Genomic DNA, 256,747 nt, shown 5'->3' on the forward strand with positions numbered 1-256,747 from the left:
TATCTAGAATAATTACTGTATATGGTAATACATTGTATATTCCATATACAATAATTCTATGCTGTAAACTTGGCAGACCTGCACATTTTATTATTTATTTTGCTTTTATGATTTAAAATGACCAGGGAAACATACAAGTAAACAATAAACACCAATATAAAATAGACATTAAGAAAAAGTACATTGCAGAAATCTCACAATACTATATTATTTCAGAATGTTGGCGGAGAATTGTATCTTTGAAAGCCTATAATAGAAAACCTTGCACAAAAACCGAACAAACTAGTTCTAGTTTGCTTGCCATGTCACAGCCAAATGAGTTTAAAAAAAAAAAAAAACAATAAAGCAAGAGAAACAAGCCCTGATATAAAGTGATTCACTCATCTTTTCTGCTCATCATTTCCCAGGGTGATGTTTTCTAGATATATTCAGCTTCCTTAATGTCCTGCTAGTTTAGCCTTCATTGAAATCAACACATCTGGAAGGTACAATTTGGGGCCTGCTGCTCCACATCTTCCTCCTGTTCATCTTATTCCTTGTACTTGCAACAGCAAAAAAACCCCAAAAACCTCACTTTCCCTGGTGTTGGTGCAAGAGAGTGCAGACAAAGGGATCAGCAAGCACCAGAAAAAATCAACGACTTTATTTCTTCAAGTGAATTTCAAAATTACTTTTAAAATCTTGAATGGTCTGAATTTGTTCCTAAAGACCTTCCTGATGGACCCACTTCACCCATAAGATCCTGCCTATATGCTTCAGATCACTGTCAGGATCCTTGGTCATATGCTCACCAATTAGCACAGCTAGATAGTTAAACGTAAGGTTTCTCAGTGGTGGGCCTGGAATCACAGAACCACCTTAGTACTTTTCAGATTCACTGCAAGCCTTTTAAAAAGCTGTAAAAACGAATTTGCTTAAATTCATCTTTCCTGAGTAGGTAATTTATGCATGACTTTGGATTCCAACAATCTCAAACTTAATTTCCAGAGTTTTACATTAAATGTGACTTTTGTATATTTAGATACGCTAGTGCCGGAACAATCTTTATTACTAGTGAGTGATTTTACGAGGGCAGGTCTCAGAGGTGGGATAAAATATACTGTATAAATAAAGTAGTGCTTAAACACTCATTCTCTGACTATGGCCTGCTAGCCCCAACTATAAACCATGGCTGATTTGCCAAATGTTTGTTTGTTTGTTTGTTTGTTTGTTTTAATGGAGAGTGGAATTTTACCAAATAATCCTAATCTGCTCTGCAAATGTGTAATGTTACTGCACCATATGTTCTTTCAAAAACTGTTGTCTGACTATGATCTAGGCTGGAATGGGGCAATACTGGTAGTTGAGTGTTGTCAGTATTAGAGAAATAATTAAATCCAAGTAGGTAATTAAGAGCTCAGCACCCTAAGAAATTTATTTACATTTCTATTCCACATGTCACAGGCCTACCTTTATTTTTTTCCCCTTGAGGTTAACTATGGGGCAGGGAATTTAAGGTCAACCTTCTGCTGCCAGTTGTAGCATCATCATTTCCATGATTTCCATTTTATCTTCACAACAGCTCTGTGTAGTAGGTGAGGTTGAGGGACAGTGATTGGCCCCAAAGTCATCCAGTGAAGTTATCTGGGTATTAGCAGTCATTTAAAAAAATGTTTATTAAACATTAAGGAAAATATGTAAACAAATACAAAAAGAAAATAAGGAATAAAAGTAAAATGCAGGTGAATAATTGAAGGATTTATGGAGGTTATAATTTTCCGGTATAACCAATCCTAATTAAAGTCCCAAATATCTTTTCTCCTTCCTGGAAGACAAAATAATACATGTAAAAATATGTATCTGGGTTTCTAGGGATATTCTTCTGCAAGAGGAGTTAGCCTTGGATTATATTGGTATCAGCATGCCCATGACTGTGACTATAGTGGTTCTTATATCTACTTCTGGTGCAAGAAAGATAGACCTGAGAATCCTAACTAGTGATACTCTGGGCCAACTTCAAGCTTAGATTCCTTCCAGGGATTCATCTCACAACTTCCAGATTAGCAGTTCTGGGCCCCCTTCAGATATACAGCAAAATGGCTGCCATGAAATTCCTAACTCCATGAAAACGTGTTTGTGTAAAGTGATGTTTAATTGCTTTAGATGTTATTCATTGTAGGAGGATAACTGAATTGTGTCAAAGTAGACCTCCACATCACTATCTTGAATGTGAATGTGTGAATGTCCTCAACACCATTTGAAGCAATGGAACTGCTAATCAGGAAATTGTCAGAAGGAATCTAAGCTTGAACATGGAAAAATTAAATATGAAAAATAGTAGTGATTAGTGCATTAGCTATACATGTAACTTGTTAGGGCTTTGGGGCCCCAATAAGCAATACTGGGCCCAGGGATGATGATGCAACTGTAGTCAACCGCTGGGGGAGATGGGCAGCATATAAATTTAATAAAATAATAAAATAAACTCCCTTTCCTACTACCTAATTCTTTTTTTTTAAGAGTTTTATAAATGAATAGGAAACTAGCATGCTCTAAAGCAAAGCACCAACATTACAGGTTGTAATCTGTATTTTAAACAATATCTCTAGGCTCCATATAGAGTTAAATGACAGCATTTCTTTAAAAATAGGCATTTATTTGCCTTCTGATATATAGCTATGCCAAGGAATCCACCATTTTATGAGAGTGCCTATCACCTGTGCTCAGAATTCCAAATATGTCCACCGGCCTCAACAGGTCAGGGATCTTTGGACTAAGCTATTTCATTAGACAGTCTTTAAAACTTTTGAAATCTGCATGCTTTTTCAGTGGCAATGGTGGTGGTCTTTAATTTAGCAGCTTTTTATTTATTTTTTTTCAAATTTTGTTTCAGCTGTTTTTTAGAAAGGTCTACATTTGTGCATTGAAAAGTGTGCAGAAGGGAGTCTTTCCTGGTACGGGAATGTGGTTTAAAACTTTCATCTGGATTTATCAGCGAATAGCTATATATGCATTCCAGAAATGGAAATGTGTGATTGATTCAAAATAGAATTATTAATAGAAGTTTACAGAAAGAAGTTATACAACTGTTGCATGAAGTAAGATTAAGGACCTATAAGCCATAGCATTATGTTTTATTTCTTAACATTATACATCACAAGTAGAAGTGGAGAACAAAGAACTGTGATCCATAGATGGTTTCCAGTCTATACATAAAGGTGCTTCAGGACCCACATGGTCACAGACTTACAATATAAATGTATGACATTGCTTTCTTTGTTATTCATAGAAGATTAGGGACAGCCTGTTCTGATCTAAAATTCTAAACCAGCAACATTGCCTTTGGGAGGTTTCATTATCCCATTATTTTTGCTACCTTTTAGTAGTTACTACTGAACATAGTAGTTCCTACTGAAGAAAAGCTACCTTTCAAGTGAGTTCTTGGTTCCTTGTTTGTGTGATCAAATCAGCTCCAGTGGGTTTTGGTACTTCCAGCTGAATGTTCATAATATTTGTTTCTCTACTGGATCGTGTCCTATTGTGTTGTCCCCCTCAAACACAGTGTTGCAGAGAGTGAAGCACACATCTTTCTTCTCACTCTACTCCTTGATTACCAGCAACCCTGAAAATCAAGTCAGAAGGCTTGATCGTCTCTCTTTTATTAACGTATCTTGTTTGTGTCCCATTTTCAGTCTTATGACAGGACATACCCTCTACAGTGTATGTATACATTCAAGGACCAATGTAGACAATGGTGAAGCTCAAATTTGTGCAGTTTAGTCCTTTCCATCTCTCTTTATGCCTCAGTCCTCCCATCACTATTAAAAACTCTAATTCACAAATCACTTAACTGTACATTATTTTGCTTCACTCCTATTTCTTATTCTGCTCTGTCACCTTCTCTCCTCCAAATTTGATTCCTTCCCAGCTGCCTTAATCTTTTTTTTTTTTTTTTTTTGCTCTGTGCAACAAATCCATCCTTTTCTTTTGGGATCTTTTTTTCTCTTCTACCCCCAAACACAATGCTATCCTTATTCCTTCCTCGTGGCATCTTTTCAAAATGCGTCAGTCATTTGGCTGAATCCAGTTGTATCAATAAAAATATAATGTCCAGATCACAGATTAAACGAGTATTTTCCTAATTATCTCTCTCTACCTCTGAATTATCTGTCCCTGAAAAATGGCCAAGAACCAAGCAAGCCATTTTTTCTTTTATTTAGAAGCTTACCACAATTTACTCCTTTTTAAAAGTAAAACAAAATAATACATTAAAAATCCATTTCTGCAGATCACATCACTGCTCTGACCTCAGGAACAGAACGTTAATGGCTGCAATCAAAAGGAAATATCATGCCCTAATTGAGAGTGATGGAAATCTATCAAAATTGGATGTTACCATAATTTTAAGGAAAATATTAAATAAAATTCATGACTACAAAATTGCATTAATATAGCTGAACGTGAACACAGGACTGAACACTAGAAACCAACTAGCTTTAAGAACTCATGGAGGAAAATTGCCTTTCTCTCATCTTTTCCTCCAATGGAATTAGAAAAGCAGGAATCCAAGAACATCTAAATATGTAGAAATAATAAATGTCTTCTCAGCCAATAAATAATCAGATTTCCAGAATGTTCTTTGAATCTTGAAAATGCCATCCTTAACTTTTGAAGGTGCTTTACTGCTCTTTGTGAGTTGAGCAGCTTCATCATTAAATTTTCTCTTGCGCCTCAATAAGGACATGGTGATGCGTCTTGGATGGTCCTGGCATCGCAGTACTTGGAAGCAGGTACCTATGGCTGGATCTGCAAAATGAGCAGAAGGATCCCTAAATACAGCAGGCTGGCTTTCTACATTTTGAAGTAAGTTAAGAAATAAATATGGGCATCTACACCGCTCTCAGTTACTGGACAAACTATTATAAAATCTCTTAATTCATCTTAATGTTCTTCCATATAGTTATATGATCGCCAGTATCAGAAAGAACATCTTCTCAGTGCTTGTTGGTGAGGAATGTGATTGGAATAATACTTAATCTGGCTGTGGAGGGAAGACATAGCTGGCCTAGATAGGATTTTGCTTTTAATGCTTATGGTTTAATGTTAATGTTTGCTTTTAATGTTTATGTTTTCAGTGGCCTTGTGAGCACTTAATTATGTGCTGAGTAAACAGAACATAATTTTGGGTGCTCTTGTCCAAACCCAAACATGCATGTTTTATCTGGGTTTGGAATGAAATGAGCTGGGTTTTCTTTCCAAATGCAGACCAAAATGTGATTGTTCCAGGCAGAAATATTGAGCGGGGGGAAAGATGAAGAAAAAGCCAAGTTCATCATTTGTAATTTTTTTCACAGATTTTTTTAGGAGTTTTTAGTTCAGTTTTTTTGTTTTTACATTATTATTTATTTTAAATAGTTTTATAGTTTACCCATAGAGTTCTTCTAACTGTTATTAATATGTAGTTCTTTTAAGAAATTTTAAATAATGCTTTTAAAAAGCAATTAAAAATTAATAATATGAATATTAGAATATAAGGACATCTTTGCCAGATCAAAGCAATGGCTACTGTACAACAGCTGTTTATTAAACCTTAGGGAAGAGTCCTATGCTTATCTCACTGAAAGTTTTAAGATTATCTATGTGATATGAAAGTGAAATATAAGAAAAGATTTGTGGACCAAACCAAACTGTATCTAGTTCAACATTCTGCTCCAAAGATGCCCGGCTCAGTGCCTATAGAAGGTTTATAAATAAACATGAGTGAACCTCAATAGAAAAACAACCATGAAGCAGGAGGTTGGACATGTGGCCAACTTTTAATCTTTTCTCCTATTACTAAAATCTGGGCTGTTTTTTGGGGTACATTATGCCTGCAAAGCAAGAATAACATATTTATGAATGAATGTAAATTCTCACACATCTTCACCCACAGCTGCACCAGGGAGCATTTGCCTTCTATAACTAATGATAGCCCATGCAGGATAATATTTTAGGAGTTTCCCACTAAATACTCTGATTCAGATGAAAATCAATGAGGTGGCTGCTACCTGCATTTAATAATTCCATTAGTCATAATGTCACATTTGACCCTAAGCATTTAAAATTTCAAGGCAATTCAGGTTGAAGTAAAACATATAAATTGCTTAGTTTAGTTCAGGCCAGAGAGAAGGAATTACCTTGAGTATCTATGACTGAGCTACAGAAAAAGGCCCCCAAAACAGGGCCTATTGAAATAATGGTTGAACTATGGAAAGAGATGATCTCAACAGCTGCCTTTTTCCATCAACCCACCTGTCCTGTACCTGACTGCCTAATTTGTATTTTTGTTTTTTCCCTTTTCCCCTTCACAGAATTTTCCCCTTTGCAGAGGAGAGAGATTGCTTAAACAAGCTACCTCTTCCTGAACTGCTTTTCTTTGCAGAGCTTCTCTAATAAGTGGTGCTAGCCACAGGTTAATTAGCACCCTTGGCTGGCTTGTGCTGCTATCTGAAATTGTCAAAGACCCTATTTAGTTTCACCTTAAAGGCTTTCTTGTGCTATTTGAAGGGGCTTCAGGATCGGGGCCGCCAGCACACTAGGCAAACAGGTGCCAAGGCATTCCTTTCAATGTGTATTCCCCATTGCGTGCTTGTGTACTCTCTTCTAATCCCTTCCTCTCCAATGAATGTAAATACAAACATTAATATCCCCTTGCTAATTATCCCAGAACAAGAGATGAGAATTTCAAGGACTGGGGGAGTGGGGAAAAAGGGCTATAAGATTCACCCCTTTTTCCCAGCTTCCTTGTGAGTCAAGTTCCAGAAGATGAATCTTCCCCACCATTAGGGCTCACCCAGCTGTTTTGGGGTCCTATCCTTCTGATGCTGTAAGTATTCAAGGGAAATTTCTTAATAAACATTTTTCAAGATTTATTAATGTCTTGGCATCTCCCTTAGTATTCTCGTTCTTTGGAATCAGTCCTGCAAATTCTAAATTAAATGTTGACATGCAGATTAATGGAAACACCATCTTTAGCCACAAGTGATTCAGCAGAAGATCACAGTTCATGTCACTCCCCAAAGTCTTGAGTATGGCCTCCTCAGGACCCCCAAATTTGTTTTCAAATGATGATTTGTAATGTGCCAGTGTGGCAAATTAGATGGGAGAGTAATTATATTAATTATATTTAATTTTAATTGAGTTTAAATATATATGAAATAAATTTAGCTTCATTTATAAATTTAATGTAGGTTATTAATTGGTCTCTGAGCCTCTACTTTTCTAATTGCAGCACTCAGCACACCCCTCAAGGGCTGAGGCCAGGGCCATATGCAACTCAGAAAAAAACATACACCTCTGATTTACCTGGTGTTGACTATAGATGTAGTGATTTTAAAGTCACAGGAAGACTTTTCTAGGAAAATGTAGCTATACCTAGGATTTGGAAACTTTCACATGCAAACTGCATACTCTTTCAGTGAGCTAAGAATATTCGCATTGTTCCATTGAAATAGAAACATTCAGAGGTATCTGCAGTTAACCACGATGATGCCAAACAGACATGCATCAGGACATCATGATATAAACTCTGCCCCTTTATACTTCACCACTATGTCATACATACATATATAATGGGCAGAGATTATGTCAAGACATTGTGACCCATGTTTCCTCACTTGCCCCCCATCCACCCCCCACCCTTGGAGGTCTATGCAAACATATTGCATATTGTGTCTAGGATTCAAGAATTATGTTTGAGAATTATTTTTAATATATAGATTCATCATCACTTTGAGGACAGCATGTGAGCACATGCTCTCTAGTGCTTATAAGATTTTGCAAGATAAAACGTACGGTAACAATTGCATAGGCATCAACAGTGTGAAAACACAAATGTGACAATGTGTTTTGTGTCAGGATAGGATTTACAACAGCACCGATGTGTCCTGTGATAGAGACAAAGCCTACCACAGTGCTCAAGGTTTTGCCTCTATGCAAAACTGATGTTCAGTATGAAGTTGGAAAGAAGTTTTTTCTGGGTTTGATTATGGAGTTGCTCCTCCTAGATGAGTTGCCAACCCTTATGTCTGCAAGCTCCCACCTGTCCTCAACTCCATTTTGCATTACTCTTAAGTTCACCTCTGCTTTCAGTTTTACTAGGAAGGATGACTTTACCAACAGCATTCATTCCCACAGGCATCGCTCACAGAATCATTAGAAATACTGATCCTGCCTATCGCGTTAAAAAGGCAATCCCCTGGAACCATTTCCAAGAAAACAGTATGGGCATAGCTTACATATTCAGGCAAATTTGGGTGCCATATCATGAGACCCCCACCTTTAGAAAGCACTCAAGCTACTCAAAAGGAATGCTGAACATTCACAAATAAATCTGGAGATACTTACACGGTCATACCAAAGCCACACGGAAATCTGGTCACTGATGATGCCACTATTGACACAAGAGTTTGTTCTTTGACAAGGATGTATAAAACTGGAACATGGAATTTGACAAGCACGAAGCAAGAAAATCTTGAAATAGTCAAAGCATAAATAAAGCATCCTAAATTAATCCTAAAGGTTTCAGAAATAAGTGAACCATATACTATTCAGGCCATGAGATCGTATGAAAGAACAGAATGGCAATAATACTAAAAAATGCTTTTGGAGTGGCTGCTTAATATGTGTGTGGACACTGCATCTATCCCTGGTAATTTGAAGAATGCCATGATGTTCCCCTATACAAAGGAAAAAGTAACCAGAGTGAAGGCAACATTACTAGAGTGTTTATCAAGTGTGGTTGGGAAAGGGCTTGGAGTTCTGATTGAAAGGGTACAGGTAGTGACAATTAGCAGCATTTGGGAAGTGCAATGTACATTCATGCTAGGCAGGGGGATGTGCTCTTTAGCAGATCATGGAGAAGCGCATGAATAAGAGAGAGGATAAATGGATCTGCAAATTACTCCATCAAAGACCAAGGCAGTTGTGCTTGACACAGAAATGGAGTGAATATGTGTAACTTAAATCTTTGAAAAACGAAACAAGAGAAAGTAGATGAATGTGTATACTTTGGTAAAATGTTTATTAAAGATGAGGAAATGGATGCTGAAATTTTAAAACATGTAAATACTACTAGAAAGGCAATGAGTAGTATGTGAGGAATTGATGTTCGTTAAGAGAAGCAAAAATGCTTCCTACTCATTAGGCTGTATGGAAGTGGGTACATTAGAAAAAACATAATAGTAAGTTGAATGCAGTACTTTAGAAGTGTGTGTGGTAAAACAAAAAGAAATAGGCCAGAGAATGAAAGGGTGCTGAACATGGGTTAAATATAAAAGAGAGTGACTAAAGAAACATTGATACAGGTAGTCCTCGTTTAGCAATTGCCTTGTTTAGCAACTGCTCACAGTTACGATGGTGATGAAAAAGTAAATTTGCAACCAATCTTCGCATTTACAATGTTTGCAGGTCTGTAAAGCAAGAAAAACTGAAGTAAGATCATAAGCACTGTCACATTTCCACTTACTGACTGCTTCACTTAACTACCAAGTGCCGGTTCCAATTGTGTTGCTAAACAAGGACTACCTGTATGGTTTGGTCATATACAGGAAGTAAAGGAAGAACAAACCATCAAGAAGAAGGGGAAAACCAAATGAAATATCAGTTGATGGAGTTGATGAGATCCTTAGAAAGAGAGAGGTAGGAGGTTTAAATTCATCATCTTTGGGGCAGAGCAGGTATTTCAGATTAGGAGTTTAAGTCCTTCTCCCAGGCTGTCCAGTTTTTCCACTGAAATTATCCATGGGCTTCAGTGTCTTAGGCAAATAGTAGCTGGAGATTATTGATTTTAATCAAGAAAATAACATGGGGGAAAAGCCTTAAAGGAATCCTGTTCAAAGCACTTTATACACAAACTTTTGCATGCCTCCTAAATCTTTGTCTGGGGACTGACACAGTTTAGAACAACATAGGTAGATTTGTTCTATACATCTCATTCGAATGTGAATGTCTCTAATGGTTCAATTATACAATAATTCATTATATAGCCTTATTTATAGATAATGCTTAACCATGGTTTACTGTTACATATCAGGCTTCCATAAGCCTAAGGCTTGTGCATTCCATCACCCCCTCTGGACTATCAAATCAGACATTTTTGTTCCACTTTCAGTTTAATGTTATAGTTAAGCCCTTAAAATGTATTTAATCTTGATTATGATTTAATGAAACAGGCCAGGTTTACAAACCAAGATGTAATATTAGCCTGTTAGATATCTGCTTAACGTCTTGTATAGTGGGCCCAATTGCATCTTATGCCTAGTACTAACATAACTGGGTTGCAAGAACCTGGATGACCACAGGATGGCAGCAAAGTGTATCTGTATCTATTTATTGCAAAGATTTTTGCAGCCAAGATATGTATCCTACACTTGTCCGTGTGTCTTTCTGCTAACATTCCTCCCTTACCAGACAACAACAAAGACAGTGGGCTACCATTTAAAAAAAATGTAGAAAAGAGTTTGTTCTATACTTGGGTTCACAGAGCAAAGCAGAAGGGAGGTCAAAAACACTACTTGATTTGGCCTTAAGCTCTGAGATTTAGGCCCCTGAACCTTTTTCTTTCAACACTCCCCTTCTCATTTGATTGTTGATATGTTTTTTGTTTTTTTTTTAAATCATGGTCAGGGATCTCAAAAAACTATCTGAACCTCTCTCAATGTCTGCTTTCCCAAGATCTTGATCTCCTAGAATCCATCTGGGCCCAATATCATCCTAGAAGGAAATCAAGATGCTGGGCATGACTGCAATTTTTCTCTGCTGTCTGTCCAGTTCTTCAACATTTAGAAAGGAAGGCTTACTTGCGCTGTTTATTGTTTCCTGGAAAGAGGGGGAAGTTGGGAAAGAAGATTTAGTGCTGGAGTTAGAGCTGGGAAGAGCAGTTATGATTAATTTGTCCAGGTACGGGCATTACACAAAACTGGTTTAGAAAATAAAGTGATAAATTCCAATCTTTTCCTTGCAGACCTAAAATAAACTGCAGTTTAGTGAAACATCCAAATGTAATTCAATAGCCTTCCTGGACCTTGAACGATGGAAGATGCTGAATTTTATTTGTTCTGTAAAACTCTGGATTTCTATAGGATATATTTCAGAGAACTATATGCACAAAGAAATGACATGTTTGGACAAAGGAAATATCCACACTGTAGAAAATGATGAAATGGTATTCTGAGTGGATTGAGATGGCCATAAGTTTATATTTCGGATGAAACATACATTTTGGATTGGAAAATGGCAGGTCAAAATTGGGGAGTATTGCTGAAGCACCTCATCTCACAGTTGCTTTTGGAAATGGAATTATTCCTTTAAAAAAATAATTTCCAGGTTTTCTAGTTCACAGAACACATGTAGCCACAGACTTTACAGTGATGGATTATAATGGATTGGACTGGATTTGTTCACTGCCTAAAACTTAAGTACGCAGAACCATCCAGATCTGGACTGCTATTCCCTAAAAATGTGCAAGGCACATTCATTATGCGGTGCTGTACCTGCCAGTCTGCAATACGCTTAATTCCTACTGTGAGAGTTATTTCTGAGATTTAATAAGTTAATGTTACACAGCACTCTCTCTGGAATAATAATATACAGGATGCACATCTCTTTTATTAGCCGCACGGTCTGTGTGATGGCACAGGCTGATGGTCAGAGTAACTTTTCATTCCTGGGAATCAATATGAGATAATATAACAGTCACAAAGTGTGTTCATTACTCTACAGGGATGGTTTAACACGCTTTCTAAACTGCCTTGCCAGTAATTCCTCCTTCATTCAGTCTGGCATCAGAATTAATGGCATATTGTCTTCTATACATCCAGACTTCTTAGATAAAAGGTACGTGATGTTGTTCGTATAAGCAGAATGAGAAATCACTGCATTCTTGACAGAAGGCTTAAAAGCCACTTTGTCCCAAAGGCTGATTTGTTGGTTTTGACACCGTTTTAAAACATTCCATTTATTAACAGAAGTTACTTTCAGAAAGCAGAAATTGATAGAAGGGTTCAGTTTGCTGGGAAATTATTGTGGGTAATTTCCAGTTTAATTTGCCCCCAGCATCCTCCCAATCAATCCCTAGACCCAGATTAGAGCAAACACACACACTACTTGAGGAGGAGAAGGAGAGGAAGAGGAAGAGGAAGAGGAAGAAGATTAATGTTTATTTATTAAATATCACACATCAAAACAGTTGGCAAAGACAGGATAAAAGGTATGCAAACACAGAGAGAGAGAGAGAGAGAGAGAGAGATGAACAATAGGCGAGAATTTACATTATCTATATCTTTGTCTAAATATCAAACAGTACAGAACTTTCCAAAGCCAATAGAAGCAATATTGTACGTAATTAGCATAGAGACTCCCAAAGAGATTGACTTTGGGTTGTTCCAGCTTTAGCCCTTTTATATATATAATAATAGCAGAACAGAGGTGGAAAGTAGGATTCCAGGTGACCCCTCCTCTATTCTGCAACATGATGAAACAATTTGGTGAATGGGGATGATGTATCCAACACAAGTTAACAAATCAGATGCAATGTTCTCAGTATATAGTCGTGTAAGTGTTAAATTAGGACAGATTCAAAAAACCAGGTTCAAATCCCCAAATGGCCATAAAACTCAGTCAGTGAGTTTGGATCCTCAGATTAAGAGTCCTGAGAATAAAGGAGGATGAGGAGAACCCCATGCAGTGTTCTGAATTCCTTGAAGAAAAGGAAGGATGCAGTCTAAATAATAACACATCAAATAATATATATTTGATGAGAACTTCAGTTTACTTTCATTTGCTGAGTTCATTTCATTTGACGTGACTTGTCTGTCTTTAACTGATTATTGAACCCTGCCCTAATTCCAAAAGATGTTGGTCTTAGTCCAGCGTGGTCAATTTTTACATCTTAGGAACCTCACCATTCCTCAGTCCAGCAGACACAAGCACATCTGCTGCATAAACCAACCTCATGTTTGGATGCGGGGTCCATAATAAAAATCAGCCTCTCCAACTATTAAACACTTCTATGGGCCATGGGTTCTCAAGCCTGTGAAACCCAAGGGACATCCAGTAGAAATATTAGAATCCCTCTCACTATGATTGAAAAAAAGTGATGTTGTTGTTTTTCCTATTATGAGTTAAGAGAAAAAATGGCAGGGATAGAAAGGCTGTGTAAAATTTACTTGAGTAATAGATCTAGCATATGAGCTACCAGTTGATATCTCAGTTCTAAACCAACTAGCAGTATAATCCCAAATCAGACACTTGTACTTTGTAAATGATATGATTTACTTAAAAAAAAAAAAAAAGAGGTCTTCAGAAGCTCATAAGATCTTGTGACAGCAAATCTGGAACTTATGACAAATAGCTGTATGTACACAATTTATATACGCACGCCATCTGACAGGAAGGCACCCATATATGTGCAAGGATATGGATTTTGTCTGATAGACGTAGTGTCATGTTGGAATTCTAGTCATTATCCTAATGTATGAATAGTAGTCTCCTTCAGGTGTTGTAAAAAATGGTAACATTCTACTTGCATTCGGAGAAAGGGGAGAAAACATGCCAGCCCTACCTCCTTTGTGTCACCCTCTGTGGAGGCTTCACCCCACACATAGGAATGAAACATTTAGGCAATCTCACAAGAAATTCAAGAACTACAGATAAGTAATATTTATTGAAGAAAGTAGGAAGCCATAACCAAAGGATTTCATCAACTGCTGTGATTTAAGAACAAGCCTTCTATAAAGAAATAATATTATTTCCTTCCCATCTTCTTTTGTTCTGTATCTGTCTTTTGTTTCTGTAACTGCGAGATTTTCTATCATGTTAGGTTTTCAGAGACTGTGTGAGAATTTTCAGAGCCTCATGCATCAAGAATGAAAGTTTGTAGGGATAATCCCCTTCTGTTGGTGGAGATTCTTCACTTGAGTGGACCTTAATCATGTGAAGATCTTCTGAGGACAGAGAAAGTTCTCCATTGCAGTTGCTTTTCCTGAATGCAAGTTGAATCTCACAACTTACTGCCATGCCTGAGGAAGGCTAGTGGCTGTCATATAGCTGTAATTCAAAGGAAGCACTAGTGTACTCTGAGTATATTTTACATTGTCTTTACAAACCTGATAAGGAACCAAAGTCTTTCCTTTCACAGTATGAAGCTTTGCCAGTCCAAAAACCCAATCAGCTTTCATTGCTTCAGTCTCTTCTGCTTCGGTCTCAAAATTTCATTTCATAGCATTTCATAGTTCCTAACATTTACATGGTAATACAGATTACTGCTATAAATCTGAAATAATGATTTATTATTCATTCATCATACGTAATGAATTATTCAAGCATGCATAATTATTTCTGAAAGGTTTAGGCCATAAACAGGGGAAATATTAAGATGGAAGTTAAATGAACCAAATGGATTCATTTGACCTGCTGACATTTCAAAGTCTATACATTTTTCAGATTTGTGCCAGTAATTTTTAGAATTATTTGCGGTGAATAGCACTAGCTTTTTCATTCTACTAAAGCAATTACACAAATTTTAAGCTCTTTTCTCCTAAAGCTGTATCCATTCAAATAGTTTAAAAAAATAAATAAAACTAATGCTATAGAGTTCACAGTGTTGCATTATAACTTCTAAATTACCACCATCACATGCTGCTTCCTGTTTTTCCCATATAAAATTGAATTCAAACATTACAAAGTACAATGTACAATTTCTGTAAACTGAATGCACGTCTTCTTCTCTCCTCGATAGTTTTTCTTTCATTGTATATGTGAATTTGTACTATTGTGTTCACGTATCTGACTACAGAATGTGACTTCTTGGAAATCTTAGCCAGTTTCTTTACATGTAATCTAGCTGACTGATCCAGCTCATCATAAAACATTTCTCCCTCCACACAATGAACCAAACTTTCTAAAAAGATATGAATGGACTGCAATAAGGAACTGCCAAGAGCTCCAAAGGGACCTCGGCCCGTTAGGGGAGCGGGCATCAAAATAGCAGATGCCATTCAACACGAGCGAGGCACATTGGTCCTCCAAATCCTAACTACCCACACAAACCAATGGGATTCTTTTCCTTCTATAGGAGCTCCTTAATGTTTGCCATGTCTTTTCTCCATAAATGTGATATAAACTGTTTCTCCTGGCTCAACGTAACTTGTGCAGTTTATTAACCTGGGTGCTATTTTTGGGTAATGTGTGGAGGCAACTTTTTCCAAGTCAGACCACTTAGCACCACCTATTTTCCTTGTTTTGGAATGGATATTCTGATCTGCTTTTGCATTAGCAATTCTGATGGTTATGCCTATTAGCTACTTATGCTGTAAAGAAGAAATCCACCTCATCTTCATCATCTATTTTGACTGCAGCACACATCCTAAAAAAAAATATTCGGTATATGGTTTCAATTTTAGTGTACCCTGTTGTCTTGCCCTGGCATATAAACATGGTTTCTTTGGCAAATTAAGTATAGAATCACTTTGTTTGTAGATTATGACACAGTAATATGGTGTCCTTATATTATTAGGTTTTTCAGTTGACTATTCAATGGTTAGCAAAGTACTTTCAATTAATTTCAAAAGCATTGCTAGGGTATTTAAACTATTCTAATTTGGTATGAGTAGGATTGTCCTGCACAGCTGGCAATATCATAAGATCATTAGTCGAATAAGATGCTTATTCCATGCAAATACATTTCCACATGTCACTAGCCTACATATCTAATAATATATATCATTCACATATATATTCTAGACATATATTCACACTTAGATAGGTTAGTAAAACTAACTGGAGCTAAAGAATTCCTTTTAAATGTCTTGCTGGAAGACAGCCTTCTAGCTAACAAAACAGAAAGGGAGTAAGTAGAATGCTATGATGTAAATTTGCTATGGAAGGAATTCAGTACAATCAAGGAATTAAGTACAAGGCTCAAACCCACAACCCTGGGATTAAGAAGTCCTGTGCTCTATGACTGAGCTACCTGGGCCTCCTTCTTCTCCTTACTCTCCTCCCCTTTTCTCCACTTCTTCTCTCTCTCTCGCTCTCTCGCTCTCTCTCTCGTTACATTGGCAGCATGTCCCGCAGCAACTGAGGAGGTAGGTGTCCCCCCAGGGCTCTAGTCTCCATCACCTATATACTTCACTGCACCCATGGGACTGCTGACTCAAAATCTGCCCCACACCAGCCTTGGCTAGCAGCCAGGTCAGCTCATCAGGCTTTGTGACAGTGCAGCTGTCCTTCAAGGCCAGAAGTGAGCTTTTTTTTCCCTCTCTTTTTCTTCACTCCAGTGGCTGCCTCACATCAGCAGAACAGCAGCCACGCCAAGCCACAAAATCCATATGCCATATATTTATTTAAATGTAAAAACTAAAGTGGAATTGTTTAACTACAGGGAGAGAGAGTGATTTTGGACCCAATTTAATAGGCCTCTAAGTAATGTCCAAATTTTCTCCGTCTCAGTTCTAAGTTCCAAATCAAAACCGCTCTGTCATAAGGGGCAAAGAGGGTGGAATCAAGGCATGGCTAGCAAGCACTCAGAACTCAGGATGACAACAAAATACAAATATCAGAAGGTGGCCTTGGATGCTAGTGTCATTTTGTTCTTAGAAGCTGCTGGCTTTAGTTGGGAGCTTATCTGTCATTTTGCAAACCGAATGTTCACTTAAAAAGCCACGCTCTACTGCTCTGTGGAGAGCCTGCAAGATGACGGAACCTCCTCAGCTTTAGCTCAGTTGAGATTAGCTCCAATAGTGTGACAAGCAGTCTTCACATCAAAACCAATGTTGTTAACCGTGAAATTGGCATTATTAATATTTCCCATCAGGAGCTGCAGAAAGAGGCTCTCCTGGACTGGTGACAGCTCATCTTCGCTTGTTTCTAATCATATATGAGTTAAGACGACATCATTAAAAGTACATTAAGTTTAATTATGCCAGCAGCAGCCACAGACAGTATGAGCCCCAGTTTAATGCAGAATCCATAATTAGATAAGATCTAATCCATTAGATTCCTACTTGTTAAGAAAATATACTTCATATATAAGTGCCAGTACCCAGTAATCCTTGGCAACTGACAGGAGCTTAGCCATTTTCTTTCTTAAAGGTTGCCTCTTCCCTTCAATTCTTCCATCTATATCAGTGTTGTCCAAACTTGGCCACTTTAAGATGAGTGGACTTCAACTCCCAGAATTGTTCCCCATGCTGGCTGGGGAAATCTGGGAGTTGAAGTCTACTCATCTTAAAGTGGCCAAGTTTGGACAACACTGATCTATATGTATATGTGTGTGAGAGAGAGAGTGTGTGGATATACAGTATCTCCTCTAAATGAAGTATTTCACTGCTTTGATTTTTCTTTCTCTTGAAACAAGAATGGAATATGATAGATATATTACTCAGTCTCATTTAATTACAGAAGGTTGTTTATTCTGCAGTTATTTCTCATGATTAGTGTGACAGTGCCTAAGTGCCTGGAAAGAGTTGGTCCATTTGATAGGAAGAAGTTGTTTTAGACAAAGAAGTAAACCAGGAGGAACCAAAGAGCCTCATCCAGGCATAACTAAATGGTCATGTAGAAAACAGTTGCCCGCAAAATAAAAAAAGAACATATTTTGCCCCAGGCAAAGTGACACAATCTTGTGCACTCTTCCCCATTTTTGTCTGATATTATGTCTACCATATTGCACATCAGTATAGATTATCATTGAAAAGGAAAATAAAATAATATGCGTGATGTCACACAAAGTGACAATGAAGATTTAAAGAAGGGAGGCTGATAAATCCTCAAGATCAAGAGAAGAGGGACGTTAGAGAAATCCCCCTCAGATTTAAAGAGGAACAACACAATGTGATCCATGGCACCTGCTAAAATTCAGCAATATCCACTTTTTAAAATCACAAAAACCAAAGTATATTTGGAGGAAATGCCAACAAGTGAGCATATGTTAGCAAAGTGGTTCTCAAAATTAGTGACTCCTTAAATGACAAATGAATTTGTGTGACACCCCTTCTCCCCATGAATTAAACTAAAAATTCAGTTGGGGTTAGCTTTGGGCAAGAAATAAACATACCACTGACCTTTAATAATTAAATGTTAATCTATATGTCCCAGGTGTTCTTAAACTTGTATAAGAAAAGTGAGCAGCAAAGTCCAGGGTGAGTTTTAGGAATGCACCAGCTTTAACTGTGCAGATAAAGCAGGAGCATTGCCAGACTTACTCAGGCTTTCTTGGGAAGAACTGCACTAGTAGCCAAGATAATATATTATATTTCTGTGCCTTCAAGTCATTTTTTTATTCCTGGTGACTGCCTGCTTTCTTGGCAGGGTTTTTTGGAAGTGATTTGCCATTGCCGCCGCCTTCCAAGGGCTGAGAGAGAGTGACTGGCCTCAGGTCACCCAGCTGGCTTTATGCCTAAGGTGGGACTTAGAACTCACAGTTCAGGGTACTAGCCTGATACCTTAACCACTACACCAACCTGGCTCTTATAGCCAAGTTTATTTACAAAGTAAGTAGTAAATCTCAGAATGAGTTTTGACAGTGTCCCCATTTGCCTATGCAATCCCAATCAAGTTTTTTTTTTTTAAAAAAGTGAGCATTTTCAAGAATGGAATCCCTGTGGTTGGCAAGACTTGACAGGAGAAGGAGACAGGAGCAGGTGTATTTTTAAAAGCAAAGGGTAGGGAAAGTTACATGTAGAACATATTTTGGGAAAGCAATCATGACTACTGATTTCCAGCAGTACTCAGTATAAAAGGAAAAAATACTCGATGGGATCTAGTAATACATAAAATCTTAAATGCCAGCATGGCTGGATTAAGATGGTTCTGGCCAATTCCTCATATATAAATTAACATTTTGAATAAAATGAAATATAGCAGATAGCCACTTCAGGAATGCACATACATTGTTCACCATAGTATATAAATAACATTATCAAAAGCCACATGGAAAGTGCATGACTCACACAAAGCATTCCTGATTGTGAGGTAAGCATAAATCAGATGAAATTGCAAGGATTTTAGAATATATCCTGCTCTGCTGTTAATTCCTAATTTCAGAGGGCCCTAGAGAGAGACCCACGGTGTGATTCTCCTTCCTCCCTTAACCATCACACCTCCATTCCTGTTACTTATTTTCTTGTGTGTGAGAGAGAAAATTCATAATTAAGCCAGAAGCAACAACAACTACTACTAATCTTTATTTATTAATTTGCTCATTTATCCACTGGTTTAATCTGTTGCTTAGATCATACCTGACTCTGCACCATATATACACCCAATACAGTAGTCAGATTAAAAACAAAGTACATAAGAAATATATAATCAAAATGTCCCAAGCCTCACTAACGACCTGTCTCATAAACATACTCCTGCAGGAGAAATCAAAACAACTTCCCAGACCCCTTAAAATCCAGTCTTACTAGATTTTCAAAGATTCAGGAGGGAGGGGGCCATTCTGATCTCTGGAGCAATGTTGTTCCAGGGAAAGAGAGCAGCAGTTGAGAAGACCTTCTTCTGTAGGACTTGCAAATGACATTCTCTCACAGGAGAAACTCGGAAGTAACCTTTTTTTTTTTCTATGCATAAATCGCTGGGAATAGGCAGCCCCCCCCCAAAAAAATATCCATGTCCTGGGCCTTGAAGGGTTTCAGAGGTAACAACCAGCACTTGGAAGCTGCTCTTAAGCAGTGCCATGACATTCCCCTGCAGGGACGTCCCTGTGGGATGGACCTTGAAAACAGTGCCTCAGGATCAGAGAGGAGGGTGTGTTCCTGCACTGCCCGCAAGTGGCCCAGCTTCTGACAGCATCAACACTGACATCACTGAAGAGGCACTGTAGATTATTTTTATGGCAAGCCTTGTGTTGGAAAGACAGCGGAAACACTATTTTAAAACTGGGACAGTTAATGACAAATATAAACTGCCCCCATGGTAGACAGGAGATGAGAGAAAGATAATATATTTTCTGAAAATGGTTAGCAGTGCATCCTCATGCTGTAGTTATATGAGGGACATGAGATGAGCCCAAAGACAAAGTAGCTCCAGTGCTTTTCATAAATAACTATATTCTTTTGGGAGGGATCTCTAATCCCACTAAACTAGATTACCAAAAATGGGATAATCAGAAGGGCATTTGACATAATCATATTACAGAATACATTGGTTTGAAAGAGTTGTTTCCTCTCCCCAGAAAGTTCTTAGAATAGTCATTGGGGAGATGTGGTCATCTCTAAGAGAAGATCCTATAAGTACATGTATCTAACTAAATTATAATTCCCAAGATAATGTGAAGGAAGAATCCCCTTAGTGGTACTAAGGCTGTGTTTGGCTATATATTTTTATCAGGATTTAGAAATGCTAAAGATGCATCACCACTTTCAGTAAATAGCTAAGTATCTGCAGACATTGTGATCAATTAAATGAATAGATGAATGTAGTTATATCAAAATTGTATTCCAACTGCAACTGAATGAGCTACATTTTCTTCTAATGGGCTTGCAAAGCACAGCATCTGCAATATGCATTATAATAAACGGAATCAAGTTAAGAAAAGGGGAATTAGAATCCAGACTGACAGTGAACCACAAAGTGAGCACTGGACCAGAAAGCCTCTTGAAGGAAACCACAATCTGGGGGATTATCTATGTGTCATGCAAGACAATGAAGACAGTACCTAATTTAAATTACAAGCATGTACAGGAAGATTAACACCATATTTCAGACAGAGGGATTCACTTCTTCTTTCTGTTCTGCCTGAGGATTGCAGGAGATGTGATCACCAACATTATGAAATCAATGGAAAAAAGGGAGTTGACATTTTAGGTACGACACTGGCATTTTAAGTCTTGCAGAGGCTAAGAGTTTCAATTTGCTGTTTAAAAAACTCCAAAATGGGGGAAAGTGGCACAATTTGCTGGGGGGAGGGAGAGAGAATTTAAGGGAAGAAATGGATGCCTTAAGTTTCTGCAAATAATCCTACACCCTTTTCATCCTTGCTGGGGGGGGTGTGCATGCAGTCCTCAATTTCACCACTTCTAACATACACAAAACATTTTATTTTATTGCTACATTAACATGATTGCTATTTAACTTTTCTTGATCAAACATTACTGGTTTCTTCTCAAGGACTCCGAAGTCTACCATCAAGGCAGCAAGTATCTCCACAAAGTATTAACACTGTGTATTTTCTGTCCCTTCTACAGATGAAATACATCTTTATTATTTGGGAAACTGCACTATCCTCAAATTTATTGGAAAGCACACACACCCTAAGGATGTAGTAGAACAGAATAGGGTCAAATTAGGAATCCTCCATTCTCGTTTCTTCTTATCTAATTCTTCTTTTCTCCTGGGCACTTTTCTCCAGTTTTCTTTTTCTATAAACGAACTCACATGGGGGAAGATTTTTATGAAATAAAAGCTGAATCCCATTTATTTGTTTCTCAGCATGGTGTCAGTTTGTCACATGCTTTAGGGGGCACTCTGGTACCATACCAAGAACTCCTGGATTATAACCCCTGAAGAAATGTAGCCCAACAGAAACCAGGTTCCCCATCCACTCAAACTGGCATGTTTAGGACAGCCTTTATTAGCTGTTTGTCCTATCTCTGTGAATAAGAGCCTTGGAGATTGTCCAGTAGTATTCTATGATTAAAAATGTGTCTAGTACTTTCTAATAGATGCATTGATAGTAATATGATATTTTATTTATTGTTATTTATGGAATTTTAACAACAAGCCTATGGTCATTAGAAGGATTTCTAGATCAAGGATATTCAGCCATTGAATACTACATACCACTCTTTCCATGGGATATAGAGACAGGTTGGTGGATACAGAACCCTTGCTCCTGGAGGCTACCTTGTTGGAACAGCATAAAGCTCACCTCAATAATTCTTCTGCAATAAGACCCCTGGCATAAATAGAGAGGAATGACAGCATGTTGGAGGTAAATCAGGGTAGGTATTAGATCTGCAAAGCTCGCTTGTTATCCTGATACACTCAGAAGCAACCCATAAATTATAGCAGCACTTAATCCCAGGACACCACTTAGGTCAATGGGAGAGGTTTTAAAAATAAAAATAGTGATGAAGACAACAAAAGAAACAAAAAAAAAATCCAAACCAATTGGGCATAGAAGGCAGAAAATAAAATGAGATAATCCCCATTCCTTGCCATTGGATTTTTCTGCCCATGAATCTTGAATCAGGATTATTACCAGCCCCAAGCCTCTTGGATTTAACAGAATGTAAATCAGTATAAATTACATAAAATACAAAATATCAAGAAAATATACAAAATAAAAATAAAACACTTCCACACAGAATGACTTTTTCCCAACAGAAATGCCAAGACCTTTACATTCTTATAAATAATTCCCTTTTGGTGTAGTAATCCATAAAGCACATTAAAAAGGCATCCTCTGATGCTGGTAATTGTACTTTCTAAAGTTACCTAGTTATGTTGTTGAGACCAGAACCATTAAAAGCTCAAAAAGAAATATTAACTCTTAGGCAGTAGCTTTTGGGTAGGATCTGTTAGTTCAATTTATTTTTATTTTATTGTTGTTGTTTTTTAATTTGGTACATCTTCTCTGAGACCCATAATCATGTTGGGAACAAAGCATTCTAGAACTGAACAAACTGAATTGAAATAATGTGTTTGACCCAAAAAAACAAAAAAAAAAACAGTGCTTTAATGGCAATATAGGGACCTTCGCGTAATATTGTACTTTATGCACTTGTACAATAGCTGGTTACTATGACCTTTGAAGTGTTCTTCTACAGAACAGGGCTCAGAAAAAAATATTATTTTCATTCTCTTTCCCTCTGTGAGATGGTCTTTTTTTTCCTCCAAAGTTCTTTGCTTTATTTTATCTCAGTTCATACCATAGGAAAAAAATAATTGTGATGGGAAAAGAATTTTGCAGATCAAAGAATTATTAGCACATATTAATTATGTAGGATTCTTACTTGTCTGTGTTTCATAATAAATGCTATGAACATTGTGTAATTCAGCATGTTTTCAGATGAACTGTGCAGCTGTCCTGCCCTGTTTGTGGGATTTTAGTACAACATTGCCATCCCTCTCAAATTCACCCATTTTTTAAACCCTTCTTCTCTTTTGCTTCAGCTCTGCTAAAGAGGGAAAGATGAGATGGCCGCATAATGCCATCTGATTAATAATGCTACATAATGCCTTCTGAAGCACTCTTAAACCGATTTGCCCAAAATTGTAGCATCTTGCTGAGAGTTTGATACTCTTGAGCAGCATTACATATTTGCATGAGGAATAAAATGCAATTTTCTAAAGAAAGCAACCTGTCACTCACATTTTTCAGAAACCCACTCAGGGTTTTAAACACATTCAATCCACCATTTTGGATTAAGAAAGATAGATACATAGGGTCTGGCTATAAACTGAGAAACCATGCCCCTCTGTATTTTTATGACAAGAATATAAAGAGAGGACTGTTTTTAAAAACAAGATGACAAAATAAGCACGTTTGAAGAGGGGGAAAGCACAACCCAGATTTACGGCTTTACATTAAATGCAGCAAATTCTGTTGCCGATTCTTATAATTTCACTAAGAAATCACAGCAGGTGTGTGAGCTTTGCTTGTGAGGGAGGAGAGAAATGGCATTTTGCAATGCTGGGAATTGCTCGGAAACAGCTGGTTCTGCTCAACACGTATGCATTATAGCAAAGAGAAGGTTGCACTGACTCCATTTTCAACCCATCGTTACAGAGAAGAGATGAAGTTAGGATTGCCAACTTTTCTCTCTTTTTTTAGGGCACCTTTGCTTTCAGCAGTGTGCAGAAATTCAGCAGGGAAGTTCTTCCCAGAATTAAGATGCAGCAATAGAGAACACCTCACCTGTTCGTTTTCTTCCCACAATGGAACAATTAAAGTACTACAAAGGAAAAAACACGGCAGTTCTATGTTTTAAGTACATTCAGTAGGAAGTCTCACAGAGCACAGCATGGCCTCTGCATATACCTTGAACCAGCCAAATCTCTGCACTTTGAACCACATTTTCCAATCAATCGATCCCCCTTACTTGTTAATCTTTAAGGCAGCTTACAGTTTTGAATTTGTGAAATAATTAATACAAACAAATCGCTCTGAAAAAATGCATAACAAAATTCAGTCAACAACAAAAACAGTTCAGACCCAATTTTACTTCTAAATATACAGTCAAGTGTAAAATGCATAATCAAGCATTTTAATCTTCATAAGGGAGATGAGGAATGAAATAAGGGCATTCTATGCCTCTTGTGATGGATTAGCAAAAGGATCTCAACCTCTTCTAATGTTAATCTCACTATAGCAGCTATGTAAGAAGACCGTGTGGGAGGTGTCTTGTCATCCCAAAAGAAACCTTCTTTGTCATGATCTTCCACAATTCCTATTTAGGATGAAAGAGTCAGATAAGATGCACAGAATGATGTATGGCCTTCTTCCATTCTTTCTCTCTTACTATCCTGCATCTCGATCCAGATACCATCCTAAGCACATGAAATGAGCGGGGAAAAGAGAGCAATAAAATTCAAAACAATCTTGGTAAGTTAGAGCAGTATTTCTCAAACTCAGCAACTTTAAGATGTGTGGACTTCAAGTCCCAGAATTCCCCAGGCAGCCATGTCCACACATCTTAAAGTTGCCGAGTTTGAGAAAACACTGGGTTACAGCAATGAACTGACATGAATGAAAGGAAATTTAAAAGAAAAAAATGCAGAGTGCTTCACATTGGAAAGAGAAATCTATTGAGACAATGGGGATACTTGGTTTTGCAGTGAGGTTTGAGAAAATGACCCTGGAAGAGTAATTAATAGTAACCTGCATATTAGTTAGGGTGATGCGGTTGAAAAAAGGCAAATGCAAGTGAGAATAGTCATACATATATATTTGCCAAATCACAGAAAGTAATATTCCCCAACTCACAGGTTGTACAATTTCCATTTCAGTCTCTGCATATCAGACACTACTTTCGGTAAGGGTCTAGTTCTGAACATCACATTTCAAGAAGCCAATTGGAGAAATTGGAACAGATTTAGAAAATAGCAATGAGCTTGATCAGGAAACTAGAAATGATGTTTTATAAAAAATGATTGAAGGAGCTAAGTATGTTTGGCCTTGAGAAAAGACAGCTGGAAAAGATACCGGTAGTAGCAACTGGGACTAGCAACTCTGTCAGTAAGTGATGCGGTTGTTAAGCGAGATATCACATGACTGCAACAGACTTATGACCTCACTTCCACCATGGTCATTAAATGAGACATCATGTGACTGCGACTTGTGACTTCCTACTGGCTTCCTCATTGAATCTGCTTGTCAGAGGCCAGCTGTGAAGCTTGCAAATGGTGATCATGTGACCATGGGACTCTGCGATGGTCATAAATGTCCACCAGTTGAGAAGCACTTGAATCTCAATCATGTGACTGCGGGGATGCTATGGCAGTCATAAGTGTGAGGACTGGTAGTAAAATTACTTTTTCAGCACCATCATAACTTTGAACGGTCACTAAACAGGGCAGTAGTTAAGCATCCTTCACAAGATGTGTCTAAATGAAGGCTAGACATCCACCTGTCTGGATGGCTGCAATTTGGATTTCTGTTCCAAATAAGGGGTTGGACTCAGTGATTCTTTCCTTGACTACTAGAATGCATCCGCTTGAATACTTTGCATGCTGCTGGTAGCAAGAAAATATGAAAGCATTTGAAAGTTCCTACTCAGACAACTTGAATGAAAAAGGATCTCTTAAAATAAGCAGCAAACCTTCCTGAAGGAATATTAAAGAGTAGAATATCATCCATCCATCTTCCAGTTTCTGAGCTTAAAAAAAGTGCTAAACTTTGCTTTTTAAGCAGAACATTTAAATAAAACAGTCTGGAGCCTTGACAGGAAAAACTGCCCAGTCATGAAGAATTATCACCTTCCTAGGAAGCCAATGAATTCAGAATTGTATCAGAACATGTTTACTTGGTATCCCTGTCTTTGTTAGCCTTTGCTTTTTAAAATGTATCTAAATGCAATCAAGGGCTTTTCTAGGCCAAGAGTTGTATTTGGCTTTGAGTGCTAGACAATACTGGAGGTTGCATTTGAAGAATTAGGCAGGGGTAGGGCAACAGAAGGCAGGACAAAAATGAAATATAATGAATTGTACAGTTATGATTAGTTGCTTCCTAAATAGTTTTCCTCTTTCTGTCACATTAAAAAAATTAATAGTGTAGCATCAATTTTGCAGGGAGGCCTCAGGCTCCACAGATTATTCGACCTTGATTTAGCGGTGTTTTTCAAACTTGGAAGCTTTAAGATGTGTGGGCTTCAACTTCCAGAATTCCCCAGCCAGCAGTTCTGGGAGTTGATGTCCACAAGTCTTAAAAGTTGCCAAGTTTGAAAAACACTGATTTAGCCTCTCTGTAAGGGCTTTTTCACGAATTAGGATTTATTCATTCTTTCCTTCATTCCAGCCATACTCAGCACAGTCCCAGAGTCACTGTGTGGCTTTTTTTTTAGGTCTTCTCCAAAACTCTATACCTACCTTTGAATTTGTTGGGAAATGCAAATTTGTTGGACTTTTTATCCTTTGAATCTCTAGGAGTGTTAAGAATAGTGACAGCACGCAAAGGATTCCCTTCCTGGGCCTCTCTTTCATCTCCACCCTGCTTTTCTGTGGCAGAAGTTTGATCCGCTTAGGTGCTCTCTTTCAACCTAGGCCAGTGTTGTCCAAACTTGGCCACTTTAAGACGAGTGGACTTCAACTCCCAGAATTCCCCAGCCAGCCATGCTGGCTGGGGAATTCTGGGAGTTGAAGTCCACTCGTCTTAAAGTGGCCAAGTTTGGACAACACTGACCTAGGCAGTACCTAGGCAGTATCTTTCCCCCTTCGTAAGGAGAAAAATCACAGCGATACACACTTTCTATCACAGCATATATTTTAATAAACTGGGCCTTCAGCTTTTAAAACATTCTTAATGGTCATGGCTCTTCTCACACGTGTAAGCTTTGCCAAATATGGATCCTCATAAATGAACTGGAAAATTCCAATCTGCATTATTTTCCTTATGAGGTCGAGGTGCTAGTTTTTTCTTCCTTTTTATTGTCCATTTCTTACTCTCTTACTGGTTGTCTTTCCTTGAATGGATAAAACTTGATGGCACAGGACAAACTGATCTGCGATCAACTTTATTTCTAGGATGACAGCCCATTGCTCCTTTCCTTTATATATTTGTTATCTTTTTAGCTGACCATAAGATCACTTTATCTCCCAATAAAGTATTGGCAGAGTATAAAATTCAGTTCCATATGTTCTGGGTTCTTAATTGATAGTTTCTTCTAACTAGTTTCTGTTTTCTACCTCTGTTTCAGTTTCTTACTTTGAAACCTAAGATTGCAGTGATGAAGCTGGGGATCTAGAACTCACAGAAGTTCTATTTAAGATCTCAGATACATTGTAATTCTCATTCCACTGTTAAATATAATTTTAAAAATACTTGTTGCAAATTTGGTTTAATAATTTAGCCCACATTCAGTTTTCCAGTAATTGTTATTTGGAAAAACCACCTTTAGGATCTTATTGCTCTGGTTTATACCCAAAGACTTGAGGATGCTTGTTTGTTTTTGCAAATCTGTACCTTAAAATCTGTCTGTCTGTTTATTTATTTATTTAACAAATTTATATGGCTGCCTGACTCACACACAGTGACCCCAGGCAGCTTGCAGAATTAAAACCCATAATACAAAAACCAATGAAACCCCATCCCCCACCGCCCTTGCAGCAACAAACATTTGATTGGCTCCGTATCATCCTGGGGTCCCCGGGCCTCTTGACAAAACCACGTCTTCAGGGCCTTCTGGAAAAGTATCAAGGTGGGGGCCAGTCTTATCTCCGGGGGAATATTCCATAGGGAGGGAGCCACCATGGAGAAGGCCCTTTTTCTCGGTCCCACTAGATGGACTTCCCTCATTGAAGGGACCTGCAACATCCCCTGCCTCCCCGCTCTGGTGGGCCAGGTAGATGCACCTGGGGAAAGGCAGCCCTTCAGATAACCTGGCCCCAAGCCATGTAGGGCATTACAGGGGATAACCAGCACCTCGAATTGGACCCAGAAGCAAACTGGCAACCAATGCAGCTCCCGCAAAAGAGGTGACAGATGCACAAATCTAGGCCTGTGTAAAACCGTGCGGGCCACTGCATTTTGAACCAAATGAAGCTTCCAGATACTCCTCAAGGGCAGCCCCATGTAAAGCGTGTTACAATAGTCCAAATAGGAGGTTACTAGGGTGTGGGTGACTGTGAGAAGCACACGTTGGTCCAGGAATGGGCGTAACTGGCACACAACTTACAGTTGTATAAAGGCCCTCCTAGCCATGACTGCCATTTGCTCCTTGAGCAGGAGTTGCAAGTCCAGGAGAAGACCCAGGTTATGCATCAGATCCATCTGGGGCAGTGCCACCCCATCCAAGACCAAAGATTGATAATTTTCCTGAGACCAAAGAGCCCTGAACCCAAAGCCACTCTGTATTACCAGGGTTCAGCTTCAACCTGTTATTCCCCATCCAGACCTCAACAGCCTCCAGGCACCGAAAGGGTGGTCATAGCATCACTTAACTCACCATGGGCAGAGATGTACAACTGAGTATCATCTGCATACTGATGATATCTCACCCCACAGTGGCAGATGATCTCATCCAGCAGCTTCATGTAGATGTTTAACAGGAGTGGAGAAGTACCAATCCTTGCCAAACCCCACAAAGCAGGGGCTGCAAACCAGACCTCTTGCCCCCAATCAACACCAACTGAGAACAGCTTCAGAGGAAGGAAGTGAACCAGGACAACACAATGCCCCTCACTCCCAACCCCCAAAGCATGTCCAGAAGGATACTATGGTCAGTGGGATTGAAAGCTGCAGAGAATCAAGTAGAGCAAGGTTGGACACACTATCCCCATCACACTCCCACCAGAGATCATCAAAAAGTGCAGTCAATGCTGTTTCCATCCCATATCCAGGCCTATCTTGACTGAAAGGGGTCCAGATAATACATTTCATCCAGGATCCTCTGGATCTGTAGCATGACAACTTCTCAATAACCTTCCCCAAAAAGGGAAGGTTGGAGACAGGATAAAAAGTGTCCATCAGGGTGGGATCTAGCGATGGCTTCTTAAGAAGGAGACACACCATACCTTCTTTGAACGGATGATCTGTAAGAATCTTTTTTACAATCCTCCCTGAATAATTGCCCAACTTATATTCTCCCAACTCTGGAATACTAAAATGGAGCTCATGCTCCATTTCTTCTGTCAAATACTTCTCCATGCTTTTATGTGTTCTTAAGTATATATAATAATCTTGTGAACCTTTTGTACTTGTTTGAATGGATTATTCCATTGTTTGTGGATATATATTGATGTATGTTCTTTTGTTGGTAGAGAATTTAAGCTCTTTTAATTAGAAATAACTACTGTTTAAGTTAGTGAAACAAGAGTGGATAAATTTAACATGTGTATGTCACAACTCAAGGAAAATACCCCTTATTTCGGTATCTGATCATGCAGGTCCTCATACTGTATATGTATGGTTGAAGGGTTCCTGGCAAACCAATTATGTCATTACTGTGGTAATAAAATTACTATCCCTTGACTCAAGCTCAACTCTTAGCGACTAATAGACAAATCTATGTAGTTTTCTTGGCAGCAATACAGAAGTGGTCTACCATTGCCTGTTTCTGGGATGATTCTTTTGTTTTCTTTTCTTTTACTTTGTAGTTTAACCTACAGTCCCATGTTTTCCTAGTAATTTCCAATCTAAGTATTAAGCAGATCTCACTTTGTTTTGCTTTCTGGGGAGATCAGCCCCTGTGGCCAGGAGCTGATTAGCCACCTGCTAATATACTCTTGATATTAAGAATTCCTGATAACCAGAAGTGAGTTTTAGTATGGGAAAGCCATGAGCTCTGTTCTGTTCTAGAATTCAGAACAAAGAACCCTAGGTTCATAATTCCTTCCTTTAAGACTGTGTTCTTAAATATTCTACTTGCTAAATTTTAGGAATCTAGTGGGAAGGAGAAGATACATATCAAAAGTCTATGAATTTTTGACCAAAAAAGTTGTTTTTTAATGTTCAGAACATGATGAACATAATGAATTCACTATCATAAGATACATTAATACCTATTACTTCATAAGGGTCTGTTTAGACAAAGTTATGAAGATGCCATAGTGGGAAATATATGTAGCTCAGGGTTGAATTGTAGGGTTCTTGGTGTTCTCTGAACTTGCTTCACTGATTATGTTACCTAACCTGATAGAGAAACATCTGCAAGAAGAGAAATAAGCTCAGAGAATAAGAATCCAATGAAGTTATATGTCAAAAATGCTAGCATGCCATTAGTATACCCCTACATTCAACCAGATGTTTATGAGATAGTGGGAAAAAATCTGATTGCTGCCATGGAAAACAAAATTTGGCCATTGTTAGACCAATGGAAAATGGCAAGCTAGGTGGATTTTGTGCTTCTGAAAGGACTATTACATTTCAAAAGTAGGAAATAAATAGACATCACCCTCTTGTTAACAGTAAGTTCATGATCTGTGATGCCATAACCTTTGATAAACCTTCTCTGCTATTGTTAGAAATCCTAGATTTCTATATTTCTTTTAATCTACACATTGCTCCATCACTTTATTAAAAACACACTTGAAGTGTATTTTCTCTAATATTTAGTGTCTTTGCTCCTGGTTCTTTGAAGGACCATGTTACTATTCTTGCCTTCCTTATGCCTGAGTTGATGCCACTGAGTATACAGTTATTAAGGGAAGAGGGCTTTTCTGGAAAAAAAACACAACAGGAAAGTAAGAGTTTGTTTGGAAGCAAGAAGCAGATGGAGATGGATATAAAATGCAGAGAAGACTATGCAAAGAGAAAAGCGTCTGTATGATATGTATAAAATGATAACATTTTGGAGCAAGCAGTTCTGCCATCTAGAAGCCTCTCACACAACCCACATGGTACATAATACATTAATGGAAAAAGAGGCCAAATGGGCAGAGAGAGTAATTGCTATTTGCAGTTCTCACAGGTGTTGTTTTTCCTGACTGTAATGAGCTTTGGAGTCTTAATGAGTAGCTTCCCTTTGGAAGTATCAGCCCTCTTATCCTGCTGTGAAGCCATTCTTGGCCCCCCATTGTTAGAGAGACTTGAAAACAAGTAACGGCTTGCGTGATTCCCAGATTCCCATGTCTCCCACCTGAAAGACTCTACACTGCCTTGGTTCTGAAACTGTCACAGTAGCTTGCCATTTCATTGTTCCCTGGGTAGAGATAGAGAGATCAAGACATGAAAGCTTCATTGGTATGGAAATCAAAAATATGACACCTGCAGATGCCCCATCAATCAGCTTTAAAGCAATTAGATTGGGATTGGTGTGGGAAGGACTATTACTGCTTGTTGATCAAGGGGGTTGGCATTTCTCCTGCAATGATAAGCTGGGCATGATTATTTTTAACAAGCAGGTTTTGAAGCAATGACAGTCACTACTACTGGGTTGTAAGATGAGTTGGAGCCCTTGTCCTGAAGCCCAGCATCACATCCCCACCACTCAGGGAAGGCCTGCATGTGGAAGGGAATCTAATCCCTCTGCCTCCCATTCAAAACTAGAAGGAAGAGCACTAGAGCTGAGGTGGGCACACTTGGGTCTGGGAGCAATTTATTGGGGTGGTGGATGGAGACATAGCCATTGACACTCTTCCCAACATTTTTTTTCTTTTTTTCCTTTCTCCATACTGATTCCCTTCTTCCCTCTTTCCACCCTAAGGAGCAGGTGGCAGACTGCCAGGTATCTGAGCTAATCACTTATGAAGGGCTTTGAAATGAGCCAAAGACTGCATGAAATTAGACAGAGATTTCCAGCTTTTAATCCCCTGCTCTGGAGTTGGGAAACCGATGTTCTTTGAGACACTGCTGAACTTCAACTTTCAGTAGCCAAGCCAGCATAGCCAATGTGGAGAGATGCTGAGAGTTGTGTTTCAGCAACTAGGGTCAGAAATTACTGATTCCTGATCTAGAGAAACCTATTCTAAAACAACACTTCTGGAGGCACTAGGATGGGGCTTTAGAGCTGTGCTGATTTTTTTTTCTCCCTTCTATTTCTATCCACAAATGTAAGATGTCACAATCTCAAGCATCCCATTAACTGGATCAATCCATTTTCCCCCCAGTAGCATTCTTCTGCCTTAATAGCTATAGGACATGCTGATTTATAAAGAAAAGCCATTCTTGGCATGCAGAAATGATGATGAAAACACTGATACTGGTCCAGTGCTGTGCCAAAATCTGTCTTTCCCGTTTCCCACAAGTCTTCTACTCCTGTGAAAGAAGGTTTGGTTTTTCTACCTCATTCTCAAATAATTTTGTGCCTGTTTCATTAGCTAACACAAAAGTTGCAAACAAGTTGATAGTTATATACCTGATAACCTTCCTGTGAGTGTCTATGTATCTCAATCTGAAAAAGCCCCATAGAATGATGCCTGGTGTATAACTGAAGGTTGAGTAGCCACAAATCACTGGGTAGGTGATTATGCAATGAAAAATAAGTCATTCACCCATTTGCTCAGCCATCTATGATAAGTGCAATCTTACAACTTATGAGGATTTTACCTTTTCCCCCAACTTTTCCTTTGGAAAAAAAACATTGAAAGCTGTATTTTTTTCTGTGATTCTTTTCAGTTATCATTTTGATTCTTACCCAGTTTCGCACTTTTTAAATTTTAATTAAAATTTAAAATTGTATGATGCAATTCCCCAAAATGCACATATCAGGAAAAAGCATGCATAAAAATGTATGTATTTATTAAAATAATTTATAAAAACCCTTTAAGGAACAAAAGATATATGTTAGGAAAAAGTGCAGCCAAATTGCTTAAGTTAAGCAAAATGCACACATCAAAATGCATATGAATTTTTAAGCAAGCCATTCTTTAAAAACAGCATCTCGGGTTGATGGAAAGGGGATGAACTGAATTTATGATTATAAAAAGGAAAAATGAAGAAAAGCTGACATGTCTGCCGATCTGTATTGCTCATCCCATTTGCTTCCTTTAAAAATCACGTTCTGAATAACAGTAGGCAGCCCAATTTAAAAAACAAGACAAAGGATTGTAGCTTGAGCCTTATAATTAAATTTGAAAGGATGGTTTGATTCTGTACCAAATATTCAAATGGATGCTACACACAAACATTTTCTTGTCTTGTTCTCCAGCATGATGCTGTGTTAGTCACAGACAGATGAATCTTTGCAGCTGCTGAGATGGACAGTGTTTGCTTTTAGTCTTGATGAGAATTCATAAAGGTTATCGCTGTGTCAAGTATACATTTTGTGCACTATTAACAAGGAATTCACATGCCACCTTTTAAAGAGGGTCTTACAAGAACTCCAAAGTGAAATGTAGTGCTTTTAAGCATTTAAACAAGAAGAAGTTTTTAATGCCTAGGAAGAGGTGAGGTGATATTAATAAACATTTGCAGTTGAATCCTACTCAAAAGAAAGCTGCACACGGGGCTTATTCCTAATTAAGCGGTTGCCAAATTGCTGTGTTAATTGATTTGAGTTGAAGGGTTTTTCAGGGTTTGCCAATGCTTGGTAATGGGAAAAAAATTCACCTAAGACTGCAATCAGATGTTCACTTTAGAAATGAACAGCCATTGTTGAAAATAGGTGCAATTTGGGGGCTAATGTATTTATTTAGCATATATACTGTGCTGAATGTATGGGGGTTTTTTTCTCCTTTAGTCAGCTTTACACTGCATGAATATTTGGAGCTGGAAATTGCCAGCTGATAAGTAAAAAAGAGCAGATTTGGTTCTATTATGTTTACAGTAAGGTAATACCACTTTTTACATTTTATTAAGCTTCCAATTTTTGTTTTTGCTCTGTTTTATTTTTCTTTGTAAATTTGCACTTAATCAGCTGCAATCTATCTGTAGCTTTGTTTAACTAGTAGCACGTAGGCATAGTTCATCAAGAATAGGGGTACTGAGTTTAATGAGGCTTATTCTGGGATATGTGTGCATAGAACTGTAGGCTGAGTCATTTTCATTCAGGTTTACTCAGTTTTCACTAGTATAATAGCCCAAAACAATATTTACTTTACTATTGGGTGATTATTTTCTATATTATGATTCCAAAGGTCTTTGAGGTACTACATTCATAGAAGAAGTAGCAATAGTAGTAGTGAATATTTTCATATCCTCTCATTCTTGCTTTAACTCACCAAAGTTAGTAACTTTGATTCCCCAATTCAAGCATACACAAATTAGAAACAAATTAAAATACTTATGGAGAAAGGTAATTATTGAATTCAGAGGGGCCTCCTGGCAGGTTATTCATTCTTGTTTCCCAGTCATGCAGAATGCAATTGCTTCCTGTCTGTGTCCACTTGCTGCTGCTGTAGACCTCTTCCATTCCATGTGATGAAACTTATCCAGAACATCGCTTTCCAACCTGGATGAACATTGTCTTGTCCTATCACCCTAAATGGTTTCTGATGCTTGTTTGGAAATAGCAAGTATGAATGTGACATTCCATAGCTAGCTACAGAAAAGAGGAGAACCTCGTGTCCATAAATCACACTCAACTAATAGATGCTAAGACCTTAAACAAAGATAATCTAAAAGTATTATATCTTTGTTCATCCTTGGCCAAACACTTTCAATAACAGCTCTCCTAGCCATAAATTGACTATATATCTCCCAGCAATAAATCGACTGTTTAGATTTCAATTAATTTCCCTGTGTTGAATGAACTGGGTCCTATTGCTTTTAGCAATAAAAATCTCATTAATTGAAAAAAAATGCTTTGCCTGCTTGAGAAAAAAAGGGCCAAGGTGGAAGTGTACACTGTAGGATAGCCACAAGCACACAGAGCCATAGAGCTAAGCCAACTGTCCCCCTCCCCCGCAAAAATGGGATGTTAGAACAGAGTTAAGAGTATGTCTCTAAACATTCTTAATGTTCCAAGCCAACCTAGATTAACTCTGAGACTTCCAGAAATGTTTTAAGAAAACATTCTAAAGTTTGGTGCAGTATGTAAAACAGAAGGTCTGCTGTAGAAATTAAACCTTTTGCCTTCGTTCATCTTTCTGACTTCCTCACAAAGCAAGGGAGGTTCACCTAGAAGGACAACCTCTTAGGAAATGGGTCCATGCTTTTATACTTGGGAGGAGAACAAGGCCTGCAGTGGGTGAGACAGTAAAGCCGAAAGGGCATTGTATAGCACCTACGTGGATGGAACTGGCCCTAGAACCTGGTTTAGGGTGTATTTTTCAGCATCTGTGTGTTTTCCACCTCAAAATGGAACTAATGTTTAGCAATGATGATCAGATGTGTTCCAGGGGCTGCAAAAAATGTGCTTTGGGCTTTATGTAGTATCGACATGATCCGATCCTATGAGGTCCATATGGGAAATTCCTCAGGCTGCATAACAGAGATGAAGGTGTGGCTGCATACCCACACCAGGCCCGGGCCAAAAGAACAAAGTTCTTCTGGTTCTCTACTTCAGCCTAAGTCAGTGATGGCAAACCCATGACACGTGTGACACATCACACCACTTTGGGTGACATGCCAGTGTTCACTTACACCCAACAACAACTAGCACCACACGTGATTGGACTGTATTTTTAAAAAATAAATGAATATGTAAAGAATTGTTTCTCTTTCATTTGGCTGGTGGGTGTGTGTGTGAAAGAGAGACAGAGATGCCAGTAGAGTCAAGTTAGGCATTTTCCGAATTTTTGACATGCCAAGCCCAAAAGGTTTGCCATCCCTGGCCTAAATGCTAAGTTAGAATTGACTTAGACTGACATAAGTTCAATAGTGCCCCACTATAGATGAATGCAAACTTAATTTATTATTTCTTGATATAAATGCTGTTTGACTGAAGAGCTTCAATGGAAGCCTAGATTGGGAATGGGCCAAGGGCTGTACTTCCTATAGTTTGGTAACCAAGGACTGCATCAGATAGGGAAGTGTAATAAAGTAGATATGGTCATGATGTCAAAAAGTGTCGGGCAACAGGAAAATTTTAAAAAAAAGAACAACAACAAAAAAACCACCTCAGGATCTCCAGAAACATTAAGCAATAAAAATAAGCATATAAAGCAATTTGATAAATAATTAAAGGTAAAAACTGGCAAGCCATACCATCAAATGTCCATATTGTTTTGAACTACATACCTATTACATGGAAATGGACAGCAGGACAATAGAAATTGATTTTCCATGCCTTTCTAATTGCTGAGACACTGGTCCTTCAATACTGGAAATACGATTATAATGAAATGTGTAGGTGCTTTATTGAAACTGTTGTGTAAAAATTTTATATTCATATGTATCAGTATGTGTATATGTGTGGGTGGGTGGGTGTTGATTTGCTTGCTTTTTGCTTTTTTCTCTTTTTCAGTTTTATTTAATTAGATGAATAAACACCATTAAACAATATCACGTCACCAAATATCAGTTGCAGAATTAACTTGGGATTCTAGAATTGGACCATGGGCTGCAGATAGCTGACTCCTGACTGAGATAAATCTAGAGCCACTCATTGCTTGTTTGCCTTTATTGGGATTGTGCTTTTCTAATTTTCGCAATATAGTCTCTGGCTCCAAGGTTGTGCCTTGCATACTTTTCTAAGGGCATTGTGTCATTTGCAGGGATTGGACAACTAGTCCCTGAAGCTGAAAGTGAAACCTTGAGAAAAAAGGTGTTTGATTCAATGAGTTGGAAGCAGGCGCTTGTGCACACCTCCACATGCTTTGACTATATATTAGAGAAAGTTGCGTGTCTTCAGGAAAGTTATACGTACAAATGCAGATCATGGGGAAAGAGGCATCCAATATGAAAGTACTATGGAAAATTTCATGTGAAAAACCGTGAAAATTCATGTGGTTTATAGAGCAGACTGATGATTAAATCTACACAATGCTGACACAAATTCCAAAAGGGCTGATTTGTTTATACTTAGTATCAAAGATGCAATTGGGTTCCATTCATTTTACTTCACGTATTAACATTTTGCATTCTGATTTCTTTTCTTTTCTTTTCTTTTCTTTTCTTTTCTTTTCTTTTCTTTTCTTTTTTTTAATGTTGTTTTTCACCTTGAATATTTGCTCAGGTGGAAAGGCAGGATATAAATCAAACACATAGAATAAATAAATTATTAGATTTTGCACCCCAGCACTTGATGGGGAGGCAAGAATAGAAGGAAGATAAAATCTGCAATATATTTATATCTTGTCTTTTCCTCTTTCTTTTATCTGGCTTTCCTCCTAGATAGGACTTAAAAGTATTATTTCTGACTGAGACTCTTGTCTGCTTGATTTACTGCATGAAGGAAATCTGAATGGGGACAAAAGGGAGGCAGAAACCTCTTCCTTTAAAACACATAGACCTTCATCTAAATAGATGTTATTTTATTGAGCTTCACTATCTTTTCAACAACTCGCCAACCTACTTTCTTTGAGAGGAGCATTTCAAAATGAAATGCAAAGCCCCAGCCATGCTCGGCCTTCCCTGAAAATTATTGTGGCATCTTGCCGCCCGCTGAAGCTGAAAAATAATTCTTTAAGAAGTTGTGTGTGCTTTTACTGCTCTCCCTTTTGGCCTGTTTATTTTAAGCTCCCTGTGAGTTCTCCACCAACTGATCTTAATGTTATCTTGTTCACACAGTAATAATTTCATTAAAGGGGAATCAGAGGACTGTCTTTAATAAATGTTAACAGCCTGTATGGAAAAACAAAAAACAAAAACCAGTAATTAAAGCTTTTGCTTCTAGACCTTTCAGAAAGACACAGAATACATCTTAACAACTAGCAGTAAAAATGTGGCTCATTAAAGATAGGGAGCACGTGGGGCAAAGGGTGGGGCAAAGCGAGGGAAGGAGAAAAGGGATACTTTCAAGAATGAGTCGGTGGATGACCTTCCTTCACCTATAAAACCCTTCCAGAATCCAGCATCTTTTGATGTCATTCCATCAGTGTGATCAGGGACAATAGGATGAGGCCACACTGATCTACAGTGAAGGAAGGAAAGAACCAGTGTGCATCACTAGCAGGTTAAGGATATGCTTTGAAAATTGAAACAAGGTGTGACTAGATCACCCTTGCCACAGAAGACTGTGCCTCATTCAGTATAAGTTTATATTGATGAAAGTATTCTGAGATAGATAGATAGATAGATAGATAGATAGATAGATAGATAGATAGATAGATAGATGATAATGATAGAGCTAGCTAGCTAGATAATAGATGATAATGATATAGATAGTTGATAGAAAATAGATGATGATGTAGATATAGACAATGATATAGATAGATGATAGATAGATAATAGATGATAATGATGTAGATAGATAATAGATAATAGATAAGATCTTACAGAGCTATTTTGACATTGTCATGTTCTGTCCTGCCTGAGGACCTAGACAATGGTGGACAAAATAGGTTTGGCAAAACGAAGTAGTATTAGGATTTCAGAGAGCTCAGTTCAGGAAACTACTGGATGATTTAAGTTTCGGAATAAAAACGTTATTCTAGCTCCAGCATGTGCTCAACTAAGGTCTTACGAAGACTGACAAGCATGGTGGTTCATTGGGTCCTCTCCTGCTTGCTGCTGATTCTCGATTAGGAGGTTCTGACCCTTTCTGCATGACTGAGAACCTGCAGAAGCTACAAAAGAGCCTAGACTGAGTGTGAAATAGAGGTTAAGGTGTTAGACTGGCAACAGGGCAACATGGGTGTAGTCCACCATCACCCTCAAAAACTGACTGGGTCACCTTCAACTAGTCACTTTCCCTCAGCCCAACCTACTCACATAATTGTTGTGGGGAATATTTGCATCTCATTTATTTCAATCAATTAATCAGGGAGCATTCATTCATTCATTTACAGTGCTTACATATACCCCAATCGATGCTGACTCTGAGTAGCTTATGTACCCTATTTTTGCAAATGAGATTGAAAATGTACAATATCAATAAGAAGCAATATAATAAACAACATAATGCAACAAAACTTAGTGACAGAGCTAAATAAAATTATTCTACTTCAATTAACTTCCCCCGCCATTGCAACATTTCTACTCCTAAAGCCTGCTGACAAAGCCAGATGCTGATGGCCTTTCTAAAACCCAGCAGAGTGGGGAAAGCAAGTGAAATTATGTAGGGCATGTTCCTTTCTCTCATAGTTCTGATGTCCTTTACTGTTTATGTCACATTGACTGCATTCAGACCACAAGGCAAGTTAAACATGGTAGACTCCTTTGAGTTACTTGTGACTGGAGCAGCCTCAAAGTCCAGGAAATAAAATGGGGATTAGATGGTTTGTGGTTTGACATGTTGTAAGAACAAGGACATCATTTTCAGCCATAATACACTTTGCTTGTTTGATTATAGCAAGTTATGTGACCAGAGAGATTTGTATTTTGTTATCCTGAGTTTAGTGTGTGATCCCAGTCACTGTCTTGGGCTAAATTTCACCATCAACACACACACATATACACACCACCTTTCCTGTTGTACCATAATTATATTGAGGGAATGCACCATTTGCATCAGACCTCTGAGCACAATTTCTCCATTCAGCAGCATGTTAAGAAAACAGGCCAAAGTGTATAATAATTAACATCACAGGTAATGGTAATTACAAAGATCAAATGAAAGAGAGAGAGATAGTTTATGATGGGGAAAATGCATTTGCTGTAAATGTGCATATGTGTAGCATAGGTTTACTCTATTCTGAGATCAGCTTTTCTGCTTATAATTAAGCACCTCTTTACATTCCTACCAATAGTATCTAGAAAAAGAATTGCTTAAAAAGTAAGCAGACATTGCCAGTACCATTTAGATTATAACAATGTAAGAAAGTTTTTAGATATGAAATGGACTATCTACTACATACATTTAAAAAAAAATTACTTGCTTGCTTATTTATTTGTGTTGCTAGGCTAATAATTCATGGCAGCTTTTTATTGTTACCATATACTGTACTGTTCTTTGTCCATTATTATCTTTTAAATGAAAAATTAAGCTTGGCTTCCTTTAAATTGGAGCACAGCTCTATAATATACAATCTGTGAATGGGACTTGTTAGATGCCAATAAGTATAACTGCTTGAGCAACCTTTCCCAAAACACTACCTTCCACATGCCTTTGATCAAAATTCTCACTGACTGCAATAGGAAGCACATTGGTTTGCATCAGAAGTGTCTAAGCCAATGTTTCTCAACTTTAGCAATGTTAAGATGAGTGGACTTCAACTCCCAGAATCCCCCAGCCAGCCATGCTGGCTGGGGATTCTGGGAGTTGAACTCCACTCATCTTAAAGTTGTCAGGGTTGAGAAACACTGATCTAAGCTATCGGGCTCAGAACTGAAGTCCCATTTTAATATCCACCCAGGATTCCAGAAACTGAAAAGAGCTGAGAGTGCCACCCTTAATCCTAAAGAGAACATAGGCTTAGTTACATAAAGTACATTCAAGTGTTACAGCTTTTGCAGAAGGGCAATATTTCAGGATGCAGACAGCCAACTGTTTTTCATTGGCCTTAGCTTCTTTGCTTTTATTTGATATTGATATGCAAAATGATCCAGCTTATTTACACACATCTTTCCAGACAGCATAAGATGCTGCATTTTCTTCTTTTCGATCCCTGCACGAGAGAGAGAGAGAGAGAGAGAGAGAGAGAGAGAGGAGGAGGAGGAGGAGGAGATGATGATGATGATGATGATGATGATGATGATGATGATGATGATGATGATGATGATACATGGAAAAAGAAAAGCTGCTAAATCATTCTCCCAGACATGCTAATTTAGAATGGGGAGGAGGTTAAGTGGAAAAACATTCAAATATGCTGCATTCAATCAGCTGCAGGCAGAAGTCCAGAAATAGGTTTACTATTTAATTTTGACTGTTTTCTCTCACTGCTCAACAAATTCCTCAATTCCCAAGGGAGAATTCAAAACACAATCCTGTATTACTTTAATGTAGTTCCATACTTAGATGAGCACTGGAAAAGTGTTACTTGTTCTCTCTAATATCAGCTGTGATTTCACCCTCACGTCCATTTTATTCTGAATTACACTTTCTCTCCTCAAATCTATTCAGATAGTATCACTGATCTGCCATTCTGTGCTTCCAAAATAGATTTCTGAGGTCTGTTTATGTTATTTAAATATTTTAAAAAACATTTTGTTGTTCCTGGATGAGGGAGCGCATTGATGCCCAGACTGACTGTGGCTGCCCTATCTATATAAGACACATAAGGCCAGTGACACAGAGACTCAAAGGACCTCCACACCTTTCCTTCAAAATCCCATCCAGGTATTTGTCATCCAGGGTGTCAACATGCCAGGATGCAGGATAATCCCCCTGCCCTCTTGCAAGTATTGTTTTAAGTGCACTGAAGGCAAATGTCTGCAGCAGGAAAGCTGAATACAACTGTGCATGTTGGCTTCCATGCGGTTTAGGACCCAATATTATAAGGATCAGGCTTACCTGCTACAGAATTACAGCATCTGCGGTCATTTGTGGGAGAGGAGAATTATTTGGTGTGCTCAAAAGGAAAGATGGAGCATCCAAACTGCCTGACTGTTGTTGTTGTTGTTGTTGTTGTTACTATTACTATTACTATTACTATTATTATTATTATTATAAAACCAATGTATATAGCCACCCATCTCACCACAGGCAACTCTGGGTGGCGTAGAACAAAGCTAAAAACAGTCAATAAATACATTAAAAATATAAAAGTCAGAATAAAAAAAAGAATAAAAGGATGTTGAAATAAGGAAACCACCTCACTAATTCCCCCATCCCCTGGGGTCCCCAGGCCTACTGGCATAGTCTTAAGGGACCCCCGGAAGCTCAACAATGACAAGGCCAACCTCATCTCAAGGGGGAGAAGATTCCACAGCGCCACAGCAGAAAAGGCCCGCCACCGAGGCCCGCCAAATGTAGCTCTCTAGGCAACAGAACCTATAATACGCCCTCTTTGTTATGTCTCACTCTTAGATTCCAATAGGGTGGGATGCTTTTTTTTTTTTTTTTAAGGAGAGGACCACATTCTGCAGAAGAACATGACAAAGAGCCACATACCAATATTAGGTGGGGCTAGAATGGATGGTTGGCCATGCCAAAGCCAAAGTGGATGGGGATCTATTTAGTCCTTTTATCCACATACTCTCCTCCATTCAAGCTTATTCAAATATCCCCCACTGAGCATTCACACAAGTGATATAGAACCAGGTTTTTATATTAGCTGCTGAGAAAATTGTGCTTTCCTCTCTCAAATTCCAATATGTAAAAACAATGACCTACTAATAGAGAAACAGAAGGGATAGTTTTCTCTCTCAAACACTGCTTTGCTTGGCTTCCGTGGCAGCCACTGAAAATAATTTCCTTTCTTAGTGCCCAACCCAGAAAATTGCTAACAAAAGAAAAGAACATCTTGTTCTTGGCAGTTCCACAATGTGGATCTGCAATCCTACCTTCTTTTGGTTACTACTTCCTATTGGTCAGCTGAGCAAAATCTGGGAGACTCAGGCTCCCCTAACTGATTAACTCCTTTTTGTCCTGCTCAACTGATCTGCAAGAAAAAAGTGAGTAGCAGAGAAAAGTGGGCTAAAAGAATAGGAAGATGGAATTTGCAGGGAGACACACCTGACTTACATGTTCTCTTCTACATCATTAAGAAATAATGAACAGTATAAAATGTTCATAAGTTCTGAGAATGGCCATACCTATGCAATACTTTGCTTTGCATCTCTCTGGCACAATGGGGACACGGATTTATTCCTGGAATCCAGCCTACTCCATTTAGTCCTTGAGTTCCCAAACAAATTCATCCAAGCAGCTTTTTAAAGTGGGCATTCAGGGTCAGTAAGCTGCTTAATGTCCACTTCCAGCAGCACCACGGCCAACTTGGATTCCTTCTTCCACAACGACATGTCTGTTAACAGGAAGAGTTGGCTTTCTTCTGACAGTGATAGGTTCTGCTCCAATGCAGAAAACTTTTTCCTCTCTGCCCCCCCCCCCAAAAATCATTCAATTTCCAGGGCAATTTACCTTTGAGCAATTTTTTTTTAAAAAGATGTCAGCAATTGCTGCCCAACATGATGGTATCTCTAGCACCAATAGCATTGCTAATCTGCGTAAAATGCAATTCGGTGCCTGGAGTGGCTGGGCTAAAAGGAAAAGGAGAAGGTTGTTTACTGGATATGTTTTGTTTTATATATTCAGTGGCTTCTTTTTCCACACAGCCCTTTCCTGCTTCATAGTGATAAGCAATTCTCTCTTTGCTCTATCTCATTCCTGCTGGCTTTTGTCACTCTTGTTTCTGACTGGGCCATATCATTAGCATTCTAACTGCAAATGTTAGGAAGGCATCTCATTCATATCCTCCCCAAAATAAAACTCAGTGGAAATTCAGATTAAAAAGCATCTTTAAAACAATGTGCATGAGCATAAGAGCCCCTTGGATCAGCCCAAAGGCATAACAAGCCCAGCACCTTTTTCTTGCAGTGGTCTTCCATCACACCCCTTCATGGATCACTGCCTTGTCGTGGTGAAGGGGCTTGTGTAACTCAGTGAAGCCATGAGCTATACCATGCAGGGCCACCCAAGACGGACAGGTCATGACAGAGAGTTCTGACAAAATGTGGTCCACTGGAGAAGGAAATGGCAACCCACTCCAGTATCCTTGCCAAGAAAACCCCATGGACAATGTTAAAAGGCTAAAAGATATGACGCCGGAAGATGAGCCCCTCAGGTCAGAAGGTGTCCAATATGCTACTGGGGAAGAGCGGAGGGCAATTCCAAGTAGCTCCAGAAAGAGTGAAGCGGCTGGGCCAAAGCCGAAAGGACGTTCAGCTGTGGATGTATCTGGAAGCGAAAAGAAGGTCCGATGCTGTAAAGAACAATATTGTATAGGTACCTGGAATGTAAGATCTATGAACCAAGGCAAGCTGGATGTGGTCAAACATGAGATGACAAGATTGAACATCGACATCTTGGGAATCAGCGAACTGAAATGGACGGGAATGGGTGAATTTAATTCGGGTGACCATTATATCTACTACTGTGGGCAAGAAACCCTTAGAAGAAATGGAGTTGCACTCATAGTCAATAAGAGAGTGGGAAAGGCAGTAATGGGGTACAATCTCAAAAACGACAGAATGATCTCAGTGCGTATCCAAGGCAAACCATTCAATATCACAGTCATCCAAGTCTATGCCCCAACCATTGATGCTGAAGAAGCTGAAGTTGACCGCTTCTATGAAGACCTACAACACCTTCTAGAACTAGCACCAAAAAAAGATGTCCTTTTCATCATAGGGGATTGGAATGCTAAAGTAGGAAGTCAAGGAGTAATCAGAATAACAGGCAAGTTTGGCCTTGGAGTACAAAATGAAGCAGGGCAAAGGCTAATAGAGTTCTGTCAAGAGAACAAGCTAGTCATAGCAAACACTCTTTTCCAACAATACAAGAGACGACTCTACACATGGACATCACCAGATGGTCAATACCGAAACCAGATTGATTATATACCTTTCAGCCAAAGATGGAGAAGCTCTATACAGACAGCAAAAACAAGACCAGGAGCTGACTGTGGCTCAGATCATGAGCTTCTCACTCAACAGTTAGAACCGGTCATGGAACAACCGATTGGTTCAAAATAGGGAAAGGTGTACGACAAGGCTGTATACTGTCACCCTGCTTATTTAACCTATATGCAGAGTACATCATGAGAAATGCCAGGCTGGAAGAATCACAAGCTGGAATTAAGATTGCAGGGAGAATCATCAACAACCTCAGATATGCAGACGATACCACCCTAATGGCAGAAAGTGAAGAAGAACTAAAGAGCCTCTTGATGAGGGTGAAAGAGGAGAGTGCAAAAGCTGGCTTGAAACTCAACATTAAAAAAACTAAGATCATGGCATCTGGACCCATCAGTTCCTGGCAAATAGAAGGGGTAGAAATGGAAGCAGTAACAGGCTTCATTTATTTGGGCTTCAAGATCACCGCAGATGGAGACTGCAGCCACGAAATTAAAAGTCACTTGCTCCTTGGGAGGAAAGCTATGGCAAGCCTAGATAGCATATTAAAAAGCAGAGACGTCACCTTGCCGACAAAGATCCGCATAGTCAAAGCTATGGTTTTTCCAGTAGTAATGTATGGCTGTGAGAGCTGGACCATAAAGAAGGCTGAGCCCCGAAGAACTGATGCCTTTGAACTGTGGTGCTGGAGAAGACTCTTGAGAGTCCCCTGGACTGCTAGGAGGTCAAACCAGTCAGTCTTAAAGGAAATCAACCCTGATTGCTCATTGGAAGGATCGATAATGAAGCTCAAGCTCAGATACTTTGGTCACCTAATGCGAAGAGAGATCTCTTTGGAGAAGACCCTGATGCTGGGAAAGATTGAAGGCAAAAGGAGAAGAGGACGGCAGAGGATGAGATGATTAGATAGCATCACTGAAGCAATGAGCATGAAACTGAGTAAACTCAGGGAGGCAGTGAAGGACAGGAAGGCCTGGTGCAATATGGTTCATGGGGTCACGAAGAGTTGGACACGACTTAACGACTAAACAACAACAACTTACATCACAGAAAGGTCTGTCGCTAATTCCATCTTGACCTTCCCAAGAACATTAGAAGAGCCATGCAGGATTAGACCAAATACCAACTTATGCCAATGGAAGACCCTGTGTTGACTGCCAACTGGTTTCTGGGACCAATTTAAGGGGTTGGTTTTGACCTATACAACCCTTTATGGCTTGGCACCTGGACACCTTCTGGACCACCTTCTCCAGCCAACTTCACCCTGTCCAAATAGATCTAGCAGGGAGAAATTGCTGCAAGTCCCACACTCTCGGGAGGTTTGGGATGCTAAGGCAAGGAAGTGCTCCTTTTCTGTTGCAGCACCAATATTGTAGAACAGCCTCCATAGGAAAATCAGGCTGGTTCCCCCTTTTTTCAACAAGCTTCTTAAGACTAAGCTTCTCAGAGATCCTTCCCCTGATTTGAGTTGTTGCCATCTTTTACTTCTCTTACTTGTAGTGTTGTTGCATTTTTAATTTTTATATAGGACTTGTTTTATATTGCATTTTTTATGCAAGTTGCCAAGAGTCATTTTTTTTATTGTGGCAGCATGCAAATTTATTTAATAAATACATAAAAATAGGAAACCATCCCATAAATGTTCCCTACCATTCTGCCTCCAATATTGGAGGTTATATATAGCCATCCATCATGACCAGTAGAGAGTGATAGATTTATTCTCCATGATTTGGTCTAATTACCTTTTAAAGCAGTCCAAGTTAAGAGTCCATCACTATATCCTGGATTGAACATTTAACATGTGATGGTGAAGAGGTCCTTATCTGTTCTGGATCTTCTACCATTCTGTAAACTGTAAAGTGTAACAAAAGTAGAAAGGAAACAGTTTTGCTCCTTCTCTCAATATTTGGAACCTGGGTGACATGGTTCCAAATATTGAGAGAAGGAGCAAAACTGTTTCCTTTCTACTTTTGTTACACTTTATAGTATATACATCTATTCATCTCTCTTATGTTCCATCTTATTTGCCTTAAACAGGATAAGCTTTCCCCATAAAGAAAATGATCTGGTCTCTTTTGGGTGCCTCTTCCACAGATGAGCAAGAGTAGACTTCATCCATCTATGATGAATGAGGCATTCTCTTCAATTAGCAAAAAAATGTTTTTGCTGTGTTCCAGCACTATTAGTTCTGCCATTACTGAGCAATTACATGATCGTTATTGTGATGAAATGATAAATTACTTGCATTTTACTAAAGAAAATAAACAGTTACGTGGCATTTCCCTATAAGGAAGTTGGGATATAAAGTTAAGAAGTTGGAGAGAGGTGAAAGGAAAGAGTCAATTAAGGGAAGGGAAGGGAAGGGAAGGGAAGGGAAGGGAAGGGAAGGGAAGGGAAGGGAAGGGAAGGGAAGGGGAGGGGAGGGGAGGGAGGGAGGGAGGAAGGAAGGAAGGAAGGAAGGAAGGAAGGAAGGAAGGAAGGAAGGAAGGAAGGAAGGAAGGAAGGAAGGAAGGAAGGAAGGAAGGAAGGAGATTCTTTACACAAAAACTATTAGATTGAGATACAGTTTTAGCATATATTTATTTGCAAATATACAAGTTTGGTGAGGGGGATAAGATAGAGGGTAATTCTGATCTTAAATCAAGGTCTTTATACATGTACAGCCCACCCCCAACTTGTCCCCAAATCCAAGCAATAGCAGGTTTGTGGGGCTCTTCAATTTTGCTTGTTCAATATTCAATATTAATCAAGAAAATCTGTCTATGTGATTGCTAGGAGTCAAAAACAACTTGATGGCACATAATCAATCAATCAAAAATCAATATTGCTTCTCAATGAAACCTGGAAAATATCCCATCACCACCTGTCAGATTCTAGTGGCCTGAAGTTACTACAAGCCACCAAAGACTACTACTATAATCAGAATTTGATGGTTCACCATCAAAGTGTTCTCTAAATGCAGAGAGCCTTAGAGAGAAAACACACTGACATAACTAAAAACTTGTAAGAGAAATCAGTGGGCCTTTGTTACACCAAAGTAGCATCATCTGCAAACCTGGAATCACCAGAGCTGGATGAAATCAGCCAGCATCCATTTGCCTCCACTCAAAATTCCACAAAACAGAACCCCTTTGTCATGAACGAGACATCCAGAACAAATGGAAATTACTGAAAGATTCCTCAAAGAACTAAAAGCAAAGAGCTTACAGTGAGGAAATTTACACAACAAAGAATGATGATTATACCAATTAATGTGAAAAAGCTTTCTCTGAGGAAACTACATTTAATATTCCATAAATCAAAAGCAGCTGGTTAAAAAAGGCATTATGCATTAAGATGGCACATCACTGTAAATGGCTGCAATTTTTCTTTTTGCTGGAAAAAAAAAGTATATAATAAAGTGATAGGCAAGAATACTAAAACCTCTAGCCTAAGCAAAGCATAAAGGAGAGCTATCTTCCTACCTAGCATCTTATAGTATCTAAGCTTGATGTTCCATTATTATTATTTTTTAATTTCATGGGTGGACAGAAGGCAAGACAGGATTTCCAAAGATCAGCAAGATGTCTGACCCCTACTTGTTCAACAAAACTAATAACCTTTGTCTTACCAACAGCCCCTTCAACAAGTTCTTGAAAGTCTGAAGGGAAGCCAGGAATGAGATGTTGCATAGAAGAACTGTGAGCTCAGTTCTGGTCCTGAAAACACATTCCTTGATTGAGATGCAGTGTGATATGGTGGCTCCTTAATTATGTTAGTGTTAAGAGACATTATGGATGCATATTGCCATAAGGGCTATCATAACTGGGCTGCAAAAATTCAGATATTCTCAGGCATCATCAAAAGTGTTCTGTATCTCTCTGCTGCCAACTGGTGGTCATCTGGCTTTTTCAGAGCCTTTTTAAATGGAGGCTGGGGCCCCAGGTCCCTTACACAGAGTGGGGCCAATGTAGAATGCAAATGAGTTCTTTCAGTGTTACAGATTTCCCCACAAGCTACAGATTTCAATGGATCAAAAACAATGGGGGAAAATTATGCAGACATAGAATGCATCAGCCTCTGCACCTTGTCTGGATTCTAAAGCTAAGCAGGGTCAAGCTTGGTTAGGTGGAAAACCAGGGAATCCCAGAGTTATAGGCTAGACTAGAAAATCAAAAACAACTCTGAACAAGGTGATGGCAAACCACCTCTATCCTCTCACCAAGAAAACTGCATGGATGTACCCATGAATGAATTAATGTTTGAATTAAAGGAGATTTTACCTGGACTGAAGCAAGAAGAAAACAGGGGGGTGAGGGTTATCAAATGATAATTCAGCCCTTGGGCCTCCCAGGCCCTGGACATTCTCCATTATGGACTTGGTTCTCAGTTAATCTGTCCAACAGGTTAGCCTCATCACCTGGACAGATCACAGCATTCAGACCCATCTTCCTTCAAACAAGCTGCCTCAGCACTATTGCAAGAAGCATTCAGCAAAAAAGCAACAAAGATGTAGCCTATGGCCAAGAACAACAGGCTGTGAGAGCTTATGGGGAAAGAAAAAAAAAACATTATTCCCATGTGTACAGACTCTTTAAAATTCAAGCCTTATTCTGCCTACCCTGGTACTAAGACCACAGTTGAGACATGAGGCAAACATAAGCCTCATTCCTTCAATCCAGGCAATTATAAGGTATAGTTTGTATCTGCAAATACTAAGCGCGCTTTAATGTTGTGGGTCATTTTTGCCTAATTCCAGGTCACAGAGAAGGCTTTATGCCCCTATTTGTCAACCTCAGCAACTTTTAGATGTGTGGACTTTAACTCCCAGAATTCTCTTCCAGTTCCTGAGGTTGCCTTAGGCCGTTCCTGTTTTGACTTGCAGCAACTGCTAATCTCCCTTCAAAGCAAGGGGTCAGCCGCAAAGAGAATGAAAGAACATGTGTGCGAAAGTGTGTCTTTCTCTAACAAGGAAGAGAAGAGGCAATCGCAATAAAAAAGGAGGGGAGGAGCAGTTCTTTTGCTTCCCGTCCCCAAAAAGGTGGGTGGCGGCAGCAGCAGTCGTCTCATAAATTAAAATTTCCTGAACATCTCACAGTTGAGCTCCAGAATTTCCTAAAACGACCTGAAACCAAATGCAGCTTTTCTCATATTGAAATGTGGACTTCTGTACAGATGAGCTGTCTGCAAGGCCTGGCATTTCTCTTTCCCACGCACTCCCAGGCAGGCACACATGTGTCACTCTCCATTCAACTCAACCTTGTCTGCTTTCACTTCTCAGGCACCAGGAGGAGGCTAGAAGTACTGGGAGAAACAAATGGAGCTTAAAGGTTTCTCCTGTAGTATGTAGTTCTCCCACTCCCCCTCCTGGTAGGCAACAGCTCAACGATCTTTACAGCATATAAAGATATCTGCAGAGTTTTGATAGGATATGGAGTATACCAGCTATTTATAAAAAAGGTTTAAAAAAATCTTCATGTATACTCCTCTCATGTTCTGCTTCTCACCGTATCCATACACATTATACTGAGTAAAGATGGTTCCTGAAATAAGGCATTTATCTTCCCAAACTTGTATTAATTACAGTAATATTAATACCATTAATATTAATACCATTAATTAATAGAATTAACATTAGTCATAGGAACACACTAAAGGATGCTCCTAGTGTAGCACTTGCCTTGCTGCCCCAGGGCGACCTCTTGGATCTCAACTTGGAGCTGACTGTGGAGAGAGGACTTCAGTCTCCATCCCCCGGGGGATGCCCTGGGAGGGTGCCCTCCATGGTCTGGCTGCATACTGGATCTAGTTCACTTCAGAGCAGATGGTGGTGACCTGAAAATGGGGAGGGGGAGGGGGGAATTGTCATCAGTCCTTTGCCATGGTCAGGTCTCTTCCTGGACCATATGAGACTCATCAGCCCTTATGACCTCCATAAGAGTGGAAGACTAATTAGGATGGTTTGCACCCAATGCCTAATTGGACTGGTTAAACTTTAGAGGGTGCTTGGGGATTTTCTCAGCCATCTGGCAAGCAGTTCCTCCATGGGACTGGCTGAGAACTCATTGACAGTGAGAAAGCAGTATGACATTGCACTTGAGTGGCCCCTTTCCATGCTCCAATCCTGGGAAGCCCTTTGGTTTACTAAAGAGTTCCTGGAAATGAAGCAGCAAATACGATACTGAGGGCAAAAGATGAAGATTAAGTATGATCAGGCACAGGTATGAACTCATCTTTGGGGCTCTAGTGTTGCAGTAAGAGCAGCAAACTGTTGTCTCCACTCATATTGCATCAGTAGACTGTTTTCCAGAGGTTCTGTTCAAAACTACAGTACCCACTCCCTCTTAGACAAGGACAGGAGAAAAGATCTTCCTGCAAGCTGCTGTGACTGGTGTGCTAGACACTTTGCAAGTCACTCATACATGCTCAAATCTGGATTCCACATGAAATGACTGGGAAAATCTCTCTCATGATCCCCTGAGATTCATTTGAATTTCTGGATTCTCAGGAAGTGCATAGGTCCTCTGTACCATGAACTCAACTCCCAGCAGCCTGGATTCTGTCTGTCCTGTGAGTGTACAGTTGGACTCAGGAGGTGATATTAGGTTTTGGGGAGTAAAGATTGCTATCTCTTAACTTACCCATATTAGACAACTTCCGCCCAAGCTTCAGCCTTCACCTTTTAGGGAAGATGTTGAAAAAGATAGTAGGATGTAAGTTACACAAGGTCCTAGATGAAGTATATTATCTGGATTCCTTCCAGTCAAGATTCAGGTATGGGCTGGCACTGAAACATTGGTCACTCTACTGCATGACCTTCATCTATACCTGGATAGGAAAAAAGTGCACCCCCTCCTCTCAGAAGCTTCTGATACCATCAACCGTGGTATCCTTCTGGACCACCTATGAGGGATTAGGGTGGGAGGCACAATTTTGCTGTGGTTCAGTTGCATAAGGAGATAAGAGACTGAGCCATTGGCCCCATGCTATTTATGTATATGAATGCACCAGGTAAGATCATCCATTGGTTTGGAGTAATAATCAATATGCTGATGATACCCAGTTGTACAGTGGGGCAAAAAAGTATTTAGTCAGCCACCAATTGTGCAAGTTCTCCCACTTAAAAAGATGAGAGAGGCCTGTAATTTTCATCATAGGTATACCTCAATTATGAGAGACAAAATGAGAAAAAAAAAACCAGAAAATCACATTGTCTGATTTTTAAAGAATTTATTTGCAAATCATGGTGGAAAATAAGTATTTGGTCACCTACAAACAAGCAAGATGTCTGGCTCTCACAGACCTGTAACTACTTCTTTAAGAGGCTCCTCTGTCCTCCACTCGTTACCTGTAGTAATGGCACCTGTTTGACCTTGTTATCAGTATAAAAGACACCTGTCCACAACCTCAAACAGTCACACTCCAAACTCCACTATGGCCAAGAGCAAAGAGCTGTTGAAGGACACTAGAAACAAAATTGTAGACCTGCACCAGGCTGGGAAGACTGAATCTGCAATAGGCAAGCAGCTTGGTGTGAAGAAATCAACTGTGGGAGCAATAATTAGAAAATGGAAGACATACAAGACCACTGATAATCTCCCTTGATCTGGGGCTCCATGCAAGATCTCACCCCGTGGGGTCAAAATGATCACAAGAATGGTGAGCAAAAATCCCAGAACCACACGGGGGGACCTAGTGAATGACCTGCAGAGAGCTGGGACCAAAGTAACAAAGGCTACCATCAGTAACACACTACACTGCCAAGGACTCAAATCCTGCAGTGCCAGATGTGTCCCCCTGCTTAACCCAGTACATGTCCGGGCCCGTCTGAAGTTTGCTAGAGGGCATTTGGATGACCCAGAAGAGGATTGGGAGAATGTCATATGGTCAGATGAAACCAAAGTAGAACATTTTGGTCTAAACTCAACCCGTTGTGTTTGGAGGAGAGAGAATGCTGAGTTGCATCCAAAGAGCACCATACCTACTGTGAAGCATGGGGGTGGAAACATCATGCTTTGGGGCTGTTTTTCTGCAAAGGGACCAGGACAACTGATCTGTGTAAAGGAAAGAATGAATGGGGCCATGTATCGTGAGATTTTGAGTGAACACCTCCTTCCATCAGCAAGGGCATTGAAGATGAAACGTGGCTGGGTCTTTCAGCATGACAATGATCCCAAACACACCACCCGGGCAACAAAGGAGTGGCTTCGTAAGAAGCATTTCAAGGTCCTGGAGTGGCCTAGCCAGTCTCCAGATCTCAACCCCATGGAAAGGAACCCCTTTGGAGGGAGTTGAAAGTCCGTGTTGCCCAGCAACAGCCCCAAAACATCACTGCTCTAGAGGAGATCTGCATGGAGGAATGGGCCAAAATACCAGCAACAGTGTGTGAAAACCTTGTGAAGACTTACAGAAAACATTTGACCTCTGTCATTGCCAACAAAGGATATATAACAAAGTATTGAGATGAACTTTTGATATTGACCAAATACTTATTTTCCACCATGATTTGCAAATAAATCCTTTAAAAATCAGACAATGTGATTTTCTGGATTTTTTTTCCCATTTTGTCTCTTATAGTTGAGGTATACCTATGATGAAAATTACAGGCCTCTCTCATCTTTTTAAGTGGGAGAACTTGCACAAATTGGTGGCTGACTAAATACTTTTTTTGCCCCACTGTACATTTCAGCCCCAGGCTGAGCTGGAGATGCTATAGGTGCCGTTACCAGGTACCTGGGGACTTTGAGGGACTGCCTCACAAAACAAATGGAATTGAATGCTAACAAGATGGAGATATTATTCATTCAAAATTCATTAGGCTTCTTGGTTTCTCCTAACCTGGTTGCTTCCTGGTTGCTCTGGATGAGATATCCCTGTGCCTGAAGGAAGAGTTTCATGACTTGGGAATTCTTCTGAACTCACAACTCCTCCTTAACCAGTAGGTGGATCCATGGCCAGGGGAAACTTTGCACTGCTTCAACTGTGTCGGTTGTGGCCCTTCCAGAGTCAGAAGTCTTAGGAACAGTGGCTCACTTCAAGTCTAGAGTACTGTGATGCTTTTTAACTGAGGCTCTCTCTGAAGACTACCTGGAAACTGCAGCTGATCCAAATGAAGCAGCCTGCCTAACCTTAGGTGAGATCTACCTAGGTAGGATGATACCAATCTTGTGGACAAGATTACCTGCAAGTTTCCAAGCTCAATTCAAAGTGTTGGTTTTAACCTATAAAGCCCTGGAGGGATCGTCTCCCAGTTTCCTTAGGGGCCATTTTCTTCTAATTAAATCTTCCCACTTACCCTATGCAGCCCTCCTGAAAGGAAATGTTTCAGTCTCATTCAAGCTGCCCCCACTGGATTGTTTTAGGAAGGTGGTTAAAATGCTGTTATTCCACCAGACATTTGTATGGGCAATAGACAAGTATTTTAAGTAGCTAGCTAACAAACAAACAAAGCTTAAGCAAAGTTGGCTAGATCTTTTGGGATGCCCGAAGAGCCTTTCTTGCATGCGACATCCCTCTGCAGTCTTTTACCCCTTTTTCTCCTACCACTATTTCCAGCTCCTTACTCTGTTGCTTCCTCCTCTGCCCCTTTCCTGATCTCTCTCTTGCAGCTCTGGCAATGGCCCCCTGACCCTTTAGGGCAGCAGGTTCTAAGCTTAGGCTCCAAGCCTTCCTCTTTCTCAACTTCTGGTGTCGCTTTGTTGCAAAGAAGTCATCATCTCCTAGGCATTGTGAACAGTACCATAGTATCAAATATATTTCAGTAATATTATGGAACTGTAACTGCAGTTGGTATTGTAATCTGCTTTAGTTATATTGGGCCATAAAATAAGTTGTTCTTTTCTCACTCTTCTCTTTGATATTTCTCCTCTTATTTAGTAAGTGAATAGACAGTTACTAGATAAAGATGGAGTAGAGGTAAGGATATGAAAGATGGAATGTTTGCAAGAACTGATAACAGCCAAAGACACTGAGTTTGTCAACAGGGATGCAGCTGAAATCAGAGAGACATAGGGAAGAGGTTGTGTTGAGGCTTATTATATGGCCTCACTCTAGTTCCTGAAACCCAGATATTTAGATAAGGATGTAAACAACCAATCCCTGTTATAAATCATTGGCTGGCTGTAGCAGATGTCCAATCCCAAATGAGAAAAGGCCCAAGGGAGAAGGAAGATGGGGCCAATTTTGGTTGAGAACCAGTGGGTGTACTGCAACCTGGACTTTGAAGGGATAAAAGATCCAAACTTTGACAATCAGTACATAGGGTTTCCATCATTTCTGCACTTCAAACATACATCTATCCTCTCCACACTCCAGCTTTTGTGCATTCTCACTCCCCAACTGCATCTCATTTCAACAGATGATGCTAGATTGGCCATCTAACTATTGAGCCTGCAATTTTGGTAATACTTTGGGACATAACACATCTTATTTTACTTGTTCCCTCTCCATCTTGGAGGAAAATTCCTCCATTGCCACAATGTACACATATATCTTTAAAAGGATACTCAGGGAAATGTATAGGAACAGTTTTTCTATTTTGAATGAACCCTCCTTCTTCCTAACAGGCCATTCTCCATTCTCTTTTCAAAGGGGAGCCACACTAATGTCCTCTACATTGAAATAGCTTCTTTGATTGTTGGTTGTTTAATGGGTTCAGCTGATTATTTTATCCTTTGCAAGCAGTGACCATCACACATTCCTTTCCATATCTCCTCAACCTTTTGTTGTCCAGCTAGGCTGCTGAGTCAAATGTAACTTGCTGCATGGCAGCTAACTGTTAATATTCTTATCTCTAGTTACTGTCCTCTGGTCTCTGTCTGATCTGATCTTGATTAATTGCTTCAGGAGAAAGCAAACTGGATGTCAGAACAGATGGTGGAAATTGCCAAAAGAGAACAGAAACCAAGGCCAAGAAAGAACTTAACAAAGAATTTCAGAGAGCTGTTAGACAAGATAAGAAGCAGTATTACAATGACATCTGTAAAGACATCAAAGATGTAAACAGACATGAAAAAACAAGGAAAATCTTCTGAAAGATCTCCAAACTCAGAAGAAGGTTCCAAACTTGAATTGGTATGCTGAAAAATGCAATTGGTAACTAATTCTGAGATCAAACTGAGAGGGAAGGAGTACACTGAAAATCTTTATAGCAGGGATGTTGACATCCAAGATATCTTAGAAGATAGTTCCTATTTACAAGTACCCCTAGTAGCAGAAGTTGAAGTTAAATCAGCATTCCAGCTATTACCAAGTCAGAAGGCTAGAGGAACTGATGGAATATCTCCATAAATATGGCAAATAATGGGAGAAGAATCTGTAAAAGTTCTAACCAAAATATGCCAGCAAATCTGGAGAATGACACAGTGACCAACAGATTGGCAGAGGTCAGTTGACATATGAATATCAAAGGAAGGAGGCTTAACAAAGAGTGCAAACTATTGTACAATATCTTATACTTCATATGCTACAAAATAATGCTTAGCAACATCCAACACAGATTAGAGCCCTATATGGAAAGGAAGATAACAGATGTTCAGTTTGGTTTTAGAAAAAAGCCAAGGAACACAAGGCATTTTTGTTGATGCATGCTGGATATTGAGAAAGCCAAAGAACACCAAAGAGAAGTCAGTATGTGCTTCATTGACTTTGGAAGACCTTTGATTGTCTCAACCATCTCAAGTGGTGGAATGTCCTTAGGAAAATATGCTATTCTGCTATTTTGATAGCTGAAAATGCAAGACCAAAGTACTGTAATGGTAACAAGTACAGTAACGGGCTTTGAACTGGCAGCCTTAGAAGTGGTAGAGAGCATCTGCCTTTTAGGATCAATTATCAATGGTAAAGGATCCGGCACATCACAGACCAGCACTTGACAGAGTTGCAATGAAGGCCTTGGAAAAGATATCCAGATGTCCTGATGTGTCTATACCTACATATATCAGAATCACACAGACAATGGTTTTCCCCATGACGCTCTAGAGAAGCAAAAGTTGGACTCTGAAGAAGCAGGACAGAAAAAGTATTGACACTTTTGAAGTCCAATGTTGGAGAAGACTCCCTGAGAATACCATGGATAGCCAAGAAAACAAATAAACGGTTCATAGAATTCAGAGTTCTCACTTGAGACACAATCACCTTCAAATTATCATATTTTGAATGCATTATGCAGAGACCCAGCTTTCTTGAGAAGTCCACAATGCTAGGAAAGGTGGAAGGAAAGAGAAGTGGATTACCAACAGCAAGGTTCATGGACCCGATTACAATAAGCAATGAATGCACCTTGGAAGACTTGAAGGGCCAGGCTGAATATCTGTATGCTCACTAAGATTCAAAACTGACTTGATGGCACATAATCAGAGCATGACCTTAGTGGGTGCCCAAGTGCAAACTCCATTCTTCCACTCCCAGGTAGTGATAAAGTTGTTTTCTTTTCAAATTCCATTCGCCTATTAGTACAGCTATCACTAGTGCCAGGTTGCTTCCTGTCTCCAAAAGTTCAGGAAAGGATAGCCTGGAGTTGCTTTGGCCAGACATTTAACAGGGTCCATGTTGTACACTAATTTGCCACTGGAGCTGAAGCAAGCTGCTCCCTTCTATAGCTTAGGAGGACAATTAAAACATACTTACTTAATGCAGACCATGTCTGCATTATTGTGTTGTAGTTTAGCTTGTTTTGTTTGCTTCCTATATCTTTTAATAATTCATTTTTACAGAATTATTTTTGTAAATTACTTACTTATCACTGTAAGATAAGTAGGCAGGATAGTTACCTTTTAAATAAATGGACAGCATCAGCAATAGAATAGTACAGAATAATGCTCTGAAAATATATACATATATATCCTGCTGTATTTATATATTTATTTATGTAGGTGCCTTCAAGTCAGTTTTTGACTGCTGGTGACTGCCTGTCCCTGCAGTTTTCTTGGCAAGTTTTTTTTGGAAGTGGTTTGCCATTGCCTTCTTCCTAGGGCTGAGAGAGACTGACTGGCGCAAGGTCACCCAGCTGGATTTGTGCCTAAGGCTGGACTAGAACTCCCGGTCTCTTGGCTTCTAGCCTGGTGCCTTAACCACTACACCAAACTGGCTCTGTATTTACTTACTTATTATTTCAATCTATATGGCCATTTCCTCACCACACAACTCAATGCAGCTAACAAAAACCATGAAAAACAGCAAGTAATAAACCAAAAACATTAAACAATATCATGCCGAAGATGATTCACTGAGTAAAGCAATGAAAATGGGCTCACCTAATTCCTATTCAGTTTGAAGAAAAAGCATTTCCTTTTGAAATTCCTTTGAGAGGACAAGAAAATTACAGATAAATTCTCATGGTGAAATATGGTGCTCTTGCACTTGTTTACTTACAAGGTGGCTCAGTGGAGTGCCTCTGTGTGTGAGAGATCTCTTGTTTGTCATTATATAATTATCTCTCCAATATCTTCCTGAGCTTCTCCTATTAAATCACTGAATTCCTCCATGAAACTGTTTCTAAGGAGTTTTTCAATCTGAAAAGTGTAGGCAGTCAGACTTCAGAGAGATGGAATAATATCTAACAGAAAACATCCTCACCCTCTTCCATCTCCAACAATGAAAGGGACTAAAAAGAAAGAAAGCAAGAGATATTAAAAAGAAATGCTCAAGCTAAAGAAAGAGAAGACCCTTTTGCACGGATGGAAAGCGTCTGAGAAATAGGAAGTCAGATTTCAGCCTGACATTAGTATATAAGAAGATGATAATTAAGTATTTAATTATTTAATGAATGCACCTGCCATTTATTAAATGCACCTGCTATTTCTGCCTAATGGACAGACTTCAGATGCACATTGCAGTCACAGACATATCCTTTGAATAGCAACTTCTGCATGTGCTACCACAACCTCATCAACAACTGGTTTTATAGTACAGGGAGCTGCTATTGAGGAAAAAGAAGCCAAAAGGTCACTGGATCTCCAGACTTATTGTATTGTTCTATAGATTCTGGTCAGGAGCATCCATGGGTTGGTCAAAAAAGCCAAAATGGCAGATGGGACTGCACAGTTGAAGTCCTACCCCTTTCTTACATGTGGCATGCACAAGGCACATAACAAAGAAGTCACCTTGACTTTTTTGACATCTCCTCCCTCACCCCATTAGACATCCCTGATTCTTGCTTCTGTTTCTTGTCAGATATGTACCCAAGAAATTGTGTGGATTGATTACAGATATCTTTATTTTTCTTTAAAAGAAAACAATGTCATTTTAGAAGAGTGAAACAAAACATTTTGTACTTGTTCTGAAATTTAAAAATACATTAATCCTCTGTTGCGTGGGATTTGTTATAATTATACAATTATTTTGTTCCCTAGCTTTTTGCAAAAGAAGGACCTGGAGCAATGGGTGATGTAGATAATATAATCTTTTACTCATTTTTTTTTCTTTCTATTATTGTCAGATTGAAATTGTATTCTTTTACACAGAGAGAGACATAGACACATAAACATCACCAGTAATAACATATAATTCAGTTTGTTTTTTTACTCTCACCTAACCTCTCTTGCACCACTCACTATGAGGAAACCCATTCCAGCCTACTTCCTTCACCATTCAACTGTTTTCTTCTACAAAATCAATAGACCACTAATTCAGTCATAGAACCACAGAACCCGACAGGTAGAAGGGGCCATCCCAGCTCAGTACAGGAATCCAGATTAAAGTATTCCCAACTGTTTGAACACAAACAGTGAAGGGAAACCCACTGCCTCTCTGGGTAATTGGTTCCACTGTTAAACTGCTCTTACTGTTAGACTTTTTTTTCTAACATGCAATAAGGATCTGTAAATTGAATCCCACAGGATTTAGCTTCAAGCCCTCCTGATTAAACTCATGAATCCAACCAAACTTCTTTTTACTAGACCTTGTCAGCGACAGTCCATCATCTAAATATTTCCCATCACTCAAACCCTAGTCCCAAATATCAAATAACTCTGGTTAATGCCATTTGCAAAGCCAGTCATTCACCTGCAATATTCTTCTTTCCATTTTCAGTTCTTTTCCATGGATCAGAAGGATAAATGAGAACACTAGCAGAATCTTCAGTTCTTTGAGCTTCCTTCCTAGATTATCAAAATCCATGATGAGATGGTTATAGTTGTTCTTTAAAGTATCATTGTCCTCCAAATATTAGCAGAAAAGGATAATTGTTAGCAGGCTTAAGAAGTTTTAGAAGCTGTTCTGTGACATCCCTAATCCCTGTTCCTGGCCATCAACACATTTCTCAAGCTTTTGGGTCCAGTTTCAGTTCTTCCTAGTACTGAGTCACCTACGATCACTATTTGTCTTCTTGCAGGGTGCAGTTGCGTCTTCTCAGTCCATCAAGAAGCCATCATCCTGCCTTCCATTCACCAACATTCCTTCCTTTTTCTTCTCTTGAAGGTTGTGTCTTCTGTGAGATTCTACAAGTTGCTTCTGTGTGCAGAATATCTTCCATGTGGACTTTTGTCCATTGGGTTTACTCCATTATTCGATTGTCTTCCTTATGGAGAGTAATTTCCTCTCTCAGCTCCTGTTATACAGCCTCCTTTTTTATCTGCTAAATCTCCATCCATCATCAGCTGAAGTGTGGCAATTCTCTGCTTTAATTCTCTGACCTTTTCTTCAGGCTTCTACAGCATGCACTTGTTACCAATATTTGCCAGCTTGCTTTCAAGCAAGAACAGTCAGTCAGTCAGTCACTGAATTTGAATATGCCACCAACTTCATCAGAATCATGGCAGTCACAAATATTGCAAATCACAACTGCAGGATCGTGTCTATCCTTTGGCTTTGTTTCTTAATGTATCACCAATAGAAAAACTTATGTTTCTTCTTGTTCACTTCTCAGGTTCTTAGGTTAGCCAGATACAAAGTGTTGACTTAGAGGGATTATTCCTTATATTCTCCTGCTGAATTCCATTAGAAAACTCTTGATTGCTCTCTCTGCTCACTCACTCAGTGATTCAACCTATTCCATCAAATTGGGGCATCTCAGACATTCACCAGAAAATACTCAAGCTAAAGGATAAGCCAGGCAATTTTACACAGCAAAAATGTAATTAGAGGCATTCCAGAGTTTGTGTAAAGATGTATAGCACATGCACATATATTGGCTTGTGTACTGTATGTATGGAAACTTAAGCTCACTACATCTAGAAGTTGGGGAAGATCAAATCAGAAGAGCTTTTAGACTAATCCATTAGGACTTTTCCAATGTTCACCTACTTGTCTTTTTGATATTAAAATCAATGTTCTTTGAGTTATACCGAGTTATAGTTTGAGACTTTACTGGAGTTAGGTGGCCAATAAATTTAAATAAACGAACAAACAATACATGACCGGAGCAGGCACATGATTCAAATAGTATAAGAGATGCCATCACATCAACGTTCTCTTAAGATGCCACCTTGGCATGTGCAATGAAAATGTAAGAAATTTATTTATTTTAGTTTTATTTATTTAAATTTGGCCGTCCAGCTCCAGTGGACTCTGATGAGTATGATTGCTTAAAATAAATCCAGGAACTCTTTTCTTCATTTGTTTTGTTTTCTCCCTTCTTTCAGTTGCCATAGGTCTCCTTACATTGCATCTCTTCAGTTTGGAATTGACTTTCTTTTCTAACCATGCCCCCAGGCTGCATGTGTAGCTACCACAATGCAAAAGAGGCAGAAAACAGATGAAGGGAAGGAGCTAGCTTGTTTCTTAACACAGCAGGTCATCACAGATGTTTTGAAAGCAAATCTCTTCTGAACAGAGAGGAAAGAAACACAAACCTGTTCACAACAGATTGCTCATCTGGTGCCTGTGATCAATCCACTGGATGTGGATAACACAGGCAATATGCAGCACATTAGGGAGTATCACCTGCCAGCTCAAAGATTAGCATCGCTTTCTCAGAAATAAAATTACACTTTACCAAACTTATTGTGCTGTGCTGAGATAGCTAGTTGACTAAATAAGCAGGGAGAGCTGCTTAGATGGAGACCTGAATAAGGGTCACATAACTCTTAGGAAGAAGAAACACTTTCAGTAAAATGCTTGTCCACTTTATTGTCCACTGTAGAATGATATTGTGAGGCATATCGTTCTGCTTTGTTTTTTTAACAATCTATTAAAAATTCAGAATCATTTATGTTCACAATATACAGAGAATCTGTACATATCTTCTCCTAGGATGCATAGCTATTAATGCAAACTGTTAAGAATCACAGACAGACAGACAATTCTGTCTTTATTCTTTGATGCAGAATTTGTTTGTATGCAACTATCGAAGTGCCTCCTGTTCAGACACTTCTCTATAATTTTTCTTTTTTTTTAAGAAAATGTTAGCTGGATATGTTTGATTTTAGTCTTTGCACTGCTGTGAAATCCTGTGGGAGTGCAATGCCCCATTATAATCCATATGAAATCTGTGATGGAATCCTTTTACATCCCCAACTCCAATCCAGTAATAGCTGTGATAGCAAAAATCATGTACCGAAGCCCACTCAATGCCTGAGTAATTCAAACAGGATTGCATCTGGTTTCTAGAAGCTATCAATATAGTTGCTAGGTAAAGAGAGAATGAAGGGGATTTCAGTTGACAGAGCCTGTCTCTCATAACCACTCACTTCCAACCACAAAAATCAGAGCAGAAGTTGTTGATATAGAAGAAACTACCAAGACCCCTTTCCTTTGGCAATACTTACCTAAACGTATACCAGTATTAGGGGTCTCTGATATTTCTCATTTGCAGACTTTTTCTTCATATTATCAGATTCTTGGAGGCAAGTGCAAAAGAGCACATTCCTTCCCTGTAAACCTCTCAAGAGATATAGATAAAAAGATAGAGACAGAGAGAGATAGAGATAGAGAGATAGAAATGATAGATAGATAGATGAGAGAGAGAGAGAGAGAGAGAGAGACTGAAACAGATATATATATATATATATATAGAGAGAGAGAGAGAGAGAGAGAGAGAGAGAGAGAGAGAGAGATGATAGATGGATAGATGGATAGATGGATGGATAGATAGATAGATAGATAGATAGATAGATAGATAGATAGATAGATAGATAGATGACAGATAATAGAAACATAGAGAGATAGGCAGAGGCAGAGACAGAGACAGACATAAAGACAGAGACAGAGGCAGAGACAGAGACAAAAGACAGACAGACAGAGAGACAGAGAGATGCATAAACTGCCAAACCTTGGTCTACCCCAGGGCTGCTCTGGGGACTATGAAGTAGTTAATGTGTCCTGCAGGCTATGGACTGTCTATCACTGTTCAGTGGAGATTGTGGGGGAAGGAACACATAATCCTTTCCTGCCCAAACCCTATAACTATGATTTTCTTCTTGCAAAAGAAATATGGACCTGAAATCCCATAGGGTTGGGACAATAACTTAAAGAAAATAGGTAGAAAGCAACAAGCTGGTAAAGGATTCCTCCTCCTTGATCTTTTGGTGCTCCTCTGTGAGTCATTTCTCCTAGTGCTAATTTTCCCTGTTCTCAGGAGCAAAAGTAGTCTGTACTATTTCTCCAGAGATAGAGTCATAATTCCCCTTTTAAGAAAAAAACCCCTCTTTATTATCTTCTTCTATTTAACAGCAATCATTTTAACTAGGGATTGTGGTAAATGCTAGTCATTTAAGATTGCAAGGGCATTCAAAGTACATAGCAGTGGTACTGCACAGCACCAGAAATTCAATTATGTAGCCTTTTGTTCTAAAAGTGGCCTGCAGGTCAATTAGCTTTTGTGCTGGATCATTGTGCAGCTTCCATTGCTATTAATATGAACGCTAGTGCTTGGAAACTTGGCTGTGGTGACTAGCTCTGAAGAGAACAGAACTGAATATTTGCAGTAAGCCATTAACATGGGCTCATTTCAGTGCATGAATCTTCATTAAAAATCCTTCCTGGTTTGTAAGCAAATTGATTTCAGTGGCACAGAATGAACTTCCAAAACGTCCCATCTTGTTGCAGCACTTGGGCCATCAGCAGTCATTGCCAGAGACTGCAGACCCTTATTCAAATCACTTCTGCAAAAGGCTACAAAGCAAGGATGAAGACAACTACCATTTCATCTGGAAACTTTATATGGACCTTTTTATTAAAAAAGTGACTTGGGGGTTTGGGGATTTGAGGATGAAAAAGAGTTAAAAGAAAGGGGATGGGAATTATAAAGTAGGAGGAAGGAGAAAAAGAGGGAGGGGAAAGAGTAAGATTATGACTACTCGATGGAAAGAAGGATGGAAGTCATAATTCTATATTTTCTCTTCTTTTTTCTTTTTTTTTTTCCTTTTCTTTTTCATACATTTATTGTATTTAAAAATTCTAATTAAAAAAAACCCTACCATTTCAGCATTTATAAATCACTGAGGATTACCTTTTCTCAGAGCATTCTTTTGTAAAAGAAGAGGTGGGAGATAAGGCATGTTTATTTCATTGTTGGGCCTTTGTATCATTTTGGCAGAGAGTTCAGAATTCAGGAAACTCTCTGATGTAGATTTTCTTCTCTTTACCTCGAATGCAATGCATAATTTATTAGAGTTTTCAATAACTCAGGGTAATCTGACATAGCAATTAACCTAATTCAGCTTTAATGGTTCCATAGGTACTTTGTCAGTGATTGTGAGATCACTGCATGCTAGATCTTAGAAGGTATTTATGATGAAGAATTCCAAACAGGAACTGGACACAAAGCACCAAGAAAACAATTATTAACTAGGATTTCACAGCAAAGTGAATCAGATTTGTAACTCAGAGAGTTCAAAAACTTATCATTTATCATCTGAGGTCATATGGTTTCTCCCAAAAGCTGCCATTTGTATCTGTTCTTGTAAGGACATGCCACAGGAGAGAAGCACTCCATCACAATTTCATTCTCTCCTCTCTCTCTCTCTCTCTCTCTCTCCCTCCCTCCCTCCCTCCCCCTCCCCCTCTCCCTCTCTCTCTCTGTCTCCAGATTTAGTTAGCCAAAGCGTGGAACAACAGCTCTAAAACAAGAATGGCAGCAAGGCAACAAACAATGTGGAAGCAAAATAAGTCAGACATTTTCTGATCTGGAACCATGGAGTGTGATTTGAAAGCAATTAAGGCAAGGGTCAGTGTCAAAACTGGGTAGCCCACCTTTCCACTCTTCAGAAGGATTTGGGTGTTGTAAGAAGGTTTAAATAGTCAAAGATTTTCAACACAATGGTGCAGGAAGAGCTACCTCCAAGGTGAACTGTAACAATTTAATTAAAAAGTTCTTCTCACCTCCCCTGGACTCTGTCTGCACCTCCCCAACGGAGGTACACCTCACCATTTGGGAAACTGTGATTTAGAGGATCCAGTCTTGATCAAGTTCTTACAAATAGCAGAAAAATATCACAATGACAATAATAATGAAATCCCCCCAACACCCAGGATTAACCTGCACGTATGCTAGGAAAACAGAAGGAGAAAGAAAGGATTGAAATAGCATAGATCATGCTGACAATTGTGATCAAAGTATCATTCAGAGCAGGGGTTCCTAAACTTTTTGCCTCACACTTCCTTTTAGTGTAATGTTAATATACACACTTACCCTAAAAATCCAAACACCAGAATGAACACAAATGAACAACAAAAACAATATAATGAAACTTTGGGAAAGGTGGATTTATTGTAACAATGTAATTAAAAAGTTCTTCTCACCTCCCCTGGACTCTGTCTGCACCTCCCCATGGGAGGTACACCTCACCATTTGGGAAACCGTGATTTAGAGGATCCAGTCTTGATCAAGTTCTTACAAACAGCAGAAAAATATCACAATGACAATAATAATGAAATCCCCCCAACACCCAGGATTAACCTGCACGTACAACATTCACAGCAGAAAAATCAGAAGCACCCCTCAGACCCCGAAGGTGTGGAACTTTCCCAAAGGCCAGGAGAGTTGGCGTCTGTTTGAGATTGTGGGAATTCTGTTCCGAAGAATGAGGGCAATGACAGCGAAAGCCTGACTCTGAAATCCAAATGGATGACATTCTCTAAGGGATGCGATCTGGAGAGAGCACTCTCTTTCAGATCTTAAAGGAATTAAATATTTTCTCTGGCATGTCAGGGAGGTGTCTGAGTCAAAACGTTTCTCCTCATCATCTAATTTTCTGTTTCTCTCCAGAGAATTTGGAAGGCATTGAACATTTCATCATGTGAGGGTTAGTGGTTTGCTTTAGACATAGATCCAACTTCTAATGAGTAAAATTCATCAATTGGTTAAAGCCGGAGAGCCAATAACAATTAGTGGTAGCTGCAGTTAGGCCCTCTGGGGAACATCTAAGCAAACAAAGAGATTTCTATTCTCTGTGAATTCCTCTCTGTAAGTTCTTTTAAAGAGCTGAGTGCCCTGAGTTTTATACATATCAGTGCTCCCTGCCATCCACGCTTCTGGGCTGCTACTTTGAAGTCTGACTTACTAGCTTAATGTCTCCTCCATTTTTTACTTCTGCATTTAGCAATAGCAACTGAAGTCACTAAATACAGGTAGTCCCCAGGTTAAAAACACTCAGTTTAAGGCTGACCCATAGTTATAAACAGAGCCTATTGTAGCAAAATTCAAGTTAAATACACCATGATTCCAGTTAAATACACAATACTTTGAGTTCATTACACAACACTACTTATACAGTATTATACAATAATACTTTTCCGGCTTACATATAAATTCGACTTAAGGACAGACCTTGGGAACTGAGGGCTACCTGTACCCTCATCTATTGTTGACTGAGCCATTATTTCCGTAACATGATTTTCTGAATTTGTGAAGCAATATGTAAGTGGCAAACTCCAGAAGCAAGAATCACATGAATTTCTGAAAGGCATCTTGAACACTAATCAGGGTTAAAACATAACCTTAAAAACTATAAGAATAAGTTCTTAGGCAGACTTATACTGAGCCAATTAAGGCAGAGTTTCTTGGAAACGTTTCCTTCCCACGGCTGCTATCTCTGGGTTGGGCTGCTTCTTCTTGTAACTGAACTCCTCCAGCGCCTGGTCCCCACTGTTTCTCTACCATCTGGGCTGGATTTGCACATGCTAAGCTAAAATGTGGTTGGCTCACATGCTATGCGAATCTAGCTAACCAGAGTTCCAAGGCCAGTATCTGTAACGCTGGTTCTTCCCCCAGTACTTGATTTGAAACCCTTCCTCTTGGAGGGAAGGGGAGCTTCAAGCTGTTCTTCACACTTCAGAAAAGTATCAGAAATAGACTTGGCTCCTAGTCTGAGCATTAAAGCTATTTTTGCAGGTTTCTGTCCAGGTAGCTCCATTTTTTGAGGTAAAGCAGGAGGAAATCAGAAGAAGGATTCCCTGTAGTGGTGAAAAATTGAAAATTGAAGAAATTCCTTTTCCCTACAGGGCTTCTAATGCCATGATTAGTATGAAAGCAGTCAGGCAAAATTTTATTTTATTTTATTTTATTGCAGGATAGCATATATTTTCCTTTAAATAAACAAACAAAAAAACCCCCCAAATCTTTAATATCCACACACAGCCTTACAAATTTGCTAGAAGTGCATGCTTAACTTTTATCTTCAGCCAGGGATCTACAACAGACTTTTTGTCTATATTTAAGGGGCCACCTTCCTATTTGGAATCAGAACAGGAAAAAGAAGCAGTGCAAGTGGTGATCTAGGAAAATTCATTTTTATAGGTTGTTCTTAAATATCTAGGAAAGTGTTTGCACTCCATTATAGGTGGAGTCTCTAGAGAAATTGTATCCCAACTACTTTCAAATGTCTTTAATTTCCTTGAATATATGTTTTTAAAAGCATTTGTGGACTTAACTTGAAAGCTTTATGAAATGAACTTGGACAATACTATGTTGCTGGGGGAAATTGTTGTCTTCCCTATCTCTATCAGTCTATCTATCTGTCTGTCTGTCTGTCTGTCTGTCTGTCTGTCTGTCTATCTATCTATCTATCTATCTATCTATCTATCTATCTATCTATCTATCTATCTATCTCCCCTTCATGGATCACTGCCTTGTCGTGGCGAAGGGGCTTGCGTAACTCAGTGAAGCCATGAGCTATACTGTGCAGGGCCACCCAAGACGGACAGGTCATGACAGAGAGTTCTGACAAAATGTGGTCCACTGGAGAAGGAAATGGCAACCCACTCCAGTATCCTTGCCAAGAAAACCCCATGGACAATGTTAAAAGGCTAAAAGATATGATGCCGGAAGATGAGCCCCTCAGGTCGGAAGGTGTCCAATATGCTACTGGGGAAGAGCGGAGGGCATTTCCAAGTAGCTCCAGAAAGAGTGAAGCGGCTGGGCCAAAGCCGAAAGGACGTTCAGCTGTGGATGTATCTGGAAGCGAAAAGAAGGTCCGATGCTGTAAAGAACAATATTGTATAGGTACCTGGAATGTAAGATCTATGAACCAAGGCAAGCTGGATGTGGTCAAACATGAGATGACAAGATTGAACGTCGACATCTTGGGAATCAGCGAACTGAAATGGACGGGAATGGGTGAATTTAATTCGGGTGACCATTATATCTACTACTGTGGGCAAGAAACCCTTAGAAGAAATGGAGTTGCACTCATAGTGAATAAGAGAGTGGGAAAGGCAGTAATGGGGTACAACCTCAAAAACGACAGAATGATCTCAGTGCGTATCCAAGGCAAACCATTCAATATCACAGTCATCCAAGTCTATGCCCCAACCACTGATGCTGAAGAAGCTGACGTTGACCGCTTCTATGAAGACCTACAACACCTTCTAGAACTAGCACCAAAAAGATGTCCTTTTCATCATAGGGGATTGGAATGCTAAAGTAGGAAGTCAAGGAGTAATCGGAATAACAGGCAAATTTGGCCTTGGAGTACAAAATGAAGCAGGGCAAAGGCTAATAGAGTTCTGTCAAGAGAACAAGCTAGTCATAGCAAACACTCTTTTCCAACAACACAAGAGACGACTCTACACATGGACATCACCAGATGGTCAATACCGAAACCAGATTGATTATATACTTTTCAGCCAAAGATGGAGAAGCTCTATACAGACAGCAAAAACAAGACCAGGAGCTGACTGTGGCTCAGATCATGAGCTTCTTACTGCAAAATTTAGGCTTAAATTGAAGAATGTAGGGAAAACCACTAGACCACTCAGGTATGACTTAGATCATATTCCTTGTGAGTACACAGTGAAGGTGATGAATAGATTTAGAGGATTAGATTTGGTAGACAGAGTGCCTGAAGAACTATGGACGGAGGTCCGTAACATTGTACAGGAGGCAGCAACTAAAACCATCCCAAAGAAAAAGAAATGCAAGAAAGCAAAATGGCTGTCTGATGAGGCTTTACAAATAGCTGTGGAAAGAAGGAATGCGAAAAGCAAGGGTGAAAGGGAAAGATATAAGCAACTGAATGCAGATTTCCAGAGAATAGCCAGGAGAGATAAGAAGGCCTTCTTAAATGAACAATGCAAAGAAATTGAGGAAAACAATAGAATGGGGAAGACTAGAGATCTCTACAAGAAAATTGGAGATATGAAAGGAACGTTTAGTGCAAAGATGAGCATGATAAAGGACAAAAAAGGCAGGGACCTAACAGAAGCAGAAGAGATTAAGAAGAGGTGGCAAGAATACACAGAAGAACTATACAAGAAAGATCTTAATGTCCCTGATGTCCACGCTGGTGTGATCACTGACCTTGAGCCAGACATCCTAGAGAGTGAAGTCAAGTGGGCCTTAGGAAGCATTGCTAACAACAAAGCTAGTGGAGATGACAGTATTCCAGCTGAGTTATTTAAAATACTAAAAGATGATGGTGTTAAAGTGCTGCACTCAATATGCCAGCAAGTTTGGAAAACGCAACAGTGGCCACGGGATTGGAAAAGGTCAGTTTACGTTCCAATTCCAAAGAAGGGCAACGCCAAAGAATGCTCAAACTATCGCACAATTGCACTCATTTCACATGCTAGCAAGGTTATGCTCAAAATCCTACAAGCTAGGCTTCAGCAATACATGAACCGAGAACTACCGGATGTACAAGCTGGGTTTCGAAGAGGCAGAGGAACTAGAGATCAAATCGCCAACATTCGCTGGATCATGGAGAAAGCACGAGAGTTCCAGAAAAATATCTACTTCTGCTTCATTGACTATGCAAAAGCCTTTGATTGTGTGGATCACAACAAACTGTGGCAAATTCTTAAAGAGATGGGAATACCAGACCACCTTACCTGTCTCCTGAGAAATCTGTATGCGGGCCAAGAAGCAACAGTTAGAACCGGTCATGGAACAACCGATTGGTTCAAAATAGGGAAAGGTGTACGACAAGGCTGTATACTGTCACCCTGCTTATTTAACCTATATGCAGAGTACATCATGAGAAATGCCAGGCTGGAAGAATCACAAGCCGGAATTAAGATTGCAGGGAGAATCATCAACAACCTCAGATATGCGGACGATACCACCCTAATGGCAGAAAGTGAAGAAGAACTAAAGAGCCTCTTGATGAGGGTGAAAGAGGAGAGTGCAAAAGCTGGCTTGAAACTCAACATTAAAAAAACTAAGATCATGGCATCTGGACCCATCAATTCCTGGCAAATAGAAGGGGTAGAAATGGAAGCAGTAACAGACTTCATTTATTTGGGCTCCAAGATCACCGCAGATGGAGACTGCAGCCATGAAATTAAAAGACGCTTGCTCCTTGGGAGGAAAGCTATGGCAAGCCTAGATAGCATATTAAAAAGCAGAGACGTCACCTTGCCGACAAAGATCCGCATAGTCAAAGCTATGGTTTTTCCAGTAGTAATGTATGGCTGTGAGAGCTGGACCATAAAAAGGCCGAGCGCCGAAGAATTGATGCCTTTGAACTGTGGTGCTGGAGAAGACTCTTGAGAGTACCCTGGACTGCTAGGAGGTCAAACCAGTCAATCTTAAAGGAAATCAACCCTGATTGCTCATTGGAAGGATCAATAATGAAGCTCAAGCTCAGATATTTTGGTCACCTAATGCGAAGAGAGATCTCTTTGGAGAAGACCCTGATGCTGGGAAAGATTGAAGGCAAAAGGAGAAGAGGACGGCAGAGGATGAGATGGTTAGATAGCATCACTGAAGCAATGAGCATGAAACTGAGCAAACTCAGGGAGGCAGTGAAGGACAGGAAGGCCTGGCGCAATATGGTTCATGGGGTCACGAAGAGTCGGACACGACTTAATGACTAAACAACAAATCTATCTATCTATCTATCTATCTATCTATCTATCTATCTATCTATCTATCTATCTATCTATCATCTATCTATCCCAATCAGACCATGGGTTTCAGACCAACAGACCAATCAGACCAACAAGTTTCAGCAGGAGAAACTACATAGCCACTTCTTTAACTTTAAAACTGACACTTCTTCCATTTGTCACCATGCTCAGCAGTTTGATTTTCCCCTGTCCTGTAACACTCAGCAATCCCTGTTGATTGAATCCTTGTTGATTTCATTTTTGGCCTGACAAGCTACTGTCTTCATTCTGTCAATCAAGCTAACAACTGGAGTGTCAAGAACAGATGGATAGCATTGGGGTGAGGAAAAGTGTGGAATTTTCTAACTCAATTTTTCTATGTATTTATTTCATATTCTTATGTCTGCCCCTTCCCTTTCTGTTTCTACCTCACTTTTACTGTCTTGTACCTCTAGATTCTACAAAGTCATTCTTCCCATTTCCCTCAGTTTATGTTTTACAGTACAGTACTTTCTCCTCTGGTGCTCAGTTTAGCTCCTGAAGGCTATCTGAATGTTCCTGTTCTGTGAAATATTGGTGCCTCCTTAACACCCACTCCCAGATCTTTTAAAGGAGGCCTGTCTGTCAGCGTTAGGATCAAAGATATCTAAAGCATTAATGGTAGAGGAATGAATAAAATCTAAGCTTCCATTAAAAAAACAACCACCATTTTTCTGCCTAGTTCATGCAGCATGTATAGACATATCAGAGCTAGAATTATCTGGAGATAAATTCCTATATAGCCTGTCGCTGTAGAACCAGAAGAAGGCTCACTTTAGTCTAACATCCAATTTCTAGCAGTAGCCAAACAGAGCTGTAATCCTGTGATCTTCGCTCCTTGCAGATAGCATTCTTGGCAGTACAGTATGAATATACCATATCATTAATAGCTACCAGTAAGTTTGTCATTCTGAAATTGGTCTAATCTCCATTTCAGTCATCTAAATTGGTGATCACACAAATCCTGGAGCTGTGGATTCTGTTAGCTATAAAGGCTGCAAAAAAGTTCCACATCTGACCTCTTTTGAAACCCCTGCCAACTAATTCTGTGGTCATGCCAACATGGACCCATATACACTGTGATGAGAGATGGCGAGAGCAAGAAAAATCCCTTTCCACTTTCCCAAGATCATTCATTTTAATATCTCCTTTTGTTATTGCTTTTCTTACATAAAGCAGTCCAAATGCTATCTCTTCATTTTTATCAGGAGGGGAGAACAGAGAGCAATTTTCAAGTTTCTAAGCATTTATCATCATTGCCGAAACAAACAAGCCTCATACGTATATGCACACCACCTACACACCAAATACACACACACATATATACCCACAACAAACACATGAATACCTCTTTTATATCCTTTCTAAATCTCTGTTCACCTATTTCTCAAGCTTTTGTTACCTATTTCTCTAAATTTCATGTATCCATCTTGTCCTTCCAAGATTTTTCATGGTATTTTCTCCCATGTAAGACTCATTAAAGTTGACCTTCAGCCTACAAGGTTATGAAATTGCCATGCTCTCTGACCCACATTTTCAAATAAAGCATAGAAAGAAGCACAAGAAAATGAAAAGTGATAAATATTATTCCCTTTTGTCTTAAATGGGATGTTTTTTCCTATCCTCATAGAGACTCCTGGACAAAGATAGTCTTAATAGCACCAATTCAATCCTGCTTAAATGTTGAGCTGTTAAAGCTCCATCTCAGATTAATTGGCTATATTTTAACTTGGAAATACATCTCTTAATTCTCTTATCTTTTTTGGAGCACCTGGCACTGTGTCCTATTTAAATTTACCGATCCAGAGCTCATATTAAACAAATAATACTCAAATTTCAGTCACCCATACCCACATATAAAACCATCTATATTTGGTTCATGTCGTTCCCATTTCCCACGGCATGTGTGAGAGAAATGCTGGGAGAGCATAAAAGCTTTTTATATAAATTGAAAAATGTGACCTTGTGCAGTAATCTTCATAGCTATGAATTTAAGAAAAAGTTGAGTTCATCGCTGTTTTCTTAAACGCTTCCTGTAATATACTTTAAGGGAAGCAGTGGGAGGGTTGGGGCAGTAAATCAGTTTTAATGGTATTTGCTAGGACTGGAATGGTATGAAAGCACTTCTAAGCTCTGGTACTTATTGACCAGCAGGTGTTTTCTTCCCAGTTTCTTTTCTTTTGCACCACTTTTTGCCAGTTTTTTTACCACTTCCAGGATAGGTAAAATTTTATGGGACTAGATAAGACTAGCACCTACCCAGAGTGGATGCAAAGGAGATTTATACAAAAGGATAATTGTGTTGCCTCAAAACTTCCTCTTACAGTCCTTTCCTACTTGTAGAAATGTGCTCTGGCCACAAGTTCTTATCATGCCCTATTATGGGGCCTTCACCTCATTCCCCAGTCCATGAGGGAGACCACCTTAAGTTGTACTGGTATAAAAGGAGCATTCTTTCCCCTATTCTGACATCATTCAAAGGAAGCTTCCAGGTTTTAAAATCTGTTAGGCGTTGTCACCCATTAACTTGGAGGGCAGTCAGATAGCTGAAAGCAATTGGAAGAGAGGCAATGGAGGGAGGATAGGGACTGGTAATAGGGATAGCAAACTTCATGGTAGTATAGCTCCTCCCAACTCATGAAGAAGTGGGCAGCAGTTCAACTCAGCAGTGAGGGAAAGCCCTTGGTCTCATGAAGACCTAACCCTGGACATCGTACTAGGTTTACTAGTGTAAAGAAGAAAATCTGTATGACATGTTAGAGTCACATTTTATGAGATGGGTGGCCATATAAATATGATTGATAAATAAAAAATACTATTATTAATATCATACCAAAGTTTTCAGGAATGAGATACTACAATTCCAGGAAGGCCCACTGCTCTCTTCAATATGCAAATTTGTATTGCTTTGGGAAGATGAAAAAGCATCCCCAAAAGAGGAATAGCAAAACATTTCTGTACTCTTGTCAGGAAAACTCCATGGATGTCTCTATGAAGTCATCACAAGTCAATCTCCTTGAAGAAGACTTTGTTGCTCTTTCCTGATGAGGCCGTCACTCACTGTGATAGAACTACTGATAATTATATTCTCACCTCAAAAGGCTCATGGCAAATTTGGGGGGAAAAGGGGAAGCCCTCAATGATAGTTGGGGCATGTATATAGGGGTATATATAAAGTCAAGAGGATTTTAATTCACAGCCAAGTTTCTTGCCTGCTTTTCAAAGATAAATGTAATGGAGAAATCAATCTGTCCAAAACATGAAAGTTATTGACCCAAGATAATGCCTAAGGCAGTTGGAAGTTTCTTGCTTCCTCTGCATTAAGCAGGCAGCCTTGAAAAGTTGCATGTGGGTTCAGATGCAGAGTTCTTGTGTCTAATTGTCTTGGCATGCCCAAATTATAAATCATATCAACAGCTGAACTACCAGGGTCTTCCAAGAGCATTCCTAAAGATATGAAAAAGTTATAATAAACACTCTCCTGAGATTGTGCTCCCTCTCCACCCACCTTTCTCTTTTCACAAAGGAATCAACTTTTTCTTCAGCCAAATACTTTCAGTTTCCATTCATCTTAAGAATGGTTTGAAAGGCTTTCATAAGTTGATAAATATTTGTTTTGTTGTTAACATCCATGAGTACCCAACAAGCAAACGAGAGGACTCAAAAGCTATTGAGGTAAAATTGACAGTGCTGGTATTCCCACCCTGAGTACTGAACTTAAACTTTAAAAACTTTAAAATGAAAGAATAAAAAGAAAAAATAATGCAGAAAAGAAGGGAAAAAATAGAAAAAAATAAGAATATAGTAAAGAATAAAAGAAATATATAAAGAAATTACTTCCCCCTTCATCACAAGTATTGCAATAGAATGTTAGAATGACCTTGGAAGATGGGGGTGGGGGTGAGAGATACTACCAAGGGATTGATCAGATAAAAGGGGGAGGAGCCCACAATTGAGTAATGGGCAGAGAAAGAAACTTAGAAAGGACCTGCCCTAACTGATCAGGTGATAAATAGGTGGGAGATTTGTACTTTTAGACTTGCAAGATTCTGTTAATGTAGCCTAACAATAAAATAGAAGTAGTTCATCTGGTTTTGTTTCCTTTCTGGTTTACCTGCGAGGGCTGACAACTATAAACAATTTTAGTAAATTATCACCTTCTCTTAAAATACAACATATGATCTCTTCTTCCCATATCTCATCTCTTATCTATAAACAAATCCTTAAAACCTCATCATTTCAGTCCTGATCAGCAAAAGGCCATCAAGGATTACCAGAGATAACAATATATCTATTTTAACCTTGATCAAATAAACCAACTTTATATCCCTTCCTTTTACTTTTAACAATCTTGATCTTTAGTCCCTTCAAATAATGTCCTAGAACTTGACTTCTTTTCATTTTTTTCTTTATCCCTTCTCACAAAATTCTTCAAAGCTTTAACAAGCCTCTTTTGTAAATCCAATATACGAAAATTATCCAGGTCAGTTTCTTGGTTTGTTATTTGTATATCCCTTTTAATTATTAAGACATCAGCTGGATTTTTTTGCATGTCCAGTATAGCATCTTTTTCCATATCATTTTTGTAGCCTGTCATTTTTAAATCCACTTTCAAATCAGTCTCAGTCTTGTCCTCTTCCATAGCATCTTTTAAACACAGTCTATCTATAGAGGTAGACACTCTTAAAATTAACTTCTGGGTCCATTGTTCAAAAATATCCTTCAATATACCCAATATTAAAATATTTTGCTCCATTCTATATTAGTAAGTCTAATTTAAGTGTTTTTCTTCTTTAATTTTAATCTATAGTTTCTTCTAGTTCCCTCTAGTGTCCAACCTTCAAAGTTCCATTCTATCATGTGTTTAAACAAAAAAAAAGAGTTCAAAACAACAGCATTTTCCTATGGGAAGGATTCTTATAATTAATTCCAAAATCTTATTTCAAATCCATCTGGATCCTTAGTCCATTTGTAAGTTTCCAAAATCAAAGTTCTAATCACCCTTTTGCTGTTTATTCTGCTCCCCTCCAATTTTTTTTTAAAGTCCTTAAAGTTGTATTTAAAACTTCTTTCACTAAGGATTGAATGAAACTCACCCAGTGTTTTCAGATTTGTCAATCCAAAGGCTTCCAATAGCTGAAAAGCAGTTAACAAGCAATTTCCAAAAGTTATTTAAAAAGGAAGTATGTGAACCCAGTGTCCTTTTAAAGGCGCTGACCATGATTTGAGTAAGATGGCTATTCTCTCATCTCCCAGAACTTTAAACCTGGCAGAGCCTGCTGTCTTGCAGTCTCCTTGCAAGGAGCAACTGTCTGGAGCACTTGTGGGCAATCTCAAGTCCTCTTCTTGTCCAGAGAGGAATTATGAAGAGCCAGTCTACTCACTGGCTCTCCATTCCACTGTGGTTGTTGGCCCTACTTTTAGCGAAGCTGTCTTCAGTTCGCCATTTCTTCCCCAGAAGTCAATTTTAAAGAGCACTTCAGAATTCTGATGGCACTTTGGTCTCTTTCAGATCACTCTTTAAAATACTGTATTGTGACATTGTTCATCCGAGTCTTCTTACCTCATGCAGACTGTCAACATGCACAAGTGCTTACACATCCTGTTGAAAAACACATCATGGACAAAGAACCTCAGCATGATCTTGTGCACCATGTACACAATGGTCTCAATAAAGCAAAGTTTATATTGGCTTGTGGGTCAGCATCAAGGGAACATCAAGAAGCAGGTACAGTAAGCTAGAAAGATACCATGCCATCCAAATGGGAGGAATGTCCTCATCATTCCTAGGTGGTTCATATCCACTGATTTATGTTTGGAAGAACATGAACCTGATGTGAAGGACCATTCTAAGTGGAACTGATTCCTCCTGGAATTCTGGGGATGTCATCAGACAGGATCTGTAGATTGAGTGAAGTGTCCTTCTATTAGCCAAAGGGAATAAATGAAGCCATGTGAAAATAGAGCCAATTGGTTCATTTTCTTAATACTGTGGTTCTGTTTCTGGCAGATCTTTGTGCCTGCGTTGCATATGTATTGCTGAGGTATTTCATTTAGGGAATGCGGGGGGCAGCAGGAAGCTAAACGCAAGCCCTATTATGTTCTGCTACAGTCAGCTATAACTGGCTTTGTTTGCCTTATGTCTGCTATTTGCTAGGTTGCCTCTTGATTCATTTGTTTCTTACTGTCGACCAGAAACTAATTTCTGCTTAAGCAACCTTATTTTCTCACATGTACTGCTATTAGAATCTCTATATTTCCCTAGAAACCCATATATCCAAGAATAAACATCAACTTTCTGCTGGGCTGCATTCTTTTGCCAAAGAAGTTCAATACGTTGGTCGTAGCTCTCCTCCTCCTTATCAAAGATGTCTGCAGGGTATGTTAAAAAAAAGTCAAGATGGCAGCCACAATGGTGCAATTGAAGTGCCATCTGTTTTTTATTACCACCATCTTGATTTTAAAATTTTAGCTGTTTTTATGTCTTTTTTAGTTTTGTGAGCCAGCCAGAGTCCACTTGAGGGGGGGGGGGGGAGGGAATACATTTAAATAAAATTCCCCCCTTGTGACAGAACAAGGAACAGCTGGGGTTGAGAGGAATCATTAGAGGTTAGCTGTTCCTCCACTCCCACCACGTCCTTGGTGATATGGCTGCTGAAAGCCATTAATGTTATTACAGATTGGAAATGATGAAATTTGATCATAAGAAATCCTGGGCCTTTCTCTCTCACTTTATAATGTAATTGCCTTTCTCTTAGATGTTTGCTTACTCTGTTCATTTTGCTTGGCTTTTTATCATCAGCAGCTGCCAATTGGATGCTGTGTCCCCATGCTGATATGACCTTATTCATTTATTGTGTTCTATATTCATTTCATCTCAAAGTAGTCTATAGCATGCTGTTAGTGATTTCCATACTTGTTCAACCTGCTTGCACCACTGGATAATGTTTGTTTTTTCCTTCTCTTTTTATCCAGATTAGAAATACAGCTACCTGGATGACTATTTCATGCATCCGATGAAATGAGCTCTGTGTCCAATGAAATTGTGAGTCTCCTATCATCTGTCATGATAGTATCCTTTAGGATAACTCAACTCAGTGGCACCATTCACTATACTTAGTTAGGTCCAGCAATTCAAGATGATAGACACAAATTCATCTCCCACTTGTTTAGCGCTGTTACAGTTCCCACTGTGAAGGGAATTGTTTTCTAAATACAGAACTGAGAATGAGAAAAGATAAGTTTCCCAAGTTGCTATAATAAATCCATTTTTAATGAAAGGTCTGAATTTCCCCAATCCAGTTATAGTTTGCCTGCCATTAGAATGAGGGTTTGGTCTCTATCCCTTTTCAAAATCTGCTCCTGTGCAACTTTCATTTGAGTTTCACTATACATATTTTGTAACCTGTAATTATGATTTATACTGACAAAGGAACAAAAACATAACTGATCAAAATGTTTTTCTGACAACTTATTCTCATTCATTCATGCCCTCTTGTAATCCTCACATTTTTTCTTTCTATCTTGGAAATATAATATCATCCAAATATCTGTGGTTAGTTGAGTTCCTCAGAAGCCATCAACATAAAATTTTTAAAACTGAGATTAATTTATTTTGATTTATATATTTCTTCTCAAAGTATAATTAATGGAGAGGAAACAAAATAAACCAAGCAGCACTGAGATCACTACCCCCTCTAGGGGTGAAAGTCACAGTTTTTAAACATAGTTATTTTTTAATTTATATAAATTCTATCTTAAAAACAGTCATACACTTTCTATTTTTTTTAACCATGTGAACATTACTTGCATTGAGCTCACTGGGGCATTTCTGAGTAAACGTGCCTAGAATCAATTAAGGCTATATTTTAAAAAATAGTCAAGGGGATACTTGAGGAAACAATACAGGTCAAGCAACAGATTGCTTTATTAAAAGGAGGAGGAGGAGGAGGAGGAGGAGGAGGTGGGGGCAGCAGCAGCAAACAGTTTTAAGAAATGGTTAAAAGCTTACAGATCAGTCCTGAAATTGATGCTAGCTTTCCTGAGACGAAAAAGAGTTGGGGAGACTATTAACAGTAGATACATGCAAGCTGGGTTCCCACAATATTTTGATTATGCTAAAATGAGGTGGGTAAGCTGTGGTTCAGTGTGTTGTGAGCACCTAATCATTGTTTTAGTATGTTATGCAAACCAGCACATTAGGCCATAATGTGATTTATGAGGGGGGGAGCCAAGCACGTTATGTCAGCTCTCTTTTGTGCTCTTCCTTTTGCCTGCAGAAAATGTTCTTTCCAAGAGAGAACCATAATCTTAATTTCCATGTCAGTTATGGAACACTATAAACAACAAAGCAAGTGACCTAATAAAAAAGATTTCCCCAATATCCCCTTGTTTAGGACAATGGTTCCCAAAAGGGTGAAAAGAAGATCCTCCCAGCTTTTCACCCATTGCTTGCTTATGGGTAATTGTTCACTGGTGTTACTGAGCTAACATTTCAAAAGGAAGAGGTGCACTGGAAGTTTAGAAACTCGATCAAAAAGGTTGAGTAGAGTTGAAAGGCCAGTAGAGTGTCTCTTCATCTTCACATGGATAGCTAGAGCTAAGGGGAAAGTGATTATCTAACATTCAGGGTGTGGTGCAGGAGATTCTTGATGTCTTGTCTTTATATGATGCTGAGACTATGAATGGTAAAAAGGCAAAATAAAAGGAATGCCCTGTTCTTGTTACTCAGTATTTGGATTTGGGCAATAGGGGAGAGGTCCCACTGAGACATTAGATTGTCGCTGGAGTGACCCAGTGGAACCAAGAGACACTATCTTTGAAAAATGGAAGACTAGGTTTCCAGGGTAATTAATAGTGGTTCAGCTCATTCAAAAATCTGATGTATATCAAATGATGAAGCCATCCATGATGATGGGCTACGCAGCAGTTGACTGGATTTGCCTACCACATTGTGCCATAAACTATATTTTGGAAACCACAATGGAGGGTTTGCACAGCATGGTAAACCAAAATCAAACAAACCACCTTATGACTTAGTGGGATGCTTGAACCTGGCCATTGAGTTTGTATTCTGCCCTGGAATAAAAGCAGCAATGCAAATGAAGAAAAAGGTCTGGGAAGGAAAAGATGCTGAAACCAAGCCCATCAGCACCTGGATGGGAGACTTCTTGGAAATGGGGCTGGGGAATTCTGGGAGTTGAAGTCCACCCATCTTAAAGCTGTCAAGGTTGAGAAATACTGGCTCAGAAACTCTGCAAACAGAGGGGCTGCATGGTTGCCCCCTCCCCTACTTATGTAAGTGCTCCTCACTGCACAGCTGTCATGATGAGTTCAAACAACTAGATCAAGTACTCCCCATCAATTAGCCACTGCTTCCCCCTTGATTTTTTAGGGAAGGCAAAAGAAAGGAAAATTCCCCTGCCTCTGCCCACTCTTATCTCCTCAGCACAGCCCAAAGAAACACTCGTTGTTCTGTTCCCATCTGGAATGAAGGGTGGGGGGAGGTTTCGGAATTAAGTAATTTATTTGGAGTTGAGATGAGGAAAGGAGAAGTGGCCTCACTGTAATTATAGATAAGCAACCAAGCGTACCATGCTATTAATGTCTGCTTGGTTCTAATGGGGGAAAGAACGGGGAGCTGCAATTTTTCTTTTAATTCTTTTAACTGGCATTTTTCAAGCCCCTGGCGTTTTTTTTTAAAATCTAAACTCAGCCTTTTCTGTTGACCTCAGTAGAACAGAGCTGAGAGGACCATTTTAAAAAATACTGAAGAACAAAGGAGCAGTTCCTCGGCAGGCTGTGGGTTTTCCCTTTCATGGTCGCCTGGCTTTGAAGCAGCATCCGGAGATGAAAACCTTTGATGGTGACAAGGTCTGTGGAAATACATGGCCTTCCAAAACCTGAAAGGAGAGCTTCAAACACCGGCAGAGATGTGAGTCACCTGAAAGGAGGGAATATTGGCATCAAAACATGATGAGTGAAGAGTGTGTGCTTTAATCTGCCAGAAGAGCAAGGAACAACTTTAAAGGATTGTTACCTAATTTCTCAAAGGGAGGCCACTCAGATCAGAGGGTCTCTCACCCCAGAGATACCCTTTCCATATTGAACCATGCCCCTGTAGCTTCCAGGGTTAGTCAGTCTAATGTGCTCTAGATGGGGCTGTCTTCACTGGTTGTCACTTCAGCTGGGAAGAAAAGAGGCTGCTCACCTTCTGACAGCTGAAGAAAAATGTTCCCATGGTATTCCCAACCTGGGATCTTTCCAGATGCTGAAAGTTATGAGACTTGCATATCTGGAGGGCATTCAGATGGGGAAGGTTGTCCCATAGCAATCTGTGCTAGGAATCCCAAAGCAAGACAAGATCATCATCATTGTAGGTGAATGTCTCTTATGTTCTTTCCTTCTCATATCAGTTCACAATCAAGATGTATAAATCTCTGCATATCTTTTCTTCTGCATTTATCATCTTGCCTTTTTATAGTTTGCCCAAGAGCATGCATTTTTGTAGATATTTCCCAAATACTTAACTTTTGGAAAAGTAATATCTTGATCCAACCATGTACCATTTCATTTGTTTGTAATGTATAAAGTAAGCAAGTTCACATTACTTGTCTTATAGTAATTTTATTAAAGATTATAATTACAATAGTAAAAACTAATAAACTAAAAAAGAAAAGAGGAATAAAAACAAAGAGTAGAAGGTACAGAAAAGAAAGAAAAAAGAGGAAAAAAGAGAAAGAGAAAAGGTAAGAATATAGTGAAGAGAGAGAAAAGAAATATATAAAGAAGTGACTTCCCACCTTCATCACAACTATAAACAATTTTAATAATTTATCATCTCCTCTTAAAATACAAATGATCTCTTCTTCCCATATCCCATCTCTTATCTATAAACAAATCTATAAAGCATTGTCATTTCAGTCCTGGTGTCAGCAAAAGTCCATTAAGGGTTACCAGAAATAACAATATATCTATTTTAACCTTGATCAAATCAACCAGCTTTATATTCTTTCCATTTACAGGTAGTCCTCAATTAACGACCACAATAGAGACTGGAAAATTGGTCGTTAAGCATGGAAGTCATTAAGTGAGTCACCATGTGATCAGACCCAATTTTAAAACCATTTTTATTATGGTCATTAAGCGAATCACAGTCATTAAGCAAACCACGTGGCTGTTAAATGAATCCAACTTCTCCAATTGATGTTTTTGCCAGAATTTGCTTAACAACCATGTGATTTGTTTAATGACCATGGTGATTCACTTAACTGTCATAAAAAAGGCTGCAAATCATGATCACATGACCATGGGGGGTGGTGCAGCGGCTTGCGACGGTTGTAAGTGCAAGTGCAGGTTGTAAAGCACTTTTTCCAAGGCTGTCATAACTTCAAACTATCATTAAATGAATCATTAAGTGAGGACTACCTGTATTTCTAACAATCTTAATCTTTAGTCCACTCAAATAATGTCCTAGAACTTTTCATTTTTACTTTGTCCCTTCCCCCAAGATTCTTCAAAACTTTAACAAGCCTCTTTTGTAAACCCAATATGGGAAATTATCCAGGTCACTCCCTTGGTTTATTGTCTGCATATCCCTTTTAATTATTGAAACATCAGCCGGTTTCTTTTGTATGTCCATGTAACATCTTTTCCATGTCATTCTTTTAGTCTGTCATTTGTAAATCCACTTTCAACTCAGTCTCGATCTTGTCAGGTAAACTTGTTCTTCCATAACATATTTTAGACATAGTCTATCCATAGAGGTAGATGTCTGTGTTGATATTATTAACTTCTGGGCCCATTTTTTAAAAACATCCTTCAGTATGTCTAATGTTAGAATACTTTGCTTCATTCTGTAAGTTGAGTTTATGTGTTCTTTTCCTTTAGTTGTAATATTTAGTTCCCTCTAGTGTCCAATTTCTTAAATCTTTTTTTTTTTTTAATTCAAAACAAAAGCATTTTCCCATGGGAAGGATTCTTTAAAATTAATTCCAAAATCTTATTTCAAATTTATCTGGACCCTTCATTTGTAACTTTCTAAAATCAAAGTTTTAATCACCCTTTTGCTGTTTATTCAAAAAAAATTTTTTTAAGTCCTTAAACTTGTAGTTCAAACTTTCTTTTGCTAAGGATTGAAGGAAACTCACCCGGTGCTGTCAAACCTGTTGATCCAAAGGTGATTAGAAAAGTATGTGAACTTAGTGTCCTTTCAAAGGTGCTAACTGCAGTTTGAGCAAGATGGCTATTCCCTCATCTCCCAGAGCTCTAAACCTGCCAGAGACTGCTATCTTGTAGTCTCCTTGCGAGGAGCAGCTGTCTGGAGCACTTGTGGGAGATCTCAAGAGATCTGTCTGTCTGTCTGGAGAGATTTCAAAAACCCAGTTTACTTGCTGGCTCATTCCACAGCGGTCATCAGCTCTGCTTTTCATGGAGCCATCTTCAGTCTGGAGCCATTTCTTCCTCCAGAAGTCCAAGTTCACATTAAAATACTAACCACATGAAATCCTTTCTCCATTCCTAGTCACAACTAATTTGTCCCAATTGTTTCAATGCCATTATTCAAAGAATGACTAAGTCTGGAACTAATCAAGTATGATGTATAGGTAGTCCTCAGTTAACAACCATAATTGGGATCAGGAACTCTGTCACTAAGCAACATGGCCATAAAACAAAAAATCACATGACAACAGCAGTTCCGGTTGTGGTCATTAAGCTAATCACACATGGTCATTAAGTGCAACATGACATGACTGCAATTTGCAACTTCCTGCTGGCTTCCCCATTGACTTTGCTTGTTGGAAGCTGGCAGGGAAGGTCACAAATGGTGATCACATGACCACAGAATCCCATGAGCATTGTAATTGCACACAGGTTGCCAAGCACCCAAATCACAATCATCTGACTGCGGGGACGCTGTGATGGCCACAACTTTGAGGACTGGTTGTAAATCTCATTCAGTGCCACCATAACTTCAAACAGCCACTGAACAAGTGGTCGCTAAGCGAAGACTATCTGTATTGTATCTACTCAACATTATATAATTGCAAACTGATAATTAAGGGCAAGCCGACAGCACTCTTGACACTCTTGATTTTGGTGTCTACAGAATCTGAGGACTTCTGAATGTTGCTGAACAAATAATCCATCTGCCTCAGTCAGCATGGTCAAAGGTGAAAGAAGCTGAGAGTAACATTTGAAGACCACCAAGTTTCCCGCATTTCTCTTAGAAGGAGCTTCATGATCTTTGTTGATCACCAGTACACTTAATTTTTATTTGTTTTTGTCTCTTAGCATCTTTGTTTTATAATGACATCTAGTGGAAATAATTTTCATTGCCAAAAGCAAGCATTATAAGTAAATCCCAAGAATATGATCCTGTTTTCATATTTACTATTGTAGCCCTTCACTCACTATCTTTTTATATTTGCAGGCTGTCTTCCCATATGAGAACACTGCAGAGGGCAATTTCTATGTTCTTACTATGTGTCATAACTAAAATACTGCCAATAAATAAATAAATAAAGGAGCATTCTGTCCTTCTAAGGTAACACCTTGAAGCAATTCATATGCATTCATGCATTTGCAGATATACAGATGTGCATCTTTCCGAGAACTAACTACACACAAATGGTTTGCTCAAATGATAAAAGTTTATTAGTTTGACAAGAAAGTAAAAGTTAATTTATACAAGCAGAAAATAAAACATTCAATCAGCCAAATCAAATAGCTAAGAGCACAAAATCAAAATTCATAGCTTTTAAAATCAAGGACAGCCAGGAAGTCTGTGGAGTAAGCAAAACAAAACAAAAAGAAGGAGAGAAAGTATGCGCCAGTTTGGTCTGGTGGTTAAGGCACCAAGCTAGAAAATAGGAGACGGTGAGTTCTAGTCCTGCCTTGGGCATGAAAGCTGGCTGGGTGATTTTGGGCCAGTCACTCTCTCTCAGCCCAACTCACCTCACAGGGTTGTTGCTGTGGGGAAAATAGGAGGAGGAAGGAGTATTAGGCATGTTTGCCACCTTGAGTTATTTATAAAAATAAGAAAGGTGGGATTAAAAAAAATCTAAAACAACCAAGATTTTTTGTTTGACTATGCAACTCAAATAACACCAATTACTAAATCTTACTAATTTTTAAGATTTAAAAATAACTTCTCAGAAGTTACCTTGGTTGTCTGTCAACACCAAAGCAAAATCTATGTATAATCAGTATTTTTTCCCCCTAAATCCCATTTCAATAGTGCATAAAGCAAGGAGAAGCAACTCTTTCCCGAAAGTTTGATATATATATTTACAGAAATAACCTACCCTCACTTATTGGGGAAGCCGGAATTTTCTTTATCCAGCATTCCAGGGGCACATATATTGTCTAAGCAGATTTGAGTGGTAACAGACCGCATAATAATATTAACAATAATAATAATAATGCAGTCTTGCATATATATGTTCTCGGGTACAGATGTTTCATGCCAGGCAAACTCTTGGGTATTTAATTCCAACCAGTAATTTTGTTTATTTCATAACACATGAAGAAATAAGTACAAATTTCAATCATGAAATTTTGCCTTATGCCTTTTAACCACCATTTTATATCTTTAAGTTAGAGAAGCTTATTATTCTCTCTGATAAGGCACACCATACAAAAGAATGGGTCAGCACAAGTGGGTTATAAAGATGACATTTGGAAGCAAGCAGAGAAATAAGCAGCTGGTAGCAGCATGACAAAACAGCCCAAAAGGCTGTTAAATCTCAATTATGTCCTATAAATATCAGATGCCCTTTCACCACCGCTTTCCCCTGAATAAGGACTTAAGATAAGGATCAGACATAAAGGTTGGCAGAATCTAAGCCTAAACTCCATTCAGCATTTAAAATCTATCCCAAAGGTTCCAAATAAATATAGAAAAAAATGCAAAATGGGAAAAGGCATATGGACAAAACGCCCTCGATTTGGCAGTTGAATTCCTCTTCCGTTGTAGTATACAAAACAAAAGAATTCCACCAAGATAGTTTAAGGCAAGCAAAACAACATAATGGGCGAAATTATATTGTTTCCATTTCTCCCTCCCAACTTCACAATTTTTAAAAACATAAAACTATATTATGATGGGGAGATAAGATTACAGAGTTTTCAAATCTATACAGTATACGTCCCATCCCTAGAACAGAAGCCACAAATACATTTCTGAGATACTTGTATCCAATATTATCTCACAGTGGTGCTCACAAATATGAAATAACAAGGACTGGTACACAATAGATAGCCCAATATACCAACACTGTTCCAACTCATCCATATTAATTGCGGGAAGGGAAGGGAAGGGAAGGGAAGGGAAGGGAAGGGAAGGGAAGGGAAGGGAAGGGAAGGGAAGATAGTTGTATTGTGTTGGTACTGTTTGGTAATGGAAAGATGAAAATAAAAAGTCAGGAGGAGTCTCATAGTATACTTTTGGTCATTGGTGCTCCAAAGAACTCAAGTTGCCTTGTTGCTATCCGTTTTTCTCAACAACAAAGCAGCCTTTCCCATTTTTGGTGATTTCTGTATGCATTGATTGACAACTTTTGGCTTCCCAGTCAGCATGCTTTACAAAAGTGCAAACATTGCTACAACTGCACACCAGCTTCAGGGTCCTGGTTCAAGGACTACAGTTCTGAAGTCAGTAACAAAATAATCACAATATAGAGGTAAATAAAGAAGTTAAGACTTTGACATCCACCTGATGTGCTGAGATCACAACTTGCAGAATTCCCCAGTCACCATGCTGGCTAGAAATTCTAGGAATTGCACTCCCAGGACCTCTGGAGGGCACCAGATTGGCATTGCTATACTCCAAACACAAAGAGATGGTGGGTAACTCAGTACAGATCCACTCTACTCTCTTCTATGTTACCTAAAATTTCCTTGTGGTAAGTCTGAGCATTAGCTGTTGTAGTCACGACTTTCCAGAATGATGTTCAGAATATGCTTTAGTTGGGTGAGACGTGCCTTCAGGGAAGTGTCAGAAAAAATGGTCAACTTGTCCGTCAAGTCAAGGGGCAAGACAGATATAAGCCACCAACACCAAACTGGTCCATCTGGTGATGCCTAGTGAAAAGATATCAAAAAATACATCAGCTCATTGTGCATAAGAAATAAATCAGGGTTGGTTCTACTAGAACAAGTTGAGTGGAACAATCTTGACAATATCAAGATGCATCATTGAACAGTGTGACAGGAAAATTTCTTCATCAGCTGAAGATTTAATTTTTGTCACTGTGTACTGAGCATGTGACCAAATCTTTTCAATATAATAGAAATCAATTTTTAAAACTCCTACAAGGAAGTAGGAGCAGAACAATGCCCCAAATGTTACACTGACAGATTTTGTGTGACAGCATATATTTAATAGTACAATGTGAATTAAGTGTCAAAGCAACCATGTACTGGTGCATTTATATCAGCAGCATTCATAAACCACGCTTAATTAAGTTAGTTAAAAATCCAGTGTCTGAATTTACAACATGCTAAGCTTGGTTTGTTTTTTTACAAACTGATTGAGCAAATCTAGTCTATTTGCTTAGTTTGTGGTTTAATGCATTTTGTGAACCCAGAAAATGGGTTAATTCTGTCTTTGATCTTTTGTTCTGATCAGAGAAATACATCACACATGGGAGTGCCTCACTTTCCCTCATTTTCATGACAGATCACCATCTACTTAAGGTCAAGATCTCATTTAAGGCCATTGGATCTGTTAGGATTATCTGCCCGCAAAAGCTATTGGATCCAACTGGTGATATATGCAGCTGAAAAGGCTATTTTTGCCTGCACATGTTGCATCTGCAAGACTGTAGCCTGATAAGTGGTTTGGGGTGTAGGAGACCCTCTGCACCTTCTCCCAAAGCTTGATTACAGGATTCTGAGGCTTACTGTGACTCTTTTCCTGGATCTTCTTAACTTAATCAAATTCTCACATTTGAGGCACTCTTGATGCCACCACAGATGCAGAATCAGTATGGGGCTGCTTGATAACTTTTCTTATAAACGTGTTTCAATTCATGACAGGACATGAACAGGCTTGTAATGTAATGGTAAGGTTTAAGGAGTGCAATGGTTAAGTTGCCAGACTAGAAACCAGAAGATCATAAGGTCTAGTCCTCTGTTAAGTATGGAAGCCAGCTGGGTAACTCTGGGCCAGTCATACTCTCTGTTGGCCCAAAACACCCCACAAGGTTGTTGTAGGGAAAGCAGGAGGGAGCATGATCTATATCACTGTGAGCTGCACAAAATAATATAACCACCACTTGTCCTTGAATCCTTGCTCAACGTGACTTGTACCTTCTAGTCAGGAATTATCAGATCATTATAAATGTTTGCCAGGAGGAGAAGGCAGCAATGATTAGGCAGTAGTCCCTTGGAGATTACTAATTATAGGTCAGTCTCTAATGTGACTGAGAAAACGAGCGGTCCTGGAGGAAGCAGATTAATTCTGACCTATTTCAAACCGGCTAGGCAGCTGAGACTTCTTTAGATAGATATGTGATTCTATTGGTTCCTCCTGATCTCACAGCAGCTTTCAATACTATTGATCATGGTATTCTTCTAGATTCCCTAGGAGAGCAGGGAATAAATGGCACTGCTTGACATGGGTTTCCATCTCTCAAATTGATTTCAAATGGTGTCCCTTGCAGATGCTTGAGTTGCTCCTAGAAATGGAGTTATTACATGGTGTCTCTCAGTGCTCCATTCTGTCTCTTTTCAGTATCTACATAAAATCATCATCAAGTATAGAGTTGGGCGCTCTCAGTGTCTTGATGAGACTCAAGTCTATTTCTTTAACTCTGAAGAGTCTGACAGTCAGGTAATATTTGGAGGTGCCCAGTGTAAAAGGTCACAGTTCCAGAGAGGTGGAAGATCCCTCTGGTCTGAATGGAATCATATTCTCACAGAAGTAGTGAGAATTTAGTCTGGAAATACTGCTGAATCCAAATCTCTTTCTCTATTTTCCTAAAATGAGGCCATGGTCAAAAGTACCTTTTTTCAGCTTGATACATTAACTCCATTCCTTCCTAGAAGAAAATGACCATGGAACTGTGGTACATACTAAAATAGCCTCCAGGTTTGACTAATACAGGTAGTCCCCGGGTTAATAATGTCCAGTTTAAGGACAACCCATACTTAAGAATGGAGCCTACTGTAGCAAAATTCGAGTTAAATACATAATGATTCAAGTCAAATACACAATACTTTGAGTTCCTTACACAATACTACTTATACAGTATTATACAATACTGTTCCTACTTATATACAAATTTGACTTAAGGAGAGACCTTGGGAATGGAACTTGTTTTTAAACTGGGGACTACCTGTATAATATTTATTATAGTAGATGGGCTGCCTTTGTGTCTAGTCTAGAAACATCATTACAAAACTCAAGATAAAGTTTGGTCTTTGGCAGAATTCAAAGAGGGCATGGCATATTACACTTATGCTAAAGCATTTCAATGGCTGCCATTTTGAGTGCTGGTTTTTTATAGCCTAAATACAGGTTATTTGAAAGAATACCTTTTTCTATAAGATCCTCATGTTAAAGTTCATTTGATGAGATGTGTTGTTTATGGCTATAATTGCCATAAACAACAGCTGCCCAAAATTCTGGAATATTCTTTCTGATTATTTGTTAAAACCCTAATTTGCTTGCAAGTTTTTTTAAAAGGCCCTAAAAGCAAACCTTTTAAAATAGCTTTTAACTGTTTAGCCTAATTATGGTTTTGTTTTTTTTAAATAACTCTAGTTTAATTTTGATTTTATGCCTTATTTTAAAGACTGAGAAACTTTGGAAATCAGTGACACAAACTTAGTTAAGGAATAATGAAATGAAATAATCAAGTGTTTGGGATGCCATAGATGCTTCAGAAAGCACATTTTTAGGAAGCTAAATTGTAAGTAATTAGGAAGTGAAGAGTAGGTAAGACTTGATTCAGGTTTTCACAGATAGAAAAAGTAAAGACTTGAGTAAAACTTATTTCTAGGTAGCAATAGATACATGACTTTCCATTACTTTCTTCTGGAATGTTTTTCAGGTTCTCAGTCCAATACAGCCCTGGAATTTTACAGAATCACACGATTTGAAGTAGAGGTCATCTAGTCTAAACCACTTCTCAGTATAGAGCGTGTCTGATAGATGATCATCCAGCCACTCTCTGAAGACTTCTAGTGAAGAGAACTCAAACCTTCATATGGCAGTCAGGAAATGCCTCCTAATATCTAGCCTGAATCTACTACCTTGTAGTTTACGTTTGTTCTGGTCCTGTCCCCTGGAATGAATATGTCCACCCCCAAGGATGAGCCAGGACCAACAGTGCTTAGCTTTTTTTCTGAAGCTCAGCTAAGTTCTGCCATCTCATCAAAGGACCCCTCCCAGACATTGCAAGGATAGTTGGGTAATGACTGGAGTGAGAAGCTTTCTTCATAGCACTTCAGTATAAGATACAGGTAGTCTCCGGGTTAAGAACGCCTGTTTGAAGGACAACCCACAGTTAAGAATGAAGTCTATTGTAGAAAAATTCAAGTTAAATACACAATGATTCGACTTAAATACGCAATGGTTAGAGTTAATTACCCAATACTACTTATACAGTATGATACAATAATACTGTTCTGGCTTACATATAAATGCAACTTAAGGACAGACCTTGGGAACAGAATTCGTTCTTAAACAGAGGACTACCTGTACCAAATAAACATGGCTGAGGTTAATAATCCTTCTTGGGCCAAGCTGAAGACTATTTTTCCATTTGCTTAAGCATTTTGCTCCATATTATAAGTTGCTTTAATTTAACATTATAGCTCTGTAGGTTTTGCCAATTTTACGGCTATCCATTCTTTACGTCCCATTTCTTTTTATGGGTTATTAATGCAATATTCTTAAGTGTATGCCATTCTAAGAATTTTATAGCAATGGCAATTTCTTAAATTATTCATGCAACTAATAAATGATATAGTGTAATATTAATACAACCTACTAATATCCTAAATGAATATTGCTAATGTAATAGTAACTTAATGCTGAAATATTAAGAATAGTCACCATGGCTAAATTGTACAAAGTAGAATGTCCTCTCCTATCTTTAAAACAGAGCCCAAAGTCTATTTTAAGGGAGCTCAAAAATGTCAAGGAAGAAAGAGTGATCTTTCTTTTAGAGCTGTAAGTCTTGCTTTCTTATTATTTGAGGAGAAAGGTATGCAGGTTCTGGCAGTTGAAGATCATAATTCCTGTAATTAATTTATTCAAACAAAAAAGTGGAACTAATAGGGTAATTTAGTTTGCCACCAAACTTTATTTATTACTACACTCCTGGAGAACAGCTATGATTTTCAGGTACAAAATTATCTTAGGGCTATCTAACTGCTTGGTTATACAGTGGAAAGAAAAAAAAATACAGGAACTGGTATGATAATCCAATAACTCTAATATTATTTACTTGGGAAGGCAGCATCTCTAAAACTAAACTCTATAGATTAAATCATGAATGGCTTGATCTTTATAGTAACCTGATACTATGGAGTACGTTTAGAGGGCCTTACCCTGTCAAATAGCTAAAAACATATTTTAAAAACATTGTATGAATTTACAAGATGCAAAATTTTAAACTGGTAACTTCTTTTGTTAAAGCTTCTGGCAGTTCTTATCTGCTCTTGGCTAATCTTGAAAAAAATTAAATAAGGTTGGACCTGAATAGTATTTGGATGGGATACCACCAGAAGTCCCAGGGCTATAGGCAAGCCTGGGAAATCAACAACACATCCTAGAAAGTAATAGAAAAGGACTTCCAATACTGCCAGGAAAACTTCATGGATTCTGTGTGTTTATATAATCATCAGAAGTGAAGTTTGATTCCAGAGAACTCTTGTTTTAACTCATTCTACTTATACTGTACAGAAGGCAGATGAATACATCTGCATACACGTACCTGAATCTAAAATTCAAGGCAGTTTAGTTCCTAGGAAATTATTTAAAGATGAGCTCTATGAAATCTATTAAGAAATCAAGCATTTAGATTCTAGAGAGGAGAAATGAAGGACAGGTTATGAATGGCTGCATAGCATTTATTTACCTGTTGTGATAAGCTTTTTTTGAAAACTTACAGTGTGAACCCAAGATCAGCCATTAGTCACTGACAGCCTGGTCTCTACAGATTAATTTTTTTAAAAACCCACATTTTAAAAAATAGGCAGCCAAAAAGGAAAATCACTTTTAGATTATTTTTTATTTGATGAAATACCTTTCATATGAAATGGGTATTTTACTGAAGCAAAAAAGTTTGGCTTCAAAGCAGAATGTGCACATTTTAGCCTCACCAATTTGCCTTTTATTAAAAGCTGCAGTCACATTTTTTGTAACAGCGAAGACCTCATAGAAGCAATTTGCAACATCCACACAATAATTTTGGGAAATCTAAGCTAACAGTTGGTGACTTGTGAAGTAAAAGAACTGAAAGAACCAGGAAGGTTTGGGATGTTAATATATCTAAGTATTATTTTGGTATCTGTGTAAAAGCTGAGTTCTTAAGAATATTGGATCAATTCTCTTTCTAGAGCCTGACAGCAATACATAAATCCCATTGGATCAAGGTTTGCACATATCACTAAATGCATTTCTTTTATTTTTTAAAACAATCATTTTATTATTCAAGGAGTTGGTAATAGCATTGTTTTTTTAAAAAGCTGCAGCTTTTGTCTTCCTTAGTAGAGGACAGTACAACACTTACAGTACACTCCTCTTTTCCATTTTATACCTCCGTCTACAGATCTTTTTTTAAAGGTCACAGTCAAAGACAATGGGGGGGGGTGTTAAAGGATGTGCAACATTAATACCCTCCTAAAGACGACTCCAAAAATTCCAGCCCATCCACCTTTAATGTTTTGTTTGCTTAGTTTTTAATGTAAGCAGCAGCATTGTGTCCCAGTATGTTTGCCATGTCAGCCCAGGAATTGATGGTTGCCTGGACTGTGGTCTTTTGAAGAGTTAACCCAAACCCTGCTAGAAATGAGAAACAATAATCTCTATCCTTTCGAGAAGAGTAGTACATTTTATACAGATCAGCACAGCGTATTGCATGAGCTCACTGTTTTTTCATTAACACTTGCCATGGAGTACTTATGGCTCATTCACACTTATTTATTTATGTATTTAATAAATAGTCTTTCTATCTATCTGACTACTAGGAGTCAACACTAACTTGGTGGCACATTATCAATAAATGGTCAGCATGGCTTAACTATAAAGCTCTGTGAGCAACTAATTTACCACAGTAGGCTATCAGAAAGACTCCATGCCACCACAGGACAACTTGCATATCATTGCAACCCTCCAAAGACTGAGAGTCCTCCATTTTCTCCTCCAAATTAGAATGGAATCTGAGTACTTTTATTGTTACAAGTATATGAAAGTTTCACCTCCCTTTTTTAAAAAAAAATTTTTTTATCCCACCTCATTCCCCTACAGACCATTTTATGTTCCTGGTGAGAACAAGTCTCAATACCTGTATGTCTTCCTCTTTTTCAGGAAGTGGTCCATGGTGCATCACAAGTTGTCTGAAAGTTCTGTCCCCACGTTCATAAAATCTCTGGGTTAACTCATAGGTATAATCATGCAAATTCTGGAGCTCAGTCTGTTCTTCTCCTTCCATCTACATGGCAAGGTCAGAAGTTGGAAACAAGCCGAGTGGAGCATATTGCAAGTAAAAGTGAAAGAGTTTGAACAACAGTTGAGATCAGAAGAGAGTAAGAGAGAAGAGATCACAACTAAGTAGAACTCAAACAGTTAATACAAAATGAGGTTGCTATATAGTAGGGTTATGTAAAATGTGGCATGCTTGAAAGACCTGGTTCTGAGCAGTCTGTGCCAGAACTGAAACATGTGCTTGGATGTTTTGCTCCATATACAAATTGAACTGTGTTGTTCTGGGCAGAATTGGTTTAGGGTATGCGGTAAGAGGGGGAAATGCTATCTATATATGTATAGTGGGAAAGGAAGGTGCTGCGACAATTGGGACAGGTCAGATGCTGGGACCCTGTCCCCTACTACTGAGATCACCGCAGTAAGGAACAGCTGGGGGAGGCCAGTTTATTAGCAGTAGTGATAGCTGAGCAGAGGGATGGGATGGAAGGTATTGAGAAGTTGTGGAGCGGGCAGGCAGACTGGTGCACATGCCATTCAGAGGAGGAGGAGGAGGAGGGAGGTGGAAGATGCATTTATGGCTTTCAGTTACCAGGGCTTCTTTAAGGGAAAGAGATTCTTCTTAAGGCAGTCATGGACTCATTCGAGACATCAGCTGCCATGAGAACAGTCTCGTTCACTAAAAGAAGCAAGGTGTATAGAAGTTATCCCTTAGTACATTAATCAAAGAAAGCTCCAGCTTGGCAAGTGACTATTTTAACCAATGAAGCAAAGAATTAATGCTGTATTTGGGTGGGGTGCAATGATTCTTCTGGCTTTGCTGCAATGTTCTAAGAACAGAGAAGAAGATATTTAAAGAGTACTTTTCCTTTTGACAGTGAGGGATCATTTGAAAAGGCAGACTGATAAATCACTTGAAATATGACAGGTCTTTCTACTTGTTTTATGTATCTACTGCACCAAACTTTCAATGAAAAAAATGGCACAGGGCCAAGTTATTCACCTATCTCCAATTGTTACTACCTGTCCTACAAGTTCCAACAGGATAGGCATGCTTCAAGCCCCCTCTATGAAACAGTGGCGGGACCCAGGAGGCAAGATTTCTCTGTCATGCCACCTGCCCTATGGAACAGCATATCCCCTGATATTCAGAGGGCTGTGACTCTGCAACCTTCTGCAAAACCTTAAAAACCCAGTACTTTTCTCAGGCACTGGCCCAGGATCATGGAACAGTCTGTTTTTGCAATGGTTATGAATACGATTGTGGTTGATCTCAGCGGTATTATATTTTCTGTTATTTGTTATTATTGTTGGTTACTTTTTGTTTTTCTGGTTTAATCACACTAGCCATCCAGAGTTGCAATTTGAAAGTTGGGCAGCGATATAAATATAAATACTGTATAAATATAGGACACTAATTGTTTTGCAGCTAAATTTATGTTGTAGCTTTTTTTGCAAATTATTTTGTAGTTAAATGTTAAATTTGTTCATTTTAATATTTATTTACTTGTTACCATCTTGAATGCCATCTTTTGGTGGAAAAGTGAAATATAAACTCTATAAATCATTAATGCCTGTACCATTATCAAGTGACACCCCCCTGTACATATCATTCCTTTCAGGGTCCTGCTTGAATGAATATTTTTATTATGGTCCCTGACCAGAATTGCAACAAAGGGTACTGCTGATGTTAACAATGTTTCAGCCAGAGTCTTTAGGGGGTAACCTGCAGAAGGACCTCCTCACCTTCTCATCTTCCAAATATTCAACATCTGCAGTGTTGTAGCCATCTCTGTGCCCTCGTCTCAAAACTCGAAACCTTCTCTTGCCGATAGTGTCCACTAGTGATCGTCCATCAGGAAAAAATGCTATTTTCTGAATCTCTAGCATGCAGCCATAGTCAGCAAAGCTGAAAAGAAGAGACAAGCCTATTAATACAGGAAGATTCATATTTACTGTCCATCTTTTCAAATTCTGGTGTGCTATGTGAAATACTACTATACAAATGCTTTGAAGTGAATAGCTTATGGTGTGGGGACCCAAACTCAAACAGAATAAAGTTTAAATTTAATTACCTTAAAATGACATATAATTAACTGAATATATTCACTATGATGACTATGTAGTTATTGTTTGTTTATATTGTATTAAAAAATGATAAATGTCTGGCAATTTCTAGAAAGGTTGTGGTGGTTAGACCAAGACTTGTGGGGGAAAGGACATATAATCCTGAAGCTGCAGGTAGCAATACGTATCAGCGAATTACCAATACCATTTTCAAATCATCTGAATTATTAAAAAAAGGAGTTTTGATTACCTAGAACTGCTGAATGGCAGTATATTCAATAAAAATATCTTTTGACTTAACAATTTAGTCCAGACATATTAATAGCATCTAAAATCCTGAGTTACTATCAGTGTTCTGATGGTTAAAGAGGATTTTGGTTAAAGTGGATATTCTTTGGAAGAATTCTGGAATTAGAAAATTAGAAAATCTTTGGAAAAAGAAAGTTAGAAATATTAACTAATCAATGGTTAAGACTCTTAAAAAATATTAAGTATTCTTTTGTGATCTTGAGATGAAGTAAACAAAATATTTTTAATATTTATTGGATATCTTAAAGTTTTAAAAGGGCTGGCTGTCAACATTGGTGGCCCCACAATCATCCCATTTTGGTTTAATATTCTTGTGTTTGTTAATATGCTTTTGGGAATAGTAACAGGGTTTAAAGATGTGGATGATTCTGAACTATGTACAAAAATTTGAGTATTCCATTACAGGTAGTCCTCAACCCATAACCATTCGGTCAGCAACCATTCCAAGTTCCGACAGTGCTGAATGAATGGTGGTTATGACTGGTCCTCAGAGTTCTGGCTGTCCCAGCACCCCTGCAATCATGTGATCATGATCTGGGTGCTTGGCAACCCATTCGCACTTACAACTAGTTGCCATGCACCCCGCAATCACGTGATCACCATTTGCAACCTTCCCTGCCAGCTTCTCCACAAAGTCAATGGGGAAGCTGGCAGGGAAGGCCACAAGTTGCGGGGTAAGTTTCCCCCACCTGCACATCCTCCCCCACCCCCTCTGCCCTCGCACTGTGTTGCCACTTGTGCACCTCTGCGTACCCACCCTGACACATCCAGCAGCTCACGCTGACCTGCACACCCTCCCTGACCTATGTGGCACCTCTCACACACCCGCTCACATCCCCACACACCTTCCCCTGCACCCCCCTTAGTCCCTCCCCACCCCAACAGCAGCCACTTACCTGCCTGTGGGCCTGGGAGTTGCAACTTCCTACTGGCTTCCCCATTCCCTTTGGTTGTGGGGAGCTGGCAGGAAGTTGCCTTGCCTAACCACCATGGGATTCAGTTAACAACGGCAACCAGGACTTCAGGGATTGCCATCACTAAGCGATGCAGTTGCACTTTATGACCACATTGCTTAGCAACAAAAATTCTGGTCCCAACTGCCATTGTAAGTTGAAGACTACCTATATATATGAAGACTTATGGCTCCATCAAGAATAGGGCATAGCAAAAATAATTACCGTATTTTTCCAACTATAAGACGATACTTTTTTCTAAAATCCTTACGCTAAAAATTGAAGGGCGTCTTATTCAAGGAAGGAAGCCGAGGAGAACCGCGCGGTTGCAAAACTGCCCATATTTTGTCTCTGCAAACAGGCTTCCTCCTATTTCTAGCCTCCAATCACAAGTGAAATAGCTTGACTCTGCAAACAGGCTTCCTCCAATCATGAGCCTTATGTAACTGACATCAGCTGATGCTGAACAAACCAATTAGAGGAAGTCTGTTTGCAGAGACAAGCTATCGGCAGTTTCACTCGTGATTGAATGTAATCAGTTATGCAAAAGAGCATGGAAATAGAGCTGCAGAGAGACGGTTTGGACCTCCTCCCACTGAGTGTATCATGTAAATGTTAACTAATTACTAAATAAAAATGTGTTCTGCACTATCTTTAAAATATTGATTTCTTCATTTTGGGTTGGAAAAGTGGGGGTCGTCTTGTACATGGGGGCATCTTATTGATGGAAAAATATGGTACTCTGTTATGACAGGAAGGTAGTGCCATCCTGTATTTACAGTTGCTAGTGGTTTTCTATATGTATAATATTTCTTTGTTTCTATTTTTTTCTTTTCCCCTTATTCTTATGTTAAAGCAAAATTAAAATGGTAGTCAAGTAAGTGACTTCAGCAAAGCTTTATAACTGCTTTGCAAAGCTGTAACTAATGTGATGCTGAGTAAGAAAGAAAAGATGGTTTGGAGGGTAGCCTTCATGCAGCTGGATTACCACCGTATGTCACCCAAAATGGGTAACTCAGGCACTAAAGGCTAACAAAGCTGCCCTGATATATCAATTCAGTCATTATCAAATACTGGGATATCTTTCTAGTAGAGATTCCCTTTCATTTGTGTCCATTTGACTCTGGCATTTGACCCACAAGAAAAATTTCCTTCTATCTTTTAAATTTTACATTTACCATGTACCTAGCACACGTATATAAAGAACACACTCTTAACGTATTTTGGGGACTCATGCATGGTCCCAAATAATCACCCTTTCAACCAGATGCACACATTCCCTCCACTTGCAATGCAAACACACAGAACACTGCAAAAGGTCACCCTGCATGAGCAACAGACAGCATTCAGTATGCTGATTTTGGAGACAGAGCTGGCACAGTGAACAATATCAGGGGAAGGACCAGGTGATCATCCCTACTCTATCTGCCACACATAGGCCCTAAGTGCAGACTAACAGGTAAGGAAGACTTCAGTAAAGGACAGATCAGTATCCATTCATCCATTTGTTTACTTAGATTCTGATTATAGTCGTCCTAATCATAGGCATCTGTCAAAGAAAGCTGATTTGCAACTTGATCTTTATGAAGCTCAGTGGAGTTTTTTTTTTCACTTCTCTAAAATCTAAGTTTCGTAGGAGACGAGGAGGAGGAACAGAACATTCAGTTACAATCAGAGGATGACATTCTGCTTCTCAATACCAATCCCAGAAAACAAAAGTTAAATGTATTCATTTCAGTGTATTCTAACTATTGACCCAATCAACCCAAAACTGTGGGATTCAACTATTGCTATAGCCCGAAATTTAAAGAAGCCACAGCCTTGGTCTTCCATGCCACTTACCTTTTCCCATTTTCATACATGCACATGCCAAACGTTTTTGTGCCAGTCTCCTGACATCTTCGCATCATGAGTCGATAGCGAGGTTCAAACACATGAAGGGGACACACAAGACCTGGAAACGACATGGTGCACACAAAGATGGGGATATTCTTATTTAGGCTGCAAAAGAAAGGAGAAGAAGCATGATCAACAAACGAACTGTGTGTAGGAGCTGGATAAACCAACAGGAGGATTGTGTGGTAGAAGAGACCACTGGATACCTTTTGTGCATGCATACAAGGATACACAGGTGAAGCCTCCATGCTTGCTCAAAAAGATAAAGGTGCATGTGGACTACTGAACTTACCAAAAATCCAGATATTTATTTATTAGATCTATATTCCCTCTCTCCTCCAGAGAACTGCCAAAAGTCATGTTCTACAAACCCACCATCTAGTCCATCTGTCCTACTCAGCATTGCTACAGACATTCATCAGCACTTGGACCCTACAGTGACAGAAAGAGCTGCATCTCTCCTAATGGGTTTATCCAGCACTGCAGGTACTTCTGGAATGGGATGTAGGGAGAGTGGTTGGTGGCTACATTGTCATCAGAGCCCAGATGTCAGATTAAGGAAGACAGAGAGAGAAAAGGCTTGAAGACATGTTGATGTGAGACACATGTTATGGAGCAAGGGTGGCCAAGGGAGAAACAACATATGGTCACTATGGAAAGATTGTGGGTTATCTAAAGCTTGCCTTGTGCAGGGGTATACATGCATACACAGAGAGAGAGAGAAACACACACAGATTTTTTTAAATGCTGGAAAATGCTAAAAGTGCTGGGGAAGATCATTAATTATTTAAGAAATAAACAGCAATAAAAGGAACTGAAGTTAGGGAAACCAGATCATCTTGGTAACACAGGCTGAGAAGCAATCTTCCTGACTGTAACAAGCTTACTTTTAAGAAGAACTGGATAGAACTGTAAAAAAATATACTTTCCAATTACTGTAAAATAACTTTTCTGCCTCCAAGATTTTACACACAGAACAATATGCAACCAAAAGGCTCATATTTACTTTGAAAGTTCTACCATTTCAGCTTGATGGACCAGTTTCCTTTCTGCCAGTTGCAAAGGGAAGACTGCTGTCATCAACTCTTCAAGCAGAATGGTAGTAGTATATTTTCCAGCTCTCAGATACTGGAAAGAATCAAAAGTTCATTATTATATCACCTTAAATATTTATATTTTACACGTATTTACACATACATTTGGTACATTTTAGTCCCACCAATTACAAGTTTTGCAGAATGGAAGACCAAAAGCGCACAACAGAAGACACTCCACTCCCAGAGTCCCTCTTCTGGGCCTGGCAAGTTTTCAAGGGCATAGATGGATCAAGTTCATATTCTGCAGTTTCTCCAAAATCCAGTTCCAAATTGCACAGAATTGAAATCCCCTTTCAACAATGTATCTTTTCAAAGAATAAAACTGTGGCTCCGGTGACCCACTCAAGACATTTGTTAATATTTTCCTATGGAATGGAAACTTAAAGTTTCTATTTCATTTATCCCCACCCTTAGCACCTTTCAATATTTAATGTTCACTCTCTGATGCCTAATGCGAAAATCATGCCTGGCAATAATTAGTAAATTCATTTGATTTAGCACTTGGTGAGGAGCCTAACATTTTTATGAGATGGTCTTAACTACTATGGCTAACTCGTATGACTTATACAAAATCATTCTGGCTGCTGAAGCCATTACTGTGGTAATATTTGTACCTGCCAGGAGATGTGCTTCATATACACATCAGAAACACAGAAATCCTATCTTAATCAAGGCCACTTATCTTACAAAAAATTTCCCAGTCAATAGTGAAAGTTAAGGATAAAGAACATACTTGACAACTTGCAAATCCAAAATCTGCAATAACTCTGCCCAATTTAGTATCCTTCAATTGCACTGGGACCACAGAACCGGTTTACCATCTCCTTTTTCTTGACTACATAAACAAAAGCATCCAGCAGTTGAAGGCAAGTAGCAGAAAATTGTGTCTTTCTTTTCCTCTTACCTCTCGCAGGCTTTGCTTGCAAAGTGGGCAGTTGGGCCGATGGTCTAGGCAACGCTCCATACACTCTTTGCAGAAAGTGTGGCCACATGGTGTGGTCACAGGCTCATAGAACATACTGCAGAGAAAGAGACCATCTCTCATTGGGCACAGTTTAAATTAAAATACCCCATGACGTACTCATTAGCAAGCTACTTAAGTATGGGATGGATGGTCCGTCTATTAGGTGGTCCACAGCTGGCTTGGAAATAGCATTCAAAGAATGCTCATCAACAGTTCTGCCTCAAACTGAAGTAAGGTATCGAATGGGATGTGACAGAGTTTGGCTCTGGGCCCAGTACTCTTTAACATTTTCATTAATGACTTGGAAGGAGGGCTTGCTTATTACATTTGCAGACAATACAAAACAGGGTGGGAAAGCTGATACCCAACAAAATACATTTATGAACAATCCTAACGGGTTAGAGAAATGGGTTGAAAATGACACCATAACACTTAACAGAGGCAAAGGCCAAGTTTTTCACTTAGATCACAGGTATGGCATGGGTTATTGCCTAGCTCAGTAATGATACTTGTGAAAATGACTATAAGCTAAATATGAATCAGCAATGTGACATGGGGGTAAAAAAGGTAAATGCAAGCATAGGCTGCCTCAACAGAAGCATAGGTTCAAAATGCCAGAAGACCCCTGCTCTGATCAGACTCCATCTCAAAGACTGTCTCCAGTTCTAAGCACTTGATTTAAGATAAAATGGAACCAGTTCAGAGAAGGGCAATGAGAATGGTAACTGGTAACTAAGTCCGAAGAGGAGAAACTGAGGAAGCTGAACATGTTTAGCTTTGAAAGAAAATATGATCAAGGGGAAATACTATAGTATCTGAATAGGTATCCCTCAGAAGAATGATTTGTATTGTACCATCCTAGAGAACATGGAATTTCTCTTAACTTTTCCAGGCCACAGAACCTGTTAATTAAAATTGTTGTTGTTGTTGTTGTTCCTGGAATCCCTGATCAAGAGGCAAAGTTCTAGCAATAGAAAATTGGCTGCATTCAAGTGAACTTTGTTTGTTCTTAGTCTCTCATGGAATCCCATCAAGTTCTTGCTGAACCCAAGAATTTTGCAAAACAGAGTTTGAAAAACCTTGGTCCAAATAATCCATTCCAACTCTATCATAATTCAGAAATAATATCCTGCAGTGGGCAGGGATGGGGGAAGTAGAACTGTTCGTTACAAAGAATGGAAATCTAAATCCCGAAAGATTATAGAAACATTATGTAAATAAATAACCCCCAAAGATTGCAGTGATCCAAAACAAGGATGTTATGAGGTGTGTTCACCTGGAGCTCTTACCTGTCAAGACCTGTTCATGTAGTCACCAAAAGTCAAGACTTTGAGCCAAGACTCAAAGCCCGCCCCCCCCCCACAAGAGGATGCACATTAGGAATCATGTACAGTATTCTTAAGCAGAGCATTCATTTCCTTGTGGTAAGCTTTACAACAGGATTTGGTAGTTCAACCTAAAACCTTATACGGCAAGAGTAGGCTATCTTTTGGAGGCCAAGGGCTACATTTAACTTTTTTTTTATTTGGGGATGCAAAGTAGATATGGTCATATCACACACGAGTCCCGGGCTGAGTTTTGAGGGAAAGTACTGAGGTTTCTTTTTATGTTATTATTTTACTGTGATATGGCTATTGTAACACTTGTTATACCAAGCTTTCATATTTGCTGTCTCAAAATGGTAGGATATTGTCCCTTCAGTTTTTCAGCAATCACAATCCTCCAAGTGCTGCAAAAAAGGAGACATTCTTCTCTTCTCCAGGGCATATGCTGCATAAAACACTCATTTTTCTTAGTACGAATTACAAAATACTAAGTTCTCAGTCAAGACTGGAGGATATTGGTATGGTTTTTTAGAAGGACAGGAATGAGAAAGATTAGAACATGAAAAAGACATGGATAAAGAGGGTGATTCTGAAGGTAGAGTAGCAACCTGTATGAACACTAACATGAGTAAGGTAGAGTAGCAACCTGTATGAACACTAACATGAGTGAGTAAACAGGGAGAACAACCAGGAGTCTGACAGGAGTGTTCAACTGAAGAGAGATGAGGCAGAAGAAAGAGGCTGAGTCAAGGAGAGGGAGAGACTGTTGACTGCTGCTGTTGCTGCTGATTGCTCACTGGGTGTGACTGGAGCTTTCCTCTCCACTGACCTAGCAGAGGCAGCCTCAGGGAGACATATCAGAAAACCAGCTCCCAGAACATAAGCTCACTGAGAGGACAAACAAGGAGGTTAAGGCAGAAACACTTATTTTTTTGTTTGCTTGTTCATCAGAACATTGAGTTGGAGGAGACTGCTCTCAAGATTTGCAGGGAATATACCACGTTTGTTGTTCCTCCCTGAACATGACACATATACAGTACTTGCCAATGCAGGCTGATTGCTGTCCTGAAGGAAAAAAAGATGATGAGATCAGAGATAAAAATGTCTATACTCCAGCTTACTGGAGAAGTCGAAGAATTCTTTAAACAAATACAGAAAGCACTTGCAGTGCGTCAATGGTACTAAGAAACCCCCAGAAGATAGGAAGCCAAGCAAAGGAGATGGAGAGATCAAGGAGTAAGACACAAAATCTGAAGCCTGTGAAGAAGTGACCTTATTCTTTGGAGCTTTGGAACAGACACTGAGGTCTCCCCATTCATAATGTACAGTCAGGTCCAGAAATATTGGGACATCGACACAATTCTAACATCTTTGGCTCTATACACCACCACAATGGATTTGGAATGAAACAAACACAATGTGCGTTAACTGCAGACTGTCAGCTTTAATTTGAGGGTATGTACATCCAACTCAGGTGAACAGTGTAGGAATTACAACAGTTTGCATATGTGCCTCCCACTTGTTAAGGGACCAAAAGTAATGGGACAGTTGGCTTCTCAGCTGTTCCATGGCCAGGTGTGTGATATCCCCTCAGTACCCCAATTACAATGTGCAGATAAAAGGCCCAGAGTTCATTTCAAGTGTGCTATTTGCATTTGGAATCTGTTGCTGTCAACTCTCAAGATGAGATCCAAAGAGCTGTCACTATCAGTGAAGCAAGCCATCATTAGGCTGAACAAACAAAACAAACCCATCAGAGAGATAGCAAGAACAATAGGCGTGGCCAAAACAACTGTTTGGAACATTCTCAAAAAGAAGGAACGCACCGGTGAGCTCAGCAACACCAAAAGACCCAGGAGACAACGGAAAACAACTGTGGTGGATGACCGAAGAATTCGTTCCCTAGTGAAGAAAACACCCTTCAGAACAGTTGGCCAGATCAAGAACACTCTCCAGGAGGTAGGTGTATGTGTGTCAAAGTCAACAATCAAAAGAAGACTTCACCAGAGTGAATACAGAGGGTTCACCACAAGATGTAAACCATTGGTGAGCCTCAAAAACAGGAAGGCCAGATTAGAGTTTGCCAAACGACATCTAAAAAAGCCTTCACAGTTCTGGAACAACATCCTATGGACAGATGAGACCAAGATCAACTTGTACCAGAGTGATGGGAAGAGAAGAGTATGGAGAAGGAAAGGAACTGCTCATGATCCTAAGCATACCACCTCATCAGTGAAGCATGGTGGTGGTAGTGTCATGGCGTGGGCATGTATGGCTGCCAATGGAACTGGTTCTCTTGTATTTATTGATGATGTGACTGCTGACAAAAGCAGCAGGATGAATTCTGCAGTGTTTCGGGCAATATTATCTGCTCACATTCAGCCAAATGCTGCAGAACTCATTGGATGGCGCTTCACAGTACAGATGGACAATGACTCAAAGCATACTGCAAAAGCAACCAAAGAGTTTTTGAAGGGACAGAAGTGGAATGTTATGCAATGGCCAAGTCAATCACCTAACCTGAATCCCACTGAGCATGCATTTCACTTGCTGAAGACAAAACTGAAGGGAAAATGCCCCAAGAACAAGCAGGAACTGAAGACAGTTGCAGTAGAGGCCTGGCAGAGCATCACCAGGGATGAAACCCAGCGTCTGGTGATGTCTATGCGTTCCAGACTTCAGGCTGTGATTGACTGCAATGGATTTGCAACCAAGTATTAAAAAGGGAAAGTTTGATGTATGATTATTATTCTGTCCCATTACTTTTGGTCTCTTAACAAGTGGGAGGCACATATGCAAACTGTTGTAATTCCTACACCTGAGGAATTCACCTGAGTTGGATGTACATACCCTCAAATTAAAGCTGACAGTTTGCAGTTAACGCACATTGTGTTTGTTTCATTCCAAATCCATTGTGGTGGTGTATAGAGCCAAAGATGTTAGAATTGTGTCGATGTCCCAATATTTCTGGACCTGACTTTATCTGGACCCTTGATGAAAAGCAGCTGCCATAAGCCTTAGGGAGCAAGGAAAAAGAGTCTATAGACTGTGCCTCTACCCTAAAGAAAAAGAAGCAAAAGGAGGTGGTAACCAAAGATTCTCTACTGAGACAAACCAAAGCAGCAATCTATTAGCCAGATTGTCTAGCAAGAGAAATATGCTGCTTTCCTGGGGAATGTATGATGAAAAATGCAATGGTCAGTTCACAGGCTCATAAGGACAGTTTTATAACAGCGGACGGTTTTGTAAACAGCCACCGGCAAGTTCCTATGTTAACTTGAGATAAATGCCTTCTTCCTGGTTCACAAGAGAGAAGTTACAAAGAAACTGAAAAGGTCTCCACCTTAATGTAATGAAAGATAAATTGGTTCTAAAGTAAAAAGTGTTCAGTGCTGAAATCCTTGTAATCCTAAATCTTTCTTTCAATAAATCCTGTTAAAGACTTTGAGAATCTTGCTTGAAGAATTACTTTTAATTGAATCAGCTGCCAAGAGTCTAACACTAAAGTTCCCAAGACACCTGACAATTACAGATAGTCCATGGGTTACGACCACTCATTCTACGACCAAAGTTGTGATGGCGCTGAACAAGGGGGACTTACAACCAGTTTGTGAATTGGTGGCCATTGCAGTGACCCCATGGTCACAGGATTGTGATCCGGGGGCTCAGTGCCCAGCTCACAATTACAATACGCCAGTGAGCAGTGGTCACGTGACTGCAATTTCCAACATTCCCTGCCAGCTTCCCACAAGCAAAGTCAATGGGGAAGCCAGCAGGAAATTGGAAGTCACGGTCACTTGAGGTCCTCACTTAATGACCCATGTGGTCCCCACTTAACAACAGCAACTAGGACTACCAGAATTGCCATCACTAAGTGACGCGGTCACGTGACATTGCACTTTATGACCACTTTGCTTAGCAACAACTTCCATTGTAACCCGAGGACTACCTTTAGTAACAATGGAAGACTTCAACTTCCCAGACATCTGTTGGAAAACCAACCCAACCAAGATTGCAAAGTCCCCAAAATTTCCTGCTGGTCTTAATGACTGTTTCACTTTCTAGAACACGGGACAAAAGACAAGGAGTTTGGCTCTCCTATACTTGATCCTAACCAAGAGTGAAGTGCTGGGTTGAAGAAGTAAAAGCACTAGGAACAATGAGAGAAAGCAATCGCATCACCTTGGGGTTCAGGATTCTACAGAAAAAGAAACTGGAGTATAGCTGTATATTTCAGGAGAGCCAACTTCAACAAACCTAAAGAAGTGTAAGTGAGATCCCTGGGGGGAAAATGCGGGGTTGGAAAAATATTGGGTAGGGAATTTATAAAAAGTAAGATTCTAGACGTATAGTCAAAAACCATCCCAAGGAGGGAAAAAAATGCAGGACAGCTTAGGAAATCATTGCAGATGTGCAAGGAACTTTCACCTAAGTTAAGGAGATGTCAATCACTCTGAGGAGCCATAAACTATCACTAGTAACCCCAGGCATTTTTAATCAGTCCTTTTTCCATTCTGGTTTTGATACCACCACCTTGCTGTGAACTCATGGGAACAGAGTCAAATAATTTTCTGTTAATCTTCAGCTATGAATTTGATCATTCAGTAAAAACTGATTACAGGCGTAAACCCTCCTACCAACAACCTTTTAGTACAGACTGAGAAATTCCACATGCACATCTCCAAGAGAAAAAGCAGTCCAGATGCATTCATGCATTTAGGCCTTTAATTTACTTCTATTTCTCATCACTTCCCAAATAAGTATGGGAAGAACAGACCAGAGACCGGACAATTAGGGAAATAACTGAATTCTGCTCTCTACCAGTTTTATCACAGATGTCATAGCTTTCTTCCAAGCAATTCACCAAAGGGAGCAAGAATGAAAAGATTATTCAAGTGCAGAAAGCTTTCTTAGAATAATTACAATGTACAGACAAAGGTGACAAGTCAGCAGAATTGTGCAATTCAAGAATTTTTGCTCTAAAAGTAGAAGGAAACCCATTTCCAACGTATACAGTCCAAAACAGTAAACAGCATCCTCGCTATACTTCAGTTAAAATGTATTAACTCTGGTTTGTAAGAAGTACCTTCTGGAGGAGTAGTATTTTGGGAGAAACATGCAGTACTTTGTCTTCAAATATTGTCAACAAATCTACAGTCTCTCTCTCTCTCTCTCTCTCTAAGGGATAGGTGCCAACATGGGATGTGTACTGATGTTGAAAAGCAAAGGTAAATCTTGAGAGAAATTCCCTTCACAGTCCATTGTCTTGCACAGCTGTATTTAATCAGGTAACCTGATTCCCAAGAATAACTAGGAAAATCATTAGCTTTAGATAAGATGAACAAAGAACACTACCGTTGTGAAATAGAATTATGTAAGAACACTGTTCTACAATTTCTCTATTTTTTCAACATTAGCACCCAAATTGCACCACTCCAATTCCATCACACTGGACCACTGTATGATACAGCGAGAGTTTCTATTTTCCACCTAAAAATATATTCTGCAAAAGGAATGGGAGTCTATTAAGGTTAACTGCCAAAGAGCCCTCTTTTCTTACTTTCTTTGGAATATCCATCTTCAGATGAAGCAAGTTTCAGATCATTACACAAGCAGGACCATTGTGCAAAAAGTATTACACTGGCACACTGAACTGGATAATGATCTCAGTGGTCAAAGATGTCCTCTGGTAAGTTCTGATTGGACTTGATTCTTCAGTCATACACCCCATCCCTTTATTGTGTTGAATGTTGTCAAGACATTCTAATCCAGTTTCAATTATTGTACATAGTCTTTCTATCAGTAAACATTCAGGCACTGAGGACTCCATGCCAGTTTAGTAGTTTCCACTCTCCCCTTTGCATTTCAGTCCTATATCCACTGTTGGTTTGGTAGGCTTTTTTTTTTTTTAATATGGAACTGTTATTGCTTCTATAGGTCTCATTCTGTAGGGGTATTCTGAGAAATATAGCATTTGGTTTTGCTAGTAGCTTTTTTGCTTTTAATTTGCTTTTATCTCTGAGCAGTACACATACAGTAGTAGATTAAAAAAGGCTGAGTTGCAAGAGGGCATACCCAGCACTAAATCAATCGTCTTATTGCCTAGAATTCCCAAACTGAAACTCACAATATGACGGTGTCACATTAGCCACTGCACTTTACAGAGATAAAAACAGCAAACGTCTGTTGCTGTGTACAGCGCTTGAAAGCCAAACAGGAAAACTTCCTGCTTTAAGATGCTGAGCAACCAGGGAATCAGCTACACAGATCAAAGAAGATGCATGCAGAAGCTGCTGGGGAAGCTGGGGTAGGCAGCTGTTGCTGGACTGCTTCAAGCACAGTCGGGCTTGGCCAGAGCTGGTTTGGTTATTTTACTGGAGAACCTTCGTATACATATCACATATAGCAAATTTAAATAGTAAAGATGCCTTCAGGCTGAACTCTGCTCCTGGTAACTACATGGAACAATTTAGTTTTCCTGGCAACAGTTTGGATGTGATTTGCCACTGCATTCTTCTGGATGTTGTTGCTGCTGTTATTTCTTACACTACGCTACAGTCCTGGTATACCATCCAGGCACAGCTGTGCTTAGATCTTGAGCCCAAACAAGGCTGGCCAGGTGCCACTACCTGCTGAGGCTAGTTTCCCCAAATTTTAAAAAAAAAAAATGCCCGATATGGCATTCTGGAGTGCTTAAAATGGTAACCACATGCTGGGACCCAAACCTCCACTGGGGAGAGGATTTTGACGGCAGAAGCCACATCAAGCCAGCAGTGGAGGGTCTTGCAGGCAAGTTCGTTTTGCCTTCTTTTCTATCCAACATTCATAATATGAGATCACTAAGCTTCATGGTAGGGCTAGTCTTATGTAAAACATGCCCAAATAGCCACATATAACTCTTTAGTTTGATTGTTAAAATTATTTTAAATTCTAAAGCTAAGCTGTACTTCTAATAAAACCTTCACTATGTAACCATCACTATTTTCCCTATTTTTAAGTGTCAAAAAAGTGTCTGATATCATACCATGCAGTGGCGTACCACTTCATGTTTCACATGGAGTGTGGCTCATTTCTGACTGGTGAAAACTGAGTATGCATTCTGGCACACAATTAGCAAGCAGTCCTACTAAATACAGTGGATCTTATGTACATGTAAGAATATATAGAATTTGGTTATAAGGTATTTCTATTTCCAAAAAAATACAATTTTGAATAGTACTTTAAACAGAATGAATGTATTTAAAATACCAAGAAAAAGTGTGAATATACTGTATTTCAAAACATTTTCTTTACTCTTCAACAAACCTGGAGAAAGTTTATTCCCAAGGCTTTTGCAAAACTCTACTGGCTAGAATAAGCAGCTGCCTCATGCTCAATTTGTACAGCAAGCTAAGTTCAAAAACCTTTACCCAGCAGCTCTTATACTACGCTGTTAATTAACTGACCGTATACAAAGAGAACATTCTAAGTCTGATGTAGTCAGGAAGCCCATTAAGTCTGGACGATGGCCTTCAGTCGATTTTGTATCTGGTGATCTAGTTCCTGATGTATCTGGTGATGCATCCTCCTCCAAATCTGGTTTACAAAAAGAAAAAGAAAAAGACACATTACGAACATCACACACTGGCCATCTTCTCACTGAATCCTGCTTTGGTTATTTTTATTGCCTTTGCTTTGTGGGAGGTAGAGATCCAGGTAGACCAAGTCACATACCTGCAAGAATGAACTCTATTTTGTGAGGTCCCCCCTTAAGAAGGCTTAATACCAAAGGTCTACTATGGTGTTATGCCACGTGGCAATTGATTTTACATCAACATTGGCCATTTATATCTGTTTTGGGCTTTACTCCTACAGTGGTGGGTGGCAAGGGAAGGATAAGGGAGCGACTCGGATGCCTGCTGGTGAGGTAGGGCTGGCTAGGGGTACCACCAGTTGATGGGTGAGCCCTCTTCCTCCCTGGAGGGAGGAGGCCTTTGGGGACACACTGGGATGGGGAGCGGGGATGCAGTTTTCCATGCGGTCCTCAGCTCCCTTTGTGGCAGGCAGTTCTGCAGGTCAGCCAAGGAGGAGGAGTGATTTCTGATGTTCCCTGCCAGCTTTCCACAAGCAAAGTCAATGGGGAAGCTGGCAGGAAGGCAGAAGTCACTTCCACTGCCACTGCTTTTTTGCCCACCTGTGGTCATTCTGTTTCTCTGTTTAGGTAAGGAAATACCTCTGAAAGGGTGACCCAATGGATCACCAGTTGTCTAGTTAGCATTAAAACAGTACAATCTAATCAGGTCCCTATTGATATACAACAAGCATGATCCCTTGGGTCTTCTTGTTACAGAATTCAGCCTTGAGAGTAGTCATGTGATTCTACGAACATCAAGGGTTATGGGAACATGATCAAAGAACCTGCTTCAGGTGGTATTAGTGGAGGTGAGTGGTGGAGAGGCAGTCAATCATCAAATGATGGAGCAAGATTTTTCAAGCACTGGGCCAAAATAATTTATCGTAATAAAGGCATCAATTATTTCTCCCAGGCAGAGATGAGAAGCTTATTAAAAAAAAACATGGACTTGTAAACGTTTATTGATATTCTCACCTTCTTCTTTATTTGCAGAAAAGTCTGATCTGGACTTCTTCCTCATCCATTGTGACATGGGAAGTGCTGCCTGGCTGTGATCAGACATAGCTTCTTCCAGCGAAATTTCTTTTTGTTTCTTCACATCCTATTTAATAAAGGAAAGTAAGACACTAAACACTGGACCAAGAGCCACAACTATAGATAGGAAAACAAAAGAAAAGAAAAAGACAACACAACATACTCCCAAACTATATTTTACACATGCACACATTATTTCTTGATACAACTATACAGTATGATATCTTCTCTGGATACCGTTTTCTACTTACCATCTCCAATGAAGTGTGATCACACCTAAAGAAGGGAGTTGTATAAAACTTGAATCAAATTTCTTACACTGGAAATTGTCAGATGGTACTGATCCACATATTGTACACAAACAAAGTATCTTTAACCACTCCACAAGATCAATGAACTCATAGAGAGTAATCTGTTGATTGTACAATTTGGGCCTGATGTACTAGCTGAACTTCCAAAACTATCACTACTGCTGGAAAAACCTGAAGTTCCTAAACTTCCTGAAGTTCAGTTTTATTCACAACCGAAAAACTGTACAAAACTAGATAAGGGTAACTTGCATGTAATTTGGATTAAGGAGTTGCAATATCTGTTTTATCAAACCACTGGGTTAAAGCTTTAAATAATTTATAATTTAGACTCATAGGCTTTGGGCTTTCTCTACATTATAATCACTTTGGTTTAAAATTCATAGGGTTGTAAATTGTGCACTCAGAAAAGAAATAAGGGCAAAATATATGAATGTGATGTTGAATTATAGCCTGCAAATCTGGAACCTATCAAAATATGACGAACTTTAGATTTACTGTTTATAGGCAGCAGCTAAAAAGATTGTCGTACTCTAGCAGAAAGACTCTAATGAACCCAGCTTAAAATCCTGGATGAAAGATATGCTTATACTTTCTACATATAAGTTTATTTTTTTACCAGCTCTGTAAGAACTCTGATCAATATGATTCTGTGTGATCAAGATTTAATTTGTTACATAAGACCTGATACTGTTGCATATTTGATTGTTCTAACCTCCATTAACTTTATTGTTTTAACTACTGGTTCTTCCTTTGTTATTGCTGTTATATTGTTTTTCCTACACTTTAGTTATTTCCTGATTTATCTTTGCTTTGCTTTTAGTATTGCCATGTATTACGGTACTTAATGCTTACTTTTTAACTCTTGTATTTTTTTTATTATGACTACAGATTAAAAGCAGATATTGTTTAAAAGTAAAAGAGTTAGTATAGCTCTGTGAAAGATAAGACAGGCTTCCCCAATCCCTACAAATATTTGTAACTAGTTCTTTTTGTGTACAGATGAATGTGCAAGAACTTCTATAAGTGAGAAAACTAGAGGTGAGTGAACAGTCCTGACGTGGTTGGACACATGAAAGGATCCACGTGAAAGCCCCTTCACCAATATCCCATTATATACAAATACATATTTTTTTACAACATCTCTAAATTTGGAACTTGAACCATATGGTTCAAGTTCCATATGGGATGTAAGACATGGGATGGTACCATGGGATGGTAAGACACCATCCCATATGGCTTACCTGTAGAGGTTCTCCTTCAAAAGTCCCAAGGAAAGTCAACTGTTCCCCTGGATTAGAACCTTCCAAGTTCTGACTAGAATCGCTCTTCAGCTCTACAATAGTGCCGGGAACAGGGGAGGCATCATTTGTGAGAATCTGCAACAGCAAGATTTTACATTAGTCCATTTTGAAAGAGAAACCTCACAGTAGAATCTGGCTTCTGAGCAGGCTGCAAGGGTCCTGTCTCTCAGCTGGTTAAATATGAAGCCATTCAGATACAGGCTTCACTTTCTTCATGCTATACTTGAAGACAAGACTTCAAGTCAGTATTATTTTTAAAACATCTATTCCTTTTCACCAGTCCAGCATTCCACAATCTCAGGAACATTAAAATGTATGGACTTCAACTTCCAGAATTCCCCAGCCAACATGCTTAAAGCTGTTGAGATTGAGAAACACTGCACTACATAGAGAGATAACTTCCCACAGTTCTTAACAATCAGTAGCAACCTGCCTAACAATATATTTATTAGAGCCTAAATGTGATTTAGGCCACAGGTAAACATGCACATAACAACCGTCAGGAATGTTGTAAACCAAATGTACCTTTTCCCAGCATCATAAAAAAGTGACAGGTAAACTGTGTGTACGCACAGACATGTCAAATCATATTTTGCCATTCAAACCTTAATTTCTGCATAGCTCTGAAACTATTGTTTATATCACACAGCCTTCAGAATATTAGCCACCTCTCACAAGGGATAGGTGCATTACTATTATACTATGGTAAAATACCATTATATATACTTTTACTATCTCCAGAATATATTTATCAAAATGCCAATTTAATTTAAACAGAGATCTTTAGTTTGTGGCTGTTCAAATAATAACTTCTATTTCTTTAATTACAAAAATGGGGGCCACATTTCCAGTTTGAAGTATTTTACTTGAAGGATTTCTATACCATCTTTCTGAAAACAAATAACAAAGCAACAGTACATCCTGTAACTATTAAAACAATAACATCCTTAACAATTCTCAAGCACAACATTAAAATATTTTTCTAAAAAGAAAGAGTGATACCCAATTGCAGCAGTATGAGTAGATACAACTTTATAAATTCTATGATCTACAGCACAAGAATCTCATCTTCTTTTACTGAAATCTCAAAAACAAAACCCCTGGATCCTCCTACGTGAACCAATTAAACTTCCAATGTTTATTCTGGAGCTGCTTGGTCATCATAATGCAGTTACCTTTTCTATCTCATATTGAGCAGCATGGAAACTGGAATTCAGTGTAAGGCAATGTTGAAACTGTAGCAGGGCTTCTGATTGCTTCCCTACCTCCAAGAGCACTTTCCCTTTTCTAAAAAAGCCCTGAAAGAAATAAGAAACACATTTTAGTGGCCTTCCTGAACTGTCATATTATTCTGCAACTGCTGCAGACTGCTTTGTGTAATGCCAAAGACCGCAAGTTTAGTCCTCAGTGTAGACCAATGTTTCTCAACCTTGGCAACTTTAAGATGTATGGATTTCAATTTCCAGAATTCCCCAGCCAGCCATGCTGGCTGGGGAATTCTGGGAGTTGAAGTCCACACAATTTAAAGTTGCCACGGTTGAGAAACACTGGTATAGACTGTTTATGGACAACAGGCAGGCTGCTTTGATCCTTTTATCATCTGCGGAATCACAGAATTCACCAGCCATTTTCCCTATAGCCTACCTCATCATTTATCAATTGGACAACAGTGAAAGGTGTTACTGGAGCAATGAAATGGCAATTAGGATCAGGGCCATTCCTCCCACCAACTTCCACAATCCGTATGAAGCAAGAAAACTAAGAGTAGGAAAACAGTGATCTCAGTCAGAATATCTGTGGGAGAGAAGTCAAAGCTGCTTTTTCCCACCAGCAATTCTGGATGTATGCTGAGAATGGAGCAGCATGGAGTTAATGCACGCCCTGGTGCAAAAAAAGTATATTTATCAGAAGTATAGACCCTTCACCATCTAGCTCATAACTGTCTATACCAAGGATATAGAATGTTACACCAAGGATATAGAATGTCCATTGTGTGTGTACACACACACACACACACACACACCAGACAGAAAGAGAGACAGAGTTTCATTTAACATCTTTATTTCGGATTACACAGATACTCAGCATGCCGATTAGGTATAATGTTGGAATATAACTGGGGAGACACTAGTTCAAATCTCCCCCAACTTATAAAGTTCCCTGAATGCTTTGGGCTAGTCTTCATCTCTCAGCCTAACCCAGGTTATTAGGTTGATTAGAAAATAAAATGGAGGGGAAATAAAAACATATATATTATCTTCAGTAGAGGACAGAAAGGACGCGAATGAATAACAATGATATTTCAGTTTCCATATGTATTTATAACAAATGCATAACAAATTTATAACTGCAAAAAAATCCAAAGCAAGTAATATTCAAAAGAAAATCTAAATGCCCATGTCAAATCATTTAAACTAAACAAGCAATTAAAAATCAGTTACTACAAATAAAATAGAGAAAAAGAGCAGATAGCACCCCCCCCCAAAAGTCTAATGAGCAATGGTTTAACAGAACAGCAAGAGTGTAAGTCAGTTAAAAGTCTTGGTGAATAAAAAGGCTGTAGTCATGCCTAAATGACAGCAGCATCTGTATCACCTAACTTTGCTTGCAGAGAACAATTCCAAGAAAGGACACCATTTCTAGAAAAACACTCCTTAAAGTTCATTCTCCTGATACATAAGTACCTCTGGTAAATCTTCCACAACTGTTTGTTACAATCAAATAGAGATTTGGTTACCATGGTGCATCAACTGTTATCAACAATTGCAAGCCAGTTGTCCCAAACTCATAGCCCAGTCAATTAAAACTTTTTTTCAAAAAGGAGATTAACATCATTATATAGCTAAAAACAAGCATTACATAGCTAATATAACATAAGCTAATATAATATAGCTATATAGCACTGTATAGCTAAAAGTAAATCTGATCTACCACCAACAAAAAGATCTGGAACCAAACAAATCTTCCCCTTGAGGCAGTAGGATGCCTGAAGTTCAGCCTCCCTCTGAGCTCAGTCAGATTGCCTTAGTGCAAGGTGAGAATCACAATGGGCTCTTCCCAAGGTATACACTGGTTTATATCAATTGGTTAGTTATTTATAGATAGATAGCTATTCAGGAAAGCTTCATGAACATATTAAGCCATTGGGAGTTGAGCATGGCTCAAAGGGAACTTTACTTTTAGTCTCAACAAGTGGTGGCACCAGGCCAACGTACTCTGAGCACAGAACTTGGGAAGTTAAAAAAAAAAACACTGTAGAAGAGGATGAAGGGGAGGAGCATATTTATCAGAGCATTATGAAGGAGCTCCAATTTATGCAACAATACAACTTTCTCACTTCTTTAACATGAAGAAAATAAAGGGCTAAAAGGAAAGAGAGCTCTCTGAAAATGCAAATGAAATTGACCTTCCTCAAAATAAAAATATTCCATGCATATTACCATAAACCTTTTTTCAAAACACACCAAAAAAGTAGTAAAATGACAGTTACACAGATCCTGTTCTTGCTTTGTCCCACTCATAGGTTTAAGGGTTTTTCAACAGAGCCTATAAGAACAGAAGTCTGCCACATGCTAAAATATAATCCTTATTTCCAAAATTGTGATCAAATACAATTCATTTCCAAAAAAAAAAAAAACAACCAATGCTTTGATCATTGTAAAAAAAATGGTTGCCAACTACCATATTGCTGCATGTATCTTCAGGGGTCAAAGAAATTTGGGAATACACAAATATCAAAAGATGGAAAGAAAGGTTTAAGAAGCTAGTGAAGGAGTATACATAGGACCATGTTTGAACATAAGGGCAGCTGAAGAATGTAAAGATTCCACAACTGCATTTTCAAATTACAATAGCAAATTCAAATTACATCTCTTACTAATCATGATGATGCCTAACTAACAAAACATTAAACATAGCACCGCAATGCAAGCTCTCCCCTTTCAAATCTGCATCGTAATATCCCACACAAGTATGCAAGGGGAGGAGTTTGCATCATGATTTTACTTCAGTTTATTAAAAATATACAGTCCTAGACCAAACACAGAGAAGTTAAAAAATAGATTTACATAGCATCCAATAAAAACCTATTTATGCTTGCACTAATTACACCTGGGGAAGCAATCAGGTCCAAATCTTCTAACTGTCATAGCAAAATGGTACAAAATTCTAGAGACTTCGCAATCCTGATCATTTAATAGATAGTACACTGTGATGGAAAAGTAAGAAAATAAAGCTGGAAACTCCCCCCTCCCCCTTGCCTCTCCTGCAATCTCTTTTCTCCACTTCCTTCTGCCATTCTTTGCTCATGCAAAACAGGATCTGCTCCAAGTTATTGCATGACCATGAGTGACCATGTTCTGCTGCCAAAAACAGCCCTCTTAACAAGATCATACTGAAACAATGGGAGGCCCATCACCTGTCTGCTTAAGGGTTTGCCATGGTTCTTATCTCACAATAGAAAAACCATTTATCCCCCATTTAACATCTATCCAAACCTATCCTCCAATCAGATCCCTCAGATTTCCCACCTCTCAACCTCAAAAGTGTATAAATTCTATGCTTTTCTATTGTTCAGGGTCCCTATTTCTTGGAAAGCAAGCACCCAATGATCATTGCAATAAACATGGTTCTTCTCCCCAGCGTTGTGCTGTCTTTGGCAAAAATTCCACAACAACACAATGACTAACCGAGAGTGATCTGAATAGTTCATAATTAAAATGAAAAATTAACTCCGTCCTCCAAAAGTGGTAGATAGAACATTTCAGAAGCACATGCGCTACTATCTCAGTTTCAAAGTCTGAGTAAATACACAAACATTCTTGATAAGGAATACCATTATATCTACCCAAAAGAACCACTGTGGGGAAAGCATCCAAGCATGCCAAAGTAAAACCCCTCCTGTGAGAGGGGACTAATAAATGATACAGGTATTGGGGAACTGTAAAGGGGGACTGTCAGCAGAGATGAGAAGTGTTGGGTCTGTCTCTCTGTAAATCAAGATCTAAAATTCTCTGTCTGAGCACTCTCCAGGCTTCATTCAAGCCTAGCATGGATACAGAGGGATAAGCTCACAATATGCCAGGTTATCCATTATTTGTTTCTTCCAAGTATACTGGTATCTGTCTGTCAGAACTGGTTGGGCTAGAGAAGTGTTTCTCAACCTCAGCAACTTTAAGCTGTGTGGACTTCAACTCCCATGGCTGGTCAGGGAATTCTGGGAGTTGAAGTCCACACAGCTTAAAGTTGCTGAGGCTGAGAAACACTGGTAGAGATTCACCTCCCCAATTGTTTCATGATGTCACAATACAGATTTCATCACTTATTTCTCCCCATGGACATGTAGGGTAGGGAAGTAACTTTCTGGATAGCTCCTTAGTACGTGTCTTTTAGAATGTTATGTTGATTCAATTTGCAAACTCCAGTCTCCAATTCTTTCAAATTTATCCAAATCTTATCCCAAATAGTAAACAACCAACATTCTCCAATTTCTGTGGAGAAATTTACTGTCAGGGAGCATAATTTGGATAGACCTAGGGGAATTTTTACATGGCAGTCTTGCAAAATTCACTAAGACCTCCCCTGGTTTTCTACTATCAAAGCTCAAACATCCAAGATTTCCCAAAAACTCTGACTGCAAATTTAGCCTGCAAGTATACACTGATTGAGACATGCATTGGTAAATTCTCCTTTGAGACCATTCAGCTGGAGCTTTGCTGAAGTTTGAGAAGCTTCCAGAAGTAATTCAAGTTTTCCTTGCTGTGGGTTTTAGCAGGAGAGCGGTTTTAATCATTCTATTAGAGCATATGGTTCAACAATAGAACAGGGGAAAGACTATCTTATATTTAAATAAGCAACTTATAGGAAGGGATACACTCACTTTCTATGCTATTACTGCATCTGAGTTCAAATGTAGCCTTTTCCAGAAGTGCTATTTCATCTCACAGCTTAGTAGTTGGGAAGAACATATGCTTGTTCTGGATTACAACACACAGCTTTACACTTGACTCACTTCACATTCTTTGGGCTTGTGCTTGCACAGAATCTCCAAATCCTCAAGAGCTTCTTCATACTGCTGTAAAGCCACATAAAGCTCTGATCTGCACAGCCTTAATGTAAGATCATCTGGAACTGTAAGAGGAAGCAAAACATTTCACTGTTGTTCCTAAGAAATTATGAAAACAAACATTATACAAACATTACACACGCCAAGGTAGTATAAGCTCCAAGAAAGAGACTCATTGACCAGAATCAGCTGGGTTCATTTCCAATAAGTTTAGCCAATTTTTTTTTGTTTTTAACTCACTAATTCTACTTTATTGATGAGAAGGGTGGCCTGCAAGTGTTGCCCATCAGTTAATATGGCAGATCAGAGTACCCAAAGGTAGCATAATCTGATACTGTCAAACAACTCAGTGCTTAAGGAAAAGATCTACTGTTTTTTTTAGTTGGAGTGATATAACGGTACTTCTATCATTTGAGTGGAGACAACAGGAGTGGGTGGTAAGAGAGCACTCCCCCCACCGAGTAGATTCCACAATTAAAAGTCATTCAGTTGCATTTACTGAAGTGATTCACTTTCAACAACTGCAGAAAGTCCTTACCCAACAAGAGTTTCCATTGCAGAGATGTTGAAAGAAATGAGGGACGCAGAACAGGAGAGACAACTCAGTCTGCTTTGGATCACATTTTCTACCAGCATAAATCAGCTAAAAACTAGCTCTTGTGTCTTGCATTAAATTTAGAAACTCTGAAACAAATCGCTAAGAGTCAGTCACTTAAAAATAAAAAAACTGAAATGCTCTTGGAGTAGTTAGGGAGATTTTCATCTCAAAGAATCAGCAACTTTGCCTGCTTCACTGAGCTATTATCACTTATTATAAACACCTCAAAAACAGGAGAGTAATGGGACTGTTCCTAATAACTCAAGTATGTTGCCTTGGATTCTGGAAGTAATATATAGCATAAAGTATTGTCAAAGAGGTGCTGGCGAAACGTTAGGAAACAAAACTTTCAGAACACGGCCACACAGCCCGGAAGACCCACACCAGCCATATAGCATAAAGTCTTCGCCATTAACAGCCCTGCTCTCTATGAATGTTTCTAATTTTTCATTTAAAACTACCTAGATTTAAGGCATAACCACACTGGATGGCAACTTATCACATTTTAAATCTGTCATTTTTTAAAAAATGATTTTTTAAAAAACAGTCTGGAATTTCTCTGCATTTAATTTAATTCTAACTTTATGGCAATAGGATTCTAATATTATGGAGAGGGAAACTCTTTAATATAACTTTACCCTGTCCCCCCACTCTTTTCTTTCCTCAACTAAAAAGCTTGTAATGCTGTCACCTTTCCTGATAAGAGTGCTGCTTTGCCTGTTTATCATTCGATTGCCCCTTTTTTCCCAGCTTGATATCTTTTTTGAGATGTGGTGACCAGAGTATTCCAAGAGATTTTGCCCTGCAGATTGATATAATCCAAGCCCTAGCAAAAGTTCATTACAAAGTATTGCCAAATAACGGTGCAACTTGGACATTCAAGCCACACGGCCAGCAATATGTTTAACTACATATTTGGCTACTTGACAACACAGAAGCCCTTAGCCTGAATATTAACATGTGTTCCAGACATTTCTGTCATCACCTCATGGTGGCAGCTGCCTCAGAAATGCCTATTTACAAGGGGATGGCCACTCTACCTTAGCTACTACGCAAGCTTGAGTAATTTGAGAATACTACATAAGCCTATAAACACCCTTAAAATGTATGACAAACATCATAGTGGTTTATATATCTTGGTTAACTCCCTGTGAGTTTAGAGTTGTAACAAATCTGTCTGATTAGCCATGCAGCTGTGTGACATTGCCATTTTTACACTAATTTTTGCTTGTGGACATTCTACAGTGAAAAGTCTGGGTTGGAGGAGGGGGTGTTATTCTCTTCTCTGGAGTTTCCAAGGTCTTCTACTACTTCAGAAACTACCCCAAGACTCAAAAGCAGATTTGGTGGGTTAAATGAGACCATAGAGGAAAGGAGACGTGATGAAGTGGAAGAGCTTCATGTGGACACCTTGTTTCAGAGGAACAGACAATATTAGAGAAGAAATGGACTGGAATGAACTTACCTGTACAGAAGTCCATTAGCCTGATAGTAACACAAGTATTGAAAGCTTCTGGGTTAAGATAAAATAGTAAGCTAATAGAAAGAATATCTTGCTAAGACTCTGCTACAGACCACCGAACCAGTCAGAAGAGAGAGATGAAGATGTATTAAAGCATATAACTCAAAAAAAACCCAAAAAATCCTGAAGTGATTGCAATGGGAGACTTCAATTACCCAGACATCTGTTGGAAGTCTAAGTCCACAAAAAGTGTCAAATACATTTCTTTAGTTATTCTGATTATTATTATTTCTTTCAAGGGATGGGGTGGTCATTAGGAGATCTACTACCTTGAATTTCAACCTTACGAATAGGGAGGGCTTGATTGGGAACCATTATTGTGGGAGAACTTTAGGCAAAAGGGGACACGCATTGTTAAAGTTCTTGATTTTAACAAGATGCTTAGTAAAAACAGTAAAACACAAACCATGGCTATTAGAAATGACCATTTTGATAAACTACAAGAAATAGCAAGGAAGATGACATGGGGACAAAATCTTACACACAAAGGTGTTGTAGCTGGCTGGGACTTCCTAAAATGGAAATTAAGGTTGACAGAGTCAAGTATCAAGGAGAAGGAAACTTAGGAGACATCTAAAGGAGCCAGTGTGGTTGAACAGGCAGCTGATGAACAAACTGAGACTAAAGAAGGATGCTTATTGGAAATGGAAAGAAAGGCTAACAACCAAGACAGACTATGAAGTTTCAAATCAGAAATATAGAGTCCCCTATTGTAGGGGAGATGGGCGGGAGAGAAATCCAATAAATAAATAAAAATAAATAAATAAAATATAGGAATGAGGTCAAGAAAGAAAAGGCAGAAAATGAACTTAGGTAACACAAGAGGCAAAATCCAGCAAGAAATGTTTCTTCAAACATGCCAACAGCAGGAAGACACAAGGAGGTGGTGGACTACTTCTTATGAGAACTCTTAACAGATGACCAAGAGAAAACATAGGAACATTTTGTTTGTCTTTACATCCAGAGGAAACACAGTAGGAATCTGAGTTGCACCAACTATAACAAAGGCAACAGGAGGGATTCAGGTCAGCAAGATGTGATAAAGATCTTCTAGGTAATATGAATCTTTAATAAAATATACCCTAGAATACTGAAGGAACGGATCAAAAGGCTACTGGGACTTCTGTCAATTATCTTTCAGGTGTTCTGGAAAACTTCAGAAGTGCCAGAAGCAAAAGCACCTCCCACCCTTCAAGAAAGGGGGGGGGAAGAGGATCCTAGTAATTATTGATCAGTGAGCCTCACACCAATACCTGAAAGATATTACAGCAGATAATGAAATAGGCCATTTGTAAGAATCTTGAAGGCAATGCCACAATTGCTAAGAGTTAACGTGGCTTTGAGTCACGTGAGACAAATCTCTTCTTCTCTAACAACATAACTAGTACACAAAGGGAATGTTGTGATATCATCTACCTCAAAGCTTTTCGCAGGGTTACACATATTTTCACTGAGAAGCTGTTAAAGTATGATTTGGATGGCACTACAGTAAGGTGGATCCACAACTAGCTAGCTAACCAAACTTTAAGAGTCAGGATTAATGGGTCTACATTGAAGAGCAGTAAACAATAGCATCCTGCAAGGATCTGTCTTCAGACTAGTATTATTCAACATTTTTATTAATGATGTGGATCCTGGGTTCAGCGTTCCCATGAGATCTTCGACAAAGTCAAAAAAATGAGCATGAAATGCTATGCACGTCTACTCAAGACTAAGCACTATTAAGTTCAACAGAGCTTACTGCCATTAAAGAGTATATATTAGAATGCAACCGATAACAGAAAAGATCCCAAAGTGTTAAAACAGGACTGTTTTTTATTTTGTTTTCAGATGGAGATATATTGAACTGACAACTGACTCTCTTTTAAAATTGCTTGTGCCTTGTGTTGATATCCAAACTTTTTAAATTCCTATGTGAACTTCCTAAGCTTACCTTGCATCATTTCTCTAATTGATACTGGAATGTGACATTGATTCTTATTTATTTATTTATATTTCAAATTTGTCACCACCCATCTCACTGATTGATTGATTAGCTCTGTTACTATACTTGCTAAAACTGAATTTGACATTGTTGTATCTTACTTTAAAAGTAAAATTGCTACTCTTCGATTTAAATAAACTGATAGCTTTATCAGGGAAAAGCAAACTGTGTTAGAAGGTGCTGTTGTTTTGTTTACATAAAAACAAGCATGCTGTGATATTATGTCTCTGAAAGTATGGCGTGATAAGAAGTAGAATCTGGCAAAGGAGTAGAATCTGGCAAACATCAAGGGATTAATAGGATGATGGGGGGGAAACTGAGAATGGCACAGGTTTTCACATATTTTTTTACTTTAAATTGCATGTCATAGGGTCATAGGGCCAAAAATAAAACATCTTCTCCATCAATCATAATGATCACAAATTGGAAAGTTGCCTGAAGCAAAGTTGAATTATGGAGATCCTGTCAGAAGCACCAGGAAGGCAAAAACAAGGAAGAACTGGGACCAATGAAAGCTGGGGACCTTTAAGGAACTGAGGGTCTAATGACAAAAAAGTGCATTAATTACACCTGCTGGGCAGAGGAAAACATACCATCTATTTCTAGCCATGTGCCTTGTCCTCTTAACTGGACTTTATGGATCTTTTCATTTATTTTCCAGAGATCAACACACTCATCTTTCCAATCCAGGCCACAGAATCAGCCACCCTGCTCTCATATTTGCATCTAGATATATTTTTCTTTTTCTATTATTTTGTTTCTTATGTTTTTTATGCTTAGTATGCAATGTATAGGAGCCAGTTTGGTGTAGTGCTTAAGGCATCTGGCAAGAAACCAGGAGACCATGAGTTCTAATCCCACCTTAGGCACGAAGCCACACACACACACACAGTTATTGTCAAATTAATTTAAGTAAAAGATATTTAAATGTGTTCTTTGCTTGTGTTACACTGACAGATGTTTACTGCTCTCTGAGGCATTGAGTGAATGTGCTAAGTGTAGGTAATTCACAGCCCATAGAGGGTTTAATCAGTCAGAGACACCCAAACAGGAGTTCTGCATCTAGGATCTCTCAAATCTATCAAAAAATGTTAAGGTGACAATTGAAAATAAGCTCATTTTGCTAAACTGGAAATCTGCTTGGTGTTTATGATTCATTGCAATAAAAAAAAAGTGGCTTGAATACTCTTGATACAGTGACAATCAGGTGACCTAAAGGCCTGATACTAGTGGCCAATTACATTTTGCAAAAGCATTGTGGACAATAGGAACACAGTGTGAATTTGGGTTATTAAGGAAGCTTGTCAATAAAACATCACAGTCCTACAAATGTGCTGGTAGTACTTTCAGACTTAAAAGGCTTGCTTTTATCAAAAGTTAGTGACTTTTTAAGCATTTTCAAAATGGCATTTTTTAAAAGTCTAGTAAAAATCCTGAAAAATAGTTCCTATCTACATACATTTAATATAGAACAAATGTTCAATGTGTTTTAGGGGCAAACATTGAGTTCAGCTGTCCTGCCTTCCTTATTATGTTATAATCGCTTAGTTTAAGGAAATCACAGTACATAAACCAATGCAATCATTTAAAAGAATTATGAAAAAAAAATAGGTTACAGGACAGTGGAAACTTGGTGTGTTTTTATGGAAATGCAATTACTGCCAAAAAGTAAAGTGGTGAAAGTACTTTATCAACTAGCCAGCATTAACTTGTAGGGCTGTTCACTATTTAGATTTGATTACAAAAGGTGCTTCAGAGCATACAGGAGTATATATGAATGCAGCAGCTAGTTACAATTTAATTTTATTATTCGACTTATACACCGCCCAACTCTAAATACAACTCTATGTAATCAGAGGAAAAGACTTAGCCACTTTAAAAAGCTGCAGACAGGTGCTACATTCACTCTACAAGTAGTCCTCAGTTTAAGAATGAGTTTCGTTCCCAAGGTCTGCCCTTAAGTCAAATTTGTATGTAAGCCAGAACCATAGTATTATATAATACTGTATAAGTAGTATTGTGTAATTAACTCGAACCATTGCATATTTAACTCGAATTTTGCTACAATGGGCTCCATTCTTAATTATGGGTCATCTTTAACCCGGGGACTACCTGTACCCCACTATCCAAAGCACCTTTTCTGGGTTACTTCTGAAGCACAACCCAGCCCTATTAAGTAATTCTGTTCCATTTCTCCAGGAATTATTAGAAACGTACTAACAATAGATATGTGTCTACCTAGCAAAAAGATCATAGTTATTGGGAAAGCTAAATCTCTTGAATTTTTTTCCTATTTTGCAATACATAATGGTTGTTAAGATGCAACCGTTTGTGAGGAAAAATGGAAAATCACAGCTGACTAGAATTTAGCAAACTTTATCATCACTTTAAACAAGAAGTTGGCAGAAAAGACAAAGAGTTTAAATAACAGAATTCCACTGACTAGTATCCCAAATCTTTCTTATATTTTGTAATTATTTGCTATGTTCTGAATTAAAGGATTGCCAGAGGCCCATATGGCACTTGATTCAAAATCAGCAGGACCTACTCAAGATTAAAGTTTATAGATATTTATAAATGGCAACAGATGAAGTCTGGTTTTGGAACATGTTAGCACCTCAAGCCACAGTATCTCAGAATTTGGGTAATATAATGTTCTAAACACTTGATCTCCAAACAGTGAGAAGATGATGATTTACTGGGAATACTTTTTGTGACAGGTCTATTTTGGTTTTCAGAAAAACATTTCTTTCATGGATCAGTTAAAGTGGGGGGGGGGGGGAAAAATAGCTGAGACTTTAAAAACTTTGCCAAATACAAGATTGATTTGATAGCACATTTTCATCTCAGCTGCTTTGGTGTTTAGAATGAGAACTATAAATGGTAAGGAGTTGAAATGCAGAAGCATAGTTTCATACTGCACAGGCTATCAGCTGCTTGATTTGTTGTAAATCTACCTGGGCTAAATTTTGCAATTAAGGGGCATTAGATATGAGTTCTATCCCTATTAATTTGGATCCTCCAACTGAAGTAGAAAAAATTCAGCAGGGGGAGATAGATGAAGATATTCCAGTATAAATATTCCAGTATAAACTCACTTGGTGAATGAAACACCTGTACTTACTCCTATATCTGACTCATGCAAAAGCAGAGCTAGCATTTTATAACAGGCTGAGCTATAAATGAGAGGTGTGTCAGCTTTCCACAGACAGGAAAGTCTGAATCAGTAAAGTAAATCTGGTTCTCAATTACTTATTCCTAAATCCTAAAGGTTTAAGTGACATCAGCTTTACCAGTTCCAAAGCTGATTTTAATGTTAAAGTTTTAAGCTTATTAAAGACAATATGAGATGGAGGATTTTTCCTTAGATAATGACAGATGATCGGGTTCCTTTTTTCCCCCTGACAAAGACACTATGTGTTTAATAAAAGTATGTCAAGGATATTTGATACAGCTATCATCATGATGACATCACTACAGTAGGAAAGCAGCATCTGTTGAACATTTGCCTTTTCAGCAAGTGGTAAAGAAGCAAAGACTCCATGAAACCCTGACCTACAGCATACAAGAATGACAAAGGGAGCCTTCTCAAGGATGAAAATGGCGCTCTGAAGGAATACTCTCCCCTTAAAATTTGAGGCAGGGTTAAGATCCCCACATAATTTGGGAAAGGTCACAAGCGCTCATAGTAACTTACTTCAGAAATACTTTCAAAACCTCAAATTACAAAAACAATACTGAAATATTATAATGGTCTGCTCTATTTTACTTTTGTCCTCCATGAACAGCTAAAGATGGCCTCCAAGCAGGCCAGCAAATTACATAACTCAATTTTCAAAGGACCCTAAGGAATAACCCCAGAAACAACCTTGTTGTATTGCCATATACATTTTAGGTTTATATTTAATTTTCGGATGTGATCATTGCCATTAGCAGCATCTTGTTTTATCTCTGTGGACAAACTCTGCAACAGAAGCAAACTTTAAAAAGTAAGCTTTTTTTTTTAAACTGAAAAGAAGCAAATCGCAAGATCTTTCAGCAAGACACAAGTGGGACATACTGTGCACCGAACGTGCACGTCTCATCCGTAACCGTGAAATCACCTTCCTTAACTAAGAGGAAACCCATAACTAAGTTAGTAAAAAGGGCTACCAAGAGCTGTCCCTCGCCTGCTTACACAAGGCAGCCCGCGAGATGGTGGCAAGTTGCGTAACTAGGGAACGCCTGGCGGTCCACCCCACGCATGTCACCCAGCCTCCCTTCCTCTTCGCCCCATCGTTCAACTCCGCAACAATTTCTAAAAAGCACCTCTGGAAAGCAGGCAAGCCTTACCCAAGGCGATCGCCTTCTGAAGCGTCCTCAGCGCTCCCTGGACGTCCCCGTGGCTCACCAGCTCCTGCAAGTCCCTTTTCAACCGGGCCACCTTGGCGTCCCTATCCAAGCCCCTCTCCAACAGGTCCCCGAGCAGGACGTTCGAGCTCACCGTCCGCGAGCCCAGCAGAGCGAGCTTCTCCCCGCAGAGGCAGCACTTGGGAGGCAAGGCTTCGCCCAGGCACCTCCTGCAGAAGGAATGGCCGCACGAGACAGTCACCGGGTCCCGGAGGACCAGGCGGCAGGCGGGGCAGAGGAGAAGCTCCATGCTGCTGCTCCGCCAGAAGCGGAGGGGGCGGGAGCCGCCGGCTGAGCGGAGTTGGCAGCGCACCGCGCAAACGTCGACGGCTTCCTACGAAGAGCGACAACGAGAGGGGGCCAGAGGGACGCTTTGGCAACGCCACAACTTCATCCCTTTTTTGTTTCTGTCCTCCCAGCAAGCCCGAGCAGCTGCGGGGCTCTTGAAGGCACAGACTTCCCTCGCGGCTCCCGGGGTACCCTGGCGTAACTCTTCGCCTTGGCTTCTCCCGAGGGGAAAGAGCTGCTCGCTCAACTTAAACGATTCCTGCTTTAACTTCCCTTTGATTCAAATGCGCAGCTTTGTTATATATACATATATAACCCGCTTTACAACCAGTCCAGGCATTTGAGCAACCCGGACCCAGAAAGGCAACTCTTCAGCTTCTTCTAACTTCGCGCGCGGCAACCAGGTACGCTTTTCATTACAGCGAGCACTAAATCAACAGCGTAATCTTTTAAGACCCCGCTCCCCCCGTTGCCGGAGTATCTAAGCCCTCTCCGACCACCGCTCGCTCCGTCTCCTCCAATTAATTGTTTAACTCAGTAACAGCCCCGCGCCAATCAGTCAATCAATCAATCGGCAGTCGGCGGACAAGACCGCTCCGGAGGGTGGGTCGTTCTCTCAGCCCAGCGGGAGGCATCATCCTTTTTCTAGTTAGCGAAGAGGAGGCGGGGCGAAGGGGACAAGAGTCGCGACGTGGGACGAAGAGGTAGAGTAGGAGGGGCACCAAACCAGTAACTTTTCCGCCTCGACGCAGGAGTAGCGAACGTCTCATTCACGCCAGATCTGTCTTCAACTACCGGATTTCTCTGACGAGCTTCTGTACGGACAAAACACACACGCGTAGATTACCGAACCCGAAAAGAAAAGAAGAAAAGGCCGGAATATTACATAAAATCTGGAGCAGCCCCATGTGATGGCGTCGGGGAGCCAGCCGATTGGCTGCCGGCTTCGGCCGTCCCCCACTGCGAAACAGACGTAGCGAAGTGCGTTTCATAACCTCCGAGGAGGATGAAAGTTGGGAGCCGCGAACCTGACAGCTAGAGAAACCGGGGAGGGGGGCGGGGATTCTGCCTCCTGCTGCGTTCTGCCCTGACGTCACAACGAAGTTGCCTTCCCAAAGGAAGGCGTGTAAGCGAGGGCGTTCCGCTTCCCGCTGCGTCGTTCTGAAATTGTGGCATCTTGTGACTCTTCGCCTGACGTTGCCTTGTGTATATTATTATTCATTCCTTTGATGGAACGATATAAGCCGAGGAGTTTGAGTGTGAAACAGAGTGTGCCCGATATGTAACGGTGGTGCATAAGAGCACAGTCCCGGGCAAGTGTGTTCGCTTGTGGCCGAGTGTTACCCTCAGTGCCTAAGCATAAACACTTGCAACTGCGAAGGCATTCACTGGGCCCTCGGTTGCATTGGGCCAGTTCGGTGGAGGAGTTTACTTCTGGTGTAGTTTACGGAGCACTGTGCTCTGAAGCAACAATCCTGCATACACTTAGGGAAATTTCGAGCAGGGCCAGTGGTATGGCAGCAAACTTGACGTCTTCCCCAACACACACACAGACACAAGTGTGTGCACTAACGGACATAGTTTTCCTAAGAAACAAATTCTCAGCTTGAGGTAAACCATCCCTGGTTCCAATAATGGCGTATAGTTTATGCCAATGTTTGTCAACCTCAAAAAATTTAGGATGTGTGGACTTCCAACTTTCAGAATTCCCCTAGCAGCATGCTGAGGAGTTGGAAGTCCACACATCTTAAAGCTGCTGAGGTTGAGAAACACTGGTTTATGCCATGAGCTGGTAGAAGTACATTCTGGCCACCGAATTGGGGCAGCCACTATAGATTGATTTGGGATGTATTGAAAATATGGAAAAAGTTAAATTTATTGTTGTTTTTATTTTTACTTTCAGGGATGCAGATAAGCCAGACCACAATGGGGTTTAAAATGTGCCACATGAATGTGGTCATGGTGATTTATAATATTTGGGGCTGCCATTTAGAAGTTAGATTACTGGTCATCCTTCCCAAAGCTGCTGCTTAATCCAAATATTGGACCATATCTCCCAAATTTCTCTAAAATTGTCCTAACTCATCTAGAAATTGATGGAGATTAGCACAGAGTAAATCACTCCTACGAGCAACAAAGTCAGACTTTGGAGTCATGATTAACCATATCACAAGAGAAAGGAAGACTTGGTAGGGTATAGAAATGCAACAAAAGTACATCATAAAAGCAGTTGCAGGAGCAGAATATTGAAGGAACATAGGAGGTTGATTTGGGGAAATGGTTCATATGCCCCTTGGTTTAACCTGTATTCAGTAGTGAGAGAAATATTCTGAGGATTGGCCTCCTTTTTAAACAGCCCCTTTTCATACAGTTTACTCTGATGAGGAATATCAATCTATCATTCATATTCTTTTGTTTGGCTAAAAACATGACAAAATGACTGGCAAGTGTTGGACAACTTTCACAATATCATTATAGCCAGTGGTAATTGCCAAAATATTAGGAAATTAACAATCATAGGTTAATTACATACTAGCACACCTCTGTAGAAGCAACTACAGCAAATCTGAGATTATGAAATCTGGTTTGGAAATCAAGAGTTACCCTGTCATTGTTTTCCTGCAGAATAATCTTTACCTCCCACAATGCTGTTTATCATTTTAAAAAGTACAGCAAATTTTCCCCTTTGGCATTTGCACATTACATTTTAGCTTAAAAGAGACTTATGAAATGTAATTTCAAAGAAAACAATCAGAAGAGCTGGTTGCCATAGTAATATACACACATCTTTGTGCAAATTAGGGACTCAAGATTTTTAAGAATCCCACAAAACAGTCCATTTCATTTATCTAAAGAGGTCAATTATAAGATAAACAGATACATTATAAATTATATGTTCCGGTGATTAAGGTCCTCTCTTTTTCATTGCTTTTATAAAGGCTAAAGTACATAACTTTTTGCATAATGCTATCCAAATTATAGGTAGTCCTTGCTTAGCAACCACAATTGGAATGGGCAGCTCTATCGCTAAGCACCATGGCACTAAGCAAATATGTGACTGCGATGGACTTACGACCTCACTTTCGCTGCGGTCGTTAAGCAAGACATCACATTACCCTGACTTCCTATTTTACTGCCACCTTCTCCACTGACTTTGCTTGTTCCAATTAGAAGAGAATAAATGTAGCTCAGGGTTGAACTGTGGAGTCCTTGGTACTCCCTGAGCTTGGTTGTTTGCAGATGTTTCATTACCAACTGGGTAACATCATCAGTGTAACTGTGGGGTTTTCTCCCTGTTTATATACAGTAGCTTGCCCTGCTAGTGTTGGTGGGGGTATGGTTTTCTCCTTGGTGGTTCCTTGGTTAGGGTACCATTTTCTGCTTGATTGTTTTCTGGTGTTAATCCCTGCTTATCTGTGTGTAGGCTGCTGGAGAAGATGTGTTCTGGTCTTTTTGTTTTCTTTTTTTTATTGTCTCTTTTGAATGGCATGTAAATGTGATTTATCTCTATGCGTCTATTGATGGCTGCTTTGTCTGAATGCCAAGCTTCCAGGAATTCCCTAGCATTTTTTAAATTTAGCTTGGTCTAGGATTTAGCTAGGTTCCCAGTTGAAACTATGATTGAGTCTGTCCATGTGTTCTGAGATTGAGGAGTTTTCATCATGTCTTCTGATTGCTAGTTGGTGCTCGTGGATGCACTCTGCTAGTCTTCTGCCTGTCTGTCCTACACAGTGGCTGTTACAGTCCTTACATTGTATGTTGTAGATGACTCCTGTTTTTTCTTCTTGGGCTACTGGGTCTTTTGGTTTACTTAAGATGTTTTGGAGGGCTTTAGTTGGTTTGTGTGCTATGGCAATGCCATGTGGTTGTAATAGTCTGTTGGTTTTTCTGAGATGTTTTTGATGTATGATAGTGTTATCCTTTTCATTGTGTTTGTGCTGTGTTTGTGCTATTGTTGGTTGTGCTATAGTGGGTTGAGTGGTCAGGCACTTTTTGATAAAGTTGCAGGGGTATCCATTTTGATGAAGATGTTGTATAGGTGGTCTGTTTCCTTTTTCTGGTGTTCTGGGTTGCTGCAGTGTGTTTGTACTTGTCTTAGACGCTAAACGAGGCAAGCGGCAAGCAAAGTCTATCATTCCCTCTCCATGGAGTTGACTTTGATATATTTTTCTGCCTACTTTTTGTCAGGCTTAATTAGGGCAAAATGTTCGAAAGAATTCAAGTTAATAGATGGATCCTGTATTTCAAAATGGGGATTAGCCCTCAGGAGAACATTGTATCATCTAAAATCATCTCAGCACCTGATATAAATTGATTTGTGTATGTGCTGCATTTTATCATATTCTAACTAAATACGTATATTTCCTGCTCATCATCTGCATTCTTTATCATCTTGCTTGATCAAGTGTACTTGCAAACTCAGAAGTTTGCATGCTATTTCATAAAACTGAATGCCTAATAAAGAAATTACCCTGATATAAAATTATTTAGCATTATTACTTTTTTGAATCTTTCTAATTTATATAAATATCATAGTTTCTATTCCCTGTTCCAATTTTTCTGAGTCATTCTTAAAATGTGGTATCAGAATTGGACATGGTACTCAAAGTAAGATCTGACAAAAGCAGAATCAAGTAGAACAATTACTTTCTGAATTTGGAAATCATACTTTTATTCGTGTATCAAAAGTTGTGTTTGCTTTTTTTGCAGCCACATCACACTGCTGGCTCATATTCAGTTTACAATAAATTTATATTCCAATAAATACTATTACCAAGCTACTGTAGGTATCTTCCATCCTAGACCAGTGCATTGGATAAACTTTGCATTTGATAAACTTTGCATAAACAAGTGCAGTTTCTCAAGAGAAAAACTTTGCATTTGTCTATGTTACATGTAATTCTGTTTCTTTCAGCCTGTTTCTCCAACCATTCAAAATCATTTTTAATTTTATTTCGGTTTTCAGGTATATTAAGTATCTCAACCAATTTTGTGGTATTTGCAAAGTTTCTTTCCACCTCTTCATCCAAATCATTAATGATTAGTAGAGGACCCATGATTGATCCTTGTGACACTTTGTCATCTCTTTCCAATCTGATGTGGAGCCATTGATGATCACTTTGAGTATGATTTTCAAGCCAGATATGTACTCACTTAATTGTTATGCCATATAGCTCACATTTAATTAGCTTATTAATCAGCATGTCATGGGGAGCTCTGTTAAATACTTTCCTAAAACCAAGGTATATTATGGCTATAGCAGTTCCACAATCTATTAAGAAAGTAGCCTGATCAAAAAAATGAGATAAGATTAGTCCGGAAGTTTTGTTCTTGATAGATGCATGCTGACTTCTGCTAATTACTGCATTGATTTAAAGGTGGTTGCAGATCCATCTCTTTATGATATGCCCAAGATATTAATATTAGATCACTTGGTCTCTGGTTTGCTATATCTTCCATTTTCCTCTTTTTGAAGACAGGAACATGTTCATTCTTTTTTCAGTCATCTGGCCCTTCATCAATTCTCCAGGATTTCTTAGGGATAATACATAGGAGTTCAGCCAGACTATTAGCTACTTCCTTCAGTACCTACCCAAGGATGCAATTCATGTCATCCTGGAAATTTAAACTCAAACTAAAGACCTCTTCCTACATCCTGTCTTTCATAACTTCTTGATGGATTTGTTTTTTTCAGAAGAGTGAAGCAAAAGAAGAATTTAGTAACTCTGTCTTTTCTTTGTTACCTATTGGCATGTTGCCTTTCTTCATTGTTCCAACAGAAGAGAATATCTGTAGCTCAGGGTTGAACTGTGGAGTCCTTGGTGCTCTCTGAGCTTGGTTGTTTGCTTGCAGACATTTCATTACCCAACCAGGTAACATCATCAGTGTGAGTAAGTGTGGAGTTTGCTCCCTGTTTATATTGGGAGCAATCCCTGGTTGCCCTGCCAGAACTGGTAAATTCTAATGTGGGATGAGCAGGTGATAGAGAGAGCCACTTTGATGTAGTGGTTAAGGAGCTGATCTAGAAACTGGGACCCTGAGTTCTAGCCCCGCCTTAGGCGTAAAAGGCAGCTGGGTGACTTTGGGCCAGTTTCTCTCAGCCCAACCCACCTCACAGGGTTGTTGTTATGGGGAAATAGGAAGACAGAGTATTATGTATGCCATTTTAACTTATACAAATAAAGATGGGATATAAATCTAATAAATAAATATGTGCTGTTTGTGTGTGGGGGGGGGGTCCTTTCTTTTAAATTTCAATTAAGTTGTACTTACGTTGCTCAGCAAAATATTTCACAAAGTCTGTCATGATAATTCACATTAATGAAATAGTAAGTTATTCATTATGGCTAGATTATGCAACTGTTGAATAGTATAAGAACTGGCTGAATGACTCCACCCAGAGAGTCCTTCTAAGTGGAGATTAGTATCAAGTAATCAAAGGCTCTGACCTGGGTCCTTTTGTTAATTACCCAGATGAGAGGGTTGAAGGATGATGATCAAATTTGCAGATGACACAAAATTAGGAAGAATGGCTATAGAGGAGAAAGAAGATTCAAGATCCTAAGGTGCACGAACACCAGGTTCTGAACTTGCAAAGCAGAAATGCTGCTGAATGGGACTTTTCAGGTTTATGCCATAGTGAAGCTGACTGTCTCAGCGAACGTCCAGGAGAAGGAAAAGGCATCTGTATTCATTTATTTCCAGCCTTTTTTAAATAGAAGCTCACAATCCACTTGCAAGTACAGTGTGTCATTAATATGGGTTACAAATGCCAAGCTGCCAAACAAAAAAAATGAGAACTTTTTTGGAAAAGCGACAAACAATATTACCACTGTAACAAAGCAGGGAAAGCAACACACCTTTCAGAATGGTTGTTAGAGATGTGATTTATTTCAGAAAAAAATCTTGGATAATATTGGCTATTATGGATGAAAAATGGTTTGCAGAGACCTCAGAATAGCTTACTACCTCAAGTAAATTCTTAGTCTTTTTTTAATTTTTAGCATATACTGTAAATTGCTACAACTATCTGCTTACAGTAGAATCATAGCCATCATTTCTAATCATGCATGCCATCATGGCATATAAAATGCAGCGTATTTTTCAGGTCAGATTGATCTGGGTCAGAGTGAAATTATTTATGGAACCCCTCATTCAGTAACTACCAAACAGTAGAAACTAATAGACTTGAGATGACTAGATATATGTTGGCCCCAGAGTTTAAATCCTAGACCTTTTCTTCCTTCCCTTTCAAAGTGACAGGCTGTTGGCTGTACTTTACCCAGCCTTGGATGTTGGAGACAACTGCTTCATGTTTAAATAATATCTTTGTGGAACATTTCTTGGTTCCTGTATCACCAGCTTCAGCCCTTACAATATAACACTCAAGCTAAAATCAATTGATTAGTTTCTCCTTTAATAGGGCATGAGAATATGCCAGATAGCCCTGTGCACTCATTAATTTAAAATGCTTAAATACTGTATTTTTAAAATGTTGCTTGAGATATTAAAAGTAATCACAGCTGTATAGGCCCTTGGGATAAAATATCCAAAATTCAGAGATTGAAAAACACTTTTATTTTCATCAATCAAAATAACACTAAAGAGTTGCAAACTTTCTAGGTTTTCAGAACTCTTCATCGGGAATTGCAAAAAACAAAATGGGAAGAGGCAAAAAAGTCCAAACTTAGGCCAGATATTATTACTATGAGACTGACTAGTTAGCTGGTTGGAGGTCTTCCAGAAGAGCTAGATAGTCAACTTATGTGGGACACTCTTAGGATCAGATTTTCAGTACTAAGACTAGTTGTCCCATAACAAGGGAAATCTCACCCATTTGTACTGAATGGCCATGCCACTATTCCACTTAGGCTGTTTGCCATGATCATTTATGAATAGCAATCACATTGAATTGTTCTACTTCCCTCTGTCCCCTTTCACTCTTTTTCTCTCTTTCCCCACCAGATCAGGCAATTCCTTTCTTTTACCTTCCTTGCACTGCAATATGGCTTTGAAAAAAACTTCTATTGACACAATAGAACTTGTTTTAAAACTCCAGTTGCTGCACGGGGTTGGGTTCTGTGGCTATAGAGCATATCACACTGCACACCTTCCAACTAAAGCTCACCCTGGCCTTCTCTCTGTCCATATAATTTGTGTGGGAAATGACAAAACTACTGCATGTCAATCTGCATGAAGTAAAATAATATACAGACAACAGGGAATTAATATTAAACAATGCATTTGAATTTCAGTTGTCAACATAAAGGCATGTCCTAGTTCATTCTCACCTAATCCTGAGGATGTCTAAGTTATTATCTGTCATATTCTATCACTGAGTCAGAAAAAATGGGAATTGCCAAAAATCCATTATTTCAGCAGAAATATGTATTTCCAGTGAAGAAATCCATGACAAATTCTTTCATTTCCTCCATTTATTGCAAATACCTTTTGTATATTCTGCCTTTTTGGGAGGGGGGGGTGCCTTAGAGTCAGTCTTTTCTCCTGGGGACTGCCTGGACAGGTTCCTGCAGTTTTCTTGGCAAGATTTTGGAAGTGGCTTGCCATTGCCATCTTCCTAGGGCTGAGAGAGAGTGACTGGCCCAAGGTCACCTAGCTGCCTTTGTGCCCAAGGCAGGACTAGAACCCATGTTCTCCTGGATTGTAACCTGGTACCTTAACCACTATACCAAACCGGCCTTCACATATTTTGCTTACCTGTCCTCAAGTTAAATTTTGATGAGCTCTGTAAGCTGTACATAATTTTTTGTTTTCTAATTGATTGAGCAATTTTATATGAACACTGGTTCAGCATAATTAAAGATAGCAGTTCTTAATTTGCTGCTTCAGCACAGCCCAGTACAGGATACTTGCTTAAAAAATACTTAACCTTTTGGGTCAGTAGTTAATGGCCAACTTAGGAATAATTAAACAATTCCACTGTCTACTTGGCAAGCATGAGAAGGCTTTAGTGTGCATACCTACCTGGGCTAATTTAAATATTATACTGAACCATGGCTCATTTTAAGCACAATTTGATAAACAAGCCATAGTGGCTGGATGCATACATTATGCTAAGCCATGAACCATAGTTTGCAAGCAATTGTGGCTGGCCTTTGTTTTGACTTAGCATAACGTGTAGGCCTAAACAGGAAGTTCCTTTTTATAAAAGGGATCCGGATTGGCTGAAGAAGCCTGTACAGAAGTATGGAGCAGTCATTTCACATACACATGCGTGCACAGACATATATACGCACACACAACAAATATGCAGCTAAGCCAGAGAACAAAGACGAGGCATCAAATGCAATCCGTGTAGATGCACAGTTCCTTTTAAATACATTCCTGTACTTGGTGGCCTCCGTATTATCTTCTTCTCTTAACCCCTAATAAATCTCTTTCTCTCTCAAGTGAGACACTTTGAAAACAACAGGAAGGAAAAGGAAGGTTTTGTACCACGCTCCAAAAGAGAGAAATCAAAAAATCCCATTTACTTATAGGTGAAATACGTAAAGCCATTTACTTGGCATGGTTTTGTTCCACAGCAAGGTTGCATCCCCAAGTCACTACAGGCCACGATGGGCCCTGCTTGGACTGTTGGGTTCCACTTTACAGGGTGGTAAAATATATCTAACGTGCAGGATTTATTTTAAAAAATGTTCCACCTCAGATAAAATAATTGATGTTTTTCTATGAATAGAGTAATTACAGCATTAAAACATAATATAGCTAGTCCTTGTTTTGCGATTGCTTCAGATAGCAATCATTCACAATTACAATAGTGAGGAAAAAGTAGCCTTGCGACCAATGCCTGCATTTAGAACAACAAAAGCCCACAGTGTGAAATTGATTACGGTCTGGTCAGTTTCAGGCAGCAGAGAGAGCCAGCCCAGGGTTCTAATCACAGAGCTGAGCTTGTTAACTTGCCCTTAGCACTTTTTAGGGAAGTGCTGCCCTGCAGAGAAAAGCAGCTCGGGAAGAGAGAGCTTGGGATTGAGCGAAAAACAAAACAAAACCGGTCAGAACAGGACACTGTACAAGAAAACTTTATCTGAATGAGATGGCAGCAACCAGCAATCTTGGCAGTGTCTTTCTGTCTCAATCATGTGGCTCCATGTGGACCATTTTGCCAAAACCAATTGCAGTCACTAAATGAGGACTACCTGTAGCTTGACCAGTGCCAGGAGCCTGATTAAATGCAGTGTTATGGTGCAGATGTGAGACTTGCTGAAAGAGCTTCCCCAAAGAGCCAGAACAGAGGCTGTAGTGTGCCAGTGGGAGCAGCAGATGGCACTCCTCCCTCAGTGTTATAGACCAGTGGTTCTCAACCTTGGCCACTTTAAGATGTGTGGACTTCAACTCCCAGAATTCCCCAGCCAGCATGGGGAATTCTGGGAGCTGAAGTTCACACATCTTAAAGCTACCAAGGTTGAGAACACTCTTATAGACTGACTCCCTCCTATACACAGGAAAACACTATCCATCATGCACCAGAGTACTCCATACCAGGAATCCCTCCTTAAAAATGTAAAAACACCCTCACATAAACCTTAGCTGCCATTGACTGCATAGACGCAAACTTGCAGCTTTCTTGCCCACAGTACAAAGCTAGTTGACAACTGCCTTAATTAAATCATTCCCTTTCTGTAAAGGACAAGAGATCAGCCACAATCACTTTTCTATACAGACAGTCCTCTACTTACAAACTTTCAGGTTACGAACTTTCACCAATACGAACAAACCTCAACAACTCCAGCAATGAAGGTCCCTGAAGGAAGGTCCTGGAAGTTTAGGGTGCACATGTGTACATACACCCAGAAGTGTATGGTGCACCGTACATGTACACCTAGAAGTTTACAGCACATATGTGTACATATGCAGCACACTGTAAACTTCTGGGCATATGTATGTGGCGTGCCATGGTTGGACTTATGAACAAAATAGACTTACGAACAGCCTCTTGAAACATAACCTGTTCATAAGTAGAGGACTATCTGTATTCATTCTTACAACAGCAGCTTGAGGCTAGTGAAACACATCCCGAACACTGCCAGAAATCTTTTAAAGGGGCTGTTGGTAAGTAGTACCATGTATGGTTTACAGGCAGAAAGTGCCTGTGGCGGAACAAGCTGCCATGATAGCTGATTTAAAAGTGTGTAACTTCTCATGGGTATCGGATATTGTACAGTATTTGTTGTCGTTGTTGTTTTCCACTGCCAATCTTAGTAACTGCTTGTTCAGAGTAGTTGCATTCCATAAGTTCCCAGTAATTCTCTTCTCACATTCTCACATGCACGTTTGACCGCAACTTATCCCTGCACTGCCCTCCTTTGATCTCTCTGGCCTGTGCTACTCTCTTCCTGCTGCCTGATTGATATCCTGCCTCTTTATCCAATACTCTGTGATTGGCAGGACCAATCATAGCCTGATCACAAGGGTTATTCTTATTTGAGGAGACACCTGCCAATTATTGATCTAATTCTCCTCCCTGCTCACATCATCATGGCACTGTTTTGCAGTGCCCTTTTTTGTTTGTTTCACCTTGCGTGGGCAAAAAAAGACGTACATATATAGAAGTTGATAAGATGGACTGGTAGCCTGGATTGTTAAATATGGGTCAGGACAGCTAAAGATCAAAATAAGATGAGATGAGATTAGTGAAGAATGCTAAGAATAACACATGGGCTTCTCATTCAAAATAGAAAGAAAAGAAATAGTATATCATTAGTTCAGTGAGAATGACAAAGTGGTCCCAGAGAGTAAAGAAAAGATAGAAATCCTCACTCCTGCTCTGACTTGCTCTTCTCTGAGAAAAGGGGCACCTCGCTAGGCACTTGTGAAGAGGTGGCTGAAGAAGCAGGATTCCAACTTGAGCTTGATAGAAACGTAGTCAGAGAATTCCTACTGACTTTAATGCATTCCGTTTTCCAGGGCCAGATGAGCCGCATACCAAAGTGCTAACTAAGTGATAGTCTAGCAAAACCTTTACATATATATTACCTTTGAAAAATCCTGGAGAACTGCTAAAGTGCCAGGTGACTGGAGCAGAGCAAATGTCTCTATCTTCAAAAAGAAGAAAAAGGACTCAGAAAATTACAGACCAGTCCGCCTGGGAAGACTCAGAAGCAAATCATAAAATGAATTATCTGTAAGCATTGTTAAAAACAGTGTTGTGATTACTGGGAAATCAACATTGATTTGCAAGAACAAATGTAGTTAGCCTAATCTTTCAATTTTTGATTGAATAACTTTCTTAGTAGATTATGGAAAAGCTACAGATGTAATATGTCTTGATTTCAGCAAAGCATTTACAGAATATCCTATGCTGTTGTGACTAACAACCTAATTAAGTATGGCATGAATTCCCTGAAAAGCTCAAAATACTTCTCCCTGCTAGGGTTATGTCCTGAATTCCAGCAAATCTTTTCCTCAAAGAATATTAAACAGTGTAGCTATATTCAATTTATTTGTGGAAAGTGGGGGCACTGGAAACTCTTTCTTTTCTGGAACAAAGTGTACTCTGGACTAACAGTAAAGTGAGCTCAGTTTTTTGTGCAAATAGTCCAGTAACTCATCAGAAATGTATGTAGAAAATGTTTAGACTTTCTTTATGGTTCTAAACTTCTTTTATAACCCAGCAAGCTAATTTTGATTCAGCATTAAAACTCAGAAAGTAACTTGGAAATAAACCAAAGATGTGATTTCTCAATAAGAATCCAGAAACCCAAAGACTCTATATATATGGAGTTTGTGCTCTGAGGAGGACCAACAGCATCATCTAGAGTCTTTGGGTTTCTGGATTCTTATTGAGAAATCACATCTTTGGTTTATTTCCAAGTTACTTTCTGAGTTTTAATATATATATATATATATATATATATATATATATATATATATATATGAAGAGTTTGTGCTCTGAGGAGGATCAACAGCATTGTACGTATGTATGTATATATACAGTATATAAAGATTTAATCAAGCAGTTTTCCATAAGTATGCTGCTTATTGCTTGTTTGTCTTCATGTGAAGATTTATGCAGTGTAAGCAAGTACTTCTCCCCTCCCCCCCCTTTAATTACTTTTTAAAGTAATTAAAGGTAAGAGCCCTACTGGGTCAAAGCAATAATCTTTTTTTTCCCAGATTGCTGAATGGTATGACCTTTGGGAGAACTTGATAGCAATAGAACTTTCCTGCTGCCTTCTCCAGCAACACGTTTTGGCTGAAAGTGCATACCATGAAATAGAGTTGGCTGCTTAGTGTGTTTTGCAAATCCAGCTGGTGTGATTACTTTATGGCACAGTGTACTGTACAATTCAATTGAATTAATAATGTTAACTGTAGAAGGCATTGGGAATGGCCTATTAGGACAGGAGGAAGAGCCGCTATCAAGGCAACGATCAGGTAAGCATGGCTTGAGTCCATTCCAAGAAGCTAATTTGAGAAAACGCCTCAGATAGGCCCCTCATTAATTCACACAAAGATAAAGTGAGAAAGGAGGGGGGCACATCCAAACTTGCAAGATTCTGTTACTACAGGTGGTCCTCAGGTTACGACTGCTTGTTCAGCGACCGTTCAAACTTATGATGGTGCTGAATGAGTGGGACTTACAACCGGTCCTTGGAGTTCCAGCCCTTGCAGCATCCCCGCAGTCACATGATTGCAATCTGCACTTGGTGCCTGGCTCCCAATTGCAACATCCCAGCAAGCCACAGTCACATGATCAAGATTTCTGACGTTCCCTGCCGGCTTCCCACAAGCAAAGTCAATGCGGAAGCTGGCAGGAAGTTGCAAGTCACAGTCACATGAGGTCCTTGCTTAACAACAGCAACTGGGACTGTCAGAACTGCCATTGCTAAGTGACATGGTCACATGACATTGAGTTTAATGACTGTGTCGCTTAGCGACAGCAATTCCAGTCCCAATTGCTGTTGTAACCTGAGGACTGTCTGTATAATGGTTCCAATAAAAGTAGTTTCAGATCTATATGGCTTTGATTTCTTAGTCTGGCCTACCTTATAGGGCTGACGTTAATCTTGGGTTAATATACTTTCTCTGGTCATGGATATACCATATTGCCATCACGGTTGTTCACACTGATTGTGTGAGCTTCCATTGATCTAATTTTAGAGCCATTTAAATGTCTGCCACCACATTTTGTAACACCCAGTTCCCATGTAATGTTACCTATTTATGTAATCACCAGGGTTGATAAAGCCAGCTGCAATTGCTATTTCAGTTTCCTACTTAAACTATTTCCATATTATGTGGTATCACTACTTCATTCAACACTGAGTTCTTTATTCCCCCATTTTAAGTAAGTGTGATGTCCAGCCCAGAAGATGGTCATCTTCAGAGGTGAACCTGCAGATGAACTGTCCCTAGAGTAGTGCAGACTGACTATGCTCATTAATGGCAGAATATTATTAAAAGTCTATTAGGAGGATGAAAAACCAAATATGAAATGCAATAACTTGTATGAAGACAAGATTAGTTGGCTAACCAACTAGTGCCCTGAACATGAGCATAAGGGGAATGTTTCATTTCAGGTCCCACTCTTTTATTGATCATTCATAACATAAAAGTCAAAGGAGCAAAAATGAAAAAGAAGAAAGCACATTATTGTTAATGTAAACCAAAATAAAGACATTTTATTTTGATGGGAATGAACAGAGTTTTCTTCTTCTCTCCCAATGCCCAACGAATACCCTTCACTAGTTCAGCTTTAATTCAGCTGGAAGGTGTAGACTGCCTCAAAGTCATTTCTCTTCCTTTTTCTTCTTATCACCACTGTGAGCCTGTGTAATTTAAAAAAAAGACATTGTTTGACCTTAAACTGAGGAATCTTTCATCTTTTCAATATAATCCTGGAGGGAGAGAGGGCTTCTGCCTCTTAAACAGGAAATGATTAATCATCTCAGCTTTTCATCACCAGAGCCATGCTTCTGTTCTTTTCATAGACAGAGAAGATCCATTACACCAAAATCTTTCTGATTCCAACTGCATGTGTAACATGAGTGGGCAACTTGCAACTCTAGGAACATATATAGCCCTTAGCCAACTTACGTACAAAACATTCTGCAAAAGCTAGTTTAGACCACTGGCAAGAGCTATCTGTTCTTTCTCCACCACCTGTTGTTTGTGTGAGAGAGTACCATAAAATATAGAAATAAAAAAGGATTGTCAGATAAGTCCCATAGTGTTTTACTTTTCCCCATCCCCTTTTGCTTATTGCATTCATCACGTGCCTAACTACAAATTACCTCTGAAGGAATGTACAGAAAAAATGTTCCTAACCCAAATGTATAGGAACTAAATCAATATTGGTCTCACTAAATCTCTCCAGTTCAATGTTACCTCGTGATGACACACAGCAAAAATCCCAGAGCCTCCAGAAAAATAGATCAAATTAGGTCACAGCTTTTATAGCAGATTTTTTGTAATCTCTATAGTTTTGGTGGACAGATTGTATTAAATTACAACCAAACAGGGAAAGAGATAAAACTGGGATCTTAATAATATTTAATATACATTATGCCCAACATTCAGGTCAAATACTGGGATTTGCTCTCCCATACTCTGCAATTTCTGCTCCAAAGGGCCCTTAACATGCCCCCTCCCAGTGAAGCAAATTGGGGGAGAATGTGGAGAATGTGCCTTCCACTGGCAGTTTGCGTTCTGTAAGGGGATACATATGGATTGATGTATATATCCAGCTTCATTCTGATATATGCAAATGATAGTAATATTTCTGTCATATTTCTATTTAGCAAGTGGCACCATTAGAAAAAGAAAGTTTAATTTATACTGCCCTTCCTTTCTATGACTGTCTCAGATAAATCAACCAGGGCCTCAATACTGTTTCTGAATTTCCAAATCTTCATCTTTGGCAGATGATCTTGCTCCTAAAATTCCACTATCGAAATACTATTTACAGTAAACAAATTGAAGCTCTCACTGTTATTCTTGTGTATACAATTTTACTTCCCTGGCAAAGAAGCTAGGGATATTGGAAGAGTGCTGCATTACCCAAACTACACAATAAAGAAACTTACAGCACTTTTTGTTAGGTGCTACACTTCTTTGAAGCTACACACCAGTCAATCAGCCAAGCATGCTTTACAAAGCAACATGGTCCCCTTACTTCCACAAGTGAAATGAACATGGCTGCTTTGAGCCCCCTTCACCTTCTGCATCCCTCAGGGGTCATCAAAAAATGAGAAGGGCCTTCTCCTGTTGCACTGGTTGGGGGGCCTCCAATGCACTCTCAGTGCACACTGAGGGGTCTCCTAGGCTGGGCAGGCCACAGGCTAGAAGCTTCTGGTGAATGGATGAAAGAGCCCAATAGCATAACCCAGAATCTCCTTCCATGAATGGTTGTAAACAAATGGAGAGATAACCATGATGAAGGAATGCCATTGCCGTTAAAGGAAGGAAAATGACAACTCAGTCCTGGGAGAGTGAGAAGTGTGAGAAAGAAACTCAAAATAATCCCACCTTGATTCACCTTGGTTTAAGAGGGGGCAGAGAGAATTTTGGATAGGCTCTCTAGATTCTGTTAATGCAACAATAAAGTAGCATTCCTGTAATCCTTGTGGTGTCTGTTTCCTGACCTGGCCTACCTCTAAGGGCTGACAATGGTTGAGAGAGTCCAGCTGTGCAACTGGATAACCTCCAGGCAGGAAAAAGTGTTTTGGGATTGCTGTATTAAGAAAAGCTTTTTTCCCATTGCTATAATGACAGGTGATAACAAAGCAATAGAAAATAGAATGTTGATGGCTATATCCCCAGTTTTCCATATATGTCAGCATTATATTATCTGAAAACTGGTGAACTATAAAGCATTTGTTGCTGGCCAGATACTGGCCTCTGATGGCATCTCTGGAGTAATTTTCATAGAGGTACTAAAGTGCAGATATTTGTGTGCATGTGGGGAGCAGTTAATGGACTGGAATTATTCCATACAAGTAATTTCCTCCACATTAAAAAAAAATTAAGTATACAAAGGAGATGGGCTCTTGCCTAAACATCTTTGTGGTATTTTTTTTTCCTATCTAAACAGGATATTCTGTTATTTTTGTTCTATACCATCATGTGAGTTCCTTACAGAAGCCTCAAATGGTACCATCCAGACTTAGATTTGTCACCTCTATGAGAATTAGGTTTTGTATGCTGATGTCACCTACAGATCTGCAAAACATTTCAAGGTTGAAATAATCCTGATACTTAAATGTCCTGTTCAGCTTTACCCAAAGTACTATGACAATAAAACAGGCCCTTCTGACTCTGTCTTAGTCAGAATGGCTCACTTCAATTTGGATTACTTTTGGTGAGGTTGGAACAGCCTATTCTGATGCCAGAACGTTCCCCCAGAATTCAGAATCTGGATTTTGGAATGAGATGTTTCAGGATTAGGACTTTTCAGCTTCAAACGTTTTCTACACCGCTAGTGGAAACTTGCTTTCTAGCAGGACTGCTGAAAGGCTAATATGTAGTAGGTAACTCTTTCCTGGAAGAAAATGTAAAGGGCTATTGATAGTAGTAGTTAAAACAGCCTTCCTCGTCTGAAACATTCCAGAAGTTAGTAGAGTCTTCAGCTCTAATTCCACCAATAGCCCATCCTTGCTACCTGGGAGTTGGTGAAATCCCACACATCTGGGAACACCACATTGGTGAAAGTAATTGGCAACTCTAATTGTTGATATATTTCCCTTCAATCTATCAAGTACCCATTAAACTTGTATTACCTTTCCAGAATCACTGTCAGAGCTGCTGCTACTGCTGGAGCTGTCATCATCTTGCCCATCATGCTAGGAAATAAAAACCAAGAGATTAGGCCAGCAGCAGGATAAAGCATTCGGCCTGCCAGTCAACTTACGTAGTACGTGGATGGCCTGTAGCTAAGTGGTAGAGTCCCTGTTTTGCATACAGAAAGTCCCATACTCAGGCCCTGGCATCTACAATTATAGTGGGGGAAAAATCCCACTAACAACCTTAGAGAGTGACAATGGACATAGAATCAGAGAGTCATTTAGGGGCCATTTAGGCCCTCAGGTCCAACCCCCTACTCAGTGCAGGGATCCATGACATGCAGGCACTACTTGAATACATCCAGTGAAAGAGAAGTCATGACTACTCTGGTTAACTAATTCAATTGTCAAACTGCTCTTTTGTTTGACAAATTGTTAAGAATACTTTTTCTCCTAAAATTAGTCAGAAATTGCCCTCTGTTAACATTAACATTAATGTCCATTATTCAGTTTCTTATGCTTTGGGACAGTCCAAACCAAGTCCTGACCTTTGTGTGACCTGCTTTCAGATACTTGAAGAGTGCTATTATATCACTTTCAATTTTCCCTTCTCAAGGCTAAGCATTTTCAATTCCTTCAATCTCTCTTTGTAGAACTTAGTTTCCAGTCCCCAGATTATGCCCTTCTCTGAACCTGTCCCAGTTTGTCTGAATCCTCTTAATGTTTGGTGCTCAGCACTGGAACCAATGTTTCATAGAAGAATAAAGTGAAATCATTATTTCCTGTGATAAGGCAACTATACTTTAATGCAATCTAAAATTGCTATGACTTTTTCTATAACCACATAACTCACATTCAGTTTGTAATCAATTATTCTTCCGAGATCTTTTTTACAACTAATATGGCTAAGGTGGGAATACCCCTTCTATATTTGTGCATTTCATTCTGATTCCTAAATGAAGAAATCAAGAAGCTATTTTATTAAGAACTTAAGAAAAATGTCAAACAGTTGAAGGTTCAGGTGACCTGGTGACCTGATGACCTGATGACACTCTGCCAAGCTGCCTTTCAGTTTGATAAGGGACAATTAACACTCTTTGAGTACATTTTTTGGCCAGGTGTGTACTTACTTAACATTCATAAGCATCCACAGAAGGCAAAGTGTGGCATATAGCATCATGATGTCATCACACAGATGATGCAACTTACATACTTGAGAGAGATGTCATAACACCACCAACATAAACATGTAATATACAGCATTTGCATGATGAACTCATATCTAAGAAAAAGAGACAGAGAGCAACTCTTGTCTCCAAATTAGACCTTAGGTGAGGCTAACCCACTGTATTCTTTTCACTGAACAAAGTCAATGTGCCCAACCTTTGAATATATTATAATTTTCCTATAGTTCTGTTTTTCTTCTTTTTCTATCATTTTATATTTTGCTGTAAGCCATTCTATCATCAGCCCACGTATTTTACTCTTTACATGGGAAATTGCTAAATTTTAGCACAGCAAATATTCTCAGTCAGCAGGCAAGAAGAACAAGGAGCAGAAATGTAGGGGGGGGGGTTCTTAGTTTTTTTGGAGTGATATAGTGAAAGACTTTTTTCTTTTCCTTTTAAGAGGGAAAGCAATGACACTCTTCTTGCCAGCTGGTAATAAAAAAAGAAGAAATCCTGTCTCTGCTCTTTACATTAAAGATCTGTTAGACTGTAGCATTAAGTATCTTATAATCTTTCATAGTAAACCTCACTATTGAACTGTGAAGTGCGATAAATTAAGAGTGGGCAGATTTCACATTTATAGAAGCTACTATGTGTACATGTGTATAGTGACACTCTTAAGATTCATCAAAGTATCTGGTTGCCCAAGTTGACAATGTAGTTTAATATTGTTTCTTGTATTATTAAATAATTAGGAGTCAGAAATCCTTGTCAAATCATCACAAAATATCTACTGACTCTTAGGTTGGATCATGGATATGCAATTTTAGTTCAGCTGAAGGAGGAATTAATGAGAAGCATTAGTCCTCCAGCCTGGTAGGATGGAAGTAATTGAAAAATAGAGGGAGAAAAAGCAATCTTTAGTATGTAAATGAATTATATTAGTGTACTTCAAACACCAGAGAAAGAGAAAGTTTTATTTGGCTAATGACTGGAACATAATACAGCACAATCAAATAGACAAATATAAATAATTTATGACTAAAATCTATAAAACTAAGCCAAGTGACTAGGCTTATAGTCCTATAAAAACCTATTAATCTATAAAAATGAGCAAAACCTAAAATCTATTAAAACTAACTACAGGACTAAACCTATAAGACCTTTAAGGGGGTTCAATTCTCTTAGTATATTGGAGCTCACATTTATGCTATGATACAATAAAATATGGTATATAATTTGTAAAATCTACTCAAATTATATCTAAGAAAGATAAATACAACCCACATACTCTTTATACTCTTGCAATTATATTTGAAACTCCATTCCCAAGCAGAATCCTTCAACTAGAATGAATAAAATCCTTCCTTTCTCACCGCAGGCGTAAAACTCAGTTTTTGGAACAATACAATTCACTGCATAGAGAGAGAGACACGCACAGACACATATACACATACCTCCTGGCAAACTGCTTATAGTTCTCTTATTCCCACAATAGCAAACTAGGGATTTGCATCTGGAAGGAAGAAAGATAAGAAGCCCAGCTCACTCCTTTCCTAAAAGGTTCTCCCAGTTCCCCATCTCCATCTAGTAATCAGGAGTTTCAAATGAATGAAACTGATCTCTTCTTTCCCACCATGCCCTACCTTTGAATGAATACTGGGCAAAGAGCAACTGTTGTAAAATAAATCTCTCATACACGTACACAGTAAAAAATCAGGAAGAAGAGAGAGAGAAGCCCTTTTATAACAAGCTCTATTTCTGCTTCCCCTCCCCCCTTGTTTTTATTTTATTTTTTTTAATTTGATCATTTCTCATCTCTTTTGTATTTTTCTGGTTGCTTTTGTTTTACCCATCCTTGAGCCAGGTGGATGGGTAGATGAGGGGTAGAGATCAGGGCAGGGGGAACAGTGCTGAAGTGGAAAAGAGTAAAGGGGAAGAAAGAGTGGAGGGAGGGAGGGAGGGAGGGAGGATAAAAAGCAATGGAACAGGTCAAAGGTTGGATGAGAGGAAGGAGTAGCTGGAGTAGAAAGGGTAGAAAATGGGGCGGGGGGACAAATGCAATAAAAATTGAGAAGAAGAGGGTCTGGAATAAACTGCAACAGCAGCAGCAAGAAATAAAATGGGGGAAAATGGAGATGAGAAGATTGTGAAGATGTGGAATCAATAGCAATGAGAAGGTGAACCAGGAATATTCTTCAGCAGAGGAAATTCCTTGGGCCTGTTGCACAGTCATTCTAGAACAGAACACACAGTCAGGCAAGGAAGGCACCTTATCCTGCCCCATGCTTGACTTACACAATTTTGTTCTTGGTCAGTGGTAGCCCAGGATACAGCTGGTTCAGGGAAGGGTAGAAAGAGGTGGTGGCAGCAAAAATATAGGGCAACATGGAGCAGATGGTGGGAGGCAAGGAAAGGAGAAAGATGGCATTGAAAGTCAGAGAAGTGGTTATGGCAGTTGGGGGAAAAATTTCATGTTGCTGCTAGTGAACTTTAGCAGAAGCTGGGAGAAGGGACTTAGGGAGCTGCATTATTATAGAAACAAGAAAGTAAGAACCAAAGTAAAGCCACAATGAACTCTAATTGATGGACAGAAGAAAAGAACAGGTTGGTAGCAGCAACAGAGAGCCCATCATCTCAAAGATGACAAGAACGAGAAATGGTCTAGGTCTAGGTGTCTGGAAGGGCTTAACAGCCAATTCTGGAAATAGTTTAATGTCAGATTCCACTGAAAAAAATATGTACCTAGAGGCAAAGCTCATGAACAATACATGCTGTGCTAAAGGAAACGAGAATGTTATAAAAGGATGGAATCAAGTTGCTCGCTGGAAGACATCTGACCCAGGTTCTGCTGTGCACTGTCTTCCCCAGGACCAGAGCTTGGCCAGCCTGGTTGTGAGATGACATGCAAGTTTGAGCTATGATGAAATAAATATGAGCTGATTACTGAAGCTGCCTAAATAACACTTTTATTGCTTGATTTTGGGTTTAAGGTCTCTTAAACTACTGTTTAAGCTCTCAGCATTAATCTTGGAGTGCAAATGTTCCTACCTCTTGTTACAGAAAGCAATGATGTTCAAGTTAGACCCCTCAAATTCTTTGATAGCACTGGACTTTTGGGAGGAGCAAATGTGGTCCATGGACTCTGGCTGGCATCCTTCCATATTAAATAACACTTGGACATTATTCATATTTTGAATACCATGCTGAGCATAGGTATGGGTTACCCAACTTTACCTTCGAAACAAGCCTGTGAACTAATCTAGACTCACTGTCTGTGTTCACACAGCACCTAAATCTTAAGTCTGAATTAACAAACCACAATGGCTATCTACATATAACAAGCTGTGTCCAAAGAAATAAATCATATTATGGCTTAGTGTGATAACCAGATTCACACAAATTGTTAAAACAATGATTGGATTCCTACAAAAGCAAAATCAGAAATTGCCCAGAGCATCTACACTGTTGAGCATGTCATGCAAACCCTGCCAGACAATGACTTACCCTTGGTTACCCAGAGGATCACATGTGGTTGTAGAAGTTAATCCAGGATTCCTCAACCAAAGTTCAAAGTCTAATCACAATGTCACTTTTTGCCAGCTCACACTTCTATGGTAATTAGCTAATTTAGTGGGAGGTGTACTTTTGGGGAGGCATAATTATGGGACTTTCCTTGTGGCATGAAGATGAAGGCTATTATGAGGAGCTCCTGCATGCTAGAATTTATCACCACTTGTTTTTTTTAAACAATGAGTGGAGTCCTTTCCTCAGCAATTTTTCCATGTACTTCATGTAAATAGAAAAGAATCATGCAAGGCAGATGACAGATTTGTTAAATGCCATGACTAAAGGAAGAATACAATCTCTTGGGAGATTAAATCTCCAGCATTTGTTAAGAACGAACAAAAGTTGCCACACCCTTTTAGAGAACACATGCCACCGGAGACTGAATTAGTAACTTTTCTCCATACCTTCAATATACACTGGAACACCCTATGCCATAAAATGCTGTGATGTGAGAAGATGAAAGTTTAAAGGGCAAAAATACACCTCACTCTTACTCTACTCTGAAAGCTCATTCACAATGTATCCTTTGAATGAACTCCTTAATCCATGTTTTGCAAAGGAATTTTTCCACTGCTTTCTTACGTGCCCAGTGCTCTACGTGCATTTTCCTATTTAACTTGTTTTAATTAACTAAGCTGGGTCCAGATTGACTCCTACTTAGAACAGGGAAGAAAGAGCCAACTGAGCTTGAATTGCACATAAAAGATCTAAAATAACCAAAGTGTTGACTCATGCCCAAGAGTATCTATTGGCATGTTACCAGAGTACATGAGACTTCTGTAAACACATACTTCTTCTCCACCCAGACCTTGATGCAAACAAGACCTTCCCTCCCATTCTGCCTTCATCAGGTTTCTCTGTCAATTCAGATTCATTATTCTAAAAAGGTCTCTGAGTGATACCACCTGTATTTGGACTATTCTTTTACATAATCTTCCTCCCACATTTTACCTATTCTACTATCTGAGGCATGTTTATATTCCCACAAATATCCACATAAAAGAGATCACAGTAGGAAACAGATCCAACTGTGCTTGTCCGTTGATGGAACGGCATTTGCCAGTTGAGCTTTCTTCCTCCCAGAACCTGATCTGGAAAGTTGAAGGATCCCCTGGAAAGATTTGGGGGATGCATGGGTGGAGACAGGTGGAAAGAAGAGGGAAGTTCTATCACATGAGTGTATATTAGCTCACACGATATTGGAGGCAGTTTGAATTGAATATGACAGGTTGATCCACACATTACTTATTAAATCTGTTTACCAGTGCACAGTCTCCCACATTTATTTATTTTATTTTTATTTATTTATTGGATTTCTCTCCCGCCCATCTCCCCTACAACAGAAAGGAGTAAGGATTTTGCTGGAAAATGTTGTGTGACAATTGGGCAAAATTTACTGACCACAGCTATCACATTGTACACACTTTCCATAACTTCAAGTTCCTGCAATATATTCCCTCAACATATTTCGAGAACACAGAAGTTTTAGTCCTCCACAATTGAGAACATGCCTGATATTTAGCCCCAAAAGCATTTTCCTGAGCCTCACAGATTTCATGAAAACATTGAGGAGAACTGTTTATATCTTGTTATAAACATGAAAATGCATAGAAAGTAAGCTTTTTTTAAAAAAGGCATTGATGTTTCTGATGTTTAAGAGCGCCCTTATGGGTGAACTGCCTTCCTCTCAAGGTCTCTAGTCATCTTCATCTATCTTAAAACTTCACTGATTTTCACATGTCATCAATCCTTTCTTCTTGCCACCCAGGCCAATTACATGAACACTGTAAACTTTTTCGAGGCAAATGTCCTGGGATTTTGCTGTCAAAAGCCAAAGCCGGAGACAAAGATGAATGTTACCTTCTAACTGAAAGACATTAAAATGATATCTCTGTATTTCATGTTTTACTTGAATACTGTTTATGAGGCCACCAAAAGGATTACAGAGACTCTGACCAAAGCTAAATCAGGATTTTTGGCCCACGTGCAAATTTACACACAAGAGACTTCAGCCAGGATCCAAAGAGCAGTAGAAATAGTTACGTGATCATAAACATCTTTTTTTTCCTCGAAGAGCAGCTTTCTCTTTCCCATGTTTCAGGAAACTCTGGCAAAGTTCAAAAGCACTTGTGATATGACATGGGGTTGCTTGGATATTGAAGCATGGCTGGCTGGGGAATTCTGGGAGTTGAAGTCCACTCATCTTAAAGTGGCCAAGTTTGGACAACACTCCTGTAGAATCACTGGGCTGGAAGAGGTCCTTTATAATCCTGAGCCCGACTCCCCCTGTTCAGTGTAAGAATCCAAATGATAGCTTCCCAGACAAATGATTGTCTAAACTTCTGCTTGAAAACATCCAATGAAGGGGTGTCCACCATCTCATTCACCTGTCAGAATGCTCTAACTCTTAGGAATGTTTTTATTAACATTTATTTATTATCATATTTAACATTCAACCAGAATCTGTCTTCCACTGAAATTCATTATTCTGTGTCCTACACTCTGGAATGAGGGAGAACAAGTTTTGATTTTTTTTCTATGAGGTATTTTTTCAAGTATTTGAAGAGTGCTATTTTATCTGCCTTCAGTTGTCTTAGTTCAAGGTTAAACAAACCCAGCTCCAATCTCTCTTCATAAATCTTAATTTCTACCTCCGATCATCTTTGTTACCCTTCTTTGATCCCATTCCATTTTCTCTGAATCCCACAAGTAGGGTGCCCAGAACCGATGCAATAAAAAAGTGGTGTTTTATTCTAAAGCAGAATAGAGTGGAATGATTACTTCATGATTTAGAAATTTATACTTTTGTTGATGCAGTCAAAAATTGATTTTCCTCTCTTTGCATGTCTCTTATTCAGTTTGCACTCAACTGCAATTCCAAAATCTTTTTTTCAAGTACAGTACTATTATCACGATAGCTTATACTTATGCATTTGATTTGAACTTTGCACTTGTCTTTGTTTACCCTCATTAGTATTATTTGCTTTTAATATCTGCTTCCTTAGAAAACCTCATCAATCCTGAATTTTTTTTCCCCAGCCCATCCGTACTGCTTTGGGAACCTATTTATAATTGAACTAAGTTTATTTAAGTCCACATTTTTGAAGCCCATGTTATGTGGACTTCAGTTGTAGTTTCCCTTATAATCAAGAACTATAGCATTAGGTGGTCACTTTCCTCCAATGTTCCTCCTACGTCCACTACCCAACTAATTATTTTCTGTTGATTAAATCAAAACACGGATAAATTATCCTCTTTTTCATCTTTTACTCTGTGAAGGAGAGGACAAAAGGGAAACTGTCTGGAAGTAGTTTGCTTAGCAGGGTTTGTCTCCCAACAGATGTCAGAGCAATTAAAGTCTCCCATCATGACTAACTTCATGTCTCTTTGAAAGATAGCAGTTTTCTTTTGGAACACATCATCAACACCACCTCCTTGGTTGGCTAGGTGATAGCAGATATTAACAACAGTATTGCTTTTACTTGTTCTTCCATTTATTTTAACCCAGCTGTTCTCTGCAGCATTGCCAAGTTCATTCATTTGGGTTTCTGAGCAGAAATAGATATTTTTAACCTATGATGCAACTCTAACTTTCTGTTGCTTCTGATCCTCTTGAACAAATGGTCAGTTCTGCTCACTACATCAAACCAATAAAACTGCATCAGGTTGATGATTTAATATGGCTAAGAATCAAATAGGATGAAAACATACAACAGAGAAGTGAATAACCGACAAAAGATTTCCCTGCCACTTCTGTATGGTATTTGTGATATGGTATGGTTTTATATCGCCCTCCACTTCACCAGGTGAAATTGGCTGACACTAAGGAGTGTAACTGTGATTTGCCAAAATGCACATTCATTTGAATATGGGTTTGAGCATTGCTCATGATCCCATAACATCCCTTCCAACCCTTAAGATTTCTGTGAAAACTACCAGTATTGCAGTTTTAAGAAATGTGGGGTAACTTTGATTTACAGTATATCCTCATGGCAACGTTCCTTCCTTCAACCTTTCCTACAAGAGGGAAATGATATAGGTTGAGCTCAGAGCTGATGGCTAGACCAGAGTAACCCCGGAAGCTTCCATAATGGACAGTAGATTTGAAGTTCTTAGTCCAACACCTTAACCAATATACTATACTATGCTGAAAAGAGACAAAGAACTGAATTAGCTCTGCAGAAAATTTCATGCATTATAGCAGTGTTCCTCAACCTTTGCAACTTTAAGATATGTGGACTTCAACTCCCAGAATTCCCCAGCCAGCCATGCTGACTTGCTGGTTGGGGAATTCTGGGAGTTGAAGTCCACATATCTTAAAGTTGCAAAGGTTGAGGAACACTGCATTATAGGATCGCCCAAAAAAGTGATGGAAGGCACTGACATGCCATTTTATCTAAATCTTTTATCTGAAGCCATTTCTAGCCCTCCATTCTCATCTTACCTTTTTCTCCTTTTTCTCCTTTTTCTTTTTCTTGTCTTTCTTGTCTCCAACTTTATGGTCTTTATGGTCTTTATGGTCTTTATGGTCTTTTCCTTTGTCCTTTTCATCTTTCTTTTCTTTCTCTTCTCTCCCAAATGCTAAGAATGGCAACGAGATGTCAGAATACAGGGAAAGAGTAAGTAAATCTGCTGGACACTCACAGATCAGGAAAGCAGAGCAGCAGGGGAGTAAACTATCATATGCCTTGATTTCCCATCAAGGGCATTTTCAAAGGCTTTTTCAATGCAAGGTAACTTTTTCCAGCATATTATATGTTGCAGTGCTGAATAGCTACTCAGACTTGCTCCTTTCCACAGGAAGGGTAGGTTTCAGGGGAAAGCTTTGATGGCAAAAGAGTAACAAGGATGATTGATTTGTTAGATTTTTTAAACTATTGCTTGTGGAAAACAGGCTAGTGGCAGTTGTTGAAATGAAAAAAAAAATCTTTGAATGAAAAAGAAGTTTTCCCTAAGGCTTCTAGTTAGGGCCAGTGTTAGGTAGTTGTGCAAAATCATTGTTATTTTCAGGAATGCTTTCTTCACATGCAATACAATCTCATGCATTAGGATAGCTTTACAAAACATACAGAACAAGAAGTGAGCAACAGTACTGTTTTAAGGGCCACAGTCCCCTATTTCCATTACATTACAATTTATACTACACTGGAGGAGACCAGTCTGGTGGAGAACATGCCAGAGGGCATTCCTGTCTTCCAACACTGATTCTGCTTCCCCATCATTCCATCTGAGAGGATCATGTCATTCTACCTAACAAAGAGCCAGCTCTGAAATTGGCATATGAAAGGCATTCAGTACCATAAACTATGTAGCAGAAATTATCTCAGAGGTCCTTATTGTCTAGAGTAACTCCTAATGCAAAGGCTAGAGTTAAGTAACCATGCTTAATCAAGAAAAGCAAGCAGGAACTTCGTAAAGCTTGGCTTATCTAAACTGAGCATGAAAGCCCTGCATGGCTTTATGACTCAGGGCTAGATATCTCTGTAACCACTTGTCCTGAGTAGAATATGCCCATCTGGTAAGATCTGGGACAGAGGGCTTGTAGAAAGTCCCAACACTAAAGGAAGGCCGTCTTTACATACCCTTGAGCCTTCTGATTGGAACCACTTACCTCCTGGATATCGAGAGGCCCTTTCCCCAAGAAAGAGAGCAGAGAGCAGTAAAAAGATGGATCTACAGAAAGGTATTTCATGAGTCTATAGATCACCCTACTCCTTATTTATTTATTTATTTATTTATTTATTTATTTATTTAAAACATTTGTATAGCCACCCATCTTAAAACAACTCTGAGCGGCTTACAACCAATAAAACAATTAAAAACAATATAAACAATATAGAACCAATAGCAATAAAACTAAAAACAGAAAAACCAGAAGCCACACTTCTCTGATGAACTCATATTTCCATCCCATCCTGACCTTGCCCAATGCCTGGGGGAACAGCCAGGTTTTAAAGTGCTCTCTGGGAAGATGGAAGGGTAGGGGCCTGTCAGATCACGGTAGGGGGGGGGTGCTCCATAGGACAGGGGCTGCAATGGAAAATGCAATCTTCCAAGGACTCACAAGATGGCATTGTTTAAGGAAAGGGACCTGGAGCATGCCCACCTTATCTGCTCTGGTGGGACAGACAGATGTCCTCAGGGAGAGGCAGTCCCAGAGATAACCTGTTCCCCTGCCATGTAGAGCTTTAAATCACCAGCACCTTGAATTGCACCCAGAGGAGAACTGGGAGCCAGTGCCGCTTGTACAACAGGGATGTAATACGAATGAACCTAGAGGTGCCCAACATTGTGTGCACTGCTGCATTCTGGACCAGTTGTAACTCCCAGGTGGTCTTCAAGGGTATGTAGATCACATTCCGGTAATCCAAATGAGAAGTGACCAAGGCATGAGTTACTGTGATCAAGGCCTCCCAGTCCAGGAAAGGGCACAACTGATGCACAAGACAAATCTGTGCAAAGCCCCCCTCCCGCCCCAGTCACAGTAGTTCATCACATTGATTGGTTATTGTTGTATTAATTGGTTTTGGTTTTTAATCCTATTATATTAAACCTGTGAGACATTTAGGATTAATAGAGTGGCATATAAGTTTAAGGAATAAATAAATAATATAAAAATTAAACTGTTAACAAGGACAAATTCCATTCTTTGTTTTGTTTTGTTTTTCCCCAAGGACCCTGGATCAGAAATGAAAAGGAACTAGTAGAACAGAAGTCAATCTGTTGTAAAAAGTAAATTATCAGCAGGACCATAAAGGCAGATATAATCGGATCTTCATCTCTCACTTTTTGTTGGTTGGTTGGTTTGATTTGTGAATATCATTACTTTTTATACTGAGGTTGGGGTTATTTTATACAGAATAAATTTACACCTCACTTTCTCTAAGAACCAATTCCAGTGCCTATCAGTCTGCACATTCTGGGATATCATATCAATAAAAATTTTTAAAAAACAAACAGGGTCTCAAAAATGGTGGGGCAATGTATTCATGTATATATTTGTGGGACTCTCTGGATACATAAAAGACACCCCTATTTTATCCCTGATTTTGTGGAAAGAAAAAAAATGGGTGAAATGATGGGGAAAAATGGGAAGGTTATAAATCAATGCAGAACACAGGACAATAAGATCAGTGAATCAAAAGTAAGGTGACTATTTAACCTTTACCATTATTACTCTATTATCTGTTAATTGCTGAAAATCAGTGTAATTATTAACTTTGTTTTTATCTGCAAAGAAATTGTAGCATTCCAGTGAGGAAACTAAGTTTCTACTGAAAGTAGTATCTTTAGCTAATGATTTGGGAAGAATGTTGAAACTAGGTTGTCTGTAAAAAAACAAAGTGTAATGCACAACTAAAATGAAGAAAATAATTACCTTCTGCAAAAGACAAGAGAATAGAAGATGAGCTCTGAGCAGAAATCTGTGTGGGACTCCCAAGATTATGTGCCACAGAAATAGCTCAAATGGGATTGGAAGGAATTGAGGAATTCAAGTGTGAAAACTCCCACTGAATAACAATGCTATTTTTACTCTTTAGAAACATTCGCATTATCAACTGCACATTTTCAGAATGCCATATACTAGCTCATACACAGCTAGATATACAAAATCTGAGGCAAGTCAAAACAAATTAAATTCAGTGTCAGTACTAAGAAATACAGGGATTATTTATTTATTTATTTATTTATTTATTTATTTATTTATTTATTTATTTATTTATTTATTTATTAACATCTTATATGATACAACAAACACCTAAAGTGATTTGTTTTGTTTCCTTTTTTTTTTCCAAAGGAAAAAAGGGACCTACCTTTTAAGATTGAAGACATTGTTCAGTAACAATACAGTTGTTCCAAAATATATAATTTGTTAATGTTCCAGCCTAAGTTTCTTAGGCCAGGTCAGTGTATATTAAATTGTATCTAAGCAGGACTGGAAGCTACCTAGGATAAAAGGAGTGAAAAGGATTATGGACTCATTTTTATCTATAAAGAAGATGCAAAGGCTAAAAATTCTTGACATGAAGTTAACATAGAGTACGTAGAGAAAGAATTCACAAGACTTGTTTTAGAAGAGCAGATAATTGAAACCATCAGATTTCCAAACCCCGGTGTAAGAATCTGGTTTCACCAGTTTCCATTTGGCCTCACCCATTTTCAGCCCCATAACAAACAACACAGGCAATTTGGGCAGGTTTTCTACGTAGATAATTCAAGTACAATAAATAGGTTTCTCTAATTTTGAGACCTTAACAGAAAGAGTTTGGATTCCCTCTCACCTCTCTTAAGGTTCAATCAACCACTGCGCAGCTACTCAAGCACGCACACCGCTACTCCAAATTCACGAACTTGCATGAGCACACAACCCCCACTCATGCGTCGAATGCAAATTTGGCAAGCCCGAACATTGATTTCTCCCACGGACTTGCTCTTCCTTGGTTTTAACCCATTACTGAAACAATTACTTGCTCTCCTGAAGGCCGAAGAGCTTAAAAGTCAAAGCAAAACACTTTCACTCTGATTCACATAGAACCCAGTCCCACTCAAGAGGCAATCCTCCAAAGTACCTTCTATAATGCCAGCTGGGGTAGAACAAATCATTCACGGGAAAGGGAGAAAGGTACAGTATACGAGAAAGCCCTCTCACCTGATGAAGTGGAAAGAGAAGCAAGCTCTCCAATGCAGTCTTAACTCGCAGAAGTGTCACTCCCGCTGCTGTGATTCCTCCCCTTTTGTGACCTAGGAAAGAAGAAAAACTGGTTCTAGCCAGCACCAAGCTTGTAAGTCCCACCTGGAATGAATGGGCAGTATGTATGCAGTTGCTCAGACTAACTGCACTCTTAAATCCTGATTATTCTGGCCAGTTTTGACAGGCCTGGGTGTCAGATGGGTTGTCTTTATTTCTCTATCTTACCCTACAAATGGCTATCAAATCCTATAATCTCATTGAGAATAATTCAGTGTAGTATCTATGATGGAGCACAGTGCACTGACCAAGAACTTGTCAAATGCATTATACCAAAAACTGCCTAAATTATTTTAGTGTCTAAGGGAAAAGTGCCTCTTCCTGGGGTAATATATAATAGTATCATTCATAATTATAGCTTCAGTTATGATTGTCATGCTCCTTCATGACACCTAAATTCACACTCTATTTGCTTTATACAATGTGACCAAAATAGTCTTTTCTCAAAACTGGGTAGGTAGGTAGATGATAGGTAGAATAGATAGATAGATAGATAGATAGATAGATAGATAGATAGATAGATAGATAGATAGATAGATAGATAATTTGGGAAAGTAGTAGTATAACCTTCTCTGCCATTGCCCTTTGGAATATTCTCCAAATAGGTGTGGCAGGCCCCTACCCTCCCAGCTTTCCAGTAAGGATTAAAGACCTGGCTCTGCCAGCTTGCGTGGGGTGACAACAACCTTACCCAATCCTGGGGGTGGCTGACGCCTTGATGACACTCCCTGACTGACTGCTAATTTTATATCTATTCTTGGAACTATTTATTTCCTATTTATTGTATATTGTAATTTTAATTGATTTTAACTGTTTTGTAAACAAATTTGACAAATAAATAAATAAATATCCCGAAGAGTTCTTTCACTCACCATTCTACTTTTCCCCTTCCTTTTTTGCAAGAGATTTGCCCAAGAAAGAGAGACAATAGCAGGGAGGTTACTTGATTGATCAAGTGATGAGATTACGTAAATCTCAGCAATCATTCAAAATCAGGAAGAGTTAGAAGTTAAATAATTTCTGCGCACACATCTTGAAAGCAACTGGGTTTGTAACTGAGATTCTTCCACAGCAGCAAGAGTTCCATTGAGTTTAGAGTCAGTATTGAAAAAATGTTGTGAAGATGTCTAAAATAGCCTACATGTATGTGCAAAGTTACAGATCAAATTCAGAGCAGAGCAGGTTTTCTGGAGTAAATGATGATCAGTTTCTTACATAACTACATAATGATTGATCAGATTAACATTCCAAATTAAGCTATTTATTTTTAGCAGAAGTGCTTGAAGGGTGCTTCATACTATAAATAAGGAATAATACAATAATTGAGAACCAGTTCACACTTCTGTAGAATGATTGGTGTGAAAATAAAGTATAAATAGGAAAAGCAGCCCATTAAACATTAGAATTATGTTGTTTTGTGAGAATGAAACCAATCATTTCCCAGAGCTGCTTTTCAACCCATTTTTTCAACAACAACAAAAAAAAGTCCCAACGAATAACCATGGTTCACAGTTGGCTTTCATTTTCAGTATTAAAATTGGCATGTCCAACATGCCAAAGAGGGGGTTAGAAAGCATTGCTGCTTATTCTGTCCAGAGCAAAGGTTGCCAAAAGCCAAGATGGAGAATGATGATCATGCTGTAGCATATGTTTCAAGTGGGCAACCTGTGCCTCATTTGCTCTAGCAAATATTGCTATAATAATTTGTGCAACTGGCCTCTTCTACTACAATCTGTTCTGCTTTGCCAGATCTATTTCATAAGCCCCATTTAATTGTACTGCAATCTCCCTTTTGTTTTTAAGCAGTTATTTGAACAAGAAGTGATGGGCTTTCTCTTTTCTCATTCCTTTAATACAGAATTATACAAATAAAAAGATGGTTTAAGGTCATTCGGTTCAACCCTTGCTCAGTGTAATATCCTTGATGCAGCCACAGGATCTTAGGTTTCTTTGGCTTGCAAACAATTCCCTTAGATAAAAAGTTGTTTTCTCAGTTTTATATAATCCAAACTTAAGTTAGTGCTACTGCAAGTAGTGCTATGGGCAAGTAGTGTAAAAACCATGTGAGGATTTCATTGTAAGTATCACTCATCTCACCCCTTTCTAAACCTTCTGGAAGATGATCTATAGGCTCTAAAGCACTGTTTTTCAAGCTTAAGAAGTGTGGACATCAACTCCCAGAATTCCCCAGCTGGGAGGAATTCTGGGAGTTGAAGTCTACACCTCTTAAAGTTGCCAAGCTTGGAAAATACTGCTCCGAAGCCTTATATCATAAGAAAAATAGTGCAGACAACAGAAACAATGCAGGCTAATAAAAATGGCAAGAGATTAAACTAGGCATAGGTAGTGAAGACATAATCCAGTTAAATTTAATTACATGTACTCAGCATTTACAACATCTATATTTCCAAGAAAGTATGCTTACTTGGGAGCACATTTAGACTTGATTCCAAAATCAAAAAATGGGGCATAGGAGTGCATAACAAGGTGCTTCAGGTTTCTTTTTCTTCTTCTTTTTTTTCATTTAAGTTTAATCAAAATATTCTTAAAAATCCAAATCTGTAGCCATTCCATTGGTTGCGACAGGATTTGGCTGATCAGCTTGTCACCCGAGTCTGACGCTGGAGGTGGAGAGAGAGTGACTGCCCAAAGTCACCCAGCCGGCTTTCATGCCTAAGGCAGGACTAGAACTCTGAGTCTCCTGCTTTCTAGCCTGGAGCCTTAACCACTAGACCAAACTGGCTCTATAAATCCACTACATTTCTCATTTTACTTTCATGCCATTTTTATGAATTGGAAGTACCATTTCTCTCTAGTCTATAACCAGACTTCTCAATTCTACAACCGGGTGCAAAATATTTCATATGATCTATGATGGGTTTGAAAAGATCTAAAAATGGAACGAGGGCTGGGCAACTGTTGGAGAGAATGTGCAATTGTTCCATTTGAACAGAGAGCTATTTTCTTTTATTAGAGTAAAGCAATATGGTGGTCTGCATTATTGAAAGTACTAACTTCACACAGGTAGAGGAACAAAATGCATATACTGTACGTATATTCACCACTTCTGCCATCACTCCCACTACCTTGAACCAATTCAGATTTCTTCCATACAAGAATAAGCAATAAAATGTGTGAAAGCAGGTTATGTCGTGTTATTTACTTACTTTACATATAAATGGGTGTGAGGAATGAACAGTAAAGCAGCCATTTAAGGATGACCTAAAGTTATCCAGAACTGAGAAATTCCAAATTGAATATGAAAAGCACCCAAATGATATATCCAAATAAAATAAGAAAACAGCAAATGAATTTTATCTGATTGAGCAATGACACAATGTGGGACAAAAGCTGTTACGTATATTCCAAGTTTATTGATGGTGATTAAACCAAATATCTTTGCTGTCATAGTGGGAGGTTCACTGAATATATCAGCTCAGTGCAGCTTTGATGGCTGGTGTGGGTCTTCTGGGCTTAGGAAACAAGACTTCAAGACCACGGCCACACAGCCCGGAAGACCCACACCAGCTATTGTATGCCGGCCGTGAAAGCCTTCGACAATACATCAGTGCAGCTTTATTTATCAAAAAAGGCAGCTTCAGCATTAAGCATCAATATGAAAAGGATTGAAAATAAAACCAATTTATTGAATTCTGATGTATAACAGGATAAATCTCGATTTGGAATATTTCATTTAATGCTGGACATGCCATTCCAAATGGAGAAAAAAACTATGAATAACAAAGGTAAAAAAAGGTAAGTTATTTTACTAAAAGCATTTTGCTCTATCCAGATTTAATGTTCTAAAGAAATGACGCACCACATTGCTACCATTAAAAAAAAAAGCAGATGTTTAATAGGACTTAGAAATAAATTGCATTCTATAATATTTTAATGTATTGTTTGGATTCCTGTTGTCTCTTCAAAAAAGTACAGTTCAGCAAGTTTCAGAAGTTTGCACACTGGATATTTGTTGCAGATTTTTGTCCTTAAAGTTATTTAAGCTTCTTGGGACACTCTTTCTTTCCACTTTTTGGTAATTTAACAGTAAACTGGTCAGTTTTGTTGTCATGCTTAGGTATTGTTAGTAAGGACTCAAAGAGAAGCCAACTACTTCTACAAAATTCTGATCACAGGCTTCACAAACCCATACACATTCTAATTTCTCTTGCCATATCTTCATCCATGGTACTAACAGATTGTAGTCTCTTTCAAAATGCTATAGCCTTTGGGAAGCTTCTCAAAGGTTATATAGTATAATATTGTGGAAACCCTCTGACCTTGGTGGAGATTGAGGGTCTATCTCAGGAAGCCTTCCATATGGAAAATTCACCATGCAAATGGTGGGATGGAAGGAAACCATGGACCCACAACTTCGTGGGTCCCTGGCATGCTCTAAGAAAGAGAAAAAAAATTATCCCAGCCATGCAGTGGATATAGTGCTTTCTACTTTCTAGAAAGAAATGGAAAGGGCAAAGGAAAAAGCAAAAGAAACTGAACAAGAAAAGCAGAAAAGCTTCTCCAACCTCCGCACCTCAGGCACTGTAAGTCAAGATTTAATGGGACATGGAAGTGGTAATTCCTCATCCAATCACTGTACCCTGGTGAACCCCCAAAGGATTATCTGCTGCCACTGCTTCTTCTGAAGGATCAATAATGTTCAACAGAAAAGCTTTTGAGATGGGATGTGTGAGTAATCTTTTGTTGACCTGAACATGGATAATTGTAGGTATCCTATGGTCAACCTATTTAACAAGCAGTTTTTTCCTTATTACATCACAAAACATTTATTCTCAGTAGACAATATAGTGCATATACATATTCAAAATAGATTCCTTGCTAGAAATTAAACTATCTAAAAAAGCATACTTTATTTGTACAGAAAGGATTTTTTTGCTCTGATGAATATATATATACACGCATATATATATATATATATATATATATATATATACACACACACACACACACACACACACACACATACACGCATAAGTGCATTGTCCTTGCTAATGCCATAATATGGCAATAAAATGATTTAGTAACTGCAAGACCAACAAGCAACCAGATTGAAATTTCGAACTGCAGTTAAAACGAAGACATGCTGATAAAGGCAACAGCAAGGACATTCACTAAAACAAAACAAGTTGCAATTCATCTTAATTCCTTTTTCTTTGCTGAAGTGGTGTTTAAATCACTGTAATCATAGCAAGCTGCTTGTTGAAAAACTAAAACTTAGTAGAATTCCCCTGAGGAGAACTTGGATTCTAGGAAGGAACAAGTAAATAAACTTATACATAATGGTACAAGACAAAATTGTGCAAAGTAACAATTGTACAAAAGGACAAAAGGGTAATTGTATCCTAAAGTCTTTGGAGTTACGACAAAAAGTATTAAGTCACAATTTGGGAGTTCAGGCAGAGATCCCAGAACCCTGAAAAATTATTTTCACAGAAGTATTCAGAGTCTTGAAATGGGAAAACAAGATGCTGCATCCAATTTGTGGACTTCCCTTTGTTAGCTTTGTTCATCAAAAGTCCTATTTTTTTTTTTCCAAATGGAGTCAACTCCTTCTTGGCTACTTTTATTTTCTGCTAGACAAGTAGGATGCTGAAAATCTATTGGCTGAGGGAGGTCTATCAAAATGTGTTCATCTAAACATCAAATGCTATTACATAAAAGTTTTTTTAAAAAATATACCAAATCTATCTCCAAACTAGCACTAATAGAGAGGATACTTTAATAAAAGGTCAGATAATTAATTTGATTAAAAACTTTACACACTTTAAGTATACTCAAATACAGGCTTACCGGGGAGCCAGTTAAGAGGTATAAATAGGCCATTTCCCCTTTCAATAACATAGAGAGCTGCAATCTTAGCAGTTTTTTTAGTTTTTTTTTTCTTTTGGGATCTGCAGGTCATAGAATGGACAATTGAAAAATCACTCACATGACTTAAAACAAATCTTATTTTCTCAGTATCTCTTTGGAGTGCTAGGCACTTTACTTAAAATAGCTTTTAATGTGAGTATGATACAATTTGCTGCAGTTACTGACTCCAATAATCTCTCTAAGGTCTCAATCCATGAACATTGTTCTGCTATGCATCCCTTGCACCTCGTGTCTTTCCTTCATAATGCTCATCTCAAGGAGCTTAACACAGGAGGTCTAAGGAGCAGAAGTAGATAGAACATTATCCAGCAAAATGACAAAGTAAGTCACATTACAAACTTCCTATGGACTCTATAGGACATCTTGTCTACCTATGTAGGTGGCTACGTCATGGCCTTTCAGCATCTTATTCTGGTCAGTGACAAACCACAAGTCAATGCATTTGTCTTAATTTGTATTTGCATTAAGATGCTTTCATCTTCTTATGGAACCAGGGAACTTTCATTCAGGTAGATTGGAAGTGATGTTCCAGTTTAGTCAGACTTGATTTATTGCTGAGATAACTCTGTCTGAGCCTGGATATGAGAGATCTGCAGCACTGGCAAAAGTAGCTGGAAGGCATCTTGGATATAAGAGGCACTGTTGGAAGCCTATAAAAGAGAATGAAAAAGCTAGTCATATGAATAAAGAACACCTGTACAATCTAAAGATTAGAATTTGTTCAGCATTTCACTTGGCTTCTCTAATTAATTGTTTTAGTGAAATAAATATTCAAGAAAAGGTATATAAGCAACTTGATTGGAACATAGGCGTATTACATGCACAAATTGTAGCCCATTCTTCATTTAAAGCTGTACCTACTCACCCATCTGTTTTTTAAAACATTTTTGCACTCTTTCAGTTTTGTTCTAATCTATGGGAATTAATTCACACAATTTATCTATTTTGTCAGTTAGATGGAGACTGGGGAATGTGATACTAATGTTCATAGTTATATATTTAGCCTATACAAGGTTATGCTATGAAGATAAGGTTATGTTTTGAAGCCCTAGCCAAGGTCCTTTGCATAAAATCTCTAAATTGCTCATAACCCTTATTATCTAGGGCAATACATCATGTGACACTATCACATTTTTGTAGGAATATTGCAAAGTGCTTCAACTGTGAACAGCTGTGAAATGTGAACAGCCATTTTGAATGTTTGAGCAAAAAGTCCAGATCACATGTTCCAAGAGATTTGTTTGTCTGAGCTCAGAATAAAACTTGGCTGTTTTATGCACCAAAAACTAATTGTTTTGACCACAGAAGAGAATTCTGAAGTGGACCATTCTGACCTGAGCTGTTTCAAGGGTTATGAACTCAAAGCAGTGTGCATGTTCCAAATGCTTTATTTGTTCAGCTTGTTCATCCCAACTTGGCAGAATTGTTTTGTCCTGAGCAAAAAAAAAAAAACCCACCCCAACACATTTGCCATTTTATGCACTCCCCTACTCTCTGCACAATAAAAGTTCAGAAACAGGTAATATGAACCAGATTCTAGCTTCACAGCTGTATCAGGCCAGATCCCTCCATTTCTAAATGGTTTTTCAGAATCTAAGTCCCATCCCTCACAATCATTTGCATATATAACTGACCTCCAAAAACACTCCAGTGATTAAAGGGTTAAGCACATCAGCCTTCTCTTCTACCTGGAAAGATTGGATATATTATGTTGCATCTTAAAACCAAGCAGAAAAAATCTTGAACATAATACAGCCTGCATAATTAAAACTAAATCAAAACCTCTGATTTTTAAATCAGTTAAGAATCTATTCCCCATGTTATTGAAATGGATGCATACAGTATTTAGAACCAAAGTGGAAATGATGCTAAGTAACTGGCATGGATCCTCTCAGAATATACTAGTAATATGAGCATCTAAAGCAAAATAGAGGAAGCAACTGATACAAAGAAATCTATGAAAGTGTCCAATCCTAATGGCCATTACTGATTTACCTGAAAAAAAAATCCTTTAAAAATGGTAAACTCTAATATTTTACTAAGAAAGCAAAGTAAAACATTATACTAATTGTAGCAGTTATGGAAAATTGCAGGATGCCCTTCTTTAATAATAGCGTAAAACAAGAACAGTAATATGGCAAATAGCAAAGGCATCCTGCAGTTTGAACTTTCTGTTTTCTCATGACAAGCCTTTCACTACTAGGCATTGTAGAGCATCTTACCCCTGTAGCTGTTAAGCACGTAGCAAATTCTTTAGAGAGAGATGATAATTCTTTGCACAGCATGATGGTCATTCTAAAAAAGAATACACCATAAATAAGTTTTATATTTTCTTTTATTCAATGCTTTTTTTAACCAGGTATAGGACTAAGGAAAATCTACAAGCTTTCAGTGAGTCTCTAAATATCTTGAATAATTTGCAAGTTGTGTGCCTGAGAACATACTTTGGATTTTGCCATAAAGAGCTGATTTGAAAAATACATGACTAGAAAACCAAGCCATTCTAAAGCAAGTTCTAAGACTTCCCTGGTGATTTGAAGGGATTTGGAGACACAGACAATTAACCTGCAAATATTTCCTTTAGCTCTTTATGTAAGACAGAAGGAAGAGAGGCGATGAGGACAGTTTAGCTTCTAATCACAGTAAATTCTTCTATCAGAGTTATCAAACTGATGTACTTTCTGGGAGAGATGTTGAAAAAAGAATGGTGCAAGATTGTTGCATTATTTAGTGCTCTTTATTACTTCTCTCTCCCGGGAGCAAGAATATCGCTTTAAAAATACTGATGCCAGTGAGACCTGAGAGGGTATGGCACCGAATGCTTCCTTGAAAGATGCTGTATGCTCACTGCCACCACAAGCATCTCACCCATTATCCTCCCATGGCTGGTACTGAGCAAAATTATAAAAGCTTTGTACTGCTGTTCATTCTGCGCTTAAGCCCTGCACCTGTCCCAAAATTTAGCAGATTTCCAACAAAAGATCATTGCGATATAAACTATTTTCATACAAATTGTATAGAAAAGAACAAAGGGACATATGTATCTTCTTGTGGGACAGGTAATTTTTAAATGTGTTATTGCACAGAACTACCTGAACCTATTCATTTAAAATTTGTCAGACTTCACTTCCTCAGAAAGGGGGTTGGGGGAATATATCCACAAACATCCAGTTCTGTCAATCAGAAAACTATATATAACCACTCCTCATTTAGCGATTACCTCAGTGACCGTTCACAAATATGACAGTAATAAACAGTAATAAAAAAATTCATTTTCTGACCAATGCACACATTTACAACCAAATTTTATGCACCTGACAAAAAAGCCTTCAGTGTGAAACTGATTAAGGTCTGGTCAGCTTCAGGCAGCAGGGCAGGGGGGCAGAGAGTTCTAATCAACTAATTAAGGTCACAGAGCTGAGCTTGTTAACTTGCAGTGAGCACTTTTCAGGGAAGCACTGCTCTGCAGGGAAAAACAGCTCAGGAAGAGAGAACTTGTTTAAGCAATCTCTCTACCCTGCAAGGGGCAAAAAAAAAGGGGGGGGAATGGGTCAGACACAGGACACCATATAAGAGAAGTTTATCTGAATCAGAGGGCAGCAACCAGTGATCTTTGCAGTGTCTCCCTCTCTCATTCTGTCACATGTTCACTTAGTGACCATTTCACTTAATGACCAAGTCATTGGAAGTGAACAGAGTCACTAAATGAGTAGAGGGTGTACTCATTTCTTAATTTCCAGTGATAGATTAGTAGGGCATGGAGATTTTGATTGTCATATCAAAATTTGGAGACAGAAATAAAGAGAAATAAGAAGGCTCAACTGAAGGAAAACATTCAAACTGTTGAAAGAACTCTGTAACCTCTCAGAACCATAAGTAAACAGAAGGCGGCCTGTAAGCATGGTAGTAAGGACAATACCTGCAGGAAGTATGGGAACTCTTGTAAGGGCCTGAGACTTTCCGTGGCACTGTGTTAACAAGCTATGGACATACATACAGAGGTGAGAGTTGAGTAGGAGATTGTTTGGGCTTTTACTCCACTGTCCTAAAACAAGATTAGTTAGCAGGAACCAGGTACTTGTTAATGTCTTTATATTTTTGAGGAGAAGGGAAAGAAATATAGAAGTCAAGAGTGATTAGTCTTACTGGGAAAGGGTTTTAGCTCGGTTTATGGCCAACACATCTTCTTTTTGCCCATGAAGAACCAATGCTGCAGTTTTGTGGAACATTTCAATGGAATAAGCTGTCATCTCAGCCAGGCTTCTGACTGCAATCATGTGAATATCCTGCAGAAGTTGGAAGTAGATGTCAGTCTGCTTTCTTTAAAAGAGGAAGTCAAGACATTAGTTTCACATCCAATTCCACCCCAAAGACTTCATGTGGAGATCATAGCTTAAGGATGAAGGAATATGATGGTAGCTCTTAGATAGATGCATCCATTTAAATTGTACTGCAGCATTCTTTTGATTAAAATTATTACCTCCACTGACTTTTTATTCTCTTGTTCAGTATCTCCTGAGCCCACTTGCTGGTCTCCTTCATGCTGTCCTGCTTCTTTGACCATTTGCATATTGAGGTTTTTAATTAATTCATGAGCAGAGTTCTTTGCCTGCCCAAGAGTAAAGAGAGATACATCAACATATTGCTGATCAGAAGAATGCCCCTATCCAGACTCCACACAGAAAAAGTAAAAGTATCCCAGCAGTAAGCCATCATTGTTCTCATGTGGTGGTGATAACAAAATGTCAGCTACATGAAAAGGAAACTGATTTCTTTGAAGAAATACATTATTTTCCTTACAGAGATATGGGGGGGAACATTTAACCCTCCAGATATGGCTGAACTACCAGGATCCCCCAGCCAACATGACCAGTGAGGAAAGATGCTGGAGATAGCAATATCTATAAGGCTTCATGTTCTCCATTCACAATCTGCAGCAAAATATCAAGTTAACCTCATATCCATGAGGAGAGTACAAGCAGTGTATCTCCACCACAACACAGCTCCTTAGAAGTAAGTGGTCACTATTCATGGTTTACACGAATCGCTCCCTGCCTTCCCACCTCAAGCCACTGAAAATCAAAACTGCTTCTATCTGCACAACCCCATTACAGTTGTTTGGTCATACTGGTGTGGAATAAAGTTCTGGAAAATAGCTTACATATATGAATGCTGCAGCATAATGTTGAGGTCTGTAATCTTCCCCATTCAGGACTGAAGCAGCTCAGCCCCGTTTTTCTTTCTCCTTGCTTGTTGGGGGAAGGGTATAGTGCAGCGACTGGGTTAACATAATTCTCATGGTCTGGCTTCACATTTAACGCTAAGCCATTAACTTACAAATCACAAACCTAGGGTGTGGTTTGTACATCAAGCAAAGCCAAAAATAAATAAATAACATCATGGCTAAGTGTAAGGTGTAAAAGCAACCACTGTTCCTGTGGCCAGTGAAACCCCACTCCCCCATCTCACCCAAGCTAAAGATATTTCGTACATCTAACAGTTTATATGAACATGTAATACTCGTATATAAGTATGCACAAGATGATTATATATCAGTATGTACAATGTAAACTTTCCAAGCCAGAGGAATATATTCTGGTTGTTGTTTTTATAATCAGAGAAAGAAAATGAATGGCAATTGAGTCAGATTTATCTTGAATGGGTGAGGTACAGAAAAAGCTCAAATCTCCAAACTGAACTGACAATATAGATTGAACTGTTCAACTGCTTCAATCTGATGATTCTAACCGAATTGGCAATTACAGATCGGAGCCAATCTGCATACCCCTACTACAAACATATATAGCTTGAATTAATGAAAACATTTACGAATCAAGAAAAGATGAATTGCTTTTAGTAAGTGAATCTTTTAAAAATAAGGTCTCCCCCCCCCTTTAACAATTAACACCATGCGATATGTTGGCATACTGTAATACATCCCAGAAACTGGAGCTTTTTCATTCTATTCTGGAAAACAGTGCCACCCAGTGGTTCTGCACATTACTGCAAGGAAGTATGTCTTTAACCTTGAAATATTCTGACTGGAAATGGCTGCTTTGAGTGTTTAAGCTTGAAACAAAAAGCGTATGTTTCAGGAGTTTTACTTTAAGACTGAACAAAATCTGGTTATTCTGAGTACTGCCATTTAAAATATTCCAACGGTCCTAAGCCCCACAACTGTACTGCTGCTTTGTGGCTTGGGGTCGCAGATGCATGAACCACAATCCCCCTTATTCCTCTGGTCCTTTTGTAAAACACAAGGCAGCGGGAGCTGGCCCTCAGTTCCCATTGTTTGATTTGACTCCAATCATAGGAGTCAAAATATTTTGGTTTTTTTCAGGACACAGTACAAAACACTTGAACCATTTTGAGTTTTGTGATACTGCAGGACAGCTAGAGTAGAATATTCATATGAAAGTTCATGTGGAGCTGTTTTGTCTGAAACTCAAAATAAAATGTATTTTCTGTCTCACTCTATTTCTATTAACCCATTACTTTGAAGTAGAAATTTTTTTTACTTTGTGTATTGCCTTGAGTTACTTTTTAAACTTTACCATATACTGTAAAACCTAAAAGATGACAAGCCAATACCCAGAAATTAAGTTTAGTTAGCTTAGATCCTGGATATTTTAAAAAGCTATAAAAATATGGACACTAACAGAGCCAGCTTGAAGGATGTACATTGTTGAAAAATACAAGAGTACTAATATTTGATATTCTAAGTTGCAAAATTCCTTCAACTGCTGTTATATGCCATCAATATAAAAGATAGTTTAGCTAATACAAACTACCACATTTCAGAAGCCCAAGCTACTTCCAGAACAGCTCTATACATAATCTTAAAAGCCAAAAACAAGTATTTACTCACTTGGAGCAACTTCACTGGTTTTAGAGAGACACACAGTTGTGAAAAGAGTATACCCACTTCATTTGTGAAATCTTCTTCTAAAGACAACAGGAAATAGATTGTATATTTTCAAAATTACACATAGCCTTGTTAGTTGCTTTTGATTACCTAGATGGGGCATACCTCTGTCCTTCAGAACATGCACACACTCTTTAATAACCTTTCAGAACATGCACACACTCTTTAATAAACTTTGTGATCAAAAGACAGGGGTCTCTTGATGTTTTCCAGAGGGAACAAGTTCATGTCAAGAGCTGTGCAACCAACGTAATACTAGCAATCTACATTCTCTTCTTCTTCTTCACATACAACCTGCCTGATCCATAGAAGCAGGAACCATATAAGTCTCCACCCTAAGGTTCCAGTCAGCCACTATCACCACTGAGTTTCTCTCTACATCATGTTAGTTAAGGAAGTCCCATACTGTCATTTGGTCATTCATTTAAATTTAGATAATTATCCAGTACTAAGAAGAGCACAGCATTAAAAGATGCGGAAGCTCTTAATATCTTTTATTTATTTATTTCACATGACCACTGAAAAGCTGGAGCCTCTAAAATATAAGCATTATTTTAATGACTGAATGCTAGAAAACTAAATCAGTCACTTCAAGAGGCCTTTATATACTAATGCACAGCTAGTATCCAAGGGTTGGATCCCCATAATTACCTCTCTTTTCTTCATTTTCATCTTCATCTTCATCATCATCAAATTCAGCTAATGAAAATGCTTCTTTAAGCTTTTCCAGCTCTGCCTTTAAAGTATCAAACTCCTCCCCAGAAAGTGTATTTATAACAGATTTCACCTGATTGAAAAATACAATGAGAACTGTAGACCTGCTAGCTTTACATCTGATATGAGAAATACAGCATCAGCATCAAAAATAGACTGAGTAATAAAAAAATACTTCCTTTGAAAAGGGGAGCAAAGAGCAGAGAGTTTCCATATACTTGTGTTCCCATCATATCATACAATGAAACTGATTTTCTTTGGACTATCCCAGTCAGAATAACAAAGCCTGAGAAAGCACTTACTTAAAAACACACTGCCCTACCTAAGGCAGAGAGGAGGAACAGGTACTATAGGAAAAAGCCTTTTCTCCTGCTTTGATTGGCTTTTATTTACTGGTGCTGCAAGGAATCTGTAAATGGATTTATCTCTCAGAGTTTATATAGATCCCTATTCTTATTCCTCCTCAATTGCAAAAAAAAAAAAAAAAGCTTAAGGTCATTTACCTTTGATTCACTCTCCCTGGAAAGCATCTCTAAGGCTTCCAAATGAGAAAGACCCTGAAACTCATCAAAAAGCAGTCCATAATGTGCTTTCTTTTCTGTAGTCATGGAAACCTCAGTAGCTGCCCTCAGTTGTTCTCTCTCCTTTGCCTCTCGTAAGACCTACAAATAAAAAAGGTGAAGTGTGATAACAGCATTAGAAAAGCATGGAGAGAAAAAAGGCAGAAGCGTAGAAATTTGTGCTCTGCCATGAACTATTTTGTTGATTGATAATTTGTTAGTAAGAGGATCCAGAAAGAAATCATTCCCAGGTTTTGTGTGGGAAATCCATACCTGAGATAGTGTGGAATTTCTGCTCATCAAACCTTTCGTTTTCCTAAATCCAGGGTCACCTTCAGCTATCACATCCATAGTCTTTTTCCCAATGTATTCTAATGCATCCAAACTTCCACTTATAACTGTCTTCCCCTAAAAAAAATGGATTTGCACTTTTTAAGAGAAACTCAGATATCACTTTGAAAGAATGACAAGATTTTATGACAGAGATATAAATGCATGCTGGAACTTCTGGAAGCCAAAGGTTCAAAGTACAGGATGGATTTATATCATTTTCCTTAGGAAGCAAGGTTGCAAGCCAGAACACAAATAAATGGTGAAACTATCCTGACAGTGGAATGCAGAAAGCAAGAATTTTCCAAAGCATGCATTTATAATGTTTGAACTGGCTGTGTTTAAACAAATGTTCTATGAGCATACCAACACTCAGCTTTAGTCTGACTTACTTCAGATCAGTCCAGCAAAGAACATTTTCTTTAGGAAATAGCAACATATCTTGATTACCCTACTGTACTGCAATGCACTCTACATGAGGGTTAGGGTTAACCCTAACCCTAACACTATGCCTTGAAGACCACCCAGAAGCTTCAGCTGGTACAGAACTCAGCAGTTTTGTACACAGTGTAGGGCCTAGTAATTTGAGGGGCCATCTCTCTCCCATTCTTTCTTCCCATCCTGTAAGATCAGGCAGAGTTGTCATGCTACGGATCCCATCTATTAAACGATGCCATCTGATAGGATCCATAAAGCATGCCTTCTCTACTATGATACCTACCCCCTGGAACAGCATTCTCCCAGAGATGCAAATGTTCCCAACCCTGCTTTCCTTAAAATGAGCCTTGAGGACCTAGCTTATTCCCCAGGTTTTGGGCTAAGGTAGGTTGTAGACTCCCTTTGTGAGAGGTTCTTCTGTTTTTTTCCACTGGGTTCACTGGTGTCTTTTCTGTTGTCTGACGTTGTATTATTTCTTTGATTTCCAATTTGTATGCTACCCTGAGTCATCTAGGAAGGTGGGGAGGGGGTTTAAAAATATGAAAAATATATAAATTGGCTACTTTTAATTAGTATTTTATCTCATTCTATATTTTAATGATTTCTGATTATGTCTTCAGTATATCTTTGCATTTTAAGGTATGTTGTATTTTGCTTTATGAGAATTTCTATTCAGAAAAGCAAGTTATAAAACAACTAAACATGAAATAATAACATTCAAATACTAGTGCTTTGTAAATACATTACATTTTTATTCCAAACCAAGTTGTAAAGCTCAGCAACTTGACTAACTGTTAGTGAAATTCATAGACTATTAAGTTTATATACCCCTTTCACTCTAGTCCAATTAAATTTCAAATGTCAGTTGAAGAATTTGCCAAATGCCCATGATTAGTCTAATCCTTTATGATAGGAAAAAGCTTGTAATTCAGGAATCCTAAACAGGCCACAAATAACTTACTGACAATAAACAAATTAGAGATCACAAAGAGTAAAAAAGAACTGCACCCCTGATTGACTATGTAATGAACCTCTAGAGAGCCAGGGAGAAGGTTGGAAGTTGGAGAAGGAAATGCCAGGTACCGAAGAAACACATGCTAAGTCCAGTGAAGCGGGAGAATGTTACAAAGAGACTCAAACGAGCCCCCACCCCCAACTCTCAGGGGTATAAGAGGGAAGGAACAATGCAGGCAGACTTGCAAGATCTTGTTATTATAGCCAATCTCAATAAAGTATAGTTCCAGTCTTTCTGGGAAATCTGTTTCCTGATCTGGTCTACCTTGAAGGGCTGACAGCATGAACTGAGAGCACAGCAAGATCAAAATAAGACAAATGTTAACATAACTCTTTCATTCTCACTCACTGTGCTCTGAACCGCAGAAGAAATGGTAGAAAACATTCCAAATGCACCACTGATAGGTGAGAGATTTTCAGTCTCTTCCTTGCCATCACTCACTTCTTCAGATTCTTGGCTTTCTGAAACAAAAGCATTCATTTAAGTATTATATATTTGCACTATGAACAGAAACCGGACCTTGCATTGTTCAGAGCTATTTGGTTTCAAGAATGCCTTTGAACATTTCAAATTGTCCTAAGCCCTCTGTGGGCATATGAAACTAAGATAGCAACTCTCTGAATCTAACCAGTAGCTCATGCTGTCAGTTATAAACATGTATTTCTATCTAAACTGGTTTCAAAAATTAAAACTCCACTATCTTCACACCACACAAAAGCGAAGGTTTGTCCAAATGCAAGGCATAAATTTTATTGCCAGAATAAAGTAATACGAAGATTGCAGGTTCTTTTCCTCCAGGATATACAGAGTTCTAAGACACAAGCAACACCATTATTTGTAAGTCTCATTATTTGGCAGTAATATGACAACCTGATGCTCAGTTTGTCTGTAATAGAGCACAAATTACTTCAGATTAGAAGTAATGCCGCTAATACAGCACCTTCTTTCACCAGCACCTCAAGTAGCAAACTTCATGATATATAAATAATAATATTTAAATATTTTATTTGCTAAGATAAAATCTGACCTTTTATTGCATCTTTGGCCTCAGACGATAAGTCACTAGGATTGGGGATCCCTAGGGATGTCTCTGCTTTTTCAATGACATTTGAGATTCCATGACCTAGAGAAAGCAGAGAGATAATTTTAACCCTAAGGAAAAAATAAGATGAATTTCCCAAGCAAGCGAAATAAAAGTCAGTAGGATGCAGAGAGAGAGTTTTTTTTTTTTTGGCAGAGATTATTTTATTAACAGTCTTAGTCCAGTACAAGAAGTGTGTTCATGAGTGATCAGTAAGCACCTACAAATCTATCTTAAGCCAGTAAATAAAATTTGAGACAAAATTAAAATACATCTGTAAAATAACCTGACTAGGACCCATGGGTAAGAGCCAAAAGGAGCAATCTATGTCTAGGCTATAAATGAGATAATATCTAAAATTACATAAAATATGACAATTTGTAAAATTACAAAAATATATCTAAAATTTACATAGAGTGTGATATCTGAAGTTGCATAAAATTTGATAATATCCAAAATTACATAAAATACATAAAATGTGGCATCTAAAATTTATAATTTTATATTTATAAAATTTAGATGATATCTAAAATTTACCTGGAGTGTGATACTATCTGAAGTTACATAAAATTTGGTAATATCTAAAATTACATAAAATACATATGTGGAGCAGCAGCTTGGCCTATCCAGGTCCAGCAGATCTTACATACTGCTGCACAAAACCTAGCCACGTGCACTGTAATAAATGGCAGGTCATTTGTCAGCAGCATCTGGGCATAGGCCAAGTCTGAGCAATCAGGATAACTGATCAGAGGGAGGATAAATCTGGTTCAAATGTCTCTATAAAACGAGCAACAAAGAAGAATATATTCCGTGGTTTGCACCTCTCCCGAACCACAGCTGCACAATTTTATATTTGCCCTCCAGTACTGCAGAGGGGAGAGCATGACACTGGGCAAGAGAGAAAGCTTTCCTATGGCTGGGTGTTTCTAGCTGTGTGACAATGTATCTATTGTTTGCTGATGACAGAAAGGCTGGGGCCTTCTCTAGATCTGCCTGAATTCCCCAAGCAAACCAAATAAAAGTCAATAGGATGCATTATTCTAATGTTTTGCTCAGTTTAGCCATTAGCTTATTTCTTTATATTCTCAGTTAGAAATAACATATAAACCTTTAACAGCTTGTAAAAGCTATGTACATTTGAGTTGGTTGAGTGATCAGAAGGACAAGATATATTTATTGTTATATAAATACATACTTTTTAAAAAAATCTTTTGATCTTGCTCAATATTTTTCTTTACTTTTCATAAAGTATTTTGTGTTTGCCACCATTAACTTCTGAAAGAAAGAAAAAACTAGAAAAGATACTTCATTTGATTTGTAATGCGAGTTCTATGGCACTGCTACGTTTTAGCTATTCTTACCAACAGTAGCCATTGTAGCAGAAGCACTTGAAAGCAATGATTTTCCCCAGTTTCCCCAATATCCCCATCCTGTTTGTGTCTTCTCAGTGGAACCTGAGACCTGAGTGAAAGAGAGCAAGGTAAGCAGATATTCACTTATTCCTTTTTTTAATAACCAAATTATTAAAACTAATTTCTAGCAAAGGTAATCAACATAGGGAAGAAAATAAAGAATACATTTTTAAATCCTCTCTATTTTACAGTACACACTTTCAATAGCATTGTATGAGGGTTTTCTTCCTGTTAGTAAACTTGGATGCTTAGTGGGGAAAGATCTGATAGGAATTCAAATAAAAAATAGTAAGTTCCATTCCAAATGAAAGGAAATTGTATTAATATAAGAAACATTATTTACAAAAATATTATATTAAAGATATAGTTATATACAGTCCTCAAATTTATCAGTACTATGAGAAAAAACATTTTCATTTGTTAACTATACTGTGTTAATGCAACTCTTCATCTCATGTGAATCAATTTGGTCAAGTATAAGAAAATATGTTGCATGTTTATTTCTGTGTTTCAGCAGTTATAGTCACCTGTGCAAGCAAATTAATGATGGAAAAAGTAAGGATACATAATTCACCTTTATTACTTATTCTGATTTAGGGTCTTAAGATAACAATACATCATCATGTAATTAATTTGGTTGCATATGATATGTTTATCTTTCTTAAGAACTCAGACAGAGATCAGTCCAATGCAGACTGAAATTTATAGATTCTGTTTAAATTGCAGAATTAGAATCACTGACTTTTGTAGCCTCCCCACCACCCAAGTTTTGCTTTGGAAGATAATGAAGAGTGAATATTTTGAGATAAAATGGGAATTTACTGGCAGATTTTAGCATAAATACTAGTATATTTTGCACCTGTGGCTCTTGTGCTGCATTGAGCTCAGTGAATTTGGTTTCTGGTCTTTTCTGGGTCATGAACGTAGGCTCAGCTTCCACTCCATTATTCTTGGTCAGTTCTGCGTCCGTTGTCTTCTGCACATTTTCATCAGCTTCACATACATCTTCTCTCAGAGATTCATTTTCCATTTGGGACATGACCAAAGCATATCCTAGTTTTATAAATAATTATTATAAATATTTATATTAGCTTAATGTGACATATTGTTTAACTTAATTGAGTCCTTTTGACTATTTGAAAAAGCACATCAGCACAGTAAAACATTTTACATACTACTAAACATGCAAGATGAGATCTGAGTTTGGAGATAGCAGAAAATTTTCCAGAAAACCCATATCGCAATTCACCTGCAAAATGAGGTTGATAGAAAGTAGTTCATTACTTACTAATGAACTACTTTCCACACAATCTAAACATCAGATAACTGAGAAAGCAATTATAAATATTAAAGCACATACACAATACAATCTTATGCATGTTTACTCAGAAGCAAGCATCTCTGATTCAATGGTTTGTACAGGGCTACAACTCAAGCAGTAGTTGTACAGTTCCAAGCACAATGGTTAGATAAATATTACTCTAAATTGCCCTTTGAGGCATAAATAATAGGCTTATTAGAATAATTATTGGTTATTTCAATTCCATTGGGAAAATACAACCCTTTTACTGAGACTTTCTAGATTCATAATTCCATTCTTAAATACCTAACTAGTTTTACCTCCTTTAAGCCAGCAGGTAGGGGAGAAATAATAATAAGTCCTTTGTTTGGCATACATATAAATTAATAATTAGAATGGCTTTGAAATTGATTGCAAAGCAATCAGATAACATAACACATTAATTATGCATTTTGTAGCAGATGTGTTTTTAATAACACAAATAACCTCAATGGAAACATAAATAGAGCTTCCCATATGACAGCAATTCTTAAACTCTACACACTCATAAAACCAAGAGTATTGTGAACAGATAAGTCATATTAGATATAATTATTCTTCCCAGTTTTGATCCTGTACACCATGTGCACCTGTGGCTAGAAATGTCCAATTTATCCTACAGTAGCAGTTCTAAATGTTTCTTTTAAATGCCCAGAGGTTTCAGCCCATGATGGCAAGAAAGCTATTAAGCCAAAATTGGGTTCCAAAAGCACATAATTATACTGCTGAAACAACAGCAAAGGCTTCATATTTCTTTCAAGGTCCTATTCAAAATATTGGTTATAATTTTACAGTATTATATGATTTAGGACCAAAGTATCTTAGATAATGTTTACCATTATTTTGCTTATTTAGTTCAGCTAAATAAGTTCTGCTATTGATTCAAAGTTTATTTAAATACATTTATTTAAAATAAATAAATAAATAATAAAACAATTATTTGCATGGAACAAAACATGTTCTTCCCTTCTACTTCACTTAGACTTTGAAAATTCTTTCATTAAGAGATCTATCTTGTTCCCTCCCTGTTAGCCTCCTGCATTTTTAAATTAATATGGGCTGTTGTTGTTGCATATTCTGCCCCTCTTGGGCTTTGTTTTGTTATTTTGTGTTGACTATATGAAAATGGAAGAGTATGAATAACTTAAGTAATAGATAGCTATTCTATGTCTCTTGGAGCAAGTCCTATACAGCTTTCATTCAACATGTGGATGATGACATCATCCCAAGGGATATGCCAAGTTGCCTTAATACAACCCACATTACACATGACAAGGGTGGGAAAGAAGTCAGAAGTTAACATATGAGATCATCTTAGAGATTCGTTTTTTATAAAGAAAATAAAAGATAATACATTAAGCTGGTGTCCCTCAACCATCCCTCACATTTCTTTGTGTTCCCTTCAGGTAATCTTCCCAGCACAGCATGACACCTATCTTATTTTCCAGACTTGTGCTGTTCTTATGCACATTTAGTGATACCCCACCTTTCAGCCAACTGTTGATATTTAAGAGTATTACATCAGTGTTACATAATGTGCAGAGACTTTAGTGATACTACTTTATCTAAGACAGACAGGAAAAGGGGGGAAAAATGATGTGGAGAAGGGAGGAAATGTGGCTATCGAAGAGGAAGGAGGAGAAAGAAGTAGGAGTAAGTAAGGAGTAAGGAGTAGGAGTAAGTAAAGGGCAGTGTAAGATATAAAAGCCACTTTGTTCAGGATGTAATCTTTGATACGAGAAAGAACAGAAACACCAACCTGAATTTAGAGGATGGACTCCAGCCAAACTGTGATTTCCAGTCCAAGCTCAGCTACTTCTGTCAGATCACCAAAACATTTTATGTGGTGGGTTTGGGGGAAGAGGAGAAAGGGAAAGATCAAGATCTAAAACAAAAGGGTCCTCTGAGAATCTGTGGGTAGGGCAAGTAAATACAGACGTCTTACACACACACACTCCAGCAAATCAACTTTCTTCAGCCCAGCAGCCTTCAAACACCAAAGACTGCAACTACCATCCTCCCCGGCCAGCAGCCCACTGCCTTCCTGGGAATTGTAGCCCAAGACGACCAGAGACCAACAGTCTGGCAAGCAGTAAAGGAGGGGGAGTAGGAATACACCCAATCAGAAAGACCACATCCTGAAGGGAAGATTTATTCCACCCACTGGCGTGGATTGTAACTGGCATCAACACTAACTGAAGCTAGGGGAATAAATGTTCCTAGCCAGAGCAAAACAGCGAAGACATAAAAAGGCACGTCCAAGTAATAGAAATACACCTTGTATAAAATATAAATAACAGCATGAAACTCGAAGCGTAGGGACTGCCCTCTCCGGGCTCTGCTCGCAGACGAACAAGCTCCAACCAGCCCTCCTTTTTTCTTTTCTCCACGGAAATCTCTCACCCGAAACAGCCACGTCTCGACGGCCCCCAACACGCCGAATCACCTCCACCATAGAGAGAGGAGGAAAGAGCGCCACGGCCCCGGAAGTCGAGTAAACTCGCTCTTTTCATTACCGGACGTGACGCATTTGCAGGAAAAGTTACCGACCGGCTGGTACTTGGAGAGGTAGGACTAGTTGTCTTCGCGGTGGGCCTTTTGGAGGGCAGTAATGGGCGTGGGGCCCGGGAAGAGAAGCCGACGCCCCTCTGTAGGCAGGGGCGATCAAGCGCGATGTGAGGGGAAGGGATGACGTCATTGGCGCAGTCAGGATGTCGTGATAGGAGCCTTTGCGCCGCGGAGCTCAGTGTTGGTGGGAAAATTGCCCGCAGGAGTGCGATGGAGTTGCGCCGTGGAGGCACAGGCCAGGCTGTTACTGCCCCGCCCGTGTGTCGGAGAGAGAGTGTAGATACGGTACTAGCCCACTCAGCAGGGCCGGAGAAGGAGCTCGCCCCTGTGCGGGGACAGCGTGGGGCTGTCTTCCTCGGTCTGTGGCTGTCGGGATGAGCTGGGGCCACAGATGCCAGGATTTTCCAGGCGGCTGTAACTTGAGGCACCCACACCCTGCCTCTCGGTGGAGTAACGATAATCACAGTAGTACTCAGAAGGATGGAGCCAGTTTGGCGTAAGGCATCAGGCCAGAAACCGGGAGACTCTGAATTCTAGTCCCGCCTTAGGCACGAAGCCAGCTGGGTGATCTTGAGTCAGTCGCTCTCCCTCACCCTAGGAAGGAGGCAATGGCAAACCACTTCCGAAAAACCTTGCCAAGAAAACCGCAGGGACTTGTCCAGGCAGTCACCAGGTGGCTTGAAGCCACCCCAAATAAATAAATGAATAAATTCAGAAGGACGTCCAGAGAAGGGGTCTATATAGAGAAAACAAGCATTCCAAAAATTGGACACCAGAGATTTCAGGAGTATATGCATCCTTATTCCACCACCACCACCACCCCACACACACACCTTGTTTCCCCTAAATATGGTCTGTGCCTAGCTCTGGATTTTTTCAGTAAAATGAAATGTGGGTACCCTCTGATATCTTTGCTGAATCAGACTCCAGAGTTGTTTGGCTATGTTGTATTGCCAGAATAGTTGCATTAGTTAAGATGTAAGCTGATGTTGTGAAGCAGATAAGAATCTTAGTAATTGTAGCTAGTAATTCTTAAGAGGCTTTTGGAGGCGGGATGTAAAATGTAAAGTCAGGCTCAACTCCTGGTTACTTCATGCACTTATTTGTGACCTTCAGTGATATTTTTCATTTAATTCAAAGGTTAAGTGAAAAGTATGTTTTTCAATTAATCATTATCTTTATATCAGTTGTTCACCAACACATAGCCATAAGCTATAATGATAAAATTAGAAATAATTTTATGTTTACATTATTGTTCATAGTTAAGTCTTACCAGCAATCAGATACCAACAAATTTTCCATGCTGCCATAATGTTATGTTATATGGTCAGAAAGTGCTAAGTTTTGCCAGGCTGTATAGGCCAATTTTACATTTCCTTACCATAGATAAGATCATTGTTTCTTGTAGTTATGATTCCTGACATTTTTTAATCTAAAGATTTCCTTTATGGAATTTAAATCCAGCAAATTGCTGGGTTAAATAGCTGTCACAGAAAAGGGGGTGTGGATTTATTCTCTGTAATGCTAGAGGATGAGAGTCAGTAACTGGAAGCTTTACAGAGAGAGACCTGAATTTGAAATAAGGAGGAATTTCCTGATGTAAAAGCTATTAAACAGAAAAACAGCCTCTCTTCTGAAATCATGTGGGCTCCATCGCTGGAAGTCTTCATTTGTTTGGGATGGTTTGAGGATTCCTGCCTGGGTAGAAGGTTAGATTAGAAGATCTCCAAGATACCAACCAATCCTATGTTTCTATGAAATTCAACATTTCAGAACTGTTTTAATATTGGAGTTTCATTTAAAAATAAAACTCTGCATACAATTCCCTGTTGTCAGAACAAAAATAATGGATATGTTTACATAGGAGTGTTCTGTATATGTAAGAGAACTTATAGACCTTTAAATCAGTGTGTCCTCCAGAGTCAGACTTGATTAATATTTGGATGGGAGACCACCAGAAATCCCAGGATAGAGGGCTAAACCAGGAAATAAGTATCCCACGTACAGTGTTGGGCAGATTGAAACTACTGAGCATGTCCCTTACTGCCTATAACAATATTTGTAGTATCCCTCCACTGTGGTATCATATTAAGCTATTCTGGATTTTGTTTCTCTGTGATCTTTTTAGACAGTAATAAATTGATAATACTTAGAAACTCTAGCCTAGGTTTCCTTCTATACTTTTATAATTCTAAAAATCTTGCACTGTGTCTGTTTATTCTTAAGTATGCAGATATGAATGAAATTGGGCATACTAGATATATGTACATATACTTGTTTGCTTTTCTCCTAGTATAAAGGCTAAATGTTGAAACTTAATGTTCAGTAATAACTGCTTATTACTGGGAAACCTCTTTTGGTCAAGAATCAATTGATTTTGGGTAGATAGTGTATATCAAGACTAAACTTTAACAGTCTGGGAATCAGTGAAATGAAATGTACTGAAATTCACATCAAAGGACCATCAGATTTTCTATTATGGACAAAAAAAGCCAAAAAAGAAATGGAGTAGCCATCTTTCAAAATAAAAGAGGATCAAAGTCAGTTTTTGAATGTTACCTAGAAAATGACCAAATGATTTCACTTTGAATTCAAGGAGAGAGAATCAGTATTATGGGAATCAAAGTCTGTGTTCCAATCACAGATGCAAGGGAAGCAGATTTTGAATTTGTAACACTTTGTTAACACAACACCAAGGAAAGGCTATCATATGAATTATAGGAGACTGGAATTCTAGCATAGCAATTGGAGTAACAGAAACAAAAAGTCCCTATGGGGTTTCCAGTCAGCCATAAACATAAATATTGTCTTTTCAGAAGTTCTGTTTTTAAAAATTTGCAGATATTAAGTGAATCTTTAACGCAAAAGTGGTCATAATCTCCTGGAGAAGAAGAAGAAGACAAGGTATGAATATTTGGAAGAAAACCAGAAAAAAATCTCCAAATCAATGAACTAGAGCCAGGCATTCTGAATGGGGGAGTTCAATGGGCCCTAGAAAAGATAGCTAACAATAAAACCTCAGGAGTTGATGAAATACCAGCAAAACTGTTTTATCTTACAAAATGATGTAATAGTGAAGGATGCAGTAAGCAGATATGGAAAACAGCATTGATCAAGGCACTGGGAAAGATCCTGATAGCAAAAAATGCTGAGGAATACTTGATAGTACAGACCACAACTTGTGGATAGCTTTTAATGTGGGTGTAAACAGTTCAGAATTAAGAAAGGAATATGCCACGGCTATATACTGTCTATTTATTTAACTTATACATGTGAAGTCAAGAATCATTGGAAAGATCAAAGGTAATAAAAAAGGTTAACAGAAGACATTAGGTATTATCTCTGATGGCACAAGCATATGCTTACAAGAACTCTAGAATGCAGTTACTGATAATCATGGCAGCATGATGTCCATATGGTCATGAAGAGTCAGAAGTCAGTGAACAATGACAAAATACTATATAAGATGTGTGGATTTTAAATTAGGTTTTAAAATAGACTGCATTTACTTTAGTGGAGAGTACATAAAAGCCTGTTTGTCATGCAAGGAAGTGGTTACTTTTGAAGGAGGTCACAGCATTGGGAATGGAAATTAGCCCTTTCTTCCCTTCTCAAGCTCTAGTCCTACCTCATATAGTGATTTTAGTGGTGGCTGGCTCAAGCATTGCTATATAAGCTCTTATCTAGGACTTGTTCCTAATTGGAGACAAAAAAAAATTACACTCTAGGCCATAAGAAAGAAAACATGCTTGATAAATGCTAAGGAGATTGCCTAGATGAAGGAAGAAGTCTGAGCATGAATCTGGTAGACTAGATAAGAATCCTGAAATGGTTATATTTGGCCTAGGGGTTGGAGGTTCCTCATGTTTTTGTGATACTTATGGATTTTTTTTCTTGGATATAGGACATTATGTCTTTTCATTTTTCCATCTCATCTTTAGTAGTTGTTTTATGTATAATAACTCCGTCATAAAAATGTAATATCCTTTTACCTCCAAAGTTCAGGAAAATGTTTGTTCTTTCTACAAATGGATTTGAATGAAAAGCCAAGGTGAGCAGTTTAATAGATAAAACATGAAAGGATTTAATTGCAAAATTCAATGACATTCAGAACTACTGCTGTGTATTATGCAAACTCTGTCCTGTAACTTAGGAGCATATGCAATTGCTACATGTAATTATCTCAAGCTTTTGAAAACTGGATATTTTCTCAGTTATAAATAAGGGACTAAATATCACCTCTGATAGATTCTATGATGTTTTACGAAAATAATATCAGTAAAAACTCTGGGGGAGAAGTTTATGAAATACTGATAGTTCTTAAAATTAGTAACTCCAGCATCATATGAGAAAAGGACTGACCCGCTGCTGAGAATATTGTCAGGAAAATGTCACTAGAGATGGTAGCATCAGAAATACTGGTTATTCTGCACAGAAATAGGCTTGAGGATAGATATCAGAAATTCAATGTTTCTTTTTAGCCCAGTAACTGAGAACTTTGGCCCCAATAGTTGCATCAACTTCTTCACGATTTTTAGAAATTGCCATCAGAATAGGTCAATTTGTGATATAGCACTGAAACAAGTCACTAATGTGTTCCATTAGACATTTTGTGGGAGAGTTAATATGGTTCCCCTGCTTTCTTTAAAGCAGATGCTGTAAAGAGATTATTGCACATTTCAGTGTGTACTACATTAGCCTTCCTTTCTGGAGCAGTGAAGTATTTTGCCAGAAAGTGCACTAAATGAGCATTGCAACTGTATGCTACTAATTTGGGGATTAATTCACTTTCTTTTAATATCTTCTTATTTTGCAAAATTCTTTTGATTTTTTGTTAGAGCTTTTATTGCTACCCGTAAATACTGATATGTGCATTTCCAGCTGTATCAATTGCTTCAGTAAGAAACACGTTGAATTTTTCTGTTGATACACCTCCACATTTGTGTAATCATTTTGATTACATAATTGTGATATTCCTCCACTCATCAGGACTCAAGAATAGGGTGTTCTTAATCATGCTAACCCGCTTTGCAAAGCACCTCTTTCAGATGCTTTGCACAGCCATATTAGTTTTTTTTTGTTTTGTTACAGTACATTGATGTTTATATAATATAATTAAAGATTATTGACATTCTATTATTTAGATAGCTTAGAGTATTGAAAATAGAGAAGAAAAAAAATAAGTATTCCATCAATATTAATTACAATTTAAAATGTCAATATTACAAGCATAAAATTATTTGGCTTTTTCATCCAAAGTTGAGTATAACCTTGAAAAAAACCACTGTGACTCACATCAAAGTATTTGTTGTATGATAACGGTTTTTTAAACCGATTACTTACTATTAAAGTCTCCACTGTTTTGTTACTTAGTATACATATATATTTTACATGTTAATGAAAGGAAAAATAAACAAAACAAATTTAAGAAGAATTTTTTAAAAAGTAGAGAAAAGGAAAACAAAAAAAGAACAATTGGGTTTCTGACTTTCCCCTTTTTATACATCTGCCAATTTGGAATTTTTGTAGACATTTAAGCCTCCTTAGAAGCCAGACTATAAGTGATTATATTTGCCATGATGTGTATTGTGTTGTATTTATGGGAACCATTCTTGCTTAAATTTAGTTAAACTTCTATTGTGTATATATACTGTTAGTTTTGACATCGCTGCATGCACTCCAAGTCCATGTTCCTAATAAGATATTGTCAGAACTGCATCCCTCTTCCAGTGTTAGATCTGGTTTCTCTTCAGATCATATAAATCTTTCCCCTTTTACTATTACAGTTATTTCAGAGTGAGATCAGTTACCAGGTCTGTTAACTTATCTTTCATTTCTATTTAGCAAATGATAAAATATAATTAAAAGCTATATTTGTATTATATTTTTTGAGCTGTGTTATTTTTTTCCTCAAAACATTTAAGGAATATGTTAACATTCTATGGAGTTGAGCAGGGGAGAAGTCATGGCAGATATACTGCCAAGGAAGCCCAGGCAGGGAAAATGGGGAAAGGCTTTGTTGTTAATGGAATTTGTTTTTTTTAATCCAACTCCAAGTCTGTTTTATTCCCCTGTTCTAGAACTATGCCAAAAAAATAGAAAGTTTTTTTTTTATCTAATACTTTCCCTGGAACACACTGTGCTGCCATCTCCTTTCTAAGAGGTGGTAGATCTTCCTATGGTAGTTGAGAAAAAGTGTCCAAAGCCGATTTATGCTTGCAAAATTGTGTCACAGAAAGTACTAATTGTGCAAGATGTTATTTCATACAGTGGGGCAAAAAAGTATTTAGTCAGCCACCAATTGTGCAAGTTCTCCCACTTAAAAAGATGAGAGAGGCCTGTAATTTTCATCATAGGTATACCTCAACTATGAGAGACAAAATGAGAAAAAAAATCCAGAAAATCACATTGTCTGATTTTTAAAGAATTTATTTGCAAATCATGGTGGAAAATAAGTATTTGGTCAATATCAAAAGTTCATCTCAATACTTTGTTATATATCCTTTGTTGGCAATGACAGAGGTCAAACGTTTTCTGTAAGTCTTCACAAGGTTTTCACACACTGTTGCTGGTATTTTGGCCCATTCCTCCATGCAGATCTCCTCTAGAGCAGTGATGTTTTGGGGCTGTCGCTGGGCAACACGGACTTTCAACTCCCTCCAAAGGTTTTCCATGGGGTTGAGATCTGGAGACTGGCTAGGCCACTCCAGGACCTTGAAATGCTTCTTACGAAGCCACTCCTTTGTTGCCCGGGCAGTGTGTTTGGGATCATTGTCATGCTGAAAGATCCAGCCACGTTTCATCTTCAATGCCCTTGCTGATGGAAGGAGGTGTTCACTCAAAATCTCACGATACATGGCCCCATTCATTCTTTCCTTTGCACGGATCAGTCGTCCTGGTCCCTTTGCAGAAAAACAGCCCCAAAGCATGATGTTTCCACCCCCATGCTTCACAGTAGGTATGGTGTTCTTTGGATGCAACTCAGCATTCTCTCTCCTCCAAACACAACGAGTTGAGTTTAGACCAAAACATTCTACTTTGGTTTCATCTGACCATATGACATTCTCCCAATCCCCTTCTGGATCATCCAAATGCTCTCTAGCAAACTTCAGACAGGCCCGGACATGTACTGGCTTAAGCAGGGGGACACATCTGGCACTGCAGGATTTGAGTCCCTGGCAGCGTAGTGTGTTACTGATGGTAGCCTTTGTTACTTTGGTCCCAGCTCTCTGCAGGTCATTCACTAGGTCCCCCCATGTGGTTCTGGGATTTTTGCTCACCGTTCTTGTGATCATTTTGACCCCACGGGGTGAGATCTTGCATGGAGTCCCAGATCGAGGGAGATTATCAGTGGTCTTATATGTCTTCCATTTTCTAATTATTGCTCCCACAGTTGATTTCTTCACACCAAGCTGCTTGCTTATTGCAGATTCAGTCTTCCCAGCCTGGTGCAGGTCTACAATTTTGTTTCTGGTGTCCTTCAACAGCTCTTTGGTCTTGGCCATAGTAGAGTTTGGAGTGTGACTGTTTGAGGTTGTGGACAGGTGTCTTTTATACTGATAACAAGGTCAAACAGGTGCCATTACTACAGGTTACGAGTGGAGGACAGAGGAGCCTCTTAAAGAAGTAGTTACAGGTCTGTGAGAGCCAGACATCTTGCTTGTTTGTAGGTGACCAAGTACTTATTTTCCACCATGATTTGCAAATAAATTCTTTAAAAATCAGACAATGTGATTTTCTGGATTTTTTTTCTCATTTTGTCTCTCATAGTTGAGGTATACCTATGATGAAAATTACAGGCCTCTCTCATCTTTTTAAGTGGGAGAACTTGCACAATTGGTGGCTGACTAAATACTTTTTTGCCCCACTGTATGTACATGTGTGTGTATGAGTATGTACATATCCTTTGATTTTTCAAACTGTATGTACATGTGTGTGTATGAGTATGTACATATCCTTTGATTTTTCTAAATTAAGACATTTTCTTGCTACTTTATTAAAATATGGAGTCACAGTCCAGACAATTTGGTGTGCTTTGGGCCATTGATTTCAGTGGATATAAATGTTCCTAATCCTGAGTTAAATTATGGACAGAAATTCCTTAATATTGATGAAATGATTGAATCTGTAGAACAGCTATATATTTTTTCAGTCATAAAGTTTCATATAACATACCTGAAAAAATCACAGAAATTTGCCAGATGTTTTAGGCTTCACTAACTTTAATAAGCTGTTCTGTTTGAAAACTCTATTTTATGATTGAAGCTTGTGGATTTTGCTTTACTAATGTAATTTTATAGTTCAATATATATTAGGAAAAGTGTAGGATTCAAAGACTGAGAAAATTCTGGAGGTGCTTCTCTCCATTATGGGGTATTAAGAATAAATAATCTTCAGTGAGAGAAAATGCTGCTAAACTTTGATTCTTCCACAAACAGAAGGAATTTTAGTTGGATTTTCCATGTACTTGCTTTTTAGGCATCTTCAAAGACAATGGTTGATGCATCAATCAATATCTTCTCTGGTGATCAACATAATGCGTATTGTTTCAGTGTTAACTTTCTTCAGTAGTTAAGTTCAACGAAAGAAGCACTTAATTTTAAGCTTCCATGAAGTTCAGCTGCTGCCTTTTGACTCTGGTTCTTAATATTAGTGTTTTTGCTCAAGAAAATGTTGCTTCCAACCTGACATTTACAGTGGGATCAAGGTCCCTGCCTCTCAACATATCACTTCTCCCTATCTTTCAAGCCTTGACAAAATCTCCTGTTCCTCAGGATATCATAGCAAAAGAAGGTAACTGTGCTTTCATTGAATGTAATTTGAACATTAGCCAGCAGGACACCATACTGTGGTACAACTCAAAAGGGCATCTTCTGGAGCAAGGTGGAAGAGGTAAGACACACCTGTCTGTCTAATGTTACAATAAGCTTGACTCACTATATAATTATCATTGAGGTTTTCTTCTTTGTCACATTCCATAAAAAGCATGACGAAAAAAATGTCAGATATGCCATCACAGAGCTTAAAGATACCTATATTAAAATGTAGTACACATCTCTCTTAAATTACAACATTGGGCAACTATTGTTTGCACAGTTAAGAATCCAGTTATATCTATTTAATCATCTTGTAATAAATAGGTCGTTCAGTCAAGTTGCTTTAACACTATAATCACTTGGAATTTGGGGATGAAAAGAACCTGGAGGCACATCTGTGAATGCCTTTCTGAACAGTAGCATTTTCTGAGACAGTCCCCTTTAAAGGACTGTTCATCCGAATTTTACAGCAACTACAAGGAAGATTGGATTTTCAGCAACAGAGTTGTGTCTGTAGAGAAAAACAAGTGGAAGAAACCCCAGTCAGATCCTGAATCTAGTTATTTGAACTCCATCTGTAGGAATTAAGGTTATATTGCATAGACAGAGTTTTCAAGACAATTAGAAGCTTAGACCAAAGTTGCTGCATTGATTTAATGTATCTTTTAAAGATCACTGTTTTGACTATTAATTGGACTCTGGATGAGAAAGTCCCTTTCTCTGAATTAGAAACTTTAATGCATGCAGGCATTAAAATGTTTTGTCCAACTGTCCACTTTCTGTTAGCAGCTGTTGTCTGCTCTTACTATCTGGAGGATTTAACTACAATTGCAGTGAAAATATTCATAATTAGATAATATTTTGATACGGATAAAAGGGAAAATAAATAGATAATATTAATCCAAAATAAAAGGGAATTGTAGAAAATCTGGTTTGGAATATTTAGTTCTTCCTGCTAAACTTCATGTGATTTATGTTTGTTGTAGAATATGAGGAACAACAGTTTTTAAAATTCAGAACAGCTCCAGCAATTAAAGACAGATTAGAATAAAAGAGTATTTAAAACCTATTTATAAATAATTAAACAGAAGTTGTGGGCATATATGTATTGAGAGATGGAACCACAAAAGAAATGGCCCCATCTCTTGTGCACGCTAACCTGAGAAAATATAAAAACATAATTTGATCCTACAACACTAACATTCCTTTCTATTTGTGTCTTTAGATGGAAGGCTGGTGATCTCTGACAATATCCTTAATATCACAAGTGTAATCTTTGGTGATCGGGGACGATATACTTGCATTGTCACAAATGAAAATGGCACTTCTTATTATTCAGTCACTCTCAGAGTTGTCTCCACATCTGGAGACATGGGCATTTATTACATGATTGTCTGCCTAGTTGCTTTTACTATCATCCTAATCCTGAATATTACACGTCTGTGCATGATGAGCAGCCATCTTCGTAAGACAGAGAAAGCCATCAATGAGTTCTTCAGGACTGAAGGGGCTGAGAAGCTACAGAAGGCGTTTGAAATAGCCAAACGCATTCCTATTATTACCTCTGCTAAAACTCTAGAGCTGGCCAAAGTCACCCAGTTTAAAACTATGGAATTTGCCCGGTACATTGAAGAACTTGCCAGGAGTATCCCTCTACCACCTCTAATCCTTAACTGCAGGGCCTTTATGGAAGAAATATTTGAAGCAGTCCATGTTGACGACCCTGATGAAGTTGGAGTTAAACAGACCCAGGCACTTGGTGCCCAAGGGGGACTCTATCCCTTAAACCCAGAAATAAAGCGCAGTAATTCACCAGCAGGAGATTCAGATGATGGTTCTGTGAATGACCATGGCAAAGAAATAGCTGTGGAGGTATCAGTCCATCTTCAGTCAGAAGCACAAAGCATTGATACTGTTTCTCACGATAGTGTCCCCTCCCTACCATCAGAGGATGGTCCTTGTGCTGAATCCAAGTAGAATAGCAAAGCTAGTTGAATGAGATTCCTCCTGATTTTTGAGAATGCTTTCAAAGAGAAAAGGGAAAATGCAACCACAGTCACAAATGCATGATCCCTGTTTGTTTTTTGTTTTAAATTTTGTTAGATAATTTGAAAATCAGCTTAGATGAAGTTATTTTAAAATTCTTATTAGGAGGAATGTTATAACTAGTCCTAGAAGTATTTTGCAACAGAAATCTTTTCTACCAATTGTTGATCATTTCCAGTTATAGTATTGAGTGGACAAACTTTTGATGGCTGGTGTAGTACAGTTTTTATTTTTGTGAGAGAAAGATTGCAGCAAATGGGGCACTGGTATCTTTCATATCATGAAAATAAGCAGAGACTTTATTACATTTTTTCCCAATTTTCAGTGTGCTAAGCCTAAAAAAGTTTCAGTGCACCTTACTTCTTTTGCTTGCCATTAGAAACTGTAAAATTAAGGCTGGTGGGTTGTCTGTTCTTGAGTTATAGCAAAATAATGCATTGATGTGAATTGTTTTTGTCATGTCAACCCAGAAACTTAAATTCTTGTATGTGCTCAGTTATTTTATTGATGGCACTATTCACAAATGTACAAGAAATTGTAATGTGGAAGATATTTTATTTAAAAAACCCTATAATGAGACTATGTGATTGTTGCAGTTGAAAACTATGTGAGAAACCTATGAAATACCCAGAGATTCAAAAGTCCGTATTTGTGTTCTTATGCAGTATTTGCATTAGAAAATAGGAACCCAGGTACAGCTTTTGCATTGCAGCCAAGGACAGACTACTTAAACTTTCTGCCAATTGCCAAGCATTTTAATAAATGATGCTTGTTTTCTTAGTGTTGTTCATAATGTCATCTTTTGAAATATTCTTTCATTTCTGGTATTGCAGTGATGAAATGACAGAGTCATCAGGTTCTCAGTGTTGCTATGATAGAAATGACAGCTTCAGTACTAGTGACTATTTTGAAGTGTCTGCAGTAACCTCATTTATAACGTCAGTCTTTTTTTCTCAGGTAATATGTTCTTAATTATTATCATTAATGTTAAGTGGCCAATGTTGAGGGCAATGTCATTTGATAGCAGTTATAAGTGTTTAATGAAAAGCACCCAGGGGAAACTGTCAACTTGAGTAGATGGTAATTTGGGACAAAAAGATGCACAGTTAGAAAAGTAGGTTGAGAATTGCTATCTGTATGTAACATCTGACCTGGCCCTTGTGAAAAATGTGATAAATCCTCAAAGGGCAACATGATACCACAATGAGCAACTTTTCTCTAATACTGATGTTTGGCTGAAGCCGCGTGTTCAACAGTGGTGTAATTAATTGCCTACTGCTTCAGACTACACATGTGGAATAATACAGTTAAATCTCGCCTTAAAAAAAACAGGCACCCACCTTGTGAATTCAAAATTAAACTGTGAGGGTCTAGTTTGGTCAGTTGTTGACTGTTGTTCCCCCCACAAACCGTTGCATGAATCTTTTAACCTTTCCAGAAAAGCTTATTACGTATCTGAAGTAGTGCAATTCATTTTATCATCACCTCCTACTGTATGCAGGTCTGTCTGTATGCTATGAGGTCACATTTACTAATGAAATAAGATTGTTACTTTCTCTTGCAGCCATCTGAATTGGCCCAGTTCATATAAAGTAATGTTGGGGGGCGGGGTGAGCTCTAAAACATCTGTTTAGTTTCCTTCCTTCCTTCTTGGAAAAAAAATGTGACAAGCCAAACATATAGGTGACCCATAATCCAGAAAGTTAAGATAGTGTAAGTCTAAATTTGTGATAGATGTGAAATCCCTCTTGCTCTAGCAAATGTTGAAGAAACGTGATTTTTAAAGGAATCTATCATTAAGTTTATAGCAGAAGTGGTTGGCAAGCTGTAATAGTAATGACACCTAGGAAATTGGAGTTGTTGGCAGTAACACTCATCTGTTTAATAGATTGTTTAAGAAAACAATATTCATCTCACAATATTTAGCTTAATTTTCTTAATGTTTGTTTCTGTTTCTGAAGCAAAACAGATTGTGCAGGCATTAGCTTGGCAGGGGGATGTATTTGTAAATGCAGGATGATATTTCTATGTATCCTTCTGTAAATCATTTTTACATATAACCTAGAAAAGCAGAGGACCCTGATTTGCATCACTTTGTTTAGTGAAACAAAGGCAAGACAGAGACAAACGATCAATTTAGATGGATTAGGTGTAAAAATCGTGCATGGTGAATATTGTGGAGTGTGGATAGTTTTTTTTTAAACAGAGATCTTTATCAAATATTGCTGTAGTGTTATGAACATATTTGGATAAAATATTGCTTGTGGTGTGTACTTGTTTGAAAAATTGATGTAAGCTTATGAAAAAATGATGTAAGACTTCTCAAATGGCCAAGAGATTTTCATCTCTGTGAATAATCAAGAGATTATGGCAAGAGCCCAGCCATAAAGCTATTATTATGGAACATCCATTGGAAGTTCAATTCTGCCTGTGCACAATTGGGGGCGGGGAGGGGAGGGTATGAACTAATTTATGTTATCAGACATGAGGTGGTCTTCTTGTTTCTTCAGCTCTAGTGTTTTGTAAAAGATATTAGAAAACCTACTCTGCTCACCAAAATATGGTTTCAGCATCACATTTGTAGTTTGGGAGTTGTCACATCAGTTTCTGTAACAGAATAAGATTTCATACTTTTATATAAAAGTAATATGGTGCTTTTTTCCAATATAATAAAATCTACTATTAAATGCCTGAATTGTGTTTCTGGTTTTACATATTTGTAAATTGCTGTATTTGCCCATATGGTATTTTAATGCCTTAAAGCCTTGTGTTCATTTATTTTATGTATACAAGTAGTTGTAGGCTTCTGCAATTTTTGCCAATTGGTCTTCTGTAATGTATGCATTCTCATTCATGTTATCGCTTTTTGATTTTCTACCTGGTTACATAGAGAATAATATGAAGAGAATCCATGGCATATAAATCTGCTTTTGAAATATTAAACGTATATATGATAATAGAGATTTAAAGTACATAAAGTGATGAACAAATAGCTTGTCTGAATTTTAATTAAAACAATAGAGAAGTCTCCCAGTATCAAAAGAGCTGCAAAAATAGAAACTATAGCAGCACCAACATTCTGATTCATCTAGTATTCCAATATCATCATACAGCGTTCCTCTGTCTGATATCTTCCAGACATATTGAACTAAAGTTTCAATTATAACTGTGCAGAAAGTCATTGTATGATCTCCCTCTCAGGGATCACAGCAAAATCTCAAGTCGCTACTCTGCTTCTCTGCCTTAAACCTCCCTTTCATTTTCACACTTCTTACATAATACTCCTATGCTGAGTCTGAATATTGATCACTGATGAGCACACAGTTGCCTCCTTGTCTTCTTATTCCAGTTTTGAAAGCCATTGCAGTTCTATGCATTGGGCAGCCTCTCCATAAGTTCTCAGGTGAAATCTTTCATGGGTTCTTTCTTCAAGACTTATTTCTTTAGCAAAATCTTGCCTTGCTTTACCCTATCTCCATTACTTTTTCATTCATAATACTTAGCCCTCAGCTTAAATTTGCTAAGTACTACATAATATTTAGAAAGATCCTAGTTATTCCCAGTTCCTAATATTCCCAATTCCTAAAACAAGATGCAGCACAATCAGCAATAAGAGGAAGGTAGTTCAGTGAAGGAATCTTTATCAAAATAAATAAATACTTTTGGATAAGCCGACCCTCAAATTTTTAACCAAAATACCATGAAAAATGTGCACCTGCAGATAAGCTGATCCTCGAAGTTTATATACATTTTAATTTTCACAATTGACTTAGCTGCAAGTGGCACATTTTTCATGGTATTTTGTTTAAAAATTTGAGGATTGGCTTATCCAAGGATGGGCTTATCCACAAGTATATATGGGTACTTTAAAAAAGTGTTACCGTATCTGCTTTCATTCTATTCACACTGTTTGATCATCTAATGCAGTCCAAAAGGGGACAATTAGATAATAGTTGACGCTTCTAAACAAGCCCGTGGAAGGAATGTAATACTAATAACACTAATAATAGGGAAGATTCACAACTCATGCATAATAGCAAAATGAAAAGAAAATTAGGTGGGCTTAGCAACATTAAACACATAACCCCATTAAAAACAAGAAAAATATCTCTGTAAAGCATTCATGTATATCTTTTGTTGGATATTTGCACATTATATATTGGAAGAGTCTTAAGTATTTGGATTACATTGATTTTTGTGGGGCTTACATTTAGCTACACTAGACTGAATCACCCATTACATTATAAAGAGTCAATGTAGAGTCATGCAGCCTTATGCTTTTCTAAAGTAAAATGTGATGGACCTTTACTGACTTATTTATTACAAATGGTAATCGTCATATATTCATTTTCAGTTCTGCTTTCCTTAAATGTAAGATTTTTCTCATTGTAATTATATGCATTTAACACTAGAGGCAGCTGTTGTTTTGAAGAACATGAAGACAATGTCAAGCCAGAAGGTATCTATTTGAAAAAGCTAGCAACCTTGAACTATTTCACTTAACTGGGCAAATAAACATTCAAGTCTACTATATGTTCAAAAGATTACGATTTGGGCTTAGATTGGTTGACTTACTTTTCATTATAGTTTGTAATGGACCTTATTTCTTGGATTTTTTAGTATTTGTAAAACGATTCTGTAAAAATAGGGTGTAGAGGAAAGAGATGTTACAATCTAACTGAAAAGCAGAGTAAAGCAGTTTGTTCAGGAACAACTGTGATTAAATTTTAAAAGTAATATTCTTCCTCTTAGCAGATGGTGATGATGATAAAGGGCGGGGGGGGGGGAGAACATATACCACAAATGCCAATCTGAACTCTTCAGAGGAAAGGCTTGAGATATTCAAGTGCCATAGCTCCTTTGGATTAAAGGTTTAAAATTATGATTCCTATGAACAGACAGGTCTAAGTTTAGAATGCCTTCCATGGGTCCCCTCTTATGCAGGCATAGGCTTACCACAGCTATACAAAGCTGTACTACACTCTGTATTGGAAGCTCTGATAGTTACATTCAATATGACTTTAGCCTGTCAATTTGGTCTATACAAAAGCGGTTTGCAGCACATCCCAGGTGATATGCATGGAGTTTTCGACAGCTCCATTTCATCTACAGCTGGAAAATGAAATGGAGATGGCAGAAGACAGGCAAAGTCACCATCATAGAGGAGGGCTGTTAGTGAATGATGGTGCACATAAGTAGACATCTACTGTTAGAATGATACATATCCTGAACTATAGGGATTAAGTTCACTATAGTCTTGTTCAGAGACCTAGCAGTAGCAAAAGAGTGGCAATATTGGTAGACCTCTCCTATGTGGAAATGTCTTCCCCAACTTGGTGCTCTCTAAATGTATTGAAATATAAGTCCTATTATTCACAGCTACTATAGCTAATGGCCATGTTGGCTAAGAATGATCAGACTGAATTATGGATAATTGGTGTGATTATCAGGTGGGGAATTTAGGGTCTATGGACATGAATAGTGGGAAATTAGCAATTCTTGACATCTTCATACTGCAGCACTGACTTTGGCAATCTACCTGCTTCTTTTGCCCTCTTATATTTCAAGAGGCTTAGGGCTTGAGACTGCCCTCAAAGAAAAGGCAACTTCTAAACTCCATCATACATAAATAGGCTGAAGGCAGCAGCACTGGACTTACTTCAAAAAGTAAAAGTAATTATTGTTTTGGGCTTGTTTGCTAGCCTTCCCTCCCCTTCCTCCCTCCCTCCTTTCTTCCATTTGTGCAGCATTTCAGGTGTGAGTAAAACTGCTGGCATATATAAAATAGCAACTACAAAGGCCATAAAAGCTAAAAAGAGAGAAATGCCTGAAGAACACCTGCTGATGTCAAGAGTGAGACAGGCATGGAATATAAAGGGATGCAGAACAGTCAGCCATTCTGAAAGCACAATAGGAACACAGAAGTTTTGAAAGTATTAAAAGGCCTTGGATTTAATCAGCCATCCATGCAAGATATCACAGAGAAATAGCAGTGCTTCAGATCTGTAATTGGATCTGCAGTATCATGGTAAGCCAGTTGAATAACTCAACAACCACATAATTTCAGCACTGCTGCCTAAGAGCAACTGAACTAACATATTAGCTCAACATTTGTTTGTTTGCTTGCTTGCATATAATGGCCCCTTGATTCCTATTAAAATCTTGGCTTCCAGTTCTAGGCAATGTATTTTCCTCTGTGTGAGACTCTGGCCAAACTGTCCTTGTGCAGTGAGTGGGATTTGCAAAACGTTAAGATGAATATGTTCTCTTTGGCTGTGATCCTCTGCCCAGTCGTGTGCTCTTATAGTCATCTATTTCAGTAGCCATTAAGCATGCATAAATATGGGCATCTGAACCAGAAATTAATTATGTCACTTCGTACCTGATGCAGAGGGAAATCTAGAACTGTCACTTCAGTAGGAAGCTGCAGCTAGTCATGGCTCTCAGTAAGCATGCCTGAATGATATACATATTTGCTGTTTTCATATTTTCAGGTGCCAGCCTAAATAAGGAGCAATCAGACTTGTGACCAGAACACTTTTTAAAAAGCTAAACTCAAACATTTCTTTTGTGGAAAAAGGAAAAACTAGAAACCACTTTTGGTCTATAACTATTTCTTCCCTTCCTCTCTCTTCCCTCCCCCTTTTATCACTTGCTAGAGCATCACATATATTTCAGGATGATGATTAGATTATTGATGGTCCATGACAATTTCACATCCTGTCTCCATTTCTTATGAATTGGCACATTTCTTTTAAAAATCACAGGAATTCAAATATGTGCCCTTTGAAATTGCTTTTCTCATTTCTCTCCAATGGCATGTAGATTACTGCAGTGATTTTCAACATGGGCTCCTCCTCCCCACTCCCCCACCCCCATCCCATAGTCACAAGATAATGGATGGGAGGTATACATGAGTGGGCTTTTCTGGCAAATCAGCTCAAGGGAACTTACCCAGTTTGACGCAAAAATATGATGAATTCAAAGCAATGTTTCCAGAGCCCTGATTGAAGCCTGAGTGTTTGTGTTACTGTTTTTTTTAGTTTGCCTTTGTCTTTCAAAGGAGAAGTATGCAAACCTCTGACCATCTGATCTGTTTCTCTCTCTGCAGAAGGAATTACAAACTGAGGGAAAGGGAGGAAGGGCTGTGAAACTGCAGTGAGAGTGGAATTGCAAGAATGGGGGAGAGGTTTAAAAGCATCAAGCACCAGGTTAGAAATGAGAGAGAGTGCTCAGTGTAGCTGCATTGGGAGAGAGTGCCAAAAACAATTTACAGCCTGCCTGTGTTTTGCAAACAGCAGGAATTTAAGAGCAGTTTAAGAGAAGCTGACTTAAGCCAAGGAACAGTGTTATGTCTGATGCCCAGATTTAAAAAAATATTCCTGACTTTGGCAAGTAAAAATAATTGCACACCATAAAGAAAGGGGGGACTTTATGCTACGTGAATGGAACAGTGTTCTGGCTTCTAACTGCTGTGCAAAAATAACCAAGCTCCTATTTAAGAAGTATGTTTGAAATGTGATTTCTTTGTTTTTTTTCCCCAGTGAAATAGTTTTATTTTATAACATTATAAGACTTTAGTGAGACCCAGTTTGGTGTAGTCCTTGAAGGCACCAATCTAGAAACCAGATGACTATGAGTTCTAGTCCTGCCTTAGGCACAAAGCCAGCTGGGTGACTTTGGGCCAGTTATTTCTCTCTGCCCTAAGAAGAAAGAAATGGCAAACCACTTCTAAAAATGTTGCCAAGAAAACTCTGGACTTGTCCAGCCAGTTGTTAGGAATTACGACTGACTTGAAGGCACCCCCCCCCGAAAATTCTAGCATTGCTTTATTTGGAGAAATAGATTAAAATGTAATTAATAAAAATAAGTGGTATATTTACTTGTTGCCCAGCCCTAATGCTAATGAAATTATTATTAGTTTTATGGTGGAGGGGGAATTACACAAATTCACAAGTTTGAGAACCCCTGGATTAATGTATTTTGTCCTAAAATATATAGTACTTTAAATTAACTGCATTGCAAAATTTGGAGGGGTTGAAAAATAGTTTTCTTAAAACCTAAATTTGGAATTTGTCGATTATCCAGTTACTACTGGAACTGAAAAAGCTTATTTCATTAAGCAGGCCTACACTTAGACCCATGTTTGTGTGATTCCTTATCCAGGTAAGGTTATATGAGCAGAAATCCTTCCTTGGAAGTTGTAGATTAACGGGTGGCTCTCATCAAATTGTGAGTGCAAAGGATTACTGGAACCTTTAGGAATGTTGCAGAAATGGCCAATGAAAGAGCCAGAGCAAAACATAAAAACAGAGCCCTAGATACCTATCACTAAAGTTGTGGTCTCCCTTGGGAGGAGTGGGGTTTCTGTCACTGGAAGAGATGGCCAGGAGAAGAACAATAGGGGGTTCTGAAAGAAAATACCAATCTCTCTCTCCTATCTTACTCAGTTAGATAGCCTGACCATCTTTCGTAGAGACCTGGAAATAGTCCTGCAGTCATGTGAAAGAGGCAATTACTATACTTTGGGTTTGAGCAAATTTCTCCCCAAACGGGGTTCCCTATATAAAATATTTATTCAAATATAGAAAGAGAAGTGAATTCTTCCATGCATTGCATAACTGACCCAAAGCTGGTGCCATTCCTGCCTTATAGTATCAATTTCTTTGTAGTCACAGATATGAGCATTATCCATTCCTATTGTCCTCTTAACTCCCAAACTATTGGCATAGAGCTTGTCAGCATCTATAAAGATCAATGAGTCTTCCAGAATAATATAATCACCTGAAATGATTTCAGCTCCAAAGGAACCCACAATAGCACATGATCACATCATATGATCCAGTCAACTTCATTGCAGCGATGTAGTTAGAGCAAAATATCCCCAGCATTTAACTGAGCCCTCCATGAAAAGGCACATAGATACTCAATATTCATGCAATAATATTTTGCTGAATGCATCCAAATTTGGAATCGATAGAAATGTGAATATAAATGCCAACATGTCTTCTAGTGACATATATCTACTGGAACCTAATTCCTTATTCCATGTTGTCCTATATTTGAACATCTAATTTAGAGCATTCAACAACTGTTTCCAATGAATTATTACACATAATTTTTATTCCACTGATATTCCTGTATGTTTTTTTTCCTAATTATTTTAACTGCACTGTATTTTATCTTTGCATGGAACTGCTTCTACTTCATGCCAATTTGGAAATCATCATACTAAAATGTTTACAATAAATGAATCAGTGAATATTTGTCATTTATTTCATGCATGGCTATTTTGGGAGAAAAATGAACCCTCATCGCAATCCAAATTGTATTTGCTAGAGTGTAAACTGTATTGAATTCAATAGGGCTTAATTTGGAATAAATAACCCTAGGGTTACATTACACATTTGTTCTCTGGGTACAACCCTTATTTTACTGAAAATGCTCAAAGTAGCCTGGCCAGATTCAGAATCTCTTTTTTCCCCCCTGACCTTAATTTCCACTTTAATATAAAATGTGTAATTGATAGGATAAACCAAGTAGGATAGATTACTTCTTTGCTCACGGTAGCTTTTAAATAACAGGAAGCTGCTGTTAATTCTCTAATTATTTCATAGCTATAGGCATTTGCATTGCCTTCTTTTAGACATTTCCTCTTGATTCATCTGACATTAAGCACTTGCCTTACAGTAAAAGGAGTGAAGAAATCCAATTTAGACCCACTTACGGAATTTGATTTCAAGAACACCACAGCATAAATAGATGAACATTCATCAAGCTGAGTGAAACATATTGATGTAGGAAATTAAAACTCAAGTGTTTGATTTCTTATGATGCCTTCCTCCATGCAAAATGTGAATTGGGGATCAACACTGATATTTACTTAAATAATATGCAGCTGATGGCATTTAGGAAAAAAACATGCCCTTCAATTTCCCTTACTTTTGTTCTTTTTCACTATAAACTGAAAAAATGTGTGTGGTCCTAAGGACATCAACATGAATTTTTCACTTCCTCCTCCTCCTAGCACAATCTCAGAAAGGTCTTTTGGTGGGGGTGGGGAAGGTCAGGATGTTGTTCATTATAAATCTGTAGCTCTTCCCATAAAAGCACCAGATGCAGCTAATCATTAGAGGACATCCAGAGCTCTTACTTCAGACTTAACCTTCCCCAGCATCCCCTCTATATCCCTGACCTAACAATACTGTCTTCCGCATTAACATGGGACTATAATTTACCAATAGACCTACAAGCATAATCTAGCATCCCACATACATCTTTGTGTCAATCAGCCTGGCAAAGCTTGGTCCGAGAGGACTTGGACTTCATTTCCCATAATTTCCAACCAGCATGGCTGAAGGAAGGAACAAGATTGGGCAATAAGGATTTAATAAATTGCTCATGTTCCTTCCTATTTTTATTCAATTTATTTATTGTATACCCAATGCTTATTATATAATGAAGTGGATCAGCACCACAAATTCAAAAGATTTATGCTCTGTCCTAAGTCCCTAGAATGCCACCTGGGATGACAGCAGATCTCCAACACTTTTTGGTAAGGAGGGGCAACTGCCAAACTTCCTGCTCCGTATTATTTTTTAAAGATGCTTTTAATTTAAAAAACAAATGGAAAGCTAATAGCTACAAAGTAAAGCACGTGCCTCAGTTATAACTTGTGTTCCAAACAATGCCTGGATGCTAGAGGCATTCTTAGGAAGTAGAAGAGCACTCTAATGCATTGTTTGACTAGTGGAATTGGCCATACCCATCATGGCAACCATTTTGTGAATGGGCTGGTAACATGATCTCAGCATTCCAAATGTCTCCACTGGCCCAGAAAGGTTGAGGACTCAGGCTTCATGAATCAATTGTGCTATTATTTGCCTAATGAAATGTATTATCCATCCTCCTCCCACCCCATAAATTATTTATCAGAAACTAATCACTGTTATTGCTATGTTTTCCAATATTGAGGTTGTGTTGGGCCTTTATTCCAGTTTTATATATTTGCATTTTATTTTTGAGGATAAGTTCAGCATAAAAATATTTAAAAGCTGAATGCAGAGCTATATGCTCAAGCTGGAAGGCATGTGAATGAAAAGTTTCTCTTTAAGGGGCCCTCAAGGTGGGGTTCATCAAAGTATTCTTCAGAGAGGTGCTGAGCCAGCGGGGTATGATATGGGATGGCAAAATAAAAACAGCTCTGCCTTTCTAAGCCCCATCACAGTGCTGAAGTTAGCTCTTTACAGCAAAAATGAAGATTCAGTTATGAGAAAAACAGTCTACTGTGCAAACTGTCAAGAATGCAGACACATATACTTATGTCGCTTTAAGCATCAAGAGATCACAGCAATACACTGAATATTATGGGATAACTCCCCATTTCTAGCACTTGAATATCAGCTATTTAGAGCTATGTCACTGCTCCATCAACATGTCAAAAATTTTCCAAGCCTTTGCTAGAAATACAGATATGGAATGAGGAAACTGAGGGGATCATAAATCAGTCTGATTTAAATGAGTCGGGATGAAGAGAGACTATTCAGGAAGGATTATTGTTTCTAGGCACAGATAATGATATCAAGACATTTGAACTGGAGGCCAGAATATAGCTGAACTGGAAGAGGTGGCTTGAGCAGAACCATTATTTAATCCAAGAACAGCTGATAAGAAAGCCATCTGATTTTGAGCTGGAATAATCTGGAATGCTGCTGAGCCGCAGAAGTGGACACATACATGAGTTAACTGCCAGAAGTGGAATTTGAGACACAAACTTAGTGGCGGAGGGAGGGGAGACTTCCTGAAATTAGGTGAAACAGAAAGCTGGAATAGAGGAGGGCCAAGAGAAATGTTAGCTATAAAAGCTTTACCAACCTCAGTCAAGCTGCATGAATTCAATTATCATAAATCAGTGTCCCTTAAAGATAGTGTTATCCATTTACCTTGACATCTGGATTGATTTATGACTTATGTTCTGAATTTAGGTCTTGATTCCCATTTTCTCTTAATCTATTCATTTAGTCTTCTGACTTTGACCTTCAAACAGAACTTCTGACTACTGTGTGCCCTTTCTGCATTTGTTGTGAAACTTAATCTCCATGTAGAATAGAGTCAATCCTTCCTTCTCATCCATGTTTAACAGACAAAGGACAAATGCAAAACACATTATTTTTCTGTTAGCAATCTTCTATAGATTAGACTGGTCCAGCTACCAATGAAATCATCACAAAACATCCAAAGTAGGTAATCTATTTCAGAGTAGTGTCATCTTCGACCATGAGATTTTATATCACATGCCATCTGGAACTGCTATAATGTTGGAGAAGTTTTCTGAGGAACAAGTGTTTCTCATCATTACATTCTATGAGCACTGAAGAAGGAATTTGCCAGCACTTGCCACCAGATGTCTAGAGTTCACAAGCCGGAGCTTTTCTAGCAATCAGAAGCACAAAGGACTAGACTAACTGAAATACACAATAGAGTTTGAATCAAATTAGTTCAGCACCTGGTGAAGGATTATTTGAGAGTTTCCCAAGATAGAGAGTATGATATCCTGAGGTTTGCATAGAGCTTTTTAAAAAACAAAAGCATATTGGTTCAGAACATACCAATATAACTTTCTTAACAGAAAAGTAATATAATATAATCATAGAGTTTGAAGGGGCCATTAAGCCAAGTCCAACACCCTCCTGTCAGTGCAGGTGTATAGGAAGTTGTTGTAATTAATAGAGGACTTCACAAGCACAATTCTGCTCAAGCCACAACGAAGAAGCCAAATATTTACATACCTAAATGACTGAGCCCTAGAACAACTAGGGTTGGAGCCAAAGTGATGGAAGGCAACCCTAAATTTAATCCTACATGGTGACTATCAGTGTGAGATGAAAGTGATGTGGAACCAGCAGAAATAGTAGCCATAATGTTATTCCATATAGCATACATGTAAGTGGAAAACAGAAGCAGGATTCAACACAGGGCTACAAAAGGAGAAATTTCTTCAAAAGGAGGGGGCTGGTGAAAAAGAGACTGAAAAGAGGGCCAAGTCTCTCCATAATGACTGGAGATTCTTTAAAACCTCAATTATGGGAGGGGGGGCGGGGGGGAGAGGGAGAGTGGGTAGCCACTTGTAAAAATGGCACACTGAGCCATTTGCTCTCTTCCTGAACCAGCTCTTTCAATAATTTTAGCCATTGGATCTGGGCGGAATCCTGCTAAGTGATAAGGCTAAATAAGAAAGATATCTTTAAAAGGAACTTCACAAAGAAGCAGAGGAATTAAAGCTTATATAGACAAACTAATACAGCAGAAACGGCACTTCCTATCTCGAGAGGGTGCTCAAAAATTATACACAGTCCTGGAAAGAGTTTGGATTTTGATTCAATGAAAGATATGCTTAAGCAACTTAAGGAAAGCTGAAAAAGTCAGCTAAGGAGATATGAAAGGATTTGGTGGGTAAGTTTGAACAAATTAATAAACAACTGAAAGGAATGTCTTATCAAATATCAGAGGTCACTCAGATGGCTGGTAAAGCATTTGACACTGCTATGAAAAATGAGCTTGATATTGGAAAACTTCCCCCCAAAATTACAGCCATTAGATTAGATTTGATAGATGTCCAGGACCAGAATAGAAGAAATAATTTGAGACTTAAAGGCATCAGAGAAAATGCAGAAAAGACTGATTTAAATGGATAACTTATCTCCAAAATTAATGCCCTTTGCTAGACTTTCAACTTTCAGAGAAAGATGTGCAACATGCCCATAGGGTTTTTCCCCTCGAGGCTCACCCAAATGCATATGCAAAGAGATGAAATAATAAAGTTTGCAAATACCCACGTGAGAAACAAAAATGGGCAAAGAGCTCATGACCTGGAAGGGATAAAGTGGAACAGAGATACAATGCTGTTTTTTTTTTTAATGTACAGTATTAGCCCTGTTAAGTTACAGAGAAAGAAAGCATTTAAACTCCTTAACAAAAAAATTATTAAAAAACAGAATACTGCTTGAGTGACTAACAGAAGACAACCCTGGACATCTAGAATAGATGGGGGAGATGGGTGGCATATAAATTAAATAAATAAATACGTAGGTACGTACGTACGTACATACATACATAGAATATTGGTGTAACTCTCCAAGAAGAAAATAAGTAAAAAGAACATTTTGTAGTCTGGGGAAATACAAGAAGATTCAGTGTTACAGAATAAATTATTGTTTCTTTGAATGTCAGAGGTTGGGATAAAAAAAGATTAAATTTATTTAAGATCTCTCAACTCCTCTGTGATTATATTATAGGAAACATATGTTAGAAAGGATCAAGGACAAATAGTTTGGAAGATAATTTTTTGCAGAAGGCACTGATAAGTCAAGAGATCTGATCATTTTATTCAAGGCTAATATAAGCTAAGATTGAAAAGATTCCGAAAGATAGATTTATTTTTATTAAAGAGAAGTTTTTAATAAAAATATAACATTATAAATGTACTAAACCAGAATTGAAAGAATTAAATAAAAAGATCTGAGTAAACTTGGCTGGGAAAATTTGATTCTAAAGGATTATTTAAATAGTGATGCAGGTATACCTGGGAATTAAACAGTTTTTCATAAAATTGGAAGGCAACTTTTAGTATTTAAGAAGCTGTAAAATTTATGCAAATGTATGGACTCATCGGTATTTGGGGAACGATGAATCCCTTAATGAAAGGATTTACATATTAATATCATTCAAGGATAGTTTATATTTGAGCTTCAAAGATATTTTTGAATCAACTGCAGCAAACAGAAATTGTACCAATGCATATTTCAGATCATGCTCCATTGATTTTAGGATGTAATTTAGATGGAACCATCCCATTTACTCATTTTTGGCATTTGAATTCCAACCAAGTGAAACAACATTAAGCTCAGGTTTTGACATTAAAAAAAAAAAAATTAAAATGGTGAGAAGCAATCATTGTTAACAACAAGATAGGACACCATGAAGGCAATGATAAGAAGTGAGTGTATAAGCCAAATGATCAGAATTAAAAAGAATGTTATGAAAGTCATAAATGCATTACATTCAGATATCAAGAACTTATGAGTAGAATGTAATAGAACATAAATATACTGTATACAAACAATCACAAAGGAAAAGAGCTTTTAGAAACAGCTAAAATTTCTACTTTATTTTTATTTTTAAAACAAAATATTATGAAGTTGGTACTAAATTCAAGACTATTAAAGAAATTCAAAAAAGAAAAAAAAGTTTGTAAAACCAGTAAAAGTTACTAAAGGTCATAATATTTCTATACACATCTACAAATCCAACAGTAGAAAAAGTACTTAGATGAATTGAATCTTCCAGAACCATCTTCAATGGATGCCCAAAAATTAAATTCCCCATTCTCGGAATCAAAAGTTTTCAAAATGAAAAATCCCCATGAATGGTCTGAATGGTTTATTGGGTGAATTTTATATAGAATTTAAATTCATACCTGAATTTTTATTAATAAGTAATGTATTACTTCAAATGTATCCTTGTCCACTATCCTAGTTCTAAAATAATTTTAATCCCCAAATCAGGAAAAGATCTGCTAGAATTAACTTTTTATAGACCTATTTCTTTACTTATAGACTAAATTATATCCCAAATTACTGCCCAATCATAGGAAAGTAAACTTAAACTAATCTTTGGAAAAAAATATATGATGTGGGAGATGAAGGCTATCAGGAAGGAGGGGGTGCATTCCAGGAGGGGAAAGGAGACAAGAGGCAACACAGTCCACAAGGGGAGCGTGAGAAGAGTAAGAGATTCAGGATAGCCACTCCCTAGAATCTCCCAGGGTATATCCACTAGTTGCTGTAGTATAGATTTAGTATGGCAAGATTCTGTCTATAAGGTGTAAGCTAACAAAGGAACTGTACTAGACTGGACTGTTTCATCGTTGTTCTTGGGCTGGACCTGACTTATTATTACTACTACTACTACTACTACTACTATTATTATTATTATTATTATTATTATTATTTCAATTTATATAGCCATCTCACCACAGGCGACTCTGGGCGGTGTACAACAAAGCTAAAAACAGTAAAATACATTAAAAATATATAAAACAAAACAAAGAATAAAAAGAAGTTAATACTGGTGCCTATCAATCAGGTTTTATTCCATAAAGAAATATCTCTAGCCCCATTAAGAAATTGCTGAATATTTATTCATTATTGTAAAATTAATGCATCTCCTTTGTCAGAGTACCCATTAGATATCATTAAATTTGGCAATCATTTTCTTGGTATGGTTGATCAGATTTATACTCTTACTAACTCTTACCAAAAAAACAAAAAAACAAAAACCAACGAGAAGGTTTCTTTACCTTAGAAAAAGGGTAGCTGAGCAGGGATATAATCAAGGTGTATAAAACTTGCATAGCACGGAGACAGTGGAGAAGGGGAAGGTTTTCTGTGCCAATCATAACACTAGGACTAACAATCATCCAAAGAAGCTGATTACTTCACACAATGCCACTTCTTCACACAGTGAAACCTATGGAATTAATTACTACAAAGTGTGTTGATAGGCACTATCTTTGATGGCTTTAAAAAGAGATGGAATAGATTCTTGGGGGACAGGTCTTTCAAGAGCTAAGTCTTAAGACAATGCTATTGTCTGTTGGGGATAGGATGCCTCAAAAACCAGCTGCAGGGAAACAGTGACAGAAAAGAGCTGTGTTCCATCTCTTGTTTGCATAAAGCATAAAGAGCCATCCAGTTGGCCATTGTGAGAAACAAAATATTAGACTAAGGTGGACCTTGCCCTGACTGCCTGGGGAACATGAAAAACCATAGGCCAAACCCTCAGGAAAACCAATATTTGTGATTTTTTTGGTCAAGAATCTAGGTTTCGCTCAAGAAGCAAGACAGCCTCTCATAAACCTTCCAGCTTCCTACTGAGAAATGGGCAAGATTGTTGAAATCCTGGACTGTTCAACTTCAAAAGTTTAGGGAATTCCCTTTTTCTTGTCCTGCCCAGTCAAAGAAAAGAAATGAACCTTTGTGCAGAAGATGCCACATGAATATCTATTTTGGTTTTCCTTCATATTCAAGCACTTCAAGAAAAAGAGTTTTGAGGACAAATATTATGGATTATGGTAGTTTTGGATGAAAGGGTCTTGTCTTGACATGTGAACCTAGAGATAGGAAAATTGCAGTTTTCCCCCTTCCTAGTTCAAGTTTTCCTTGTATTAAAATTCTTTAATTTATCTACCTGTATTTATGCACTTAGCAGTCACAACAGTGCCCTTCAATATGATACCATACAGACAAAACTCTTGTCTAGCTATTGTTTATTGATTTATTCATTGGATGTTATTAATCACAATTGTCTAGTAGCTAAAACAATGATTTTCCTTACAATTTGGAATATTGATTTAATTTATGCATTTATTGTCATTTGTTTGCTGCTTATTCTCATGACCTTGGTAACATACAATAAAGACAATAAAATACTCATAAAAACAAAGTCAGTTAAAACCAATAAATACTGTTAATAACACTGTCACTTCAAATTCATATATTAGTAATGATTTGACTGAACATCAAACAAGAGCAAGCCAGCAAAATAATGTTTAACTATACATCTTATTTCTCTTAGCTAGAAATTAATTTGAATCAGATTTTGGAATAACACTCATAAAGAACAAGAACATGCAAATAAAATGGAATGTAAAAGAAAAGAAAACAATAAAATGGATGTATTTTATAAAACTCCCAAAATGTTGCTTTCACTTCTGAAGAAACTGCAAAGAAAGATCCTTGTGATACTATGTTATTGCTGCAAAGAGTGAAGCTGCTGAAATCTCAAATCTACAGACATCTCCCCTGCTGTTGTTGTTTTTTTTTTAAAAAATGCCTTTTTAAAGTATGCTAATTGTTGTTCTTGATAACTGAATTCAAGATTGAATATGTCAAAGTAATTTGAAACAGTGCAGAGGAAGACATTTTCATTACATAAGTCAAGAGAGGAACATTTATTTTTAGCACTAAAAAAGTGAATTGGTACTTTATGGAGTTTTATGGTAAAATATGAGCAGGTTGTCATTTCAGCAGATGAAGCAGGCACCAGGAGTGAAATGGCAGTGAAAATAAGTAGATAACAAATCCCTGAAACATATGGCCCATGCACTCCATCTTTCCACGAGAGACAGCCCAATAAAAGTTGAAGATAGAAAAGGCAAATAAAATTGATAATCTTCCCTTAGAGAGTGATTCAAATAAAACGGGTGTGTTACAAGTAGCGGTCCAATTTACAGTTTCCGTTTCTTTGCCATTTTATGACCATTCACGTTATTCTCGTTCATGCAATTCATTATGCTGCGATTAATTCCAAGGATGAAAAAAATCAAGAGCTGAATTAGATAATAACAGGAAAAAATGAACTGATGCCCAGGCCAGTTGCTACCCCACACACCAGCTTTGAGGGGGAGGCTGGAGAAATGGTTCAAACCAACCCTAGTTACAGGGCAGGCTGTGCCAATTGTGTGTGTGTATGTGTATGCATGTGTATAATTATGGTGTGTGGGGGGGTGTAATATATATATATATATATATATTCTCATAAAATAGTGCAAAAGGAATAACTTCTCCCTTGAGCTTGATGAAGAAGAGACAACTTTAAATTATTCTTAGCTATCTTTCTTTCCCATGCTTCCTCTAAGAAGCTCAGAGTAGTGTCTCTAAGGTTTCTTCTCATTTTTCACTCTGTCTCAGACCCAAGGTTGAGAGTAGGTTGTGTGTGGTTCAAAGACATTTATGGAGAAATTCTAGTTCCCAGGGAGGTCAGCTGAGAGACAGTAAACAGTCAGGAGGGGAGAGAGACAGGCTGACAAGGACGGGACTTTGGAAAAGTACTGTAGGCAGCCTGATCCCTCTTATGTCCTGAACAGGCTCAAAAACTATACCAACCTCAAGATGGCATTCTTAACTCCCTTGAAAAGAATTTGGCCAAAAATTGCCTCTTCTTATCTGCAGTCATTGTGGCTCAGCATCCTTGGAATTAATCGCAGCATAATGAACTGCATGAACGAGTGCAATGGTGCCTTAGCTTCAGACACCCACCCCCCACCCCACCCTGTGTTCAGGATTGCTCTGCCAATGAATAAGAGTGTATCTGATCCCTTCTACAAGCTTGAATGACCCTTTTATTCTAAGCAAACATTCTGCCCAATAAAAGTGGTTCACAATATGTGAACAATATTCAATGCCTATCTGGGTACTTTTGAATAAATGTATGTATGTGCTTGGCTGCTCCTCTAAATCATTAATCAGGGCTACATTTTAATTATGGGTTGCAACTACTACGCAGACAATGATGGCAATGTGCCTGAATCATAATTTCTACTTAACTGGAGATCCTAGCCAGCTGCAGGAATTTTATAGTTCTCCAAAACCAGGTTGAACTTGGATTCTGGACTGTGAATTTGGAATTAATTTTAACATCCAACCTCAGCGTTTGGAATTCTTTTATTTATTTATTTTCCCTTCTTTCCTCCCTTGCTTTACACTGGCTGTTTCCTATGAAAACAGTCCTTTTGGCTTGTGGCCTGCCAGTGGTCAAATGTTGGAGCGTACCCCAAAGATGCAAGCAAGAATTACCTCTTTTTCTCTGGAGGAAGAGAGACTGTGGACCTGCATTGGGTTTTGTTTGGGTATTAAAAAGATATTTTGGTATTTGATTCTAATATCCTATCCCTATCAATGGTTCCACTATAGAGTTCTTGTTCCTTTTGAATCTTTGCAACATTTAGTTTGAATAAGAGTCCCCATAGAAGTCACTTGGGCTGAATTTGTATTACTACTGGCAAGGCTTATATGCAATTTGTAAAAATATCACAGTGACATATGAACTAAGGCAGTGTTTCTTAAAGTGTGGTCCTAGGGCACCTGAGGTCCCCCAAAACCCTCTCAGGGGTCTGCGAAATCAAAATTATTTGCCAGCCTATGTTGAAAAATAATGTAATATTAAAACCCCATCAAACAGTTGTGAGAAGTGATAGTGGCAATGAATGTGTCAATTTTAATTTGTAACATGGTAAATATTGATAAATATAACCCATGCAAACAAAAGCTCTTTTGGGGTCCTCCATAATTTTTAAAAGTTGGAAGGGGTTCTGAGAGAAAAAAAGTTTAAGAAACACTGAGCTAAGGTAACATGTGATGAAAACCTATATATAGGATCAGTTTTTGGAGACTCTTCTATATATACCATCCGAAAAAAGTTAAAGCCTCTTCTGTAGTAGCTCCCAGACCACTGAGAATAGGTTTATGCAAGTAGTTATAATTTTTTACCGTGTCTGGCCTTTTCAAGTAAACTTAAACAAATTCACTTTCTTCTCTTTTTAAAAGAGGTAGTTTTCTCCTGCTCTTAATTCTGCTCATTGAGGTTTCAAATCTGTAAATTGTAGATTGCACTGTGTACCCTTTTTGAACCACTCAGAAATGATTAAATACAGAAATCCAAAGGTAGTCACATATGATTATTTACACCAGCATCTGAAAAGGATCACTTTGTGAAACATCAGCAACATTTGCAACCTACTGCATATATGCTTAATGGAACTTCTACAATTGTCCCATTTCCATCGTTTGGCTCAGTTCCAGTCAATGCATCAGATTTCATATCATCGCTGTGACTGGGTTCACACATCAGGCCACAATGGTTTTTTGTTTGGGCTAGCATGTTGCGTGAATTAATCTGATCATGTTTTATTCAGTACTATGATTAGCATGGTCATGAACCCAATCTACATTTTCTGCTGTGCCTCACTGTAAGGTAACTACATTTCGGTATATTACTTCTAATGAAACAGAAGCAGCCAGTGAGTCTCTGCTAAGTGTTGACTTGGAGCACGGAAACTGGAATATGTACTCTGTGCCCTTGGAACCAAAAACAGAAATACTATAGAACTCCAAATTGGCAGGAAGATTATATGGGCTCTATCACACATCCGGTGCCCCAGGCCAGGGCACAAAACCAAGTTTTTAGGACCTTGCAAAAGGCCAGCAGGATTGAGGTGAACCTAATCTCAGATGGAATGATGTTCCATAGGGTGAATGCTCCAGCAGAAAAGGCCCTCCTTAGCACCCAGAGCATGCTTCTCCTGCCAGACCCGGTAGGACAGGTAGAAACAATTGGAGAAAGAATGGAGGACAACTGCTGTTATCCATATTACTTCCACGTCTAACTATGATAGTTTGCAGTCAAATAGTTGTGTGCATTTCATTGCAGGTTGGAAGTAAGGATGGCTCAAGCTGTTTAATGTAATGGCTCTCTGCCAAAGCTGGATCTTTTGTGCATTGACAGATTTCTATTATATACATGGAAATCAGCACAAGACTGGTTTTGTACCCATGGGTGCTGTGGGTAAGATGGTTATGACAACAATTTCTATTAATTGTTGGAGGAACAGAAATCTGTTTTGCATGTCCTTAAGGAACTCAGCTTCATTGGAACATTATCACATTTATTTTGGAGATAACCATTTGCTTTGTGTTACAGGAGCCATTCTTCACTTCTGCAACTGGAATGTCACACAAAATTGTACATTTTTTTTCCCTGATAGAGGGAATATTTGCCCTTTCAGTGGCATGCAAAGGATCATTCTACAGAAAGTAGTTTGTCAGACCAGGACCCATACAAAAAATGATAGTGTTCTATTTACATTTTCTTTTTCAGCATTTCCCCCTTCCTATCATATTCAAAGTTAGGTCTCTGGAGGTGGCACTCCCAATTTTGGAAGTCCACCTCTTCCCTGGGACCTCTGGTTGTGCATCACTGATCTAAAGAATGATGTTATAGGATGAAGTACTAGGTTAACATGGGAGTTGAAGAACTAGAATGGTCAGTCTCCATTTTCTGAATTGTTTAAGGGGGCCAAGTACTGGGTTTATGTCAAAACCAAGAAGGTTTTAGTTATCTGTGCCTGATCAAATACCTCTTGTTGATGAGAACTGGGATGCAGGAGCACAATATACATGGAAGCTTGAACAGGACAAACATGAGAGATATGATTCACAAAGAAAAACTATACTTAGTTATAGCATTACCAGAGGGCTTCTTTTGATACAGTGAAATGTACCCAGCAATGGCAGGCACAGAAGTGTTACAGATGTTATCTGATGCCAAGTCTTGCTCCATACATGTTGCTGCTTAAAGTAGGTTATTGAAGGGTACCCTGACTTTTCCTAGATAACTTTTGGCTAATACATTGCATGCACCAATACCCTCTTGATCAGTGCTTATGATGTCCAGGTGTTAATCCTAATCAATTTCAAGATAAAATGTTAATTGACAGGAATCCCAAACCTAGCATTTCAAATGAGTCAAGTGTGAATCGAGTAATTTATTTATTTATATTTATTTATACGTTCAATTTATTCTCCGCCCATCTCCCCCCAATGGGGAACTCTGGGCAGCTCACAAAGTATATATAATCCTAACAGTGACAAATCTTACAATTACAAATCCTACAATGCTATATATATTGCACTATGTGACCAGCAGTGGTCACTGGGGGGTCATCCGGGCTTTTTCCTCCTCCGAAGATCTTTCTCGCCACTCGCATCGATTATCACTCGTGCCGGCTGCATTCGGAGTTTGGCCAGCATCGGTATTTTTCTCCCCCGCACAGCACCGCCGGTTCCTCCCATCTAAACAGGAGTCCCCATTGATCTACTCACAGATGGAATAGCTTTCGAACTGCTGGGTGGGCAGGAGCTAGGACAAGGGATGGGAGCTCACCCCGTCCCACGGAGTCGGGCCCGAACCGCTGGAGTGCCAACCATTTCTGACCGGCAAACTCCAGCGTCATTAAGCCCCTGCGCCACCGCGTCCCATGCCTAAGAATCATTAATGCCTAAGAATCAGACACCTAAGATACAGAAGATACAAAATAAATGTCAACAGAACATAGAATGGGTGTAAAGCATTTGAGGTATTTACCTATGAGTACTTTATACTTCAAGACTTTATATTTCCTACTCAACCCATAGATAATTTCACTGAACTGGCCTACCCATTTCTTTCAGTGATTTATAGATCGATTAAATGATTTGCAAACTTTTGACTTTACATTTGCAGTCACTGTACTAACTCACACATATTGTATATACATGTCCCAAATGCCTACTTACCAGTAAAATGGATAGTTTTGCAAACCAAAATTGTCAGGAATAATTACTAATATCAAATAAAGTATTGTAATTAACCCAAATTAACAAATGTGGAACATCTGTTAAATTGCTTTAGAAATGAACACTTGGTGTAAATATAAGGGACAATCAGCACTGGCTGAACAGCAGTCTTAAGGTACTAATCAAATCACAAAATAGACCTAGAGAACATCAGCATCCTGGCATGATGTAACATATATTAACCCAGAATGATGGGAGAGACAATAGAAATGTATAAACATCCCAATAATTTAAATAAGGAGAAAAGTTATCAGTTGCCATTTATACAGTGGTCATAGCATTTCTGTTCACTGAACACAAGCAATACAGGGAGACGTGACATCTTTTGCCGAATTCATTTTCAGATCTGCTCTGACGAAGTCAACACCATGGCAAGCCAAACATCAGAACGCACATATATTCATATTCAGGGCTTCACACAGCATCACCTAGAAGTTATTGTGCCAATACTTTGTTGTTATTTTTGGAAAATATAACTACAAAGTATTGGCACAATGACTTCTAGGTGATGCTTGGAAAATATTACAATTGAAAAATCAAGATACAAAAGGAACTCTGCTGTTTTAAGTAAATAAGTAAATGAGATCTTCCTTTCCCAGTACTACAAATTTTCTCGAGTGACCAACTGAATTTTTTTTTTAGCAACAAACTAGAAATCAAGATGTTAATGCAAAGAAATTCCCAATTTAAATGCCAGGAGATACAGACACAGATACATAAATGGCTGCTAAAACTTTAATCCTATGTTCAGTTACTTTGAAGCAAATTTCACTAAAATACATAAGATTTTCCTAAGAAACAAAAAGGTGAGAGAAAAGACTGCAACACTCACTCCCTACTTGCCCTTAGCATGCAGGAACTGGAACTGTTTTCCCAAGCGGTGTGCCCAGCATTGCTCATTTTTTAGAAAGATCTCTGGAGATTATGGGGAATGCTTTGGACTATGGGAACTTGGGCTTTTGCCCAGTCCAGAGCTCTTCCTATAATCTCCAAAGATCTGTCTTTCTTCAAAAATCAGCCAGGCCTTCTGCTTGGGAAAACAGTTCCAGTTTCTGCTTGCTAAGGACAAATAGGAAGCGAGTGCATTCCCACCCCATGAATATTCAGCTGCACACATTGATTGGAACACAAGACTTCCCTGTACACATCACTGCGTAGGTTTATCCTTTCTTACACATATTGCTAAACAATAATATATTTTTCAAGTTTAGGGTCTAAACCAGCTGTTTTGCACAATTTGCCACCTGGAGAAGGCTGGTCCACCAGTCTTCATGAAAGAAGTGGCTCTATCTGACTTGCTTAGGGACTAGCTCCTAGTGGGGTAATACTCCAAACCATCCTGGGTCTCTCTTTCCCATTTTTACTGTCTGTCTTTCATGGCTCACTTAATGCATACCCATTAGAGGGAAGGGTTCTTGCCAAGTAAGAAACCCCAAGTGACATAAATCCTGAGGGTGTCAAATTATACAAAGTGAAGCTGCATGTACTATAGCAATAATCCCATCCTTTTTCCCTCCAGGAAGATGAAGAGTACATTACAAAAGAAACTGGATGAGGACTCTGTGTGTGATGGGGAGCCTAACCAAACTAATGAAACATGTGTGCTCATGCATCACCAGCATCACAGTTAATTATGATAAGCACTAAAATTTTTGGCTGCCTTGGAAGGTCCCCAGTGTTTCCCAATTAGAATGCAGGGAGAATACAAAAGGGTTCATTAAGGCAGATATAGCACGTGGGGACTGGGAAAGGTCTAAGGAAGCTCACCAGAAATTAATGTACTATTTACAGGACTGATTAGACTCACTACTAATCAAAACCAATGAGAAGTGAAGAAGTACCTCTTCTCACCGAATCTATATTCACATGACGTTCTTCGTTACTCACATATAGGGTACAGTTCTGGTGAAAAAATTTCCTTTTGCATTAGAGAAAAAGGGACTTTTGGAAAATATATCTCCAAATTTGCCAAGGATTCTTTTCTAATGACCATGGTACCCAGGGAAGTAGTGGACCAATGCATCTGAAAGCCACCAGGTTAAGCATGTGGGTCTTCAGCTTTCAGGATCTTGCTATAGCGCTTGGCCCCATATATTTCCCCCATTCCCAGAGGTATATGGTTCCATGGTCTCAGGCATTTCCTTTTTCTAATAAGATAATGACAGCAGCCTCTGCAAAAGGAACAGAACTGCTCAGGTAGTAGTGTTATAATATGACATAGGGATAATTAGGGAAGGTATTTACCCAGCCACCACAGCAGCAGCAGTACTGTTTTTTTTTGTTCATTTGTTTGATTTTGTTTTTTGGTTGTGTCATCAGTTTGGCATGGTTCACCCAAAGAGATTCCAGTCTCGATGAGCTTATTCTTATGAGATCCCTCCCCATATCAGATGTCTACTACATGTATGGAGATTATGATTTTCTTTTTTTTCATTTCCCACCTTTGAGACAAATCCACTACTACTCCTTTTCTACAGATGCAGCATGTCCCACATAGCCAGAGCTCCAAAAGTATAGTGTTCTTTGGAAATCAGTCACAATCCTGTTGCTGGAACCAATACCAAGAAGAGGACTGGGGTCTTCGGTTTGCTTTTCTTTTAACTTGCCCTACCCTATAAAAACCCAACATAAACTATTAGAAGATCACATCTTCCTCGTGGGACCTTGAGTGCAGATGAACATGGCTGCAGTTGTGAAACCCAGACTAAACCAGCACTTACTGTTGGAGGAAACTCATACAGCTGTGCAACTGGGAGAAAAAATGGGGACATACAGGGCAGTGGTGCTGTTTATGTAGCTGGATGCTTCAGCCAGCACTTATATACAGATAGGAACAAGATGGTGCTTTCTAGAGTTTGGGGTTTCAATTCCCTTCTACCCCAAATAACAAGGGATTATAGGGGTTGTGCCCCAGAGCATTTGAAGGGCACAAGGTTGCCTATTCTTTATATCAGTGTTTCTCAACCTTGGTGACTATAAGATGTGTGGACTTCAACTCCCAGAAATTCTGGGAGTTGAAGTCCACACATCTTAAAGTTATCAAGGCTGAGAAACACTATTTTATACCAAGTGAAACTATAATAAGCCATGAAACATACTTGCTCTTGCCATTTGACTGGAGAATGCAGAAGCTATTTATTTGGCAATTGCACAGGTAATGAAAACAAGGCGACCATAGTATAGGAGTGAATAAGCTTTTATTCCTGCCCCATGGTGAGCCTTTCATGAGGCCTCTTTTTAAGAGCTTAATAACACATGGCTATTGTAAAAGTTATTGAGACTGATATTCTCCTCAGGGAAAAACGTGGGAAGAGGTATGTATTCTTACTTGGATTTCATTCAGAAGAAGTATCCCACTTTTGTAAGAGTTTAGTTTCTCAGAGCATCCAACTTCTTCTAATCACGTAGCAGAATTTATATTCCAACAAGGCAGGATGAATTCCATAATTGCTCTGCATTCCGGAGCGCATTTAACTGGGAATTAGCTGTTGTTATTTAACCCCCAAGGTCAAGCAATTTACAAAACGTACCAATAGTGTGTTAAAGCTACATATATTGATCAAACACTTGCCTTAAAAAAAAAAAAGGATTTTTTCAGGGCCAACCATTGTTACTAATCCCTGTATTTCTAAAGTGAGTATGTTCCTGAGGTTCAGAGCTCAGACCTCTGGGGATGCTGAACCCAAGTCACTGCCAGATACATCCACAATAAATAGAAATGATGTTCCCAGGCCTGGAGTTAATGTGTTTGTGGAGCCCCAGTCATGTTTTGTTTTTGTTTTTATTGTTAGGGTTGCTTTTTAGTCCAGGTCATTTTTATATATATTATATAACTCAGGTTGGTGAACATAGCTAATATTCCTGCCTCCTATTGTCCCCATAACAACAACCCTGCAAGGTGGGTTGGGCTGAGAGAGAGTGGCCCAAAGTCACCCAGCCAGATTTCATGCCTAAGGGAGGCCCAGAACCCAGTCTTCTGGTTTCTAGGCCAGCACTTTCACCACTACACCAAACTGGCTCTCTATTACAGGTAGTCCTTGACTTATGTCCATTCAGAGACTGTTCAAAGTTATAGCGGTGCTGAAAAAATGGACGGATGACTGGTCCTCAAAGTTCCAGCCATCGCAGCACCCCATGGTCACATGATTGTGATCTCAGCACTCAGGTGCCCGGCTCACGATTATGTCACAGGGAACTGTGGTCACGTGATCACCTTTTGTGACCTTCCCTGCCAGCTTTCCACAAGCAAAGTCAATGGGGAAGCTGGCAGGGAAGGTCACAAGTTGTTCTGGTAAGTTACTCCCGCTTTTTCTCCCACCAGCAGCACATAACCTTGTCCACACGTAGCCTCCACCGGCTTTCCCAGGGCCTCACCTGGACTCCCTCACCCCCCTGCACCCACCCCCACCCCACTGCGATGCCTCCACTCTCCTTACCTGGGACTTCTGCCTCTTTAACAACCCATGCATCTTGGGGTTACGACGGCAACTGGGACTGCCTGAGATTGCCATTGCTAAGCGATGCAGTCTTGTGACATTGCACTTTACGACCGTATCGCTTAGCAACAACAATTCTGGTCCCAATTGCCATCATAACCCAAGGACTATCTGTACGTTATGTTTTGTTTTTAAGTTTATTAAGTTTTAAAGAATATAATCTGATGTTGTGAGCTGCCAGAGTCTTCTGGAATGGGCAGCCATAACCAATTACATACATACATACATACATACATACATACATACATACATACATACATACATACATTTTGTGTCTGATCTAAATAGACAACAGGAATAGTCCTAAAACAGGCATCTTGTAGGTCAACAATTAGGTCCAGCATTTAATGTTGAGAGGCAGTCAACAGCACTTTGATTTTACTTTGCAATAAATCCTGTTTGGATTTCCAGTTTCTAAATCCAATCCTATTTGAATTTAGGACTGCACTAGTTAACTTCTTGGGATTGAAATTCATTGAGGGGGAAGTTGCTCTCATTTTCACTTTTTGTGGGTTCTCCAAGAGCCATTTTCTTTCTCAGTTTCAGTCTCTTTGGTCATATTACTCAACACTTTCAACTACAAACTAGTCAACAACATTTTAATGTAAAGCATTAAATTATGCTCTTATGATGAGTTGATGGTTCAGTAAGTCATGTGAACTAGAAAATTGGGTAGATAGCTATATGTAATATGAAGACACCTAGTGTCATGTCAGATATATACAGCAATAAGTACATCGTTCCAAGATACTAAGAAATCCAGTATTAACTTTTTAAAATTCAGACTGTGATTATAACAAAGAATATACAGTAATTTCCCCACTTCTAATCTGACCGTGACTCTACTGTGTATCAGATATGAATCAACACATCATCGATATCTTCCTGGAGTAAGCAGTATTATTGGAGATTTTTTGTTCTATAAATTTGCTTTTTTTCTCAAAAGATGTACTATCTGCATGCTGCAGAGCATCCCCTTTCTCTTGTATTTTATTCATCTTGAAATATGATCTTGTTATGCTTTTGATCCAAGAAAAGCAGCTCAAACAATGTTTTAACCTTGAAGTACCATATCACGATTCAAAAGGACAACATGTATAATAGTAAATGGGCTCCATCTCCAGAACGGAACCATAGATATGAATGCTAATACTACTTTATTATAAGGCTACAGTAACAGAATCTTGCAAATCTGAATGTGCTTCTCCCCTCCCTCCCTTTATCTTCATGAGAACTAGGGAGGGTCATGACTGAGATGCTTTCTCAAATTACATTTCTGCCCTGCCAGATTTCTTTTCTCTTACCCTTGCTTTGGTTGCAGCTCTTTCTCCTGTTCCTCAAGGTTATTCCTACTTCCCAATACAACTTGCCTCTATCTTCATAAGTACTATGAAGTTCTGGTTCTGTTAACAAAATCAGTATGATGTCCAAATTCTAATACCAACTTGTCATATATTACTTTATAACATCTCAATGCCTCAGCCAGTGGCAGCAGATGGTTAGTCTTGTTTGGGTTTAGAGCCTAAGCAAGGGAAGGTGTAACTAATATTTTGATAGGAGACGACCAGCAGCATAAATAACAATCCATGATAACATCAAAATGATTAAAGGTGCAACATAACATCATCACACAAATGATGTAACTTGCATCCTTGTGTTAAACACATGATGCAATTATATAACTGTGTCATTTACACAATGATATGATGCCAGTGTCATCAGTTCCCTGCCTCCCTTGCTCCCTGGTGGATGCCAAGGGAGGCAAATAACAACATGTACAAGGGAGTGTCATCACACAGATGCTGCCACTTTCATATTTATATCAGACTTCATGACACTGTTAGAGCCTCTGGAGTGAGACAGTTTAGAACACTTACTAATAAGTATTACGAAGGCTGCTGTTTACAAGAGTCTTCTGCTTTCCTACCTTGTTCTCAGAATGCTTGTTAATTTCTTTTGAATTTCTCTTGGTGATATTTTTGGACTTCCTTTGCTGATGAAAGTGATGCTATTGTTTTCTGCTGCCAATCTTTCCATCCCCCGAAGCTTCTCTGGCTGGCTACACCTGGCAATCTGAAAAAGTCAAGGGAAGAATTCCTTCAAAGTGTATTATGTCTTCCCTGATGAATTGAACTGAATTGATAATTGAACAAGAAAATTCAGGGAAGCTGCAGACCATGGGAGAAAGAAAAAGTAGAATGAAAGACACAGAGACCCCTCTAAGCTATCTCATAATGAAGAACAGTAAGTGCTTTCTACTCATAAAAAATGTCACCCAAATATCTTGTTCTTTGAAGTAATGTTTCAAACAAGTTGTCTTTAATCAAACTGAATGAAGACTGGAATGAAAGTAATGCAGAATTTATCTGCATGTCACTGGTATATAGGTGTGTGGAATAAAAATTTGAGTTCTTAGTCTTTCTGTCTTTCATCTGAAATCATTTCTTTTCTCAACTCTTCTGTTCACTTCATTTTTCCCCCCTTTGGGCTTTAATTGTGCTCTACTCTTTGTGGGCTTCCCACAATATTTTACATCTCCCCCTCTATGGGAAAAACTGTTTCATGCTATTCATTTAATAGTGTTTGTCTCCTGCTTCACTTGTCTGTACTGGATTAATTTCCTTATTATCATTGCTGAATATGGATAGTTTTTAGAATCACAGGGTTTTGAATAAGGATTCTGTGGTTATGAATTAAATAGGATAAGCAATAGATGGAATAATTTCCATTCCTTGTGTTCTGGGGGTGTATCAGTTGATGTGAAAATCGAACATCCACTTGGCACAGCACTGCCAAATTAGGTTCATTAAGGAAGATTATTGCTTCAGTATTGGCTGCTATTGGAGAGCAAGCGATAGAAGGACCATTGATCTTGCTTCATGAGGCAATTCATGTGTTCTCTACTAAAGCAATTTACTATGGCAACAATTAGAATATTGCCCTCAGGAGGAAACAGAGCCAAAGACATCACAAAGTCATTGAAGTCCAAAAGTTTCTGTAATAAACAGCAGCTTTTAAATGAGCTCAGAGTTTGCAGATGGAATATGTGATTGGTTTACACACTGCACTACATTGTGGTTTCTTTTAATCATGGTTTATTCAATAAGCCACAATTGCTGATTTATGCATCTACTAAATCACAAATCCCCCTCAAGCCCTGCTGTGCTGCCTCATCACGGCAGGGGGTGGGGGTAGAGTGTGTTTTTGGGAGGAATAAGTGAAATACACCAGAGGTGTGCACCAAGAGTTAATAGTCCAAGCAAGGTTACCCAAGGTATGAAGAACATCCCAGCTGCCTAGCTAAAGCAAGCAGGCCCTTGAGTTAGGCAACAATGATATAGGAAGATGTTGGAGGCAAACAATCACTTTAATGGCAACAACAAAAGCCTCAGAAAACAATGGTAAACCAATCTTGTATTTTACACCAATAGACAAAGTGTTCTTGTTGTGGGGAGAATAGAGAGTGGGAACATTATGTGCACTACTCTGAACTGTACAAAATAAAGATGGGATACAATGATGGTGATGATGATGATAAAAGATTCAAGGAAGATAAAAATGGAAACAGTATACTGAAATTCTGTAGTAGAGGTATACAGTACAGTAAAGATGTCAACATCCAAGATAACTTAGAAGATATTCCCTATTTACAAGGACCTCTAGTACTAGAAGATGAGGTTAGATCAGCCATTACCAAGTTGGAAGGCTACAGCAGCTAATGAAATATCTAAAGAAATATGGCAAGCAACAGAAGAATCTGTAAAGTTCTAACCAAACTATCCCAGCAAATCCTGAGAATGGCACAGTGGCCAACAGGTTGGAAGAAGTAAGTCCACATACCAAAGCATCTAAATATCTTTTCCAAGACTTTTGTGGCTGCTTTCCCAAGTGCTGGTCTGCAGCATATTTTTGACTGCTTTCTTTCTTTCTTTCTTTCTTTCTTTCTTTCTTTCTTTCTTTCTTTCTTTCTTTCTTTCTTTCTCTCATTCATTCATTCATTCATTCATTCATCATATTTATATGGTCTTATTGATATTTATTTTTAGTCCTTTTTTTTTCACTGTGCTCTGACTACTTCTGTAGGTATTCCATCACTTTCTGTAGCCTTCCAACTGTAATGGCTGATATAACTTCATCTTATAGTACTTGGGGTTCTTGTAAGAAAGAAATATCTTCTAAGATATCTTGGATGTTGACATCTTTACTGTACAGTATTTCAGTATACTCATTCCATCTTTGTTTTATCTCCTTTGAGTCAGTCACTATCTGTCCATTGGAGTCCTTTAGCATACCAATTTGAGGTTGGAACTTCCTTCTTAGTTCAGAGATCTTGTGGAAGACTTTCCTTGTTTTTCCATGTCTGTTTTCATCTTCAGTGTCTTTACAGATGTTATTGTAATAGTGCTATTTGTCTTTTCTAACAGCTCTCTCAAACTCTTCATTAAGTTCCGTTCTGAGATGTTTATCTTTCTTGACTATGGCTTCTCTTCTCTTCTGGCAATTTCCATGGTTAGTTCTGACATCCAGTTTGCTTTCTTCTCTTTCTTCATTTCTGGCAGTCTTTTTTCACATTCATCCTTAAAAACTTCTTTAAGTTCATTCCATGATTCTTCTGGTTCTCTATCAATGAGGTTCAGCACTTCAAAGCAATTCCTGATGTTCTCCTTGAAAATTGTGGGTATATGCTCAAGATTATATCATGGAAACTGACTGACTTTCTTCTTCTTTAGCTTAACTTGGAACTTGCACAAGGGCAGTTCATAATGTGTTCCACAGTCAGCACCTGGCCATATCTTTGATGCTATAACTGAGCTTCTCCACCTTCTTTTTGCAATAATACATCAATTTGATTTCTATGTACTCCATCTGGTGATTTCTGTGTATAGAAGCATCCTTTTGGAATGGCAGAATGGTTCTCCTACTTCATTCTGGTTTCCTAAGTCATATAATCCAACTCAATTTTCCTCAATGTTTCCAACTTTGACAGAGACTACTGCAATGCGCTCTACATGGGGCTACCCTTGAAGAGTATCCGGAAGCTACAGCTGGTTCAAAATGCAGCCGCGTGGACAATCTTGGGTACCCCAAGGATGGCACATATAACACTTCTGCTGCAGGAGCTGAATTGGGTGCCAGTTTGCTTCTGGGTCCAATTCAAGGTGTTGGTTATCACCTTTAAAGCCCTACATGGCATGGGTCCAGGTTACCTGAGGGACCATCTCACCCCCATTACATCAACATGTCCCACCCAGTCAGGCAGAGAGGGCATGTTGCGGGCGCCATCAGTGAGAGAATGTCAGCTGGCGGGGCCCAGGAGAGCTTTCTCTGCCGTTGCCCCTACCCTTTGGAATATTCTCCCTCCAGAGGTGCAGCAGGCCCCTTCCCTCCAGGTTTTTCGGAAAGGACTTAAGACCTGGCTCTGTCAGCTTGCATGCGGTGACAAGAATTGTAATCGATCCTGGGGGTGGCTGGCACTCTGATGACATTCCCCGAGCTGTTTGCCGATTTTAACATCCCTTGGAATTTATTTATTAATTATTTAAGATTGTTTTATATTGTATTTTAATTGATTTTATCTCTTCTGTAAACCACCCAGAGTCACTGTTCAATGAGATGGGCAGTAACAAATTTGATATATAAATAAAATAAATAAATAAATAAATTCTAGTCTCCAGTCACCAGCAGTATATCTTGCTTGCATGTTCTGTTGCTTTCAAACTGAAATTGATTATAAAATTCATCAACCTCCTCTACTGCATTGATGGTTGGAGCATAAACTAGGATGACTGTCATATTAAAGGATTGCCCAAAAAGTCTAATTGGTATTATTTTCTATCCATGTGATTTTCTTGGTAAAAATACACAAGTGGTTTACCTTGTCTTCTCCTGCACAGTATGGATTGATGCCTTTGACACTGTCATTAAACTGATCATCTGCCTTCAGCATCTTCCTAGATCACTGCTGCCCTATATAGTGCCTGCTTGCTTTAGTTGGGCAGCTGGGATGACCTTCACACCTTGGGTGACCCTTTCAGAAATATATACTCTTGGCATACACTCTCAGTGCTCTTCACTCATCCCTCCCAGGAACACCCCCTCCCCCTGCCGCAATGAGGCAACATAGCAGGACTTGAGAGGGCGAGGTTATATACAGATATTAAAACAATATATTTTAAACCTTCAATATATACGTGTATGTGCCTGTGGCTCCACAGTTGGTCTCCAAAGGCCCTCCAGAAAAGCTAGCCATGAGAGTGGGGGGAGGGGCATCTTTACCTCAGATTTTCTGTGCCAGCACAGCTGGGTTCCAGGAACTAAATTAGCAGTTGTAAATCTGCCACAGAGCAGAGATAACAAAGCCCAGCTCTTCTTGCTGCTAGCTAGAATAAAACAGGACAAATAAGTCCTTTTGCAGTGCCTCTGAGGCAAGCAAGGATGGGGTCTGGTGAACTATCAGCCAGGTAACAAATCCAAAGGAGAAGACAGAGACAAGGTCCAATGGAATCCAAGGTCCAAAACAGGCCATGCAGGCCATTCACAGGTCAGAACAAAGGCTTTGATAAGTTGTTTTCCACACTAACCAAGGGGAGTGACCAGAATAGCCATGTTGAGCCTCCATCCATCCGGTGCATTGCTAAGAATCATCAGCCTATAGTTACAGAATCGGCTCTCCTGTTAGCACTCATGTGCCTTCAAGTTAGCCTCTCAGATCAGCTTTCTGGTCCTGGATCTTCATTATGTCCTTCTGTCTATGACTAACTTGCTGAACTACTGAGTCTGAGTTACTGTCAGTGGATGCAGACAAGAGTCCTGTGAACTTGCCTAGTAGGATCAGAGTAGGATCACTGACTCCAATACTGCTGGAATCTCCAGCCACAAGAATGCTGCACTGGATACTTCTGGCTCTGCTTCTTCCCCATCCTCCTCATCTAAAGAGGTGTCCCCAGCAAGATTATAGCATTAGAGGGCAAACTGTTCCATAGGATGGGAGCTGCCATTGAGAATACTTTCCATTTGGCCCCCTCCTGGTAGATGGAGAGCCTTAGAAGTTCTCTCACTATCTGGATTGGTCAGGTAGAAACTATTTGGGAAAGACAGTCCTTTGGCTACCAAACCCTGAGCCATATGGGTATTTGGTATGGTATGGTATGGTATGGTATGGTATGGTATGGTATGGTATGGTATAGACTACATATTGCATTATATAGTAGCTTAGTGAAATGTATGGGGGCTCCTAGAAAGGCTTTGATTGTGCCATCAATCTTCCTCATCCATGTGAGAAAGATCCAGATAGCATCATCCACTAATGTTGTTTCCTCTTCTCTTTTTCCTTAATTGTAAAAAAAAAATTGTTAAGAGGGGGGAAGGTAAAATAGTGGCAAATAACTTTTGATTAGTAGGGCTAGGAGCTCTTCAGTTGTAATGAATCTTCCTTTAAACAGGCACCAAGAAATGGAGAGGGACAAGAGCATGCAAGTGTTCAGAAATGAAGCAAATAAGACATTCATAGCCCAGACAACAGCCCTGCTCAACATGTCCCAATGATTTATCATTACTTTATCATTACCAAGAACATCCTTGCCTGGGTCTCTAAAATTAATGGGAACATGAACACATCATCCTCAGTGTGCAGTTGGCTAGAAAAGGATGAAAACAAACCTTGGTACACCATGATTTCTATGCCTTGCTGCTTTGATTTTTGAATGACCCAAAATGGGAACTTAAAACTACCATTTTGTTTTTTATAATCTCAAAAGGAATTTCAGGACCTACATCTTTCTTCCCATAAAATGCCTGAAGAAGATTATGGACACCATGGGTGGTCATTAACAAGCATTGGTTTTATGTTTCTTTTCCCATTATAAAGCAAGAGATGATCTCCCATGTTCTCTAACACCTGACAACATATCTTTCTGAATACCTGAATATCTTTCTCCATTTCATGCTTAACTATGTATGTCTCTTATCATATTCCTCATTGCTTACTTGCCTTTTCTCCAAGTTGAATATAACTCCAACGCTAACTGCTTTTTTTTTTTTTTTTTTTTTGCTTCTTTTCCTCTGCCATATCTTTTCTGAGGTATGGTGACTTAAACTGTAGTTAGCATTCCAAATATGATCACATTATATCATTGTATATGGAAATTACAGTGTTTGCCAACTCATTTGTAATTGCTACCTAACATAAAATTTGCAGTTTACATAGTTGTTCATTCATTACACTAAGCCAATATTCTCATGCAATGGTTTGTAGAACAAGTCTTAATAGCTAAGCCATATCAGGTGAGGATCATAGTTCATGCTAAGCCAAAAGGAAGCATAGCATGTTATGATTTAGTGTTATATGTAAATCAAGCCACTGAGTTGGCATTTTCAGACTATGATCTCTGCTGGTTAGTCATTGACAGCTCAGATCCCTTCAAAATTTATGATTTGTTTATCTATGGTTTGTTTTCCCAATATGTATCTCAAGTTCACATCACTGAAGTATACTTACCATTCTACTGCTTATTCCTCAGTTTGGGGAGAAATTATCTTGGAACTCGGCAGTTCTAATTTTATTTTGTTTTGTTTTTAAATTCCATGAATAATTGGTGTCATCCACAAACTTGGAATGAGAAGTAATTCCAGATCGCTGAATCACAGAATGCTTGAAAATGACCTTGGACATCATCTAGCCCAACTCCTTGCCAAGTACAGAAATCTACTGCTACGTCATCCTAATCAGATGGCCATCCAGCCCCTGTTTAAACACCTCCAGTGTTGCCACCTGTGGCAGCCTGTTCCATTGTTGAAAAGCAATTACTATTTGAAACTTTCCATAATATCCATCCAAAGGGTATTTCTTTGTAATTTAAATCTTCTTCTTCTTTTTTTTTTGTCCTGTATTCTGGAACATCTCTGAACAATTCTGTCTTGTCTTCTACATGATAGACCTTCACATGTGGCTATCATACCTGCCCACAATCTTCTCTTCTCAAATATATCCATCTCTTCTATGTTCTTCATAAGTTTTTCCTTCCAACCCCTTCTCATCTTGGTTGCTTTACTCTGGACACATTTAATTTTGTCAGTGTTCTTTGTAAAATTTAATGCCCAGAACTGGACACAATATTCTAAATGCTGTTTAACCAACAAAAAACAGAGAGGAACAATGTCTTCTCTTGATCTTGAACCTATACACCTGTTGATGCAGCACAGAATTGACTTTGCATTAATTAATTAATGTTCTACTCCTTAAGCAATTCTTTCTCCAAAAAATTCTTTCCTATTTTGCTATGACTGCTAACTTTATTCAAACCCTTTGGTGAAGGACTGTCAGAAACATTTTTCCACATGTTTTTTTGATGTCTCCAAAGTATTCTGAAAGTTTAGTAAGGCAGGGCTTACGTTTGTGGAAGTCAGGTTAACACTTCTTCAGCAAGACTCGCCCTTTGATGTGCCTGAGAATCTTAACATTAAAAACACTCTCTACCAATTTACCTAGACCAGCTGACTAGCCCATATTTTCCAGATGAACATAAAAAATTCTTTAGATAGTTTTAGGCTAGGAAGATTCAGGATGACCCAAGCAAAGCACTCTCTACTTATAAAATTAGTGAATAGAAGATACTCTCTTTGGAAGCAGATACCTCTAATGAGCTCCCATTGGGCTGTATAATGGATAGGAACACTGAACACTATTATATCCACCTATATCCTGATTTCTTTTTCTTCACAGGTCTGAATAAGTAATTGAAAACAATCTCCCAGTACCTTAAATATTGACATGACAATAGAAGGAGGCAGAGAACCTACTGAGTGTAGTAGGAAAAAGATATCTCAACTCCTTACGCTCTCATGGACTTGCCCATATCGTTTTCTGGACAATAGTATGGAAGTGGTTTGCCAATGCCTTCCTTCAGGATAGATTTCTTTTACATACCAGTCTATCCTGCAACTGTGAGATCTCCTGATGGTGTCCCACCCAAGTGCTAACCAGGCATGATCCAACTTAGCTCCAGCCAAGATCAACTAGGGATTGTCATCTAGTTAAATTCCTAACTAGGAATTTAGTATAAAAGTATGAAACGTAGACCCCCCAAATGGAGAGAGATGAAGCTCTGTGTGGACTGAGGAGAATGGAAGGTTTAGAAAAAGCTGTCTTTTTAAAAACACAGTATTTCTCTTTCTGCATAAAATTCTCCCATTAACATGCTGTAAGGACAGGATATACAAATGCTTAATTATGATACCAGAGAAAGCTTTAGTCTGGATCTGACTTTAGTGATTGGTTTTTCTACTTTCGTCTGTGGAAAATTAAGCAAAGCCTTTATTTCCCTAGAATTTGGAAGATATTTGGTAACCAGACTCAATTTTGGTATGTGAAGCCAATCCTCTGATATATTGAGCTTCCCTTGTTTCAGGTTTGGCGTCCTGTCAAGAGTGATAAAGGGGGTATTTGTACATTTCTATCCTGTTGCTTTGAGTCTCAGCTGGCTCCAGGAAGTGAACTGAAAGCACTTGAATGTAACCTCCTAAACTCTTCACTTTTTAATGTATACTACTTCATTTCCATGCCAAAGCCAACACTTTTTAAAATGAAGGATAGGAGGCCGTGGTGATTCTATTATGAAATGAATATGAAGAAAGCTGTATTATGAAGTAAAGAACTCAGTGTGTGACAAGTACCTTCATCTCACAAGGAATGTGAATTCACCCACAAACATGATCTGGGGTTTTGCATAATTCAGACACCTTTAATTATTCTGCTAGTTATTACAGCTGCCTTAGGTTACTACAGCATATTTCCAGGTAGATATATTGCTGATAAGCTTTTTTTGCCAGCCTCTATTAAGCTATACAACTACCGCAAATATGCTGTAGTATTCTGGAGAGCAGGAATATATTGCAGAACATTTAAAAGTATCTCAGATACTTGCCACTGTACAGATCAGTAAGGATATGGAAGAGAATTAATGCTATGTTTTCTCTAAAGACTACATCTGTAGCAGCTTTCTAAAGAAGAACATATAAAGGAAAGTGAAATAATGTGGGTTTTGCCTTCCATCACCACATCATTATCATCATCAGTATGACATTGTGCAGCCATTTCAATGAGCTTTGAAGTTGGAGTCTCTAGGAGAGATACCAAATTTGGGTTACAAAAATCTGAATCCAGAGTGGTATCAGTTAGTTGTATTAGCAGTAGTTAATGAAGAATGATGAAAATGAAGTTTAATGTACCACTAATATGGTATAAAATAAATAAACCTTGGAATAATGCCAATTATGCTTATTCCTGTATTGTTTTATTTATACGGAGTAAGATAGTCATCCAAAATGTGTCCTCGGGAACAGCCTTGTCCTTTGCATTCAAAAATAGTCCAGTTGCATGTGAATGTTGGGTAGGACTTAATTCTCTTTGCCTGGCATAATTATTCTTTCCTCCATTTGCTCCTTCAGATGACTCATTCTGACTTCTTGACTTTCTATTCCCTGTCCTAGCTTCTAATAAGGAGGTCTAGCAATTAAAAGATTAACTTGGGAAGTTAATGCACATAATTATCCTTCAATCCCCAATTAATTAGATAATATTGAGAAGAAAAGAGGTCTGAGAAATCGAAAACTCCCTGTGAATTACTACTAGTGAGTTACTACTATCACTTGTAATCTAATGGATACTTGTCCAAATTAAATGATCTTACATTTTCTACAAAAGGAAGGAAAAATAATGGAGGTGAGTATATTCCTAACATAGGGCTGCATATTCTACAGTCAAAATCATTATAGCCCCAAGCGTTTGATTATCATTTGAAATGCTTGCTGATTGACTTGATGACTTTAGATAAAGGATATCAGACACACAGCATGTGTGTTCTTGGCAACAGGCCAGTAGCAATTCTGAAAGATTTTCTATAGTCTAATCCAGTAGCCACACCTGGAGGTTTTCTGGTTGTCTCCTCTCCAAGTAGTAACCAAGTCTAGCACTGCTTAGCTTCTCACTCCAGTCAAGATTGCTACCTGCTAGACAGAAAGGCAGAGTATACAGGTAATAAATTGTTCAAAATCCAAAAAGGGATTTCAAGAAACTATGTAATACCAAATTCCAAAACCAAACAAGATGTGATATTCTCCTTAAACTAAGAACAACAACTAATATGATTTGTGTGATTCCTCTCTCTTTTTCCTCTCTGTTTCATTTTCAGAAAAAGAAAGAGTAATACTGAGTTATTACCATTTGACATTCTAGCACTTCTGATGGCTGGTTAACTTGTAGAAAACCATATTTCTGGAAAAAGTCCACATTCAGAGAAATAAAATTCACTCATGCTTTGAATATTAAACCTGTTTGCTCATTTTCAGAGCTTTCAGAGTTCAACACTTTTTAATTCTAGAAAGTGTACATTTTTAGCCCTTTTGATTAGAAGTCTGTAATTTCAAAAGAATAAAAGCACTGGTATAATACATCTGCCAGAAACATTATTTATAAGTCTCCCCTGGATAATAATGGTACATCAGATTCTAAATCTTATATGATGTGCTGGTAATGAAGCGTGAGAACTAATAGTATTTCATATCTTCAGTTTCTCACCAAATTTCAGTGCTATTGGTTGAAAATTCCTTGCCTTACGCTACCATTGTATGTGCATAAGTGTGTGCATGCATGCTTCTGGAGGGACACCACATCCCTCATCCTTGAAGTCCTCTAAGTCTTCCCACCTGCATACACTCATGCACATTTCTGCTTTTCCCATCCAAATATTGCTAATGGCTGCTGTTCCTGTTGATTCATAATCCTTACTTTGGAAATTTCCTTCAAAATGGTGGCTGTTTTCCTAATTGATGTGACTCAGTTTGAGGGGGGAAAGTCTGCAGAATTGCCTTATACCTTCTCCCTGGAAAGTACAACCTGGGGGCACTCCTAAACATCTGGTACTTTCCAAGCACCCTATCTTCCTAAATGCCTCCTGGCCTTAACTGACGTTGTTGGCAGCTCTGTACATATTCCTTGTACATATTCTTTACATATATACATACACACACACACAATTTAATAATATGCACTAATAATATGTGTAAACTTTAATAATATGCAATAATATTTCTTTATAAGATGGACATAAGGTCGCTTACTCTCTGTTTAACAAGGGGGTACAGTAGCAAACAATTTAACATATAAGAAAAAAACCCTAAAATATCTGTACAAACAGATGGAAGTATTAAAACATAAAATCCTAAAAGCTTTACTAGGAAAAGAAAAAGCAAGTCTATTGTCTTCAGTGGCCATTTGAAATATGAACAGCATTTTTTTTTCTTAAGACATCCAAGAGACACAGACTGAGATACCAGTAGCAGAAGGAGAAGAAATCACTCTTTTCTCTTTCTAGCCCCTTTCTCTGTCTTGGCACTTGAAATCCTGTGTTAATCATTAACTAAGCAGCAGGTGTACTGAAAAATATAATATTCCCAGAGCACCTGACAAACATAAGTTATTTTAGAAAAATTATATTTCCCAGGTCCCCTTGGCTCATTGTTGTAAAAGTGATTCTACCACAAGAAGCAGAAAAGAGAAATTAGACAGAAAAAGATACTAGTCTTATTGTCTGCACAATTCAAACTGTGCACTGATGGACTATTATAAAAAAAAATGCCAGGGAAAAGGGATGAAAAAGTGCACCAGTGAATTTGTAAAAAAAAACAACAACCAAAAACATGGAAAGTAGATAGCTCAGGGAAAGAAAAACAATGTGATATATGTATTGGGGAGAGGGGGAAAGTTCTACTGGGTTTATGAACCATCAGTCTTCTATTTATATAAGACAAGTGCTATAACCATTGTGCTATGACACCATCCCTGGGAAAGATAGCTGTGGAATTGAGTAGGGACCATGCTAACCATTGACTCAGCTGGGACCTGATGCAACTCCCAGGGCTAGCCTATCACAAAGTAAAGCTCACCAGCCAAAATGGAGAAGAGCCCTCAAGATGACATAAAGGAAACACTTCTGGAGAAGCAATAGCAAACTGAAGACAGCTTTGCTTTCAGCAGAGCCGATGACCATGGTAGAACAAGGAGCCAACAAACAGATAGGCACCTCAAAATTCCTCCCCAGACAAAGGGAAAGATTTAGGATCACCCATAGGGCTTCTTACAGAGGCTCCCCACAATGAGACCATAAAACAGTGGTCTCTGGTGGGTTTCAGAGGGACATACAAATCATAAATCAGAAGAGTGACTTGGATGTGTGGATTTCAATGCAGAAGAGTGACATGGACAACTTCCTTATTTTGGACTTACAAAATAGATGTGCTACTCTTATGAAGGAGTTTCTGAGGAAAGATAAAGAGAGAATGAAAAGAAATCAGCTTTTGAGACATTACTTAAAAGGAATAGACATCAAGGCTTTCAAAACCAAATAGGATTATAAAGTCAGTTTGTTCAATCATGGTTAAAATATATGATTTTTTTCTTTTAGTAGTTTTTAATGGATTTTTCTTGACCAGGACTGAATGATGAGACCTTAAAGATTTGCTATTAGATAAGATATGAGGAAAAGAGATTTTTTTTTGTTGTATGATTAGAGAATGTGATGGGTTATGACACTAAAAGGAAGTGTTAAATTTACAAAGGAATTTCTAAGAGGAGACAAAGAGAAAATGGTAAGAAATTAATTTGTGGAATATTATTCGAAGGATTTAAAGATTAAGATTTTCTGGTAGCTCTTAATGGAATTTTTTTATTAAGTTTGAACAAAGAGCTTTTATAGATTTGCTTATAGATATAAGATAAAATATGGAAAGAAGATATTTTTTGTTATTGTTGTATTGTTAGAGAAAATGAGAAGTTACTGTGTAAAGTAAAAGAAATGAAACTGATTTACTTGTTTAATGTTATATATATTGTTATTTCTGGTAACTCTTAGTGCACTTTTGCTGATTATGTTTGAATGTTGAGGTTTTATTCTTTACTAATAGATAAAAGATGAGATACTGGATGAAAGGATCTTTGGTTGAAATGTTAGAGAAGGTGATAAATTGCTGAAATTGTTTGTACTTGTCTTGATGAAGGGAGAAGTCATTTCTTTATATATTCTTTTTTCTTTATTTTTTTTCTTTTCCTCCCCCCTTTTTTCCTTCTTTTCTCTTTGCACTTTTTATTCTTTCTTTTTTTATATATATATTTTTATAAGTTTGTATTAGTTTATTATCTCTGTTTCTTAAAGTTTAAAAAATATTATTATTTTTAAAAAGGTGACATAAAGGAGAAAGGAGTATTTTAAAAACCACAGCAAGAAAATGTGTCCAAAAGTCACATTTGCAATGGGAGGGGGTGAATACAGAACAACATGGTTCATTCCTGCCCTCCAAAAATGGTTGCTGGGGCAACTGAGCAGTGCAGATAAACCCTCTGTCAGCTCTTTTTTGCTGTGGTTTTTGATGATTCTCGATCTCTGAATTAAGCTATTGTGCTTTTTGACATCTTGTCTGGCCCCTTCTCTGAAATCTCTGGATTGCTGATCTGCAAGCATTGTGCAGGGGAGGCAAATGGACCCCTATCCACAGACAGCATAGCTTGGGTCAGATCTCTACAGAGAATGACTGCTGTCCAGGCCAAGGTTACGGAGCTCCATACTACTTCTCAGACGCCATGCAAATGGCCTAACCAATGGGGAGGACAAGCCTCAGACTCCACCCTTGCCAGTAAATTATCCACCAAAAACATCTGGAGTCACACTGAATCATTACAGTCTTTTGTCAAAATACACGATTTTCATTAGGCAAGATTTGAAGATCTGGCTATGTGCCCAGGCCTGGGGTCCTGAGTAAGTGAAGGGCCCCATTTCTTGGTTATGTTGACACCAATGGATTATAATATATCTTGGATGCTATTTGTATTTAATTTCTTTTTTGTATTGTTCTTTGTTTAATTGGTTTTATGACTGTTTGCCACCCAGAGTCACTGGTTTAGATGGGCGGCTATACGAATTGGATAAATAATTAAATAAAATTCAAATATTCAATGTTCAGATTCAAAACAATAGGATCTATGGTGGGTCCTGGATATGTTATGTATGCCATATGGCTTTTTCTTCCACTTTAGGGAACACACTGTGATTGCATACACTGAAAATCTACATTTCTAACATATGAAGAAGTTGAGTTTTTTTCTTTAATGTATAGAATCATGGAAGGGATACTAAGAAGTGGCTGTCAGTTTTTCATGCCGAATTTGCTGGTTTCTGATAAAACATTCTGTCTTTTGCACATATTTATCAAATATTTAGTTAAATGCACATGACATATTTGCAGTCTGTGTCAGTTTCATTGGAAAAATGTGTGTGTCATCTTGTAAAACTGGCTCCGTGCCTTAAGCACTCCAAGTATGTTGTGAGATGATAAAATGACTTAGATGGCAGATGGCAGCGTTAGAGAAATAAAACTGCAGCACAAATTCTCCAAAATGTTGTTCTACAAGCCCTTGATGGAGTCCCATCGATATCAGAGGACAAATCTGCATTACGGCAAACACTTTGAAGCTCTTTCATCAGAGAAATAACTGGCTTTTTTCCTGTTTGTGTCAGAAAGGGCACAAAAAACTTTACAGCAGATACAGCCTCATGGTGGAAGGGGTCAAAAAAGTCAAAATGGTGGCCACAACCATGTGATTGAAGCCCCCTCTTCTTTATGTCTCTCAGCACATGCTTGGTTGTGGCCACCATCTTGACTTTTTTCACCCCTCCTTGTGGATACTCCTGAATAGCTACTTGGCACCTTCCTGGGGCAGCTTCTCCAAAATATTTTGGCTAATTACTATTTTTTTCCTAACCCATTCTATCAAGAAAGCCTGTTCTGATCATTTTTTTAAAATCTGGCTCCAGAAAGGTAACCAAAGTATAAATGTTATAAGTTTAATGTCAAATATATGTAGTACCTAATTACAATAATGCGAAGGAAACACATATTATGCGTTCAAATTGTTGTTTTTATAAAGCTTTACTCTGTGCAGAAAATGAGCGTTTTCAGCCTCATTTACAAGACATCCCATTCACAGCATGATATTCTTATGAAAAATCAAAGCATGTGGATAAGGGCAGGGCCCAACACATTAAAAAAAGACAGAACTTTAGTCACATGGGTTGGGCTGTCTTCTTGCCACTCCTCTCCCATGGATCATTCCTTGTCTTCTTTCTCTTAATCACAAACCTGTTCAGGTAATAGTTACATGATAGAGTAACTCTTATCTGGGGAATTCTGGGAGTTGAAGTTGACACATCTTCAAGTCGCCAAGGTTGAGAAACCCTGGCATAGAGCGAGTTAATGTTGTGCCTTATGGTGGTAATCCTATGCAATGGGAACCCTAGGCTAAATGTGCATAGGCCAGTCTGTGGTTCAGTGTTTTGTGAGAAGCCAGCCAAAGCTTCTGAACAATGGTTCAGCGTACTTCGTGTACCCTGGTAACTGAGTCAATTCAGGATAAGTATATTGTGCAAACACAACCAGTGGGATCTGTAATTGCAGAGATACCCATATCAGCTAAAAAACCCAAGACAACTGATGTTCCATGTTCCTGCTAGAGAGCAGCCTGGTTCCCAAAGAGAGGAAAAATTAAAATTAGTCTGTTGATTCTGCTCTTTTATCCCAGACAGCTGAATTCCTATCACACTAGACAACACTAAACTGCTTGTTTCCAAGCAGAAGGCAGATTGGAACATATTGGATGGCTTGCAGTAGATTCAGCTCCCAATGTTTCAGTCAGAGGGACCACCAACCATCTTCTTCAGGGTTTGATTGCCAGCAGGACTGACTTAGAATCATCACAAGGCCTGTTTTCTGCTGCCCCATTTGGTCTTTCAGGTCTTGAGAAGAGAAGGAACCAAATACCCCATCCTGTTTTGTGAGAAGGACACATGTATGACACATTTTTAAAAAATACAGTATCTTGCTTTCAGTGTTGGGCTTCTAGTAAGAAATGCCATAATGTGCATGGTAATGGGAATCTTTCCAATTACCCCCTAATTTCTTGCACAGACTGAAACATACACACAGCCTATTATTAGCTTGTGCTGCTCCTATTAAAGAACAATGCCGCTGGGAGGAAGGGGAATGAGCTGATTTTGTTACCTTCTTGCTATAAAGAAACTCTTATAAATGTCAGGGAGCAGGAACATGGAACATTACTTTCAGGAGATGCAGCCGCTCTCCTTCGGCTGAGATTTTTGGAGACAATCCAAACCAGGTCATTACCTCATTCCATCACATGTCAAGGCATCTGCTACAGGAACCAAGCCAGGCTGTGTAAATGCACACTTACACCCAAACCCAATCTGTCAGGCTGGCAGAAATGAGGTCTAGCAAAATGGCATTTCAGGCACAAGAGAACACAGTCAGCTGTGCAGGAGGAACAATGGAAAGAGAAACTCCAGCCATGCCTCTTCCCCTTCCCCTTCCCCAGACCAGAGTTCACTGCCAATCCCAGGGGAATGAAAGAGGGTGGGAAATGGAGGCCGTGCTTGCTATGTTTGAAATGGGATTCAGAATGGGAGCATGTTTTCTTCTGGAGGAAATGGAATGGATTAGAAGAAAAAGGATAATTTCCTCCTGCATCAATCACTTACAAAGCAACCAAGAAATCAATGATGAACAATAGCAAGGAAAAGCCACGCTGAATGGAAGCTGTTTTCACCCATTCATGCATCATTCACTACTACCATTTTTTATTTTATTTTTTTTGGTAATTTGCAAGGAAATTAGATGCATATTTACTCAGACCTAAGTCTCAATTTCTTTCCTAATTAAGTTTCTAAAAGATTGCAGTTTTGAGTTACAATGCTTGGCTAAATGCTTAGCAGTAGGCCCCACTGAACTAAATGGGACTAACTTGTGGGTTGCCTTGTATTGCCTTTTGCCCTATGAATCGTATGATCATGATATCCTAAACCACTCAAAAGGGTTAATGATTACACATACCTATCTCCTGTCTCCTTTCTCTACCTACTTGTGCAATTTTTATTTCAAATTCCAGTTTGAACATTGGACACAGTCTGAACATCTTGATTTCAAATTCCAAATGCCTTGTTCCAAATTCCAGTTCCTAGAAACCGAAAATGGTGGTCACTCCAGGTTTAAATGAGATAAGTTCCCATTCCTAGTTTAAAACGAACCTCAATACAGGGAGAAATAATAGTCATTGTGTGTGTGATGTTAGTCTTTACAATAACTTCATGGGTCACGGGAATGCAACCACTGGGTTCACACATTGTCCTAACCCATAACGCAGTTCGTTTTGTTCTGGTTTAATGTGTTGTTTGAACCCAAACATTGTGGTTTGTAAACCATGATTTACAGCAATATATAAAAGCTGCCAAAATATGATTTTCTTTGCTTCTGGGATTCAGGACCTCTTTGTAGGACAAGGAATAGTAGCAAGGGCCACTCCTCCTCCTGGTAAGAGAGCAATAACAGGAAAGCAGCAATGGGACATTCTAGAAATTATCTTTTGAATTCGATTCTGCTGGAGTTACAAGGGCAGTCCTGGTACACTTGGGTTATTTTCAGATAGGGCTTTTATCTTGTGATCTCCATGTCACATTCATGGAATTTTACAAGGGATCCAATAAACTGATGGTGTTATCTAGTTGAGTAATGAAACGTCTGCAAGCAAACAACCAAGCTCAGAGAGCACCAAGGACTCCATAATCCAATAAACTGTTTTCCATATTCCACCAAATATCATACTTCAAAAAATGGGCTGTGTCAGGTCAAAAGCGAAACTTAACTAAATGAAACCTAAGTTAAAATTAAACTACTTAAATGCAATTAATATAATTATTCTCCATATAATTAATCTTTTCCCCCTTCCATAGCATTAAACATTAAAATTTGGTGGTGACATCCAAGATTTGGGAGGCCACAAGTTATGTATCTATGTAGAATATAATCAACTGATTTTTTTCATCAAGCAGTTCTTCCAACTCTTCTTCATAAAGTAAAATGACAGTTCTTTTGCAATTAATATTATTCTTACTCTCCATCTCCCATTATTGTACTTTATTACAATTTTAAAAGAATTTGTAGCTCAGATGGCTTTTAATAATCTAGAAAAACACACACAAATGACACTCTTCCTGATGTTGCAGTTCATGTTCATAATCCAGGGGTGAAATGACAAAGCAAAACAAGCAGATTGTGAGCACCAGGGAAGAACAATGTCAGAAAAGTTGCAGGAAGTTTCAACTCTGCTGTCAAAAAGGTTTTGATAAGTTCTTTGTCTATGACCTTTAACCAGCAGATTACCTCCAAGGAATTATTCAAGGGAGCAATGAGTCATGAAATTGTTTGACCATGAACATTAATCTTCAGGTTATAAATGGGATCACATATCATATTAAACTATAGATCACATTAAAATTTTAACTATGATTGATTGAATAAACCACAATTGACTGGGTCCATCCAGTTCAAAACTATATCAGGGTAGTACAGCATCATTTGTATACCACAATGGGTAGATAAATGCTATGCAAAGCCAAATTACTTAAGCAGGGTTTCAAGTCCAGCTCATTATCTGCTGATCACACTGAGAAATGCCATTGTTTGTACCAGCAATACCAGCACTAAATATATGCATATATTATTTTACTGGCTGTGATTTATTAGAATCAGAGACTGCTGTCCTGGTTCATAGGGGAAAACTAATCCCAGTCAAACAGCAGAGCAATTCCTTTAATTCCTTTAGAGATCAACTAAATGTTGGTTGATTCAAATACAGACATTGCTATACTCTAAATTTCAGATTAGAATTCTCATACCGGTTGAGGTTGTTCAAGTAAAAGTCATCCAGAGTGCAGGCTGAAATAGAGCAGAGATCTCCTCAGGGTATGGTCAACGAAATGAAAATTTTTCAGCCCCAACAATGTGATTGAATCTCCGCCCATTTTTATATTTGTCATCATGACTGCCATCTTGACCTTTTGACAATACCCTGTGGACACCCCAGCATCAGAGGATACAAGAGAATGATAAACAGCTATAGCTAGATACAAGCTGGATACAGATTTGCAAAGAAAATAAGGCGAGTGGATAGAATGACTTACTAAATGTCATCTCCAATCAGCTCAGGAATCTTGACCCTTTTTTTTAAAAAAGCAACTTTTTAAACTCAGTTTTGCATACATTGAGGCATAAATCCTGCTGCTGTCCATGCTTTGCCTCAACCAGAATAGGGAGCACATTATCGCTTTGCCTTTTGAAAAATAAACTGAGATCCCTAACTGATGGCGAATGGACTTAATCAAGCTGCCTGGAGTTATTACAACGTGCTGAACTATAAATAAGCAAAGGCATTCCAGCTCTCTTGCACAATACCCTGAGCTACAAATTAGACGACCACATTTTAGCTTGGCATGTTGTGTAAACTCAGCCACTGAGTTCTAATTGCACAAGATTGCAACCGTAAGGGGTTACTCTCATTTTATTATCCCAGTGTAACAACCTCCTACCTGTAAGCCACACAGTGAAAATATATCTTGAAAAGTATTGCTCTAATGTGCTATTTTTTTCATCTTTCTCATTTGGGGCACTTATGACTGAGAACATATGTTGAGCATATATTGGAAATGATACTGCCCAATGTTAACTGCCAGCCTGTTACATGTGTCTTAAATGTTATACTACTGGCAGATAGGGCTACATACATTGTTGCCTAGGGTAACAAAAAGAAGCAGTATACAATAATGATAAATAAATAGATGTAGTTTTGCTTCTTATTGAAGATTCCCATTCTCTTGATCAGTAGTTTTCTAGAGCATATCCATGCATTCTTTTGAATGTAATGGTGCCTATATGACATTAAATGTGTCTTAACATGCAGGTCCAAAGTATAATTGCAGAAAAGGGGCAGCTTCGTTTACAATTACAGGTAGTCTTCAACTTATGACCATTTGCTTAATAACCATTCGAAGATACGACAGTGCTGAAAAAAGTGACTTACGACAGGTCCTTGCACTTCAACTGTTGCAGTGTCCCATGGTCATGTGATCAAAATTCAGGTGCTTGGCAACTGGCATGTATTTATGATGGTTGCAGAGTCCCAGGGTCACATGATCGCCATTTGCAACTTTCCCAGGGGGCTTCCAACAAGCAAAGTCAATGGGGGAAGCTGGATTTGCTTAACAACCAGTGATTCGCTTAATGACCATGCCAAAAGGTCATAAAATCGGGTGCAACTCACTTAATGACCGCATCACTTAGCGAAAGAGGTTCCGGTCCCAATTGTGCTCATAAGTCAAGGACTACCTGTAGCTAATTGCATATCTGTTTAATAAAGCCCCTAACTGTTTACAGATCTGGGCTGCAAACATTCAGGTGAGCACTAAATGGCAGCAAAGTTTTCTGTATCTCTTTGCAGCCATTTAATGGATGCCCAGAGGTTTCTGTGTCTCTTTGCTGCCATCTAATGGCTGCCTGGAGTTTTTACAGGTATGCCCAGAACATGGCTCCATCCCTTTATATTAGTGGCTGATCTTTGTGGCTTCTACTATCAATCTCCAGTGTCGGGATTGGCAGGAAATCCTGGGCATTACGATCCCAAGCTCATCTTTTTTAAAAAAATAAATTTTATTAAAAGTTTTAAAGAGAACATAAAAACTAACACAAACGAATACAAAATAGAAAGTCAATCCCAAGCCCATCTGATGATCCTTAATTTGGGAAAGGTTTGTATGGATCATGAAGGGTGGGTATTTATTTATTTGTTTATTTATTTATTTATTTATTTGTTGTATTTATAGACTGCAGGAATCAGGATCAACTCATAAATAAAACAAAATCAAATCAATAATAAAACAGTATTACAATACAACACTCTGTAGAATCCAGTCACTGACAGTAGCCATTGGTCTTCAAATGCCCTACAGAAGGTGTAGCAGCAGGACTGAGCCCATAGAATCAATGACTGGGGATTTCCAACCTCATTCCCAGAGTACCATTGAGACCATCCTCCTGCCTCGGTGTAGTAACTTGGTTGTTACTGCTGGTATAATCTTTCTTCCAGGTGATATCTCATCCTTCACCTAACCCCAGTCTGTGAGACAGATGGGGCTTCCACAACCTATAATACCTTTCTGGTATATAAAAGGGTAGATATAAAAACAAACAAGCAGGTGTACTTTCTCACTCACCTTCTGCTGACAGGAGACTGGGAGAAATGAAATACAATTAATGCCAATGACATAAAGGCTGGCATTCTGAAACACTCTAACATTAACCCTACCCCTGAAAGCATCAGGAAAAAGATGGCAGCAAAGTTCTGTGCTTACATTGTCTGGCACAGAATACAGTTACCAGTAGACTGAATTTGCTGGCAGCTCTTATTTATTTATTCAATTTATATAGCTGCCCACCTCACATTCGTGATTCTGGGTAGCTTACAATTAAAACATAAACAGTATCAAAAGAATAAAAAAATAAAACAGCCATACAAACAATACAAACTTCAAAAACAATTAAACAATTAAAAGCCGTACAATACAGTCACCAGGAGAGCTCAGCCATTCAAGAACAACACAGCCATTTTATGGGCTCCACACCCCTCACTGATCCCCAGGCCAGATGGCAAAGCCAGGTCTTCAGGCCCTTCCAGAAGGCTAGTAAGATCGGGGCCAGCCAGACTGTGGGGGGAATGATGTTCCAGAGGGTGGGTGCTGTAGCAGAAAAGGTCCTCTTCCTGGGGCCCACCAGATGACATTCTCTAGTGGACAGAACCTGCAACAAGCCTCTTCTGCTGGATCTGATGGGACAGGTAGATGTTGCTGAGGAGAGGCGGTCCCTCAAATAACCCAGCCCATGCCATGTAGGGCTTTATCACCAGCACCTTGAATTGGACCTAAAAGCAAATTGGTAATCAATGCAGCTCACAGAGCAGAGGTGTAATGTGCATAGATCTAGATGCAGACATAACTGCCTGCGCTGTTGCATTTTGCACCAATTGAAGCTTCCAAATACTCTTCAAGGGCAGCTCCATGTAGAGCGCATTACAGTAATCCATACGGGAGGTGACCAGGGCATGAGTGACTGAGAGTAGAGTCTCCTGATCCAGGAATGGGTGCAACTGGCACCCAACATGAAGCTGTGCAAAGGTCCTCCTAGCCATGACTGCCACCTGCTCTTTGAGCAGGAATCATGAGTCCAGAAGAACCCCCAGATTGCTCACCAGGTCTGTCTGAACAAGTGCAACCCCACCCAGAACCAAAGATGGTAAATTCCTAGATCCAGGTGGCCCCAAAACCCAAAGCCACTCAGTTTTGCCAGGGTTGAGCCAAAGCCTGTTTTTCCCCATGCAAACCCCTACAGCCTTCAGGTACCAAGACAGGACATTGGCAGCATCGCTTATTTCACCAGGGGTAGATATATATAGCTGGATATAATCAGCAAACTGATGATACCTCACCTCATAGTTACGGATGACCTCACCTGGCAGCTTCATGTAGATGTTAAATAGGAGTGGAGAGAGTACCGAACCCTGTGGCACCCCACAATTTAGGGGCTGAGGGCAGAGCCTCTCACCTCTGATCAACACCAATTGAAATGGCCACTGAGGAAGGAAGAGAACCAGCTCAATACAGTGCCACCCACTCCCAACCCCCGCAGCCAGTCCAGAAGGATAGCACATATACCATATTATAGCCACATGGCCACAGCTAAGTGGTGACCTCTTGAATTGTCCATTTTCTTCACTAAGAAAGTACCAGTGTTGCTTCAGAGCCTCTCTTGAAAAATTAAAGATCAGTGACAGGAGGCTTTTAAAAGAACAAAATCAGCCCCTTTATATCCAGGTCTCAAACATGATAGGAACCCAGCTTTGGGGATCATTACCTGCAGATGCCTGACCCAGTTTCTCTTGGCTATTTCATTTAGGAAAAGCTGGGGTAGTGGGAAGGGAGGAAAAAAAATCCTTAAGGAAATCAAATCTTCCAGGCATGTGATGTTTATTAAAGCATGGCCCCGAGAATTTATTAGAAAAGGGAATTCACAATTGCCACTGCCCCTCTTGGAAGCTGTAATGGAAGGAAGTTATTTCTTCTTCTCAAGAGCTTCATTTAATTTTCAAGGCCCAGGGGGAAATTATATTGCCATTCATATCTGTCAAGTTTCTATCCTGTAAAAAAGCCATTCTTTCTGGTGTTCTTCCAGTCCACTTAAAATGAAGCAGTTTTTCTCCCAATAAAAATTATAAAAGCTATTTTTATATTTTACTGGCTGGAATTTAGAAAAGAACACAAGTTTGCTCCAAACTGGTAGAGTAAAAGTATGTTTTCTCAACCCAACACTGACTGTTTTCATTTCTTAACTAAAATTCAAATAACCTGATAGGCTAGTAAATCCACATGTTTCAGAATAGTGAATTTCTGATTTGCAGAAACTCAAGACAAACACTGTTTTGGTTAGACCTAGATTGGGAGCTCTGTAGGAGTCTGTCCCTGGAAGCAGAGTGCTGGGCTAGATGGATTCACACATTATGCTAAATGTGGATGTTTAAACATGGCTTGTTGATCAAACTATAGTGTTGTGATTTGCAGATAATACTAGGTCATAAAGAGTGGATTCACACCTCAAGATAAGGCAAAAGCAAATAAGTAATATTGTGGCTTAGTGGCAGAGACCACAGCAGAGCACAGAATGAAAGTTAGTATGTTGATCCATTTCTACCGCTCCCCACCACACAGTTCAAGAGGAACACAGTCCCAGTCTTAGACTTGGAGCTTCAAACGTGACTGGCCCAAGACATTTTGCTGCGCCCTTGCCATGTGTAAAGCCTAACTCTTCTTGGCACTGCCACATCAAAAGGCAACAGGCCACTTTGGAGAGCACAGGTTAGGCAAAATGACTGAACAGTGTGTAGTGCACACTTGCACCCCTTGCTGCCATCCCTCAGGGACTGCCAGCTGGGGCAGCTGCTTCCCTCAGGCCCAGCAATAGGGCTATCAGAGTTGATCAGCAGCATTGTGTTTTAGAAGGGGAGGCAAATGCCCGTCATCCGCCACCAGCACTGCTTTTACAGGCAAGATTTTCTTCAGCAAAGCCTGAAGAATGAATACATTCAGTAGAGGTAGTTTTCCCAAGAAAATCACACTGACCCTCCCTAGTTTTCAGGAGAGGAAAAGTAAGAGAGGGGAGAGATGCTTTCAGATTCACAAGATTCTGTTACTGAAACCTTACAATAAAGATAGTGTTAGTACTCATGGTTGGTGCCTCTTGTCTGGACTACCCTGAAGGGCTGACACACATGATCTGCCTACATGTCTGCTAACATGCTCTGCAGAGGATCTGGGAGGAGAGTTTGAAGTAATTTCTCCTCCCAGATCCCCACATGTCATGTCCTACCTTGCCCCAGCATGTAGCTTGTTTGTGATCCACTATCTACTGTAGGTGACTGGAGGAAGGCATGCCTGCATCACCCAAAAATGGCTAAGCTGATGATGTAACAGGCAGATCCACCTGCCTGTTACATCATCAGCTTAGTCTCCATCAAAGTGCCATGCATGATCCAAATAGCCAGGTTTGTGTCAGGAGAGGGAAAACGTCACTTCAGCTCCAGTTCAGAAAAACATGATGTTAGTTGGCCTTGGCTACAGGCTGAGGGTGAGAGGAAGTTTGTGTCATGTGGAAGTTTCCTTCAAAAACTGTTGGCCAGGCACTCTTGAGCTGCAGTTAGGGGCAGGTGTAGATGTGCCCAAAGCCTCCAGAGCTTTGGCAAGGCTGTATAAACCCCCACAAATTTATTTTGGGGATCAGGAAGGGTAAATTATTGGTGCCAGAATGTTTGATAGATCCAGACTATGCATGAAATCCCTCAGCTGAGAATTTTGGAAGAGATGAGTTTCTCCAGCTCGCCATCAGATAGCACCCAGCTGGAATTGACCAAACCTGGCAGTTATGAAGCTCACAGCAGCATCCTTGTCCCATTCAATTCTCTAGTACTAACACTATTCACAAATGAATATACTCATCATTTTGTTCATTATGTATTTTAAAAAAAAAGAAGGAAGGCAATTTAAAGTAGATACATTTTGGAAAATAAAAAAGGCAGGTTGGGTTCCTCAAATCTCAGCCCTTGTATTTTAAGTGAGAAGTTGATGTAATGGCATGGCTGCAATTAACGTGAAATAAACGGCATCATCTCCAAAGCAACGTGGCCATAACTTAATATGGGCTGAAGGTAATGAAAGTTAAAATAGGAAGACAGGTAAAGAAAGGAAGGGAAAAGGCATGCACAGGAAAGAAGCAAAGTCTAATTATAGTATTCAGTTAAGAGGTGGGGGAGAATCCCTTACCTAATTTAGCTGGCAAAAAGGTGACACGTAGATTGTCACTTCTTTTCATTGCATCTGAGGAACTTTTCATGCAAATTCAAGAAAACAATTTCCCCATTCTCTTAGAGAGCTCCAGGAGGGCCAATTTCATTCCAGGAGCAGTGGGGGACGATAATCATCCCGAAGTCGCTCCTATTCTGAAAGACTAAGATAAGGGCTGCACAGTGGACTGACTATACTAATTTGACTTTTTTTTTTTCCCCAGTTGATAGCTTTTGGGATGACAAAAATCAGGCGACATAAAAGGACCGTAAACACTATAGTCCCTACAGAACACCCCTTAGTTCAGTGTTTATTCCCCCCCCCCCAACAATGCAGGCAGTAGAAAAACCTGCAAGCACCTAATTCACAACCTGTTAATGGTAGTTATAAAGGCATAAGGGAGAAATTAAAATTAATGGTCTTAACAGTGGTGAAAGCATACTTGATTTATAGGCAAGGCTGCCAGAGAACAAGTTGTGAGCTGCACAACAACAGTGCTTCAGAGCCATGGAGTGAAAACCAGAACTAAAATCATACTCTGAGTAGAAAAATTCAAGGCACAGAAATCTTAGGGATTGGGGTGGGTGCTCCTTTTAGTGGCCAATTTCATCACTGAAAGCATCTAGGTGGCATTCTGACTCACACACATTAACAATAACTCAGAATCTGTTACAGCCCAATTCTCTGAGGTTCAAGGCCACCATCTGTGAACAAGAATCCTACTCTAGGAAAAGAGAGATAATAATAATAGATTTAATAGATTTTTTGTAAGAAAAGAGCTGATGACACATTTCCAGGTTTGACTTTTGGGGAGGCTGGAATGGCTCCAATTATAGGTAGCTAACCAGCGAAGTTTTTTGGGTGGTGCAGGCATGCCTTCCTCCAGTCACCTACAGTAGATAGTGGATCACAAACAAGCTACATGCTGGGGCAAGGTAGGACATGACATGTGGGGATCTGGGAGGAGAAATTACTTCAAACTCTCCTCCCAGATCCTCTGCAGAGCATGTTAGCAGACATGTAGGCAGATCATGTGTGTCAGCCCTTCAGGGTAGTCCAGACAAGAGGCACCAACCATGAGTACTAACACTATCTTTATTGTAAGGTTTCAGTAACAGAATCTTGTGAATCTGAAAGCATCTCTCCCCTCTCTTACTTTTCCTCTCCTGAAAACTAGGAGGGTCCCTTCTGAGATGCTTATTCTACCACCACCCCTCCTTCAGACTTAGATTTTGTTTATCAGACCACTGTCTAAGCTGCACTTTTCCTCCTGTCTCCCAAGGCCATTCTCACATACCATTACATATTAGGATAGGGGTTATTTATTTTTATTTATTTATTTAAAAGATTTGTATGGCCTCTCGTCTTAAATACAACTCTGGGTGGCTCACAACAACAATAAAACCCAGTAACTATAACACCATAAACCATAACATCATAAAACAAAAACCTGGTACCATCAGTCCCCATAGACACCCCCACCCCCAGCCCCCCACTCCCCACATATCAGATTCTGACAAATTCTGACAATCCTCTAGCCACCTGTCAAAACTTGCCTATACTCTGAGCCCAGCCCTTCTCCACCAAATAGGGAGTTTGGTGGATGTATTTTTGCTAGCAGGGAAATCCATTAACCACACTTCCATAGGTTGTAAAACCTGCTAGGATGGTAGCATTGATCCTGTTCAATAAGGAGACAGATTAGAGACCGTCTATGCAGACAGAGCAAATTTATATATTTTGTGCCATCTCACAGGTGGAAGACAGCATGCTAAACAAGCTGTCTGGATGTGCCTTTGGTCACCAACATGTTAAAAGTTCCTGCACAAGACATTTTTGGCCTAGTAAGCTAATGTGCTTTATGCTTTATTGCTGTTAATGTGTGTAGTTTTCACTGCAGTAATATATGGATTTTTGTTTCTGATGTTGTCTTGTTGCAAACGTTCGTGACTGATTTTTCTGTGCATAGTAATAAACCAATTTTAAAGAGAAAGAAAATTATTTTATTCAATAATGATGCAAAGGAATATTTCAACTTCTCTGTTTGAGCAATTCAGATATTTTTACTTCCACAGAAATGCTGAGGTTTGGCTTTTCAGCTAGGAAACAATACTGGAAATATCTAGCATAGCAAAATTATATGCATGGTAAAATCATAACCAAATGTTTCCCTGACTTTGCACTGTTGCATAAAAGAGATATTACCATGCAATTCTATTCCTATTCACAGTCAGAAGTGCTTCTGACTAAATTAAAGGGGCTTGCTCCCCAATATATACAGGTAGGTAACTACTCTGTACTTTAATTATTAAATCAGTATTACCCTCATGTTTTTTTTTTAAATAATGATGTCTTCTCTGCTCAGATATCATAGGACTTAGATGATCTGATGGTCCTTCTCTTTAATTTGATTTTTGAAAACTTCAAACCTGACAAATTGCCAAAAATGTCAGAACAAAACCCTGTCCAAAGACCCTCCCTTCTTTTTTCCAAGTTTGATGGCTCTGGGATTGGTGTGACTCTTCTCTCTCATTTGACCAGGAGAACCATGAAACTGGATTACTCCATGTTCCATCAATACTAAGCTAATTAATCCTCCTCATTAAAATCCCATCCCATTCATGTCCTGTTTTTTTTTTCCTGAGGAGTTCTAGAGTGTCTTTTGAAACCCTCTTTCAGCCAGTCTCAGAAAATAAGATTTACATTAATTGCTTTTTACTGAGGAGATCTATGAAATGATGAGCTGTTTTCCAGGATTTCCTCATATCCGGATATGTTTTTCTTTTCTTTTTCCTTACAGACATCATAACAAAGAAATCAGATAGTCTTGCAGGGGAAAGTGGTTATTTTTTGGTTAATATATTTATTATTACATTTATATTCTGCCTTTCTACTTCAAACACAGAATTATGGATGTGGGAATGATTGTCCCAGCATCACCCACTGAGCTCCATGGACAAGGTGGACTTTGAGGTTAGGTATTCCTGGGCTCAATCCAACATTTTCCGTATTAAACCAAACACAGATGCAGTGGTTGTGAAAGAGCATATGAACAAAGAGAAACTGAATTCAGAAATACAAAGACTAAATATTTGCCATAAAGTAAAAAGTTCACTATTTTTAAGAAGCTATAATGAATCTGTAAAGTGAAGGAGAGTTCACTTATTGCTATATCCCCTTTTTATATAATGATTCTCCCAAAGAGGGACAATGATAGATTAATAGTGGTCAGACTGAGCCTTCAGCCATAACTATCTCACAGCTTGAGAAGTTTCTGTCCTACTGTTAGAAAGTGGGTGGGTGGGTGGGTGGATGATAGACAGGCAAACAGATAGTGTTATATAAATCACACACACAAATCTGTTCTGGGTTTTCCAGTTCTCTACAGCAAATTCAGAGTGGTCCAGGGATGGGAATTAAGTATCTGTACCACTGGCAGGACAGCTCCTGCCAGGAGTGACACCATTAGATATAAACCTAAATAAGCACAAACACATTGTAGATTTGGTAGACTATTTAAATAATTAAAATGCACTGTATTTGAAATATAGAAATATTGTATATTAAATATTGCAATAAGACAACAAAGTGTTGGGGTGTCTTCTACGTATAATGTATTTTTCATCTTCTTTACAATTCCATGTTAATCCAGAGTGACAGCACATACTCCATACTTGTAGCAGAAAAACAGCACATAGCAAAAGTATTCTTCCAAATGTCACTGTACTTTTTGTTGAAGGGGTGGGAGTAGGTAAGTGGGTGGAAGAGACAAGCATACAAGTCAGTTTTCTGTTCCAAATATAACAACTTCTTTTTTCTTCAAAGGTCTATCCAAGCATGCCTCAAATGTTATTCTACTGACTATTTTATATTATAATAAACATCTTTTCTTTTTACTGTTCATTTCTCTTTCACTTAGAAAGCATATTTCTGTTGAAAAAAAGTTTTCTACTGAGATCCTGATGGGAGGAAACCAGTTCTTCAATAATTTTGTGCAAATATGGAGTGGGAAATGCAATAAATGCAGTATGTGAGGCTAGTAAAACTTGGGTGAGAATGAATGGAATGTTTAGTAAATGGTTCCCTGCTCAAATAAGGTAAATATGTGTGATGTTCGTTGGGTTGGTTAAGGAATTAATGGATAAATGTATAAGGAAGACATATGGTGATATTAGAAGTGTGTTGGTTGGGTTGAGAACAATCTTCATCATTAATGATTGGAACCACCCACTCAGGAAAGAGTGAAAGCATTACAAAACAGTGCCCCCAACTCCCAACTCTTGCAGGTGATCCAGGAGGATACCATGGTCGATGGTATCAAATGCCTTTGAAACATCTAAAAGCACACTGCACCTAACCGGCCTATCCCACTGCACTCTCCATGGTCTGCAGGCTATTGGTCCTCATGCCAGTTACAGAAGATGGGGCTTCTCTGCCCACACTGCTGCCCTGCCTCCTTTGCCAGCTCTGTCCCACTGCCTCCTCCCTGGCTGGGCCTGGCGAGCTCTCTTTGGCAGAAGAGGCTCTGCCATCCTGCTGTGCTCGCCACACAAGTCCTGGGGCTGCACCCTCACCTAGCATCTGGATCCTGAGCCAGCAGTGGGAAGAAGAAGACAGTGAAGGTCAGCTGGGGGTGCTGGGTGTGTGTGACATGGGTAGGTGGCAGAATGCAGGGCAGCCAAAAGGGCAGAAATGGGGGGGAGGTAGGCAGGTGGAGGGAGTTGAAGCAGAGGCAGCTCACACAGGGCAGGAGAATGTGACCGTGGGACTCTGCGACCAGTCATAAATATGGGCCAGTCACCAAGTGCCCAAATTTTGATCATGTGACCATGGGGGAGCTGCAATGGCTGGAACTCTGAGAACTGGTTGTAACTACCAATCGTTCAGTGACATTGTAACTTTGAACGGTCACTGAACAAATGAACATAACTCAAGGATTACCTGTAGATCTGAGAAAATACAAGTGATTTTATCAGGAACATATATTTCAAGCCTATCACGGGGCCTGAAGGAGGATTGTTTGAGTCATCTTTCCTCAATGGGAGGTGGGTTGCCTTAAATAGTGCTGCCAGATGACTCTCTGCCAACATAAAAAAGGCAAATAAAGACTGATGCTTCATCATCCTCATCTCCTATAACTGTGTCGTACCATGTTCAGTCATATGCCTCACTCCTTGTTTTCCTCCACTGATATTCTAGGAATTGCTTCCCAAGTTCCTGGCAAGTAACTGTTACATATTTTCTACATTATCATGTGAGGCTTGGTTAATATATCTTGATAATGGCACATGTCTTGCTGAAATAATGTTGCTGCTTCTATGCCTGCCATTGATGAGAAGGCTGTTTGTCAGCCCTTCAAGGTAGGCTAGGTCAAGAAACAGACACTGCAGAGATTCCAGGAATCCTATTTTATTGTTGTACGGTGGAATAACAGAATCTTGAAAACCTGCCCAAATTTCTCTATGGCCTGTCTTATGCTAAACAAAATCAAGGCCAGGCCATTTTGAGTTTCTTTCTCACACTTCCCTCTATCTCAGAGGGAATATATGTGTAATATTTTCTCCAAGCCCCCCCAAATGATTCGCTCTTTTCTTCCCCTCTTAATAGCTCTCTCATACCTAGGGTTACCAAATATCTGTACAGGCAAAGGAGGACACAGAGAATTGGAAAGAAGGACAAATGGGGGGGGGGGGGGAGGTAGGGAGGAAGACACACTGTTTAACTTTCTTGACATCCGTGACAAAAAGTACAGTGAAAAACTGCAAAAAAAAAAAAAGAATGTAGTTAGGCCTATATGTATATGAAATTACTTTTTCCAGCATCAGAAAGACTGGTTTTCAGTCACAGGGATGTGCTAGAATGGATTAGGAGCAAAAGCCTTCAACGTTCAACTGATGAAGCTCTTGTCAATTTCAGGCAGCAACACAAGCAGGCAGAGGGTACTAATCAACTAATTAAGGTCACAGAGCTGAGCTTGTTAACTTGCCCTTAGCACTTATTAGGGAAGCCCTGCGCAGTGGAGAAAAGCTGCTCAGAAAGAGATACTAGGCGGCTTTCGATACCATTGACCATGGTATCCTTCTGGATTGGCCCCAGGGATTGGGGGTGGGTGGCACTGTGCTGTGCTGGTTCACCTCCTTCCTCCAAGGCCAATTCCAGTCGGTGGCGGTTGGGGAGGGGCGATCCTGCCCTCAGCCCCGTTATATGGGGTGCTACAGGGTTTGGTACCCACCCCCCTCCTATTTAATATCTACATGAGGCCGCTGGGTGAGCTTATCCGTCGCCAGGGGGTGAGGTATCATTAGTATGCTGATGATACCCATTTATATATCTCTGCCCCTGGCAAAGTAAGTGATACTGTGGATGCCTTATCCCGGTGTCTGGAAACTGTGAAGGCCTGAATGGGGAACGACAGGCTTCAACTGAACCCTGGCAAGGCGAAGTGGCTTTGGGTTTGGGGCCCTGCTGGTTCTGGGACTATACCATCTTTGGTGCTGGATGGGGTGGCGCTGCTCCAGACAGACCCAGTGCACAATTTGGGGGTCCTCCTAGACTTGCGACTCCTGCTCGAAGAGCAGGTGACAGTTGTGACTAGGAGGGCCTTTGCACAACTCTATTGTTGTGCACCAGTTGCACCCTTTCCTGGGTCAGGAGGCTCTGCTCATAGTCACTCATGCCCTGTCACCTCCAGATTAGACTACTGTAATCCACTCTACATGAGGCTGCCCTTGAAGAATGTCCAGAAGCTTCAGCTGGTGCAGACTGTGGCAGCGTGGGCAGTTATGCGTGCTCCCAAAAGAGCATATGTTTCACCTCTGCTTTACGAGTTGCACTGGCTGCCGGTTTGCTTCCGGGTCCAATTCAAGGTGCTGGTTTTGACCTTTAAAGCCCTTCATGGCATGGGGCCAGGTTATCTGAGGGACTGCCTCTCCCTGTTCACATCAGCCCATCTCACTAGATCCGGCAGGGAAGGTATGATATGCATTCCATCGGCCAGGGACTGGCATTTGGTGGATCCCATGAGGTGGGCCTTTTCTGCCGTAGCTCCCTCCTTGTGGAACATTTTCCCCCCTGAAGTGAGGCTCGCCCCTTCCCTGCTGTCATTTAGGAAGTCCCTCAAGACCTGGTTGTATCATCAGGGGTGGGGGGTCTTTGGGAACCGGAGACATTCCTAGGTGGTTCCACTGTAATTGATATTCTGCTGTCTCCATGGGGTTTGTATATTTTAAAATCTATTTTTTAAAATGTGTGATAATGTTTTTATTCTAATAACAACTTTTTATCTTTTTATAATGCTTGTTTTTATTCACTTGTTATTTTATTTTAATTGTTACACACCGCCCAGAGTTGCTTTGTGTGAGATGGGCAGCTATATAAATGTGATGTATAAACAAACAAACTCAAAATACCAGACGATATTTGATTTTAAGGCTATGCCTGCCAGACGGAGGACATGAAGACAAAAAGGAAGATACAGTATGTCCTCCTTTTGCCAGATATCTGGTAACCCTACTCATACCTTCCTCAAGGCCAGTTTTATATTCCATTGCTTTCTAGCATAGGTGACAGATTTCTGTCTGAGCACTCCAAATCTGGCTGGGGTTCCACTCAGATTTGGACCTGACCCTCTTGGCATTGGCTCTTTTTACACAAGTATGCACTCCCATGCCTCTGGGTAGCTTGTGCAAGTAAAAAAAGCTTAACAGGTGGGTCACTTGAATGCTTCTTGTAGGTGAAGTACAGTTTAAGGGCAAAGTAAAAAAAAAAAAACATTATTGGATCCATGGTTGTTTCATTTATTCAGTGCTACGGAAAAGTGTTATAGAGGAGTCCGTTTGTTCCTGTGGATTCATCTGAAGGATGTCAGTGGCACCACAGTATTAGAGGAATGCTAATACTTAATATTCATGCAAGACATTTTGAGCAAGCCAATGGTTTCGCATACATTGTTATTATACTTTTGGCAATTAGTTTGGAAGTGAGATTAATATGTCATGCTGTAGATGGAAGATAAATTCATGACTTGTCTGAGGAAGTCTTCCTTAATCTGGTATCTTAAGGTTGTGATGGGAATACATAATTCTCTACCCATGCGCTGGCTGGATTCTAGGAACTGTAGTTCCAACACATATGGAGGGTACCTAGCTGGTAAAAGCTGCTGAAGGCCACCAATTGGTATTAGAGGCAGGCCAGCTGGTCACTACTCAGTAATGTTTTAGTCCCTGAACCCATCAATTCTTCAAGAATAGCTCCTTGTTGCTCACTCCTCTAGCCTTTTAAAGGGAGCCAGCTAATTTGGAATTCTTCTCCACTCTCCTGCTGCTCCTGGGCAGCTGCAGAGCTCAGCATGAGTTAGGGTTGTGCTGAGACAAGGCAAGCAGGCCACATAACTAGCACTCTTTCTACAAAAGAAGGTAAACACTAGTTTGCTCTCATCAATAAGCCCTGCTTTGTTCTCTTCTCCCACAAAACCTCAAAGGGGCTTTTCTTCCTGTTCTCAGCAGGGGAAACCATTTTGGTGGGAGACTGAAATCATCTTTGTACATATACTCTGGAAATGAAATTCCCTTTATTTATAGCCTGTTCTTACAACAAGAGTACATCTAGGTGATTTCCAAGATAGCTTCATTTCTGGACCCTGATTTTCTTCTTCTTCTGAAGACTTCTCTTCTGTGAACATTTAAACTTGAACATTCATTTTAATCATGATACAGGAATCTGCATGGATTTTTAAAATCTATTCTACTAAATAATGGAATTGTTATTTTTTTGTGTCAAATCAGCTACTTTTTAGAGTGAGCTATTGTTTTAATTCAAGGGTACATTAAGTTGTCACATGTCTATGCTCCTATAATCTGAGCATCATCTCACAAACAATTAGCTTGGCTTAATAAATCACTCTGTACTAACTGAACATCAATCCTTCATGCTCCATTTGTACCACTTTACTTGTCCATTTGCTCACATCCCATTTTCCAGTTACCATTAACATCGCATGACAGAAGCCTATTCCATCATGCTGTATCCTGTAGTTATTACAAGAGACTAGCAGGCGAAATCAAGCAGATATATGACTATAAAGTATAATCATTCTGACAAAACTGGAACTACTCTTCTTCTAATTTTTAAACATGTTTAATACAGAAAATATCAAAGGGATCAAAGAGAAAAAGTGATGGTTATGACCAACTTTTACCAATTAACTTGAATTAAGTAATCTTAAGAACCTATTCAAGGTTGCTGAAAAGGTGGATGTAAAGAAGATTCATCTACAGTATGTTTGCTTTGAAAGTTAAGGTGTTTCCATGTATGGCTTTTCTGTGCAATTCATAAGGCTTTAGGGTTTTCCAGTTGTTATCCTCCTGTGTTTTACTCCCTTATCTGCCATTTACTTTCCATAGATAATCAGTTAAGAAGGAAAAGATGGAATAGTTGTAGAAAGTATTTTGCGTAGTAGCTCTTGAAAGACCTTGGGTTGTGGGATAAATATTTATCTACTTTATCTATGGGCCACCTCAATCCATACAATCCCTGGGCAGGGAGCAATAGTTCAAAATATAATACAACTTTTTAGAAAGCAATTAAAATAATAATAACACACAACTATGATAGTCACTCAAACAAAGCTGCACAAAAGCTTGCTTTAACTTGCTGTCGGGGTATGATGTTTCATAAGGTGGAGGAACCACTGAGATCTACTGCCTGGACCATGTGCCACATACCTTGTGGGAGTGGCTGAACCTCAACAAGCTTCCTTGAGATGTTCTAACTAGATGGGAAGATTCTATTCTGGCTGTGTTTGAAGGGCATTAGGGATAATAACCAGCATTTTGAATTGGGCCTTGAAGCCTACTGATAACTACTTACTTTCAGTTGAATTCTTTTCAAATCTTATACTGCATGTATCTTGCCATGGGCCTTTTTAGTGTATACCATCAAGAATCATCCAATTGTGGCAGTATAAAATTCTGTTTAAAAAATACATAGGTATTCAAAATAACCACAAGGAAGGATGGAAAAGCAGACGGAGTCTGGTAGCAACTTTTCTAATTAAATTGTATTAAATTCTAAATTGTATTAAAAGACATAAGCTTTTAGA

The 256,747-nt window shown here is 38.8% G+C and overlaps 3 protein-coding genes and 2 long non-coding RNA genes across 14 annotated transcripts; 1 reads left to right on the forward strand and 4 right to left on the reverse strand.

The window, feature by feature from the left end:
• Positions 1–81,469: 81,469 nt before the first annotated feature.
• On the reverse strand, positions 81,470–128,417 carry LOC103051361 (LON peptidase N-terminal domain and RING finger protein 1-like). 2 transcript variants are annotated; one of them, XM_015889142.3, is made up of 12 exons: positions 126,868–128,417; positions 118,378–118,496; positions 113,543–113,665; positions 112,308–112,442; positions 110,696–110,822; positions 109,554–109,683; positions 100,724–100,838; positions 99,729–99,850; positions 98,669–98,827; positions 95,244–95,406; positions 93,361–93,507; positions 81,471–86,923 (listed from the first exon to the last, which is right to left on the reverse strand). In XM_015889142.3, the coding sequence occupies exons 1-12, from the start codon at positions 127,172–127,174 to the stop codon at positions 86,759–86,761; spliced, it is 1,812 nt and encodes a 603-aa protein (XP_015744628.1). In that variant the 5' UTR covers positions 127,175–128,417; the 3' UTR covers positions 81,471–86,758. The 2 variants fall into 2 exon arrangements, with proteins under 2 accessions (XP_087990001.1, XP_015744628.1); XM_088133875.1 differs by lacking the exon at positions 113,543–113,665 and having other exon boundaries at positions 81,470–86,923.
• Positions 128,418–141,828: 13,411 nt separating this feature from the next.
• LOC103052224 (uncharacterized) lies at positions 141,829–158,460 on the reverse strand. 3 transcript variants are annotated; one of them, XR_015794795.1, is made up of 5 exons: positions 158,349–158,460; positions 157,513–157,645; positions 154,143–154,279; positions 144,957–145,019; positions 141,829–142,007 (listed from the first exon to the last, which is right to left on the reverse strand). It is a non-coding gene; the product is annotated as an uncharacterized LOC103052224 (long non-coding RNA). The 3 variants fall into 3 exon arrangements; XR_015794796.1 differs by having other exon boundaries at positions 158,269–158,363; XR_015794797.1 differs by lacking the exon at positions 158,349–158,460 and adding an exon at positions 157,981–157,999.
• A 3,341-nt stretch (positions 158,461–161,801) lies between these two features.
• Positions 161,802–180,601, reverse strand: FAM114A2 (family with sequence similarity 114 member A2). Of its 5 annotated transcripts, none has more exons than XM_007434495.4 (15): positions 180,560–180,601; positions 179,916–179,974; positions 177,677–177,870; positions 176,767–176,866; positions 175,349–175,444; positions 174,670–174,782; positions 172,812–172,946; positions 172,482–172,640; positions 171,916–172,051; positions 171,208–171,284; positions 168,820–168,948; positions 168,486–168,625; positions 166,562–166,634; positions 165,974–166,027; positions 161,802–164,989 (listed from the first exon to the last, which is right to left on the reverse strand). In XM_007434495.4, exons 3-15 carry the CDS (start codon positions 177,854–177,856, stop codon positions 164,888–164,890), a joined length of 1,494 nt encoding a protein of 497 aa, XP_007434557.1. In that variant the 5' UTR covers positions 177,857–177,870; positions 179,916–179,974; positions 180,560–180,601; the 3' UTR covers positions 161,802–164,887. The 5 variants fall into 5 exon arrangements, with proteins under 5 accessions (XP_007434557.1, XP_015744622.1, XP_007434556.1 ...); XM_015889136.3 differs by having other exon boundaries at positions 179,916–179,971; positions 180,434–180,592; XM_007434494.4 differs by having other exon boundaries at positions 180,434–180,592.
• A 77-nt stretch (positions 180,602–180,678) lies between these two features.
• On the forward strand, positions 180,679–195,202 carry MFAP3 (microfibril associated protein 3). 2 transcript variants are annotated; one of them, XM_007434498.4, is made up of 3 exons: positions 180,679–180,724; positions 189,203–189,616; positions 190,766–195,202. In XM_007434498.4, exons 2-3 carry the CDS (start codon positions 189,334–189,336, stop codon positions 191,515–191,517), a joined length of 1,035 nt encoding a protein of 344 aa, XP_007434560.1. In that variant the 5' UTR covers positions 180,679–180,724; positions 189,203–189,333; the 3' UTR covers positions 191,518–195,202. The 2 variants fall into 2 exon arrangements, with proteins under 2 accessions (XP_007434560.1, XP_025026472.1); XM_025170704.2 differs by lacking the exon at positions 180,679–180,724 and adding an exon at positions 183,566–183,628.
• Positions 195,203–206,477: 11,275 nt separating this feature from the next.
• On the reverse strand, positions 206,478–240,368 carry LOC148216672 (uncharacterized). 2 transcript variants are annotated; one of them, XR_015794799.1, is made up of 4 exons: positions 240,106–240,368; positions 231,234–231,316; positions 221,241–221,386; positions 206,478–214,495 (listed from the first exon to the last, which is right to left on the reverse strand). It is a non-coding gene; the product is annotated as an uncharacterized LOC148216672 (long non-coding RNA). The 2 variants fall into 2 exon arrangements; XR_015794800.1 differs by lacking the exon at positions 231,234–231,316.
• Between the last annotated feature and the right edge of the window lie 16,379 nt (positions 240,369–256,747).

Source organism: Python bivittatus, unplaced genomic scaffold, assembly GCF_059951505.1.
Source record: "Python bivittatus isolate LINGU-HERP-01145 unplaced genomic scaffold, Pbiv_v1 ctg000080_np1212, whole genome shotgun sequence".
In the NCBI taxonomy this organism is placed as follows: domain Eukaryota; kingdom Metazoa; phylum Chordata; class Lepidosauria; order Squamata; family Pythonidae; genus Python; species Python bivittatus.

What these genes read in the sequence shown, in the direction of transcription:
- MFAP3 (XM_007434498.4), top strand. Translation starts at nt 189,334, where the DNA reads ATGAAGTTCAGCTGCTGCCTTTTGACTCTGGTTCTTAATATTAGTGTT. An exon ending in TCTGGAGCAAGGTGGAAGAG is followed by an intron (nt 189,617 to 190,765) that starts GTAAGACACACC and finishes TTGTGTCTTTAG; the next exon opens with ATGGAAGGCTGGTGATCTCT.
- FAM114A2 (XM_007434495.4), bottom strand. Translation starts at nt 177,856, where the DNA reads ATGTCCCAAATGGAAAATGAATCTCTGAGAGAAGATGTATGTGAAGCT. An exon ending in CCAGGGAGAGTGAATCAAAG is followed by an intron (nt 172,052 to 172,481) that starts GTAAATGACCTT and finishes TTTTTCAATCAG; the next exon opens with GTGAAATCTGTTATAAATAC. An exon ending in CGTGCTTAACAGCTACAGGG is followed by an intron (nt 166,028 to 166,561) that starts GTAAGATGCTCT and finishes CAATCTTTCCAG; the next exon opens with GTAGAAGAGAAGGCTGATGT.
- LOC103051361 (XM_015889142.3), bottom strand. Translation starts at nt 127,174, where the DNA reads ATGGAGCTTCTCCTCTGCCCCGCCTGCCGCCTGGTCCTCCGGGACCCG. An exon ending in TTGAAGGAGAACCTCTACAG is followed by an intron (nt 110,823 to 112,307) that starts GTAAGCCATATG and finishes TTTATTAAATAG; the next exon opens with GATGTGAAGAAACAAAAAGA. An exon ending in AAAAAGAGGAAGACATACAG is followed by an intron (nt 86,924 to 93,360) that starts GTATTGAGACTT and finishes TCTTTTCACTAG; the next exon opens with GCATCACCAGATGGACCAGT.